This window comes from Thermobia domestica, chromosome 1 (assembly GCF_964235325.1).
Source record: "Thermobia domestica chromosome 1, izTheDome1.hap1.1, whole genome shotgun sequence".
Lineage (NCBI taxonomy): Eukaryota > Metazoa > Arthropoda > Insecta > Zygentoma > Lepismatidae > Thermobia > Thermobia domestica.
The window spans coordinates 188,509,637-188,793,112 of NC_137454.1; the positions used below are offsets into that span (position 1 = coordinate 188,509,637).

Consider the following 283,476-nt stretch of genomic DNA (forward strand, 5'->3'; position numbering starts at 1 on the left):
AACCATATATCCTGAAGAATAATAATAACGATAGATCCTGTTTTTCTTTATTTAAGTTTTCAGAATTGCACCTCCCTCTTAGATCAGTCTGCATCCAAAGGTCAAATTGAAACTATAGTTGCAAGCTCATGGTTATGCAGTTTCTTTGTTTTTAACTTATTGTCTTTGAAGTATTTTTATACAGTAATTAAAGCATGGACTAAGATCTACCAAACGTTCATTATGTGTAACTAGATAAAATATACATTGTTCAATATCGATAATTTGTTCGTATTACAGTCTAAATATCTAACACATCTCATTTTCTCAGACTTGTAGACTTCTCAGTTCTGCTGTATATAATTCTGGAACGTTTATTTGGTAAAATAAGGTATCTTTATTGATTAAACTAAGAGTATTTGTAAGTATTGATTGAAATATGAGTAGATCTTAGGTTAATCTGTGATGGTTGTACATTGTGAATATATACTGGTATAATGTCCTTCTCGAAAACTATAATAGTACTAAATCTTATTACTTCGAGACATATTTAACCATGTCTGGTAGATCGGGAAACTAAATTCGATTCAGAGAGAACCCCTGTCATTCTAAATCAGTTTACAAGCTACAGGAGATTTTTCCATGTACTCCAGCGGGAAAATGACGCTGAACTAATAATTCCAATCATTTCTGTTTTCGATATAGATGCAGGATATTTCGGAGGTGAAAAAGCCTACAGAAAATAAAGTTTTACCTTCATATGCAGCAACCACTGTTTTGTGGGGCATTTGAAGTTCATATTGTAAAAATGTATCTTATTGTGATATGAACTAATAGTTTTAAATAGGCATGTTGCCTGCTCAGTTTAACACCCGATAATGCAAGTAGCGATCTATTAGCGTGACTGTTTATTACTACGATTAGTGTGATGCAAAGAGAGATGTTTGTCACTTGTTATTGAGATTTCAAAGTTTTTTTTTTTTTTTTTTTTTTTTTTTTTTTTTTTTTTTTTTTTTACAGTACCGTATATATCGGCAGGGTTACTCTAAGTTTCCATCCTCATATGTCTCATCAATCGGAAGTTATTAAATACAGCTGTTGCAATTTTACCCAGAAAAAAAAGTTACATACACAAACTAATACAGTCAGTTAAAGAATTTTTTAAAAAAATTAAAAACTTTCCTTTAAATAAAATATGTCTTCCTTCTCTGACCATAATATGCGAAGGAAGTAGCGGTGAGTAATTTGATGACTAGAGATGATAGTATTTCCATGAAAAGGTCAGCCAAAATGGCATGGCAGTATATATATCAAAATCAATCAATTTTTACATTCCCCGGATCGGTTGTAGTCTACTGGAACGTAACGAAATAGGAATTGTGTGTGCTATATATGATTAATTATCTTGAATAGTCTATCAGGATAATTTTTGGTTTGATATGATATATTGATTAGAATTATTACTTTATTTTTAAAATATCAGCCATCAGTTTTAATAACAAACAAGATTTGCTATTTTCTTCATACCCTGTCAAGTTAATTTCAAAATCTGACAATTTGGAGATTTAGATTCTGTTCGGATTCTTCCTTCTGAAATTGAAATGTCTTTTTTTTTTTGTATCTTCAAATTGAAAAATTTAATTAAATTAAAATTCTGAGTTTACGTCCCAGCATTATGCCTTTTAGGCTAAAGAAGACGGTATCATCAAATTATTGTGTTCTAAGTATTGAGATATTATAACCCTGGTCAACACCTAAAATAGTTTTTTTTTTAATTATTTTTTAAATGAAGCATTATATACTGTATCCAAATTTTATTACACCCAGACATAATCTTACATATGCTCTCAAAACCTCCCTTATTTGGATTTCATGAACGCTACAATGTTATTCCTCTGTTTGTTAACACATACGTATGAAGAGACTCACACCTACACACATACGCATTATACCTATAATATATATATAGAGGATTGTTAAGCTGTTGCTATCCTGATGCGGTTCCGGAAATGTCTGGTGGTAACTTCCCAGTACCAACATCGCAACAATAGAACACACGCCCTAACATTCGTTGACACGAAATCATCCTGTAATGATCTTGCACCAGACGGCGTTAACTAAATATGGAAAGGTCAAGCCCTGACCACATGGGTAGTTAAATACTGTATGTCTGCTTTGGTTCTTCACACATAGAGAGAGAACACCTGAACTCAGACAGGTAGATTCCGGCATCCCTTTCCACTCACATGCATACAAAACCACCAAATGATGTAATTGGGCACAGAGGAATTACTGGCTGTTACATAATTTGTCCAAAATTCATTTGTTTCCTGTTTGAATACAGTGTTTCCAACTACCTCTGGTTTTCACTATTGTTGTCATAAAAATATTTTTCTTTCGTTTGCATATATTCTTGTTAACGATTGATTTATTTCTTTGTATAGCAATATAATTAAGCATAACGAACAGGAGAAAGCTATTTTTTCTATATTTTGCTTAAATAGCTTAACTAAGATTTACTTATGAACAAAATAGATTTTGGTAAACATATATTTTCGAAATGATTTAAAAATTCGAAGATTTAACAATAACAGTATGCAAATTTATATTTATTAAATAGCTGTACAAATGTTAGAATTAGTCACAAAATTCATACCGTGTTTCGTGCTCTGGAATTGGAATTCATTGAATGTTTTGTGGTCTACATATTGCTCATAACATGAATACATTGAACTCTTCAGTTTAGTGTGGTCATAGTACGCAATAATTACTCAAAAATATTATACAGCACTTCTCCACTTGTAGATATCTTCATTGTAATAAATTGTGATATAGGTCTACAGCTCTCTTTTGTTTGAAACAATTCAAATTCATCTAGATATATTATATTTACAACTGTATATTCAATATCATCATTTAGTTCTAAAATATTGAAATAACGTATAAATGTATTATAAAGTTATGGTAGTTCTATATTTCAAACAAATTGAATTAAAAAATGGTTAAAATTCGCATTATGGAAATGAACACTTGCTCTTAATCTATATCTTTGTTCGTTTTCTGAGTTGGTGGCACTGTTTTAATCTCAGTCCTTGGAGACCAAAATTTGTAGTGCTTGTCTGTGGCTTGGATTTTTCCAGACAGAGACACCCACTACTGGCAGCTTTGAGATAACTTATACGGCTGACAAAAGAACGAAAAGGATCCTATGCTTGGTTCTGTCAAATACATTATTACTGACTATCGTCTTGTAACCTTTTAAGCATGGGCGTGTACATATAAATTTATTTCACTATCGGCCTCATAAATCACAAAAGATTCATCTGATGTTCTTCAGAATTTGGAAGGATTCGAACTCTTAACCGATTAAGGCTGGACAATAATATCCCGGATATGTTCAAAGAATTCATTATACTTGCATTCCATTAACTTTAGGTGACATCACGCACACATACGCAGACAAAATAAGGGAAATGAAGTAAAAGCTCTTAACGTGTACAATGCCAAAAAAGGGCTGTGATTATAGTTAAACGGCAGAGCGCTCATCCTTGAAGTAGGGTAACAAAATGTAGTAAGGACACAACTCTTTAAACTAACGAACATATATTATCTTCAATTTACAAGTTTTGATTTGGTGTTGTTATCTATTCAGAAGGAAGTGTAAAGGATTGATAAAGTGTAATGTACGGCTATTCTGAACCTATACCACAGCGCATTACATATGTAGAAAAATGGTGATAAGCTTTCCCGTCCGCATCATATGATAAATTTAGAAAAGTATTGAAAGAGATTTTATTTTAAAACGTTACGAGATTTATAAAAGAAAGTCAAGTAATCCTCTGTGGATGGAATTTTAAAAAGTAATAAAAATACAAAGGTAAAATTAGGAAAATAATTGTATTAATTGATGAGAGACTACATAAAATAATTATGGATTGCTAAGTTAAAACATATTCGGGAGAAACTTTTCTCTCTCTCTTCCCACCATAAGTAAATGACTGAATAAATAGTATAAATTAAAATTACTTTCTTCAAAATTCCAAGCTTACGATGAAACATATTCTATATTTTCAAATCTTCAGTCTGATAGAAATATAGAAGTATGTTTAGTACAAGGGGTCCAGAAGCACGTAAAAACACAAAATTTATAGCAGAAATGAATGATGCAAGTACTTAGACGTAACGTAACGTAACGTAACCAAATCTAACCTAACCTAACATAAACTAACTTAAGCTAACCTGAACTAACCTAAACTAACCTAACCTACCCTAAACTAACCGAATGTGAACAGAAATTATCAAAATTGTAACATTTTTTTTAGAGAAAAGAGTTGGACCCCTTCTGCTAAACATAGGCCGAATATATATATATATATATATATATATATATATATATATATATATATATATATATATAGTATATACAGTATATACGTATCCAAATTATATAAACGAATGTATTATATGATAGAATACCTTACTGTCATAGTACCCGACAATCGTTCTTTCAGAAAAATGTTCCAGGGGGACACTCTTACTATTCTGGGGGGCACTGCTGGTACTATTCTATTTATTATTATATTATAGACGTATTATTTTGGTCTCCTCCGGGAGGGCACTCTCAGAGCTCCACTCCCGGTGACCACTAAAAACGTGTCTGAGAGAAACACTGCTACCCGAGTGGTTAAGGTTGTTTCAGTAATATTATCTAGGATATTAGTACACATGAATTATATAGATTTAACTATTTTATATGTTTTAACGTACAAAGGTGTTATCTGAAAACAATCCATTAACAGTGTTAAGTTCACACGTGTCCCTTAATCGGAATCTAGCAAGAATGATTGCAGTGGAAGCTGATGAACCTGAAAAATAAATATATAGATATTTGATTAGAGAGAGAGAGAGAAAGAGAAATTAGATATGAATAAAGATATATAATAGTATTAAGAAAATTGAATACTTACTATTTAGCACCATACCGAATCCGAAGAACGAGACGTGTAAATTTCCGATAGAGTTAAAAGAAAGAAGAAAAATATTAAAATATGCGGTAATAGTATACATGAGAACCCCCTGTCTTCCGTGCGCGAGGATACTTCATATTATATATTTATACGTTACCAAATTAAATCACTGCGTTGTCTTCATTATATGTGCTTAACATTCTATTTTTACTTTCTAGAATAAATTTTGTTGATTTCGATTCGAAAAAGGTTAAATATTTTTAAATTTATATCATGATGCAGACCATAATCCTTGTTGCATATAATGTAATGCGCTATAGCATATAAAGTACAAGGGCAAATAGGTACGTTCTTTTTTATTTTCGTATCAATGGATAAGTAAATGAAAGTGGGTTTGTTACCCCCTTTCTAAGTTCGTAGATACTCAATGAATAATCCCTAAAAGTATGAGCGTCCAGCTTCTTCTGGAACTCAGACGGTCTTACGTATACTATATCCAAATAGGTATGCATTATATTTGTAAAGAAAAGTAAATAAGAGAATAATATATTATTACTGAAACCAACTAAGTTACTAAGATATAACCTAACCTAACTAAAAGCTATTCGAAGAAGTTTACATTTACTGGGAATGTGAAAACTTTTACTATATTATTGAATGGAAACTGATATATCAATCTGCAAGACCAGAATTTGAACAAATTGAGGACAACCAAATGTAATACAAAATTTCTTACCTAATTGTTGTATAATATATATTGCATATAGTAAATATGTTTCAGTAAAATCTTAGATATCTTTCTATTTATTTTTACTATTCTATGGTAAATTGATATTTAGATACTCAAATAGAAATTACGTCGAAGTTTTATGTTCTCTTACTTTGCGTTGTGACTAAACACTATTCATAATGTTGGTCCTCATGCCCCTTGAACCTTTTCATTTTTTGAAGTTTTCCCGCGACACTAAAACAAGTGGGATGGCGACAGTTGCAATGATCCAACATTTGACTCAGTTGCAATGATCCAAGGAGCTGTATAACGAACCCTGTTGAAGAACGGAGTCCATAACGAAAGTGATTCTATAGTGAAACTGACGTTATTGTTGTTGTATGGCAAAGCAAAGGATTCCGAATAACATCTGTATACGTCGACGTTTAAAAAAAATGCATATAACAGCAATTAACTTTCCTGTAATTAACTATATTCTTTCTTTAGGTAAAAAGAATAGTGTGCAACTTTTACAATCTCAATAGTTGTACAGTTCAGCAGAAGACAGGATTGCGCATTATTCTTCCTGCATTATTCACTTGCATCTATTCACATTTGGAAAACTGAAAGTTGAATCCAATATGGCGGATCAAAATGGCAACCGGAGTGGGTAACATGTTTGAGAGAAGCAGTACTTAATTCAATTTGTTTTGTGAATGCCCACATTCATGTCCAGTTACATCAAAAGAAACTAAAAGCAATTTTGTGTCCAAGCGTTATAGTAGTGTATGATTGAATTCCGGATATATATGAAGGCCCATAAATAAGCAAATTGCCGGTATAGGCCGCTAAAATTATTACAATACACATTGGGCCGCGAAGAACTTTGCATTTGAATCAATTTTACACGAATCCCGAGAGGACACTTCGCGAATGTACCTTTTTAGATAAGAGATAACGTAGAACACTGTTTGTACGAACAGAGACCACCAAAAACTATTATAGACAGTACGCCTATTGAAAGAAATCACACCGTTAAAAGTTAGCAATTTTATTGCTAGAAGTTAAGAGAAGAAAACTTAATTTGTAGCGACAAAACTGTAATATTTGCATATTTGACTTTCCTCAAGAGCCGCCACTGAATAAAGAATACAGACTAGTAAGTTGTTATGAAATGTGATAAGAACTAACTATTCTCAGTCCTTAGTGGCAGACCTAGCCGGGAGCCGGGGGACCTAGTTCTCCCACTATTTTGGGTAACAAAAAAAATTAAGCTATTGCTTATATATATATATATATATATATATATATATATATATATATATATATATATATATATATATATATATTAAAGTTTATAGGAAACTGATGATATACCTATCATAGTCTAGGTTCTGGTTGGTCCCCCAATTTTTACCTTCTCGGTCCGCCACTTGATATCTCTCAGCCGGATTCTAAACCGATTTCTTTACTACAGCTCCCGAATGTTCAGAGCATTTTTTCGTATATGTTATACAACAACTGACAGTATCACATATACTGCATGTGAAGTAATTGGGTTTCTATGGCATGATATTTCTCAGATTAATATTAAAACTGTAACAGGTGGTAGATTCTTTTACCATTTCTAGTTCTAGTATGGCGCGGGAGACCCGGGTTCGATTCCCGGCGGGGGCTCATGTGGTTCGGATTCCACGTTAATCAGTAGGTCCACGTCTCACATAGCCTCGCTGCTGAAAGGGACGCTAAACTGAAATTCAACTCAACTCTAGTTCTAGTATAAAGATTAGAGCGGGGATGGAATATATTCTTGGAACGCTTGATTGATTGAAGAAAATCGCTTCTTTCTATCTATTACCGTTAGTTTTATAAAAGGCTGAGGGAGAAGAAGGTACTGTATCTATTCTTAGAAAAATAAATGTTTTTTTTTTTTTAATGCTTTTCCCTATGTCTTATCATTGTTGCTCTATAAATCAATATTTGCTAAAGAGATCAAACCGGAAGTTCTACTGGATTTCTATCAGTTCCAGATTTAATAGAGAGGAAAGGATGGATTCAGAATGTATTCAATCAATGTATTTAATGTATTTAATGTATTCAATCAGAATGTATTTAATCAATTGCAGGAAATCATTTTCCGTCATTTAGTAGCATTTGGAGTCTAAAAGCGGGAATGGTTGAATATCATCTTCATCAACGAAGTCGATTCGTAGTTTTCGTCTCGGTACATCCTGGCCAAAATTAATGGTCACCAATCAAGTAGTTCTTGAGATATTTCTCTCCCGGACAGACAAACACACGTGCACACAAAATGGTGTAAATATATAAAGCACTTTTGGTAAACTGAACTCTTCAAAAAAATCCATGAAGTATGTTTTTTTTACCATCAATATTTTTTTCCTTGAGGGAAAAGTAGTTCTGATTATACTGACAACAAATGTTTGTAAACAGTTCCGACTGGATTTGTATTTAGCACATACCCATTTGCAAGGTAAAAATAAATGTAGTGTTCAGTTTCTAGTTACAGTACAAGCGCACAGTTGTTCTTCCTAAAGAATGAGACATGCTGACTGCCAATATTCAGACACCTGCTTCAGGTAAAAATTTCTAGCAACAAAAACAATAGTTTGGAAAACGAAATGGGATTTACTCGAATATTGGTCAGTTGGTGGACAAGGTGTTGTTTTTCCAGATTTGAAGGTCGGCTTTACCCAAAGAGTGAAGGGAAAAAAGTTTTAAAAAAGGATACCCTTTTAAAGAATCTTCAGTATATTGTTTTGCACCTTCTAGTAGGTTTTATCTGTCCTTGGCCTACTAATGCCAATATTGATAACATTCACTTACCAGTCGAGACATTCAAACACGTGTTAACATAACCTTTAAAACAATCACTACCGTATCTGTCTGTGAAATCGAATTCCCGCTAGAAGTATACCTTGATTTCCGTCACGTAGTACATATACAACTATTATGGAAAATTTCCATTAGTTGGTTGAACAGATCAAAGTCTAAGATAGAAATCATACTTAGTCAATGAAACCTATCCTTTGAATTTCAGTAGCCAAACGATTCCATTTTACGTAGTAGCAATACGTATGTCATCTTCTACGTGATTTATTGGTTGTAATATGTAACTTCTACTAAGTAAGTCAGAAATTATAGAACAGACCACGATGTTCAAACCATAGTTCAGTTATTTTCTTATCAATGAGTGTTGTATTCTTCCCTTCCAGATTAGCACAATACATTAGATTTGTTTTCTTTATTTCTTGCATTAGCCAATCACAAATTAGCATTCAACGTTTTCTGATTCGATAAAATATGAAATGAATAAACCACTGTATAATCGAGTAACAAAATAGATAATTTTCTCTCTTAGATTGGAAGAGTAAATGCATACTTGGTGTTCCCAAAAACCACACGACACGATCTTATTTAAATTCTGTAGTTTTCCGACAACTCGAAAAGCAAACAAGATCTAAGAATATGAAGAATATGAAATATTTAATTCAACACCTAACGATTATGCCCTGTAGGCTAATTTGATTTGGTTTGATTTTTAGTTTAGCATCCTTTTCAGTATATGAGATGGACCTACAACTTAACTCGGAGTACAAGCTCCTTCCGGGAATCGAACCGGGTCTCCCACGCCACGGGCGCGTTCACTAACCGCTTAGCCACGGGGAGTCTCGCCCTGTAGGCTAAGAAAGATGATTATTGAAAGTGAATGATCATGAAAGAAGAAATGGAATGAGAATGTGAGGGGAAAGGCGCGGGGACACCGACAAAACCCACGGACATAATGTTATCGAACACAAACTAGCATGGTCTGGGATTAAACAGAGACTTATCGCACTAGAGGTGAACGCACTCAATAAGCTCAAGAGTACAGACTCTGGACCACAGACAAGAATGAACAGAGCAACTCCCTATTGAAACCAATTTGTATCGTTTGCACGGTGAAAGAGCCAATCAACGTTTGATGGAGAACGATGTTTCGTCGTGAGTGAGTTGGCGCTGCCATCGGTTTTCGAATGTGACGTCATGAGTTGTCCTTGTAATTGGCCCAATCTTTCAGTCAGCTTCGCATGTCAGAGTAAGGTGCAGTGCAAGATCACATTAGCAATTACCCGTACTAAATAACTATTATATATTTTTTTTTGGGGGGGGGGTCGGGGTGTTCCTTTTATAAAAACATCATCTTGTATTGTGTCTAGATTACTGTTAATAAATTGTTGACATTTTCGTTCATCCATGAGGCGGGTATTTGAATTACTTAGTTGCCGCAGGGTGTTACAGTGATTTGTGAGTGGTGTGCCGTTTTGCTGTATTCCCTAGCGCAGCGTTTCCCAACCGGTGTGCCGCGGCACACCAGTGTGCTGCGAATGGGCCGCTGGTGTGCCGCGAGGAAATCGAAACAAATTATTAATTCTATAGGAATCAAATTGCAAGACATAGGGGAAAATGTATATTTGTATTTCACATTACTATGAACCTCTACTATAAATCTACAATTTTAAGTTTCATACTGTGTTACTTTTCTGTACATTTTTAATGTTGGAAAACGAATTTATCATTGGCATGACCATTATTGCTTCTTTATTGTTGCAGACTATTTCGTAACTTGAAATTTTAACACATGATTCAATAAATTCAACAAAGCAAATATGCATACAAATTGCCTACATTTGTGTTTTAAAAGTATAGGAGATTTCTTTATTTATTCCTTATTTAGTGATCTTCCCTTTTAGTTAAAGGTTAGATACAGTTTTCGAAAGAGAAAGTGGATTTTTAAAAACCCGAGTCCTATATTTCATTACAATTGTTTTCTATTTTAAAATTAGAATGAAAAATAAGCATAATGATTTACTACGGGGGAAAATCAGTGATCGAGCTTTCTTCTCTGTAAGGAGATCACTAATCACATAAAAATACCACGGTCTTTTATATTTACAAATAATAAGAGTAATTATATATATATATATATATATATATATAATATGGGTGTGCCGCGAGAATTCAAGTTACACCTATAGTGTGCCGCAAGTTGAAAAAGGTTGGGAAACGCTGCCCTAGCGTATTGTAACTCGCAACGGCAACAACGCGTTGCAGACAGATTCATCCTTTAGGAGGGAATCGTGCCATGATAAAACAAAAGTACTGTAACTGGAATTCGTGCCGAGCTTCATCATCTAGAGCTAAGCATTCACTGAGCAGCATTTCTCGCTTCTCTTGTTTCTGAATTTATGTCGACACGATATTATATCTACAATGTATTTATCATTATCAGATTTCTCTTAACACCTTGGTAATTGTAAGTTTTTTGTTCTGCTGATCGGTGGCTAACATTACTGGTCCTCCATAAACTAAGCATTCTTCCATCCTTCAATGCAAAAAGCCATTCTGTTTCATAGACATGTAAATGCATTGAAAATATAAACTAAAACTGGATTTATTCCATGTTATAAGCATACATCTGAAATAAAAACATAGAATACGCTGTATATGCTTGTCAACATTAATATATGCTCTAACCTTTAAAATATGCGTTTATATGTGCTATAAAACTTCAAATTCGAGCTATATTATTGTGGTTAGAAACCCCTACTTAGCTTATGACAAATGCATATAGGCAAACAAAATATACATTTGCATAAAAATCCTATGTCTAGTCATAACATAGTCTATTTGATATTGAGGATTTCCATGTATATTTTCTTCTCTTGTGCTGATTGAACCAAGTGTCTCCATAGTGAATTCTGTTTACAGAAATTGATCAGTCCCTTTCAATATAATTTCTTTTGTCTGAACCATATTTACCTATACACTACCTTCCCTATTTTTCTTCCACAACTGCATTGAAATCTCCGTTATAATTACGCATGCACCGCTCTTCTCCATGTCTATAATTTCTTCTATTTTCTCATAATTTTCCTCTACTTCAGTTATATGCGAAGTGGTAAGTGCGTATGTCTGTGTCACCACTAAATCCTTCATTTCCCTTTTAAGTCTTAACATAATAACTCTTATTCTACTTTCATTCTCTTTTAAGCGCTTACCAAGAAATATTCCGATACTATTATGACCACTCTTTTCATTATCTGAGTAAAACATTCTATTCTATATCCTTCGCTGTTCCTATTACCTTCCCATCTGACTTCACAAACTCCTACTAAAGTCTAGTTCACCTCTGTGCATGGTGTCCCGGGTTCAAACCCTGCTCCCACCAAGTGAACTTTGTGGTGGACAAACACCGTGTGCGTGGGTTTCCTCGGAGTTCTCCCGTTTTCTCCCACTATTCATTCCACCATTTCATTAATTTCTCATAATCACCGTCTCCTTTAGCATAGCCGGCATTAGCGTGGGACGTTTGATTTCATTTCATTTTTTACCTACCAAAGTCTAGATTATTTTGTTTCGTTCCTTCTTTCAGATTTTATAACTTCCTTCACTGTAATATGTACGTACTCTATGTCCCATGTCCCTATCCTAAACTTTTGCTTTTGCTTGTCTTCCTTTCTTCATCTATCTTCCCCACATTGTTACTCTCTCATTCAATAGTCCTTCCTAAGACGTCCTGCTCCTGGAGATCCGAACAGGAGGATATTTTCACCTCCGAAACTATATGTTGACCTGTGAAAGATCAACAATACAAACATTCTCTTTCTGCTATCAGCAAACTAATGCAGTAACTAAAGTGGTTATTTCCCGTTGTTTTTCACCCCGCAGTATACCAGCTGTTATATTCACTTTGCCACGCCTGGGACTAATGTCCAGCTTGTCGTGTCAATCACTATGATTTCCGCCAACTTGGCCACTGGATGACTGCTACCTTCTCCCACAACACTTTGACTGGTTACTGCATTTAAACCGTTTCTGTAGGAGTGACTCTTCTGGTATTTAACTACCGCCGACATAACTCTAAGTTTCACTGTAGCACAATACTCCCCACCCGACACATAAGTGTTTTCGTAAAAGTGGTGCTTATTGGGGAGGTCGGCATATAAACTTGTCATTAAAAATAAGCGGACATGTGTCCCAGCAGGGTGAGAATTACCGCGGGAGGGATAAGGGGGATTTCCCCCTCAATCACATTTTGTCCCCCCAAAGAAGTCAGTTGAAGTACCCCACCGGAGATGCTCACTCCCCCCCTTCCTGAACTATGCTTAGTATGACGCCAAATTTCACTGATTTTTGTCATTTCTTGTTTAATCTTCTAGATGTATTTCGAAATGAGTCATGTGAAGTATACCACCTAATTACCCACTATTTTCACCGTTGTTTAGTTGAACTATGTTATTATGACTAAGGTTGTTACTTGCAACCGTACCTTTTTACCCTCCAGTTCGTCATCGTTCGTGAATTTGAATGTACTAATTGCGTAGTCACATATGGATTTGTAAATGTTCTTAGCAATTGGCCAAGAAGACGTAAACAAATAGCTTCTTCCACCATGCTTGGCGAAGTTCGGACATGTCATATTAACCCTCTACATTGTATCGAGTATAATCTTATTTTAATTTTTGTTATATTTCATTTTCCAGTGTATTCTTTGTAAGCACATGGTCCTCATTCCTTAGAAGTTTCTGGGTATGCAACTCAAAAGTTGCATTTAATTTGTGACAATTAGCATAGTAATCACTGCCTTTGACAGTTTACGGAAATGAACTTTTGAAACTGTACTCAAAATCTGAGATATAGGTATTCTTTCGTATGTTAACGTACACGCTGGGGATGCGCCCCTAGTGAGCAGACATGTTAATGAAGGTGAATAAGCGCATAATTGAATATTTGTTTCAGCATTTGCAGCATTTGTTAATACGATTGGTTCTCCTTGTCATTGTCCGTATCTGTATAAGCACTTCAACTGGAGCGGGCTTTTAAAAGTTAACCCTTCATTTTTCCATCTTTCCTTTCGCTATACAATTTGTTGTCCACGCCAACAATGTCTGAAAAACTTCAATGTAATGTTTTCCTTTATTTTAATAGCGTAGCACATAGTAAATCAATTCATCTCTAACCTAACAGTAAAGCAATTGTATGTGTTGACTTCCTGAGCTCCGTCACGAAATCGATATTTGGAGAAAAAAAAAGTATGAAGAGCGTAGCTTTAGTGGGGAGTAGAAGCTCAAGCTCGAAATTTGAATTGAGAGTTTTTAAATATTTGGCCTTCGATTTGACGTTGATGCCAGAAATCGAGACCAGCAACAATCCATTTCTCGTATGATAAACTAACATATATACTCGTATTATATATATATATATATATATATATATATATATATATATATATATATATATATATATATATATATATATATATATATATATTTAAAGTATGTCCGGTTTAACAGATAATTTTAGTGGTTTTCATAATACTGAAGTAGGTTTTCTTTTGCAAGCTGTGTGTAATACCGCAAAGTGGAAGATTTCAGTATGAGTGGAAAAGTTAACATATGCTAGTGATCATGGCTATCGCTCGGGCCGAATTATTAAGTAAATAAACCTTAGAGAGCTACAGGGACAAGAGTGAGTACAACATTTAAACACATTCAGACAGGTTAGATGGGGTGTGTATGTCAGACAATATATACGTACATAGTTATTGTCGGTAGATTTATTGAATTAATAAATCTCTTATTTATTACAGATGTCATATATATATATATATATATATATATATATATATATATATATATATAATATGCGGGGTAAGGCATTATTGTCTCATTTTGAATTATTACACCTTCAGACTTTACACATTGTTGGCCTAATGTTATTCCCCCCAATATAAATGATCTAATTCGCACACTTTGTACCAGCATTTATAAAAAATTTTCTCTCATAAAAATACAGGAATTTTCTATTATATTTTCCTCCCCATTGAAAGCGATGTTCTTTGTTGTTATACACGGAATAATGGCTGAAATCTTATTAATTTTTTTTTTTTTTTTTTTTTTTTTTTTTTTTTTTTTTTTTTTTAGAAAATTAGCATTTACCTCGTGCTAAGTTTCGATTGTCATTTTGATTAAAAGACGTATCCTAAAGGAGTATTGGGTTCAGTATTAATGCGGAAAATAGAGAATTTCATGAGCCCCACAAATTAGGATGATGAAACTCTGTATATAAAGGGTCATATAAAAAGTCTCCACGGTTTATTTACTCCAAGTTTAAAGTCTCCAAGTTTAATCAAGTACATGTTGACCATTATTATCTATGACCTTTTGCCATTTTTCGGGTAGTTCATAATTCCATTGCTGTAGAACTTCTGTGGTTTATCGTCGAAATACTTGACCAAGTGATTTTCAGAGGCGCTTCAGTCGGTCATTTTTTTAACCATCAAGAGAGTTTTGCAGAGACCGAAACAAATTGTAGTCAGACGGTGCAAGGTCCGGGCTATACGGTGGATGCATCAAACTTCCCAACCAAGTTCCGTCAATTTGTTCCGAGCCATCAAAGACGTGTGTGGCAGCACATTGTCATGATGAAACACAACTCAATGCTGGCAAATAAGGTTATGTTGAGTGTTTGGTGGGATTGGAAGGAAATTGTCCATTATTAGCTGCTACAGTCTGACGAAATCATCAACTCGGTCGTGTGCACAACTCGACCGTTTGAACGAAACAATCCAGAAAAAGCGACCTGAATTGTCTAACAGAAAGGAAGTTGTGTTCCATCATGACTATGCGTGGCCAAATTGGAACAAATTGACGGAAATTGGTTGGGAAGTTTTGATGCATTCACCGTATAGCCTGGACGTTGCACCGTCTACCATTTGTTTCGGTCTCTGCAAAACTCTCTTGATGGTAAAAAATTGGCCACCTGAAGCGCCGCGAAGCCGAAAATCACTGTGCCAAGTTTTTCGACGATAAACCACAGAAGTTTTACACCGATGGAATTATGAAGACACCCGAAAAATGGTAAAACGTCATAAATAATAATAGTCAATATGTAACTACTTGATTAAAATTGATTTTCAATAAAGATTTTTTTGTTCAAAAATGTACCAAAAACCGTGGAGACTTTTTATATAACCCTTTAAATTCCTCATTATAAACTAGGAATGCAATGGATGTACCCGATTGCAATGAAATGAGCTGAGCGAGCTTAAACTACGTAATCATTCCTGGCCATTATGCAATAATAAATGCCATTTTTAATTGTTGACAAAAAAATCGCGTGAAAACTTTTCCCCCATGTTAAGTCTATGGAAGCGTTTTTCGGTGATTATTCCTCGATGGTACATCGGATTTTTTATTTCGACCTATGTTCTCACTCAGCACGACATACTCTATCAGCGTGCTAAGTTTGGTTGAGATCGGCCAAACGGTCTAGGAGGAAGCGTTTTTCGGTGATTATTCCTCCATGGTACATCGGATTTTTGATTTCGACCTATGTTGTCACTCACCACGACATACTCTATCAGCGTGCTAAGTTTGGTTGAGATCGGCCAAACGGTCTAGGAGGAGTTCGCGGACAACCAAACGGCTAACCCGAGTATAAGAGCTTCGCTTCGCTCAGCTCAAATAACCAGACGTGTGGCCCATCATTTTTCAAAATTCCGGTTTTAATGGAGGCTTATATACGAGAACAAAAACGTATCAAAAAGTAAGATGAATTTTCGATTTACTTAAAAATGTGCAGAGACAAATATCAGAAACTGTGTCATGTTTGACACATGGTATCACACTAATATTCGACATAAGAACCACTGCGGTCCAAACATGTATCCCAACGTGACACCAAATTGTCCATGCTCTTTGCAAAGAAATATTGCTCCTGGTTCCCTAACCAGATAATTATAGCATGTTGTGCCTCTTGTAGTCATCGAAACGCCGTCCGCACTGGTATTTTTAGTGGTCCAAACAAATGATAGTTGAAAGGGGCAAGTATATATAGTCTTAAAGTAGGTTCAACAATCCACTTTTTGGTTTTACCAAATGAGAAAGGATGTTAAGAAAGTTTCTATGCTGGCTTCTAGATTCGATTTACTTTACTTTTTTTATCTTAAGCAGGAGAATACTTTTACACAACTCTACAGAAGTCGTGCGTAGCATCAAGCAATGGCTCGCATATCACCAGTAATACTCGTAACACAGGTTCAGAAACTATGGCTTAATACATTACTCTACTAGACAAAAGGCAACACCAAGGAAGATACATAGGATTGACTCTATATTTGCAGAATACATAGAGGACGAAAGTAGAGTTGAGTGATATTTTCACCCATGTGTACTTCAAGACCGGTGCCGTGTCTCTTTATATCCGCTCGTAGTTGCAGGTGGACAATGATATGCTTCGTTTAAGTCCCATTATTTCATACAAAATGTTCAAAAGAAGGATAATGGTATACGCCCATTATAGCGATGGATAGAACCCTATCTATTAGTGATATCTATTGTGGAAAGAATTGCCTTATGAGTAGAAATCTACCGATGTATTCAGCGTCAACACAGATGTATCCAGCGTCGACCAGCTCACCAGGTCCCCACTTCATAAGATACCGAATCCCACGGTTTGACTACAACCCAGCAGAATCCAGCCCAAATCCATGAAGTCACTGCAAACAGGAAGGGTCTCGAAAATTAAGGTGTTCAAATTTCTGTATATATTTATTTTTATAGTATGATCTTTCTGAATATGATTTATACTTGGATTTAAGAAACACTATATTTAATTATTGATAAAATACACATTCAGTATGAAGTTCGATTTTCTTCTTTTAAATGCACCTTTTGAAACACGACTTTAACATCGGCTCAAGGGATTGACGTCTGTCCTACCAGCAGACTAATAATTTAGGAACTTACTCACTATTGATGTTTGGAATATTGTGTACAGTAGGGTGGAGTGAAAAATTGATGTTTGCACATCGGTATTCTAATAGTGCGGGATTGTTGCCCCTTAGTAAGTATTTTAAAAATCAATATTTATTTTTGTTGAAATCTAATATCTTTGGGTGCCACCAGCATGGTTAACCCTTTCCTTTCGCAAAATTTTCCCAATTTTAGGTTGGCGAGCAAAGAGGAATGGTTGATATCCTGCCAAATAATTGTCTTATAAACTGAACTAAAAAGAATTGAAATGGAGAGTATGTGTTTTTATTCTGCCAAAGCATTTTACAATACGTAGACTGAAGATATTTCAAATATTCGTTGAAAGTGAAAAATTTCACTACATTTTCTAAACTGGAATTTCAACAAAGCCAAAAACTAGTTATAGTGCATATAATCTGTTTACTCTGACATAATGAAATGACTGAATATTGTAAGGTTCTGCATGTCTTGATATCATGCGATAACCATGTGTGTACTACACGTGTTGACAGTAAACAAATACAACGCAGACGACAGTACCGAAGAGGAGTCGCCCACAGTCTCCAGCAGTCGGCAGGACGGAGATCACCGAAGGTAGCCGACATTTTAGGATAAAAGACAGGAGCACGCCTCAACAAGCATCAATCTATCCAGGTTGATCAAACCACCTAAAGCCCTAAGGCGCCGGGCCATTGGGTTCCCTTTCTCTCTCACGACGCCTGGTCACCAAGAGAGACACCTAATCACATAAAACTTATCCCCTCTCACGACGCCCGGTCTAAAACTTATCCCTTCTCACCCACAAAAGCCCTACGACGCCTGGTCATTGGGTTCCTTCCACTTTCTTACCTAAAATCATTAGATGAACTACTTATTGTAATATATTTCTGTATTAAGAAGATCTTTCATAATAAAAGGTGATGGAAAAGTCCAAATTCCCGTGTACAATAATTGCTCCAGCTTACATAAACTGAGAGAATTTTACAATATTTTCAAAAGAAAGATGTTAAATCTGGAAAGGCTTCGAGCTGTAGGATGTGATGGGACTGCTACAAATACTGGCAGAAAGGGTGGAATAATACGACGTTTAGAAAAGTCTGTTCAGAGACCTTTGCAATGGTTGGTTTGTCTGCTGCACGTAAATGAGCTCCCTTTAAGAAATTTGCTAGAATGAATTGATGGAAAGACAACAGGTCCTCATGCATTTTCTGGGCAGATTGGAAGATCATTATCAAATTGTGAAAACCAACCAGTTGTGAAATATGATGTAATTGAGAGTCATCTTTCAGATTTCGAGAATTATAATGATCTCAGTGCGGATCAGAAGTATTTGTGAGATTTTGCAGGGCTGTTTCAAATGGACATTTTCCTGTTTTTTTGGCAAAACGCTATCTAGGAAACATTTCGCACGCCAGGTGGTTTACTACAGCAAACATAATTCTTCGATTGTATGTAGCTACACCAAACCCTTCAGAAGTATCAAAAGTGCTCTCTCAGTATGTTGTAAAAGTGTATGCGCCAGTCTGGTTCAGTATAAAACAGAAACCTTTTTGCACAGATGGATCAAGACATTTCTTCAAAATGATTCAGTAATCGCACTTCCTTCCTGAAAAGTACAAGGCTGTCATTGATTCTGTACTTCAAAGAAATGGATACTTTGCACATCCTGAAAACATTCTCCTCTCTATGATGACAGATCAGAAGAAACATATCAGAGAACTGGACTTACGTCGAGTCCTTCAGGCAAAAACCCCGCAAGTGCCTGGAATCAGAAATTAAAACATTCCATTACTCAATTTGGAAGCTGAAGACTACACAGAACTGATAAACTGGACAGATTTGGCTATAACTTTCATTCCACTTATTATGGATCTCACTGCTGCGGATATTCATAGAGTCATTCAAGGTGATACCACAAATATTGATATTTCGAATCTTCCATGCCATAGCCAAGGTGTAGAACGATGTGTAAAATTGGTGACAGAATTATCGTCTTCTGTTTGTGGTGTAATTGCACGAGATGGATACATAAGGGCAAGACTCGAGTCCAGAAGCCGTATGTATGCCTGTCTTCAATACAAAGTCAGAGTTTCCTACAGTGTAATGTATGTTGACATGTATCTCCACATATTATTTTGATATGAAGTTTTCCTAACTCATTTTCAAGAATAGAAAGTAATGTGTTTTGTCATGTTTTCACATATTATTTGTATATTAAGATTTCCTAGGTTATTTTCAAACTGAGATCAGAAATATTCATGTCATTACAGGACTTTTCTTATATTTGTAATTAATCTAGAAATTGTGTATAGATGTCTATTGTAACATACACTACACACAAACCTAAGTCATATGTTTGTACTGAGTGATGTATTTTTGTCATCTTTTTTTCACATATCATACTCGCATAAAGCCTTCTTAGCTTATATTCAAACATCAACTGATTTTCAAACTAAGATAAGAAACAAAAAAGTTGATATTATGAAACTTCTGTAATATTTGTAATAATTATAAATATGCTGTATTCGAATATAGCATATGTAAGATACTTTAATTTCATTTTTCCATTCAAGTATAATGTAAAAATGTAAGTACGTTACAACTAACTTTTCGAGCCCTCTATATCTAAAGCACTAAAAGGAACTGACTCAGCGGAGTGAGGTTCTGTGATACACTGTTGTATAACAATTTTTCCGTACAGAAAAAAATTGCCTCATTTCACAATACTGTTAAGAATACATATTTCAACCAAACTTCAAGTCCGTATAGCACCCAAAGGAAATGACTCCGGAGGCTAATATTTTTGTGACACAGTACTCTAATGGTAAGGCAACTTTTCCGCCCTATTAGAAAAATTAATACCCCCCCCCCCAAAAAAAAAATTTTTTTTTGACCACTATTTCACTCCACCCTAGTGTATACAGCCTATGTAGGTGTAACCTTTGGAGCTGTGTCACGCTAAATAGCCTGACTGTTACTAATAACTTTTTAAGTGGTTCCTTTAACGCTTTATCAACCTAGTCGTTTTTTTAAATGCTAATTTATTCATCCCGCAGAAAGCTGAGCACGTGTTAGCCAGATCTATGTTGATTATTCATAATAATTCTCTTGAACTGAACTAATAATTCCATAGGAGTTGTAAATTATGCAATTGCAATTCGATCTTAATTGTAATTATCGTTTACAATTCTTATGTGAAACGTACTGAAATAAACACAGAAAAAGTATTAGTGATTTCATTTTGCTGAAAGAATAATCATCAATTAACTCTATCATTTAAAAAGTATATATATATATATATATATATATATATATATATATATATATATATATATATATATATATATATATATATAGATAGATAGATAGATAGATAGATAGATAGATAGATATAGATATAGATATATATAGATATAGATATAGATATAGATATAGATATAGAGTAGTAGTGGCCCCCGTATATTGCGCCGAGTCAGCAAAAATTTTCGTGACGTCATAGGTCAAAGGTCAATGACCTTGGCCAGGGTCAATGACCTAGGGGTACCTAGGACCACCCCCTCTAAATTTTGGCAGGGGTACCATGCCCCACCCCCCTAAATTTTGGCAGGGGTACATAGGACCACCCCCCTTAAATTTTGGAAATTGCCAAATCTAAAAATTTGGTATGGTAGCCTAGGACCATAGTATGTACCTCTATCGGTATTGGGTGTCTATGTCGTTCCCTTTTATGGGTAAAAAATTGCCAAAAATTCAAATTTCGGGGGTTTTTGACCTAATTTATCCCCTTGGATGAGGTGTTATTACCTTATATAGTTATATGGGCGTATACAGGGGTTCATTACCTTTCATAAGACATGGGTATATTAATGCACCCCTTGAAAAATTTGGGAGGGGTACCATGGCCCACCCCTTAAATTTTGGAAATTGACCAATTTCAACATTGGGTATTATAGTACAGGACCCTAATATGTATCATGATAAATTTGGGTGGTCCACCTCATTCCCTTCTAGGGGTACAAAATTGCCAAAATATAAACGTAAGCAATACGTTGTACCACGTGTTTGGTTTTCGACCTAATTTATCTCCTTGGATGAGGTCCTATTACCTTATATGATTATATGGTCATGTATAGGGGTCCATTCCTTTCATAAGACATAGGTACATTTGTGCACCCCTTTAAATTTTTGGATGACCCACCCCTAAATTTTGCAGGGGTACATAGGACCACCCCCCCCTTAAATTTTGGAAATTGCCCAATTTAAAAATTTGGTATGGTAGCCTAGGACCATAGTATGTACCTCTATTAGTATTGGGTGTCTATGTCGTTCCCTTTTAGGGGTAAAAAATTGCCAAAAATTCAAATTTCGGGGTTTTTTGACCTAATTTATCCCCTTGGATGAGGTGTTATTATCCTATATAGTTATATGGGCGTATACAGGGGTTCATTACCTTTCATAAGATATGGGTATATTTGTGCACTCCTTTAAAAATTTGGGAGGGGTACCTTGGCCCACCCCTTAAATTTTGGAAATTGACCAATTTAAACATTGGGTGTTATAGCACAGGACCCTAATATGTATCTTGATAAATTTGGGCGGTCCACCTCATTCCCTTCTAGGGGTACAAAATTGCCAAAATATAAACGTAAGCAATACGTTATACCAAGTGTTTGGTTTTTGGTCGATTTTATTCCCTTTGATGATGTGTTATTATCCTATATAGTTATATGGTCATGTATAGGGGTCCATTACCTTTCATAAGATATGGGTATATTTGTGCACTCCTTTAAAAATTTGGGAGGGGTACTTTGGCCCACCCTTAAATTTTAGAAATTGCTCAATTTAAACATTTGGTATTATAGTACCGGATCCTAACATGTATTATGATAAATTTGGATGGTCCACCTCGTTTCCTTCTAGGGGTACAAATTGCCAAAATATAAACGTAAGCAATACGTTGTACCACGTGTTTGGTCTTTTGGCCCAATTTATTCTCTTGGATGAGGTTTTATTACCTTATATGGTTATATGGTTATGTATAGGGGTCTATTCCCTATCATAAGACATAGGTACATTTGTGCACTCCTTTAAAAATTTGGGAGGGGTACTTTGGCCCACCCCTTTAATTTTGGAAATTGCCCCTTTTTACATGTTTGGTATTATAGTATAGAACCGTAATATATATATATTACAATAAATTTGGGTGGTTCACCACGTTTCCTTTGATGGGTACGAAATTGCCAAATTTTAGTACAACCACGTGTTTGGTTTTGGCTCAATTTATCCCCTTGGATGAGGTCCTATTACCTTATATGGTTATATGATCATGTATAGGGGTCCATTCCATATCCCTTAAATTTTGGAAATTTTCCAATTTAAGCATTCGGTATCATAGTACATGACCTCAACATGTATCATGATAAATTTGGGTGGTCCATCTTGTTCTCTTTCATGGGTAAAAATTACTAAAATATAAACATAAGCAATATGTTGTACCATGCGTTTGGTTTTTGGCCCAATTTCTTCCCTTTGATGGGGTTCTATTACCTTATATGGTTATATGGTCATGTATATGGGTTCATTTCCTATCATAAGACATGGGTACATTGACGCACCACTTGAAAAATTTGGGAGGGGTATCTTGGCTCATCCACTCGGTTTTAGAAATTGTTTTAATATAAGCATTTGGTATCATAGTACAGGACTTCAATATGTACCACTATAAATTTGGATGGTCCACATCGTTCCCTTTCATGGGTAAAGAACTACCAAAAATCGATTTTCGGAGGTTATTGACACCTATTTAGCACGTTATATGGTTTATTACCTTTATATGTTTATGTTCCCTTTTAAATTGGGAATTATCAAATAACAAAATTCGGTAAACGTTTTCTAGGACCAATTGGTGTTCCTCTTATGGCCAAATATTCAAAATTTAAAGGTTATTGACCGGCTTTATTATTGAATAAGTACAGGATTTATTACTTTTTTCATAAGACACAGGTGTATTTGTGTACCAATCTTAAATTTTGGGAGGGGGTACATTTCTTATTGTCATATCAATAATTGGTAATTGTTCTTTGGGTAAATCATTGTGATCACGTGATCAGTTATTGACCTATGATGGGATTAGGAGTCCAGGACATTGGTACATTGAAACTTTGTAGGATAATTTGAGAATGCGTCATTGATATTGATTATTACAGCCAAATATAAACGTAAGCAAGACGTTGTACCACGTGATTGACCTTGATGAGGTAGTGTACAGGGATACATAGCTAACCTTATTGAAACTTATGACTCATAGTCTTAAGGGAATACATGCTACAACACTGGCAAAGTTATTGTTGATGCAATTTGATTGGCTGATCACTATCTTTCGTGCAATCTGATTGCCTGATTACTATCTTTCGTGCAATCTGATTGGTTGATGAGTGTTAAATCTTTGCTGTATTCAGTTTTTAAGTTTTGTTTTACATTTAAAAATCTTGTTTTCGTTCAACATTTTGCACTCAATGATAAATATGATCAAAACCGTTTATTTGTTAATCGAATAGTTAAAAACCGGATAAAGTTTGACGGTTAACCGTGAAACGTAAAATTTTTTAGTTTGAAATTTTTTTGCTTGCAACATTTTGTTTGAAAATTCTTGCTTTCAAATTTTTTGTTTGAATTTTTTGTTTCAGAATTTTGTTTGAATTTTTTTTGACAACTTTTGTTTCAAACTTTTTTGTTTAAAATTTTTTTGTTTGAAATTTTTTTTGCTTTGAAATTTTTCGTTTCCAAATTTTTTGTTTGAAATTTTTTGTTTCAAAATTTTGTTTGAAATTTTTTTTTGTTTCAAAGTTTTGTTTGAAATTTTTTTTCGTTTGAAAATTTTGTTTCCAAATTTTTTCGTTTCAAAAATTTTGTTTCAAAATTTTGGTTTGACATTTTTAAAAGTTTGTGCGCTTATTAGTAAAGAACCGGAACTGTTTAGAACAAAAACCTCTGGCAACATTATGATGAAATAGTACACGTCAGAATATGGGGTTGTACTTGAAATGAAAAAACACAATTCATTGAAATGGATCATTTTATTACACTCCACATACATCCATACCAGATAGTGGTTCTGGATATTGTCGATACAATGTATTTTGAACTTCTTGCACTAGTTTGTCTTTAGCATATAATTTTAATTCCAATTGAAGTCTTTTAAGGTCTATTGCGATATCAATTGTTGGAAACTCAATGTCCATTTGATCACAAATAAACTGTTTATCAATACATGTATGCACCCAAGAACGATGTTGACAACCATCACAATATCTAGATACATGTTGTACAATATGCATAACACATTTTTCAAAATAATACTTTTTCAGGAATATACTAGTTTTGTTGCACACTTCCACTGCATGTTTCACACACTGAAATACGCTGATAAATTTGTTCCATTCAGTTTGTGTTAGATACACCATGTTGCGAGGGACATGGAATGTACTCTTTTTACGTAACAGCACCATCTTCTCTTCGAGGACTGTACGCATCACCACTTCATGATTTGAGCCTAATGATTTGACTATGGTCACATTTAGCTCATCATGAAAATAATCGTTCATTTGGTCGATTCGTGAACATAATATTTGCCATTCTTCACAGGTCAGTTGTACACCAAATTGTTCTGCTTTGCCCAATCGAATCACTGGGTCAAATGTTCTAGCACTGATACCAATCATCACATGTTTTGTTTGAAATATATTTATTGGATAATAGCTTGCGAAGATGAACTCTTTATCGTTAGAAGTACACATCTTTCCTCCTGAAAAGCACTTGCTCAAATGATTTCGTGGGATGACACTGTATTTGCTGGTTTATAGTTATTGCTGACGTCATTGGTAAGGAATGTGCTGACGTTTGAATTCATGATTTCATCACAGTTGCTGACGTCATGCCGACCAACCAAATTCATACAACTACAGCTGACGTCATTGGAAAGGAATGTGCTGACGTTTGAATTCATGATTTCATCACAGTTGCTGACGTCATGCTCACCAACCAAATTCATACAACTATGTCTGATGTGCTAACGTTTGAATTCATGATTTCATCACAATTGCTGACGAATCTGGCTGTGTACTAAATTCAAATTGATGACTTCGACCCAAGAATCCTTTGTAACATAAAGATACAGATCCAGTATTTAAGAAACGTAACAGTTCTTCTTGTTTTGATGGTTCCATGGGTAAATATCTTGCTGGTAAAATTATATTCTTATCATTTTCAAGCTTCACTACGATTTTTAATCCAAACTTTGTAGGGCTAATAAGTGCACAAACTTTTAAAAATGTCAACTCAAACTTTGAAACAAAAATTTCAAACAAAAATCTTTGAAACAAAATTTTGAAACGAAAAAAAATTCAAACAAAAAATTTGGAAACGAAAAATTTTAAACAAAAAATTTTAAACAAAATTTTCGAACAAAAATTTGCAAACAAAAAATTTCAAACGAAAAAAAAAATTCAAACAAAATTTTGAAACAAAAAATTTCAAACAAAAAATTTGGAAACGAAAAATTTCAAAACAAAAAAAATTTCAAACAAAAAAATTTTAAACAAAAAAGTTTGAAACAAAAGTTGTCAAAAAAAATTTCAAACAAAATTCTGAAACAAAAAATTCAAACAAAAAATTTGAAAGCAAGAATTTTCAAACAAAATGTTGCAAGCAAAAAAAATTTCAAACTAAAAAATTTTTCGTTTCACGGTTAACCGTCAAACTTTATCCGGTTTTTAACTATTGATTAACAAATAAACGGTTTTGATCATATTTATCATTGAGTGCAAAATGTTGAACGAAAACAAGATTTTTAAATGTAAAACAAAACTTAAAAACTGAATACAGCAAAGATTTAACACTCATCAACCAATCAGATTGCACGAAAGATAGTGATCAGCCAATCAAATTGCATCAACAATAACTTTGCCAGTGTTGTAGCATGTATTCCCTTAAGACTATGAGTCATAAGTTTCAATAAGGTTAGCTATGTATCCCTGTACACTACCTCATCAAGGTCAATCACGTGGTACAACGTCTTGCTTACGTTTATATTTGGCTGTAATAATCAATATCAATGACGCATTCTCAAATTATCCTACAAAGTTTCAATGTACCAATGTCCTGGACTCCTAATCCCATCATAGGTCAATAACTGATCACGTGATCACAATGATTTACCCAAAGAACAATTACCAATTATTGATATGACAATAAGAAATGTACCCCCTCCCAAAATTTAAGATTGGTACACAAATACACCTGTGTCTTATGAAAAAAGTAATAAATCCTGTACTTATTCAATAATAAAGCCGGTCAATAACCTTTAAATTTTGAATATTTGGCCATAAGAGGAACACCAATTGGTCCTAGAAAACGTTTACCGAATTTTGTTATTTGATAATTCCCAATTTAAAAGGGAACATAAACATATAAAGGTAATAAACCATATAACGTGCTAAATAGGTGTCAATAACCTCCGAAAATCGATTTTTGGTAGTTCTTTACCCATGAAAGGGAACGATGTGGACCATCCAAATTTATAGTGGTACATATTGAAGTCCTGTACTATGATACCAAATGCTTATATTAAAACAATTTCTAAAACCGAGTGGATGAGCCAAGATACCCCTCCCAAATTTTTCAAGTGGTGCGTCAATGTACCCATGTCTTATGATAGGAAATGAACCCATATACATGACCATATAACCATATAAGGTAATAGAACCCCATCAAAGGGAAGAAATTGGGCCAAAAACCAAACGCATGGTACAACATATTGCTTATGTTTATATTTTAGTAATTTTTACCCATGAAAGGGAACAAGATGGACCACCCAAATTTATCATGATACATGTTGAGGTCATGTACTATGATACCGAATGCTTAAATTGGAAAATTTCCAAAATTTAAGGGATATGGAATGGACCCCTATACATGATCATATAACCATATAAGGTAATAGGACCTCATCCAAGGGGATAAATTGAGCCAAAACCAAACACGTGGTTGTACTAAAATTTGGCAATTTCGTACCCATCAAAGGAAACGTGGTGAACCACCCAAATTTATTGTAATATATATATATTACGGTTCTATACTATAATACCAAACATGTAAAAAGGGGCAATTTCCAAAATTAAAGGGGTGGGCCAAAGTACCCCTCCCAAATTTTTAAAGGAGTGCACAAATGTACCTATGTCTTATGATAGGGAATAGACCCCTATACATAACCATATAACCATATAAGGTAATAGAACCTCATCCAAGGGGATAACTTAGGTCAAACCAAACACGTGGTACAACGTATTGCTTACGTTTATATTTTGGCAATTTGTACCCCTAAAAGGGAACGAGGTGGACCACCCAAATTTATCATAATACATGTTAGGGTCCAGTACTATAATACCAAATATATAAAATGAGCAATTTCTAAAATTTAAGGGTGGGCCAAAGTACCCCTCCCAAATTTTTAAAGGAGTGCACAAATGTACCTATGTCTTATGATAGGGAATAGACCCCTATACATAACCATATAACCATATAAGGTAATAGAACCTCATCCAAGAGGATAAATTGGGCCAAAAGACCAAACACGTGGTACAACGTATTGCTTACGTTTATATTTTGACAATTTTGTACCCCTAGAAGGAAACGAGGTGGACCATCCAAATTTATCATAATACATGTTAGGATCCGGTACTATAATACCAAATGTTTAAATTGGTCAATTTCCAAAATTTAAGGGGGTGGGCCAAGGTACCCCTCCCAAATTTTTAAAGGAGTGCACAAATATACCCATATCTTATGAAAGGTAATGGACCCCTATACATGACCATATAACTATATAGGATAATAACACATCATCAAAGGGAATAAAATCGACCAAAAACCAAACACGTGGTATAACGTATTGCTTACGTTTATATTTTGGCAATTTTGTACCCCTAGAAGGGAATGAGGTGGACCGCCCAAATTTATCAAGATACATATTAGGGTCCTGTGCTATAATACCCAATGTTTAAATTGGTCAATTTCCAAAATTTAAGGGGTGGGCCAAGGTACCCCTCCCAAATTTTTAAAGGAGTGCACAAATATACCCATATCTTATGAAAGGTAATGGACCCCTATACATGACCATATAACTATATAGGATAATAACACCTCATCCAAGAGGATAAATTGGGCCAAAAACCAAACACGTGGTATAACGTATTGCTTACGTTTATAGTTTTGGCAATTTTGTACCCCTAGAAGGGAATGAGGTGGACCGCCCAAATTTATCACGATACATATTAGGATCCTGTGCTATAACACCCAATGTTTAAATTGGTCAATTTCCAAAATTTAAGGGGTGGGCCAAGGTACTCCTCCCAAATTTTTAAAGGAGTGCACAAATATACCCATATCTTATGAAAGGTAATGGACCCCTGTATACGCCCATATAACTATATAGGATAATAACACCTCATCCAAGGGGATAAATTAGGTCAAAAAACCCCGAAATTTGAATTTTTGGCAATTTTTTACCCCTAAAAGGGAACGACATAGACACCCAATACTAATAGAGGTACATACTATGGTCCTAGGCTACCATACCAAATTTTTAAATTGGGCAATTTCCAAAATTTAAGGGGGGGTGGTCCTATGTACCCCTGCAAAATTTAGGGGGTGGGTCATCCAAAAATTTAAAGGGGTGCACAAATGTACCTATGTCTTATGAAAGGAATGGACCCCTATACATGACCATATAATCATATAAGGTAATAGGACCTCATCCAAGGAGATAAATTAGGTCGAAAACCAAACACGTGGTACAACGTATTGCTTACGTTTATATTTTGGCAATTTTGTACCCCTAGAAGGGAATGAGGTGGACCACCCAAATTTATCATGATACATATTAGGGTCCTGTACTATAATACCCAATGTTGAAATTGGTCAATTTCCAAAATTTAAGGGGTGGGCCATGGTACCCCTCCCAAATTTTTCAAGGGGTGCATTAATATACCCATATGTTATGAAAGGTAATGAACCCCTGTATACGCCCATATAACTATATAGGGTAATAACACCTCATCCAAGGGGATAAATTAGGTCAAAAACCCCCGAAATTTGAATTTTTGGCAATTTTTTACCCATAAAAGGGAACGACATAGACACCCAATACCGATAGAGGTACATACTATGGTCCTAGGCTACCATACCAAATTTTTAGATTTGGCAATTTCCAAAATTTAAGGGGGGTGGTCCTATGTACCCCTGCCAAAATTTAGGGGGGTGGGGCATGGTACCCCTACCAAAATTTAGAGGGGGTGGTCCTAGGTACCCCTAGGTCATTGACCCTGGCCAAGGTCATTGACCTTTGACCTATGACGTCACGAAAATGTTTGCTGACTCGGCGCAATATACGGGGGCCACTACTACTTATAGATATAGATATAGATATATAGATTTTGTTACATCTCTATTGGTGAGCGAACGTCGAATGTCACTTTTGTCTTGTTGGGTTTGGTTGTTATGACAATTTGTACGGTGTTTTGACCCCAAACAGCTCACGAATACAGATTGGTTGGGTTTGATCTTTTCTTTTCAAAAGTTTATTGTTGTCGTAAAGACATTAAGGAAGTGAAATGTCATATTTTTAGCGTACAGCGGCTTTCTTTCTTGTTACTTAGCTACTTTGAAATTACTTTAAAAAAATAAATGTTGATGTACTCTATATGTCAGTTTGCTTCTAAATTATTTAACATTCAATTAAATAAATATTACGTTTTTTTTTTTTTCTCTCTTTCTTGTCACTCACTCGTTCCGCATTGTGACATCCTTATGTTATGTATAAGATTTGCGTCATGTGTTGTGTACGTAATGCTAATATTCTGGGCACATAATCACAGGTACTTTTCCCATCAATGGCATCCGCTTGCCTGGCTTCATTTTCAAGAACAGGTCAGCAGCTATTGTTTATTTGGTCTGAAGGTGAAAAAAGAGTAAAAAGGACACACACACACATGATGATAGGACCAAGACCGAATTCTCTTCACGTCTCCTTTGCATAGGTCACTGGTACCCGGTGGGTAGGTCTCCAGTTCACATATGCATACATACACACAGAACACAAACGTACGCTCAATGCATACATACGTAAATGCATGTCTGTTGTCAAGTTTTTCCATGGGCCGGGCGCGCCAATAGGCTTGTCAACTATCGAGTAGCAACCAAAGTGAAAACAAGCAGGGCAAGGAGGAGGAGTAACTAACACAGGAAACAAGGACGGCAAAATACAAACAACAATGTCGGCAATGATTCCTTTGCCAAAATAAAATTCCATTAACCACGTTCTTCGTCTCTGCTCCTCCTATACTTAACATGTGCTATTGTTCTACAAGTGCCTTGAACTTGGTGGTGTCAAAGCAGGAAATTGAGTTTGTAACCGGTCAAAGACATTTTCTGTTGGCATTCTTCCATCCATCTATGTTAACCCTGTTGATTTTCGTATATCGTAGGCTTTCAGTATATGCCATGAAGATTTCGTAACGTCACACCCAGAATAGATTATACAACTTTCTACACTAACATTACCAAGTGCCTCTTCTAGCAAGTTATTTTCCTCAAACATTTGTCATACTCTTTATGAAAGGTAGACGGCACTGCTCATCCTTCCCATTAGTTTAAAAATATTGAAGATTATTATTTTCGTTTTTCAATGAATGGAAAAACATAGGACAGGACACAAGAGCAAACTTCAGTTTTTCTAGCCATACTCCTTGAAATAAAGAGTTATATGTTTAGGTCAGTGGCGTAACTAAAGGTTTGGGGGCCTCCCCGCAGACAGCGTGGAGTGGGGCCCCAGGACAGGACACAAGAGCAAACTTCAATTTTTCTAGCCATACTCCTTGAAATAAAGAGTTATATGTTTAGGTCAGTGGCGTAACTAAAGGTTTGGGGGCCTCCCCGCAGACAGCGTGGAGTGGGGCCCCTTATCTACATTTAACCTCACGATTTGGGGGCCCCTGATGCCTTGAGGCCCCCCGCAATGCGAGGTCTGCGGGGCCCTTATTTACGCCCCTGGATTAGGTTTTATATATTCCAGCATAAATTGACCGACCGTCCGTGCTCTCACGTAAATACTTCGAATCATGCCGAAATAAACAATACCTCAGACAATTTTATTTCATTCTTTTAATTAACCACTGCCACGAAACCTAAAGTTTGATATTGAACTGGCGTAATGCTTCCAGTTGATCATTCATTTTGCATTCAAAGCTCGAGAATGTATACTCAAAAATCGAATGCATGGGGTGTTTCACAGAACCCTTTGGTTCAATTAAGCTTTTAAGTTTAATGCGTGAACTCTTCCCGATTAGTACTATCTGCAGCTAGAATATCACTTCACCATTTTTGCCAAATGTCAGGTTAATTAAACTGATCATGAATGTTCTGAAATGTATATACAATCACGAATAAATCGAGAATAATTATCATTTTAGTATTTGGTTGGTTGATTACAATTTAGTGTCCCTTTTCAGCATCGAGTCCATATGAGATGTGGATCTACACTTTATAGGGAATCCGAAGCATCCTATTGCCTTCAAATTTCAAGACTTTTTCATTGAGAATCGAACCCAGATCCCACGTATCAAAGGCGCGCACACTAACCACTAGACTAATGGAGAGGTTTTATTTTACTTTTGTTAGTAGTGATCTTGTGAATATCTTCTGTTGTAGTAACTCATTTCAAACACGAATTTCAAATCAACCTTACATGTAATTTTTTTTGCTTGTATCTCTTTCTGTTTATTAATTTTTGTTTGAATGTTGTTAAATACAGGTCTTCTAAATAACGGTACCATCCCAACATTTATCTAATAGGATAGAGGAAAACTTTGGGAAACCTTAATTAGAATAACTATTTGCAGGATTTCAGCTTGGGACATTTCGATTTCGAAAAGATAAATCGGTAAGCTTTCACATACACTTGCAGGAAACGTTTTTTTTTTTTTTTTTTTTTAAATTAGGGACTAAAGAGAGAATCTTGAACAGAATGATATGTGTCCAATTTCAGAACATTTATCATTGGATTTAATGCATTAGCAATGTGGCTATTCCAAGATAAAACACAATTTTATTGAATTACATTAAAGTTTATAGACGGTAATTTCATAAACAATGCACAAAAACGCAATAATGTAGAGTGGATGATTAAATTGATCTAAACGAAAGCCCAGTCACAATTGAAATCAGAAGCGAAGCGAAGTAGCTCAAGTGGTAGAGCGTTGGTTTCGCATTCGGGAGGTCGCGGGTTCGATTCCCGCTGCCGTCCATCCTGACTGAGGTTTTCTAGGGTTTTCCAGACTCAGTCCTACCAGGCAAATGCCGGGATGGTACCTACTAAAAAAACAGGCTCTGGCCGATACCTTTCCAAATACTTTCCATGATTGTTAAATGATGGAGGAAGTAATTGTGTTTTTGAGTTCCGAATGTACACCATTTGAAAATGACAAGTACCGGTATTTGGAATTACGTCTACAGGCGCCCAAATACTGTGACGGTTTGAAGATCAAAGAGCGTACATCAAGACTGGAAAGTTGCCACAGAACACACACGTGTTTCCTATGTGTTTCCTATGTAACAGTTTTTCACTGTCACCTGAACTTTCGTCTGAAAATGCAATTTTAGCAACACGACTCCATGTTATTGTTGTCGCGGCACTAATCACCATATCTTTTTGCTAGAACTATTGTTATCGATGTTTTAGAGAGGAGGGAGTGTAGAAAGAAAAGGTATACAGCCACTTAGTAGAGATGGAGTTACTTGTATCAGTCAGTAGCTAGGAGGATCACGCAGTGTCCGTTCTTGCAGCTACTTACGGGAAGAATATTGTTCTGCATCTTCGCGTATTTCTTGTTGTCAGTGATGTCTAGGAAGTGTGTTAATTCACCAAACATTTTCTGTTATGTATGTGGCGAGTTTACGACTAAGTCCCAAAGATTGCCCGCTTGTCAAAACGCATACGAATTGTATTTTAATCAAAGGTAGATGAAGTAAATATTTGGTATTTCAGAACAGTTGCTCACATTGTTTAGAAGGCTGGTTACATGAATCCATGCCATATGCCGAATCACAATTGTGGAGGGAACTTGAATATCACATGACAGACGGCATCTTTCGTTTAACGAAGATAAGAATAATCTCAAGTACTCAAAACACACAGTTTCATATCAAAAATTGGAATCTGCGATTCGCTCAGTTCCGCACTCTGATTCTCTTCCAGTTCCAAAATCACAGAGGGATTGAACACTGGAAGCAGAAAATGGCGGTGACAAAGTAACAGATCGCCAATCACAGCTACTGCCTCAGGCAAAATCGAACGATCTTCTAAATCTAAATCTAAATCTTTTTGAAAAGGCAAACAAAATTACTTGTGTCTCGTCTGAGCTTGATCTTTCTTTCTTTCTCCCAATGGCTTATAGTCTGGTATAGCGTAATGACATAAATGAACTTTTTACAGTATTTGAGATGATTCAATCCGGAAAAATAACACCTATTTATGAATTCCACGGAAACTAGACTCAAAAAGCTGTTCTCTTGCATAGCGGAAACCGAAACCTATACCAGTGGCTCATTTCGTTCACTTAAAAGAAACCTACGAGAGCATGAGTCTACTTCTGAAGTATATTATGTTGCTGGCTATTTGAACCACAAATGGAAAATTTGTAGTGATCTCAAAGTTCAGGAGCTTATGGTGGGAATACAGATTAGTTACACAAAATACTGGGTTACGGACAGCAAAACAAGAATATTATATAGTAAAACAATGGCGTTTGAGAGAAAGTTTCAAACCTGGCGAAAAAAAAGTGTCGCATAAACCCCCATGTTGACAAAGATAATGTGTTTTTACCACTGATCCATTTGAAATTGGGCTTCTTGAAAAGTTTTGTAAAGGCTATGGATAAATATGGCATGGCAAAATTTCTCGCGATTAATACTTCACACAATCGCAACACTACTTTTTGAAGAGTTGCTGACAGATACTGAGAAGTCAGCACAATTTGCCTTCAAAGATGTACTGTGTATGCAGCAATTTCTTGGGAAACATCATGAATGGTTTTTACATGGACATACCATACACTTACAAGGCTGTGGGATGCAACATGTCTCTAAAAATACATTTCCTGCATTCTTATTTGGATTCCGTCCCGTCTAATCTTAGAGATGAGAGTGGCGTCGCTGTCATTGAAAGTCGATAGATATAAGCGAAGATGTCCCAAACCCTTTTCTCAAATTATTGGTGGGCAGGGGACACAAGAAGTTTTACCATCCATCCAGAAAATGAAAGTTTCCTGGAAAAACTTCGGGTAACATTCATAAGTCCTAAACGGCGCAAGTCCTAAAAATATAGGTACTGGACCTAAATTTTAGATCTTGTGCCGTTTAGGAGTTGTGCCGTTTAGGACTAGTGCCGCGAAATGATTTTTAGGTCTTGTGCCGTTGGGTTTTGTGCCTTTTTCATTCAGCTGCTTTAGTTCTGAAATTCGCCACCACCACACGAAATTGCGACGATGCAGTAACTAGTTGGCAATAATATTACGAACGTATAATTCCAACGATAACAGCTATATTTGTACTACTAAAATTATTATCATTATCTGTTCTGCAGTTATACATGAATTACATTATATTACCTATTTCATTCTAAGAATTAATTATATAATTGATTAAGAAATTCGTTTCTTTCAGATGGAGATACGAACATCTCATGACAAATTCCTAAACAAGAATTAAATAAAAATGTTTAAAAAGCATATTTTACCAGACATTTCTGAAGCCAAGCAAGCATTCAAAATTGCAATATATGTACAGGGGGTGTGGAGTATATGTTATTAAGAGTAGGACAAGAGCCCACTCTAACTTCCCAAAGGTAGGACAAAAGAACACCAAAGTTTGCTTAATTAGGACCAAAGCCCACTAGATATTTCACAAGTGAACACTAAATACCGACTATATATATTAAGAACGCAGTTACTATTTCACAGTGTGTTTTGATAGAGTTGATGTATAAACTAAAAAAAAAGAAAGAAAGAAATCAACAAATAACGCTAAATTACTAATGTAATATGCAACACAATTAGTGTTGCCACGAGACGAGACGAGACGAGACTTCAGGCTGTCTCGTCTCGTCTCGTGCAAAGCATGTCCCGTCTCGTGTCTCGTCTCGAAAAAATGTGCTCGTCCCGTCTCGTGTCTCGTCTCGAGAGGTTCTGTCCCGTCTCGTCTCGTCTCGTCTCGTTTGTCTCGTTTTGTCTCGTCTTGTCTCGTAAAAAATATAGCAGCATACCATGGGAACGAAAGTTAAATGTAGAAGGCTGCACCATGCTAATCAAGATACAACTAAGTTACAAGTATTAACCAGAACACAAAAACAAGAAATGTCACGGTAACTACACCGTGAAGCCTTCACCTCTGGTGTATGTGGTAGTCGGTTCGATCTCGGTTAGTGCCATGTGAGCTTTGTGGTGGACAAACATCGAATGTGTGTGGGGGCCGCGGTAGCTCAGTGGTAGGGCGTTCATCTCTCGTGCTTAGGGTCTCGGGTTCGATCTCAGCCCCTGCCAAGTGAACTTTGTGGTGGACAAACACCGTGTCCGTGGGTTTTCTCGGGGTTCTCCCGTTTCCTCCCACTTTCTTCATTCCACCATTTCATTCATTACTCATCATCACCGTCTCCTTTAGCCTAACCGGCATAACCGTGGGACCTAAAACTCAAAGATTTAATTTAATTTCATTTCATTTTTCGAATGTGTGTGCTTTCTCGAAGTTGTCTAGTATCCTACCACTTTCTTCATTCCACTAATTTTCCCATCATCATCCATTCGGCCAAAGTTGCCTAAAAGTCTTAAAAATAAATTCAAATAAGCTCACAAGGCAAGGACAAATAGTTTACAAGATAATATATCTCTGCTGTTAGTTGTCCGAGGCTTCTCGACCCTGCCTTTTTTTTTTTTTTTTTACATTCTGAAACATTGAAATTTGTTTCACCAGTTTCAATACACGAATATACAGTAAATTGCTCATAGGTACGTCGAAGATGAAGACACTAATGTCAAATAATGTTTACACGACAAGCAAAGTTCGATGTAAAGGTGTCACCATCCACGACACTATCGTATACTATTAGCCCACTTGCTTTATAGTGTCTGTATATATATATATATATATATATATATATATATATATATATATATATATATAGAGAGAGAGAGAGAGAGAGAGAGAGAGAGAGAGAGAGAGAGAGGAAAGATATATAGATAAATAGAGAGATAGATATGTGTGTACACTTTGATTTCATATATTCCAGCCTTTAGGTTTCCATACCAATCCAAAAACTACACAGAGAAAAATCCGTTCTCCGGACAGCGGTATATTGTACAAATATACGATATCCTCTTGCTTACTATAGAAACCAGTACGGAGCATACGTTATCCGTATGCTACATAGGCACTGCCCTTAGATGTTACATCATGCCGTTGCAGGATGTCTGACATCTAACAGTTTTCCGTATATCACATGCATATACTTATGTTACCTTCGTCAGCTATATGTTATATGCGTCCATTTGTATGTGAGATCCTGACCATCTACATTGTTTCATACGGAAAGTACGTATAGATGGAACACTTATACAGAAAGTATTATAAAACATGCGTTTTCAGTTATACGTCTGCTGTACGTTAAGTCCAAAAACTACAGGAATTACGCATGTGAGCTATCTTTTTAAGTACGCTACCTACATTTTTTTTCTCAGTGTACTTTCCATTTTAGCATGTTTAGATTTGTTGCAATTATTATTATTTTTTTTTTTAAAAAAAAAGCTCGGAACCAAATAATTTTATTGAGTAATGGAAAGTATTTGATTGAAATTTTATATGTTACTGCACAGTAAGCTCTATTTAAAGTGCCATAGTAATGGGAGCTGAACGACACATCGGACCAAAGAATGCTTGGGGCCAGTCTTCACCTCCATGGTACAAATCTGTTCCCATAACCGCGGGGTGTGTGCCACTATATGGTGGTTGCCCCGTTTGTGTAACAGACTCATGACAGTACACCCAGATTAGCTAGTGGTCTAAAAAAAATTTATTTTTGGGTGGCCATTTTGGATTAAAGTTTCTTATATTGTCGTGATCTATTCGCAATCATACAACGTACATCTTCATACCAAGCTGAGCGGTCTGCGGCGATAGACCATCGGCTCCGGGTTCCGGGTTGAGTCCCGGAAGGGTCATGTGTATGGATTTTAACAGCATTTGTTTTTTCGTATTGTGTCAGGGGGCGAAATCGTACGGGATAAAAGGATTTCAGTCTGAAAAAATTGGAGAGAATATCCTCCCCAGGATACTTTCATGGGAGTAAGGAATTAGTAAAAATATAGGATATACATTTTATAGCAGATTTAAAATTATGGTTTGGGTATCCTATTTCTTTTCTGTTAATTATGTTCTTCAATGTTCGAATTTTGATCATTCTCATGATATTTTCTGCTTTCTATGGAGTTCCATGAATATTATACCAAATGTTCTTTACTCTGTAAGAAACCATTTCTGAAGATAATTTAGGTCCTAATGAATATTATTCACTAGGAAAGGGAAGTATTCCCCTCCTCTCAACATGAAAGCAGAGCAAGGTCCGTCGACCCTACTGTTCCGCGCTTTTACAGGTCCCTTCATAACTCGCTGTTTCTGCGTAGCCACTTTCTCCAGCTGTAGTGTAACGACACCGTGGTGAAGCAGGGACAAATATCGTGTGGTAAGCCTATGTTCCGCCTTAGCGATTTGCAAAGGAAAACAAATTTTTAAATGCAATAAAAGTAAAGATTACATACAGATACAATATGTACTCACTATAGCATTGAGTATCACTTGAAGAACAGCTTTGCATCCACTGTCTTAAAGAACATTCCTCCTGCGCAGTTCCTGTGTTTTTCTACTCAAAAACCGAATTCTGAAGTATGTCTTAGCCTTGACGAATAGTTTCAAGATCGAAGTGTCTTTCTTAGGACATAAAACGTTCAGCCAATCACATTCTTTTTCTTTTCTTCGGTTCACAGTTTTTTGTGAAATATTCGAAATATAACTTCATACTATTTTATTGCTTCCATCCACCTGGAAGAAGATGAAACGAGACCACCACATAGCCTCATATTGCCACCATTGAACTTCGAAAGAATCGCAACTATCTTGAATCCTGAGACTTCAACTTTCGATATGATTTCGAAGAGTAATTTTTACTTTTCATAGTCTTATCGAAATCATAATACACTGGCTATTTCCACACATCTATTAAGCCTCGAATCATTGGCACCTGTACATTTCTGTGTGGTCCTAAAAATAAATAAACGTTTTGGTCATAACATACACGCCTATTAACATTCAATTCATCAAATATAAGCACTGAAAATTTTTCCACACTCTTTAAGTAGCGTCCTTGCTAAGTCAAAATTTTCAAAACGGGTAGGAATACCGGGAAAAAACGGTAATTTTTGCATACAACGTCGAAATGTCGACACATTGGGTACGGGGATTCGAACTTGTAACCACAGATGATTGTATAATTTATCAATGAGGCGTGTTGTGTTAATGCACGAATGATATCTTAATCAATCCATCTTAGTTTTTTCTTGCCATTCATTAGCATATTTACTTGGTCCTGTATAAAACTTTTTCGTAATATATCCACCACCGGTTATTAACCACTTTATTGAAACGATCACAGTATTATATTTTAGAACTGGCCTTTGAAATTAATTCTTTATTATATTTGCTTTCCAATTCTTTTAATTTTGTTTGTAAACATATTATTTTGGCTTTGTACATACTGTTAGACTTCAGTTTTTCGTTCTCTTTACGCAAAAAGGAGAGCTCTTCCTTTGGTTTATGCCCCTCACTCTCCACAAAACAAACGAAAAATAACATAAACAAAGAGTTATTTTTTATTTCAGTTTCAATAGTTATTTCATCTGGCTGCACCCCAATGTCTGATTTGTTTTTTCTTTAAACACCTAACTTCCGTACATTTAATTCTTTCAGTATTTACATCAACACGGTTCCGTATAGTAAAGGTAAGTTTAGTGAAGGCACGTCTTGTTTAAACTTTTTCTTGGGTAGAATATTTAGAAGCTCACATTTTGAATTATGTCCATAAGCTTCGGGAATAAAATGATCGGAATAGACGCTGGCGTTTTCAACTTTAAAGATGTCTTTCCGACAGCATTTCTTTTGCCAAACTTTCCGCAAAGGAACCGAGGGAAATACATGATAAATAACTTTGGAACCCGTAGTATTTCTACTATAATTGCGACAATTACTTAGTGTAGAATTCGACATGCTTATAGGCTAACACGACCACCACAGTAATTAATGTTTTCTTAATACAGGAAAGCAAGAATCACTCACTTTCCTGCAAAAATCAAAGAAACAAACAAGGGTGAATGACAAGGACCTTGGGCGAAAGCTGTTTCTGCTCCCGCCGTGACGTCACAATTTTACTGCATCTTCGGTTTTCAAAGAAGGGTAGTTATGACGCGACCTTAAAAGAGGAAAGGAACAGTAGGATCGACGAACCTTGGAAGCAGAGGGCAATTTCGCACACTGGTCAGATCAAACATTTCCGCGTAACAAAACGAAGGTCCCCCTGTAAAACCTCTTCATTTAAAGTGTTATTGTTAGTATCATAAATTTGCTGGAAGCAAACAATTTGAAGGGTTCGTCGATAATATCTGCTTTTTTTGTCCTGCGCCCGCCTTCCAAACGAAGAGGTGAATTTTACAACATGACTGCTGTATAATAAGCGAGCGTTTGGTAAAATGGTAAAAGTGTATTTTATGTGTATGTGTGTGTGTGTGTGTGTGAGAGAGAGAGAGAGAGAGAGAGAGAGAGAGAACGAGAGAGAAGACAAAATTTTCGTTGCAAGATGACATACTTCAATTGCCGTTTTCGGTTAATTTCGGTTCATATAGCAAAAAGAATACCGCCACCAGAGAATCTGCCATCTCAACCAGAACTTTCAACTACAGCCTGTAATGAGTGTAGGCCTTATCCAGTTTTCAAATTGAATAGATGGGATGGTAGTTCGGTTTCTTGACCTTGTAAAAATCTTCCCTGTCTTTGATTTTGTTTGTCATCATTCCAGCCAGAAATGAAAAAAAAATGAGAATTCCTCAGTTTACAGCAAGGGGAATTGGGGACAAGACATTAAGGATGATATTCCTGGAAGCTCATGTACCACGATTGATTCATTCAATAGACAGAGGACACTTTTCTATGAAGGCTTTTCAACATGTTTTCTCACAAAGGGGATTTTCCTTTTGCAATCTATATGAGCACTGTCAATTTCAATCTTGGCCATTCCCGCCAGCGTTTTCATTTTCGAGACACGAGACGAGACGAGACATTTCACGAGACGTCCCGTCTCGTCTCGTGTCTCGTCTCGTTTTCAAGACGGGACAAGTAGTCTGTCTCGTCTCGTGTCTCGTCTAAAAGGGTTCCGTCTCGTGAGACGAGACGGGACACGAGAAATGTCTCGTCTCGTGGCAACACTAAACACAATACGTTTGAAGAAAGCAATACATAGTCATTTAGGAGTGTAGCCTGCAAACTTTTCTAGGGAAGTAGACTTTTTTTTAACATATTAAAAGTAAACCAAAGGTATATTTTCAAATTACGAAAACTTCAATAAGACAATAAATATATACATATTATACACGTACATAAATACATATATTCTTATTGTTATATTTTCAGTTTGTTACCTTTTTGAAACCTGGGTCTTGACAGTGCGAGAATTTAAAACTACAGCTTGTGAGAAATGTAGGAATAGATTAAGTCAAAAGAAATCTGAAACTGTTCATTAAAGTCAATGAGTTTGACTGCGTTTATCTTCTATACTCTTATATAAAAGAGTTAAGATAAGTGACTTTCCGGGCATACTACTACAAGTAGAGTCGTTAAATTTAAATGTTCAAAAATAATTTTCTTACGAAAGCAGGATATAAGAAAGAATTTTTGGAAATACGTATCGTAAAAAGGGTGGAGTAAGATTTTTTTAAAGAGTAGTTTATCTCGTATATCTCTGAAGCTAGCAAAATGAATCTTGGCATATAAACTTTCCACTGTAAAACAAGCAAGCAAACAAACAAACAAAACCTGAAAATTCAACACATAAAAGGGAAAGAACAAAGGGTGCACTTTCTTTAATGTTCGACTTCCCTATTACTTATTCAGAAAATATTTATAAAGTAAAGAAGGATTTGCTTTAACTGGATGCGTGAAACTCGGTATTTCAACTTTTAACTAAAAGTAATAAAATATATGTTTCAGTGTTTTGAAAATTACATTTCTAAGAGGGAAGGAGGGTCAATTTCTATAGTATTAAAATTTCCCACTGCTTATGAGATTTGGGCAGAAAAATCTTTTCCTTTAGATCTGGATTCGTCAAGTTAAGCAAATGAAAGTGCAAAGTAGATTAGTAATTAGGCTCTTTTAATTATTTTAACATGTTGACGTAGTTTATTTTTTTAAAAAGTGTTTCTTTCACATTCTATTATAAACATTATTAATTTGCTGTAATTATTAAACACAGACTAACCCCCACTTGGGGACCCAAGAGTTCGTTTTGGGTGTTAAGCCATCATTTGCCGTCCGTGACATAACCTTTGATTTTAACTTCATGTGTAATAAAGGCTCAGGTCTCAAAAACGTAGCATATCTGAAATATACTATTATTATTATTATTATTATTATTATTATTATTATTATTATTATTATTATTATTATTATTATTATTATAAGTAATACTACTACTACTACTACTACTACTACTACTACTACTACTAATAATAATAATAATAATAATAATAATAATAATAATAATAATAATAATAATAATAATAATAATAATAATAATAATCAACGGCATCTATGTTAGTAATAGGGGCCGCGGTGGCTCAGTGGTAGAGCGTTCACCTCAGTTGCTTGGGGTCCCGGGTTCGATCCCAGCCCCCGCCAAGTGAACTTTGTGGTGGAAAACACCGTGTGCGTGGGTATTCTCGGGCTTCTCCCGTTTCCTTCCACTTTCTTCATTCTACCATTTCATTCATTACTCATCATCACCGTCTCCTTTAGCCTAACCGGCATAACCGTAAAACTCAAAGGTTTCATTTCACTTCATTTCTATGTTAGTAATACTAAAACTATTGTTAATAATGGTAACGAGTAAAGACTAGTTAATTACGGGTATGACAACGAAATGCTACGGAAAGAGTTGAATATGATAAATATATATGCAAAAATAATTTAATTCAAATCATCACAAAGGAAGCAAAAGTTATGACGTATATAACTAATACACAACATTATGTTACTAATACGAGATCAATTGTATGGGAATAGAGAAAAACAGACATTATGAAAGATCTGTTAATCACATTTGATGGGTTGTTAATATTTTGTCACTACACAATTGCTATCATACAAACAGCAAGAAAGAACAATAGGCTTCATTTATTTATTTATTTATTTATTGTTTCAGATGGATAGAATATGTATTTATACAAATTACTTGTAAGAACTAAGCTAGAATCTGGTTCTGTAATATGAAACAGTATATCTAAAACTTTGACTAACAGATTGACAGTATTCTTGGCACGGACGCGGTGGTAGCGTAGCGCCACAGGGGATTTTTAGGTCCAGTGCCGTTTAGGACTTGTGCTGCGAAATGATTTTTAGGTCATGTGCCGTTTAGGCCTTATGCCGTTTAGGCCTTATGCCGTTTAGGACATGTGCCGCGAAATGATTTTTAGGTACTGTGACGTTTAGGACTAGTGCCGCGTCTCCAAAGCTTCACCTGAATTTTCAACTTCTTTCATCTTTTTTCATGAAGTTGTTGTCACTTGTGTAATGAAAAATATTAATTTGGCACATGATGAGCTACAGGTTCTTCCTGTACAATAGTGCGGTCGTTCGCAATGCTTCGTTCATTCATGAATTTGCTCACTATATGAAGCATTGGCTAAGTGGTATATCTTTTCCAGAAACATCAGTATGTGATGGATATTTTTGATTTAATTTTCATAATCAGCATATGTGATTTAGTAACCTTTCGTCTCGCGGCAAGACACTAAGTCCACTTTTGTTGCACTCTGTTATTAATGCGGGAAAAAAAGAAAAAAGAAAAGGAAAAAAGAGCAAAGAAAAACTCTGCAGAAAATCACAGTATTCTGCGTGAAGTTTCTGATAAGAAGACAGTCTACCGTAATACAGTTTAAACCGGAGATCAAATCACAGTCAAACTAGTGAAAAAGTTCGTTCTCCCTACGATTTTCTCTCCCCCGCTTCTGTAAAATTAACACGTTCAGCCCGACATGTGACGATAATGAAGAAGCTGTACTTTTCGAAAATCTCGACGTGAGCCACCGGTGTCGCATGCCATTCTTTCTTCGAAGTATTCAACATATCGTATTTAATATATACACTTAACACAGTGCAATAACATAGAAAGTCCTTAACATTGTTCTACTTTTCTAACTAAAAACCCAAAGGCAACTTATAGCCACGAAGAAAGATCGTGTACCACCGGTGGCGCACGTCGGGATGAACGTGTTAAGTCAACGAGCACAAAGGTGAAACTAAATGACAATCTTTACATATGGTCACCAAGTATCATCATGACAGATACAATTTCATGCAGAACAATTGTTACAGCAGAGTGTTGTTGCGACTGGATACAAAACATTTCACAGAAAAAAATGCAGAAATATAGACTGAACTTGATCATGGAGAAGCCACTCATTTCGCATAATACATACCTACACGTGGAAGAAGATTGTAACCGATTTGCAGAAGTTGTACAAGTGGAAAGTATTATCTCACTCGCTATACTGTCAAGATGTAAGTCCACCAGACAAGTTGAAAAAGTCTATGGGTGGACAATATATTTCTTTGTAAAAAGAATTCTACAGTGTTTAATCGAGTCATTTAAAAACTGAACAAAAGTGATATTGTAAATAGAATTTCGAGTCTTCCAAGACTTTACCACTGAGCTGTTGAGAAGCAGATGGACTGCATTGAAGAACTGCAAGGAGGCCTGCCTAAAATAAAATAAACGTATAAGAAGTAAACTAGTTTGCATTATTTGTAAAAAATCCTCGTTTTTTTGTAATTGTAAAAAGCTAAACATGTATAACTAGTTTGTTGGATGAAGTTTGATCCTAATACAAAAGACACCGAAAAATAATTTGACACAGATCATAACTTAGTTGTTGTAACGACTTAGGTTGGCGATGAAGGACAGATCTCGATGTGTTATTCAAGGATAACTCTAAAGTGCATCAAACTCTTTTCCAAGTAATCTACTTAGCATTCTGCAGACGATATCTTCATTTGAAATAAATATGGGCAAACCTTGCAAAATGGGATATATATATCTGAGCAAATATCGCCATGACTTTTGTAAGACAGCTCAGTCATTGCTGGAAAATATGTCGTGACAACTTTACTTTCTAAAATTTCATATACAGATTCGAACGTTTCTGAAACATAATATTTAGATCAAGCAAAAACTATCCTTTATAATTTTCAAACTGATTTAGCAAAGATTCTTTAAACACGAAATTTTCCACATTTTTTTTTATGTACGCACATTAGAAACCTTATTTATTGAGACATGTTTGCTTATTTTTAATAGAACTTTTGAAAATTGACACTTAGGTCAGAAGTCGTTTAGAGCAATGATTATAGCACACCGATAAGGCTTCATACCTATCTATATACCTTCATACCTTCGATTAAATTGTATAACAAACTATGTATTTCATGGATCGTTCTTATGGAATTCATATACAGCATGTGCATCAGCTTGTAAGGACAAACAAATTTCTCTTGTTACCCTGCCGCACCAACACCACCTTAAATCACATGGCTGGTCAACAAATTGAATCTGAGTGAGAGCAGCAGTAGTATTTTTATATTAAATTCAAGAGAGCAATTTTACTAATATTACATCAATAGTAGCATATTAAGATCGATAGAAACACATCGATTCCCATTGGTATACATCAAACACGCAAAATAATCCAAATTTGCAAGTTGGAAGTATTTATATCAATGCAATTGTACACACACCAAAATTACTTAATATGTAAATATAACTTAAGAATGTGTAACTGTATTTAGAATTAAACATGCTGGATTATAATGCAAAGGAGAAAAGAATTCTCAATATCCATAACATCTAGTAAAAAGTACTCAGTATACCATATTATTTGTTTGTTGCTACAGTACATTACATTACAGTACAGTACAGTACACGATAAATACGATTACCATATTGTGGACCTGTTGTTATAAAAAAGAAACTATCTTAGCAGATATTAAATCATACAAATTGGCGATGATATACCGGTAGTAGTTACATGAGTCCAAGAAACAGTCAATCAAATTGACCTTTTGTAGAATTACGTGAGTGGTTAGAAATCCCGGTCACCTTTACTTTGTTTGTAGAACGCTAAGGAATGGAGCAATTGGCATGACTCCCAGTTCCATGAAGCACTGACCTCCCGACCAAGTAGACTGGAGACTGTTCAAGTGCCAAGTCCCCCAGACCAAATGCCTCATGACCACAAGACATAAAAAGCTAGTTCATGACAACTGAAATGCAGCAATATTCTTCTTACTTTTTTTCCCTTTCACGCACTATTCGCTTTCACTTCTCGTTTTCTCCTTTTCATTACAATTCTCTGGCTAGTGATCAAATAAATTCGTTTCTTCTCTTCCTGGCTTCATATTTTAGTACTTATAAGCAATGTACTCCTATGTAGACCAATGTTCAACGCATATGGTTCCAGTTTCCTGTTGGAAGAAAAAGTTTTCAGTGTTGACCTGACAGGGATATGCACGAGACGGGACAAGTCTCGAATCTCGTCTCGAAACAGAAATGAAAGAAAACAATTGCCTGTATCGACTCTAATTTTCGATACGAGAGGAAACGACTCGTAAAAGTCGCGTACTCGAGACGAGACATCATTATCTCGAGGAAAGACGAGACAACCTTAAATCTCGTCCCGTTTCGTGCGCATACGTATGGCCCAGCATCTTAAGCGTTTGTTGAAGTTTTAGCGTCATTTTTCAGCACTGAGGCTACATGAGACACTGAGTTACAGTTTAAAGTGCAATTCGAAGCACGGTAATGCGCTCGTCGCAGTCGCTGCCTCGATGATGGCACAAACCCATGGATTCAAATGGCTAAGCGCGCTACATCGCAACCTAGAGGTCGCCGCCATGGTGAATTAGTGGTCGCGATTATAAATAGCCGAGTTTATTTTTACATCGATGTTCAACGGAAGCATCGCTGTGACTCGTGTTTCCATTGGATCTCCCTGAAGCGCTGAACGGAATAAAATCTGCATTCGTCTGCAAAAGATTGTGTGTGTCTATGCTCGAGAGGTTTTGCTGCACTGTTAAAGTTGATTATGAAATACATATTAATAGAAGTAGTTGGGAATGTTCCAGGAATAAGGGATAAGAGGCACAAAAAACATCATAATAGGCACGTTTTAAATAAAGATAGAAAAAATGGCAACTCAAATGGGAATGTCAGATAAGTTATTCATATGCATTTGCAAATTATACTGTAGCTTATTATTACATAAGCTAGTTATGGGAAGGGGGGCTTTTGGTCTGAAGCCCCCAAAATTCCGGAATTTCTAAAAAAAAGAAGAAGAAGAAGCTAGTGTTAATCATACCTATGCTTAAAATCTTCGTCTCCGTCCCCAATTCCGAGATTAATATTTTTTTTTCTAAATCCGTTACTGATATAAGGTAAATAAACAACTGTAAAGACGGCACGTATCCATAGGAAGGCAATGTTGAATTATGGAATTTCAGCGATGAAACTTCACTTGAAGTTAATAGCGTCTCCATTCCAAAATCTGAAAACATACCTGCTTTTGATTTTACTGGAAAATAATTTTCTCTTCCGGGTGCTGAAAGAGGGCACTTGAAATTGAAATTGCAATTAAAACAAGATAAAAAGTCTTTGATTTATTGATAGGGATGGACAAGAGATAAGACTCAAATATTTTTGCGAAACACGAGACGACACTGACATTTTTCATGTCTCGTCTCGTATTCATCCCTATTTATAAACTGTTTAGTCGTTTTAATTTCAAAATGTGGTTTGACAGTGACACTGACGGAATAATTTTACACACACATCACAGCAATGTTTCTCCTCAACGCGACCTCTTTGCTATGTGCACCCTTCATCCATCGCGACCTAAACATCGAGGTAACGACCGCAACTTAAACCTCGACCTCGACCGCGAGGTATCTTTGGCATGTCTTGGAAATTGAGTGCGGGACAAAGTGAAATAAAGGTTCATGTCCATGTTAGCCAATATACGAGCGGGAAGAGCATGAAAGTACAACAAAGAAAAAAAAACAAAGAAAGAAAAAATAATACAGTTTGGTCGTAACATTCAAACCCCCCCCCCCATTAAATTTTATTATCGATGTCGAAATTATACTATCCAAAAAAAAAAAAAAAACTTAAATCTCAGGTAGAACATTTATTTATAAACACAAACATGTATGTGCACAATATCGTTGGTTGATTGACTGGCTAACTGATATCGAGTAATATTAAATTTCGTGGGATTGTTAATTGAAAATCCTAGGTGATCGCTAAGATTTTTTAAAAGGGAAGAGCTGCTTCTGTTTCAGCTGCCTGACGTAAAGTGCGAAATTTGACAGTTAGAAGTTATGTGATTTATGAAATACTAGCAAAAGGTGCCCATTCTTCGCAAATGGAGAATAATGTTTACGCAATATCTTTGAAATTAAAGAAACGCGTGATATGCATAACGACAATGCAATCTACAATACAATGGAATTGGCTATCTCAGAGACACTATGGTACACTGTACATACATTATCCTATCAATTTTGACCTCCGAAATTTCCCCTCGTGTGGAAAGTCAAAAGAAAAACGGCTTTGTACGTGATTAGATCTGATAAAAATGTATTCATGTACAAAATTCGGTGGCTTTGGATGACTCCTTTCTATGCGAAAATCTGATGACAAACATGCATTATTTTATAACATTAGCATAGATAATCTATCATTAATTCAGACAAATTTGGATGCGAACAATGTGCAGAGGCAAAGGACGTCTCTTTCCATGCCAAATTGCCATATCTAACAAGTATATTGATTTATATTCCAAATATCTAAATTTTCATTAATAACTTATTAGATCAATTTATTTTTGTATTCAAATGTATGTATCATTCAGCTTTATTCTGGGAAATTGATTCTGGGAGAATTCTTTCTCGTATTGTCTCGATTCTTGAAAAGCTTTACTCGTTTCGACTGGAAAATTTCTCGTCTTTTTTTTCCAAATTTATGTTCAAAATTTAGTTCCTATTATATTTTTTCCTTTTTTTTTTTAAATTTCATCTAGAGGAGAATCCTTCCGAGTCACGAAAGAGTGCGATACAATTACCATTTAAACAATAAGCATTATTAAAATATATTGTGTATTTGCAAACGTTGATAAATGTTCTTCTTTGTGTTCGTACAATCAGTATATCGATTTATGATCCTTATACTGTAAATTATGCAACACGATAACTGTTTGAGATCGTAGATTTGAGTGAACTAGTGTTGCCCACAAGACTCGAGAAATTTCTCGTCTGGTGCCGAGAACAGACAGGAATTGTCATGTTTCCCGCCTCGGCTCAAAATGAAATCTGTAAGTTTTACGTCCTACGATTATGCAGGATGGACTAAAGGAGACGGTGATGATAAGAAATGAATTAAGTGGTAAGAACATGGGAGGAAACGGGAGATCCCCGAGAAAACCCATGCACAGGGTGTTTGTCTACCACAATATCCACTTGGCGCAAGCTGGGATCGAACCAGGGACCCAACGCAACAGAACTGAGCCACCGCGGGAACTGTCCCACCTCGAATTTAAAAATGTATTTCGCGTTTGCACTTTCATCTTGTTTCCAGACGAAAAAAAATGTATATTATCTCCTGAGCAGCACTATGAACGCACAAGGTTCTCAGATATGAAAGAACTGTAAAGCTGAATGATAAGCAGATTTGATTACAGAAACAACGTTCTAATTCACATAGTTTAAAAGAAGGTTGAACAAAAAAAAAAAAAAAAAAAGAAAGAAAGAAAAGAAAAGAAAAGAAAAGATAGTAAAATAGGTAAAAATGTTATAATGGATATGTGGAAAACCACAGATTAGTAAAACAGGTTAACTTTGGTGTGAGGAGAAATTGCAATTAATATTCATAATGATTTGTCGACAGAAGTGCGTAGTCTTTTCTTAGAAGTGGATGTCAAAGTTCTCCACATGAAAGAATGTCATATGCTACTTTGCAACATGTCAGGACTCATGTTGTCAACTCCCTACCGGATAACTCTTCGTAACTGCGTCGAACATAAAATAAACTAAATATTCTGAATATTAACAGAATTTAATATTCGATTTTCCTGGAAATGTCATTCACCTTCTAACGGTACTACGAAAGAAATGCGTAGTTAGTGCTGGTCACAAAACGATGTACGTATAGTGATGTCATACATATTTGTCAACATTTTCTGGAAGTGTATAAAGCCTTTACATTAAAAAACAGTGATTGGCTGGAACGATAATTTACAAAAGAATTCTTTAGATTTTCTGAGATAGCCATAGATAATGTTATTAGATACACCGCTTAGATATTCAGGTCACTTAAGCTACAAATATACACATACAGCAGGAGGCTACTATATTTGACGCTTTAATTTACAATTCTGTGATTCTCGTACGTACAAGTTTCTCTCCTTCTCCCGAGGGCTATTTTAATTTTCATTACTGTCAGGAAGAGAACAGCGACATGTAAGGTATGAACACATTTAAAATTTTTCAATTTTGTTTCTATATTGTTAGTTACAAGCTTTTTGTGACTATCTTTTTATTTCCGGTTCTTTTTTTTAAAAAATGTTTGATTCTTAATTGGCTTATGATTGAGTTCTTGATTAATAAATACTTCAAGCTTAACTTTTTAGTCAAAAAGAAAATCTACTTTATAAACACAGTTGAGATTTTTGTGTTTTTGTTATTCCTTTCTTTTCTTTTTTCTTAAAGGACCACGGTGGCTTCGTGGTAGAACACTCACCCCTAGCGCTAGGAGTCCCCGGTTCGATCCTAGACCGTGTGAGTTTGTGATTGACAACATCGTGGCTGTGGGTTTTCTCCGATTTCTCTCGTTTAATCTCACATTCACATTCCTCCTATTCGTTTTCATCAATCATCCGGCTTTTCCAGTCTACAGAACATAATCGTGGGAAGTAAAATTGATTTTTTTCTTTTTAGCTTTTGATCGACCATAAAAAAGTTAAACAAATTAACTTATTCATTTATTTGTATACTTCGTGATCTCAATAGCCAGAATGCTAGTTTTTAAATGTCAGTCAGTTCGTGTTTACATACAAAGTGAAAAATCAAGCGCATTTAGAAGGAAAATCCATCAATTCCGCCTAAAGTGGCTTTTCTGGTGTTACTCTTGCCACGGGAGAGGAGCATTGTGATGCAGTTTTTCTGTATTGCATTGGAGTCAGGTGACCCTAGGAAGCGCATACATTTTCCTTATCTTTGTACGTACGAGGAGATATCAAAAAGTTCGTGCGATCACCTAGAAGAAATTCACTCTGGATAACTTTGTCACTATGATGATATTAATCCTTCTGTACGTAGTCACCGTGCCTAGCGACACATTTTCGCCAGATTCTTCCCTTTCCATAAGCCAGTTTTGTGAAAGTATGCAGTTTGGCTTTGAAAATACAGTTCAACCTCAGAAAGCTGACGTCATCCCTACTGTCAAAACCAAGGATGTTATAAAATAAAGGATCTGCATACACAACAAAATCGTGAAGTCATACGTCGCAGTTCTGCCACTCCTAATCCTCTCGCTCCGCCAAATAAGATCGCAGTGTTTTCAGCCAACATTCATGACGGAAACGTGAGTAACCAATCAACGAGAGCAGTCGTGTCGATGATCGGATGTTTCTTGGCTTAATTGAGTTCGTTTTTTTTTCTTCTTTCTTCATATAACTCACACAATGGTTATTCTTCTGTCTTCCATTATAATTTCGACTTTCTCTGTCAAGGTGGTATCATCAGTGAAAGATGGTTTTTCAGATCCATAAGTATCCTCTGTTATCACATGTCCGTCTTGGATACCATCTCATAGGATGGGCTTTCATCCCCATAGACTTCTTTAATCTCTTCGTGGATCTGCTTTGCTGATTTCCGCTGATCATAGAGGAACTTAACGACACTCCGTGCCTCAAGTTTGTCATCATCGCACTTTCAGTGATTTATCTGGGGAAAAAAAGGAAAGGAAGAAATAGTTATTCTAACGAGTTCAGAATTTGCATAGTTAACATATAAGGACCAAACTATAAAATGCATGTCTGAGAGTCTCGTAGTTCCTCACCTTCTAAGTGATTGCACGAACTTTTTGATACCTCCTCGTATGTATCGTACAGATTTTCTAGGCACTTCTACTTACTCAATTTTTTACCCCGTATCTTTATTTCCGGCTAGAAGGAAAACCTAGATCATACAGAAGAATGGGATTGTGTAGGTTCGTACACAATCATATAATGTTTATCAAAGAACATAACCATGATTTCCTGTATCCTGCAAGCACCGATGGATTGGGTTAGATTTTTGAGTTTAGCGTCGCTTTTGGCATCGAAGCTATAGCGCACCAAGAGAGACAAATATGATTTCCGTATATTTGAATCTGTGGAAAGGTTATGTTTTCCTACTTTCTGAGATAGGAATAGTTAACTGATGAAGGTGAGATAGGAGTTAATAAACCGTATCCTTTATTTGGAGAGGGATACATTATATTCCCTGTCCATACAACATAAAAAAAGCAACTAATGATCGACCAGAAGGTGTGAACATTCAATTGGGTGTGAAACCCGCAGAACTCTGAGGAGTCTGAAAAAAAAAAAAAAAAAAAAACCAAACAATTTCATTAGGGGTCAAACAGCTTAACTCATACTGAATGGTGTCGATAACTTGATACGTTCCGTTGATCACAAGAATGTTTAAAATTTCCTCATTTGTTTAGAATTTTTTATATTGACTAACAAGTGTTAAAAATACCTCTTCGGCATACCTTTGGTTAGACTTAAAAAGAAAAAAAACTCTGTGAATTCTTAGTCAAAATGGCCTGCAGAGAGATACGAATCCAGAGCCTGCCGGTTGTGAAACAAGAGCTCTAACTTTATTTAAAATTCGCTCTAACAACATCATTTGTCTCCATCATCTTCTACGTAATCTTATTCAGTATTCTACTTAGCCTACTAGGACAGGGACATGAACACAAAACTTCGAGGACAGTGAAAAACGGTCACGACTTTCAGTGGAGTTCTAACACACAATAGATAGCACCTGGTGTTATGAAGCCAAACACCGAGACTATTGTGCGTTGTTGAAGGTACTGTCTGTGCTAGATTTTTTCTGGTCATTACTCTAAGCGATAAAAGAGAGAGGATGTGGTCAGGTGATCTAGGTGGCCATTCTACTGAACTCCGACCCCCAATCCAATGACCAGGGAAGTGGAAACTTAGTCAATACGACAGTCATACTTTAATCCTCTTTAAGATTGTGAAATGAATTCTTGCCACTAGGCCTACTCTGTGGCAATCAAATTGTATCGTGTTCGTAAGATCGTACATTGGCAACATTTGCTTAATAGGATCATACTAACTGGATCTAATAAGATTAAAATGTTAGTACTTCCATATGCATGTCTGTTACTGCGCACGATAACTCTTAAGTGAAAGCGAATTTTTGATTTTTTTAGACAGACAAGAGCGATTATCTCGGCCGTTAACGTAGCTATTAATGAAATCAATACGTTAAAATCTTCACTGGTAACGGAGAGTTTAACGGTGGCTGAACATATCCCATTTTATATTATAGAAACAATGGCGTATACAAGGTCTGTATGATAAGTAATGAGACTCGCCGCGCCGCGGCGCGCGTGTCGCTGGAGCGGGTTTGTCGGTGATGGAGGATGTAGGGGGGGGTCCGAGCAAAGCAACGCACCGCGCGTCAGTTGGCTCCGAGCCTTAGTGGAGCGCGGACAAGCCTTGGACAAAGCCCTTGTGAACATTCTTGTCACGGCGGAAAATCAACAAACATGGAGGGTTCCATCGAACAGCGTTATGCGATCAAATTTTGCGTTCGCCTGGGGAAAACGGCTACTCAGACGCTTTCTCTCATCACGGAGGCCTACAAAGAGGAAGCCCTATCCAAAGCCCAGGTGTTTCGTTGGCACAGTGCGTTCCGGAACGGCCGGGAAAGCGTTGAGGATCTGGAGAGGGCTGGACGCCCGACAACAGTGACTACGGACGAAACTGTGGCAAAAGTGAGGGATCTCCTGAACTCAGACCGTCGATTATCGTTGAGATTGATTGCTGATGAACTCGATATGAACCACACAACAGTGCACAAGATTGTGACGGAACAATTGGGAATGAGAAAAATCTGTGCGAAACTGGTGCCGCGAGTGTTGACTGACGAACAAAAGCAACGACGTGTTGATTGTTGTCAGGAACTGTTGAACCTCATGAACAGTGACCCTAACTTTGAAGATGACGTCATAACAGGTGACGAGTCGTGGGTGTTCCAGTACGACCCTGAAACGAAACGTCAAAGCGCGGAGTGGCACACTCCACGTTTGTCAAGTCAAAATCGCCACTTACTAATAATTAAATAAAAAATATACTAATCGTTAGTACTACGTTAGTACTGGTTAGTACTCCAAGCACAACGTTAGTACTCTTACCCCTGTAAAGTTATTAACGAATTAAAATGGCGATATTCACTTGACGTCAAGCCAGAATCGCCACTTTTGTAAATCTTCTCCAAAGTATACAAAAGTGGTGTCAATCGTTAGTACTACGTTAGTACTGGTTAGTACTCCAAGCACAACGTTAGTACTCTCACCCATGTAAAGTTATTAGCGAATTAAAATGGCGATATTCACTTGACGTCAAGCCAGAATCGCCACTTTTGTAAATCTTCTCCAAAGTATACAAAAGTGATGTCAATCGTTAGTACTACGTTAGTACTGGTTAGTACTCCAAGCACAACGTTAGTACTCTCACCCATGTAAAGTTATTAGCGAATTAAAGTGGCGATATTCACTTGACGTCAAGCCAAAATCGCCACTTTTCTAAATATTGTCCAAAGTATACAAAAGTGATGTCAATCATTAGTACTACGTTAGTACTGGTTAGTACTCCAAGCACAACGTTAGTACTCTTACCCCTGTAAAGTTATTAACGAATTAAAATGGCGATATTCACTTGACGTCAAGCCAGAATCGCCACTTTTGTAAATATTGTCCAAAGTATACAAAAGTGGTGTCAATCGTTAGTACTACGTTAGTACTGGTTAGTACTCCAAGCACAACGTTAGTACTCTCACCCATGTAAAGTTATTAGCGAATTAAAGTGGCGATATTCACTTGACGTCAAGCCAGAATCGCCACTTTTGTAAATCTTCTCCAAAGTATACAAAAGTGATGTCAATCGTTAGTACTACGTTAGTACTGGTTAGTACTCCAAGCACAACGTTAGTACTCTCACCCATGTAAAGTTATTAGCGAATTAAAGTGGCGATATTCACTTGACGTCAAGCCAGAATTGCCACTTCTGTAAATATTGTCCAAAGTATACAAAAGTGATGTCAATCATTAGTACTACGTTAGTACTGGTTAGTACTGCACGCACAACGTTAGCACTATCACCCATGTAAAGTTATTAGCGAATTAAAGTGGCGATATTCACTTGACGTCAAGCCAGAATCGCCACTTTTGTAAACATTGTCCAAAGTATACAAAAGTGATGTCAATCGTTAGTACTACGTTAGTACTGGTTAGTACTCCAAGCACAACGTTAGTACTCTCACCCACGTAAAGTTATTAACGAATTAAAGTGGCGATATTCACTTGACGTCAAGCCAGAATCGCCACTTTTGTAAATATTGTCCAAAGTATACAAAAGTGATGTCAATCGTTAGTACTACGTTAGTACTGGTTAGTACTCCAAGCACAACGTTAGTACTCTTACCCCTGTAAAGTTATTAACGAATTAAAATGGCGATATTCACTTGACGTCAAGCCAGAATCGCCACTTTCGTAAATATTGTCCAAAATATACAAAAGTGATGTCAATCGTTAGTTCTACGTTAGTACTGGTTAGTACTGCACGCACAACGTTAGTACTATCACCCATGTAAAGTTATTAGCGAATTAAAGTGGCGATATTCACTTGACGTCAAGCCAGAATCGCCAATTTTTTAAACATTGTCCAAAGTATACAAAAGTGATGTCAATCGTTAGTACTATGTTAGTACTGGTTAGTACTGCAAGCACAACGTTAGTACTGTAACCCATGTAAAGTTCTTAACGAATTAAAGTGGCGATATTCCTTTGACGTCAAGCCAGAATTGCCGCTTTCCTAAATATGTCTCGAAATGTTTCCTCCACCTTTCTTGATCTTCAGCTTCCTCTTTCAACTCCCAAAACGTTCTTCCGTTTCTTAAATCTTCGACCAGTTGCAATCTTCTTCTTCCTACTCCTCTCATTCCTTCCATGTTTCCCTCTATTGCGTTTCTTACATACAGTTTCTTCGCAAGGTGTGTCCAATGTAATTAGTCTTCCTACGATGAATGTAGATTAAAAGCGTTCTCTTTAACAATTTGTTTTATATCGAATTTTTATTTGTTTATCTGATACCCGCAGAAATAAAAGGCTTTTTAATACCTTTTAAAATATTAAAAATGTACAAAACGCTCGAATGAAACTAAAAATTAATGACAATCGAGATTGGTAAAGTAGGGGTATGGACACAGTTATAGTATGGAAAAATTGAGACATTAGATTTTAGCTATTTACTTAAACACGTCCAAGAATCAGATTCATCGCATATTAGGATTAACAATCACATATACAGGTAATATCATGGTCAGTACTTCTTTACTTTTTCTTAGTATTACAAATCCTAACGTTAGTGCTTCGTTTCTACACTTCAAATTGAGGGGCGTTGAAAGACAAAGTTAACCCACAATTTCAAATTTTTGAGAAAAAGGAAGAAAATGAGAATTAACCTATAAGAAAAGAAATCTATAGTGGAAACATTATTATTATTATTATTATTATTATTATTATTATTATTATTATTATTATTATTATTATTATTATTATTATTATTATTATTGCAGTGACGAATAATTCTGTTCTTCTGGAAAATGCTATTCCTATCAACAAAAAATATCCAAACTTATTATTAATGTACTATACACCCCACAGACACTGCAAAATGTACTACGAACCGCGTTAGTGCTATCCAAGGATCTTATAATATAGAGGATCTGAAGTTACCTATCTTCATCCCCCTAACTCGATATGGCCAAAAATCATCAGAGATTCGCTACTTGGGTCCTCTTACTTCTTCTTACTTCCTCTTGTTTCCTCAAACGTTGGTGGCCAGGACATTTGGAATGTTAATAACATCGTTATTTACATAGCAATAACGTTCACATTCCAGCAGTTATCTGCAGGAACGTAACTGCAAAGATTCGCTTAGTTAGATTGCCAAATTTAGTAATTTTGCCCCTATATCTCGGCTCACTTAACGTTTATACATGATAATAGAAATATGAATAATGGCGTTATTAACCTGGCAATAGAATTCAAATTTGAGTAGTTTTCAGCAGAACGGTAGGCAAACTTATATTATTCAATTTTGTGATTTTTAAGATTATGTTCCTGTTAACTTGACATCAAGTTGACAGGGTAATTTGAAACATGAATAACGGCGTTATTTATCTACAGTAACGTTCAAATTCGAGCACTTTTTAACAGGAACATAGAAGTAAATCTTCACGTAGTCAGATTATCAAATTTAGTAAATTTGCTCTTACATTTCGGCTCACTTAACACAAATACTGAAAATAAAAACTACAACAACAGCGTTGTTTATCTAGCACCAAGTCTAAATTCGGGCAGTTTCTGTGGAGAGCAAAACAAATACGATTTGCAAAGTCAGATTGACAATTTAGTAATTGTGCTTCTATGTCCCAGCTCACTTAAAGTTAATAGGTTATAATAGAAACTTTAATAACGGCGTTATTTATCTAACAGTAACAAATAAATACGAGTAGTGTCCATCAGCAACACACCAGAAACGATTTCCGTAGTCAGATTTTCAAATTTAGCAATTTTGTCCAATTTCCCGACTCCCCTAACATTAATACGTAATTATAGAAATAACAGCATTATTTACTTAGCAATAACGTTCAAATTCGAGCAGTTTACAGCAGAAATGAAGCAGGAACGATTGGCATATTCATATTATTCAAATTTACAATTTCAAGATTATGTCCCGGCCAACTTGACGTCAACCTAGCCGGAATACTTGAAACGTGCGTTTATTTTTTATTTATTATTTCTATTTTTAAATTATCGCAAAAGTAAATTTTTGTTTCATTTTTGTGTGCATAATACAAACTATTTGCGAGGTACTTTGTTTCATATTAATAATGAAAATGGAAGTATTTATTTTTTTAACATTAGAACAAAATTATATTAAATCAATTTTAGATTATAAAAATTCAAAATAGAAATATATGCTTTATTCAACGTTTGCACTCAATTTTCTACCTTCCAAAATAAGCGGGACACTGCTGTTTATTACTATTCACAACTAACATTATGGACTATGATATTGTTGATTGGAGGTGCACCTGGTATCCTTGGATGCTTGTCTTGGTTGCAATAATAGGGTACTGTTTGAAATTCTTGAAATTGGTAAAGGCAGTGAAAGATATTTGGTGCATCTAGCAAGAAACACTTGATTTTACACAGAAATGAGTAGAATTCGTAAAGTTGAATTTAATTTGGTAAATATAATCGGAAGAATTTCACTGGTTTTGAGTCACTTTCAAAATTCTCTTCAGCGTTATTTTTAGAGGAAAAAAACGTGATTTATGTGGGGCAGTGCCCCCTCTTGCACCTCCCTGGCTACGAGCCTGTTTCAAACAATCCGACACTCAAGAATATTTCGAGAGTATCGAACACTTAGAGTGTCTCAAACATTTATATAGTCTCGAACACTTCCAGTGCCTCGAACAGTTCGAGTCTCGAACACTTCAAGTGCATTGAAAATTTACAGAATCTCGAACACTTCGAGTGTCTTGAACACTTCGACAGTTTCGAACACTTAGAGTGTCTGAAACATTTACAGAGTCTCGAACACTTCAAGTGCCTCGAACACTTGAAGTGTATTGAAAATTTAGAGAATATCGAACACTTAGAATGTCTCGAACATTTCGAGAGTCTCGAGCCATTAAAGTGTTTAATACATTTCCATAGTCTCGAACACTTCAAGTGTCTCGAACATTTCGAGCCTCGAACACTTAGAGTGTATTGAAAATTTCGAGTCTCGAACACTTCGAGTGTCTCAAGCATTTCCAGAATATTCAACACTTCGAGTGTCTTGAAAATGTCTAGAATCTGGAACACTTCCAGTGTCTCGAACATTTAGAGAGTCTCGAACACTTCGAGTGTCTCAAACATTTCCAGAGTCTCGAGCCGAGTAACTTGAAAATTTCTAAAATCTCGAACACTTCAAATGTTTAACATTTCGAGAATTTCGAAAGTTCGATAATGAGATAAAATTATAATTTTTAACCACGAAACGGTTTAGAAATTTTTTGTTATCGATTACTCGATTATCGAAACAACCCTAAGAGGTAACTATAGAATCGTAAAATCATGCGTCCATGGTAGAATGAAATGCGTTCATGATAATTTCAATTTACGGTAGAGTTATCAGCAAGCCCGAAACCAGCCACAGAGCTTTGGGGTGGCCATGAGTATGTTAGGGGGTGCCAAGTCATTAAAAATTCTCTTACAAATATCTAAATTGGGTTTTTTGTATTGATGTCTGGAGGGGCCATGAAAAGTCTAGGGGACCAGGCCCCCTAGCACCCCTCTGGTTGCGGGCCTGGTTATCAGTCAATACAGTATAACGCACGAAGAATAATATTAAGTTTCATTCAAAACTATTATTTAATGTGCAGAAGTGCTTATACATCTTTTCTCTCATTCATGTAATAAAACTAGATATAAGTATGTGTTGAGAATTCACCAAACACTCATGTTGTTCCATCCTCAAGAAGCAAAATAAAAGAAGAAAAAAACAACTCTTTCCCACAGCTTGGTGATTTAAATATGGAAAAACTGACCGGCAAAGAAATTGAGTGTAGTGGGGTGTGGTCAAAAGTGATTAGCATCGAGCATTTTACTACTTGAATCACACGGTCAGGTGGCATAAATTTCCTTTAACTTCTCCGAAAGAGATATTTTATAAAGAAGGGGAAAAAGGAATGTATAGTTCCATAAATCTACCAACCAAATGTGCAAATGTAGAAAATGAATTTGAATAGACAGCATAGACATCAATGTATGCGGTTCACATAAAAAGGAATAAACATCTGTAATTTTCAAGAGATTACATTGAATGGATAGATCCTTATTCCACCCTTCTTTCGCCAACAACTTACATCTACTGGGTTTCCTGATTCAAGAGCAGTGATGACAGTTGGCGGGAATTGTTATTTCAAATCGGCTGTAAACAGGAAATTCTGACATTCTCATATATTGTATTATGCTTTGTAATTCATTCATTTTCCCTATTGATCAGGCTCCCTCACGCACAATTCTCTCACTGACTCATATCAAGATTGACGAACTTTGCATACATCTAAGCTGGAAAGGAAGAGATAAAAGTCGGCAAAAACACAATAAAACAAAGGGTCTAGTACCACGGATTCCTGCTGCGAACTGACCGTGAGAAGACAGCAGGTAATTTCGCTTTGCTACAATTTTACTCGCACCGTGACATGAATTTGATGTTCCTTAAACAAATCTTTTACTTTTGCGCTTTAGCACACCCACATTCACACACACGGGCGACTCTATTGTTTCAATGATCAGAAAAATAAATATCATACTGATCCTATACATATAATACAAAACAACGAACAAATTAGGAAAAAAATTGCAGTACACAAAGTTTACCCCTTCGTACCATTATGCAGAACGAATCTTTCGATAATGTCACGTAGATGTGATCAAGCCTGTACCATCTGGTCTTCAGTTTTCAGCAATTCTGGTTTCACGAAATTCTCATGAGAATACGTATGACATATTCCGGAGGTGTACTTTCTATCCAAAAATAAAATAGTAAACATATTAAGAGCACTAAACGATATACATAAAGAAGAGAGAGAAGAATACTATTTACTCCTATCACTTATCATAGTTCTATTTTTTTAATAGCTCATTCGTGTCACAAGAGTGTCTAATTTAGTCCTTTATCGTGCTAGGAAGAAAGATGGTGAACATAATAATAATAATAATAATAATAATAATAATAATAATAATTATTATTATTATTATTATTATTATTATTATTATTATTATTATTATTATTATTATTATTATTATTATTATTATTATTATTATATTAGTATTATTATCTTTGGGTGCTTGCAGTCAGTGTCCGTAATCGAAAACCGATACCGAAGCTAGGTATAAGACCTGCAACATCGGTCTGTTTTATGATAAAAGTGCACCTGAGAATCGCATAAAAGCATCAAATTTTGTGTTCATTATAAATATTATTACGGAGCTAAAAATTCAGGTAGTGTTCTCTCCTCAAATCAGGTATTTCAACATTCAAAACTATATTCTAAGACGTTCTGTGAAGGGGGCCGCGGTGGCTCAGTGGTAGAGCGTTCACCACTGGCACTTCAGCTCACTTGTTCGATCCCAGATCTAGTGAAGTAGATTTTGTGGTGGATAAACACCGTACGTGTGGGTTTTCTTGGTATTATTTCGTTCCCTCCTACGATACATTTCACCATTACCTTCATTTCTAATTATAACCGTCTCCTTTAGCCTTGCCGGTATACGAGTGCGACGTTAAATTAAAATATTTCATTTGATTATCATTTTCTTTATTACATAATTCTTTCAAGTAATTTTCTCGAAGGATGTTAATTAATTACGTAGTTTTCAAATACTGGGTTAACACACTCATAAATCAATTGTTGTTGAGGTTATTTACACGTCATTCTTAGAGTCAGTAAAACGCTGATGATTTTCGGAAAAATTAGTCTCCTTACTCTGTTGAAATGAATATCGAATGATAGGTTTGACTGTAGAGTGACTCCAAGGTCGGTTATATAATCTCAATTGGTGTTTGTTAATAGTGTACACATTGCGTACATAGTTCATTTTCCAGGTGTATGATACTACATTGCATTTTTGAATATTTAACAACTTGTTTGACTCACATCATTGGAAAATAGAATTTATGTCGCTTTGCAAAAAAAAAAAAAAAAAAAAGTGTCTAATTCCGTGGAGATATTGCGATAGATTTTTAGATTGTCAGCAAACAATAGTTTGTGGGAGGATGCTAACAGGTGGTAAATCATTATTAGGGTTTGGTACCGAGGCCGAGACGCACTTTTACATAACATACACCAGACCGAGACCGAAATAGACATCTATTAATCGAGACGAGACTTAGGTAAGTGTAGTCAACATTTGTTTCGTTGTTGTGTTAGATAATATGGAAACGATTGACTAATGTACAGTGGCGTATTTAGGTGGTGGCTATCGGGCTCATACCCCTTCCGAAATAAATTTATGATATTTTTTTTCGCATTGCACGTACAACACACATGTTTTTCTTACACGTTCCTCAAGCCTCCCCGTTCATGTATGTAGCCTTCTCTCCCCTCCTCTCTCTCTCTCTCTTTCTTTCTTTCTTTCTCTCGCATATATATATATACAGGCCCTCATCCATGATCTTCTGAAAGGGGGTGCACCAATAACTAGCAGTGCATTTGAATTAAATTTGAATTTTTAAAATGCCTTTAAGCATCTGTGATATGAGTGAGGAAATGCCCCGGAAATGCTGTCTGTTCTCGGCGAATCCTTTACCTTCCACCTTCAGCAAATTAACTTAAACTATTGCTTTTACAAAACTGCGCTTTCTTTTAAGGCCTCATCTACTGGGTTTCCTCTAAAAATAACGCTGAAGAAAATTTTGAAAGTGACTCAAAACCAGTGAAATTCTTCCGATTATATTTACCAAATTAAATTCAACTTTACGAATTCTACTCATTTCTGTGTAAAATCAAGTGTTTCTTGCTAGATGCACCAAATATCTTTCACTGCCTTTACCAATTTCAAGAATTTCAAACAGTACCCTATTATTGCAACCAAGACAAGCATCCAAGGATACCAGGTGCACCTCCAATCAACAATATCATAGTCCATAATGTTAGTTGTGAATAGTAATAAACAGCAGTGTCCCGCTTATTTTGGAAGGTAGAAAATTGAGTGCAAACGTTGAATAAAGCATATATTTCTATTTTGAATTTTTATAATCTAAAATTGATTTAATATAATTTTGTTCTAATGTTAAAAAAATAAATACTTCCATTTTCATTATTAATATGAAACAAAGTACCTCGCAAATAGTTTGTATTATGCACACAAAAATGAAACAAAAATTTACTTTTGCGATAATTTAAAAATAGAAATAATAAATAAAAAATAAACGCACGTTTCAAGTATTCCGGCTAGGTTGACGTCAAGTTGGCCGGGACATAATCTTGAAATTGTAAATTTGAATAATATGAATATGCCAATCGTTCCTGCTTCATTTCTGCTGTAAACTGCTCGAATTTGAACGTTATTGCTAAGTAAATAATGCTGTTATTTCTATAATTACGTATTAATGTTAGGGGAGTCGGAAATTGAACAAAATTTCTAAATTTGAAAATCTGACTACGGAAATCGTTTCTGGTGTGTTGCTGATGGACACTACTCGTATTTATTTGTTACTGTTAGATAAATAACGCCGTTATTAAAGTTTCTATTATAACCTATTAACTTTAAGTGAGCTGGGACATAGAAGCACAATTACTAAATTGTCAATCTGACTTTGCAAATCGTATTTGTTTTGCTCTCCACAGAAACTGCCCGAATTTAGACTTGGTGCTAGATAAACAACGCTGTTGTAGTTTTTATTTTCAGTATTTGTGTTAAGTGAGCCGAAATGTAAGAGCAAATTTACTAAATTTGATAATCTGACTACGTGAAGATTTACTTCTATGTTCCTGTTAAAAAGTGCTCGAATTTGAACGTTACTGTAGGTAAATAACGCCGTTATTCATGTTTCAAATTACCCTGTCAACTTGATGTCAAGTTAACAGGAACATAATCTTAAAAATCACAAAATTGAATAATATAAGTTTGCCTACCGTTCTGCTGAAAACTACTCAAATTTGAATTCTATTCCCAGGTTAATAACGCCATTATTCCTATTTCTATTATCATGTATAAACGTTAAGTGAGCCGAGATATAGGGGCAAAATTACTAAATTTGGCAATCTAACTAAGCGAATCTTTGCAGTTACGTTCCTGCAGATAACTGCTGGAATGTGAACGTTATTGCTATGTAAATAACGATGTTATTAACATTCCAAATGTCCTGGCCACCAACGTTTGAGGAAACAAGAGGAAGTAAGAAGAAGTAAGAGGACCCAAGTAGCGAATCTCTGATGATTTTTGGCCATATCGAGTTAGGGGGATGAAGATAGGTAACTTCAGATCCTCTATATTATAAGATCCTTGGATAGCACTAACGCTGGTTCGTAGTACATTTTGCAGTGTCCGTGGGGTGTATAGTACATTAATAATAAGTTTGGATATTTTGTGTTGATAGGAATAGCATTTTCCAGAAGAACAGAATTATTCGTCACTGCAATAATAATAATAATAATAATAATAATAATAATAATAATAATAATAATAATAATAATAATAATAATAATAATATAATAATAATAATAATAATAATAATAATAATAATAATAATAATAATAATAATAATAATAATAATAATAATAAATATAATAATAATAATAATAACAATAATATTTCTACTATGGATTTCTTTTCTTATAGGTTAATTCTCATTTTCTTCCTTTTTCTCAAAAATTTGAAATTGTGGGTTAACTTTGTCTTTCAACGCACCCTCAATTTCAAGTGTAGAAATGAAGTACTAACGTTAGGATTTGTAATACTAAGAAAAAGTAAAGAAGTACTGACCATGACATTACCTGTATATGTGATTGTTAATCCTAATATGCGATGAATCTGATTTTTGGACGTGTTTAAGTAAATAGCTAAAATCTAATGTCTCAATTTGTCCATATTATAACTGTGTCCATACAATATTTAATTCGTTAATAACTTTACATAGGTTACAATACTAATGTTGTGCTTGCAGTACTAACCAGTACTAACGAAGTAATAACGATTGACACCACTTTTGTATAATTTGGAGAATATTTAGAAAAGTGGCGATTCTGGCTTGACGTCAAGTGAATATCGCCACTTTAATTCGTTAATAACTTTACATAGGTTACAGTACTAATGTTGTGCTTGCAGTACTGAACACTACTAACGAAGCACTAACGATGGAAACCGCTTTTGTATAATTTGGAGAATATTTAGGAAAGTGGCGATTCTGGCTTGACGTCAAGTGAATATCACCACTTTAATTCACTAATAACTTTACATGGGTGAGAGTACTAACGTTGTGCTTGGAGTACTAACCAGTACTAACGTTGTACTAACGATTGACATCACTTTTGTATACTTTGGACAATATTTACAAAAGTGGCGATTCTTTCTTGACGTCAAGTGAATATCGCCATTTTAATTCGCTAATAACTTTACATGGGTGAGAGTACTAACGTTGTGCTTGGAGTACTAACCAGTACTAACGTTGTACTAACGATTGACATCACTTTTGTATACTTTCGACAATATTTACAATAGTGATAATTCTGGCTTGACGTCAAGTGAACATCGCCACTTTAATTCGCTAATAACTTTACACGGGTGTGAGTACTAACGTTGTGCGTGCAGTAGTAACCAGTACTAACGTATTACTAATGATTGACATCACTTTTGTATACTTTGGACAATATTTACAAAAGTGGCGATTCTGGCTTGACGTCAAGTGAATATCGCCACTTTAATTCGCTAATAACTTTATATATGGGTGATAGTACTAACGTAGTGCTTGCAGTACTAACCAGTACTAACGTAGTACTAACGATTGACATCACTTTTGTACACTTTTGACAATATTTACAAAAGTGGCGATTCTGGCTTAACGTCAAGTGAATATCGCCACTTTAATTCGTTAATAACTTTATATGGGTGATAGTACTATCGTTGTGCTTGGAGTACTAATCAGTACTAACGTAGTACTAACGATTGACATTACTTTTGTATAATTTGGAGAAGATTTACAAAAGTGGCGATTCTGGCTTGACGTCAAGTGAATATCGCTACTTTAATTTGTTAATAACTTTATATGGGTGTGAGTACTAACGTTGTGCTTGGAGTACTAGCCAGTACTAACGTAGTACTAACGATTGACATTACTTTTGTATAATTGGAGAAGATTTACAAAAGTGGCGATTCTGGCTTGACGTCAAGTGAATATCGCTACTTTAATTCGTTAATAACTTTATATGGGTGTGAGTACTAACGTTGTGCTTGCAGTACTCACCAGTACTAACGTAGTACTAACGATTGACATCACTTTTGTATAATTTGGAGAAGATTTACAAAAGTGGCGATTCTGGCTTGACGTCAAGTGAATATCGCCACTTTAATTCGTTAATAACTTTATATGGGTGTGAGTACTAACGTTGTGCTTGGAGTACTAACCAGTACTAACGTAGTACTAACGATTGACATCACTTTTGTATAATTTGGAGAAGATTTACAAAAGTGGCGATTCTGGCTTGACGTCAAGTGAATATCGCCACTTTAATTCGTTAATAACTTTATATGGGTGTGAGTACTAACGTTGTGCTTGGAGTACTGACCAGTACTAACGTTGTACTAACGATTGACACTACTTTTGTATAATTTGGAGAAGATTTACAAAAGTGGCGATTCTGACTTGACGTCAAGTGAATATCGCCACTTTAATTCTTTAATAACTTTATATGGGTGTGAGTACTAACGTTGTGCTTGGAGTACTAACCAGTACTAACGTAGTACTAACGATTGACATCACTTTTGTATAATTTGGAGAAGATTTACAAAAGTGGCGATTCTGGCTTGACGTCAAGTGAATATCGCCACTTTAATTCGTTAATAACTTTATATGGGTGTGAGTACTAACGTTGTGCTTGGAGTACTAACCAGTACTAACGTAGTACTAACGATTAGTATATTTTTCATTTAATTATTAGTAAGTGGCGATTTTGACTTGACAAACGTGCACACTCCTGCGTCCCCGCGCCCCAAGAAGGCCAGAATGTCGAAGTCAAAGGTGAAAACAATGTTGATTGTTTTTTTTGACAATGTGGGGGTGGTCCACAAGGAGTTTGTACCCCAAGGACAAGCCGTCAACGCCGCCTTCTACAAACAAGTCCTTGAGAGACTGCACAGGAGCGTCAAGCGGAAAAGACCGGCGATCGCTAGCCGGTGGAAGTTGCATCACGACAATGCCCCTGCCCACACCGCCTTCTTAGTGACCTCCTTTTTGACCCGGATTGGGGTGGAAGTCCTTCCACAACCACCCTACAGCCCAGATGTGAGCCCGGCCGACTTCTTCCTCTTCCCGAAGCTGAAGCCACGCTTGAAAGGAACCCGTTTTGCAGACGTCACAGCCATCCAAGCAGCCGTGACCACATTTCTAAAGGACATGCCGGCTGCTGACTTCCAGGGGGCGTTTGCAGCGTGGAAACATCGATTGCAGAAGTGCATCGACGCAAGAGGAGAGTACTTCGAAAGCTTTTAAGTCCCTGTACAGATCAGATCAATAAAACAATGTTTCCAGACCTGGTCTCATTACTTATCATACAAACCCTGTAATTACAGAATTCTAGAAGTTACATATCGCACCGTTAGATGGCAGCAAACATCCTAGAGCAGTTGACATCTACCGAATGAAATTGAAACTTGTAGAAATAAAAATAAATAGGTATACGTTTCGTGCCATCTTTTTTCCAATATTTAGCAAAATTTATTTGGTTTTAGTTGGTACCAAGTTTGATTAACCTTGTTTTAGCATAGAGAACAGAGCCTACCTCTGAACCAACTTATACTAGCTAATTCACCTAACTGAATTCAATATTATTGTACTGATTTAGCCCATATTTCGTCCCAACTCACTGTAAGCCCGAAGTCCATTGGTCACAGTGAAATTTTGAGACCATGCTCGAAATCGATCTTGTGGTCCCCCCAAGCCTTAAACTAATCTGGAAATTGTCCGCACGCTAGCGACTACTCTTAGCATGATTGTGAACTATTATGAACTAGTGTGACTGGCAGACTGAGGCGTCCTGCCTCGACAATTAATAAGAATATATAAATGTTTTCGCCTAGACTATTATGTAACCCATCACTTAATTTTTTGGAAGTTGAATATAAATGTTCTCACAGATTGATATGTCTTGCATTATTATTATTATTATTATTATTATTATTATTATTATTATTATTATTATTATTATTATTATTATTATTATTATTATTATTATTATTATTTTCTACATGAGGTGGCAACATTGAAGGAAAAAGCCTTTTTCCCTAACTTTTTTTTTTTTTTTGTATGCGGTTATTCTTATCAAGTGTTCTTGATTTATATTAAATGATTAAAGTGGGGAGGGGCCGTAGGCAGTCTCATGTATCCGGGTTTTTTGCTGTTATTGTTGAGTTGTATTGGTCGGTCGAAGGGGGAAAAGAAAAGACTGCCAGTGACCTCATAATAGATTCGGTCAGTGAACCACGGGAACATAGAGAAACACACACATACATACTCTCACTCTCACATCCACATCACACATATGGCAAGATTCCAGCCATTCGCTTCGAGGCATGCATGTCCCTGACCCTGAACTTGGAAAACAAAAGGTGTTGAATGTCCTCTCTCCTCTCTTCCTTGACTATCCTCCAAGCAATGATGTCAGATCAGACAGGAGAGAGAAGAGGGCTAATGCAATACGGAAGTAAGTGGAAGACCAAAAGCTCTTTATTTTTTTCAGATACGACGACAACCAATCAGTAATCAGAAAGAAAAAAAATTCCGACTGCTCCTCCTTCCTTTTATGAATTCTTTTACGGTATTGTGTTTGTGGTGGTACCACTCTTTTTCCTCTAGTTCATCCGCACCACCCTCCTGGCGGTTGTAACTCATTATACAGGAAAAAGTGAACTCTCACTGCTTTTGAGTTATTCTACACATTATCATCTTCCCTTTCTCTCTGATCTTGCTCTCCTTTTTTTCCTTTTTTTTCTTTCTTTCTTTTTAAAAGGATAATGTTTGTGAGGCGTCTTGTTTAACCATTGAGTCCATTGAAGGAAGATTTGTTGGTCGTGGCCATTCCTCTTACGACGAGCAGCTGTTCTTCCTGGCTTTTCTAAAGAAATTACATTATTTGCTTTTTTAGTGTCACGAAAATTATATTTGATGTTCTAGTAAATTCGGTTTTAAAACGTACTAGCTGAAATGTTCTCTCTTCGCATGGAGAAAATAGGTTCATATTTGAACCCTCTTCCTCTCTTCGGATGCGTATTTCAATGGAAATGTAATGACAGAAATCTTTCTAATCTCGCTTCTCACCGTCATGCTGATGGGGGATGCCGAGTTTTGGATTTAAACGGCATCGACAGTGTCATTGTCCATCTTAGTAACCGCGAAAACTATGGATTGGACACTAATAGGGTGAATGTGCCAGTCTTTGACCACCCCCTAGTTGCCGACCACTTTTGATTTTAAAACCGTACATTAGGCTTATTTTCAGATTAAAAAAAAAAAAAGCATGATTTTTCCGTTATAATTGAATTGCAGCTATTCTGAACCAATCCTAAAGATACTGTCAAAATATATTGCACGTACATTCGGTAATAGCCAATTAAATGTATGGTTTCGGAAGAAGCGCTGAGTTTTCGACAGCTTTAATCTGTTGCAAATGGGAATGACAACGCTCTATTTTTCGTGTTTTTCCGTAATTTTATCGCACCAGGTAAGAAATGCACATACTATTCTGTTGCATGGAACTGTAGAGCACATTTTAGTAATAACATTTCAGTGATAATTGTATGATTTCAAGAATAAATCGATAAAATGTAGTGGTCGGACAATGACTTATGAAATATTTTTTGTTAACTAGTGCTCGACCACAAGGTGGTCGAGAACTTAAAAATTGTAGAAACGTCAATAGCGACTAACTTTCGATTCATCTGCATGAAGTGAATTCCTAGTTACCAATTCTGAAGTTATAATGGTGTACAAAAACATTTACTAGTGTTCGACCACTACTTTTCATTATACATCTGTACTGGTTGAGGATTAACTTTTTTTTTTTTTCAGTGTCCGGTCATGCTTTGCGTTTGTATTTTCTCGCAGAATTCCTTGATTCAAGCATTAATTAAGTGATCAAATTTACATCTGTATAAGTATCTGCTGAATCTTATTGTTAGTAATGGAATATTCACCGAACGGCCGTGGTTCAATGGTAGTAGTCTCGGACTTCGGATCATGAGGCGGCAATCCACTGGGAGTTCGAATCCTTCTGAAGAGCAAGGACGTTTTTAACTGTCCTTGATATTTGTGTTCATGTCCTAGTCATAATTAGATTAAGCCAAATTGAAGAGGAGCCTTAAAGCTGAATGTCTCGGTTAAGACGACCTTTAAAAAATGGTAGAGCATTGGCTTAGCATTCAGGAGGCCCTAGGTTCTATCCCAGCGGCCGACCATCCTGACTGAGGCTCTACAAAGTTTTTCCTCAATCACACCAGGGAAACGCTGGGATGGTACCTACAAAATAAGCCCTGGCCGTCTACCTTCCATCATCCTCTCCTCACCCTATCCCGATCGAAACCTTAGATGCCTAAAGGCCATAAAATAAATTCAAGTTAACTGAATACAATTTCCCTAGATTTTCATGCAAAATTAACGGAACTGTTAGGGTATGACATTTCATTTGAGTAATAAATTTATATTTGGTCTAATTCGTTTAATACTGAACTGCACCATTCTTGCTTCGTCGTGGAACTGCATTCAAATATTATTAGCGGAATAGCTACTATCAACCTGGAATACGCCTGTTTTCCTTGCATGTTCTTAAGAATTTTCCTGTTTCTTTCAGAAACAATGAGTCTAAGTAGATCCTCTTTGTTCAAACGAAGATTTACAAAAAGCTCTGGAGGCTTGTCGCAAATAATAGCACTGCATACGAAAGGCATCAGCAATCTATGGAATCCCTCGGGTAAAGCTAATGAATAAACTTCATGATTGCAGTCCCGAAAAGCGGAGAATGAGTCCAGAACCACACCTAGCACAGAAAGAAGAGGGATTATCAAACTGGCTCATTAATATGAGCAAAATGGGCTTTCCACAGAAGAACACGAACTTCTGAAGTATTGTCGATGCAGATAAACTTAAAACGCAGTTCAAAGACAATCGATCTGGTGAAACCTGGTACCATGCTTACATGAGAAGACACCCGCAAATCGTGTCTCAAACTCTCGAAACTTTGAACAAGGTGCGATACGCTGTGTACGAAAAACAGTCGCTTGTGGACCTTGAGAAATACTTGGAAGAAACGGGGCAATCTGATATCCTGAATGATTCTGAGCGAATATTTAATGCTGACGAATTCAGTTTTTAACTGTGGATCTCTAAAGGTAAGGTAAAGGGTTTTCATTTATAGAATTGCTAGGTGAAGACCAGTCAGGTCCGTATTCACGGGGGGTCTAGGGGGGCTCAAGCCTCCCCTAAATTTTTGTTGACCCCCTAAAATGTTCCCGGTAGGCTTGCAAATGAACTTAATATAGTGATAAACTATAATATTGTTGGATCGCCCCCCCCCCCTACATTTTCGGGCTGGCTACTGACTTGGGGCCAGCCATCTACGTCACAACACCTACGATTTAACATTCTATCCGAAAAGACGAAGCCTGTTTAGTACTGCATTCCACTGAACTTTAAATGAATTTGGTGGTTCCTTTCTTGACAATCACAAAATTACTTATTCCCAGAGACTATTGTGCGAAACTGCGAAGTGCTACCTGAAAAACTAATGATGTAACATCTGCAGACGTTATTAGCTAGGTAAAGTTATGCTTTAGCCTTCATACTGTAATTAAAAACACATTAACCGAGTAGTGGTCGTGACTAAATGGTATGCGGTCGAACATTAACGAAAAGTGGTCGAACATTATAAAGAAACAGGCATTGGTGTTTCTCCGACTAATATTACGTAAATGGTATAAGTTATCTCAGTTTTGGATAAAAAATAGATAAAATATAGGTTTAGGAACACATGTGAGCGAGTTGCATCCTCCTAAGTTATTCCAGTTAGTGAACAGCGATTAGGGACCTTATGAAAATGAGTTAGGTGGTCGAGGACTGGCACATTTACCCTATGTGTCGTTTTCGATAATTTTTACATGTCATCACTTCCTCCCCTCTCACCACCTCCAATGCCAATGAAATACCATTTGATAATCATCAAAATATTTCAATTGGCTCAGTAGTTACTGCGTGATGAGGAAAAAGCAAATTCACACTCGTTTTTATATAATACTAGCAGAATGCCCTTCTTTGCACTCAGAGAATACGTTTCATTTTGGACATAAAGGTCACCAAAACTGTCGCCAAGGAACTTAGAGACCCCCAAAGCTATAAATTCGACCATAATATCGGTCATTACAATTATTTTTACATGTTACCATTCGCCTTAGGAGTACTAATAGGGGCCGAATTTGGATTTAAACGGAATCGGAAGTGACTGTTCGTCTTAGCGATCTCGAAAACTATGAATTCGACTCTAATATCGGTTATTTTCGATCATTTTTATACACTCTTCCTCCCCTCCCCAAGACAATAATAATAATAATAATAATAATAATAATAATAATAATAATAATAATAATAATAATAATAATAATTTATTATTATTATTATCATCATCATCATCTCCACATGTAGTAGAATTATATTATCGTTCCCATTAAACTGCAATGAATGATCAGGTTTCTTGATACTATAAGAAGCAAGCATTCTATTGGCGAAAGTGACATGTAGAAGCAAATATACATGTAATAAAGTAATTGTTATTCACTTCTTGTGTATTCGCAATTATCAGTATACCTTTTCAGTTCAGTCTGTTAATTTCCAGATTTCCATATACATATCTTTTACACAGCAAGGAACGAAAATTGGCCACGTTACTGTTCTATTTGCATCACGGTCCAATGCTTGGAATTTGTTGACCTTTGGATGAATGTTATTATAAAAGCAAATTGAACACTAAAGGAGCATGAACTAACAAAATGTTTTAGGAGTAGAGAAAAAATGTATGCATTTATAATTTAGAGAAAGCATCGTGGGATAAGTACGACAAAATTCGTCAAAATCAGGGCGATTCACAGTCAAGTTCAGATCCATAATTCTTTGGGGCACATAAAAAAATCGACTTTCTTACGTATCATATTTTTATTTACGGATGGGTTTATAATTAATTATTTTGTATCATGGACCAGAGATGGTTTCAGAAGATTTCACCGGGAGGTTTGCAATCCACAGAGACTGACGAGAATAGTAGTAACCCACGTTGAATAGTAACCCAGCGGCGCCAATTTCTGTATAACTTTAGGAGGAGTGCATTCAGATATGTGTGCCAGATATCTAAGCAAAGATCCAAGCATCCATATCTAAATTCTGGAAATTCACGCAAACTTTGGGGTAATTCAAGCAAACTTCGGAGTTTATGTGGTTCGGATCCTACATTAAGCTGTAGTTTCCCGTCTCATATGACCTCGCTGCTGAATGGGACGCTAAATTCTAGCACAACCAACCTTCCAGCATATTTGAAGAACTTGCACTGTTCCTGAAAAAAAAAAAAAGAAAGAAGAGAAAAGAAAAATAAGGAAAGGAAAGGAAATGAGAGTCTTTAAAATACTGTTCTCGCTAACATGAGAGGGAATTTACAAGTAAATATATATATATATATATATATACCTAGAAATGAAGGTTTTAATATTCCGATTTTCCGGTCTTAAGACTAAAATAGAAGGGCAAAACAGAAGAGAGTCTACATAATGAAGACGGTAGTTCGGTAGGAGGTAAAATCATTAGCTGTATACGGTTTGCAGATGATATGACGCCTATTGAGTAATCTAAAAAGAAAATCAATAAGATATTTTAAAAAATTTGAAGAAGGGCTGTAAAGAATATGAGATGAAAATAAATGGTAAAAAGTGAAAAGCTATGGTGGTTGGAGCTAAGCGGTTGATGTCAAGTAAAGAAGCAGGAGGGGGGAAAATGGAACAGGTGACTAGTTTTCGAATCGTATTTTTCAGTCTTGATATGAAATGGGAACGTGAAATAAAAGCAAGGATAGGAATGGCGAAAGAAACCTTAGGAGGAAGAAAAGTATATTTTGTGGTTCCTTGAATAAATAGCTGAGAAAAAAAACTCATAAAATGCTTCGTATGGAGTATTGTAATCCATGTGTAAGAAACATTACACAAAAATGATGAAAAAAAAAAGATTGGAAGCTTTCGAAATGTCGGTATGGAGAAGAATTAAGAGAATTAGCTGGGGCAAGAGGTAAACGCATAAGAAAAAGGAACGATTTTAGATGTAATTGAAAATAGAAAGAGAAACTGGTTGGAGCATTGTGAGAAGGAACTGTTAGGGTGGAGTGAAAAGAGGCCAAAAAAATTTTTTTTCGAAATTTGATTTTGGATAGGGGGCAAAAGTTGCATCATATCATAGTACTTTACCATGGAAAATTTCAATACTCTAAAACAATTTTTAGCCGGGGCGCAAAGGGCCTTAAGTTTGATAGATTTTGTAAATAAGTGAAAAGAGGTCAATTTAAAAAAAATCTAAATTCGAATTTGGATATGGGGCAAAAGTTGCATAGTATCGTAGTACTTTACCACGGGAAATTCTAATTCTCTAAAATATTATTTTAGCCGGGGCGCAACGGCTTAAGTTTCATAGATTCTGTAAACAAATACATGTGTATTGGGTATTTATGTAATTATTAGGCAGCTCTTCGCTTGAAGTAGACTGCAATTTGAGGGTGTTAAGATTCATCGTAGTGTCCAGGTGGATTTCCAAAGCTATCGAAGCTCATATGCAATGGTACAGGCTACATCAACCTAGAATTCACCACTAAGAGTTGGCTGCCGTCAAGTTCAATCCCACCCGCCCGCCAACATTAGATTGAATGTTTCATAAGTTTCATTCATGTCTTCGTACAAAATACTGCCACTTTGTCTCGAAAGTAACCATGTATTTTCTCGAGTTAGTTTTGGAACGAATAAGGAAATCTCTCTTTCGAGCCCCACATATTTAAAGAAGCTTCACTAATTATTTTCATTAATCTTACCACTGCTTGCGTATGACATGATAACTCTGGGATATCAACACATGTATTTTCTGAAGAGCAAATTTCTTGCAATTTGCCATCTGTCACATGAGTCAGTATTAGTGGTTCTCTTATGTTACACTGATTTCAGTTTGAAACTTCTGTGTAAATAATAGCCACGAAGTTTAATACTGGCACTTGGAAGAAACGAATTTCAAAAGGTTTACACTGTTTTCTGGATTGGAGGATTTTATTGACAGCAAGGATTCGTGTAGCTGATCTGTCGTCACCAATCATGGCAATGAGAATATTCTAAGGATTCGCATGGAATGCATTTCTGAAAATGACTTTATTGACAGAAGTCTTGTACGGTTCTTGCAAACATTCGTGAAAGTCTTGTGTTCAAGAACAAATGTTTAGCTCCGTATTTGACAAGAGGTTTCAGTTTGATGTTGAACCACACTGGTGCATATACTTTTACCACGAACTTTGCAAGAGTTTTCAGCTCCTCTGAAGGATTTGGCATTGATATATATACACACACAAAAGTTTGTAAGCCGTTGTTAACCAGCAGGCATGTGAGAGTTTCCCTGGTTTCTTATCTGCTAGGCTTTTATCATAGTTTCATCTTATGACAGATTGTCATATTTCATACAAGTACGAGTACCTTTGATCATAACTGAAATCACGCACATTTAGGAATGTAGGAAGTTCTGAAGAAATCTTTTCGAAGCCGCACACTGGATTTGTTTCACAATTCACAAGAGATTTATCAATAGGGCCAGAGAAAGTGTAAGAACCAGTAGTTGCATCATCGATTTCTTTTAGTAAATGACAAAGTGGTAGTTCAATGAAATGCAATAAGCATATCCCCAACTGCAAGAGCCTTCCTAAATGCTTTTTGAGCATTCTTAATCACTCCTCCTTTTGACTCAACATTAGTATTAGTGCCATCACAGACGATAGGTACCACATCTGATAGGTTCACATTATTTTCTTGTATTTCGCTGCATATGGAAAAGTAATATTCTTTGCTGATGCTGATCTGGTCAAAGAGGCTGGGAAAATTGTTAGGTGGTTCTTCAAGGATACAATAATGTTCTTCCATCTTCATATCTATGTGACTTTCGGACATCACGAATGTTTGATCTTTCTTCCCATCAAAATAGATAGCACGAGGTTTCACTTTATTAACAACCTGTTTAGTTTTTACACTTTTCGATTCTCTTTGTATTTTACTTCTGTCAATTATGTTTTGCGACTGCTCTGGACTCACAATATTAAACTCTCCCAAAACTGCAGTAGCAATTGCTGCAATTTTTCTTCTAGTCACGGCGGTTTTCTCCTTCAATTTTGCTAATTTTGGGATGAATTTGCTCATTTGCGTGCATCCAAACAGTGATTGCTTTCTTGTCTTCTTCAAAGAATACTTCCAACTAAAATCAGGATCTCCTCCCTCTTCAACGTGTTCTTTATCGCTTTCCTTTCTTGTTTCCGAAGATGAAGAGGAATCTGAAGATTGATAATGTAACTGGTAGAGTGTAATACTCTTTGGTTAAAAGCTTCACCGTAAGATCGCTTGTTGGCTTTCCTTTATTCTCTTTTCTTTAATTTCTTTGTCCAAGTAACTTCAATATAACCGAGTATAATTTTTTTACTCACCACCCAGCGACGCAACTAGCCTAGTTGTCGCCCAAGGCAAGCACTCGGTTAGCCCCCCTTCCTCCTGACCAACCAACCAAAACGCTCCCCAACTATAACTGATATCGGCATCATACAGTAGTTTTCCTATTCCATTTTTCCTTCAAGTGGTAAAGCTTGACTTCAAAATTGCAGTACATTTTTTTTTTTTTTTTAGTACAAGATAAACACCAAAACTAATTAGTATCTGATTGACAAATAATTTCAGAATAGCAGGTTTGACATATTCTATAGATTTATCATAATAACAGTAAATCAAAATGATTCTGAAATTATATCGGGACGTGTGTATGTGTAGAATGAATCAACAATATGTTGCTTTAGAATAAAATATTTAATTATGACAAACAGTCGAACTGTTGTCTCAAGTATTATACACGGACATGTTGCAAATCTCTTAAATCGAAAAGTTAAACGAAAACACAATAGCTGGAACTAAAATTTAACTTTTCAGGCTTTTTGGCTGCAAAAGTTTTTTACAATGTCCTCAAATGATTGCTTTGAAGCTCAAAAGGTAACTTATGCTCTATGGATATGATCCTAAGTTGTCTGTTAAGTTTCTAGGGTATTTTTTATGATTTTTAGTTGCTAAAACTTATGTCCTTGCTTTATAGTGAAAATAAATATTTCCCAAGTTTGTGTTCTCCATTTCGTCGCCTGGAGCAAAAGCCCCATTTGCCCCCCTTAGTTACATCACTGTCACCACCCACCAGACTATTATACTACTGACAACACTGCCAACCAGTTCATTATAGGATATCAGAAGAAAACTTATCAAATAACAAAAAAAGCTTCTTTATGACAAAGTCGCAAAATGCTTATAGTTTATAACCTTTTTTTTTTATTATTCCCAAATTTCAGGGCCGTTGCGCCTCAGCTAAAAATAATTTTAGAGAATTAAAAATTCTTGTTGTTATTTACTGATACAGGATGCTTCTTTTGCCCTGTATCAGCAATACAAATTACAGTGTACTTACAGCGAAGATTTGCTAAATATTTACATAGTAAACGGAAAATAATTTGCAAAATCTGAAATTTAAGGCCCCTTGCGCCCCGGCTAAGAATTATTTTAGGGAATTGAAATTTTCTATGGTAAAGTACTACGACATGATGCAACTTTTGCCCCCTATCCAAATTCGAATTTCGAAAAAAAAAAAAATTTCGCTCCACCTAGGAACTGTATCATGACTCGTAACGTGCTAGAGGATATTGTGACAGAAAATATAGGGAGGAGGCGAAGGAGGCTACAGTTGATGGACGGTATCAAACAGAAAAATCATACGTGAGAACGAAGAGGTTAGTTGAAGATCGTGGAGCATGAAAACTTCTCAACTGTGTAAAGTGATCTGCTAATAATAATAATGGCAGAATAGTTATGATGATCATGGCGATAAAAAGGACAATGAAGACATTTTTCATGGAGTGACTGAAAGGAAATGAATTTACTTCCAAGAAAATCTACGGGTGTCCTCCCACTAGCGACAGTCCTATTAGCGACAGAAACTGTTAACTGTCCTATGAGCGACCGATTCGATCTGTTAACTGCGCTATGAGTCACCGATTCAATCATACTAAGATAATGGAATAAGATAAGGTTCTCTCTTCTTTAACTTGTTTCATGCTAATGTGATTTAGAACCTAAGAAGATGTACTATGAAAAATTTCGCTCTACCTGAATCTAATACGTGAGACTGCTCTCATTACATTAACAATATTTTATACGTTTTTTCCTAATATTATATTTTTGAATTTCTATGAATACAATGACTATACTAAGGGGAAAACTAACTAAATATTTAGAGTAGCTCCGCCTTTGTCTATGATTCTAATATAATTAAAAATTTCATGTTAAAATGATGCGGAGCATAAGTTTAGATTGAAAAAAATGAAATGAAATCTTTAAGTTTTACGTCCCACGGGTATGCCAGTTAGGCTAAAGGAGACGGTGATGATGAATAATGAATGAAATGGTGGAATGAAGAAAGTGGGAGGAAACGGGAGAACTCCGAGAAAACCCACGCACACGGTGTTTGTCCACCACAAAGTTCACTTGGCGGGGCTGAGATCGAACCCGGGACCCCAAGTACCAGAGGTGAACGCTCTACCACTGAGCCACCGCGGCCCTTAAGTTTAGATTGAATATGTTTATGACATAAGAAAGAAATCAGAAAGAGGTAAGGGCGCCCGAAGAAAATTTTCTAGGAAGGGGCATCTTCATGGTTGCTTTATCACGTCTGGTATATCTGCTATTTAATATACGTGGTTTGCCATATTACGTATACATTTTCGTGAGCCAGGAGGGGCGATCCATGCCTTCCCATCGGGCGCCCATGGAAAGAGGGTGTTCACCACTTGAGGATATCAAAGAAATCTAAAATACGGTGTATTTGAAGAAATTATTACACAAGTTACAAATCTCTCGCAGGACTTAATAGTTCCTTTAGTTATAAGGGATTACTTCAGATTGCTATACGACAAGCTTTTATGTAGGAAACAAGGGAGGAAGACAAATTAAGCAATTAGTTTACGTTTTCGTAGTTTACAATAGGGGGAAGATAGTTTAAAGAGTTTGTTTACCTTTTGGATTGTTTAGAGCGAACTACATTGTATTTGGTGGGATTGGTTCAGACTAGTGCTGTTGAATTTTTGTGACATTTGCGGTTTTCGGTTTTTGAGAAAACCGGTTTTCTGAAAACCGAAAACCGCAAATGCGGTTTTCAAAACCGAAACCGCAAAAGCGGTTTTCAAAACCGAAACCGCAAAAGCGGTTTTCAAAACCGAAACCGCAAAAGCGGTTTTCAAAACCGAAACCGCAAAAGCGGTTTTCAAAACCGAAACCGCAAATGCGGTTTTCGAAACTGAAACCGCAAAACTCTTTTCGAAAGTGAAAACCGCCCTAAACCGTGTTTGCGGTTTTATAAGGGATTGTCCTTTTCAAAGCACAAACAATGTTTGTTGTTTTTAATTACACCTTTTAACAATTGTGAAAGCATCTATCGATCGAGACAAATGTATTGATTTATATGTGTGTGTTTTAACTTTTTTTTATTTGCTCTAAGGCTATTATGGTAATATGTGCAGCACAGTGCGAAAGGGATAGTTCGATGGTTGTACAAATCACAGCTAAATTAGTGTTACCATATTTTAAAATCAGAAAAGTGAGGGGTTCTAAACCGTAAGTATTGATGTTAACTTCTGTGTTACAAATACTGACCTGCGATCCTTAGTACTTTTTTTTTTAAGTTATTTCTTTGATGACACTTCCAATGTACTTTTTGGCTGCAGGGAAGCAAACTGGACCCCACCTGATTTTCATATATGCTGTAAATTAGATCACAAGGAACACGAATCTGAAGGAATTTTGACATTTCGAATGTCGGAACTCGAGATATTCGAACATAAATTGACCATGGAAGCAAACTGGACCCCACCTGATTTTTATATATTTTGTAAAGTAGACCACAAGGAACACGTATCTGAAGGAATTTTGACATTCCGAATTTCGGAACTCGAGATATTCGAACATAAAGTGAACACGGAAGCAAACTAGACCCCAACTGATTTTTATATATTTTGTAAACTAAACCACGAGGAACTCGAATCTGAACGAATTTTGACATTCCGACTTCCCGAACTCGAGATACTAGAACTTATACAGTAGTTTTATGAAATATGTATACAAGTAACGAAGAAAGTTCTGTCGCTTTTTGAACTAAAACTTAGAGCATCGATATGTCACCTAAGACGTATCTGGAAGATCAAAAATAGTACCCATCAGTATCAATGACCTTCTGCCAACGTTCGGGATGCGCATGGATTCCTTCGCGGTAGAACTTGGTTTGCCGTGAAGCGAAGAAGGTATCAAGTGCATTTAGCACCTCTACTACGGAGTTGAACTGGAGTCCTCTAAAGTACGTGTCCAAGGAAAGGAACAGGTGATAACAGGACGGTACAATGTCCGGACAGTCTGGCGGATGAAATAGTGTTTCCCATCCAAAGCGTAGGATGGTGTCCCGGTTCATTCTAGCTGGAGGGTCAATTGAACACAGAGCTTCACAAAAAGCAACAGAACTTTCTTGGTTACCTTTATATATCTCACAGGACATAATATGTTGCTTCAAACTGAGTTCTGCCCTGGCTAAGAAACGTAAATTCGCTTCTATAAGAGTCTTTAAAGTTACACTTGAAATTGTCGTTCGGCATTCTTTGTAGCTTGTGAAGGCATGGATAATTCAAGTATTTTGTTACATCTACAAACGAATATTCATTCGTATAGAACCTCCAATACATTACATTAAAAACACATGAACTACACAAAGAAAACCATTGTGCATTAGAGCAGATCTCTTATTAGCAAATGATTCTGCACACGCGCACTGCTCAGATAGCCCAGAGCCTGAGCCTGAGCGCGAGTCCAAATTTAACTCAATCGCGATTGAGATTGTCAGAGGTGTACCGGTTTACGTTGAATATACCATACAAACACTTTATTAACTAAGTCCTGTAGATTTTTCTCCAATCCCAAAAAGCAGGTGGTTTTTAGTGATTAAGATATGTTTAAGCGGGGGACGAATATAGAACCTGAAAATCGGGTGGTACCCGCTAAAATAGGGTAATAAGCCAACACTAAGCTCAATAAAAATAAGGTATATCCCTATTTAAGATCAGTACACATGCAACTCATGAAATTCAATTTGAAATATCATCCACTTAGACTTTCTATTATTATTATTATAATAATATCTTTATATCTTTTATATTATTATTATTACTCTTTCCCCTTGTTTTTAAAAATAGTACTGCCACTCTTTCTTTTGTTAACAAAAAAGCACCACCTCCCTTTCTTAATAAAAAAGAAAGAGAAAAGAAAGAAAGAAAATCTCTATCTCAATACACAATTTTATTGTTGATTTGTTGCCACTCCGATAAATGTGAATGTTGTGGTTTTGCATGTGTTGACTGGCTTCTTATCGCAAGTCCCAGACACCTGCAGTAGTTTATACGTGAAGGAAAAACCGATCATATTTTACTCTGTATCTTTTTACTTCCCAATAACGATAGCCGTGCCTCTGAGAAATTGCAACTTATTTTTTTTATTCTGCCAATTGTAAAAGTATATTCACCAAGAATTTTCCTACACTTTAAAACATTTTAAGAAAAAATACCTTCTTTTCCTTCTGCAAATTTTGATCATTTTTTCCCTACGCCGAGGGAAATTTCCCTCCATCTGGCAACTGTGACTGCCGGAGTGGGGAAAGATTCTTTGCTGTTTTCTCGTCGTTACTTGTTATTAGTGCTGTCGAATTTTTGTGACATTTGCGGTTTTGGAAACCGAAACCGCAAAAGCGGTTTTCGAAACCGAAACCGCAAAACCGATTTTCAAAACCGACATTTCGGTTTTATGAAATTTCACTTTTTTCAAAAACCGGTTTTCGGTTTTTTCAAAAACCGATTTCGACAGCACTAGTTCAGACTAGCCAATCAGTTGAGACTAGATCTCAAAAGCTGTCTTTCATCATTGACATTTTTTTTATATTTTATTCACCGTGTCTTCAAGTCTAAAAAGTAGATAGTTGGCGAAACTGTTACACGTTTAAATTTTTCAAAATAAAATATATTACTGTGCTCAGTGAGTAATTAGATTTGAATCAAATTAAGTGCAGAAAACAGAGCTTTTGAAGAAAGGGGATATTACAACTGGATTTTCAATAATTACATAGGAATACACTTTTCATGGAAATATCCCTGTTGTCTCGTTATTTGATATGTTTTATGTCAAATATAACTCAAAATAAGTTTTATTTGCACTCACAGTAGAGAAAAAATATATTTGAGGAACAGTATCATTGGCACGTACATATTTCATACCAAGGTTGTTCGGGCGCTAATAACGCCAGAGGCAAACATATCTTACGAGATGGAATCATATCATCTTCCATCATCTCAATGTAAATGAATCGGTTGCTCATAGGACAGATAACAGTTCCTGTCGCTAATAGGACTGTCGCTTCTGGGACTAATTCAAATCTACGTCCACAGTATTGGTGCACTACAAACTTCACAAGATGCGATTAGAGTTCAAAATCGCAAACTTATTCATTCAGAGGTATATACTTATTAACCTCAGCGTTTTCCCCTTTTTTCTTCAAGAACTACCTTATCTAAGTTAAGCTATTCATAAATGTATTCACTGTAAACTTTATTATAATACTTGGTATATACTGACAAGAAATATGTTTCTTGTGGTATTGTTCGAAATTGAACGACCTTGTCTGTCGCATACTTCAATACCTTCTCTTTAGAATATTCTAGACCTAGGTAGTGAATTAGTAGAAAACCCCTATTGATAGGGAAGTAAAAGCTAGTTGTTGTAACGGTACAAGATATTGACGTGAAGGACGAAAGTCCTTGCCAAAGATAAACAAGTAAACGTTTACGACCCTTCAATATGAGTCTGTGCCAATTCTGTCGATTCGAAGTTCTGACGTTTCGTATGCGACTAATCAAAAATATTTCTGTTCGAGAATATTAGAAAGATGTTTTGCAAGCAAGTTGCTTAAAAAAAAAAAAAAAAAAAAAGGCATACTATTGTTCACTTCATACAGTTGAAAATCTGTATAAATTCTTCTTACGGTAATCTGGAGACGTTTTTCGCACTCACTAAAACTATTATTCTCCCTGAAGAATACAGGGATGTTTCTTGAGAAATCAAGAGAGAGAATGTGGGGAGAGAATATATTTATTGTATCAGTTTTTCTTCCGTTCTTCACCCTAATAAATTAATGACAGAACACTTCTACGTATGAGTTCAATCGAACTCAGTGGCGTAGCACACTTTTGCGGGCTCCCCCCGCAAAGTATAGAGAAGGGGCCCTAGTTGTAAAGCCGACAAAAGTAAGGTTGAAGCTCTACTTCTTTAAATCTTTATTCATCGCAAGACTTCGGGGCCCCGTATACCTCGGGGCCCCCCCGCACTGCGGGGGTTGCGGGGGCAGCTGCTACGCCACTGATCGAACTTAATCGATCTGAATCAAACTTGGTGTGGTAGAAGCCCTTGACCTGCTACACTAGCTTGTGAAATTTTATGGAGTACAAACCTTGGGTTCCTTAATTATACATACAATAAAAATCAAATGAAGGGCGATTTTTTTTTACGAATATGCGTAAGTTACTAGTTAGCTTATTATAGTGAATCCTTCCATTAGGACAATAACGAGGTGCTTTTTCCTTTATCTCGGCTGATTCCAATTCCTTTATCTCGGCTCAAGATTCAAACTTTCAGTCTTCAGATCTTGAATCTTGAGCCTCGAAGCCTTGTATTGAAGTAGTCATACTAAAAAGAAAACATATATAAGTGACTAGAAAATATTACACCATCCAAATATGTAACACTAAATGTAGACTATATAATAAGAGAACTTCAGAGAATGTGGGAGAGACAGAAAAACATACTTACGAACTTCGTCACTTACTTAGATGATTAAAACAGGAAAAAAAACAACAACTAGTGATTTACCAAGACTAAAATTTTCAGAATATGAAGACTTTTGTATGAAAGTGGTCTACTTTTAACAAATCCCTACATACAAATGAAATAAATAATAAATTATTCATATACATAAACTACATTTGTGGTAAGACATTAACCACTTCGATTCTGAGCAGAAATTCAGTTTTCGATTTGTCTTTCCTCTTATGTTATTTCATTCTGTGAGTTTAAATGTAACTCTCAGACTTGAAGCATAATATGTGTGAACCAATAATTAAACTAGATTTGCTTTAACCTTGGGGTTTTCACGTCAAAAAGAAATTCAAGAACTCTATTTTATTTTTTGGGTCTAATCAGAGAGCTACTGATTAGTGGGCAAGTTTTACTTTTTTAGTAGGGGCCTACGCAGTATCAGATATATTTATGCATTCCGGCAACAGTGCATCTATGTCACACGTTTACTAATTTCAGGAAAAATGCATGAAAAAATAAATCTACACATGGGCCGTTCAAAGCATAAGGAAATCAAGTCCAGTTACTAAAGTTGCACAAAAAAAAAAAAAAAAAAAAAAAAAAATACGGTACGCTTAAGTACCTGCAAAAGTTAACATTGCTTTTTACGTTACAAGAGTTATTTAAGTCTGGGTGTGAATGTGTAAGTTCTGAAAATAGATTCAGATAGAATTTTAAAAGATGAAATATGTTCAAAACGACCAAAAGTAGATTTAATTCATCTTGTGCACTGAATACGCCTTATGTGGATCATAGAAATAAACAAAAGGGGAAGATATTTCCTTTAATTTTCGTTATCAAACAAAACTATATTGAATATACCCAGCTATATAACAGAATTCAACATTATGGAATAGCTTAGCTATAGTTGTTGTAGCCGCCCCTCTTTCAATCCTAAATGTTTATGATGTGGATCTTAAGAGTAGATAGATATTTTAGAAGAGTTCAGTGACAGGGACACTAACAATTTCAGGTAGCCGTTTGTGTTTAACATGATAAATAAATAATAAAACCTTGATGTTAAAAGTGTGCATATATATATATATATATATATATATATATATATATATATATATATATATATATATATATATATATGTGTGTGTGTGTGTGTGTGTGTGTGTGTGTGTTTGTGTGGTGTGTAGAAATCTTGATCACCAAAATCAATAAACTTTTCCACCCATTTAAAAAAAAAAATAGAATATTTGGTTTAATATTCAATCAAAGTATAGGGTCTAGAGCAGCGTTTCCCAACCGGTGTGCCGCGATGAAATCGAAACAAAATTATTAATTCTATAGCAACCAAATTGCAAGACATTACTATGAATTTTTACCATGGAAAAATTACTGTAATTGTAATATATTATTCTACATCTATTACTGTATAGCAGACAGTATTTCGGCTCGTATACATTTTCACAGTTAGCTGCTATGCTACGCTTCAATTGAGAGTCATACTAACACCGAGAAATGGAAGCATTTGTACGGTACGCGTCAAGTGAACGTTCGTAGAACACTCATTCGCACGTGAATGACAGAACAACACTTTGTTCAACAGGTGTGTTTTGACTTCGACGCATCTCAAGCTGTGTGATTGCAATAATATGCACCGGTTTTGGTTAAAAGAGCAAAGTTAAAACTACAAGACATTTGTTTGTTCGTTCGTTATTTAGTGATCTTCGTTCTTAGTGAAAGGTTGGATACAGTTTTCGAAAAAGAAAACGTATTTTTTTTTTTTTTTTTAATCTGAGTCCTATATTTCATTGCAATTGTTTTCTATTTTAAAATTAGAATAAAAAATAAGCACAATGAATTAGCATAGGGGAAAACCAGTGATCGAGCTTTCATCTCTGAGAATCACACACAGAGTAATCACAGAAAAAAAAAATACCATGGTATTTTATATTTGCAAATAATAATAATAATAATAATAATAATAATAATAATAATAATAATAATAATAATAATAATAATAATAATAATAATAATAATATCTATGAGTGTGCCGCGAGAATTCAAGTTACACCCGTAGTGTGCCGCAAGTTGAAAAAGGTTAGGAAACGCTGGTCTAGAGGAATTTGGAATAAACATTTTATGAACTCTAGTGCTAACAATCACTGGCGCAAATCACTGGGTGATGAGGGGGACACAATCTTGGAACTGATGGCGACTGTCCCCCCAAAAATCCGATTTGAAATGTTTTTTTCTCGGAAGAAATGTGGTGATTTGTGTCCGATTGCCACAAAGGAAAGTGAGATGAAATTGATGTCCCCCTGAATAAGCATCAAATCTGTCCGCGTCCCAATTTTAAGATAGCTCTGCTCTCCTGATCCTCAACAGCATTGCTTTTCAAGTTCATAAATATTTTGAACATTATATATATGGGAACGGTCTTACCCTCCCCACAATGCTGAAGACAGATTTACTCCGCTGCTAACAATTTTAAAATTAAATAATTCTCGAAGTGACCCGTAAAGACCACTTTGTCAAATCTTGACTGTCTGCATTATTTACTTTCGGCCACTTAAAATCTGAAAAATATTGTTTAAACTCTTATCTTATAAAGAAAGATCACAGGGTGTTAATGTCAGATTTTAATAACATTTGTAGAGTTTAAAAGGAGAAGATTGCTGCGTGGGTAGCTAGCAGGGGTATCAAAAGTCCAGAGCCACAGTTCCACTCCGTTATGAGTAAAGGTACCTAAAAATATAAAGTTGTTGGGACTTGGAAAGAAGTGGTTTTCAATATAAAATTGTGAACATTTTCCAGTTGCATCAGCCATTTGGGCTCCACACTGATGATGAGCCGCCTTATGTTAAATGAGAAAGCAACGTTTCCGGTTCAGCATACTGTTCGACGCAACGCAAGAGCACCCAAAAATGACACAGTGAACGTAAACGCATGTTATATGAGAGGACCTACAATACTTCTCAAGGACGTTGTATTGTTGGTATGGTGAGGACCCAAGCGAACAGCCTGCTGAACTGGCAACGTTCCTTTCTCATTTAATGTTGGTAATTTTACCATTGTGGAACCCAAATGGCTAGTGGATCGGAAACACTCCGCTTTAGATTGAAAACCACCTACTTCCAACAGTTTTCCTCTGTTTCAAGTTTTTCGCATCTTACTCATAACGGAATTGGCCTATGACCCCAGACTTTTGATACATCTTGTGTAATATTAGCTGTAAATTTTAGGCATTCAATAATAGTCTAATAAGTAAGAAGAAGTAGTATCTGCAATGAAGTAGAGCAAGAAAATCAAAACAGAAGCAACGAGTACAGGAAATATAAAATAAAGCTTCCTAAGATACAGGCTCATTTGAATCTTGGTGTTCTGTGTTTTACCTCCTTATGCAACATTATTTCGCGACGCGACCTATCATTAACGTCGACCTATCATTAACGTAGGCTCTGAACTAAGGCCGGGTATTGAATCTGGTGCAGTTAATGGGTGCACAGGCCATTATACATGGACAACTCTCAAAATATAAGTGATTTCCCACCACACTATCTCGTCTCCCAAAGAGCTGGATTACAAAACAATGCTACCAGCCCTGCAGATATAGATCGCATTCAAATTTGAACTTTTTTTTTTTTTTACTGGTTTAGCAAATTTCAACGTATTTCACTTTGTTTCGTAGCTACTATAAGATATTTTTGTTCAGGGACGATGTTTAGTGATAATAGTGCATTTTAAATCTGTGCACATTTGTATATAGTGTTATTTCAAACAAAATATTTTATGTTGGGTTAGCAACACAGCCTCATCTATGGCAACACTGTTTGTGGTTTTGTTCTCATTATATTGTGCGCCTTCTGTTTTGATTGCTTTAACGGTTTTCAAGATATTCACTTAAAACATATATGTTTCCACGATATATATATATATATATATTTTTTTTTTGGATATTCAAATGTCGAAGCCCGTACGTCAAATCCTTCTGGTCCATAGCACTTTAAATTTTGCTCATTTGCATTTCTCATGATGCTCTATCAGATGTGCTATGTGACAATCAGATTTCTCATGTCTCCCAGCGACAACTTGTGGGACCTTCCCTTGTTAGGAGTAATTCGTAATTTTGGGCTATATCTCATTAACTACACTATATAGTAGTGGTTCCCAACATTTCTTGACTGACGACACACTTTACTGAACGTCCAGGACATCTCAACACAGTTGTTTGATATTATTATTATTATTATTATTATTATTATTATTATTATTATTATTATTATTATTATTATTATTATTATTATTAATAATATCTATTATAATAGTGAAAGCAATTATTTTTTATGACTCTATTTAGCACTGAGCATTATTGCTACCGCTGGAGGTGTTGACTGGTACAGTCTGTCTCGATTTTAACTACATGTAATTATTATTAAATTCCTCATGAGTTTTAAATTCTAAAATTTCGCGACACACCTTAGGGGACTGCGTAACACATCAGTTGAGAACCACTGCTATATAGTGTCGTGTTGTTAGTGTCAGTGTGTCCGTATCAATTTCATCTTAACAGATGACTTAATAATCATCTTGCATCAATTTTGAGGTTTAAAAATGGTTTTCTAGATTTACTCAAAAACCATACATCAGTATTTACATTCGCCTATATTATTTTGTTCAGTACAGTGATATTTATAGAGCGGTATGTGTTTCATCTTTGCTCATATGAAAAAAAAAAAAAACAACAAAAAGATATTTTGGTGAATATAATATTTTTAGTTGGCAACCTTGTAGGTTTACTCGGTGTGTATAAATGCAGGGGAGTAGGTCAATAGAGGAGAAGAGAACCTGAACAAAAATCATCAGGTAAAAAGTTTTCGAAGAAAAACAAAATTCACCTGCATTTTTCCCAGTGAACTTCATTCTCTGTTCAACCGTAACGAATTTTTGTGTTTCCCTTTCAATGTGCCTCCACCATTGCTTCTGAAGGTCACAGTCACACACGGACACACAAACAAACAAAAAAAAACTTTTTTTTTTTTTTAGACGGATAGATATATTCCATATCCATCCATGAAAGAAGGAAAACATATTGCCAGGTGCACTTGAAATAAAAACCGTTTTGAAATTGAAAGTAAATAAAGAAACAAGACCAGGGGCTTCACATAAAATAGATTGACATTTTAAGAACACTATCATAATACCCAGTGATAAACAAGATTTAGAAAATAGACCTACACAGGATGTTATGAACAATAAAAGGAGCAGTTTCCTCTTCTTCTTTTATAGGAAAATGCTGGTAAGTACTAAAAAAAACTACGAAATAAAACCTTAGAACATTTACAATGGTTCAACTTCGTAGATTTATTTGGTTTTTGTTTACGTTACATTCCTTTTGTCTTTAAAATAATTTTCTCTCTTTCGATTGCCAGTAGCATCAGGGTGCAGGGAATGGTATACATTGTTTTTTCTACCTCTTGAATAAAGGGCCCTGTTAGCGTTGCTAACAAGACGAAAGGAGACATACCTTTCGAGACGAGATTCGAGCTCTTCCAAACAGACGAAAGGTAACTTTCACGTCTCTATTTGAGACAAGGCAGCCTCAATGATTTTGGTTTGGTTTGATTTGAGATTAGCTTTCGTCTAGCATCGAGACTGTATGAGACATAGACCTACAGCTTAACGTTGTATCCGAATTACATAACTCCCACCGGGAATCGGACCCGAATCTCCGGAAAGGCGTGTGCGCTAACTATATAACCACAAGGGAACTTTAGTCTCAATTTTTGCGCCGTAGGTAACTCTAGGCGCTTAACCGTTTTATTATTATATTAGCTAATTTATTAATGTAACCTATTATTTATTTTCAATTATTATATATAAGAACATCTGGGTCTTATTTGTAGACAAATGATCCTTAGCATAGTTTCAAAGACCGATATGAATAGGATAATATATATGGATTCCATCAAATAAACTTACTTTTACTATGAATCCGCTACACCAGTGCAGTGGTTTCTAAACACTTTTGATTGACAACTAGGAATGGGCAAAACCGGTTTTTATAAAAACCGAAAACCGGTTCCTATAAAAACCGAAACCTGAAAAACCGACATTTCGGTTTTCTCCCAAACCAGTTCGGTTTTTCACCGAAAACTGTTTCGGTTTTCTCCCAAACCGGTTCGGTTTTTCACAGAAAACGGTTTCGGTTTTCTCCAAAACTGGTTCGGTTTTCACCGAAACTGGTTTCGGTGAAAACTTTTCGAAAACACATAAAACTATTTCTGTGGAAATGGATTCGGTTTCCGGAGAACAACGAAACACCATTCTGGTCAGAAATAGAACAAATTTTGGAAAAAAACCGGAATCGGTTTTGAAGAAAACCGAAACCGGACCAGGTAAAAAACCGAACTTGTTTTGGAGAAAACCGATAACCGGTTTCGGCGAAAACCGAACCGGTTTTAAAGAAAACCGTCACCGAAACCGGTTTTCTGAAAATTTTCAAAAACCGGTTTCGGTTTTGCAAAAAACCGAAAAACCTGTTTTTGTGCCCACCACCATTGACAACACACTTTATTAAACGCCTACTTGATTTATCTTTATTAATCTTTTACATATTTAGAGATTGATCCAATTATATTGAGCAAAATTTGAATGTGTCTCTTACTAGTAAATGTCGTGTCACCATCATGGATTGTGTTCGATCTGCCGGTCGCCTCTACTGACTATTGCCCGGCATCCAAGTTTCCATCACATGAGATCATGTTGCAGCTAGACCATAGGTATTAGATCCCACTCTTCTTTACAAGTTTTCCATAGGCCGGAGACGCTGCGGAATTGACGATGGAACAGGAAGAATCCGAAAGCACATTCTAGTCCATTGTCCTGGCCTGGTATTGTACAATCATGAGTCAAGGGCAGTAAGTACAATTAGTCATTATTATTTTTTTATCTAATTTCGTCAAAGAAATAAGACTGGTTCTAAGAGGACTGTATGATATTTTCTGGTAATCTCAGATATTATGCCGTGTATACTAATTACGTGAGTAGTCCCAGAAGTGCCCGCGCTGACGTATGGCAGTTGTTGTTTAAAAAACATACCAACTTTATAAAACTTAAGTTTCAAAAGTGCCAACTTTATAAAGCTTAAATTTGAAGTTTGAAGACGGTACGTTGTTTAGTGTTTGTTTGACAGCCATCAATAGTGAAAGCTCTCGGTGAATTTGTTAACATGGAAAAATGGGTCATCGTTATGTGATAACAATACTTTTTAACTTGAAATATGATAAGTAATTTTAAAGTATCAGTCCAACCAGTATCAAAGCCGAGCTAGATTCTACTCTCGGGGAGTCTACTCCTTCGTTTACAACAGTAAAATAATGCGTGGTAGAGTTTAAACGGGGCCATACGAGCTGCAAAGACGAACATCGCAGTGGTCGACCAAATGAGATTACCACTCCAAATATGGTGAAGAAAATCCAGAATATGGTATTGGATCACCGTCAACTGAAAATGTGCAAGCTTACAGACATGGTTGGCATTTTAAAAAGTGCTGTACATCGCACACTGACTGAAAATTTGGACATGAGAAAGCTGTACACGAGATGCTTACAATGGAACAAAACCAGCATATTTGTGAGGATGCTTCAGTCGAGTGTTTGGCGATCTTTCACAGCAATAAAGTTGAATTTTTGTGTCTATTAATAAACATGGATGAAACATGGGTCACTTCACACATGGGTCGAAGGAACAGTCAAAACAATGGATTGAAAGAGGAGAATCGGATCCAAAGAAAGCAAAGATAGTAGTTCTATCTGCTGTCAAGGTCATGGCGTCAGTTTTTTGGGATGTACGTGGGATAATTTTCACTGATTACCTTCAAAAAGATTTAAAGAAAAAAGTATTATGCAAACTTATTGCAGCATTTGAGTGATGAAATCAAGAAAAGACGGCTACATTTGACAAAATGAAAACGTTGTTTCATGAACACAATGCACCCGTTCACAGATCCGTTATCGCGATGACCAAAATGAATGAGTTGAATTTCGAATTGCTTCCTTACGCACCCTATTAGCCAGATTTATCCTCCTCAAATTATTTTCTCTTTCCAACTTGAAACAATGGCTTGATGGTAAAAGATTTGCCACAAATGAAGAGGTGAAGTCTGCAGTTAATGCCAGTTTTGAGGAGTACAACAGTTCACATTATAAACAGGGTATCGAAGTTCTTAAACATCTCCGGGAAAAGTGTATCGAGCTGAAAGAAGAGTATGTTGAGAAATAAAGATAGCTTTTTCCCATTTTTTTCTTTGTTGGGTCGGGTACTTTTGGGACTACCTTTATATATGACAATAATAATAAAATATAGAGCTATTCTCTAAGGATGAAACTAAAAGAATTACATTAATAGTCCCCTAGTGCTAATATTTTCCATGATAATCGCTTTGATCTACGTTGTACGCAATTGCTCGATTGGCATACTTAGCTGTTTACGAGTAGCTATGTCTCCTTTATCTGAGGTACACAAAACTCGGTCAGAGTACGCGCCTTTGGCGTCGGAGACCTGGGTTCGCTTTCTGGTGAGTGCACATATGGTTCGGATCCCACGTTAACTGTAGGTCCATCTCATTAGCCTCGCCGCTGAAAGAGATGCTAAATTCAAAATTAATCAATCAATCGGGAAATGGTGTAACTGCACAAAATGAATACTAATATTTGATATAACAATTGCCTTGTTCAACATTGTACGTACTCGAGCTCTTCGAATACGCACTATTTCCAATTGCATATATATATATATCGGTTATATGAATGGCACGAAACTCGGGAGTTGCACAAAATTGTCTAAATTGAATGCTAACGATTTTTTTAACTATTGTTGTAAACTGTGTCATGTGCATTCCATGGGACTGGCAACAGATCACTTTACTGGTATGTCCTCGAAGGGAATAGCCTGGATGTCGGTTATGCCACCATCTGTTGTAGAATCTCTGTTTGGAACAGGTTGTATGTGATGAGGCCTTATCCATATATAAAAGGACGATTTATTGCATTTCCACACAAACGGGACAAATCTTCTGTATGAATTGGTGTGAGAATATTCTGGTAAAATGTGGTTGATTTTGCAGTGTTTAGGCACCTGCTGAATCATTAACTTACCTTTATAGCAGTATCCCACAACAACTAGATATCCCTTCGAAAAAATAAATAAATAAATAAACCTTGCTTTACACTGACGGATTAAGTCAGGACGAGTTTCTGCGTCTCGTGGGGTGTACGTTACGGCTTGAATTTTGTCATAATTTGATTATTAAATCCATGTTTCGTCGAGAGTATCAACAAATTTCCACGTTTACCTGGATAAATGGCGTTCGTACAAGAAACTGCAGCGTACAAGCATTCTCTCCCCTCCAATGAGCCACCGTAAGGACATGTCAACCACTTTTAAACACCATTCGGAACTTTTATTTGCCACGTAGGTGGCGGTACACAGTTGATATTGACATATGCAATCGTCTTGCTATCACACGTTGTGTAAGTGGGTTTTGCTACGGGGCGAAACTTCTGAGCAAAACGTGGAATCACCGCAGTACATGTTCGCTTTCTACTCCCCTTACTGGGTGAACGAAGAGCTGGAACGTTCTGATATTTATGTCGATTAATTATGTTCTTGGTAGTCGTTGACCCAAAGCGCGTCCATTTTCCCTGCACTGTTTTTGAATCTGTCACGAAAAACTTGAAGTGAAAAAGTGCTACGACGTACCCTTTTCAAAACTCTTTCACCCTGGGAGCCTGATGCACACATCATACACAGGCGATCTGGGTGCGGTACTAGAGGCTCTTGAATTTCTCCTGCTGTTTGAATCATTTGGATCGGTCGATTCTGTGACCAGGGGTGAAGGTTTAAAATCGGACACATATAGACGGATCAAGCTTCCGTACCGTGCATCATATAAATTGAGAGACTGGTTACCAAAAGCTCTATAAAATCATTTTCAGAAGAGAATGGAAAACTTTAGGCGTGTTTCTCATTTTTAAATTATTGTCGGTTGGACCACTTTTACACCCATGTTCACAATTCTTTGAAAATCTAAACGAGACGTGACTTATTTATTTCTCACGAGACAAACTTTATTTCTAGTCTCGTCTCGTCTCGTCTCATGGGCAGTTAGGATATAAGCTATTTGAATTTGTATAATACTTATCTTCATTTTATTAAACTGTATAATATATTATTTGTTTAATCTAACATATTTGAAATTCTGAACTATAGTATGTGATACAGAATTCGATTGAATTATATTATCCTTCCTTATTTGGTCTAATGTTCAATCTAAGAGGACTACAAGGGTAAACCTCGAGGACCAGTAGTGGTCTGCAGACCACCATTTGAGGACCATTGTCGTATACTATTAAACTCTTGGCTCAGACGAGAAAGAGTTGAATCACGGAAGGAAATGTACTGAGAAAAACAACTATATTTGTTAAAGAATGTTAATTGTGAGAAGCCTGTTGGGGTTATTGAGGTTCCATCTGTATATATTGGATAGTATGTAGAGCTTTTATTTTTACTGCTGCTGGTGTCTTCAAAAGAAATATTTTTATTTTTGAAAACAGCCTGCAGGACCTACACGTGTCATATAATTTGTCTTGGTAGCTGGGACAAAACGGACACAAGACACTCTTTCTGTTCCCACATAGCAGACTCAGCCATCATATTTGTCGTTTTGTCCAATAGTATACACTCTGGACCAAGATATAAAAGCGTTATACTACTTGGAGTACACCATGCCCCAAACATTGTCTTTTATACTCTAATCCTTAAGACGTGTTCATACATATGTAATATTTGGTACTATTGAAAGTCCTTTCAGTCGTAAGAAGACTAACCCAACACTACGAGTATTGAGTAGTTGTACAGAGGATCTTATAATGCGTGTAAATTTTAAAAAGAGAAAGCGAGTGAATACCACTGCTGAAGTAAACAATTGGAAAGAATACACTATGGTTTGATTTGCTTGCTTGCTGAAATTTTAGCGTCTCTTTTCAACACCAAGGGTACATGAGACTTGGACCTGCAGCTTCGTGTTAAATCCGAACTACTTTAGTGCATTTAGTGCCCTCTCACTGGGAATTTAGTCCGACGTCTTGTGCATTAAACGCACACGCACTAGCCACTAGACTAGCGGAAAGAGCACTATGCTGTTCTTGCCTCCTTTAAACTCAACTTGCTGTTTTTTGTGATTAAAAGAATCTCTGTCTGAAAAAAAAAAGTTTTGATTTTCACGTAGAGCAGAAAATGCTTATTGATTTCTTTAAAACATTGGTTCCTAAACTGGAGGAGCAAATGGGACGCAAACTATTGACAGAAATAAACTACGTTCGTAATCTCTGTATATAAGGAAAGAAGTCCTGAGTGACTGACTGATGCTCAGGCCAAACCGCTTAAATATTACTAATGTAATAAAGAGACGTTATATGAAATATCGTACAAAAACAAACTAGCTATTAAGTGAGAACTGGGGTTGCACTAAAAACAAAGCTTAATTTTTTTAAAAGGAAAAAAAAAATATTGCAGTACGTTGCGTTGGCTCAATGATAGAACACCAACCTGTGGTGCAAGGATCCTTGGTTTGATCCCAGCTCGTACCAAGCGGGTTAAGGTGAACAAACATTGTGTGCATGGGTTTCCTCGTAGTTCTCCCATTTTCTCCTACTTTCTTCACTTCACCATTGTATTTATTATCACTGTCTTCTTTATCCTCATTGCATGATCGTTGGATGTCAAAGTAGAAATTTCATTTTATTTTGGGCTATAATGGTATTCACAAGTTTTGTTGGAAATAAATATACATTTCCAACAAATTATTATTATTATTATTATTATTATTATTATTATTATTATTATTATTATTTTTATTATTATTATTATTATTATTATTATTATTATTATTATTATTATTATTATTATTATTATTATTATTATTATTATTATTATTGTAAAAGTTTTGAGAATTCAGTGTTACATCTGAAATTGCAGATGGGGACAGATCTGCGAGGGGCAAGAGGGAGGAGCACGAAGTATGAAGGGTTCAAGAAGGAGGCAACAGGTAAAAATGTTAGAAATCACTGCTTTAAAACTACCGGTTAGATCTGGGACACCATACATTTTTCCACCTGCCGAAAAAAAAACCGAAAAAAACTGTAAATAAATAAATAAAAAATATTTACAGCATTTCTCTCAATATATTATATTTAATGAAAACAAATCGGAATCCTTTGTGCTTGAAATATGAAATTATGTTGACGGTTTGTACAACATTTTTACTCAAGTAGAATGAGAGAAACGAAGGGAGAGAATTTCTGTTTTGCTTATCATTAATCATTTAATATAATATTAAAAATAAATTTGCACCTTTGAACTATAGGCTAACTAACTCTACGGCTTATGGAACCCGAAGATTAACCCTCGCAAATAAATAAATAAATAAATAAAATCTTTGGACACTACATTGTGCCAAACCATTTTCCTCTGGATCGACACACTCTACTTTCCCAAGATTCTACTTTACGAGATTATACCAAAGGTTTCCTATGCGAGGAGTCTCCTACTAGAACATTACACACTCCGCACTAATTTCCCGTCTCCTCATCTCAGGTGACTCGCATATAAAATATTTTGGAGTTCTGCGATATGTAATTTTCTCCTTCATCCGTTTGTTCATATTTCTTTAGATCAACATTTTGTCATCAGTGGAACGTTAAAAGTTAGAAGTGGATTTCATTTCATTTTACGTATTTTACATTTAGTACGATTTTTTTTCGCATTGATATTTATATAATATCTTATCTTGTTTATGCCGTCAGCTTACATGAGTGCATGATTAAGACTATTCAAGGTTTATTCCGTGTTACTCTATTTGCTTTGAAAGGTGCTCAGATAGAGATCTTAAAGATGAAACATGTCCAAAATAACCAAAAGTGGACTTGATTCCTTTATGCACTGAACTCGCCATATCATCTCCGATTATTCCATTAATATAAGAAGTTTACCCCGCTATAAGAATATTTGCTAAATCTCGTAACAAATTGAGAGTAGGTAAATTCCTCCGTAATTTCTGTCATCCTTTTTGCCTTATTTGTTAAATATAGGTACTAGGTTATGGTAGTGTGGTAAATGTATGTGCACTATTATTATAATTTAGTTTTAATTCGATATAGCCTATAATTTCCTGAAGTGTTTGACTATGAATGTCAAAATCACATTTCCAGAATGATCAACTATTTCCCTTCTGTATCCATGCTTTAGCCATAACGCTAGGCAAAATATGCATTAAGTAACTCTCTATTTTGGTACTATCGAATCTTCGGTTATTTTATAAATCATATCGCTTGCGCAATAAAAAATTCGGTCAGTTTAACTAGAAGGAAATATTAGTAGGTTATATACACACACAACTGTTTTATGTGCAATAGACTTCTCTTGTTTCCAACGCCATCCTGATGACAGATTTTAGATCTAACCAGCGTGATCACCATTACATTCTCTCCCTCTCAGATTTTAATTAGTAATACCAAAACCACCTAAAAAAAAAAAAAAAAAAAAAAAAACTAGCTGGATTTTCCGAAAACGCATTACTTCTATTTATATACATACAATGTCATCAATTTAGACGTAGTAGTTTCATCTTAAGTTTTTTTTAGAAGTTCCTTTTCTGAATCTCTTCTTTTTCTTGTCTTTTGCCTCATCTACAGGTACAACAGTAGGTATGTAATTTTCTTCTTTACTCAAAAGGTCACCTTTGCACAAAGTCAAAGAAGGTGAGGCCTATAAGCAATCTATAACTACGTATTTATATATCAGTTTGACTCATTTGACCAACACTGCATATTATTACTATTTCCCCCTTAACTTTTGTAACCTACCATTTCAGAAACTCACAAGATTCTGACACATTAATAAACGTTTCATACCATTTTTATTTCTTTTACAATGTTTATAAAATTCAAAGCAATTAGCCTATTCACAAGTAAGTGAAATTAACAGAAAGCTGAATTACTAAAAATATTTAGGTACTTATGACTTCAGAAGTACCAGAACTTGGGGAAAATATTGATGACATAGCTCAGTGGTCGCCAAACTTCATAAGCATGAAGCTTCTGAACTACATATTTACAGGCTATACAAAAACCTTGAAACGAAATGAACTTAGGAGCACTTACGAAATTTTGTATACACTGCTGCATACTACATCAATACTTTCATTACATAGTGTGTGCATAAAAACTGTGAAGAACAAAAAACATTCTGGTTCACAGTTTCTTTTTTAACATAAACTTACTAGGAGTTAATGAATTTCAGCCGGAAAATAGTTCCAATATCTTCTATTCTTCATGTGGAAAATTTTTCGCAAACATTATGAATCAAACTTCTGAGATAAACGTTACAGCATAATAGGAAAGAAAACCTGCTATTTTCGTACCGCGAAGCTCTGTTTACACGGATATTTCTCCTCGGCTATTACATCATAGCTAAGAACACAATAAGAGAAAGAAAAGAGTATTCTCTATATTTCTTAGAATTCATGTTAACAGTGTCAGAGCGATCACATTTTGAGTAGAAAAAAAATCTTGGGAATTCGTTTGGGGAAACTGGAAGTCACATTAAAAGCAGTTGTAAATATATATATATATATATATATATATATATATATATATATATATATATATATGCAATATTTAATTATAGGGAAAATCTACACTGTTTTAAAAAAATCATAACTATTTACAATATCTGGACATAAATCTTCTAAACTCTCGAAGGAGCTTCAGATAGAGTTCTTGACCAAAATAAAACCAAATGACCAAATATGACCAAAATAACAAAAAAAAAAAAAATTCCCTTATACACCAAACTTATGTGTTGTGAGTTGCAGGGTTTCAAACTCTCCACTATTATCTTATTTTTCTGAATTTGGATTTCCAATTTCCTTTGAGTATTTTCTCTCTCTTTTTGTTTCGTTTGTTATTTTTCGTAACTTGCATACTATATTGTTCAGAAGGTAAGGTATTGAGGAAATAACATCGTGAGGCAACTGAGGAGCTAGTCTGGAAAGCTGTAAATGAGAGCGAAGAGAATCGATGTGCTAACCACACAGCACATCATCTAACTAAAAACTAAAATCTTACAGGTTTTCGTATTGTAACGTCTCAAAATTCAGTTTTTAGCCGTAAAGAGCTACATACAAATTTAATCATCCAAACACAGAGAGTTCACTTATTTTAATATGACTTGTATTACATATTTACACAGTGATCATCTCCTTTTTAACTTTTGCCTACGCGATCCCTTATTTATTCAAGGTGGTGCTATTTGTCAAGGAAACGCTTTAAGGATGTTTCTATTTGTTAATTGAATGAAATACTTATTGTATATAGGGGAAAATAAGCTAAACTTCTCTTATTGACTAACTTTCGAGAAAAATGATTCATTCTTCTTTTTATTACAGTCAGAGGTTTAATACAGAAGTGATGACCAGCATATTTCTTTGAAAGATTTCTACATTGCCTAATGAATTAGCCCTAAATGTGGTAAACATGAAAATTGAAAAGATATTTCAGTTTCTTTTTCCTTCTCAAATATTAGCTACATTTCGAGACTATACAGCATGTGAATGACGTCATTTTCATATATTTACATACATATTTGTTTTGTTTGGCGTTTAACGTGGGGTCAGAAACCACATATGTTCCCATTGGGAATTAAATCCGAGACTACCTAGAAAAACACAAAAACCACATGAATTAATATCTGTCAAGGTTATTCTTCACCTTAGACCAGTAATTCCCTCTCTTTTTTGACCGATGACACATAGGGATGCGCACGAGACAAGATTTGATGCTGTCTCGTCTCAAAAATGTGCTGTAAAAGTGATGTCTCAACTTGAAAAATGTATATTTCTCTATTGGAAGAGCTGTGTCTCGACTCGAATTTTGTCAGAAAAATTCTGTCTCGTGTCGTTTCATGCGAATCCCTAATGACACACTTCACCGAACGACCCACAATATCGCGACACACTTATTTGTTTTTGATTAATAATAATAATAATACAGTGAAACCTGTCTTTAGCGGAATCGAGCGGGACTTGCAAAAATTTCCGTTAAAGTCAGGTTTCCGCTTAGTGGAGGTAGACCTTTCCTTTCTTTTTTTTTTTTTTTTAAATACATGCTTATAAAGGGGCATACTGAGGAAATATATTGCTGTACGTACATTGTTCGATTACAGTACTTCTTTATTCTACGAATAAATACACACACACACACAAAATTAATACAAAATATGCTATGCACACGTTTTCTTTATATTTCTAATAGCCAAGCAGGGTTTTCTGTGTACATGGCTGCTTGACTTTCCGCATACACTTTAGCCTGAGAAATTATACTAAATGAATCAGAATCATTTTTTCGTAAGGCAAATTTTTGCAGTTCCTTTAAACTTCTGAGAGAATCTTGATATGTATTTATTCTACACTCTTCTTGGAACTCGGTATCGTATTCCTCTTCTTCCTCTATCTCGTTTTCTTCTTTCCGACATTCCGTATGATTCTTGATTAAGTTGCGGGGATTAAGGACAATTTGTGGGGGTGAATATGAGTAGTGGTTGGGGAAGGTCAACACTGTCCAGAAATATTTAACAAAAGAACGAACATTTTATCGCAGACAGTGTAATGTATATGTCTCACAGAATGTCTAAACATCTTCTAAACGCTGTAGTCCGGAACTCATAATTTTCCGTTAAATTTTTATTTTTCTTTCCGTTGTCCGCGTAACACAGTTTCCGCTTAATGAAGGGAGTTTTACACGTTTTGTTCTCCAAAATTCATGGGACCGTGAAATATTTCCGTTTAAGACAGTTTTCCGTTTAATAAAGGTTCCGTTGAAGACAGGTTTTACTGTAATAATAATAATAATAATAATAATAATAATAATAATAATAATAATAATAATAATAATAATAATAATAATAATAAGTAATATCTAGTTCAAGTATTGAACATCCAGTGTACATAAGCCGATGTTAACACTCAAGAGGCCCATTCTTCTATAGACAAGTAACATATCAAGCAGAACCAGAGAAGTGTCTGGCGTACCGACCTATCGATACCGGAAGTCCATGCGACACACCTCATGAGAGTGATGAGTGACACACGAATTTGTCGAAACACAGGTCAGCTATGAATCCGTTGAATGTGTTTAACAGAGTAATTTATTTTTCTCCGTTGTACTACAGCGAAGCTAAGAATTTCATATCTTATACGACTATGTACGTAAGGTTTTATATATTAAACATCCAAACTATGGTATTCATAAGTATTGGAAGTCTTATAGAACAGTATCTCCGTCAGCCCGTCCGTCTGTTGACAGATACCAAAGCAAAAACGATAAGATATATAGATTCCATCTGCTCCGTTAACCATCTATTTAAAACCGGAAGTGGTTCAAATTAACCATTTCCGGTTTCAATGACTATCGCCATAAGATGAAAACGGTAATAGATGGCGAGAAATATATTTTTTGAAAACGATTCAACATCTCAAAACAGCATACCATGACTATCCACAACACTCTACCAACATTGGAAGTGGTTCCAATTTGCTATTACTTCCAGTTTCAGTAATTATTTCCATAAGACAAAAACCGTAAAAGCTATCAAGAATCCCCAATCGATTCAATGTCCCAAGAGTAGGATCAATCTCCTCCATTAACCTCTATTTAAACCGGAAGTGATTTAAATTAACCATTTCTGTTTACATGTTTATCGCCAGAGAACGAAAATGGTAACAGATTGCGAGCTTTTTTTTCAAACAATTAGTCGTCTCAAAACAACATACCATGATTATCCGCAACACTCTCCTGAAACCAGAAGTGGTTCGAATTTACTATTTCTTCCAGTTTCAATACTGATTTACATAGAGCAAAGACGATAAAAGTATCAAGAAACGTTTTTTTTTTTTTTAATTATTTCAGCGTTCCAAGAATAGGTTTTATCTCCTCCCTTAACCATCTATTCAAACCGGAAGTGGTGCGAATCAACTGTTTCAGGTTTCAACATTGGTTGTCACAGAAAAAGAAAAACAGTAATAGATAGTGAAATGCTATTTTTCAATACTAGTTTTTTCAGTGCTTCCGGTTTCAATAATAATTTCCATAGAGCCAAAATATTAAAAGATATCGTGAAGCGTTGCCTTTGCAATTAAGTCAAGTTCCGAAGAGTAGGCTACTCCTTCTCCATTAACCCTCTGTTCAAGCCGGACGTTTACTGATCAACTATCTCAGGCTTCAACGTTGGTCTTCATAGAACAAAAACGGTAATAAATAGCGAGAAGCGTTTTTTTTTTTTTTTGCAATGAATTCATGTTGAGTTGAGTTTTTTGGGTTTATCGTCCCGTTCAGCAGCAAGGCTATATGAGACGTGGACCTACTGATTAACGTGGAATCCGAACCACATGAGCTCCCGCCGGGAATCGAACCCGGGTCTCCCACGCCAAAGGCGCGTACGCTAACCGCTTAGCCACGGAGGAGCTCTGCAATGAATTCAGTATCTTAAGGGAATGTACCATATCTATCCGCAACACTACCAAAAGTGGAAGTTGTTGAAATTTACTAGTACTTCCACTTTCAATACCTAGTTTTATAGAATAAAATGGTAAGATATATCGAAAAACAAAAGCGTATTTTTGACACAGATTCAGCATTCCAATAACGAGTTTTGTCTCTATTGTTATATATCTATTCAAACCGGAAGTGGTAAAAATTTACGGTTTCCTGTTACAAAACTGATTGCGTAATGAATAAAACAGAAATAGATAGCAAAGATCATTTTTATATATATATGGATTCAGTACCATAAGAATATGTGTCACTTCTGATTTTATTCCTCTATTGCATATGAAAGAGATTGATATCAATTACCATTTCCCAGTTTCAATATGAACGTACATAGAGCAAAAGTAGTTAAGAGATAGCGAATAATGGCTTTTTGATATGGATTCAGCGTTCGAGGAACAAGTTCTGTCTTTGATCGTATTCCTCTATTCAAGTAATTGTAGATACACTACAGTACTTCAAGTTTGAGCATTGAATTAACGAAGCTCACTTATTATAATTATTATTATTATTATTATTATTATTATTATTATTATTATTATTATTATTATTATTATTATTATTATTATTATTATTATTATTATTACCATGTACAGTCTAATCAATTTGTTAGAATTTTATGAATGAGTTGTCAATAGCTTCAATATCTCAGAACTGATTCTGACGTCACGTAAAATTAAATACGGTGCACGCTAAACTCCATATTGTGAAGTGACATGCAAGGGGAAGGGGCTTCAAACTGTAGCAAAAGAGAAAGAACAGTTCCTACTGCATGACATGAAAACACATTTTTCTTGCCATTGATCAGGATGAAACGTGCCCCAGTAGATTGTCACAAACATACAAAAACACAATATTCACAACTAAATGAAAATACAAAGATGAATGAATAAATTAAGTATAGAACAAAAACTTTGGCTGAGAAAAGTGACTGTGCGGATGAAATAAGTGTTTTGTGTATAGTGGTCGTCAACATGGCACGATCCACCAACTCAATAAACATAACTTTCTGGCCCATTTATTACTGTCTGTTGATGTTTAACGTCCCTTTTCGGCGCTGAGGTTATGTGAGACATGGACCTATAGTTTAAGGTGAAATCCGAACAACTAAGTAGTTGGTCTCGACGTATATCTAATAGAGTCAACATTTTTTTTTGATGGTCCGGGGTCAATGACTTAGAGGTCCTCTAAATTTTGACAGGGTACCTTGGCCAATCCCCTAAATTTTGGGAAGATACCTAGGATCATCTCCATTAAATTTTGGAAATCGCCAAATTTAAAAATTTAGTATGGTAGATAGGGCCAGGGTATGTAATTCTGTAAATTTTGAGAGTCCATCTCGTTTCCTTTCATGAGTAAAAAATTGCTAAAAATGTAAATATCGGAGGTTTTCGGTCTATTGCATCCTCTTTGAAGAGGCCTCATTTCCTTATATGGTTATATGGATGTGAATAGGGGTCCATTTCCTTTAATAATACATTGATACACTGATGCACCAGTTTTAAATTTTGTGGAGGCATAGCACCACACGTTAAATTTGGGAATTATCAAAAAATAGTTGGTTAATATTGTCTAACAAGGTACATTCGCGAAGTGTCCCCTCGGAATTCGTGTAAAATTGATTCAAATCCAAAGTACTCCGAGGTCCAATGTGTATTATACTAATTTTAGCATCCCATACCGGTAATTTGCATATGCATATATCCGGAACTCAATCATACACTATTACAACGCTCGGACATAAAATTGTTTTTAGTTTCTTTAGATGTAACTGGACATGAATGTGGACATATTCAAAACAAATTGGATCAAGTACTGCTTCTCTGACACATGATACCCACCCCGGCTACCATCTTGGATCCACCATATTGGATTCAACTTTCGTTTTTTTAAATGGGAATAGCTGCAAGTGATACATCAAATCCATGCACAATTTTGTCGGAAATGTACTGCTGTGGTGAATTTTAACGTAGCTTCTACCGTTGGAAAGGTATTGCATGTTAAATCCCTCCAGGCACTTCGCGAATAGACACTGCAGAGTAATATCAGAGTTACGCTTACGTTTTTTTGTTGTCAAATCAAAACAATTTCTAACTGGAAAATAGGTATAAACAAACTCTTTACAACATTGGTATCATAATCTTATTACATTTCTGTGAGTAATTGTTATTACTTCCATTAGCATAAGTTTATAAGGGCCTTGCACAACTTTCTATTTGATTCAATATTCGTTAAGTGCCTGACATTTAACATGCAATATCTTGCAAACGGTACAAGTGACGGTAAAACTCATTACACCAATGAATTTCCGGGAAAACTGAACATGAATTTGATGTATCACACACCTATTCCCATTTGAAAAGACGAAAGTGGAATAAAATATGACGAATCCAATGGTGGCTGGGGTAGGTAACATATGTCAAAGAAGCAATACTTAACTCAATTTGTTTTGAATATGTCCACATTCATGTCCACTTACATCTAAAGAAACTAAAAGCAATATTGTGTCCAACCGTTATAGTAGTGTGACTGAATTCCGGATACATGAAGACCCATACATAGTGATATGAGGTGGAAAATTTTCCGCTATATTTTTCCGGAAAATTTTCCGTTCTAAAAAAATATCAGTAATCAAGTAACAATTCATCAGTAATCATAAAATTGGTTGAATTCATGTACAGAAATGTAAAAAAGGGAAAGATCGTTTAAAGAATCTGAAAATTTTCATGGCTCACACAATTTTCAGTACTATGTAAGAACAAGTTAAACAATTTTTAATGAATCGAAATATTTTCTGTCTTATATGGAAAAATTGTAGAACTTTTTATGAGTCGGAAAATTTTCATCATTTTGAAGCAAAGAGTAAAACAACTTTGAATCGGAAAGTTTTATTGCTCTGTGGAAACAAGTGAAAGGAATTTTCATAGATCGGAAAATTTTCATCACGATGGAGAAACAAGTGGAAAAAACTTTTCATAAGCTGGACAATTTTGGATATTATGTATAGTGATGTTAGGTGGAAAATTTTCCACTATACTTAACTGCACATTCAGCTACAAAATTGAATTCCAGTACAGGAGAGTTAGTCAGCAACAATTATAATTTTCCAATTAGCTTTCGGGAACCGGAAAATTTTCTAATATTTCAAGTTTGGAAGTAAAATTTTACACAGTGTTTCTCTCTCTCTCTTCATCTGCGAGCTCCTTCGTTGCTAAGCGGTTAGCATACGCGCCTTTGGCATGGAAGACCTGGCTTCGATTCCCAGCGGCAGCTCATGTAGTTCGGATTTCTCGTTAATCAGTTTGTCCCGTCTTATATAGTCTCGCTGCTGAAAGGGATGTTAAACTCAAAATCAACTCAATTCAACTTCTCTCTCTCTCTCTCTCTCTCTGTGTGTGTGTGTGTGTGTGTATGCCAAGTGCAGAGAACATGAGTTCGTAGAGTACAAATATCCCATTCTATTATTTAAAATTTCAATTTATTAAAAGTCATGAATGTTTTCCGATTCATAAAAACATACTCCACTTATTCCTATATCGTTGTTTAGCTCTAAAATTTATTGGTAATAAATATGTCTTAAAAAGTTTCATGAAGTGAAAATCTAACGATTCTTCATTTCAAGAATGTTTCAAAAACTTCAATGCGTTCTTCCCTCAGAATCCACCTTTCATCTTACAATATTAGATTTCGTCAGTTTAATACGCATAAGACGGTTTTCTCATGGCTTTACTACTTTTATAGATTTACATTCTGCAACATTTATAAATAAGTAGATATAATAGAGAGAGAAAGAGAGATAGAGAGAGAGAGAAATACTATGTAAATTTTTACTTCCTAAATTGAAATATTAGAAAGTTTTCTAGTTCCCGAAATCTAATTGGAAAATTATGATTTGTTGCTGTCTAATTTTCCTCTACAGGAATTGTATATCACAATGTGCAGTTAAATATAATGGAAAATTTTCCACCTAACATCACTATACATAATATCCAAAACTGTCCGGATTATGAAAAGTGTTTTCACTTGTTTCTACATCGTGATGAAAATTTTCCGATGCATGAAAATTCCTTACATTTGTTTCTACAGAGCAATAAAACTTTCCGATTCACAAAAAGTTGTTTTACTTTTTGCATCAAAATGATGAAAATTTTCCGACTCATAAAAAGTTCTTCAATTTTTCCATACAAGACACAAAATCTTTCGATTTATGAAACATTGTTTCACTTGTTCCTACATAGTACTAAAAATTGTGTGAGCCATGAAAATTTTCAGATTCTTTAAACGATCTTTTACTTTTTAACATTTTTATACATGATTTCAATCAATTTTATGAATACTGAGGAACTGTTACTTGATCACTGATATTTGTTAAGAACGGAAAATTTTCCGGAAAAATATAGGAGAAAATTTTCCACCCACATCACGGCTAAACAACGATATAGGAATAAATGGAGTATGTTTTTATGAATCGGAAAATTTTCCGTTTAAAAATTTTCCGGAAAATTTTCATCACTGTACAGGACAGACAATTCTTCGATTCATGAAAAAATGTTTCACTTGTTCCTACATAGTACTGAAAATTGTCTGAGCCATGAAAATTCAGATTCTTTAAACGATCTTTCACTTTTTAATATGATTTCAATCAATTTTATGAATACTGAGGAACTGTTACTTGATCATTGATATTTGTTAAGAACGGAAAATTTTCCGGAAAAATATAGAAGAAAAATTTTCACCTCACATCACGGCTACACAACGATATAGGAATACGTGGAGTATGTTTTTATGAATCGGAAAATTTTCCGTTTCAAAGTTTTTCGGAAAATTTTCATCACTGTACAAGACAGACATTCATGAAAAATTGTTCGATTGTTCGAATTCTTCGATTCATGAAAAATTGTTTCACTTGTTCCTACATAGTAGTGAAAATTGTGTGAGCCATGAAAATTTTCAGATTCTTTAAACGATTTTTCAATTTTTAACATTTCTATACATAAATTCAATCAATTTTATGAATACTGAGGAATTATTACTTGATCTGTGATATGTTAAGAACGGAAAATTTTCCGGAAAAATATAGAAGAAAATTTTCTACCTCACATCACGGCTAAACAACAATGTAGGAATAAGTGGAGTATGGTTTTATGAATCGGAAAATTTTCCGTTTCAAAGTTTTTCGGAAAATTTTCATCGCTGTACAAGACAGACAATTCTTCGATTCATGAAAAACTGTTTCACTTGTTCCTACATAGTACTAAAAATTGTCTGAGCCATGAAAATTTTCAGATTCTTTAAACAATCTTTCAATTTTTAACATTTTTATACATGAATTTAATTAATTTATGAATACTGAGGAATTGTTACTTGATCACTGATATTTGTTAAGAACGGAAAATTTTCTCCGGAAAAGTACAGAAGAAAATTTTCCACCTCACATCACGGCTATACAACGATGTAGGAATAAGTGGAGTATTTTTTTATGAATCGGAAAATTTTCCGGAAAATTTTCATCACTGCCCATACAAATGCAAATTACCGGTATTGGTCGCTAAAACTAGTACAATACACATTGGGGCGCGAAGAACTTTGCATTTGAATCAATTGATGTGCTTCTTTAATTTATTTTGAGAGATGTAGATAGGTCCACTCCTTAAATTTGGGAATTGTTAACAAATAAAATTTGTTAAATATTCTTTAGGAACCAAATACTGTATATACCACTGTAACCTAAGGTGATGTATCTCGTTCCCTTTAATAAGTATAAAATTGACAAAAGCTCAAAATTTGGTTGTTTTTGTTAAATATTCTCTAGGATTTCTTTAAATTTGGTTGTTCTGCATATACTCTAATTTATGGATACAAATTTGAAAAAACAAACACCGTTCTCGTGGGCTTTCTCGGGGTTCTCCCGTTTCCTCCCACTTTCTTCATTCCACCATTTCATTCATTTCTCATAATCACCATCTCCTTTAGCCTAACCGGCATAACCGTGGGACGTAAAACTTAAAGATTTCATTTCATTTTCTTTCTTTCTTTTCTTTTTTCTTTTTCTTTTTTTTCTTTTTTACAAATTTGCAAAAATATATCGGTAAAAGTAATATTTGATATTTGATGGAAATTTAAATTCTGGCGGGAAGAATTGAATTAGTACGAGGCACAAAATTTGAATGTTGTGCTTAACATTCACTAAGATAGATTGTAACATTACGAATACAAGATCACATTGTCTTTCATTGAACATGAGTATCTTGAGACTGAGAGAAGTACATTTGATTCGTCCTTAAAATTTGGAATTGTCAATAATTAAAAAAAAAAATTGTAACTGTTCTCTAGGACTTTAGTAAATTTGAATGATCGAACTTTGTCCTTTCAGGGATAGAAAAAATGCGGAAATTTAAATTTGAGGAGATACGGCTGTTTTGGTGTAGGATGTCTCGGTGTAGGACGTTTTGGTGCTGGGCGTTTCGGTGTACGGATTTTTCGGTGTAAGGACGTTTAGGTGTGAGGCTGGTTCGGTGTAAAATTCCAATGTTTACACCGAAACGTCCACTCTTCAAAATGCAAAGTATTCGTTAGAGAGAAATAAATTCATGAAGTAGAAAATATAAATTAATAAATAAAATAAAAATTAAATGCTGCTGTAATTGGCAGGGGTTACTTATTTATAGTGTCCCCTCGCTTCACTCTATGTCAGAACTTCTTATGTCCTCAAATGTTATAATTATGAATTGATTGGGAAAACGTTTTTACGGTAATGATACATAGTAAAAAAGTGTGTGATCATAAACATTATGTACACCACACACACCCTATTACTGCAATAACTGTGCACAAATCGCAAAATGCTGCACAACCTTTGAAATGAAATTTTCAAACAGAGGTGGTTTTTCTTCCAAATAACCGCTTTTATATCATGCATACCCAATAAGATTAGCAAATCTAGGAGAAGAAAACTGATTATGAATCAGTGATGGGATCTTAATTATATTATTACGGAGATGTAAATTCATGTTATAGTTGTAGAGAAGGACAGTGTCAGAAAAATGTCTCAAGAAAAATTTTTAACGGCCTAAAGAACACAAGAGGCTGAATCCTACCAGTTGTTCCTGCAGAAATGGTTTCTATTATGAGTTACTCTTTTGTTCTTAAAATATGCTCAAAGTTGATGAATTGTGACCACTCCACGAAGCTAATAACAAACTGGACTTTGCATTAGACGCTTGAAGAAAAATCTCTTGGAACCATGATCTCACAAGACTTGCTTTTAATTTTTCCGGATTTGATGCTTTCACAAGGATATTTTCGAATTTAAAGAGGTTGTGTTGGACTTTAAGACCAAATGTTCCATTGTTTTCCTACAAAACAATTAACAGAGGTGATAACAAAACACTATTTGCAGAAATTAAAAGCTGTACGATGTAGCTACGAGTCATAGAATTTACTGACTGTGCCACACTTTCTACTGTTTGTGTCCCTGTAAACACTAGAGTACGTCCCGCCTGCATTTCCAAATTAAACCGTATTGATCAGAATTATAAATATTTTCTTTTCCAATAACATGGGTTGCTTCATATTCGCGACAAATGCACTGGCACTGTCTTCTAACTTTTTTGGTTATAGATTTAATCAAACGTCCTGTTAAAATAAGTACAGAAAGGGGTTTCAAATCAGTCTGCACCTTCTCTCAATAGCCCCTGCCAATTATAATTATTCTTGGCTAACTGCAGAACATTTCAAGCCAAAAGACTATCTGTAATTGTAATCATCATATTGGATACGCCAATTTGAATTTTATAATTTTAACATCAGGTTCTGAATCACCTGTTCTAAAACCCACTTGGCAGTAAGCTGTTCGTATCATTTAATCTTCCGATTATTTTCTTAATGATTATTTTCTGTTTATGCTTGGAGGCACCTTTAAAGTTCAAAGGGTGGTTTTTACCCTTAAACCCGCACCATTGTCAAAATAAAAATAAAAAAAATACGTGACGATTATTTTTTGATATTCTACAAGTATGCAAAGTTTCAGTCAAATCAGTAAATTACACTTCCGTAAATCTCCTTGTTAGTGCTGTTCAAGTGGGACAAATAAGTTAATTGGCGAACATGAAGTCAGAACAAAGAAAAATACACCGATGTTACGAAGAGAATGAGCAACGTTTGTGAAAATTTGATGATGTAATTACAGTCTTAAAAGGAATTGAGTACAATTTTAGACTCTGAGTTGAGTGATTCTATGTAATTTTATTTTTTTTAACAAAATTCCTTTGAGGTATTATTCAGTTTATATATATTATTACTGTGTCTCAGGAACTTTGTTCAATATATTTATTTCTATTTAGAAGTGATGCTGAATACTTTGCAGTAAATTTGATTTTTGAATTAGATTTGATTATTATTCTATAAAACTCGCCTATTTACACCTCTGAATCGTAATTATTGTTACGAATGGACTAGTGTTGTATTATCATCCTGTCTCAATAACAATGTTAATCAGTTTACACTATTGCAGAGTGGCTACATTATGACACTTCATGACTGTTCATTACAAGCATATGATTAATGCAATCAAATATTAGGCTATACACCGAAACGTCCTTTACAGCCAAGCGTCCTTACACCGAAACGTCCTTACACCGTAACGTTCGTACACCGAAACATCTGTACACCGAAAGTCCTACACCGAAACATCCTACACCGAAACGTCCTACACCAAAACATCCTAGACCCAAATTTGAGAATGTTGAAACTTAGGGACAACTCATAGTTTGAGGTTATTGGTGTAAAATCGAAGGATTTGAAACCTGATAGGCAGTGATTAACATCGATTTATTTGAAACAATAACAATTTAATATTTTGAACTTTAGTCAAAACCCGTAGTCTAAGTTTATTGGTAGAAAATTAACTTCAGTGAAATGTGTTTGGTTAATCTCTACTTCTTATTTCTCTAATTGCTTCTTGTTCTCTAATTTTGCTGGCTTGTTAGCAGAAATACAGCACATGTGTGGTATCAGAGAACTAGATTACGGTACAATAATACGTACTAATGTTGATAAAATAATAATATTAATCAGTGGGTATTTACGGTTTTGTTTCGGGGGGGCTTTGCTAACTTCATTCCTGGAAATGTGAAAATTCTGCAAGACATTTCATGTACTTTAATATAGTAACTAAAATTTCTGGGGGCTTAAGCCCGGAAGCCCCCCTTAAATACGCCACTGACAATAATAACAAATAAGAAAACGATAAAAAGAGGAAAACTAATATAAAACATAATGCAGATAAAAGTTAATTAAGCAGAAATAATTCCTTGTCAACGTTGTAGAAATTAAGCTCTTTATTTATCTAAAACAACGAAAAGTTAAGAACAGCCGTCTTAAAATTAATTGTCAGTCAGTCAGATCTCATAAAATTTTCGTTTGCTTTAAGTTTAAACTTATATACTTAAAGAATCTGCCAATGTTTTTAAAATTTCACATTTCCAATATAGAGGAATTAAAATCGTGCTATTTTTTATGTTATGATTGGTACTTTAAAAAGCAACTTCGTAATAATAATAATAATAATAATAATAATAATAATAATAATAATAATAATAATAATAATAATAATAATAATAATAATAATAATAATAATAATAATAACGAATTACCAAGGTCAGTGGTAACCCAAGCCGTCAAACCAATATATGACATATACATAAAAATGTCACTTACATCTTTTTTCTTTTTCTCTAACATACTGTGTCCAGTATCCATGGCAAACCAATATCCAGTATCCATGACTGTGGTCATGAGTGCTGTAGGAGTCTTATGTAGTTGATGCAGTTTAAGAAACACTTGTATTAACGTATTCTGTCCTAAGTCATGGTAAAATGTTTCTTCCTTCTCTCAGACAAAACCCGACAAATCTGATGCTATGATAGAAGGTTACTGATTGATTTTCACCTTATGTTTATATAGGTGATTTCCAGGGATAATGAAGCGTCTCTTTGAGTTCTAATGAGATTGCTTTTTGGAAAGAATTGATCATGATGTGTGAGAGAGCTTTATGAACAGAGTTTCTGTGAGATCAAATGATTCGAATGTTCGAGCAGAACACGAAATGAGTTGAAAGTAAAAATCCTTGCAATGAGGAAATTGCTTTTATTCCCTGTATTGTATATGATTCAGGCTTTACTTTAAACTGTTAAGCCACGTGTCACATCCATACTTGGTGCTGAAAAGAGAATTATACTCCAAACAAACATCAAATAAACCGAAACAGTTCGACGATCTTTCCATGATTCAGATTATTATTATTATTATTATTATTATTATTATTATTATTATTATTATTATTATTATTATTATTATTATTATTATTATTATTATTATTATTATAGTCCACTGTTTGTAATACTAATAAACGTATTAAATACCTACACTTCCTAAGTTTTTCAGTCATTGTTTCATACTGGGGAAGATCCTCTTTCTCTTTTGAAATAAACGGCGATATTAATAGTTTGGTTGAACTGGTTTCTTCTTAAATCTTTTGTGACATTTATAATACGGCTATTTATATTTGTAAATCAAAAAAATTCAATTTATGTGCGTATGATATACGCAAGGACCATTTACATACACTTGAAGAAGAAATCTGTAATATAAGATCCTTTTAAAAAAAAGTAGTTCATTCCACAAAGAAGATGATGATACTCCCCGATATAAATCAATGAGCTTGAAAAGCCCAGATGGACAGAAGTAATTCAAATAATAGACATTCACGACAGTAATCGCAATTAGAGAGAACAGACGGGGCTTGAAACAAAGACGTTTAATGCGTTAACACATGAGACATTAAAAAGATGCAAATTCCAAATTATAACATTTTTTTTCATTGGAAATCTCAGAAACTTGTCGGAAATTAAAGCCTCTCCAGTCATTCGTAGCCTCTCCAGTCATTCGTACAACTCTTTGCTCGAAACTTCAGTTTTTATTTCGTTACTGTGTGTACATTATTGATACAGATATTACGCCACCTGTGCTGTAGATACTATTAATCACGAGACGAGAAATCAGGTTTGTCTCTGAATTAAAAAAAAAATGTCTCGTCTCGTTTTGTAAATTTATGTAGACTACAACATTTCTGCTCTGATATTTTAAAAATTTAATCCAGAAGTTATTAGAATCCTATCATGTCACGGAAAGTGTGATACACCATATTTATTATTGGAGTATACTGTGTAATGACTTGCGTATCTTTAAAATGTTGAAAAATCTTCTTCATTGTGTTCGTGCAATCATTTTATCAATTTATAATTCCCATACTATGAACCATGAGACATTAAAACAGTGTTTGGGATCTAAGACTCGGGTGAATTTGTGTTTCTCACGAGGCTCAAGAAATTTATTGTCTTGTCCCGACAACAAGACGAGAATTGTCATACTTCTCGACTTGTCACGAATTTAAAAATATACTGCTTATCTCAACTTTCAACTCGAATTAAAGGTCTGCACGGGCCGGAATTTTTAGCTCGGGCCAGGCCCGGCCCGTGAATTTATAATGTGAGTCCTGACCCGAGTGCGAAATATATTTCAGCATTTAGGCCTGAGCCCGGCCCGAGCTCGTATGATAATCAAATAAGCCCTAATTACAGAAACTTAATAATTAACACAAAATTGTATTTTTATTTACAGCAATTAGAGATTTAATTTGACAGTTGTGCTTTAAAAGTTCTCCAGAAAGAACGGTCCAATAAATATCGTTGTAAAATATATTCACAAAGTTAGGCCTGAGAAATATGGTCGTATATTTAAAAATTTACTGCCCAAGCCCGGCCGGGACCGAAGTAATATATGCTTTGTGAGCCCGAGCCCGGCCCGCGGGCCGGGTCGGGCTTGAGCCCATGCAGACCTCTAACTCGAATACGAGATGAAACAAGAAATTTCTCGTCTCGTGGGCTACGTTAGTTGTAGATACATTCTTCATTAACAAGGAATATGTATTCAAAGTAAATTATCATGTCATACGTTTAGGTAGTGAACTGTGCAAGAATGAAGGTTATCTCAAAAACATTTCCTCAAATTATAAAACTAGTTTATTCAGTAGTGTTTGTTACTTACTAACTACAAAATCACTCATTAAAAAATTACACTATTGTTTTCTTTTTGCAAATCTTGGAAATGGACCAGCACTGGTCAGAGCTTTGAAGGATTTGCATTTTTCCCCGTTTTTGTTTGTTTGGATCCGTCACTGGGATATAGCCCTGTATTATATTTTCTAGTTTTCCTCTTAGAGTTGGATTCTAGGAAAATGTGTTTCATTTCAGATATTTTCTTTACTTATAATATACACAACAGATCACATCATCTTCATTTTGCTTTTTCTCAAGACGGTGTAAAAATGGTGTGACCAAAGAATTTCTTGGGATTATGACTAGGTATAAAGATCTCTCTCTCTAACGAAATGATATGTCACGGAAAGTTGATTATGAACCATGAAATGATTTAGAGGAAGCCAAATTTGGGGGAAACCCCGGACCCTTTCCACTAGATATTGCCGTCACCTTCTTTGACTTTGTCTACAAAAGGTGACCTTACTTTTATAATGTGGCCAAAGCATCACACCAACGGAAATTAAAATATTTTTTTTTTCCTTTTTTTCTCCCTTACTTAATGTAAGAAAATATATCATTTTAAAAAATTAAGTACTGTTATTGTTAATTGCACCTCGTTATCTCCTCATTATTCCGCTCAATTACTCCAGGTATGTAAATATAGAATATAATATTGTCCCGTGTGAATTCCGGTAAGCATATTAGACACGGAAGAAGATATATGGGGGTGTATTTGGAAATTCCACCTTTTGTCTCTTGGTCGGCTTTTTTATTCTATTTGTTTGAATAATGTGTTATATAAACTAACATCAACGACAAAGTTCCAGGAATTAAGTCTGGAGGTCTCGGTTGGTAAAAACGCTTTGCGCATTACCTTTCTTCCATAGCACGGGGTAATAACCGAGGAGCGTGCAATAGTGTCAATTTGCACACCTTGCAATTGGGGGTTTCCAGATTAAATTCTCGGAGTTGACTAGCTTTTAATTTGAAGTTAGTGAAAGAGATGCTGCTACGTACAAAGAAGCAACTATGTGCTGTAAATTTTAAAAGATACACACTAATAGATTATATATATTTATACGGGATCACGGTGGGGCTTCTGGTTCGATCCCAGCTCCGCCAAGTGGGCTTTCTGGTGAACAAACACCGTGTACATGGGTTTCTCGGGGTTCTTTCTTTGCCTCTCCACTTTCGTTATTACACCATTATTATCTTTCTCATCACCACCGTGTCCCCTGGCCTTGATGCACTATCGTATGACGTTAAACTAAAAAAAAAAAAAAAAAAAAAAAAAGTATTCTCATATTTGTGCATTTTATTGTTGCATACTATTTTATGCAGTAAACTGCTTCGTTTGATTCACTAATGCAGGGCCGCCCACAGGGGGGATGTATGGCGCAAGCTGCGCCATTGAGAAAAATTTTGGGGGGGATTTTACTCTACTTTCGAACTAGCAATTTTACTGTCGGAATAGCATTAAAACACGATTTTGAGAAGCTAATTTTAAAAAATTTTCCGGGGTGAACCCCCGTACCCCCTGCTGTTTTTTGTTGGATATCACTTCTTTTTGTAGGCTAATTTCGAGGATAACATTTTCTTTTGGTATCAAACTCAATAACTTGTAACTTGGGTCTTACTTTTCATGTACAAGGGAATTATATCAATATTTTGTAAAGAAAAAAATAATGCTACTAATTGTAAAAAAAAGAATACCTGTGCCATACACAGTGTGCAGAAGTTTTTATACCCTTCAATATCCTTATAGAGCATATTTAGTACTGTACACTACCAAGACTACTAATAAAACTAATGCCATTTTTATAATTACTACTGCCCCTACTACTACTACAAGCATTCTATAATACTACTACAGGAAATAAAAACAAAAAAAATAACAATTACTAGTACTATAAAAACTACTGCTACACTGGGCAATTGTTTTTAGAGAACTTAAATTTTGAGGAGGGAAGAGATTATTAGTTTTGGGGGGGTGCGCCATCAGCTTTGGGGGGATGGGCACCCCTGCACTAATGTACTTACATACTCCACGTGATATATTTCAGTATGTTCTGATCTCTTTGCACTGCATAAATAAACAGTCGCTGGAATTAAAACAAGAAGGAATAGTCTTAATCTACTGAGCAATGCTTACTATTTACTGTATAACGCACTTCTGTTCATAAAAAAATCCTTTTTTAATTGACTGTAGTTCAGCTCAAAAAGGAACGGCAAAAAATTGGTAAAATAGTTTGTGAACTGAGTTCGAAATTGATTTTATCTACCTTCAGTTTTCCATCTTGACATGCTCCCAGAAAATTGTTTGATCGTGACGATCTTGATTTCACATTGCTTAAAAAGCTGCAACGGCAAAACGCACCCAAATACAGGTAGACTACCGGCATTTTTTATTCCTTATGAGTTAACTCAATTTATGTGGTTGGAAGTTTTCAACTAAACCAGAATATTATTTTCCTTTGACGTAAATTATCCTGCTCTTTTATTTTAATTCGTATATACTTTGCTATAAAATAGGAAAAACAAAATGTTTAAACTCAATGGAGTCTGTGTATAGGGACTTGTAATTATTTGTCTAAGATTAAAGATGTGATTATTTTTCAAAATACAGGTGGACGGAATGTCAAGCATTAGTTTAGAATCAAAACTAGAAAATTGAATGATATCCTGAGCTTAGGGCAGTGTATATCTCATAATACTGGTGGCAGAGTTAGAGGAGAAGGGGAGCGAAGGGAATTAAGGCACACTATGGCTACACAAATAAGTGCATCATCATTGTAAGCATTCTGCCTTCATTGGCAAGTCACTTAAGCACACATTTAGTAGTTTCTATTAGTGCTGTTGGAGTTATTCAAATAAGTACTCAAATTTTTCTCCTGATATTCGAACATTTTAATATTCCAAGTTCGAATTTATTTGAATAATCATTAGTTTTTCGAATAATTCTTCGAATACTTGAATTTTCGAATAATCCATTATTCGAATAATGAATTCTTTGCATTTTTACAGCGCTACTTTCCACCTTCCGTCAATGTTTTTGTTCTAACGTACGAGACATTATTCTCTTCACATCGTTCATTAACAACAATCTTTTTATTCATCTCCCCTTTTAACTTTTACCATACCTCTTCCACATTGCTAATAAAGCCTTTCTTTCTAATCATTTAATGGTAATTATTTTTCTCTTTAATATTGTTCTTCTCTCCAACTTTTGCTAACATTTCTTCTCCGGCTCTCCCTGCTGAGTTAGTGTTCACCTTCGCACCTTATGCTGAATGCATTACGTTGGTTTGAATTGCATCTTAAAACTGTAGGCTCATGTCTGATACAACCTCGATACTGGAAAGGCACGCTAAATTTCAAATAAATAATCCATTCTTCTAAATACACACTTTGAATTCTTAATACAAGCTTACCATAGCTCTTCCGTACTATTAGTAATACGGTTTTAGAAATAGATATTTAAAGAAAGAAAATAATATCAATTTGAGCTTTAATATAACTTATTTACATATTTAAAAGAAAGAGCGATGTTTGGAGGAAAGTTACGTAATTGTTAGGATAATTAAAGAGTTCGGTTTACCAAAATTCCTCTATACATTTACCCTGTGTTTGTCCGTCCGGGAGAAAAAAAAATCAACTACTTGACAAACCATCACCAAATTAGGTCAGAATGCAGAGTGCCAAAAGTTAGGAAAAAACTTGGTTTTTGGAGGCGATATTCAAATCGAAAGTGGTAGAAATTCGAGAATCATTTTCGGTTTATACGTTGCTTAGGCCTACTATAGAGCAAAATTGGTAACAGATAGTTACAGAGAAGCAGCTTTCTGCAATCGATTAAACGTCTCAAAAATAGAGTATAGTTCATCTGTACCGTTGATTCTCTACTAAAACCGAAAATGATAAAAAAAAAAAAAAAAAAATCCACTACAACTTTCACTTCCAATAAGGCTATAAATAGAGCAAAAATGTTAAAAGGTAGCGAGAAGGTTTGTTTTGAATCGACTTAGCGTCCTAAGAATAGCTCTACCATCTTCTCTCTTAATCCCTTATTCAAACCGGAAGAGGCAGAAATAATCCCCTTCCGGTTTCATGTTGATTGCTATAAAATGAAAACCGTAATAGTAGGGAGAAGCGGTCTTACGTAAATTAATTAAGCGTCCCAAGAATATATTCCATCTCCATTCTAATCTATGTATTAAAACTGGAAGTCATATACTACGACTTCCGGTTTGAATATTAATTGAAAAATAGTACGTTCATACAAACTGAACTTCTTCACGTTGTGTACGTGTCGCACTGCTACTTGATTCACAGATTAAGACTCGATTAAGAATAAATCCTCTTTTGGAGTTGGTCCTAATAAATTTTTTACGAATTTCAGACTCATATATATATATGAGACAAGAAGTTTCGAGAGAAGAGGTAAGAGATGTAAAAATAAGTCTATTACTAATTAGTATATACGGTATGATTTCGAGGTGGCTAATCCACTGTAAGATCTTCAACTGTTAATTTGAGAAGTGTCACGCAAGAGTGTCTGCTTAACTGAACTTACAAGAGGAGTTCGTGCAGAACTTGTTTTTGCTATAGCTTCCTTTCATCACCAGACAAATAAGCGTACTAACGCGTAAGCGTGTAGAAAATGAGAAGCATTTGGCTTATCTGCAAGAAATACCTTTCTTGTTTTTTTTACTGAACCAAAGAGAATATTCCCAGAAGATTTTGATTTCCTAGAATTCTATGTTAAAACGAGTAAAAATATATGTTTAAAAGTTTTAGGGAAGTCCTAGAAGACAGGAAAATCCCAAACTTAACTGACAAAAAAACTAATCCAGACAATTTTCTTGTTTTTCTCATAATTTGCGTAATAAATTACCGTAATCTTCAATGCAACATCATTAAATACACACCGTGCTCTCTCTCTCTCTCTCTCTGTGTCTTTATTTATTTATTTTATTTTATTTTTTGTAATAAACCATTACTGCAAAAATATTAACTAAAGCACATGCACGCTATTGAAGAAATGAATCAAAATTAGCAGGATTAAATATTATACATAAGCAGTTCTTAAAATTTTGATTTTGAGAACCCCTTTGATCTGATGTGGATTTTGTCGGACCCGTATAACAATTTCTTTAATAGAAGGTGAGAAAATATTTTCATGTGTCCATATTGCATGCGCACCACACTTAATACTTGCAACAAGAGCACTGATCGGGGAAGCAAACCTGAAGCAAACAATTCCCATCGGGAAGCTTATTATTTATAATTTACATTTTACATAATTTCAGTTTCTATACGGTCACACGAGACACATATGGTTGAACATTATCATTTACACCTTTTCTGTTTATCAAAGTTCACTCTGAGGCAACAACTTTTGAGGATTTTTGACACACAATATCAATCTATTGACAGTATATGTACTATGTATTAATGATTTCATCCACTGCAAGGAAACTGTAATGGATAATTCGCCTTTCATTGCACCAAACTGCCATCATTGTCCTCATTGAATGTATGCTTTGAATCTTGATCTGCATCCAGGCATTGTGTTAAACTTTTCAGCAGATGTGATTAGACGAGCCAGAAAGGGACAATTTCTTTTCTCTAATACTCGAAGATGTGCAGCTCTCTAAATGCTGAGTTTGTGCCGTTCTGGCAACTCATGAAGAACCTATTTGTCAAGCTTTTTCACCTTCACAAAGCAGCAAAGTAACTGGAAAATGTGACTATGCTTACTCCCAGTTCGGCAGCAAGTTCTCGAATAGCTATGAAAGGATTAGTTTCAAGTAGTGCCTTCAAGTTATCATCGCAGATCTCCCATGGGGTTCACTTTGTAAGGCCGTATCTCCTAAACAGAATTTCTTAAACCAGTATCTCACTGTGTGTTCATCAACAGCATCTTTCTCGAAAGAAGCATTGATGTTTCGAGTTGCTTCGGTTGCAGAATGCTCAAATATCAATTTATACAACATAAGAAGCCATGGGTTTTTAAATCTATACTTAATTTAGAATTTCTTCAACATTTCAGGTCTAATATGAAAAATAAATACATAGTTAGATAGAGCAAAAAATAAACAATAAAATGACATATAACAACTTATATTAAACTTTAACGATTACAAGAAAATTAGCCAATATAAAAATGATCATTTCATATGGAACACTTGAATAATTAGGGGAGCCACTTTTTATTTTTATTTATTTATTTATTTATTTTTTAAGGTTTGAGCTTGAAGATGTTTCTTCCAAGTTTCTCTATCTTCAGCTCTTCCTGTTTTAATTCACAATATTTTGTTTTGTTTTAGAAATCATTAATCAGTTGTGTTCTTCCTATCCCTCGCTTCCTATGTCTTCCATCTTTCCTTCTATGGCGGTATGAAGAAGACACTTTCTTCGAAAGATTTGTCCAATTCAATTGGTCACGCTACGAAGGATGTTGGCTAAAACGTCCTCTTCCATCTGTTTTAAAACATCTTCATTTGTTATTCTCTCTTTGAATTTTATGTTCTCCATCTTCCTTCAACACCACATTTCGAAGTTCTCTCAATATTTTTTTTTCGGATATGCTACTATTTGTTAATATATATATATATATATATATATATATATATATATATATATATATATATATATATATATATATATAGGAGCTTAGCTTTCCCCTCCCCCCGTTGACGCTCAGCTATACACTGGATAAAGTGGGCTTCAATCCTGCTTTACACTGAATAAAACGGCAAAATATGGTTTAGCCCCTCCCTTGAGCAAATGCCGGATCCGTCCCTGTATATATATATATATATTACTTAAAGTAATAAATAAATAATCTATTCAAGCGAATAGACTATAAACCGGAAACAAATGACGTACTTTTTAACGCCAAAAAAATTCGTTTTTTCAATTTTCTCGAAAACTACACATCAGAATTTTGTTTAGCTCCGTTGATCTATCGGTTGACATATATATTTTGTGTAGATAATGTTATAGTTAAACGCAGGGGTAAAAATAGATCTGAAAAGGTAGGGGGACGGTAGATAGCAGCATTATGTCCCACCGTCCCCCTGCCTATCTTTAACCATTGTAATTTTTTTTAGGGATGGGGGAGACACCATACATATTTTTTTGGAGGTAGGGTGCGGCGTTCCCCCACGTTCCCCCTCACTTTTACTCCTGGTTAAACGAGAATTAAAGCTGAAGAGTCGGGATATATATCTTATTAACCGTATTGCCTACTGCTATCATGTTAGTGACATAATAAAAAGCCTAATGAGGATATGCTTCAGGCAGTGGCGGCGATTGGACGTTGAAAGTGGGGGGGCAAGACATGATCTGGATATTTGTATATCAATCTTAGTTTCCCTGGTTGTTTCTAACACTTTGTTTGATGAAAGGTTGTATAACTAATAGGATACTATCTTTTTCGGTTAAAATACCGTATCGTACTTCATATTTTACTAAGTAAATTGACAAGAACAAAGGAAGTAAGCTCTAGCCCTTTGTATCAGATGTAGATACGATAGCCTTTTGTACTCTTAAACAACTAAGCTGTAAGAAGAGATTTGATTCATTGCACATGAACATCTTAAAAATCTGTCTCAGAAAACTGTGTAATCAGACAATTTAATAACAAATTTGAAAAACAAATAAATAGAAAGAGTAAGAATTATGACAATGAATAATGAGGTTTGTGTTATAGAAGTTACATTGAAACTGGGGATTGATGAAGAACTTAATTTTTAATCCTACACATCCTATTAAATATATATTATTTCTCTTAGAAAATAAAAGACAGTAAATACAAACATATGCTACGACATTTAAAGAAATACTTGCTTTTGCAGCTTTCTGCAACATGTTCGTTGCCATTAGGTCGTTTTCACTTTCTTGAAACACATCAAAACACAACGCTTACACTCACTAGACACTCCAGTAATACAAAATAATTCTAAAGCCTAGAATTATGATGAATTTTCTAAATTTAATCGTATATACACTCGTACACGATTAAACACACCATTTCACTCGTATATTACACAGCAAGAAAATGGAAAAGGAGAAGTTGTTCCTTATTACTCTCTTTTTATTGATATTCCTTAATGTTATAAAAGTAACAAAGAAAATTCTGTCACTTTTTCACCCCACACCTTCGAACATTGATATGTAACCTAAGACGTACCTGGAAAATAAAAAAATAGTCCCTATCAGCATCGACGACATTCTGCCAAAGTTCTGGAAGGCCATGGATTCCGTCGCGGTAGAATTTGGTGGGCCGTGAAGCGAAGAAGGTGCATTTTACACCTCTAATAGGGATTTGAACTGGCGTCCTCTAAGGTGATTGTCCAAGGAATGGAACAGCTGATAATCAGACGGTGCAATGTCCGGGGAGTATGGTGGAAGCAATAGTGATTCCCATCCAAGGTGTAGAATAATGTCCCGGCTCATCCGGGGCTTAGCGTTGTCCTGTAACAGGACAACTTTGCGATTCAGAAGTGCTGGCTTCAGAGTTTTGAGTTTTTCTTGAACACGGCTCAACTGTTGACAGTACACTGTTACATTGATGTTCTGACCAGGTGGTAGCAATTCCGGATGCACGATGCCGCGAGCAGTCCACCAAACATACAGGAGGACCTTCTTCAGGTACAATAATAATTTCGGCTGCTTTGGAACCGGCTCATTCGATGCTTACCAATGATGACGGCACCGCGGAGCTTCATTCAGGACCCTCTTCTCATCACATGTCAACACTGTCCAGAAATGGCTCCTTCCTCAGACGAGACAGCGAAAAAACACAAGTGTCTGCTCGCATTGCCTTCTGGCCCGGAATCATGTGGGACCCATCGACCCAACTTGTAGTGCTCCCCAAGTTCATGGAAGAGCTACCGAACGGTTTCTCTACTCTCACTGAATTGTAGTCCCAGTTCATCACATGTCTGGCCACTGTTCGTCTCAATTGCTGCCTGAAGATCTTCATTTTGTACATGTGTTGGTATTCTGGTACATGGTATATCTGCGAGTGTTTCGTATCTGTCATTAAACTTGTTAAATCACCGCTGCAGGTCCGCGTAGTCGCGACACCCTCACCAAAGGCCTGGTATACCTTCCGCCCGCTGTAGGGGCGTTTGATCAGTTTTGAACTGTCAATTTTTTTGCAATTAAAGAATTACTTGTGAAAGACTTTTTTTTTTTTTTTTTTTTTTTTTTTTTTTTTTTTTTTTTTTTTTTGCGAAATGTTCTCTGAGTTAGTTTCCTGTAGCAATTCTTGTAGCTTTCTTAACTCGATAGGAAGACAATCAATACATACTAACGCAACGACACACATTATATGACACCTTTTTTTTTTCTATGAACCAATAATACATACAAAAACTTTACATTTCTAAATGAAACTATATACACTAATTTGTTGCTTCAAAAAAGTGGGGGGCAACTGCCCCCCTTTGCCCCCCCCCCCCTAATCGCCGCCCATGGCTTCAGGAATAGTTAGTTTCATGTTTAAAAAAATGGCGTTACTGCATCAATTTTAAGGTTGATTTACTCGAAAACTATACATGAGGGTTCACATTTACCCATAGAATTTTGTTAAGCGTAGTGACATCTATCGATTGATATATGTACTATATTTGGACCTCTCTCATCCATTAAATACTAATAATATTTTAGTCCTTGAAACATACCAATATGAAGTCAGATGAGCTGTCAAAGGAAGGGGGGAAAGGTAAAGGTAATCTTTAATTTAATGTCCAACGGTACGCCCCTTAGGTTAAATGAGATGTATTATTAAAGAAAGTTAATGATTATAAACGGATTAGCAGAATGGGAACGGGCGAGCAAAACGGAAAACCCAGAGAAAAACACGGGAATGATGTACAAAACAATGTAATAATTCACTAAAATATGATGAAATTAATTCGGGAGCAAAAGAAGGTAAATTTAGGACCTGTCACCCAATGCCGTAACAATGGGCGGTACAACGCACTGAGGCCCCATTGTGCCCGTTAATTACTGAGTAGACTACTAAATACATATATTTTATTAATTTCTTATGTGCGAGAGAAAATCATTGTCAATTTTAAAATTTCCAGCAATTTTAGTCTTTTTTTTTTTTTGTTGTTGTTGTTGTTGTTGTTGTTTCGGGGCCCCCAAGCCTATAGGGCCATTTCTTATGTGTGAGAAATAATGATATGAAGTGTGTGGTAAAATTCTAGTTTACTAGTACCTTTCTTAACTTTTTTTTTTCGTTTTCCGGTCCCTAAGCCCAAGGATCCCCGCTTATTTATTTCTTATGTTGAAGAACTAATCATTGTGAAATTTTAGATTATGAGTAATTTAGATAACATTTTTTTTTTCTATTTTTTCCCCCCAAGCCTAGGGACACACTGAACACGTTTATTACTCAGTATTGAATAGGTAGTTAATATTCTGTTATTCATTTCTTGTTTGAGAAATAATCACTGTGAAATTCCAGATTACTAGCAGTTTTCTAACATTCTTTTCTATTTTGGCCCCTCAAACCCGTTTAATACTGAATACTTATATTCCGTTATTTTTTTCCTATGTGGGGGAAATAATCATTGTGAAATTTTGTATTACTATTGCAACTTAGTTGTTTCTTGTTCTGGGAGTACTTTTAAGATTACTTTGGAGGAAAGTATTTCTGCACTTTCGCTTGTGAGAGCCCCCAAATATCCTCTTGCACCGGGGCCCCGAAGCGTTTTGTTACGGCACTGCTGTCATGTCACCTAATAGACAAGACAGTAAATACCCAAGTGAAATGCTCAGATAACTTTCTTTCTCTCTCTCTCTCGTTTTAATTTTCATTGAATTGTTCGATTTCCCCCGCATCGCAGAGTCATCTAGTAGCGAAAGTCGTAACTTTTCCAACGTTTGCAGTACTAAATACAGATACCAGATGGCTGCACTATTCACAGAAAGATTGTTCTAAAAGAATGATTCGACTGCAACAGAAAGTGGTGGTTGCTGTTGTTTAGCTCACGTTACCTAATGGTGCAAGAGCTTCGTTCGTTTTTGGACTAAACTTAGATAAGATATTATAAAACAGAAGAGAAAATATACTCGGCAAAACAATTTCTTTAAAGCAATCCAATTTATTATTTTCTCAAAGCAGTTGCGTATCCGGATTTTTTGATTATTGATTAGATTAGAGTTTAACATCCCTTTAAGCACCATGGCTATAAATCATATTGGACTTACAGATTAATGTGGAATCTGAATCACAGGAGCCTGCGCCGAGAATCGAATCACGGTTTTCCGCAGCAAAGAAGCATATGTTAACTATGTAGCCCGTGGCGTAACAATAGGGTAGGCAGGGTAGGCATTGCTTACGGGCATAGATGTTCATTTTACTTCGACCTCACTCACCCTTGCCCTCGCAGTAGCAGTTGGCCCTCGCCCTCGTTCACCCTCGCCCTCGCGAATGGAATTGTCCATCGCCCTCGCGCGCCCTCACCCTCGCTGTCGAAACTTGTCCTCGCCCTCGCGCACCCTCGCCCTCGCCATCGAAGCTTGTCCTCGCCCTCGCGCACCCTCGCCCTCGAGGCCAAAACTTGTCCTCGCCCTCGCGTCCAAAACTTGTCCTCGCCCTCGCGCACCCTCACCCTCGCCATCGAAGCTTGTCCTCGCCCTCGCGCACCCTCGCCCTCGCGATAGGAGTTGTCCATTATCCTCGCTCGCCCTCGCCTTCGTGCTCAAAACTTTTCCTCGCCCTCGCGCACCCTCGCCCTCACATCATTGAGGGCGAGGGTAAGTGAGGGTGAGGAGGCCTCGAGAGGGCCTCCTTCGTGAAGATCAGAGCATCAATTATTCAACCTATTTGTTGAATTATTTCCTTATCATCAGTGGCGGATCCAGGGGGCGATCGGGCGATCGCTCCCCCCCAGGAGAGGAAACTTCTTTATTTTATATATACAAATAAAACGCATCCCAGAGTTTGGAGCTCTTAAAAGTAGCTCTAAGTAGCAGTATTACAACCCACCACCCCTACCAGAAGTCCGTCCTGGATCCGCCCTTGCTTAACATACGTCCTAAAGAAAGGAAATTAAACATATCATCGTATAACTTACTGTGGAACACCTAAAATGGAACAACTGTTACAATGGAGATCTCGGTCGATAGTGACGTTTACATCATTTATCAACAGTATCCAATGCCTTTACTTCAAAATGTTCCTTGAACTACGATGCAAGCATAAGTATTCAGCCACACAAGGGCGGCTCTCATGAGGGTGAGGGTGAAATCAAGGTTTGATGAGTGGCGGTAGAGTGACTGCCGCGGACTATCTGTCAGAATTTGACAGTCAACACGTTGGCCATCCCTGATGTATGTAGCGTAACTGAGGAATTTGAACAAATTCAAAGGGCTTAATTTTGAAACTCCGTCAGCAAACAAATAAAATACTTCAGAACACTATTGTTGAATTATCACTCGGAAATATATACCCACTCTAACCTATAACATGAATGACTTCATTGATTTGAATGTGAATCTAAGTTAACTGGTATTTTAAAATATAAACTGAAATGTGTCAATGTGCTTGTAGGGTTAATTTCGATGCTCAAATATAGTTAATATTCACCACTAATAGAGATACATTTCTCCTACCTTAACAATGTTAAAATTTTTAATTTTTTTCAATAATTGCCATAAATATGAAACTTTGTCTGAGAAACTACCCTAGGGGCCAATTTGTGCACTTTATCACTTTGGTCTTGGTTCATTTTTGGCAGCTATCATTGTTGGAAAGTTTATTTTCAGTAATTCCCACAATTATGAAATGATATCTTTCAAACGTTGTCTCAAGGATTCCTTACACTACAAATACGCAAAGGCAAATGAAAAATGAAATCTTTAGTTTAAGATCCCACGATTATGCAAGCTAAATGCTAAAGGAGACAGAAGTGAATGATGAAAGAAATAGTTGAATGAGAATGTGGTAGGAAACTGGAGAATCCCCAGAAAACCCACGAACACGATGTCCTCTACCACGAACTTACTTGGACGGGAATCGAACATGCGACCCTTCGAACAAAGGTAATTTCTCTATCGCTGAGCCACCGTTCCTCCCTAAATGGCACGCGCAGAGCTTAGCGCCTCCAGGGGCCTTGGAAAGATTATCGAGCCTAAAATGATTTAGCACTGACTTTTATAAATCCACCAATTCAACAATTAATAATGTCGTGCAAACTTTAAGATTGTAGTAATGAAAGAAAAGATGAAATCTTTAGTTTAGCGCCCCAGAGTTATGTAACTGCTAAAGGTGATGGATGAAATTGCAAGTGAATGATGATGAAAGAAATGGTGGAACGGGAAAGTAAGAGAACAAACCTTTATTTTCTTTAGCACAAATAATTAAATGTGTAGATTAATTGATTTCCAGAAATTTTATTATAATTAGCAATTAAAAACTGAAAGGGCGATCATAAACTTTTCTTGCCCAGGACCTCGTAACAATTTGTTACACGCTGCCATACATCATTAAAACGGGAGTAGAGTGACTGAATTATTTTGCTCTGTGGTTGAAAAGTAATAATGCAAAACAGACAATTATTGACTTGAAGAGATAGGATAGTTTAAAAATTCTGACTGGGGAATAAAATCTTCATTTTTACGTCCTACGATTATCGCAGTCTTGTAGCCAACCTGAAGATAGTAGCGCCTGAAGATAGCCAACCTGTAGCCCACTGAAGATTCTTTGCGAATATCATTTCAATGTGAATTTCGAACAAAGATCTAAGCTTACCTTCATGCTTACGTTACGTCAAACAACTAACATATAAGGTGGAAATTATTCAACTTTTTTCATAAGATGTAATCCAGCTGACTAATTAAAATTTTATAAGTTTTATATGTTATATGTTGATTGATTAAATGTTGCACCTGATAATATGTAGTCGTTACTGCTTGTTACATAGTATTAGCGTGTGTAATGGTTGTATGGGGGAGAGGAGTATTTAAACGCTAATATTCTAAAGTGAAATATTTACATAAAAATTAGGATAATTAAACATTTTCAATAACTCCCTCTTAGACTTCGACTCTGGTTATAGGTCGATTACCGGTGATTACTGAAAGTTAATGATATTGAAATATACAAAGGAAGTTAGTATAGTGTCTAGCAAGCATGTCTGCTTTGCAGCAAGTCTCAGGTTCGATTCCCTTGAGTGAAGTTTGAACGCATTATGGTGGTTCGGATCCTACCATAAACTATAGATTCACGTACCATTTAGCATCGGCATCGGTGATGAATTATAAAGGGACATTAACTCTAATATGTCAGAATACAGACAGATCGACTGATTCCCAGATATTCATAAGTAAAACTTTCCAACAACTGCTATTTTTTTCTAAATATAGATCATGAACGGTTTGAAATGTTTATTCTGTTGTGTGAGAACGTTTCTCTATAGTTAGAATTGAGGACATCTTCGAAAGTTCCCCTTCTGGAGGATGAACACTAAGAATCATGAAATTATAGGTGTAAACCTGAATGCAGTTTTACCCACTTATCTCAATAGTAATCTATGTAAATGTAAGGTCACTTGACAGGTCCAAATGTAAGGTCACTTGACCAAAGGCTTTGATAATGTCCCCACAACTTCCACGATGCGGGGCCACCAACTCCAGGGATGTAAAATATATAGAAAATGTTTAGAAAGTAGAGGCGAATAACTAGGGGCTGCAGCGGGCAGGGGCTGTGTTGCAATAATAGACTATCAAAAACTTCCTGCTCAAGTCCTAAAATTTCACACGGCGTACACCATAGTCTTAAAATTTTCACAGAGTATACGCTAGTCTTAAAAATTTCACAGGTTATATATGCTAGTTTTGAATATAGTACTACATGCCTTGAAGCAGAAAGTATGCGCAAATGACTAAGATTGAGCAATACACCTTCGTATACTCTCGACTACACCCCTGAATATATGCTTTTATTTTCTTAGTTTGCTTACATACGTGTGAACGCGACCACCCAAGCCCCTCGTTACGACGCCCATGATTAGATGAACCATAGCCGAATACTTCAGGTAGTTTTGCTTCTTTATTTCTAAGTTTTCCTATGCTTTGCTGACTAAATATCAGTTGTCAGGGAGCTTTAAAACTTGCGATATAGAACCAAATCATTCTATTTTAATATCCTATTTAGCGAAAAAAATAATAATAAAAACGTCGATAATGAAGGGTAACAGATCACAGAAAGAAGCCTACTGGACGCCCAAAATAGTCTCCCTTTTCAAGACTGTGCGCTGCATATTCTTACACTATATTAAAAACGTTTTCAAAGATACCAATCTTAAAAAAAATAAATAAAAAAAAAAATAAAAAAAAATAAATCTTTAGTTTAACATCCAACGGTTATGCCATCGATGGCTAAAGGAGAGTGATGGAATTGCAAGTGAATGATGATGAAAGAATAGGTGGAATGAGAAAACGGGAAAATCCCGAGTCCCTCGCTCCTGCAGTAACACTTGACCCTCACCCTCGTTCACCCTCGCCCTCTTCGTCAAAGCTTTTCCTCGCCCTCGCGCACCCTCACCCCCGCCATCGAAGCTTTTCCTCGCCCTCGCGCACCCTCCCCCTCGCTGCCGAAACTCGTCCTCGCCCTCGCGCACCCTCACCCTCTTCGTCGAAGCTTTTCCTCGCCCTCGCGCACCCTCACCCTCGCCATCGAAGCCTGTCCTCGCTCTCGCGCACCCTCGCCCTCGCGGCACTGTGGGCGAGGGAACTTGAGGGTGAGGATGCCCTCGAGAGGGCCACCCTCGCGAGGGTGAACATCTCTGCTTACGGGCTCAGGGTGTTTCGGTATATTAGGGGCTCCTCAGGGTTTTAATAAAAAATATGCAAATTATATAAATGGAGCCCCAAGTTTTCGCGGTCTTTATTTCCGAACACGGCAAGAATAAAAATTCCTGCTTACTTCCCTCGTAGTTTATTACATTTATGTATCAATTTATTGGTATTACTCTTATTTATTTACACTACCACTGCAAAAACGTCCGAATTTTACATGAGTATATTTTTAATGAACAGGACACTCTGTCCAGTTAACTTTTAAAAGACATACAACGATAGAAAAAGAAAAACGGCCAATACCCTCCCACAGATAATTTTCGGTTTATACCGTTTCTGCCATAACTTATAGATGGTCATTCATGGGGCCTATTCCATGGGTGGGTGGGGGGCGCCATTAGGGATTTTATCTAGGGATGCCAAAGTCCATTGTTACGCCACTGCATATAGCCACGAGGGGATTTTCTTTCTGTTGCAAGGGTGGGGGAAGGAGGAATCCAAAAGTTGATTGTATGGAAAAAGAGCTGTTTTGTTGGATATGTTTTTGCATGGTGATCTGTACACCTTCTAACTGTCAACTGCAATTGATTCAAGTTCTGGTAATGTATCAGTGGCGGATCCAGGCCGGGGCTGGGAAGCTCATACTCCCGCAGTTTTTTAAGTGACAAAAGTAATTGAAGCTATTATTTATATATTTTTTTGAAAGTTTATAGTAAACTCATGATATACCTATCATAGTCTGCGTTCTGGATGGCCCCCAAGTTTTATCTTCTAGATCCGTCACTGGTGTTATTCGGAGTTCTTTAAATCAATCAGTCAGTTTGTTGTCTCAACATAATAGATTTGAAAGAGATGGAGAAATATCCCACGTGAAGCAAAACTTAAAAATACGCATAATTTCAAGGGTCTACAGTTTTATATCGCTAGTTTTCGAAACTACATAAACAGAAAGATGCAGTGGTTATTTAGAATTTTCCCAGGGGTTTAATGTGAAAGTGATAATGCGAAAATACTGGTAACCCCTGTTGAGCATGATCAGAGATATCTGTCCGAAGGAGGGAGGGGAATCCGTAGTTCCGGAAAGAATTCCTGTCGGGCTTCCTCCTGAAATCATTACTGCTTAGAAAGAACATATTTTTGACTACAAAAGAAAAAAAAGAAAGAAAAAAGAAAAGAAAACTACATCAAGTAAAGTGCTAAGGTGTACAACTAGGGATGGTCAATTTCTTTATTATTATTATTTCGAAAATCCCTTGTCAAAAACTATTTTTTCGAAAACTCATTTTTTTCGAGAAACGAATAATTGTTCAAGAAAATGAAAAATCGAAAAATGAAATTTCCGAAAATCGAAAAACAGATTTTTCAAAATTGACCATTAGCAATAGAGACGACATTGTGATTAAAATTTCCTGTCCGAAATTATCAAGATTGCCATGGATAAAATTTCATTTCATTCAACTTGAAGCCTGCTTAATTAGAGTTTCCTGTTCTTATACAAATACGCTCTTCGATTTTTTTTCTGGGTACAAAAGCTTGTTTCATGAACGAGGACTGACCCGCAATCGAGTAGATGGGATTTCAAAGGCAGGCACGTAGCCAAGGGGGGTCAGGGGGGTCCGGACCCCTTCTTCGTGTCCAGAAATGAAAAAAATTAAGGAAGGATGAAACAAAATGAAACGAGAAAAAGAAGGATCAGCGTTAAAATTTTTTTTAAAAAGCTACAGGAAGCTTTTTTTTTTTTTTTTTAACTCTTTCTTATGAGGAGATTTGTATTACTTGCAATACATGGCGAGGTGAGCGAGATATCCTGGAAGAGTCAGGGAATTTGAAATTTGTAGAAAAGTTACAGAATTCTCAGAATTTCTGCTACTGGTCAGGGAGATTTCAAGCTTCCGGAAGCATAGTGCCGTTGAGTAACAGCGTGGAGATTTTTGATCATAATTTTTCGTTATCGCATCCTTGCAAAATCAAACATGTTATTTCAAAAACAATTTTCTACTGCTCCTTTAACCTGTCATTTGGAACCGACAGTAGTTGACGGAATAATAAAAACAAAAATATTGTGGAAAGAAAGTTCTGTTAACATTTGATCCAACAGAGAAAGGAACGCAGATATTGTAAAATATTTTCCAAGATATTATTGAATATGTACATTTTATAATAGTGAATATGTATTTGTCATAATAGTTGAGATCATAATGAAAGGAAAATTGTTATATTTGAATGAACAAAGAAAGGAACGTAAATATTGTAAAATCTTTTTCAATACTTTTTTTTTTATTTTTTTATTACTTGAGATTTCTTCATAGTTTGTTATTAAAATAATTACCAACATATCCTAATTTTATTGTCCTAACAAACCAATATATGTTCATAGTAACGTAGTTTACATTGATCAAGCTCCTGGGCCTTCAGAATTTCATATCACGCTGCCCCTTCCCCCCGTTACGAAATCCTGGCTAAACGAACCAGTATATGTTCCAGTAAAATAGTTTAGAATGATCGAGCCCCTGGTGTGATGATCACAGTATTTCATGTCACGGATCCCCCTTCACGAAATCCTGGCTACGTGTCTGTCAAAGGACAGCATTTCCTGTCTTATTTATTGTTTCTAACAAGTACAATTCAGTCCCTAACTCGTGCTACAATTGAGTATGAGTTTTTACCCAATATCCGAGTGATAACAAAATGCTAAATCGAAGCAGAGGTGATTTCAAAGGAGTCTGTGCAACATTGATCAGATAGTACTCTGCACTTTCGACTGAAACAAAATAGTTTCAAGAATCAAGAATCTTTAAGGAGTGCTGTATCTGTTTCGTAGAAAATAACATAATATTATAATTGAGTGTATGTACAGTTGTTGTATAAGAAAAACAAGTTGTAAAGTCAAATTATAGGTTCACAAAACAATCACCTATGCAAGTACACTCATGTCCAAAATAATTTCTATATCTATAACTGTCTATAACTAACATATCTATAACTGTCTTCTTGTAAGAATATAATTTGAGAATTATTTTGCAGGGTACTTTTAATACTGATACTATGTGTATAATTGGGAAATATATATTTGTGGTAAATTTCATAGGAAAATAATTATAAATAAGAAAATTAGAATGAGTAAAACAAAAATGTTGATAAATGGATAAAAAAAAGTTTATTTTTCGTTTTATTGTTCTTATTTACTGCTCTTTTGACATGAAATTTGCCACATACATGTCTTTGCCGATTATACACATACTAACAGTATAAGAAATACCGGGCGAATTCGTTATCAAATTATATTATTATCATATCATATTTATAGACATGCGACAATAATTTTGGACATGAGTGTACCTTGCTCGAAAACTAGTAAATATGTTTACATTCGTTGATTAATTTGTATGAATGTCCTTCGTCAGCAGCAAGAAAATCCTACAGTTAAGGTGGGGTCTGAATCACTGAGTTCGATGCTCTCCCACTGGGAATGGAATCCGGAACCTAATGCACCAAAGGCTCACACGCTAGCCATTAGACTAATGATGAGGGTGTGACTAGAATTCCGTAATTTGGAGTCAAGGGTCCTGATCCTCTTGAGTGTCTTAAAACTTCATGACATACAGTAATTATTGATTGAAATTCACGATTCTGACATATAACATAGTAAAAGCAATAAGCCTAAGCAATTGAAATTCTACATTTCCACAGTGCTATCAAAGATTAATTAACAAAATTAAAGATGAGACATACACCAATCGATAAATCTAGTCGAGCTGAACAAAATGATATAAGTAAGCAGTGTTACCAGACATCATGATTTAAAAGTAGCGAGGGTATGTTCCAAAAGTAGCGAACTTGAACTATTTGCAGCCCAAGATGCATCTTTGTTTAAGTCAGTATTGTGCTACTCTTGAGTTGTGTGCAATTTACTCTATGCTTTTCCACTATTATACCTCACTTCTATAATTCATTTGCTTTGGATAATATAGAACACAATTAAATTTGCAATACTCACGTTTAGACAACATCTTTGGCTAAACATTAGCTGAGACATCAACACAACAGTGACCTGCAACTCAACAAATATCTAATGTTGTCAAATCTGAAGGTTAAAAAAAAAAAAAAAGTACTAAGGCAAGAATTGCTTGTTAAACATTAACTAGTATCTAACATGTTAATTTTAGTAAAACTATTCTTCATTGCGAGTAGAATTATTCAACAAATAAAACTATTTTATTATACAAAAGTAATAATGTATTGTGAATTTATACAGGGTGTTTGAAAACAACACCGACAACGTTTGGAAGGTAATTCCTGACACCAAGATAAGACAAAAAGTATAGACCATCCTGGGTGCACAAATACTTCCTTTCGGAGTTATAGCCTGCCAGAAACATGAAAAAATGAACTTTAAAGGTCCATAGCTCCAATGCTATGGGACCTACCGTAGTCGGGTCAAGACTTCAATTAGAAACTAGTATGTGCCCTATCCTTGTTTCAGAATCCTGCGGTACTTCCGCAACAATTTTATAGAGGTAGTTGGTGAGTACTTCAAATTATATGCCCGTAGCAAAACTCCTTGTGTAAAAATTGTTGCGGAAGCACCACTGGACTCTGAAACATGTATTTTTGAATAGGAGACATACTAGTTCCTAAGTGAAGTCTTGACCCGACTACGGTAGGTCCCATAGTTTTGGAGCTACGAACCTTTAAAATTCATTTTTTCATGTTTTCGGCAGCCTATAACTACGAAAGGAAACACTTGTGCATCCAGGTTGGTCTATACTTTTTGTCTTATCTTGGTGTCAGGAATCACCTCCCAAACGTTGTCGGTGTTGTTTTGAAACACACTGTATATGAAAATGAAAAAGTGGCATATTCTTAAGAGTTATAGTCTGCAGAAAATTAAAAGTAGCCCAAAAAGTAGCGTGTCGTCCAATTTTAAATTTTTGTAGCGAGGGCACTTTAAAAATCGCCCAATCTGCAACACTGTAAGTGCGCAAGTCTTGAGAAAAGGGCAAAAATTAATCTTCTATTGGTGTTATATTGTACAATAACCAGGCCATCTATTAAGATAATATTAGCACTGAAGTATCTCGCATACTTTTATTATGACACTTCATTATGAACTAGCAGAAAACAGTGTACACTATGGTTAATGAAATATAACCAAACCGTATTGATAACTCTTAAACTTAATTTTTTTTGTAATATTATCAAAAGATGAGACATGTATCAATCGATAAATCGCATCAAGCTGAAGAAAATGATATGCTTGAAGTTGAATTTTGATGAGTAGATTTGCGGGAAATATAGAAAAACCTAATTTTTTGTGGCGCTAAAAATGTATGCAATTTGTTAACAGTCTGATGTTATTGATAGTTCCATTCTGTTGTAATGGTAATTTATTTATTTATTTATTTTTATATGAAAAGTATTTACCATTAGATAGTAGATTGTATGTGGTTGTTGGATTTCTTCCAACACTGAAACTTACTCCTAACAGTAACGCCCACAGTACTTGTAATATTAGGAATTAAGGATCACAAAAATGTCCAAATATGAGACATATGGCAATCGATGGATCATATGAGCTGAACAACGTGTCGGTAGACGTAAACCCTCATAAGCAGTTTCCGAGAAAATCGAAAAAAAAAAAAAAATCGTAAAGCGAAAAATTGATGCTCTGCTATAGTCACTTTTGAGATGAAACTGTTGATAAAAATATACACTAACTAAGCTTTTCATTTCGACACTAGTAAGAGCAGAATATACAGTATAGTTAATGAAATATCGCACATAAAGTTTTAATTTTTTGTTTATTATATTGTCCAAAGATAAGACTTGTATCAATTGATACGTCACATAAACCTGAATAAAGTAACATGCCTCAAGGTAATCACCAGGCACAGTTTTCGAGCAAAGGAGAAAAACTAACTTTGATAATTTTTATTCTCCTGAAATATATTTTTCTAAATTTCTGTACTGTATATGATATGATAAAGTATATGATACTATATATGTAGATAGGCCTACTGTATATACGAAATGAAATTTTTGAGTTTTATGTCCCACGGGTATGCCGGCTAGGCTAAAGGAGACGATGATGATGAGTAATGAATGAAATGGTGGAATGAAGAAAATGGGAGGAAACGAGAGAAACCCCCTGTATATACGAGTGTATGTATACTGTATATGATAAATGTAAGCACTGTTAAATAGCAGATTGTATGTATTATTCTTTGATGTTCCCAACATTGATACAGATAGTTCTAACAGTGGCATGCAGAGTCGCATATAGTGTTAACAATAACCCACTGTTAAAAACAGCGGAGATTGAGAATAAATAGGTTAGATCGTATGGAAAATTTAAGTAGCTCTTCATCCCACTTTTACATCTCAAAAAGTTTCTACTAAAGGATAAATACGTATGTCGGAATAGTTTGCACGATCGCTCTTAGAAAATAGCACAATAATAATCATATACACAAACACACACTCATAGAAAAGAGACGAGCAGTTACAGATTTATTAAAACTTTTAGACTCCTGGAAGATTCATATGTACCGCTACAACTACTAGTATTTTATTCAAAAACTTTGCAACACATATAGTTTCAGGGAGTTGCTCAGGCAACCCCAAAACTACAAAATTCCTCCGAACAACATCTCTGTTTATGCTCAATGTGAGCTATCAACATATTCACAGTACTATTTTATAGCGCTGTGTATCGAAAGCCCCCTCCCCCTTCCCATCTGGTGGAAATCTGAAATCTGTAAGTTTGAGAGAGCGAAGACCCACTTGCCTCTCGTGAGCGTGTCATTGGCCTTAAAGGCTACCCAAGGAAACAGAAGTCTCTAAGAAATGATCAACTTTATATTTTACCAAAATTCCTCCCTCTCATGATTTTGTGTTTTCTGGGTACGACCTTGGTTTCAATCGATTGACATATAACAAGAACAACGTAATACATAAGGAACAAATTTTAATATTCTTGAAACATTGGAGATGGTGACATTTGTGTGTGTGTGATTCGAAGCTACAGATACAAGGAAACTCATCAATCATGGTGTCCATATAGTAAGGAGGTAGAATAATATTTCAGCCCTGCAGAGTAAATATACACTACTACCCTATCGGTTTGAACTGAGAATATAACTCGATTTTTCTACCCACCATGTAAATCTTGCAAGATGCCGTCTTTAGTATCAATAGAAATCATTTGCGAAAGGATACATTATATATTAATAGATCTTGGTCAATGAAAGCTGAAAATAGCAGTAATTGGAAATACAATGGCATATCAATTGACTTTACTCTGACGTTGAAGCATTCTGTACCCTTAGCCCTACCTACTGTACTGTACAACTTTCATTCTTGATGACAAATACCAAGTCGATGAAGGTCTTTCAATAATTCTATTTGAACATGCATTTTATTAGGATCATGGAAGTGTGACTTAAAATATTGTAGTGTATTATTAGTACTCCGTTCATTACTCTAACTGGTGAATAACTGTTGAATGAAAGTGAATTTTTCAGGTTTTTTTCCAATAGATAGGCAGAGCAATTGTCTCGTTTGAGTTCCTTAATGAAGTCAATCCGTTAACATCTTAATTGATAACGGTAACTTTAACGGTAGCTATCCGTATCCCATTTCCACTATTGGTACGAAGGTAGTAGTTACACATAGGGTTGCCAGACGTCCCGATTTTCCGGGACAGTCCCAGCTTTCAATGAAAGAATTAACCGTCCCGAAAACGTTTTTCGGGACGCCTGTTAATCCCGATTTTCGTTTTTCAGATTAAAAAAAAATTCAACCCGCAAGAACTATATTATGTCTCACCTAAAAACGGAAGGTAGAATTTCTGACTCAAATGATGATGTAACAAAGGAGAAAGTATGTCTTTAATCATGAATAGGAGACTGTTTCGTAATTGGCGTAATATTTAGGGCCTCTTAAACAAAAAGTTGGAATTCGGTATAAGGGACACTAGGCAGCTCTTCTTACGTTATCTTTTCACATTCTTTATATATCCCTTGTGCGGCTTCATTTGTGTTACGTATTTATAGAATGAACTGGAAATTTTGAGTACTAATCTAGAAAAGACAGGTAATTAATTGATTCTGACCAAATGAGTAGGAACCGTGATCTTATATATAGACAGATTGGTGTCCCGGTATTTCGCTTACAAAACCTGGCCACCCTAGTTACACATATCGCCGTTAGATGGCAGTAAACAACCTAGAGCTGCTGCCATTTGCCGGACGAAAACTTCTAGTGCGTAGTTTATTTTACTGTCTACCTGAGTTTATTTTATTTATTTGATTATTAATCCGTTTACATGTAAATTTTGGGGTTTTTGAGGCATTTGTAGACTTTTACTCAATCAGCTATTGCGTCAAGACTATTTATCAGAGAATCATGGTTCATACCTCAATTTTTCCAGAATGAACCAAGGCTTTCAAATGTACCAGTCAAATTTCTCTATTATGTACCTAAGGCACTAAATTTCCGCCCAAAGTGGGAAAAAGGGATTTAAAAAAAAGAGTTCCCGTTTCCCGTGAATTCCTCCTCTCAGGTACACTACACGGACATACAAATGCAACCAAAAGAAAAACTTTGCTTCATTCCAAACAAACCGATGTATGAATCATGATCCTCGGGTAAATAATCTTGGTGCTAAAATTCATTTACTAATTTTTCAAGACCCATTTTTTCCTAATAACTACTAATCTATTGTTATTCAATAAGCTCTAGCGTCAAGACTCTTTACCATAGAATCATGGTTTGTACTGTTCTTAATGAAGCAATCTTTAGCTTGTACTGTACCACTCAAATTCCCCTATTATGTACCAGAAGTGGAAAAATCCCGCTCAAAGTGGGAAAAAGAATTTTCAGGAAAAATCCCTTTTTCGGGAATAATTTGTTCCGCCAGGAACATGCTAGCGAATATAAGTGATACAGTTTGAAACGTTGCTTCATTATGAACAAAATGACGTACGGACCATAATCCTACAGTGAATACTTTTAACGCTAGAGCTTTTTGAATAACAATACATTAGTAATTATTACCCAGAAATGAGGAGGGAAATTTAGTAAATCAGCTATAGTACCAAAACTATTTATTCTAGGACAATGATTTGTACCTAATTTTGTTCGTAATTAAGTGTTTCCAACAGTACCACTTGCATTTCCCTATCATGTACCTGAGGGGAGAAATTCCCGCCCAACATGTATAACGAAGTAGCGAGAAATTCAAATTTTCAAATATTATCTTTTTCGAGAATTTACCCCCTCAAGTACATGACAGCGCCACGGAATGATACCGTTGGAAACGTTGCTTCATTACAAACAAAATTGAGGTACGAGTCATGATCCTACGACAAATATGGATGACACTGTAGCTGCTTTCGTAAACACATTGAATAAAAATGTGTAATAGGGAAAAAAATAAGATTTTTTAAAATCCATATTTACCCTAGGACCATGGTTTGTATCTAGTTTTATTTGGAATGATGCTATGTTTTAATCGGTACCACTCACGTGTCCGTATCATGTAGCTGAGAGGAGAAATTCCCGAAAAAGGAAAAATTCTGAAAAACTCCTTTTCATTTTGGGTGGGATTTTCCCGCTTCTGGTACATAATAGGGAAATTTGAGTGATACAGTTGGAAACATTGCTTCTTTACGGTCACAACGGGTTACGGACCATGATCCTAGGATAAATAGGGATGTGTGGGATTTTTTTTTTTAAAAAAAAGCTCTAAAATCAACCCTTTTCTTTTATTTTTCTTCGTCCATGTTTGTGACTTCACTGCCCCACGCATCGCACGCATGACTGCAAAATGCCCATGAAACATGTTATTTGATCAGTGTTACCACAGTCCTAGCTCTGGAGTGGGCTGAAAAATAGTACCAAATTGAAACAAAAAGGGCTGAATTCATTATTTCATAAATAGGTAAAGTTCTAGAACACTCCCCCCCTCTTCCAAGGGTCCAATCAAGAAAGTGTTCTTAAAAAATACTTTTTTACAGGATCCAAATAGGAGGATCGCGAAGAACCGTGGAAGTAGATTAAACTTTTTCGCACGTAGGAAGTATAACAGAGGCTGCAAATTAAAAGGGGAAACAGTTTTATCATCTTCGATGTGTATTATAAGGAAACCAATCGCGCCTCTATTTCAAAGCGACCAATAAAACAAAACGGTATTATGGCCATATTAGAAAAAAATATATAAGAAGAAGAACAAATAAATCATCTCCGAATTCATGTGTAAACAGTACGTTATAATAAAATATTAAAATATAAATTATTACACCTTATTCTCGCTTTCCAAACACAGTTCGTAGCGTTATGCAGTGCAACGTCAGAGAATGAATGTTCAAGAGCATTTTTTAAGTTTACAGTATGAGTAACGTGAGATGTGGTAAAAGTTTTACTGACGTTTTTGAAAATGTGACAAATATTTGTTAAATGGTGCTGAATTGGGTTGAATTGTACCAACTATTTCACAAAAGGGGCTGAAAATGCCAGCGTGGTACCAACGGGCCGATGAATGACAAAAAGGGCTGAATTTGGTACAATTGTACCAAGTGTGGCAACACTGTATTTGATGCTTCCCCGCTTGAATGAATGAAAGCGCATTAGCACGGGGGTAGCACGAGAAAAAAAAATCCTCACCCCGGCTGATTGTCTGGTAGACAAAAGTTAACTAAAACGGGATGTAGCTTTAAAAAAAAGGATAAAAATTAAAAATTTGAGTTTCTACATTGCAAGGTGACTTCTTTCTTCTAAAAACAAAAGTTGGCTGATGTCGAAAGAAAGTTCAATCCAAAGTTTTATTCGAGCAATATATATTTACCATTTAGAAAAAAATTGAAGCTGTGACTTTGAAATATGTCTTATTTCCGCCGAAAGAGAAACAGCTCACACAAATCGATATTGTCCCGCCTAAAGCGGAAGATTTTCTTTTTCTCTACTTTTCTGTTCAAGGTGGATATTTTTCAAATGGTTCTCAATACTAGTTCTTCGCATGGGAAGAATACGTTTGTGAAAAATATTTGAGAACCTTTCCCTCCTTAAGAAAGTGTAGTGATAAAAATAAGCAATGCCATCCCTTCTCCACCCCTCAATTCCGTAACGATGGGGTTGAACTTAAACAGCATTGGGAGTGTCACTATTTATCTCAGCGTCCCCAAAAAAACTGTGGGTTGAACATTTAATATCTGTCGTTTTCGGTTATTTTTATACGTCACCTCTTCCCAAGTCTCAGCGCCGTGTAATTGGGGAATGAATTTAGGTATCGAGAATGTCAGTTTATCTTTCATTTTTGTAAAACGAGAAAAAGAAAAAAAAAACAACTAATTAGTAAGAGTTCAACAGCAGTTAATTATCTGTTATAATCAGTACATGCACCAGTCAACTGACTCAAAATTTTGTAGAATTTAGAATTGTAAAACTACTTCCAGGGGCGTCATTTAGGGGGGGATTTGAAAAAATGAAATTACATTTTTGAGCTTTACGTCCCACAGTTATGCCGGTTAGGCTAAAGGGGACGGTGATGATGAGTAATGAATGAAATGGTGGAGTAAAGAAATTGGGAGGAAACGGGAGAACCCCGAGAAAACCAACGCACTCGGTGTTTATCCCCCACAAGGTTCACTTGGCGGGAGGAGGGTTTGAACGCGGGACCGCAAACACCAGAGGTGAACGCTCTACCACTGAACCACCGCGGCCCCCTCCCTGAGTTTGAGATTTATATAGATTTTATTAATGGAATAGTAGTATGTCAGTGAAAAACGCGAAATTTTACTTATATCAAGAGGGGTCTTCCCCCCCCCCAAGCCAAATCTGAAATGGCGGTACTGATTACTTCTTACTTCAGATGTATGTTCCGTTAGTAAATTTTACGTATATTAGAGGGGAGCTCCCCCGTGGATAAGAGCGGTTAGCGTACGCGCCTTTGGCGTGGGGGACCTGGGTTTGATTTCCGGCACAAGCTCATGGTTCCCAAGTGAAATTGTACTCGGTCCATGTCTCATATAGTCTCGTTGCTGAACGGGACGCTTAACTCAAAAAAAATCAAAATTATGTCGGAGGGCCATGGTGGTTCAGCGGTAGAGCGCTCATCTCTGGTGCGTGGGATCCCTGGTTCGATCCCAACTCCCGCCATGTGAGCTTTGTAGTGAACAAACACCGTGTGCGTCGGTGTTCTCGGAGTTCTCTCGTTTCCTTCCGCTTTCATCATTACGCCATTATGATCCGTCTCATCATCACTGTCTCCTTTAGCCTTCGTGCATAATTGTGGATCATTAAACTAAAAAATAAACTTATATAAGAAATTTCTTACATAAGTATGAATTTACGTATTGTATATCGACTTTACGGAGCTCGGTGATTGCTTTTATATTTGCGAAACGGAGATAATCTTATTATTTTGTAAAATGTTTTATGCTTTTATTTTGTATTATTTAAAATAGCACAGGTATTTGAGTTGTTATTGTCATGCTCGTTATTCTTGATTTCAGTTTCATATAAACAATTCAGTATTGATCCTTATGAATCAGCTTTTTGCATTGCATTGCAAATTGCTGGAGTTAAATATAATACAATCATTACTAAACAGTGTACTGTACATTAGGAAGAACAAAGGAAAGACACTAGAAACTCGTCATTCGTTGCATATGACACTACCGTTTGTTAACATAGTTCAGATGTCTTTGCACAAATGGTTTTGTTGACATGATGAGTTTCTTTCTTTCGTTCTTTCTTTCTTAAATATTTGTTTAATTTATTGTATCCCTAGAATACAACGATAGAAGAAATAGTGCCAGAATTCTGAAACAACGTTATTTTTTAGGTTTTCACACTCCGTTTCGTTACTTCTGAAAAGCTATGAATATTGTTTTATCTTTGAATAAATAAAGGAGTTTTAATAGTCTTAATATAGATAGAAATCAATAAACAATGACAATCGCTTATGTGATAAATTTGTAGAAGTAAAAGGAATACATATGTATAGGTCTCATACTTCGAATTCGAACATGTGTAGGGGTTCAATAATAAAAGCAGCTAATTTTTACATATTTTTTCAAACTTAACAGAGACGGATCTAGCTTGGGACAGGGGAGCCTAGGTCCCCCAGTTTTTTGTGACAAAAATAATTTAAGCTATTATTTATATATTTTTGAAAGTTTATACTAAACTTATGATATACTTATCATAGACTGTGGTCTGGGTGCCCCCCAGTTTATACCTTATAGATCCGCCACTGAAACTTAATAACCTTCACCTAATAAGAGCAAAGGGAAAATGGTACACTGAAAATCGTATTGAATTAGAATTTTATGAAAATGGGCTATTTGAAAATAGGAATTTAGAAGTGATGAACAAACTCAAGAAATCCTATATTATAATAAGTTAAGCCATACCATACCTCGGTGTTATGTAAAGACGCAAATCAAACTTAAATCAATCCTTCAGTTTGGATTTCCACAGTTTTTCCTAATAGAGTAACTGGTTTTCTGCAGTTACAGTACTCATCAGTTCATTATTTCTGACACACGAAAATCATTAATCTGAGAAGCAGAAGGCACATTTTTAATGACGCCATTGCATAATACCGAAATGAGAAAAAAACAGTCATAATAAGAAAATGAACTATATTTTACGTGTATTTATCAGTAGTAAAAATCACTGATAATTTGACACTGATCTTATTTATCAATGGTGTATGTTCTACTATTTGGAATTTATCTATAAATGGTTAACTCTGTAAAAAGAACCATAAAATTATATGGGTCAACAATTATTTGGTTAAACAATTGTAAGCCTAAATAAATTTGTAAAGTTCAATGGCTAAAACACGAGCAGAAATTGTGGTATTTATTGCAGTTTAAAAATGAAATGAAATAAAATTTTCAGTTTTACGTCCCACGGTTATGCCGGCTAGGCTAAAGGAGGCAGTGATGATGAGAAATTAATAAAATGGTGGAATGAATAAAGTGGGAGGAAACGGGAGAACCCCGAGAAAAACCACGCACACGGTTATTGACGTTTAAATTTATGCATTGAATAGAGAACAAGGAAATATCCCGAGACCCGGGTTCGATTCCCGGCGGGAGCTCATGTGGTTCGGATTCCACGTTAATCAGTCCGTCTTATATAGCCTCGCTGCTGAAAGGGACGTTAAACTTCAAATCAAATCAAATAGGAAAAACTCAATAAGTTCGTTACGTCGAGTTGAATTGAACAAGCACAGTTTGAACTTGCTGAAAGAAGGTCCAGGCAATAGTATCTTAATATTTTGAGGAATATGTCTCACGCCTTAATTGGTTAGTGTTATCCCTTTTGTCTGGAAGACTCATCTTCAATTCCCGGTGTGAGTATATGTGGTTTAGTGTTAACGTTAAACTGAAAGTCCATGTGTCAAGTAGCATAGATGCTGAAAATGGACATTCCCACACAACAATGACTTAACAATTCTTGTAAATTGGCAAGAAAAGAAATTGTAGTTTGGCAACATTGTATCATGCATAAAAATCATGTTATTCGAAGGGCAACTCGTGTTTAGTCCCTTATCAATTATTCTCATCCATATGCTATTTCTTCAATACAGTGGCATTTGATTAGCTATACGAAACAGCTGGTCTAATAGTTAGATCTTTCCCTCTGATACAAGTATAATGTGAAAAGTTTATAGCAAGAGGAAACTTCCCAGCCAAATCTACTTGGTTTGGTTTACAATGGAAATGTAAGTTGCTTGGCATCTATGCTTGTTCATATATGTGTGTAGCAAGTAACTTATGTAAAATTTAGGCAAGTGGTGTCTCGAAACAAGGGAGAATGTGCTGTACAGTGAGACAGATGAAAAACCTTAGCCTGGCCTGGGCACTTTGTCAATTCAATAATAATGGTCAGCATACAGGCGTTTTCTAAAAAACGAAGTAGTTTCTGAAATTGACGGCAAATGAAAGTGATAACGTATGCTCTACTCAAACCACTAAAATTCACCGTGTATTTTTTTTTTAAACTTAAGTATTCGCATGCAACATTATTGCTATTAATTGAGGAGTTTAATGCAATAAGGGCGTAAGTCTGAAACATACAGTTGAAAAAAAAAAACGATGTTGAAAATTTTAATAGTATTTTTTTTTCTTACATAAAACAATGTAATATTTTATTCCGATATTGAATTGAAATGTTACCAGGAGGCTAAACAAGCATGGCGAAAGCCACAAATGCGTTTGATGCAAAAAGGGCGTAAACTCGCTTACGCCCTTATTATATCAAACTCCTAAATTGACCATTTAAATAAGTCCACCCATAGGCGCTGACTACATGGGTGCTTCGGAGCTCAAGCACCCATTGGAAATTTTTTATTGGGTGCTCAGCATCTCTTGGATTTTTGTGGTGAAATTAATTTCGAAATTACACTTTTATGTCGTGAAGGAAAATTAGGTCATATGATATAATGTGAGCTTTACTACTAAATATAATTTACAATTTAATTACATGATGTGGTTTTAAAACTGTGATAACAATCAATGGAGTAAAGTGCTTTTAGCTCTGTATAGTAGTAGGCTATCAATATTTTATTTTAATATTTTAGATTCTGATCATTAAATACTCATTATTTTTTAATAGGTCTACCTCCTCTTTCCTTTGGCGAATATTGCTAACACATACCAAATAGAGAAACAAAACTTCCCCAATGTTTACTTTTAGGTTTACTCAGTAAAAGATTTCGACAATGGTCGATGTGTATATATAATTCCTTTCAGGTTTAAAAATAACTTCACAATTCATTTTATTTAGTAGTTGTGCACCATGATGATCTTTCGCATTGCTTAGGAGAAGCCCCCAGTTTGAAAACCATGGTCTATTGAATCTTTTTATTTTTTTTATTTTTAAGGAATACAAGATTTTGTGAGTTACCGAAACGTGAGCGCCCATTGCAAAATAATAATAATAATAATAATAATAATAATAATAATAATAATAATAATAATAATAATAATAATAATAATAAAATAAAATAAAATAAAAGTCGCCTATGGACCCAGCGTTTTCCTGCCACTACTAGCTTTTATGTCAACTCCCAGACATAAAACTCAACTTTAGAACTTACGTGGTTAAGCAGATAGGAGTTTTTTTTTCTTTTTTGTTGGAGATCAACTTTCGATTGCTGATAACAGTACATAATATTCAGATCCAAAATTTAATTCTAGGTTCATGTCTCATGTACTCTCGATATTTAAAACACATATTAAACTCGAAATAGAATCTCAATAAAAAAGGCTTTAAATCCAAAAGTTTAACGCCGCAGAAACAAAAGCCGCTCCAGTGTATATTATCTCGTGACAACACAATTCAACCATGAATATATTGCATAGCTCTCTGAAATCCGACTTTATCTTGTTCTTCCATCTTCGAAACTTATCCAAAAGGCTTTTCTCGTAGTATTTCTTGGGCTCCCGCATAGTCTCCAGTTAGTGTGCTAATCTGTAGTTTCCTTGAAGGGGTGGGTGGGGTAGTAATGGGTCGGTTATCCTTTCAATAGTAGGCCGTAGACTTGAGTAGCCTCGCGGCATCCGGTAGTGGTCGAATTCGAAATAAATTACTACCGGTATGCTAAAACCGTTCGAAAAAATTAAATAAAAAAGGTAACATACACTTGATGTTCATGTAACATTTTTATTAACCAACTTTATACAGTTCACTTAGTACAATATTAACTATGAACGAGTATATACTTTGGGCATTATTTCAATTCAGTGGAAATGATTTCAATTTTTTACGGTTTGAATGATTTTTGTCATCATAATTTTATTGTACCACACTGGCTAATTCATCCACTGCTCCAAGGTTAGAGGTGTTTGTCAGTCTTCTCTCCCCCTTTCATTTCCTTAAATACGCTCATTCCTAATTTTAATAGATTAAAAGGGCGAATAGGGGTCGATATTGCTGATTGTACATAATTTTCGACACTAAATCTCCAATATCTAATACCTACAATTACATTAGGAAAGAAAGAGTAACAACACAGAGCTGTACTGTTAATCAAGCACACTATCCAATCTGACAGTATAAAATTCCTGATAGGCCTATGTTGTAGATATACATTAAAATACAGTGAACTCAACATATATAGTTTATTTAATATCAAGACTTTCAAACTGAATCCTGCTGCTGTAGGTTTTGTCGGCTACATCCGAAGATAGTTAATTCGATGACCGTAAAATCGCGGAATGAGTGTATTGAGAAATAAAATAATCATATTAAAATTTCTCTGCATAATTTCCTAGAAAGTACAAAATAGAGTTACTACTCAGGTCTCGAAGAAACGTTGTTCACATCTTTGCGTTCTGAACAAAGATGCTCGTGCCTTGTAAATAACGAAATATAGATTTATAACGAGAGAATTGGAAAATTTATAATATCATCAAATAATTTCAGACCACATTATTTTTTAATGTAATCTATATTTGAGATGACTTTAAGTAACTACGTATTTTTGCATTTATTTCGTAATTTATGTTTGCACGGTTTTATTGCATTTTAGCGTAGTTACTTAATAGATTTGACTTAAGAGTCTTCATCCCGGCGAAATTAAAATACAGCTAATTTTACAGTAATTACGTGATATCTTCAAATAGATAAAAGATAATCGAAATGTGGAACAAGAGCGCCCTAGACAATATTATTTTACATGAGAAACCGTTATTACGACTCACTTATCTGCTTTCGATTTCGAACCATTTTGAAAATCGGCATTTATTTTCGCGTTTCTAAACGGTTGAAAATGGAAAGCCACTAGGTGACTTGTGATAACGGTACCTCACGCAAAATAATATTGTCTAGGGAGCTATTGTTCCATATTTCAATTATCTTTTATCTATTTGAAGATATCACATAATTACTGTAAAATTAGCGGTATTTTAATTTCGCCGGGATGAAGGCTCTTAAGTTAAATTCAGTTTATAGCATATCATAGAATTTACAAAACTACGAAGTAGTTTGCAATTATTATGTTAGAAACTATTCTTGAAACCATAACTATTATTAACGAAACAAGCTGCATATTATATGCGAATGAAGATTTTACGGAAGAGGGTGCGGATAAGATGTTTTATATCCGCACAGATCTCTACGGATATATACAGTACCATAGGTTTGTTAATGACATATCGATTTATGTAATATAGTTTAAACAAACTCGTCAAAGCCACTTGAGGGAAATTAGCAATTTTTATTTTTATCCTCTAGTAAACTAGTTTTATTTTGGGGCCAAAAAGATTACAAAAATAACTGGAGAATCTTATAAAAAAAAAGTTTAAAATTTGATTCGGGTACGTTGAATGGTATGACCTCTAGGCGTTGTATGCACAGACAAACAAAATTCAAATATTTTTTTCAGTATGTAGGGAGTATGAAACGTATAAATCTGAATTTCTTTTTGTCCTTTTTTTTATTTTTTATTTTAGGATGACTGTATACTCAGTCTTCGTTTTAGCGGTCCGATTGTTTCTAGGTTTTCCGTAAGTTCTGAACTTCAAATCCACACTGGCTAATATGCACAATTATAATACTATGTATATAAATTTATGGTAGTAGTATTATAAATGTGATAAATCGTGGGAGAGCAAAGGGAGATACTAAGAAGAACCTTCAAAGGTGGTTATCCGCCCCTCTATCATTTTTTTACAGTTTTAGTTTCGAACAACAGTAGGAGAGAAGAATGTACACTCTTCGCTCGGTTTTATGGACTTCCAATTAAGATGAGTATATTGCGAACATTAAATAATGACAACAAAACTTTTCTGTGTAATTAACAGGTTACTTCTGTTACAGGTTTAACACAGAGCCGGTGTTAAATTAGACGTCATTGTAAATCCATTGCATGACGGCGGTGTTAACGAACTAAGTGGATTAACGAAGAAACGCGAAAATAGGAACAATGACTTATTAAATATATTACAAAAACCTTAAAATCACGTAATCACACAGATACTTCTGTACAGGGTGGTCCGGAAGTGGGAGTACCCCTAATTGAATAGGTTGTGCATCTTCACCTGCTACCTTTGCCTGGTCTCCAAGAAGTCCTGATCTGACGACACCAGACAATACTCTTTGGGGTTTCATAAAGCAACAAGAAACACTCGATATCACACAACCCAGGAATTACGAGCAGCTGTGGAACACCCCTTCACCCTTGTGACTCTTGAGTATCTCCGCAAAACATCTGCGAGAACTTGGCGCAGAATTCAGCTGTGCTACGATATGGATGGTGATCATACCTATGTTTATGACTCTTAAGACTCTTAAGACTTCAAGGTAAACTGTGTACAGACATTCTACCATAATTAACACTATACTGTTGAAACTAAAGGGGAATACGCCCACTTCCGGACCACCCTGTACTATAATTTTCAGCGTGTGTATTGCCTTGCAGAGATGTTATAAATATCTAAGTAACTAACAATAAAAATCTGTTTTACCTTTTATTTTTACTTATGGAGAAAGCTTTATAAGGTATATTTGACATTTATACCAAGTAAAGTATTATAGTCTACTAGTATTTTCTATAATCGTTCAGGAAAATAATTTTGTGAGCTAGCTGACAAAATTTACATGGGCAGAAATGCTGCCACCTGTTTTCGATGTTCCTGTACTTGTTCTCAGTGTATTTCGATATTTAAGGACTCTCCAAAATGGGGCTAAGCCAAGAACATTTAACAGGTTGTCACCTTGTTTCATAACTTTGCCGCTGATCTTACATTCAGGAAGTGTGGATAATAACTGTGAAGTGTTTCTCTTTCTCCTCTCAAATGTATTTTGTTCCTAGTAGCTACTTACAAATATTTATGCTACATACTATATCATCCTTCATAATAGTCATTTCCATTTAATTAGAAACACCATGCTTTTGTAAATATAGTTATTTTGCAACTATACACAAGACAACATCAATAGTGTATCACTAAAATCACTCCACTCTATGAGTCACCATGTCACCAGTAGTTGATCTAGACACTACCATTTTAACAATTTACTCTAAAATCTGATGGAGTTGAAGTAGCACACCAGGCATATATGAAAACTTAACAGCTATTTTGTTGAATGCTGTGTATATTGAAGCCTTGGTTAATTTACTTTATGGAGATTTAAGACAAACGGAAATTAAATTAAAAATTCATTGTATATGTTAATTTAGTAGTTTAATAATTAGCAGAGAATCTTAACGAGCTGTATAATGAAGAGAATGATTTGTTGTGGCAACAAAATTTTGTATACTAATCGGTAGCTTTATACTTCCTCGTCACTTCCCCCCCAAAAAAAATAAATAAATAAATAAATAAACAAAAAATTGAAGTTTTAATTTTTTATTTGATTAAAATGTAATGCTTCATTTAATCACAGAAGGACTATTTAATATTAATTTTCCAACTTAAAATTAATTAAAATCCTAGCATTCATATCATGGGCTCTTTTTAAATATTTATATCGAGCATGGCTCATAAAATATCAATACTTCAAATAGATCTAATTAAATTTTTCACACCACAGTCAAAGTTCTCCCTCGAAGTTTGATTGCAGATTTACAGATCTACAGTATTTTTGATGAAATATTGATTTTATAAACAAAAATTTTCCACCTTCATCATCACGACATAACTACAGACGTCACTAAATTGCTTCGAAAGACAAATTAAAGGAAGAGGGCAAAATAAGCAATTTCTTTACTTTAAAGCCATAATTCATTTCGTTTCTTGGCATTTGTCCATCCTTTTTTCTTTTTTTCTTTTTTATTTACTTACTTTCGTGACTTGGAAACATAACTGTGACCAAACCATAATTTTCTTATTCTTTATAAAGAACGGCCAATTTCCTGCATATTATGCGTACTAGTGGCAGTTGCAGAGAAATCAATCATTCCTGGTTTTCCTATATATTGATTATATTGTAGTAGTTTTGTGTATTAAAGCGAATCCGTAAAAAAAATTATCCTTTTCTCACCCTTCTCCTCACAAACCACCAACAGACAGAAGAGAAAAAGATGGAAGGAGAACATCGTACGTAGGTAGCGACATATAAATATCGAACTTCTGTTGCTTTCGAACTAAAACTGATATCTTTACTTTTATATGAAATGTTCTTTCTATTGGTTACGATTGCATTTACATACCCAATCAATCTTGTCCTATGTCAACTTTTCTTTAATTGTGGAATTTTTTTTCGTTTGTGTATTTTTTTATTACTTTTCTTGTCTTTCTTTGGAATAATCTAGTTAGTACCTCGTATAGTTAATAGTATAATCCAGCAGATCTTAGAGCTATATTCACTTTTGTCTATTTGATAGCTTAGTCTTGTAGTCTAGTAGTCTCTATGTCTTGTAGTTGTTTGTCACTTACACTAGAGAAGTTTTGGGTGATAAAATTAGAAGATGACCTTCACTTTATATTACTAACAGTAGATAGACAAGATAACAGAAGTTAGCATCCATTTTGTCCATCTAATGGTTCTAATTAATTTCCTAATTCCTACTTCACTGTCTGTAGAGAAAGTATAACTTTCTCTGTTCCAGCAATTCCTGATGGGAATGAGTCTTTTTTTAAAATAAGTGCACTGGTTACTTCCTTTTATTTATCTTAAGCTTAATTACTCGTAGTATATACTGTATAACTATCTTGTTCCTCGTACGGAAGATTAGGTTTATGAAAAATATGTGAATTTGAATCTCTTACCCCTTGTAAGTAAGATGCATATTTAAATCGAAATAAAATGGTAGAAACCCGCTCCACTCAACTGCTAAATATATTCAAAAATTTATTTCAAACGATGCAACCATGATTCTTTGTGAAATCTTTTTCCCTCCCTTAGAATACACATTTCACGTTTTGCCCCTTAAAATATGAATTTCAATCACTCTGTCGAATGATAAAAACTTAGGTCAAGTGCAAATTATTTTTAAAATAATGTTTTAAATGGTTCAACTGTTCTTCTTCTTCTTCTTCTTCTTCTTCTTATTATTATTATTATTATTATTATTATTATTATTATTATTATTATTATTATTATTATTATTATTATTATTATTATTATTATTAGTTATTTAATGAATGCAAAATGGGAGATAAAAGTATTGAATTATATGTCTCTCCTTTCTTCCTTAGAAGTGGAACTTTCGAAAACGTTGAGATATATGTCCAATTATTTTTGATGAGGAATTTCTGTACCTAGTTCCAACTCCGTAACTTGTGTGGCTCGGAGATATTCTATTTTTAACATAAATTTTTAAACCTCTTCTCCCCACTTAGAGGACGCATTTTAATCAAAATAACATGATAAAAACTCGAGTTTAAGATAGGTACTATGTGCCAAAATTCAAGTCAAACGGTTCAATATCAAACACGCATTCAGCTGTACACTATTCACAAGATGCATATGTGTTATTTATTTTTTACACCAAAATTTCATTTACCCTATCAAGAACTTAAATAACGACTAGAGACCTTGAAAATGTGGATATTGAGATAATTGTCTAGGTGAAACAGAAAGCCAAAACGGAAGAGTAAGGGATAGTGTGGGAAGAAAATAATTGTAAACAGTAAAAGAAAGTGCTAAATACAATGTCTAAGAGGAATGAGACGTTACAGAAAGTGTGGTAGATGGAAAATGGAGTAAAAGACTTCAATCGATGGGTGGTATTAAAGTGAATAACTGAATCCTCATCCTCCCTAATCTTATTTTGACTATCGGCTAATTTTTCCAAGATAATATTTTCTACTATTTTAGGAGAGATGTGAACTCTCAATTTGCCTAATCCCATCTAGCCTAAAATGGTGAGAAGTTAAAAGGAGGGAATTTCTGTACTCAGGAGCAAATTTCTGTACATTTCTTTTCATGACGGTTTTCTGGTAGCTGCATATTTTAACATTCTTAGTTGCGTTTATGTAAGTCAAGTAAAATCTCGTAATAAAGCAGACAGAGCTTCCAATAGTGTAATGCTAATTAACTAATTATATGGCCTATGGAACCCAGAGATTCAATATCGCATTCGCAAGAGCTCTCTATTGACTTCTGTCAGCCAAGTTGATGTTTCTACTTTGTGTTCATATTTCTGCAAGATCTATCTAATATTGTTCTCCCATGTGCGCCTAGGTCTTCCTAATGGTCGTTCTCCGATTGAATTTCTAGTTAAAATTTTAAAAGTGGGAATGAACTGAATGTAGGAATGCTATCTGTATCAATGATAATTGTTCGGTCGACTTTGTTTAATAGAATATACAAGCGCGAGGTTGATAGCCTTTCTTAAATTCATTGATTCCCTTATACATGTTCGAATGTTGTTTTTACAATTATCTTCATCTATTTTAGCTTCCAAAAAAATCGCGTTTCTTTGTTCTAAAAGTTTTGCAAGTTTCTCAACTGACGCCAACGAATTTTGTGTAGTTATTTTGTTTGTATTTTGTAGTCAACGCAATTTTGCTTGTTTTCTCTTACGAATGTTATTTTACTTATTTTTTTATACAGACTATATGTATAAGGTAATACAGATGCATTTAAAGTTTATTGTCACTCCACCTTTTAAATGTACGGGAGAGTTACAAGGAATTGCGAACCACTAGACAAGATAAAATTTCGGAGATGATATCTTAATTTTTACCCCAAATTTAGGATATTACTATTAGTAGTAATAATAGTATTCTAAACTACTTTTATTTTGCTTTAGGCTTTGGAGCATTTGAGTTCCTTTAACCCGCTGTATATATGCGCTAACGGTCTAAATATCTCACAAGAATAAATTAATTTAAAAATAAGCTTTCTTAAAGTATACAGTTCTTAGATATTACAGAAATCCTGATCCTCTTTTATTGTTACATCGCTGGGTATCGAAACTTACTCCTGTTCTTTTAATCGAGCTGCATGTACAGTGGCAGCAATATCTACTGAATTATTAATAAATGAATATATTGTCAGTACATCACCTATCATTCACAACATCTCTAAATGAAATGAGAAACAAGAGAGGATTTGACCTTAATGTCCTCTGAAAGGGATGTCTAAGCTGCCAGCGACCAGTGTTTCTAGCTTCATTTTCTTGTACTAAGAGAGTCCTTAAGTTTTTACTTTAATTCTCTCATTATATCCATGTTCCTAATACCATATTATTATTTTTGGATTGGGCAAGTAAGATTTCATTTGTCGTAAGATGCCTTTATTGTCTTGAAATTCATTCCAAGAAATTTTCTTAAGTTGTAATATATATGACAGGTTCCGTGAAGTGAGCTTTGTGGTAGACAAACATCATATACGTGGGTCTTCTCGGGATCTCCCGTTTCTTCCTACTTCGTCATTCCACCATTATCATTCATCTAATCATCACCGTCTTTCGTAGCCTCTGTACATAATCTTGGGACGTTAAACTCAGAAATAAATAAATAAATACAGCTGTTACACTGATGTGTTCATGAACAAAAATATATTCAATCTGTGTAGCAGTGTTGCATTAAAGAAGCACGAAAATAAGCAAGATTTCCGGTATACAAAACTTTATTGTTTCAAAACTAAATTAATAAAACGCAACTAAAACGGACAAAAATGTATGATATATAGAGAAAGTATTGTATATGACTGATCGAAATGCAAAATGCATCCATGTTTATATGGCGCAGAAGATAGTGGATAAATGTCAAAATTAAACTTTGAAAATTATTTGTACCATCTTGGTTATGGTAATTGATGAGAGTTTTGGGCTCAAGGTAAGTTATTTAAAAATAATCGACCGTATTTACACATACGATTCTCTATAAACACAATAAAAAAACACGATTCGTAAAATAATTTGTAAGTGGCAGTAGAAGGTGGATACTGTACAATAAAAAAGCTTTAAGTTTTTTTTATACGTTTGTAGGTTAGGCTAAAGGAGACGATAATAATGAGAGATGAGTGAAATGGTGGAATGAAGAAAGTGGGAGGGAACGGGAGAACCCCGAGTAAACCCACGAGCACGGTGTTTGTCCACCACAAATTCCACACGGCGCGAGCTGGGATCGAACCAGGGACCCCAACCACCGGAGGTGAACGCTCTAACACTGAGCCACCGCGCCCCCCACTGTACAATAAAGTGCAACGTAATAAATCGTGAGACAGGAAAATTAATCAACACCATCTACACAGAGGTCAAACTTCACCGAAAGAAGTGATGGATAATGTGCAGGTGGGGTTTATATGATGGAATTGAAAGAGTGTCTATATGTCGAGTTCCTTCAGGAAAATCAAAACGATTCATTCCAACAAACACTGCTCTCAATTAGACGAAATTAAAGTATCCGACGGAAGGTGCCCGAAATGAGTCAACAGAAACGCGTAATTATACATTGAGATACCCATGTTCCTTTTATGACCAAGCAAATGCACTTTTAACTTGGTTGAGGAAATTCTGATCCATCCGCCATATTCACCAGAGTTACACCATCTACTCTCCATTTATTTTTGTCTACTAAGTTATCTTAATGAAAATTAAAAAAAAATCCTTGAAAGACCGCCAACGGTATGTAAAACACGTTCTTTGCTAGAAAATTAATAATTTTTGGATGATGCATCGATAGTTATGAAGTAGCTTGACGGACGGTAGAATCTAGGGAATGCGTTTCCCGATCACGGAAAAATACAGTATCATTCTTCATTGATTTTAACGAATCTTTATTTTTAAGTACTTTTACTTAACGTTTAATAATTGGCTTCACGTTCATCCCCTAATTATTGTTCTAAATAGCAACTTCAATGGTCAATAACTGAAGAATCAAATGTTTGCTCACTAAAATGTAACATCTGTATACTAAGCAAGTCAATGTTTGCCTCTCTGCTAAGTTTGGTGAAGTACGCTTGTTTACGTCTCGTCTTGTAAACGTAGAAATTTCTCGTCTTGTAAACGAGGCAACAATAGAGACAAGACGAGATATTTCTCGAGTCTCGTGAACAAGACTAGTTCAACCAAGTCTCAGATCTCAAATACTGTTTTAGTGTTACATAATTTAAGGAATAAACACTAAAAATTGATGAAGTGATTGTACGAACACAATGAGTAGCATTTATCAACGTATTAAAGTTATGCAAGCCATTGAACAATATACATAAATAAGAACTATGGTTTAAAAGTTGTTATATTACACCCTTTGTGGATCTCACGCGACGCGGAAGAACGTCTAAATGAAATTAAAAACAAAAATCAGAGCATAAATTTTGTATGTAACTTTACAAAAGAAGACGAGAAAGCTTTTGGAGAATCAAGATGAGACGAAAGTTCTACAAAAATTTACGAGACGAGAGCTCTTGAAAATTTTATGAGACGAGACAGCATTATTTCTCGTCTCATCTCATCTTATGGACAACACTACAAATTGATAAAAATCAAATGAAGGACGAAAAATGAAAAGGAAAAAAAGAAAGAAAAATGAACACGCGATTGAATGGGGAAAGCTACAGAATGCGAAAGTTTGTAAAGGGTACACGATACCAAATGCTATAGAAATATTATAATTAGATCATAAGATGTATAACATAAACGGGACATGCCATTCTGATGAGAAATACGAATAAAATGAAAGGTCTCCAAGCGGCTCGTATCGAGCTTAGTCCAGCTCATTAGATTCGACTCACTTCCGACAGAACGATAACTCCATTTACCCGTTGATTCACCTCAGATGATTTCCCTTGCGAAGGGGATGGACAGAGGTGCCCACAGGCAGGTTTGGGGCGTAGGTGGTGTCCATGAGATTTTTTTTTTTTTTTTTTTTTTGGAAGGGGGGAATATTTTTCACTGAAAGTAGCACTATCAAACTTAAACCAATGATGCTTCTAAGAACGGCAAGACATTCTGAAGATGAATAAAATTTAATATGCAAAATGAGTTATGTTGGTTTTGTCACAACTCCGGACTCCTCTAATACTTTTTCATGGGGTGAAGGCAATTTGGGAGAATGGGGACAGCTGTGTATAGGTGTGCACGCTGTAAGACAACGTGTACGAAGGATTCGAACATTAGGAAAGTATTATCCCGTAGTTTGAAACCATAGGAATTAATTTTTTTGTTTCACCAATATGACTTCCCTCAAGAGTCGCCAGTTGTTCTAATCTTTGAAATTAATGATCAGTTAGTTGTAATCTTGTGTGTTTGCAACGCTGGTTTCGTTGGCAAATTGTCGTTTAATATCGTCTCAAAAGTATTAAAATATATTTAATGGGTAATAAGTTTACAAGTGTGACTCGTTTCGTCATATTCTCTACAAATCAACTTAAAGAAAAAAAGTTCAGTAACATAGTAATGTAATATGATAATGAAAAGTTGTGTGGAAACATTCTCATCACGTTAACTTAACCTTGAGGAAGATTTTGATATTTTATTCTCCAGTAAACAACATATGGTAATATAAAGCAGTGACCCCGCTGTACTCACCACCAAACAAGAAAAATCGATTGACACCTGATTTGCTACGGGAGTCTCTAGGCGGATGTAATGCTGAAGGAGCTGTTGTTTCCGTGCTAGCCGTTGAGTTAGTAAGTTGCCTATGGTACTAGCGCGTGCTCCTTCCATGCCGTGGGTCGAGTCTTAACTTTATGTGGCTATTCGTTTTCAGTTAACTGTGAAGTGCACAGCGCAAATTCTTATCATTAGTTTTCAAGTGGACGTATGAACTTAAAACAATGAACAAATGTGGACAGGTAAGACTCGTTATTTATAGAAAAATAGTTTCTTTTATGAATATAGTTACTGACTTAAATTTGAAATTTTATTCGTTTATTTAAATAGAAAAGATATTGTGCAATACACATTCCTCGTAATTACCAATTGCTTTGATTTATTATTATTATTGTTTTACAGTTTACAATTTATTATAAATCATTGTATTAAAAAAAACATTAAAATCTAATGCCTACGAAGATAACGCGAAAACTTGTACAGAGTTAACCCTTATTGAGGTTTACGTTTCTGTTACAATTGTTCCAAAGATAAGCTCGATTTTAGCCATAAACTCACTGTATAAAATATATCTAATTGAAGCTCTATCTTGGCTATATGGTTAGCGTACACAACTTTGGTGCGGGAAACCCGGATTCGGTTCCTGGTGGAAGCTCATGTGGTTCGTTAAGCTGTAGGTTCACGTCGCATATAGTCTTGCTACTGAAAAACGCGCTAAGCTCGAATCCAACCAACTGTTAAAAGTAAGGTAACAAGCTACGCATGATTTTACTACTATCCACAAATATTCTGCCAAACACATCCGATTCGGTTGAAAATATTGAATTTTCTTTGGGAAAATAACTCCTGTTAATTGACTGTTCCCCAACAAGTGTATAGAGTGGATAATTTATTTTGATAACTTCCCTGCAATTTTTAATCTAATGAACATAAATTTTGCATTTTTCACCATGCAAATATCGGCAGGAAGACATTGTTTGACATACTCAGTACTCACCAACAAGGTTAACAGCGTTGCTAACTCAACATAAAGTTGTATTCTTTTGAGTAACACATCAGATTATTACTCGTACATCCTTCGAATCCACATGTATAATTAAAACATACAATACCACACTTGTTATGCAGTATTACGAACTAAGTGAACTATAGTATAACAAATAATGAAAAATAATCAAATTTGAGAGAGATCTACAACAGTAATAACGCGACGGAAAACGGCTCCGTAGTAGAGCGCTTACTTCTGGTGTGCGGGATCCTTGGTTCGATCTCCGCCAAGTAACTTTAAAGTTAAGAGTGTCGTGCTTGTAGTTTTTCTCGGGCACTCCCGTTTCCTCCCACATTTTCATTCCACCAATTCTTGCATCATCCGTAATCATAGTTTCAATCTGCCTAAAGGCCATAAACATGGGACGTTATACTGGAAATGTTCATTTCACTTTCAACAGTAATAATGCAAGTGAGGCGGACGGGATAATGTAATCCACAACCAAAGTACTATAACAACGAATACTACGGTCATCATATAACGTATTTCGAACAAGTGAAAACAGTTACAAAAAACTGAAAATTTGACATTTTCAAAGGACACTATTTAGACAAAAGGTAATAGTATACATGAGAACCCCCTGATCTGCGTTTCTTCTGTGTTCTATTACTACTTCTACATGAAATACCATAAATTTTCTACGTAGTGCAATAGTAAGAGGTATTCATGCGCACAAGACATGCGATATGCGTTAAATCCCCCCCCCACACACACACATAGTCATAGATAAAGTACAAGGGCACTACACATGCAGATATAAAGTACAGGTACGTTCTTTTTTTTATTTTCGTATCAGTCGATAAGTAAATAAAAGTCGCTTTGTTACCCCCTTTGTAAGTTCGTACATACTCAATGAATAATCCCTAAAAGTATGAGCGTCCTGCTCCTTCGGCAACTGATGCAGCTTGATGTATACTATATCCCAAAAAAATATTATAGAACCAAATGAATGTTATAGAACCAAAGTAAATCAAACATTGTTTTAGAAAGTTCTCACAGATACGTCATTTTAAGTAATACTTCGAATTTTACATTTTTCTTTTATACCTATCTCTCGAATGGTTTGAGATATCAAATTACTGTAAACACCATTATAGGCTTTGTGTATAGTGTGAAAACTATTGAACGTAATTCTATGTGATACTTATCTAAACATTTTTCTTTTTTTGTAGGTGTAATTACTGTAAGTTCTCAGAATTACATAATTTTAAGCATTGTTGCCATTTTTTTAAAACCATGTCTCCAGAACGGTCTGAGATATCAAAATCCTGTAAATGGCGTTGCGATCTTTACAACTATTGAAAACTAACTATGTAATTGGAAGAGGTACTTATTTAAGCAGTTTTTCGAAATAAATACTCTTGAAAAAAGTCAAATTTTCAATAATATGTAACTTTGTTCGTATTCGTTAGAAATCAGTCATATCATCATCATTGTATTGGACACTAAAGTACTTTGAATATACATTGCCTTGTCCATCTTATTTGTGTCTTACTGCTGCAAAGACCATCAAAATTTGAATGTTTGTGATACTGTCGCGTCTTTAGTTTGTAACACTGCATGACAAATGTGGTACTGTGTATATTTTTATTTCACATATAGATTTCAAACATGTAATAACTAGCGTAGTGCTATGTGAGAAATAAAACTTTGTGTTGCTAACCTTGTGGTATCACAGAGTATGTCAAACAACGCCTCCTTGCCGATATCTGCATGGTGCAAAATCTCAGTTTTATTATTTTTCATTAGTTTAAGTGTTACAAGGGCGTATCAAGATAAATAGTCAACCCTGTATATTTAAACATTTGTCACCTCCTTGCTCTATGGGAATGAATATTGGAACTGAAAATGGTTCTGTATTTCTACCACTTCCAGATGCAAGTGAGGTATCAAGTAACTGATAGAATCTATTCTTACGGTGTTGAATCCATATAGAAAACTGCTTCTTTCTATGTATTACCGTTTTATTCACTATGGTGATCAGAGTTGAAATATTAAAAAGTCACAGATTTTCATAACTTCCGGGGGAATAGAGGGATAAAATGAAACTTATTCTTAAAATGCTGAAACGATTAAAAAAAAAACTCTTCCCGATATTTTATCGTTTTTGCTTTGATACCTGTTGAAGAGATGGAGATTGCCATAAATAGCAATCTATAAAACTTCCCGCATTTATGCAGGGCACAATATGGAAGTCTAAAATGCCATGAGGCTTAAGAATTACTCGTTTTGGTTTGATATTTTTCAGAGATATGTTGAAAACCTCTAACTTAAATAGTATTTGTCACTTTTACTACTGCGAATATAGGGGAAAACGGGGTAATGGCACGCTATGTATAATTCCATGCATCACTGTTTACAAAGAAACAGAAGGAGGCCTGAATGGTGTTCAGCCCTACCAACAACGTGCGCAACGAACCTTACTTGAGTGGGAGAGCGCTGCAGAGAACGTGCTGCGGAGTATGACCATATATTGAAAATCTTTTGTTTTTCTTCAAAAAAATTCACCAGTTTTCTTTAGTAGTTAAGTTCAAACTTACTTCTGGGGTACGGTATTTTTGTAGTCAATATGTATGAATAGTCAATTTCGAATAAATATAGGGTTAGTATTTTTTTTTTTTTTTTCAATATTTACGCATGCCAGTCAAGAACCAAAAAAAATAAATAAATAAAGTTGGCCTGATTTGGGGTAATAGCACAAATGAACACAAGAGTGCGTGTGATTAAAAATGTCTCATCAGGCTTTGAAAAGTGTGGTACGTTCCCCATGAATCCAGAAGTTTTTATAAATGCTGATTTTGCTGCAAGTGATCAGTGCTGTAGTCAGACTGAGGGGAATATGAACGCAGACCTTTCTCATGATGCAATGGACTCGAAGAAACAAAAAAAAATTTAGTGACCATTTCTGAAGTGTCAGTTGCTGGACCATCAAGGGGAGTCACCAATTCCGAAAAATTATCCGCAATAGTTCCGTTAACAGCAATTTCTCCAATTCCTAGGCAAAAACCATCGTCAGTGAAGCAGAAGAGAAAGCACCAAAGCTCAGAAATTCTAACAGCAGTGTGTCGTAAGGCTCTTTTGCAATAAAAAGAACGAAGAAAGCAAATACGTTTAGAGAATATCATCATATGGAAGTTTAAAAAATAATTTAACTAAGAACTCAACTGTTGCGTGCTATTACCCTCAACTGCAGGATAACTGCACGCACTGTAAGTAGGGGTGTTCGATAAGGCTGAGGACCTATCGAACTTCGGGAGTGAAAATTTATCGAGTTGTCATCGGTTACTCGAAACCGTTCGAGTATTTGAAATTATCGAAGTTTCGGGTATTATCGAAAGTTCGAGTATTATCGAAGTTTCGGGTATTATCAACATTTCAAGTATTATCGAAGTTTCGGGTATTATCGACATTTCGAGTATTATTGAAGTTTCGGGTATTATCAAAAGTAGTGATGGACAGTTCGGTTCCTTCACCTCTCCAATGATTCCTTCTTGCAGCCAAACTAGTCAAACAACTTTTTTCATCTGATAAGTTATTGCAAAGTTTTATTTGCCGAAATCATATATAAAATTATTTTTCTGCCTGCCCCTATTGGCGCAATCGGCAAAATGACTATTAGTAGCCTAATGGTGTCTTGGATTCCAATTCGATTCCGGTGGTGCATGTTTTCTCTTCCTCTTTCTCTCTTCTGACAGACTGCTTAAACCTTGTACAGATCTGTGGGGAAAAAACTTTTCCTTCACTTCATTGCTAAGGAGAGAAGTTTTAAAATGAACACCCTGCGTATGTGTAATACATATTATATACAACTATGATAACCTCGAATACCTTGTTTCTTCCGAACACTCCGATAATCCCGAACTTTTCAAAATATTGAAGCGACTCGACAAATGCGATCATATTGATATATTTCTGTATTTGCTGCTTTCAAACAATTCGAGACTCTCGAACAGTTCGAGTGTCTCGAAGTTGTCTAATGTTTCTTACATTTCGAGTGCCTCGAACACTTCGAGAATCTCGAACATTTCGAGAGTCTCGAACATTTCGGGAGTCTCGAAATTTCGATAATTCGATAAAATTAAAATTCTTTATCGATGAAGCGGTTTTGAAATTTTATCGAATTGTTATCGATTACTCATTATCGGAACAGCCCTAACTGTAAGGTTTCAAATTTCCGTCTGCTATCTTATAACGGAGAGTAATTATGCAATAGTTCAGAGTTATTTCATAGTAAACATACGTAGGTATGTACAGCACTATTCATTCGATTCCATGGTGCTCTCTCGTTACTGTTCTGAGCAATAAAAAAAAACCGCATGTCATTACTCCCTTTTTCCCTATAGCATTACTAGCAGTAGTAAAATAATAATACAATTGAAATGAGCTTGAAAAAGCTTCTGCCATTTGGCCCAACATGGTCTGTTTGACTCATACTCCTATATTCTACAGTGCTTTTCTTCTGGCAGTGATTTCTCTAGCAATTTCTTTATATTGAAATTTATATGAACTGTTCAATTTAAATCGATTTGAAGATTGGAACAACAGCATATTATATGCGTTTTCAAATCAAATACATATAGTCGTAAAAGGAAAGCGTCCTTCATTTGATTTTTACCATCTTTCTGTTTAAGACATCTTCTTTAATTGTTATGTAAGCAATATTAAATGTTTTTATTATGTCCGATGAGTTGATTCAGAACTTTCACCACCCATAACTTGCGAACCGAAAGCCTGCACAACACAATATTTCGCACAATAAATATACCAGGTTGATGTCTGATACCAAATTTGGTCCCGATCGGAACTCGTACGATATATATAACTTTTTTCAGATAGTCAAATTAAGAACGGAAAGATATGAGCAATAGATGACAGTACATGTTAATTTCTTTTACTTGTTTAAATTTTGACGCAGAAAACTACAATGCGTAGAGTAAGACCTGGATTATATGGGCGCTAAAAACGAACCATTAACAAACACAGCATTAACACCGGCCGATTAGGGCAATGATTGCACCGTTGGATATCATTGGATGAGAACTACTCGTACGTTTTCAACGCGCCTAGGCACGTTGAAACGCGGCGTTGATATTATGCGAAGAGGAAATTTACAAATATTCAAGGTATAGCATGAGTAGGGGGGTTATAGGTAACCCCACAATTTAGTAGAAGATTGAGGTAAATATATAATTATAGTGAAAAATTCAATTCACACTATTGGCATCTTAATTATTGAATACGGAAGTATTTTCCGAAACTCGAAAGCAATAAGTACAAAAGTGATTGTTATAAATGAGAAAATATAAAATTGAAAAGGGGCTTATTTTAAACTATTGAAAAGAGGCTTTGACATATCGTCCATACGCTGCGAAGCGTCCGTATAGCCTGAATAAAATAAAGCCGACTCTTCTCCGTTACTAACGTCTCGTTAACAACGTTGACATATTAATGCTGGCACTTTTTTTTTTCAGAAGGAAACCATTACATTTGTAAAATTTATCTGATTTTAATGAAATTTGTCTTCATTATTAAAACGTGAGCGTAGTTCCGTAACTGTGATTGAAATTCATTAAGAATTAAAAAAAAAAAAAGCTAAAAAAAGATGAAATCAATTCAAGCTTCAAGTGTGTCCATATTGTTAATGTGATACATTTTAACCCTTCAATGCACCGTGGAGCTGATTAGCTACACACCTAGCTCTTGCGTATAGATCTCACAATAGTTACTTCATTTCGTAAGTGCATTTTGTCGCAGCTTGTATACATTCCGTTGTTGCCAGTGCTACTACAAAACATCCCTAGAATGCAACATAATTCCGATGTGTTACATTTTAATGTGTTATGTCCACAAGTAATAAAACTTTACAGCCGATAGTAGAGATATAGATGTCTTATATCTGTGAATGTGTAAAAGAAGTTTTTAACATTTAATATTTCTAAAACTAGAAACAAACGCTAACCACAGAGTAGATTTGTGACACAGGTTCAAAGTGTAAATTGCATTATTAGCTATTATTAACCTAAATTTTGGTTCTAGAGTTTTAAATTTGAGGGTTAAGGATTAGCAAAAAAGGTTACAATAAAACTATTCGACTTCGATGCAATATGATGTGTATTTTGTTGAAGGCTTCACAATAATCTCTATAGTTTGAGCATGAAACTTGGAAGTTTCCGATATACATAATGTAATGATTAAAAAGAAGAAAAAGATGATAGCTATCGTGAAAATTATATCATTAAAAGAATATGTTCCACAATAAAATCGTAAAACATTCTCCGATTTTCATGAAACCTTGCTTATGTTTTTTAGAGGCTTGAGAAATTCTTCTGCTCCATAGGGTTGAAGTTACCCAGATGGTTGAAAATGGCATTCTCTAATATCCACATCTTTAAATTAAAACATGTTTAACGGTAACTGTCGTAAGATTTAATATAGTATGTGCTTCCTTTGAGGATTTTCAATGGGGTCCATTAATAAGAGGGATGGGGGAAATGAAATGAAATGAAATCTTTCAGTTTTACGTCCCACGTTTATACCGGTTAGGCTAAAGGAGACGGTGATGATGATTAATGAATGAAATGGTGGAATGAAGAAAGTGGGAGGAAACGGGAGAACCCCGAGAAAACGCACGCACACGGTGTTTGTCCACCACAAAGTTCACTTGGCGGGGGCTGGGATCGAACCCGGGACCCCGATCACCAGAGGTGAACGCTCTACCATTGAGCCACCGCGGCCCAAGAGGGGTGGGGGAGTTAAAATAGGTAGAGATATGGAAGTAAAACTCATTCAAAGGATATATATAATATGCCAGAATAAAATATTTCTGTAGTAAAATATGAAATGACATTTCTAATTTAACGTACCACGATTATGCCTTTTAGGTTAAAGAAGACAGATGGTTCATGAAAGTGACTGACTATGAAAGGTGGAGGACATGGTAGCTCAGTGTAGAGCGCTTATGTCTGGTGCATGGGGAACCTGGTTCAATCCCCGAACAAGTGAGTTTGTGGCGGACAACATTGTGTCTGTGGGTTTTGTCAGGGTACTCCAGTTTCCTCCCACATTCTCATTCCACTAATTCTTCCATTATCATTTACTTGCCTTAATCATTGTTTCCCTTAGCCTAAAGGGATAATCGTAACACATTAAACTGAAAGATATCATTTCATGAAATTGGTGGAATGAGAATGTGGAAGGACATTAAGAATCCCGTGAAAACCCGCATACACAGTATTATATAACAAGAATATATAGTAATTTGCAACAATATGTATCCGATCCGTTCACAACCATTATGGTGCTCGTAACTTGCATATGCATAAATATGCTTAATTGAACAACCAATCCCTACAAATATCCGTCTTTTTGGAAGATGAAAACTCAAATTTTACAATTAACGAAGCAACTTGACATCTTAGTTTTCACGGAGGCATTATCTTGTTAAGTTGTAGGATCAAATACTCAACCATTTTTTCTTCTTTGAAAGATTGCCTAACTGGAGCACCGATGTTCTCTGGGAGTTATACATGTTGTTGTTTTACGTGTTTGGTTGCTAACGTCAATTGGGGTGAAAATACTCCTTTAAAGAGAAAAATAGACAGAAATGGCACGAAACTTATTTTATAGTATTAAAACTGTTGTAATATCTTGTCCTAATTTCAAGCGCACTTTTCAATGAGTTTTCAAATATTCCGTTAAACAGCCTAATGCGGTCACCGTATTCAACATTGAAGAAATAAAATATAAGCTTTACATGGCAGTAGAACTTAACGATATTCATAGAGCTTCTAACTTGCGTTGTAAAATGGAAAATATCGTGTTCACACGTTTGAATAGCTTAAAAATAACATTATCGAGTTTTTAAAAAACCTCAATTGACGTGTTGGTATAAACTATAAATACTTGTTCGACCAATACTCCTGTTGTGACGTTAATCTTGACGCATGACTGACGATCATTTCACTTTATATTTACTTTATAAAACTCATATATAATTTCTAGGCGCTCAGTGAGCTCAGCGGAGAGCGCTCACTTTTGGTGCGAGGTTCGATCCCAGGTCATGTGAATTTGTTGCGGACAACATAGTGTCTATTGGTTTTCTCAGGGTTCTCCAGTTTCCTCTCGCATTATCATTCCACCAATTATTACTTCACAATCATTCATTAAACGTTTGTGAACTCTTAACCTGGAGGACATAGACGTGTGACGTAAAGCTAGAAGTTTCATCTCATTTCCAGTTATAATTCCATAAAGGTAGTACAATTGATAATGACACTTTATATTTATTTTTTTAAATAGCACTTCTAAGAATCACAAAACCACGAACTTCTTCTTGATAATCAGTACCCACAACGTCCATGATTGGACCTCCTTTTCAATGGAATAACACACACTGATTTCTTAATATCTCCCCCCCCCCTAAATATCCAGGATGGAGATTTTCGTGTTGTAGTGAGGAAATAGATGACAGAATAAAAATGTCCCACGATTATGCCCTTTAGGTTAAATAAGAATTGATTAATGAAGGTGAATGATCACGAAAGAATTTGTAGAATTAGAAAATGAGAAAAACACATGAATACGATGGTGTTCACAAACTGTGATCGGGATCGAACCAGGTGTCCCTAGTACCAAAGGTAACCGCTATACCATAGGGCCACCGTGCTCTTAGAATCTTGATGCAATATTGTATTAAACTATATGTTAAAGAATTCAACACGTCAGTAACAAACTTTCGATATGGATTCCGTAAAATGGCAACTCTCTCATTGGTACTACTACTGCTACTAATTTTACTTAGTTACTTCAAGCTTATCTTCTCATCCTCTTATAGGCCTACTCGAAGGTCTTGTTTTGAAACTTTCCAACTTAACACTTAACTTTTTCACACACACACACACACACACAAAAAAAAAAAAAACGAAAATTTTTGTTAAAGGGCTCTCAGTACTCATATACATAGAATAGAAAATGAGTAGTGGTTTAAGGAAAAATCTTCAGACAATTCTGAACAATTTACTATTTTCGGATCTGAAATATGTAGTCCGCAGCAAAATACCTGCTACATGAGCATATAAGTTTATTGTGAAACGACGAAGTCTTTTGCTACAAAAAATATGTGCAGGGGAGGATGCCGAGGTTTGTCCTCGCGTGATTTGTGCCACCTAGACGTTATGTTGTTTCCCTGTGCTGTTAGGCGTAGTTTCATTGTAAAGTTACATGCTAATGTTGCAGGTTTTTTGCTGCGGAATGTACATATGTTCCCGAAATATCAAGATTTAAAAAATGAAATTCAATAGTTCGTTCGGAAAATTTATTTGTCTGAATATTAAATATCAAAAACCATTGAAACAAAGTATAGTTGCGGTAGCCTATGTAAAATCCAAGTTAACATTTTAAAACCTCATAAATGTAATTTAAACTTTAGTGTTTCATAATTATAACAGGTAGGCCTTATTAATTATCTTAGGCTTGACCACTTAAACAAACATAGAAAAAATGTATAGGCTAAAAAGAACTGTTGGCATATAGGCATGAGCTTAACAAATATTAAGAATAGTCCTACAAACAGCTAGGCCTACCAAAAGAAGAGGAGTCATAATTAATCTTTTTGTTTTGGTTTCAATAGTCCTTTTTCACGTTGCTATAAACACAACGATTTTTTTGGAGCTATCCTCTGGAAAACTGGAATGGCCCATTTCCATTCAGTTTGATAGGTCCATAAAACACAAATTTGAATGTCACTGTTTGAATGTTATCATAGACAGGCCAATTGAAACCACTTAGTTCTTCTTTCAAAAATTTAACCTTGCACGGTCCTTCATCTGGGAAAGCAACAGCCCTCCCAATATACCAGTCAAGATCATAGTACACGGCGTAATACATTTCTATGCAAGATTCTGCTCTGGCTGGATCAATTTCTCCTGGCAAACTTTCACCAGTTGATGAAATTAGTTGATCCAAAGCATATTTTCCACTGTCACTATCAGTGGCGTATTTACGATTTTGTTTCGGGAGGGGCTTTGCTAACTTTCGGGGGGGGGGCTTTGCCTGAAAATGTGAAAATTCTGCAAGATATTTCATATATTTTACTATAGTAAGATTTCGGGGGTAGCTTAAGCCCGGAAGCCACCCCCCTAAATACGCCACTGGTCACTATCTATGCACAGACTCTGACTGGATTGCCAGAGTAGGAATTTTCCTATTTACTTTCTATATACAAAAAATGTCAGGTTATACTTGTCACATGCGCTAAATGAACATAAAGTTGAACTGGTGTAATAAGAGACAGTTGTCTCTTATTACCCCTTCAAAATTTCTAAAAGGAGTAATAAGAGACATGCCCTCAATTGACCTGAAATGCAATGTTTCAGCATTTGTCAAAATTTCACATCTACCTTCATAATCTTAGTCAGAAAGTTACATAACAGTCATTTCCACATTTGTAACTCACTTTTCACAAATTTTATTTTAAAACAGTCACGAACTTCTACGGTAAGTTCAAAGTGAAGGTACTTTTTCATAGTGTGACAACAATATAAAAACTCATATTAGTTCATAAGTGCAACTGGAGTAGGAAAGTAAAGGTATTGGCGTTGTCATTACTTATTTTTTTAAAAAATAATTTTGATTTGATATTTAGGGCATTTTTTGGCCATGTCTCTTATAACCCCTGTCTCTTATTACCCCGGCCTCCCCTAGTAATAAATTTCAACCACTCCTGATTTTGGTGTGTTGCGGGCTCTTCTTGACACCCTGAATCGATTGCAGGAAACAGCTAATTTTGTTCAGTTTTGCGATAAATGTTAAAGCAGGAAATAACTAATTTGAACCACTTCCGGTTTGAAAAGAGGATTAACAGAGGAGATGAAACGTATTATTCGAACGCTGAATCGATTGCAAAAAATCGATTTTCGATATCTCCCACCGCTTTTGCCTGAAATATGTCGACAGACGGACGGACAACGCCGTTCTGTAAATTTCCGACATTTATGCGTACCAAAGTATGGAAGTCTAAAATCACAGATAATTCTCGTTGTGTGAAACACAATTAAATAAAAGAGTAGGAGTAACTTATATGGAAAAAGTTACTCACGTACTTTGTTAATCATATTGGCAAGTTGCAAAACGATGGAATCCGTTGATGCCTCTTCAGGTCAGTGCAAACTTCGAAGTTTATCCACAGAGATCATAGGTTATCATAGTCTTCACTTTAATTTCAATGTTATCGTATACGTAAGTAAAATTATGTTATGCTTTAGAGATCAAGTTTGGAATAATTACATTTGGGTTTTTTGTTACTTTAACATTTATTTACCTTTGTTCTTACATTTGTAACAGTAGCTTTAAATTGTTTTCACGATCATTGTAAGCAAGATGGAAGAAAAATCTCTCAGGTGCGTAGTCTAGTAAGTCAATTAACTGTTAAGAAAACAATATCAATCAAGATAACACACACCAGCGTAACTCTCACGGATATTACTGTATATACCAAGCATTTTGTAATATATATATATATATATATATATATATATATATATATATATATATATATATATATATATATATATATATATATATATATATATATATATATATATAATTATTATTTTTCAACGTGAGTTCAATACTTATTTTTCTTTGGATTTAATTATAGAAAAATGTCGTAACATCGCAGATCACAAATGTAACCTACTGCGTGTAAGCAGAATCCATTTCCAATAACGTCGTACTATTGAGATGGGTCAGCCCCTTCCTGCTTACGCCACTGACATATTCAAAAAAATAAATATGAAAAGCATCCCTTTACAGCTGAGTGTGGCTAACGCGTGTGTTGTCTATGTGCATAATCCTATAGAAACATTCTACATTTTAAAAACATTTTATATTATGTAACAATAGTCTCCATATTGTAAGACGAAGAAATTGTATTCATGTTTTCAAAATAAAATTTGAGTATTTTTAGAATAACAAACAAATAAAATTTACAGGGAATATCTTACTAATTTTGGTAGATTTAATTCTCAGTCAGGATATTTACCTCGGATAAGAACTAGAGAGGAAACAGTACTGTCATAATAGTCGCTGTGTTAAAAGGGACTATAAGTTCTAATATAGTATATGATTTATTTATTTATTATATTTATTTATTTATTTTGGATTTGTATAGTTTTCGATTTCAGACAGACACCGAATGTCTTTTCTCATATATTCTGCTTTAAATCTACGATCTTTCAATGCCTGATAAACCCCCTTGTTGACATGGAACCACTGCAACATCCTGCAGCAGCAGATCTAGACGTTAAAATAGAAGGGTAGGGGGAGCAGCCAGAATCCAAACTATAACAGATATATTATGAGTTCACTATAAACTATCAAAAATATGTAAATAGTAGCTTAAATTATTTTTGTCAGTTAAAAATTGGGGGACCTAGCTCCTACCCCCCGACGACCCTGGGCTAGAACCACCACTGGTATCCTGTAGGATAAAATTTCTACGATATTATTAGCGTTCAAGAGGGGAAAAAATGTCCACAGATGAGATATAGACTATATAAATCGATCAATTCCGTTGATTTGAGCAAAATTATATGGATAAATGTAAATTCTCATGACGGCGTTAAAACGTATTTCGTTCATTGACAATGTGATGCAGTTAATAGTTTTTATCCTGCTGGAACAGATTATTTATATAGACCTATAAACTGTATATGCAAAAATATATAGTATTAAGTAGCAGATTGTTTTTCTCCTAACGATGACACACACACAGTCTTAACAATAACGAACATAATCCAGTAGAAACTTAATTTACAGAGAATATGACTAATTTTGGTAGACACTTAATAAAGTGTTATTTCGAGCTATTATTATAGATGAACACTTCTTCCACGATATGGTGTTCCAACCACAAATGCCCAACAACAGGTATTTCTCAAATAACAACCAAACATACGTATCTATTATAGATCTATTTCTTACTTTTAACATTTATCATCAAAACAGAACTAATTGGTTACAATCAAAGTTCGCTGACTAATCCCATAAACCATTCTCCAAACTCCGTGCTTACAATTCATAAAGCAGGACATAATCGTATATATTAAATGGTCCAGGGCACTTGCCTATTACAAAAAAAAAAAAAAAAAAAAAAAAAAAAAAAAAAAAAAAAAAATCTTTGCCATTAATATTTTCTTTCACCTACTTAGGTACAACAAGGGTGGTCAAAACGTCTACTAGTCGATCGGCAAGTTTTCAGAGGTAGGCGGTGGTGCTATTCAGTCGGTTCCCACCAGTTCGCTCCGGCTGCTCCCCCTACCGTTCTATTTTAACGTCTAGATCTGCTGCTGCAGGATGTTGCAGTGGTTCCATGTCAACAAGGGGGTTTATCAGGGCATTGAAAGATCGTAGATTTAAAGCAGAATATATGAGAAAAGACATTCGGTGTCTGTCTGAAATCGAAAACTATACAAATCCAAAATAAATAAATAAATATAATAAATAAATAAATCATATATTAGAACTTAAAGTCCTTTTTAACACAGCGACTATTATGACAGTACTGTTTCCTCTCTAGTTCTTATCCGAGGTAAATATCCTGACTGATTAAAATATTTTGAGTTCGCAGAAACGTTTGTTATGCCCAAACAAAACAGTAAATTTTACCCAGTTATACCCAGGAACAGTCAAGTCTCCCTTAACTATCTTTCTTTCTAGGAATTATTACAGCTACAGTATTAAACATATGATCTCTCAGAACAAGGTATAAGCGTTTATTTCTTAAACTTAAATGCTCAGATATCAAGAATGAGAACTGGGATCACATGAGTGTAGTGGTGAGGGTTATTTATATTTGAAAGGCATGCATACTATTATCAGCAATTGTCGATTCATTGATGGATTAAGGCCTTTCCAATACTTTTTGACAACCATCTATCTTGGATAATTCGTTTCTAGGATTTTTGCAGTGCTACCTAATTTCGTCACAGAATCTTGTATTACGATGCTGAGTGGATGCCTCAACTTGTTACTTGTTGTACGAAAAAAAAAAAAAAACTTTGTCTGCCTTATATGGTTCGTTTCTTTGTTTCCTAAGACAGTTTGAACAAATACGCAGATTGTCAGAGACATCCGAAACAAAAAGTATTTCTCAATACTTAAAAGGTTGACCACCTCAGCCAAATCCTAAAACACACACACTACTTCAGAAGGAATCATAAATGCGATTGTATGATCATGAAAGAGTGAAAAGAAAATGAAGACCCCCCCCCTCCAAAAACAAATGTTACGAACACTTTTATCCTGTAACAAACTCTCATAGGTTGGGATTGAACCGAACGACTGTTAGAAGTGTGGGTTCTACTATTGAGTCTGAATGAAACACAGACGTTGATCTTATAGTCCTTAAGTTAATGGTAAGAATCATTTTGATAGACATCTGTATACATCACTGGTTAGTATCTACATTGCCAATTGAAGCTTACACATTTCTTCTTAATATTTATAGATTACACAATCTACAGCGTTTGTCAACACACTTTCAACAATCTTGCACGAAAGATCAGTCATAGCACATGTGCCTTCGTTCACTATGCAAAAGATCGTTACGTGATATTCCCCCCCCCTCTAAGATTTCGTGCATAAATTTTAATTCTGAAGACAAGCGAAAACATTTTATAGCTGAGTTCGCTGGGACACGATGTAGCAATAATATTGCATAGTCTTTCAAACTACCTAGGTAGTAATCTTTGTTCTGAGGATTGGTTCTGACAATACTCTATTCTACATCAATAAAGGAAATCCAAAGAGAGAACAAATTTAAATACTTTTTAATCTTACGCAATAATTGCTAGATATTTAATCATTTAAATTGCTTCAACATCATAGTGTGAGATGATGTAATTTTTGTGCAATGGGTAGGTTATAGATATGTCAGTTTCCATTCAGGACGCCTTGGCTTGATTTAACTTTCAGAGTTTCTTTCATATTCTATGCAAATGCGGGGAAGGCCACGGTGATTCAGTGGTAAAGCACTCACGTCTGGTATAAAGGGTTCCTAGTTTGATCTATGCCATGAGAGTTTGTGGTGGACAACAACGCGTCCTTCGTTTTTCTCCGAGTCTCTGGTTCCTCCCACATTCTCATTCCATCGATTATTTCGTAATTATTAACTTTCATTATTATCGGTCTTATTTGGTCTAATAGGCATAACCATGCAACGTTAAATTAGATTTGATCTAATTTTCTATGCAAATGCAAGGACATACTTATGCTCTGAAACAATAGCCGATCTCTATCTCAGGAGCAACCAAACCCCAATGACCAAATCTGCTTTCTATTCATGTGGTTCCGTATTCCATTCACACAGCTACGGTATACGTGTTTTCAATTCAGAGACGATGTTAAAATGTAATTTCAAAAAAATAGAAAAACGTTAAACTATTTCAACAGGATAAGAGATCGCTTTCAATGAATAACATGTCAGATTCATTTTAGTCTTTTAATATAAAATATCACGAAATAATCAATATAATTTATGCATATGCGACTCGCCTTGGTTGTGGACCCATTGGAATACATGTACTGTCTTTTTATGCTTATGTCTCATGTAGCTCCAAAATTGAAAAGTAATATTAACCTATATATATACACTCCGACTATTCAATGCATCACAATATTGCTTTCATAGATTTTTTTTTTTTAAAAGAGAGAATTGAATACAAGCAATTATATTTTCCAGATTGTACGCTGACCTCAGCAAGTTTTCCTTTTAATCTCGTGGAATAATGTCCCTTAGGGTGACCAGACATTTAAAGAAAAATCGAGCTAAGTTATTTACGTAAATAGCAGGTACTACACTAATATTCTCCTGCTGAAGTTGAGCAAAATTGGAATTATGATACAGGTAAATTATTAGTTTATATTATAATCGACTAGAATTTTTACCATTCAACTACATAATGACCTCATCATGTGCAAAACACTACCTCTCAGTATATTTTCCTATGTGCGAAAATGAAGTAATTGAACGGAGCCAAATCGGATGAATATGGTAACTAAGGCAAAGCTTCGTAGTCTCATTAGGTCACTAAAGTGACTGTTTACACTGCACGATGTACTGATGCATTGTCCGCTAGCAGATCGTAACCTGTCTCTTTGCTTTTATAGGATCCAGTAACTTTGGTAGCAGGTTCCTATATGTTCTTGTGATTGTAGTCCCTTTTTGTAGGGCCGCGGTGGCTCAGTGGTAGAGCGTTTACCTCTGGTGCTTGGGGTCCCAGGTTCAAACCCTGCTCCCGCCAAGTGAACTTTGTGGTGGACAAGCACCGTGTGCGTGAATTTCTCGGGGTTCTCCCGTTTCCTCCCACTTTCTTCATTCCACCATTTCATTCATCTCATCATCACCGTCTCCTTTAGCCTAACCGGCATAACCGTGGGACGTAAAACTCAAAAATTTCATTTCATGTTTTCCCTTTTTGTAAATAATGGGTCCAAAATACGAACATGATCTTACTGGACACTTTAGCCTTTTTTGAAGGTGGGTACGAGGTATTTTATGTTTTAATAATCTCTTTGGTTTCAGAATCAAAAAGATGCACCCAGCATTCCTCCATAGTCACCAATCTGCTTACAAAAACATCCTTGTTCTTGTAGCACTGGCGTCTCTGACATGTAAATTTTTTTTTGGGGGGGGGGGACATCAAAGAAGGAGTTTTAAATGGTAGTACCTAGCTCAACCTGCTTATCATCTTCGATTCCGTTGGTTACCTTTCTGCTTACCTTCAGGAACCACCTTGAGATATATCAAGAACTCTATTATTTCACAGCCTGAATATTATATTCCAAATAAATATAATTATTATTATTTATATGTTGTTCTGTCGTAGTAAATAAATTAAGTTTGAATAGAATATTGAATATTTTGTACTTCAAAATATTGGGGGGCGCGTCCCCCTCGTCCCCCCCCCCCCGCCAGAGACGCCCGTGTCTTGTAGTAGGTCGAAATTGCTTTGTGTATAATGTTACCTACGAGACAAGATGAAAAACACGTCTTCCGACAAGAAAAGTACAAGTTTCGAGACGAGAAAGCACTTTGACGACACCTTTTCGAGACAAAATTGCCCCAAAGGGTTTTAAAAAGGTGTTAATAAATCTGAGAACCCAGCTTTCTATTACTTTGTTCATGTGCAAAATGTCATGTTAAATGGCGTGAATGGATTCCCCTAATAATGTTTACCTCCCTAGCTAAACAATTAATAGTCCAACTTCTATCTTCAAACACTAGCTGCTTAACTTTTGCCACAACGCTTGGGTCTGTAACCTTTGAGGGACAAGGGACAATCTCCTCTTGGATCATCCTGTAGATTCATGCGGCCACATTTTAATTCTCTTTTCCAACGTTTCACTGTGCCATAAGATGGACATTCTCCACTATATACAGGTCCCATTTCTTCGTGCATAGTTTGTGCCGATTTTTCTTGACGATGAAATCTAATCATAGCTGGGTAGTTAATTTTGTCCAATATGTTACTGCAAGACCTACTTTTCTGGTTGTAAGATCAATTGAACAAGACCTGTAAAGATATAAATTATAGCACATGTTAGTCAGATGCCAACTTGAACACAAATTAGAGTACATATCATTTGTGTGAATTGTTACATTACTAGCATATCTCTATCACGGTGAGGGTAAGAATTTCTGACCTGTTCTCGTATTTACCTGTCCTGCCCTCGTAACGTACAGATATATCTAAATGTTAAAGGTTGTCTGAAAAAACGCTTATAATATATTTATCATTTTAAATAAATATAATAAATAATTCAGACAATTCAATACTTCTTTCAGCTCTTTCTAAAAGTCATTTTCAAACATTACGCGTATAAGTCTACCAAATTTGCGAACTTCAATGTTATTATTACGCAATGCAAAAGTTTCAAAGAAATTATATATGCTGTGTTTTCCTGTAAAATACTCCACAGACCTGGAAGTGGATGTCGATATTGGATTAGACTAGCAGGAAATTATTTAACGTCAAATGACACGTCGGTTTCTGGTAGCAACTTCGACGCATATTTGTAATGACGTAGGTATGTTACTGTCGTTGCAGTTTTTTTGTTTTCCTATTATCGTATAACAATTCTAACCTGCGTGACTAAGCTCACAAGTAGTTCTTTTTGAATTAATAATAAATTTTGATTTACGAATTGAATTATTGGGTGTGTATTTGATTGATATATGAAATTACTATTTAAAGCACTTGTCAGTTGTTTTTGTTTATGCATTGCTGTACCTGTACATGCCAGAGCAGCGTCTGTCATATGAAGCAAACAAAAATGTAACTGTAGTAGACGTGGAATAGTGAGTCATATTTGGTTTCGTATAACTAAGGTTGAAGTAAAACAATTATCTTGTCGCTTTAATAAGTAATGTAACAAGCTGTGAACCAACGGAAAGAGTCTGTGTTCTGAAATGTTAATTTGGGTGAGTGAAAGAGTTGTTCAATTTTGAAACTATTTTACATGAAACAACATATTTTCAAATTTCCACGTTTAATTGGTTTGTATTAGTCACAACAAAAAAGCCTTTTCACATGAATGTGTTGTGTGGAAAACTGAATCAAAACTAGTTCTTTTACTTAGATAAGGAAAATCTTGAACAGAAATCCAGAAGTTGAATAGAAATATGATTTTTGGTTGTTTTCCAGTGCAGTTGTTCATTAGGGCTGCTAGCTTTTCCTCTTAAATAACTTGATGGAAGTGCTCGGGAGTGCAGAAAAATTCTTTATCCAGCACTGTTTTTTTCTTTGTTTAAAATAAATATTTTATTCTAGAGTTCCTTTTAAATAATCAATACTACTTCCTGGTAAACATTTGTGTGTTGTTGAAATATGGCGCAGGAACTTATTCGACGTGATACTCATTAGAAAGTTTTTCTTGACATATCCAACACCGGTAGCACAGGACTTCTATATAGACATATCATATAGAGCTTAAAAATACCATGTTTGAGAGTACATTCTCGTGCGCAGTTTTCGAGGAAAACTAATTTTTATGGCACGTTAAAAGATATGTCAATCGTTTACAATCTGATGCAGTTGATAGTTTTTATTCTGCTGGAATATTTATTTATTTATGTACTGTATATAAAAATATTCAGTAGCAGTGTGTATCTCCTCCTCTTCTTAGTCCTAACGGTGATGCACATACTTGTTGTATGGGTAAAGGCGGCGGAAATTCTTAGTGAGAGAGTAATGTATAAACAAACATTAATCGACCTTTTTTTTTTTTATCTAAGTCATCTGAAATAGTAAGACGCCTGAACTCCTTTACTTTCATAAATCTCATAGAATATGTGATTTAGAAAATTAAAGGAAGCGTTTAGTCCAACACTGAAGCTGTTAACAACCTTGTTATTACTGTTGCCTATGAAACGAGAAGTGAATTTTCAAATTTGTAACTAGAAATGTGACAGTTCTCGCCTCGTTCTTGAGACGAGACGAGAAGTATCATAAAATGTTATCGTCTCGTTTCGATTCTCGAAAAAAAAATGTTAATCAAAAATTGCGCTGAAGACTAGATATAACATGAAAATGATACTTCGTATTTCGAAGCTCATTGAATGTCCAAAGAACAGAAAACAAAAATAAGCAATTTTTTACTACTTGTGTACATATACTGAGCTGCTTCTTCCTAGTATGATTGAATATAGGCTACTACCCAATCTGCAATTTACTGCCTTGATATAAATATTTGCTTCTTTAGTTTTACAATAAGACTGTAGTCGTTACGTGTGCTACATTACATTTGTACCACGAGTATATATGACTTTTTAATAGGAGGAGAATGATTTTTAATCGCTTGCGTATTAACAAAATGTTCTTCCTGTCTGTCTTGGAATATTAAGGTTATAGCCAGGACTAGAAAACTCCCAGCTGCCAGGCACCATGACGACCGGAAATGAATCAAGAACTATGCTAATTTACGGTCCAAACATGTAGGCCAATATATCAAATTAGACTTGAATTAATATGACACTTGGTTTTCAGAACTGGTGCCTATGGGGAAAAAAAAAAAAAATCACGGGTTATACTTATACCTGAATTGTGAATACAGGTTCAAAAATACTTAAAAAATTGGGTTAAATGTTCAGTCGATGAACGGAAGAAGTAACTTAAATAATAACATTGTAAAATTGATATAAATATGATTGTGTAACTTGAAACGCACAGTATACAGATTATTATGGTAGTATCGTAAGATGTCACAAAAATCGTTCGTTAAAAAGTCGCCTGTATTTCATACTTGAAAATATAGTAACCCTACATGAAGGTCGACTAGTCATGTAAGACTTCATCCGAAGGTTAATAGAATAAGTCGGATAGTATAAGATTTAGTTTTTCTTGCCTGTGCAAAATATTCGTATATTCGAAAAAACGAATTGCTTTCGTAGCACAGAAGTAGCAGCAGTGTAGAGCAGATTCAAAGCGTCGATTTCTTTGGTTCTTGATCAATTTGCCCGTCTTTCCACTTTTTCTAGTCTCTTCAAATGCCATGCTACAGCCGAATGATCAACCCGCTTAGGTTTTTTTTGCATCTTGTAGTTATCTTTCAGTGCAATATTTGACACAGACGCAAACAGGCGAGAAAGATGATTAGTGAAAAAAGCAATGAGAGAGAATAGAATTGTGTTTGTTACAATTGCATCAGTACCCTCACACATACTCAGGTGTATGGCATAGTTTCATCACCGGGTCACTTCAGCCCATAGGTGTCTGATTCTTCCGGGTCGCAGATCACTAAGTTCGTTACCCATTTCATCACTGTAGGTTAAGAAATGAGTAATTATAAGACTCCAGTCTGTTTTTTAATCTAGCCTACCCTTCTGCCACATTAAGCCAGATAGCCGGAGTTTACTGTATATTCATTTACAGGACGAGACGACAAGACGAGAAATTTTCGAAACTAGACAAGAAGCTTGCCCAGAAACGTGACAAAGAATCCTTTGAGAATCGAAACGAGACGAGGCTTCTAGAAAAAATTACGAGACGAGAAAAACTTTATTTCTCATTTCGTGGGTAAGACTACTTGCTGTGAATGGGAATGATGTAAACTAAATAGATTATGTAAGGTCACAGCGAGATAAATGTGAATGTCTTCCTGACGTCACGTAAACAAATCAATCATTAGATAGAATAACTACATAATGACAATTCCAATCCGTTCTTGTTAATTAATGAAAATATTCGATATTGTTAGTGTAAAGGAGATAGATAAATGCATATATTTAGCTACCGGTGCATTGTAAGAAATAAGAATTCAGAGAGAAAATAACCACAAAATATTAAACAAATAAATAAATAAATAAATAAAAATCAATTTTTCCATATAATGCACTGGGGATTACGGAAAAGTCAGATAAATTGTACATTACTCGTATATTGTATGGAAACAGAATTAATTTTAAATTTTTTGTTGAACTGGAAAGAGAAATTCAGGGGGAAATGCCAAGAGGATAAAACTATATACTACAATATACTTTATTGATTTCAACTCTTAGTCCTTGAGCCAGACCCCGAAAAATGGGGTGTCTGGTTTCATTTAGAGGGAGTAAATGCCACCCGCATTTCTGAGTAGCTAATATTCTGAATTTTAAGATTTGGCATGATACTTCTCTTAAAGCGGTAGCTTTCAGGGGGTAAAGCCCCCCAATTTAGAATCTTACAGACATTTTTTACTTAGGTCAGTGGTCTTTTGAAATACCTATATATCTGTCCACTTTAGTCATAGAACAATGAGTTATACCTCTTTTGATTCGGAATTAAATAGGCTTTAAAGTGATGTAACACACTTACCTATAGTACTGACGAAAGGGAAGTAATAAGGGAAAAATTAAGAAAAAATCCCTAAAAATTCCCTTTTTACCATTTTCTTCTCTTATTACGTGGCAACACTGCATGAAGAGTAAATGACACCTATATTTCAGAGTAGTGAATACTATAAGCTTTTAAATACGTTATGATACTTCACTGTGGGTGGTAGCTTTCAGTTGCTAAAACCCCCTTTTTAGATTTCTAATGAATATGGTAACGAAAACCCGTGGTCTTTCGAAATTCCTCTAACTATGTTCGTTATGATCACAGAAGTAAAAATTACGTCTCTTTAGTTTTATAATTATATAGGCTTTTAGATGATTAATACAGTTTTCAATAGTACTGACGAAAGGGAAGTAATAAGGGAAAATGTAAGAAAAATTCCCTAAAAATACCCTTTTTACAATTTTCTTCTCTTATTACGTGGCAACACTGCATAAGGAGTGAAAAACTCCTATATTTCGGAGTAGCGAATAGTATAAGCTTTCAGATATGGTATGATACTTCACTCTGGGTGGTAGCTTTCAGTTGCTAAAACTCCCTTTTTAGATTCTTAAAGAAAATGGTAACGAAGTTCCGTGGGCTTTCGAAAGAGAAAGATGATCGTGTAGCCCTACCTGGAAATATTGTGCCTGGTAAATTTACTCAACATGCTTGGGATAACATTGATAGGTTGGAGGAGACCCTGTCTGGAGCGGGAACCACTCATCGTGTGAATGGAATAGCAATACAGTTAGAATCAAAGTCACAAATTAGTAGTGTGGTTGCAACAAAAATAGCAGTAAAGACAAGACAACGAACTTTTGTTGGTGCCATGAAAGAGCTAACGCCTTATATTCCTGGGAAAAGAGTTGGTCCAGTTGTAATTGGGTATGATGATCCTATTTGTGAAGAGTTCGTTGCATCGTCAAGGTCTAAGAATTTATTTTAGATTATGTTGCGGTGTATAGATCCCCAGAATCAGCTAATTCCAAGTTGGATTGGATTCAACATCAATCTACTGAGGGATCGTGAAATTGAACCAACAAGCATTAGCTACCTACCAACAATAAATTCGCCAGCAACCAGTATGACTACAATACATGAGATACTAAATCGTTCACCCATCATAAAGGAGCAACTACAACTTCAGTCTTTAGTTCTAACTGCAGATCAAGCTATTTACTCAAAAGCAAATGAAATTGTATGCAAGAAAACTGAAAAGTACCGGACAATAGTTTTAAATCTTGGAGGATTCCATACTATTTGTAACTTCATGGGCATCATCGGCAGACCATTTCAAGATTCTGGCTTGCTGGAGCTCTTATCCGAATCAGGAACTGTTGCTGAGGGATCCATAATTCGAAGTTTACAAGGGAAGCACTATAACCGTGCTATTCGTATGCACAAGCTAGCATTTGAGTCACTGATGAGAATAATCCTCAATGAATTCCGGTTATGGTTACAGTCCGAGTACATAGATATCTTTCCTGTGCTGAGTCTAACATATCTCAATTGTTCGAGGAAATAGGAGACGCCACTACTGAGCAGTTATCTCGAATTTTGTCAGAACAGTCTTTTGTAACAATTTGGAAAATGTTTGAAGCATATCTGGACCATCTAAGGCACGAAAATGGTGACCTATCTTTCTTTTGGATATCCTACGTCGATATGGTAGATGTTCTTTTAATGACAGTTCGCGCAACAAGAGAAGGTAACTGGCCGCTTTATCTGGTAAGTATTCGAAAGATGATCCCGTGGTGTTTTGCATATGACCATCTAAATTATGCACGCTATCTTTCGGTATATTACAATGAAATGTTAGGTCTTGAGAAAAATCATCCAACTGTGTATGAAGCATTTCAGAGAGGCGAGTTCTCCGTCCAAATGGGGACAGTCAATCCATTTGGGAAAATTTCTGCAGACCAAGTAATTGAAGAGACTGTTAACAAAGATACCCAAGGGCCTGCTGGAATAATCAAATTTAGCACCAGGCAGGCTGCTGTTGAAAGGTACTATATTTAGTTTCAGATGTAAGGGCAGAATTTCTACTTATCCTTAGAGAAGCCATAAATTCTTCGCTAAAAAGTAAAATCACTCATCATGACCTTTCATCATCGAGAATCAAGAAGGATGAAAAAAATGTTTCGTCGATGGTTGAGATATTGACGAAGGAATGGACAAATCCTTTCAAGGAATCTAATCTGCTAAATATATCTTCTGGTATGGTGGCTTCTGTAGACATCACAAACGACTTACTTAATGCTTATGAGAAAAGTGAGAAAGCATATAAGAACTTTAAAGAGCAACGCCTACAGAAAGGTGTGCAGCCAGGGGCATTCCACGCTCCAATGCGTAAGCAAGGATTAAAGGCGTTTGCCCATTCAAAGAAAAGTAAAACTATTAAAGTTAAAGGGAGAGACGTTATTCTGAAAGCAGGCAGGGGTATTTTTGCCCAGATGGCTATAATAGCTCAAAAAAGGAATCTGAACGTGAGGGAAGTGCTTGTTTATCCTCTTGGACCATTACCTTGGTCTCTGGCAACGCCACAGGGAACCATTAGGAAAACCGTCAAGTCAAAGCTGATACATATGTTAAGTAGAAACTGCGAGTCAGAAACAATACCGGAAGAGACTTCAGCATACATTGTTGACGCAATGAGCCAGGTGCACAAATTAATGGAAGTACCTAAAACATTTGGCCTCCTAGCAGAAAAGTTACTTTCAAAAATATTACTTGATTCTGGTCGTTGTCCTCGTGTTGATATCATATTTGATACCTATGAAAGTAGGTCTATAAAAATGCAGAAAGAATGCGGAGGGTCTCTGAGGACAGTATGTATATTCAAATCATCATGGCTGGACATCCAGTCAGAAACTGGAGAAAGTTCTTGAGCAACACTAATAACAGATGTGAGCTCATTCACTTTCTGTGGAAAGAATGGCAGCTTTCAAAGTATACTCAAAAACTGGGTAACAAAATTGTGTTTTTAACATGCGAGAAGGAGTGCTGTCAACTGTCTTCAACATTACCAGTGACAAACATTCCAGAATTATGGTCTTCACAGGAAGAAGCAGACACAAGACTTTTGCTTCATGCGTTTCATGCTCTTAGATCAGGCTGCTCTACCATTATAATCAACAGTGAAGATGCAGATGTTGCAGTCAAAGTACTGAGCACCTTTGACGAACTAACAAAGCATGGAGGACATATTTTCCTGAAGAGTGGAACATCTAACCGTCTTTGTTACCGCGATATGAACAAGATATATCACGCAAATGGGGAAAACATTTGTGCAGCCTTAGCAGAATTTCATACTATCATAGGCTGTGATACAGTGAGTGCTTTTGCTGGTAAGGGAAAGTGTAAAGCTTTTACACTTTTTAAAAACGGAGAGTTTGTACAGGCACTGAAGGAACTGTCAGAAAGTTTTGAACCCAAGAAAGAGACGATGGATATAGTAGAAAAGTTCGTTTGTAGGTTGTATGGTCAAAATGTGAACTCTGTAAATGAATTAAGGTACTCGCTGTTCTGTGCAAAGAAAGGTTTAGTTGAATTCCATCTGCTACCACCATGCAAGAAGGCTCTTGAGAAACATATCCAGAGAGCTAACTACCAAGCAACCATTTGGAAGAAAGCACTGGAAGCGAATCCTGACATACCAAGTCCCAATCTTCATGGCTGGAGGACAAACGCATCGGGTGAGCTTGACATCGATTGGATGGATTGTCGGCCTGCACCAGAAGAAGTGATGGAGCTGTTGTCGTGTACGTGTGCTAAGAACTGTGTGCCATCCGATTGTGAGTGCATGAAACATGAATTAAAATGTACTGACATGTGAAAAATCCAAACATGTGCCAATTATCAAGATGAAGAAATATCTGAATTGTTAGACGAAGTTGTAGACTCAGATGAAGATGAATGAATCAAAATAAAGGATATAAATATTCAACAAATACTGTGAATATGCAATTGGCTACAAACTATATCATAAGACACGCCTATTTTTCCATGTGATTATTCTTTTCATGGCATATTTGAATGATGATCAACATAACTAATGTAATGTAAATAGAATGTTATTTAGATCTTGATATGTGAAGAATATTTCTAATGATGCTGTAAACATTACCATACTGAGTTACGAACTTCTCTTTAACTTAGATACCGCCATGATATTTTACAATCAAAATATTTTCAAAGTTAAAATATTATGTTTTCAAAATGTTTATAAAGCATATAGATCTATTCTCTTGCACCATTCAGTTCACTTCAAACATCAAGCAATTTACGAACGGTCTGTGAAAAAAAAAACTGAAACTGAAAGACATACCCCCCTTCCTGCCTCCGCTTCTCTTTCCCTACAGAAACTTTAGAATTTTCTGATCTTTCATGGTCAGTTATTCAATTATATAAAACAAGGATCAGAAAACTTATAACAGTTTTTTTTTTTTTTTTTTACATCAACTTTTCTCGAAATGATTACTAAATTTTCTGCCTCTCAAGGACTAAAGAATCTGAAAAGGGGGTTTTATTCCTTGAAAGCTACCGCCCACAGGCAAGTATCATACCATATCTGAAAGCTTATAGTATTGGCTACTCTGAAATATAGGAGTTTTTCACTCCTCATGCAGTGTTGCCACGTAATAAGAGAAGAAAATGGTAAAAAGGGAATTTTTAGGGAATTTTTCTTAATTTTCCCCTCATTACTTCCCTTTCGTCAGTACTATTGAAAACTGTATTAATCATCTAAAAGCCTATATAATTATAAAACTAAAGACACGTAATTTTTACTTCTGTGATCATAACGAACATAGTTAGAGGAATTTTGAAAGACCACGGGATTTCGTTACCATATTCATTAGAAATCTAAAAAGGGGGTTTTAGCAACTGAAAGCTACCACCCACAGTGAAGTATCATACCATATTTAAAAGCTTATAGTATTCGCTACTCTGAAATATAGGTGTCCTTTACTCCTCATGCAGTGTTGCCACGTAATAAGAGAAGAAAATGGTAAACAGGGATTTTTTAGGGAATTTTTATTTTTTCCCTTATTACTTCTCTTTCGTCAGTACTATAGGTAAGTGTGTTACATCACTTTAAAGCCTATTTAATTTCAAATCAAACGAGGTATAACTCATTGTTCTATGACTAAAGTGGACAGATATATATGTATTTCAAAAGACCACTGAGCTAAGTAAAAAATGACTGTAAGATTCTAAATTGGGGGGCTTTACCCCCTGAAAGCTACCGCTTTCAGAAAAGTATCATGCCAAATCTGAAAGTTCAGAATATTAGCTACTCAGAAATGCGGGTGGCATTTACTCCCTCGAGATGAAACCAGACACCCCCTCTGGCTCAAGGACTGAAGTGGTGCTGCTGAGAAGCGCTAAAGAAAATGTATGACATATTATGTCAAAACCGAACACTTTTTAACGAAAATTATCGTGGAACATATTTTTGAAATTCAGAAGGGGTCTACTGTAAGTAGAGATGCAAAAAAGCCGGCTTTTTTGAATCGATGTTTTTTTTTGCACATAAAAAGCCTGCTTTTCGGAAAAAAAAACGAGAATTTTGGAAATTTTGGCTTTTTTCATTTTTATGATTTTTCTATTTAAATAGCTTTCTTATAGTATACTCTAAAGTTACATAAGATTTCATGACCTAAATGCTATATTTCGCTCTGGAATTCACCATCATGATGGATGGAACATGTTTTATGAATTAAAGTAAACATAAAGTACGTAGTATTTGAGGGCAACTATAGAAGATATTTAACTTTATTTTGACTTCTGACAAGTAAACCTTACGTTTGGGTGAATCGAGTTGCTGACTGAGACACATATGAGAAAGTAGTACTAAATGTGGTCAGTATTTCAGTGAAGTTATAGGTGCGAAGCTCCAGGGGTTTAGGAGATACAGCTACCAGAACATCACATGGAAGTACAGAATAGTCTTCATACAGTTGGAGGTAAAAGCTCTGTAAGACATCTTGTAAAGACAAAAGGTGAATAACATATATATGGGTACATATTAGGACTAGGGGGAAGTCATATAGTAAGGGTATACCTGATGGCGGCCATCTTGAAATCCGCCATTTTGAATTAAGGTTAAGTTTTTAAAATAGGAATAGGGTCATGTGATACATGATTTAAGGCGCAAATTTAATCAGAAGAACAATGGTGACGTTAATTTTGATTTACGCGCAATTGGTAAAAAGTTACAGGGAAATTAAATATTGTTGCAGCATATGTATTAGTCCTTTACCCCACCTTGTAAATTTTGTGTTAATGATAATAATTAAATAAAAAGCAGGTGGATAAATATTAGATCTATGGTAAGAGTTGCCTTGATGGCGGCCATGTTCAAATCCGCCATTTTGAATCAGACAAAAGTTTTAAACAAAACGCATAGCATTGACACCTTATTAATAACAAATTTTACCATAAATCCAACGGTATAACCATTTTTGCTTTATCATTAACCAGCACAAAATTAAATGGGAATAGAGTAATGCAATAGATGACTTCGGGCAGAGCATTTGTGCAAGTCATGCACTCTTTTCTGAACTACATATTGAGTGTACTAATTGAGGACTTTTCTGGAAAAAAGACCCAAGTTCAATTATGACTCAATTCCACTTTGGTCATTTTTCCTTAAATTAGCAACTTGTTTATGCGATAACAAATGCTGGTTAATGATAAAGCAAAAATGGTTATACCGTTGGATTTATGGTAAAATTTGCTATTAATAAGGTGTCACTGTTATGCGTTTTGTTTAAAACTTTTGTCTGATTCAAAATGGCGGATTTGAACATGGCCGCCATCAAGACAACTCTTACCATAGACCTAATATTTATCCACCTGTTTTTTATTTAATTATTATCATTAACACAAAATTCACCATTGTTCTTCTGATTAAATTTGCGCCTTAAATCATGTATCACATGATCCTATTCCTGGCGGATTTCAAGATGGCCGCCGTCAGGTATACCCTTACTATATGACTTCCCCCTAGTCCTAATATGTACCCATATATTTGTTATTCACCTTTTGTCGTTACAAGATGTCTTACAGAGCTTTTACCTCCAACTGTATGAAGACTATTCTGTACTTCCATGTGATGTTCTGGTAGCTGTATCTCCTAAACCCCTGGAGCTTCGCACCTACAACTTCACTGAAATACTGACCACATTTAGTACTACTTTCTCATATGTGTCTCAGTCAGCAACTCGATTCACCCAAACGTAAGGTTTACTTGTGAGTTATCGACATTTTTTTTTTTCTTTTCTACATCATTTCTTTTTAGTCATCCGTGTTTCATTTCCTAGAGATTAGTAGGTCTACTCTAGCTTCTAGCACATAAGTTAAACTTTTGTTTTTCAATATATCCGTCAGAGCGTACGTTTGTCAGTATATCTATCAAAGCATACTTTCACATTCTTGTTATACTGTAGCTGTGCAATGATTTAGCAATAATCTTCCAGATACAAATTTGAATACCATTTTATACAAATAATCAGTAGCGGATTCAGAAAAATATTTTGGGAGTGTTTCTCTGTTTAGTGTTTGGTTTTTCTAAAATTTCCTAATTTTTATTTGAGAGTTTGAGTACAAGCATATAACTAATATATCGTTTTGTTTGTATATTCAGCAATAACCTTCCGGATACAACCTTGAAGACCATTTTATACTGATAATCAGTGGCGGATTTAGAAAAGTATTTTAGGAGGGGTTTTTCTTATTAATGTTTAGTTTTTCTAAAACTACCTAATTTTTATTTGAGAAGTGCTTGAAGTTTATGAGTAAAGGCATAACAAATATTTCGTTTGTTTTAGAAATTCTGTAATTTCGGGGTACAAGCTTCACCCGTAAAACATCCCCACCCTAACTTCCTTCGCAAATCCGTCACTGCTCGTCATTAGTAATAACAACGATTTAAAAACGATAAGAAAGGAAGTGGGTCAGAACTCTCAGTGCATTGTCTCTACATTCACAGATACAATTAAGAAAAACTTTTGTCAAAATGGTCGAATGCGGGGTTGAATCCCAGACTTCCCGATAGAAATGCAAAAGCTAACCACTCACTCATGGTTGTTGTGCAGTTGTGCCTAATTTAAATACAGTAAACCCACGTTAACACGAATTCCAAGGGACTGAAAAATCAGGAGTTCGTGTTAAAAAAAAATTCGTGTTTACCGGGGACCCAAATTTTATTATTCGAATACATTTTCTCCATACATACGCACTACAGTATACTGACTATACATACCACTACAGTATATTATGTATGTCAGAAAACACTAAAGATGGTATCGAGACGAGACTGAGTAGTCTCGGTCTCGTCTCGATTTCAAAAAGCACGTCTCGGTTCCAAATTCGAGACGAGACCAAGACTATTCCCCGTCTTGATACCATCCGCAGAATGGTATCGAGACGAGAGTGAGACATTTTCGGTCTCGTCTCGATTTCGAAAAGCACGGATCGGTCTCAAATTCGAGACGAGATCGAGACCGAGACTAGTTTCGGTCTCGGTACCGTCATCTGAAAAGTGAAAACACTACAGTAAGTTTATTATCCTATCTTCGAAGGTTAAAAACAAAGTTTACATTGCTACTACGTCCATGAATCCTCTTTATAACATCAGTTTGCAACAACACAGAAAAATTCACTTGAGGATAAAAGGTTGTACATTTCAATAATACTGTAATACTGACTATAACTGTATTGCAGCTTGAAAAAAATGTACTCACTGATCATTTTCTAGTGAAAAATTCCAATTGCACTTTTCTACAACACATCACGGTCTACTTCCTCTAGGATTTTTAGTTTTGTTTGCAGATCTATACTTGTCTGCTTCCTCTTGGCCATAACTTCTCTCACACTTTTAAAGAATAGAAAAACACATCTAAACACAGAACTGCATTTGTTACCGTATTCGCTCGAAAAATGTCCGCACCCTAACTTCAGAGGTGAAATTTACGGGAAAAAATAGCGCCAATACTGCCCACTCTCGAAAGGTCAAGTGGTGGAAACAGCGACCATTAAGCGCCCTCCGCAAATGGGATTTTCCACGCAGAAAATCACGGTCAAGTTATAAAATTGACAACTCCACTAGCAGGGAGCGTACCGATAGTAACGGAAATGTATTAATGACTGCTGTCACCAGTTTGGAGTTACAGGGGAGATAAGATGTTTTGTCTCGAGCTGTCGCCAGCAGCTCGTCTGCCAAGCACCTGTATGTTCAGCGCTTGACGGAGGACAGAATCAACACCTCATAAGAGAGGAAAGATAACCGTTTCTGGTTTTTCTCATCTTTACAAGGCAATTTTCGTCTGTATAAATACTGTATGAAAAAAAAACTGATCTGGAGTGAAATCTAAAATAAGAAAACTGATCAGAAAAAAAAACAAACAAAGGATTGAAAGTTCGTGTTAAATGAAAACATTTACTGATTCAAGTTCTAAAAATTAGTTCGTAATTCGTGCTAACCGAAATTTGTGTTAACTGATAAAACTTCCTATAAGATAATGTACAGCGATGCCGGGACCGAAATTTCATTCGTCCTAACCGAGTGTTCGGCTTAAGCGAGTTCGTGTTAACCAGGTTGTACTGTATATTCTTTCTCTCTATTGCCTATGGAATCCGAAGGTTCAATGCCGCGTTCACAAAAGCTCTCCACTGACTTCAATCCTTAGCCAACTGGATCCAGTTTTTACTTTGTATTTCTATTTCTGCGAGATCCACTTTAATATTGTCCTCCCATCTGCGCCTAAGTCTTCCTAATGGACGTTTTCCGATTGGATTTCCAGTTAAAACTTTGAAAGCGTTCCTACCTTCTTCCATTCTGGCTGCATAACCTACCTACCTGAGCCTCGCAGACTTGATGACCGTAACGATGTTTGGTAAACCGTATAAATTATGCAGTTCTTCGTTAAGAAGTTTCCCTCATTCCCGTTCTGCCGTGTTGTGACAAAACGCTGTAACTTTGGCGAAGAAGTTTTGCGAAAATGAGCCTTAAAGTTTTCATCCGAAAATGTGATTTGTATCGTATAGAACCAGTGTATTTTGACTTTGGAAACACGTGGTCACATGTAATGTTACGTAAATGCATGTTGTGTGATTAAATTTGGTGAAAATTGATTGGTTGACCATTATTGCCTAGTTACACTGGTTCTACACGATACAGATCACATTTTCGGATGAAAACTTTAAGGCTCATTTTCGCAAAACTTTTTCGCCAAAGTTACATCGTTTTGTCATGACACGGCAGCGTTCCTCTTGGGTCCGAATATTCGTCCCAGGATTTTATTTTCAAATACTTTTAGTATGCGTTCTTCCCTCAAGCGACCATGTTTTACAACCATAAAACACAACAGGCATGATTATCGTTTTATATATTTTAAGCTTTAAATTCCTCGACAGAATTCGCGACGACAAAATATCTTGAACTGAATAACAACACGAATTTCCTGATTTCAGTCGATATTTAATTTCTTTGTGGATATGATTTTGGTCTGGTGATATTGATCCCAGATATTTGAAAGTATCCACTTTGTCGAAAGTATTATTTGATATTTTAACGCATCCATAATTTGCCATATTACGATCCCGGTGAACTTCCATGTATTTAGTTTCCTTTGCATTTACTTCTAAACCAATGTCGCTGCAAGCGTTTAATAAGGACTCTGCATTTCTTTCTATTGTTCTATCATCCCCTATTAAATTTACATCATCAGCATACGCCGTAACCTGGTGCATACAATTCAGCTCTAGGGCCTGGTTGCTATCTTTAATTTTCCTTATAGCGTACGCCGGAACAAAGCTGAACAATAATGGCGATAACGCATCTCCTTGTTTCAAGCCATTCTCGACGTGGAAGCTCATGAACAAGAATTTTTCTGCTCGGACTTTACTTTGGGATTCATTTAAACACATTTTAATTAATCTAACTAGCTTTTTCGGTATTCTGAATTCTGTAAGAATTTCTTTTCGAGTATTTATCGAATAGTAAATATCTGGTCGATAGTTGATCGATTTCCCTAAATCCACACTGATAATCTCCAATAATTTCATCTGCGTATGGAATCAATCTTGTTAATAAAGTGTTAAGAGAATTGGAACAGTGATTGATTCTTTGCACTCTTCTTTAATGTATTCCATAGTTTTTTTTTTTTTTTTTTTTTTTTTTTTTTTTTTTTAAGTTTCGTAATGATATGTTGAATTCCTGTCGTTAAAAATTCAGAAACCTTCAGGACTGGGTAAACCGTGATGGTGGTTATAAGTCTAGGAAATCGCACGATCAGATGAACAGTCTATTACGCATATGATCCATGAACAGAAAATTTAGTACTTTCCCGATTCTGAATAAGCTTAAGAAACAGTCAGTGCGTTATAGAATTCGGAATTTTACCGATTTTGCAGATTCCAAGCACCGGACACAAACATTATTACGGTGGTAACATTATTACGTATGTGACCAATGAATGAAAAATTTGTTCGAAATATTCATATAATGTATATGGAAGTTAAAACTTTAAAAATTCAAGAATGTACAGAACCACCCGAAACCAAGCTCTTGATGTGCAGCTTTTAAGATTATCATATACATGTATTTCTCTCAAATTTTATTTTTTGTCAAAAAAAAGAGGGTGTGTGATGTTTTGAAGTAAAAATACTACATACAATTTTGCTAGTTATTTGTGTATCTTTTTTTTTAAAAAAGTACTTATTTTTGTGTATGAGAAGTTAAAAAATTATTATATATATATTGGTTAATCCTTTGGAATTCATAATGTAAATATGTTAAGAATTCTAAAAAAATCTTTTTGAAATTCATGGTTTATTTTAGAGGCTCTATATTATCTACATCAACCACTAATCAAATGAGTTCTTGTGCTGTAGAGAAGCGAAACAAAGTATACTTTATCAATTTAAAGTAAAATTTTGAAAAAAGCCCAAAATTTCCCAAGCAAAAAAGCGAAGCAGAAAAAAGTTTTTTTCCAAAAAAAAAGCAGTTCTTTTTTTTCGAGCCCTTGCATCTCTAACTGTAAGTGAATGAAGTGAAATTCACATTTTCATTCTTTACGGATTTTAACCTCAATTTGGGGGAATATTCACAATGTCCTAAAGAAAATATACACTAAGTTTTGTCATAATTGAAAAAATTTTACATGGTCTAAAATCTGAAATTATCTTTCATGCACATGCATGAACATGGGATTGATTTTAGCCCCTTTTACCGTCCTATATTTAGGGATGTGAAGTTTTAGTTTTATTTTATTCCTGGAATCTGTGTTGTTTTTTGCCCAAAATCGGTGTTATTTTTCGCGATTTAATATAAGCAAATGAGGGTTATTTACTTCATTCTGTGATGTTTTTTTTTTTTTTAAGCAAGTGTATTGTAAACATAGAGAAAGTGGTCTGTGAAAGCTAATTAAAATAAAATGTAACTTTAAAATTACACGAATAGATTTAATTTTTGATATCTTAAGGTTAAAAAAATAAATTATATTTTTGGACTTACTATCTGAGAAAAAAATGGCCCGATATCCTTCCTAAACTTGGATTTATTTAATGTATGATTTGAATACATATATCGACTAAAAACAACACTCCAGTGTTTCTTAACAGTTTCTTCACTTCAAAAAACGATCAATTCACATTATATTTATCTAAAACACAATTCAAGCATAGTGTTTAACATTTTCTTCCTTCAAACAATCAATTCACAATATACTTACTTAAAACGCATAGTGATGAGCGCAAGAGTCTTGGTCTTGCAGTTTTTGCAAGAGTCTTGCATGCAAGACCAAGACCAAGACCAAGACCAAGAATCCCGATGCAAGACCAAGACCAAGACCAAGGGGTGCAAGACCAAGACCAAGACCATACCTGCAAGACCAAGACCAAGACCAAGACTCTTGCGCAAGAGTCTTGCACAAGTATGGTACTACTTGATTTTTTATAGAATGTAAAAAGGAAGGGAAAAAATCATTACATCTTTCACGTGAACTTCTTGGCTCCAGTAAAAATACCGCCGGAGTGAATGTATTCCCAGTAGTTTATGCAATCCATGTGAGTCGATCTGCTCCTGTAACATATAGCTACAGTATATCGTTTTTTGAATCGGTTGTTCACTAGACGACCGACAGTATAATTCTATGAATTGTTACAAGCTATAATAACTTCAGTGTCTGATTTACTTTGGTCATCATTTGATCATTCACGACGGCCCATGATTGGATTTTGAGAAATCATGCGAAGAATAGTTGTGTCCATAAGAAGTGGATAAGCAAAAATAAACTAGAGCATGTTATGGACACGGTAGCTCAGTGACAGAGCATTCACCTCTAGTACATGGGGCCCTGGTTCGACCGTAGCTTGCGCTATGTGAGCTTCTTTGGTGAACAAACACCCTGTGCGTGGGTTTTTCCTTTTCCTCGTACTTTCTTCATTCCACCATTTCTCATCATTACTGTTTCCCTTAGCCTCAGTGTAAAAAACGTGGGACGTTAAAGTAGATATTTCATTTCATTTCAAAACATATTAGTAGTGTTCTTCTTCCAAAACTAAAGAAATGTAGTATTGAACATAGGCAATTCCGTACACCATAGGTGCCGCCTACATGGGTATGGCCTTGGCTCTGAGGTTCAAGCATCCGTTGGAAATTTTTAATGTGTACTTATAATTTAACTTATAGCCCCCTTAGGTATACGGCATATCTAGGATTCACCGATATAACAGTATACAATAATAAATAATCTATATTCACAACTGAGAGTGATTTCGTACTTATTTCAAATAACTTGAAATTTGATGCCGTTATTATGTATTTCTAATGTAGGTCTAAAGTATTTATATAAATTGAATTTACACAAAAGACATAGACAGTTCAGTCGTTTTCAGTTTTCACTCAAATTATTCTAAAATATTGTGGCCGCGGTGGCTCAGTGGTAGAGCGTTCACCTCTGGTGTTTGGGGTCCCTCGTTCGATCCCAGCCCCCGCCAAGTGAACTTTGTGGTGGACAAACACCGTGTGCGTGGGTTTCCTCGGGGTTCTCCCGTTTCCTTCCACTTTCTTCTTTCCACCATTTTCATTCATTTTTCATCATCACCGTCTCCTTTAGCCTAGCCGGCATAATCGTGGGACTAAAACTCACAAATTCATTTCATATTCTAAAATATTAAGAGGTTTAATTATTATTATTTTAATTTTTTTCTCTTTTTGGTCAATATTGCAAAACATCATCATCGTCATAATAATAGCTATTCTGTCATTATTGGCAGATCACTTGCTGCAGCTGAGAAGCTTCGAGGACTGGTCCTCAGCTAGTGTCTTCGTCTTAACGTAGCAATTTTCTGTCTTAATGTCTTTCTTCAACTAAATCTCCTTCCTCCCCTCCCTCTAGCACGTCCCTCATAATACAGTTCCTCCTCAGCCAATGTCCTCATCTTAATTACATCTAAAATTCTTCTTTTATCCCCTACTGCTACTATTTCTAAAACCTTCGCATTCGTTTTCCGTTCAACCCAGCTGATTCTCCCCTTTTTTCTCCATGCCCACATTTCGAAAGTCTGATTGTTTAATCGTTTTTGCATAATGTCCTTGTTTCTGCCCCATACAGTACATATTAGAATCTGTGAAAACGAAATTTCAATATTTAATTGGGAGTTTGTTCAATACAAAGATGAGCTAATTGTGGTTGGAAAGGAAAAAATCTGACGCCTTTAGAGTGTAAAAATAATTTTGCAATTTATGGTATTTCAGTAATCTGTGCTGTCTTGGTTTTCTTTCATGCGTCTCACTGTCAGGGGTAGCCTCCCCAGTTTGGGAACCAGTGGAGTATTGGATCTGTTAAAACATATAAAAATATTACGAAATGTTGTGATTTATCTTATAAATAGTGAAGCGTAATCACCCATTGAAAAAAAAAGTAAAGGTCATCGCCTATGTTGTACAGTATCATCACACTTACACGAAGGTAAAATATATTAAATTTAGAAACATACATTGTATTTCCCTCACTATTGACGCAATGTAGGATTTATTATCCCTTATATCCAAATTAAAATTTACTTATGAAAATCATAGATTTCTTAAACGCAAAACTTGCAAGACTCTTGCAAGCAAGACCAAGACTGGGTGTGCAAGACCAAGACCAAGACCAAGACTAGGTGTGCAAGACCAAGACCAAGACCAAGACCGAGGGTTCCAGTGCAAGACCAAGACCAAGACCGCATGTGCAAGACCAAGACCAAGACCAAGACCACCCGGGTCTTGGTCTTGGTCTTGCATTTGCTCATCACTAAAAACGCAATTCATATCAACGCACATTTTCACTTAATGGCGAATTTATATTTCCTTCAATGTTTCTTATTTTTGAAAGGACAAAATTGTCAATATTTCCACATTTTCTTCTGTAAGGTTTTGTCTCTTTTCCGTAACTACGGAGTTGTATTTTGAAAACTATCTTCCAGAATCAACGTTGGAAGCTGGCAATGGTGCTGCTTCAAGAGCACAGGCAGCAAAATCTGAGGGGGAAAACTTTCACTAACCAATCGGCCTAAAAATAACAGGACTGATTGTCTTCTGTGAATCACATTTTGTTGCAAAGGAAACTTGTGTTATTTTATTAGTATTATCGGCCAACATGGCGATTTCGCGAATTTATCGCTTTATGCAGTTCATTTCGGTGTTTTTTTTTTTAAAAAGCACCAAATTTGCGTTATTTCGCGATTTAAAAACACCAGAAACTGTTTTCTATCATATATTTAGGTATATCTATATTCTTTACTTTGCCTTTGTTTTCGATGTTATCGTTAAAAAGAAAACTTCACGTCCCTACCTATACTTGATGGATTGCAACTCCAAACGATAGGGTTAATTCTGCAACTGGAAGAAAGGCACATACCAAATTTAATCAAAATCGGATATATTTTACGAGAGTTATCGTGGAACAGACGTACAAACACACAAATGCCAATCGGGTCAAATAGTACAAGCTTTGCAAATGCTTGCTTCAGTTATGAAATACGATTTTCCTTGATGAGCTACGTAAGAGGGGGAAAATAATTGAAATGCCTTGAACAATTAACACAATTCATGATTTTTAATACAATTCATGTCCGAAAATTGATTACAACATGAATACATAAATTGATTGGGGGGCACGATGCCTCAGTGGTAGTTTGCTTACTTCTTGTGCGTGGGGTCCCTGGTCCGATCCCCGTACAAATAAGTTTGAGGTGGACAACATTGTATCCGTGGGTTTTCTAGGGGTACTCCCATTTCCTCCCACTTTCTCAATGCACCAATTTTTCCATCATTCATCTCCCTTAACCTAAATGGCATAAATGTGGGACGTTAAGCTAAAAGATTTTCGACTAATTGAATATAAAATATGACAGTCCAGGAGACAAAACCACCTGAATTTTTAGGAATAGTTTAGAGAAAATGCCGGAGGAGCGAAATGACCACAACAAATTAAATTCTGTTTCCGACAAAACATTTGTGTACATACACACACACACATATATATATATATATATATACCACTGACAGCTCTTGAAGTCACATCGGTAAAAATTAAATTTTGTCGGTACAAACTATGGGAGAAAATCATACCTACTGTTCTATTTATTGTATTCAAGAATTTGAATACGTAAATCAATCTATTCATCAGCTATGTAAGTTGTCAAGGCAATAAGAACAGAAAACTCCACGATAACAGCAGTCTAGTTTATTTTATTTAAAAAAAAAATACTTCGAAATAACCCACTAAGAATATCTTGATTGTTTATTTTTAACATAATTTATCTAGTTTATTTGTATATAATTTATATAATTTAATTAAACTACTGAAAACTTCAGATGAGACTGAAAGCAGACACAGGGCCACACCGTAGCTGCGGTGTCGCCATTATGAAACAGCCTTTAGCTAGACATAAAATAAGTGAGGAGGATCTAACATAAAATTTAACTTTGAACTGAGTAATTACAACTACAACTTTAGTTGAATTGGTTTTGGTTTGGCGCAAAGTAGATCTATTACTATACGTGCTTTTGTTTCTGTGGCAATTAACCTTGTTCCTTAACACATTTATTTCTGTGCTAATATATACCGATGATGAATTCTGAATCCAGATTCATTGGATTGTTTGGGTTGACTCTAGTTTCGCGTTTCTTTTCAGCACCGTTCCTATATGAGACATAGACCTACAATTTAAACTGGAATCCGGACCACAGTAGGCCTAATGGGTTCAACTTCCAGGGATTTCATACGGAAAATCGAACCGGAGACACTGTACATGAAATCACGCGCACAAGGCACTAGCGGTAAGCCAGACTTTATACAATATACCTACTTGTAAAAATATCCGAATGAGAGAATTCCAGAAGAATTGCCATACTGCAGTTGTGGATTTCCACGTGTTCTCAGTGTTTTGTCGCATTGAATCCTTTTCATAAACAGATTTAAAAAAAAAAAAAATCCTTTTTAACTCAATAATTATGCATTTCGTTTTCTTTTTTTTTTTCCAGCCTACACAGTACAATGATGAGAATGAAAATAAATGCATGCATGCATTACCATCGTCTTCCCTGTTCTTTCAGTATTTTACATGGAAAGCGCCATTGCGGATTTAAATTCCATGTTGTATTTATTTCATATTCATAAAAATTCCTTCGGACGTATTCTTGTTCTTTTCTTTGGCTGAAGACTTTATTGATCGTCCGTCGACCGTTTTGAGACGAACACCAAACCAAACATCATGCAAGTATACAGTATATCGCGTGAGATTTTTTAACAAATATTTTCAGCATGAAATTAGGTCAAGACAGTCCCCAACCCCCCAACATTTATTGACTACGAAATGTTAAAATTCTCTACCCATTCTTCTCCCATCCCCCACCCTCCTCCACCTATAAAATATATATCTGTATTATTCTGCTCATTTCCGCCAGTTCAACAACTCCCCCCCCCCACTTCCTTCCACAATAAATAATTTTGTAAAATATTTGTGCATGTGTTCACAGAGAGGTGGAGTTACCAGCATTAAATACAAATAAGTTAGTCTTGCTTATAAACTTTTGGGTATGTGTGGAGGGGAGGGGGAGCTACTCTCAAGTGACATATTACATTTTAATGAGAAAAGTTCAAGATAAAAGCAATTGTAATGAAACATTGTTAGGAAATAGGATTAAATGAATGTACTTAGTTTTTTTTAGCCTATAATATATATACCAATGATACCCTATGTCAACATTAGCATCACTAAAATCCATAATAACGGATGACAATATCGAAGTAAGTTACTCATTGGTATAGAAACTGCCCTGTAAGTTTCTAGTTACGAGAATACCATACGTATTTATGTGCTTTAGTTTGCAGTACACCTTATTATCTATCCTCCTTTATCATAATTTGAAATTTGCACTTTGTGCAAAAAATACATTCTTGAAATTTACATTAAATAGTTATATTATTAAACGATAATATTAAAGAATTATGTTTATTCCTAGGTATAACAAAAAAAGTTTGAAATTCTTGAACTACCAATATTGAATCTTAAAAAAGTAGCGAAAGCAATATATAGTACAAAAGCAATTATGTAATTATCGTTATAATTTCAGGGCATTGATGTAATGAACGTATCACGGGAGGAGATGTGGGGCCTACTTCAAAACTCAACGAAACAAGCCACCATGCACGACGATGGAGCATTGCTACCAGTATGTGTACAGGAGATGGTCATGGCACTTCTCACCCAGGTGCCTGCTCTCGAGCATCTTCTTGACTTCTCTGTCGTTTTCGGAACATTGTGGCAATGGATTTGGTATATCGTGGGAATGGTCCTCTTTGGAATAACCTATTATTACACTTGGCTTCCTGTGAACTGGCATAGGGTAAGTTTTAGCAATTATTTTTAAAGTACTATGTACACTGAAAGAAAATCAAGTAAAAAAGTTTGGGTTAAAAGGCTCTCCGTTAAGTTATCCAGCCTATAATCCCTGCAAGCCTATTCAAATTACAAGAATGGCACTGTTAATACGAAACCCTCAGGAAGCGGGGACACGTTCAATGTTCTAATACAATGTAAGTAAAACGATAGTAAGTAAGATAAAATATTGTATAGGCTATTAAAAATTTTGTCAAAGAAAATTCCAGTTGTAATTGAAAGCAAGTAAATATGATAACTTTAGGTAGATCTATAGATAAGATATTCCAGTGATGGCATTCTTTTTTTTTTTTTCGGTAGTGGTTGTAGCAAATGCAAGTTTATATAAGTTTAAAAGTATAAGTTTGAGAATATTGAATTGTAGTACTCGGAACCGATAAACATTACTTACACTAAATTCGAAATGTGAGATACTAAGATCACTTACAAATTATCATTTAATGCAGTGCTTCTCAAACTCTTTTCAAATGGAAACTATATTTTTGTCAATGCTCTACAAACGAAGACCCTGCTCTTTTCCCTTCGAGAACAAATATACATAAAAGCATATGCTAATACCAGTATAAGCCTACTTATATTTTTAAAGTAGTAGTAATTAAAATTCCCTTTATTTAAGTTGGTATTAACAGAAGAAAATACATATTACTTTTTAATGATTAAAGGTTTAATGGTTAATGATTTAAGAATGTTCTATAACACGTCTACATAAGGTATTAGAATTTGTATAACTTTGGCGTTATTAAAATTTATACTTGTTTGAGATCCTCAACTATAGTGTATAATATGGAAATCACTCGAATTTTTTTTGGGGAAGACTAATGTTCAATCTAAGGCGATCACAAATTTAGACCTCGAGGGCCACTTGTGGTCTACAAAGTACAGTTTGAGAAAATATAATCTAAACAGTAAATGTATAAACAAAATAAAATGATAAACCCAGCAAAGCGTTCATCACATAGATTGAATGATTTATACTAAATTCTGAACTGGAAATTAGTCAGTCAACCTTTAACACTTTGTGTCATCTCATGTGCATATATTTTATGCGTAATTGGTCTACTAACCGGGGTCCATTTGCATATGTTGTGCACATTTCACGTGTTATTCTATAGGTGAGTGAACGCTGCTGGATCCGGAGTAAAATATGTGGTTTATGGGCTTGGAGATTTTTAAAGTGTTAAACTAGTGTTAACATTCATCTTGAATACCTTTTATGCAAATACATACATACCTACAGAAGAACACTTACGCGGGGGATCCACCGGAACCGGACCCCTTCAAAAAGTTTATAAGTTTATATACATTTATACACTATCTTAATAAAAACCATCTTTATTTAGCAATTAAATTAATGTGTAGCATAAAGATTTGATCTTTCACTTGATCTATACTACTTCTTTCCTTATAAAAAAATCTACTTCTATATTTTCTTCTGAAAATGTAAGTTGCTATACTTAATTACTTATCGTGTTTTTCGCGTGTAGAACAGCACCAATTCAATATATTTTGCCTGGTACGGTAGCTGCAAGAAAATTGTATAATTATTTTAAACGAAGATTTAGTTTCATTGTACTGAAAATGATACTTTAAGAGATTGTTTCTTTTATGTTTAAAAATCAATTTGAATCTAAGAAAAAAATGTCAATATTTGACGCTGACAAAAAAACTCTAATCTGGCTATTTGATATTTATTTTGTATTTCAGGTATGATACATTAGCTTAATGATTTATATAGCTATCCTATAAAGTGCCTACAAGCTGATAGTAAAATAATAATAATAATAATAATAATAATAATAATAATAATAATAATAATAATAATAATAATAATAATAACTTTAAGTGCTGCGAACAGCTCATAATCAAAAATACAGCACTTGTGAAATATCAATATATAACCTGATACAATAGGTTACAAACTAAACAACAATTAAATAGATGAATTATGAGACTATTGTCAACTTAGCAGATTAGGGCATTTGTCAGAATGTTAAAATGTAGAAGATGGGGCATAATGAAACAACAAAGAAAAGTTATGTTTTACAATGGCTGCGTTATTTATTACAATAGGTTCATTCGTAAAGCATGGATTGAAAGAACAATCTTTTCTCTAATGCCATGGATATCTGTTAATAACTCCAAATACAAGATAGGATAAACTATTATTAAAAAAAGGTCTAATTGTTTCATAATACCCCAATAAATCATCATCATCATAAGTATTCTGCCATTATTTGTAGGTCCTTGCCGCAGCTGAGAAGCTTCCATGCACCACAGTCTTCAGCTAACTTCTTCGTCTTTGAGGTGCAATTTTTCTATTTTGATATCGTCCATCAATTGCAGCCTCCTTTGCCCTTTCCCTCTTTCCTGCCATCATACATCTAGTACGTCCCTCATGATACAGTTACTTCTTACATGTTATCCAATGTCCCAGAAAGTGTATTTTCCTTTTCTCAATAATATCTAAAATTGTTTTTATCTCCTTCCATCATTTCTAACACCCTCTCATTCATTTCCCGCTCGACCTAGGCAATTTTCTCCATTCTTCTCCACATCCACATTTCGAAAGCTTCCAGTCTGTTAGTTAAAGGCGTATTTCAGCGCTTTTTTTATCTTTCCCTTCAAAAGAAAGGAAAAAGACGAGAAGAAAAAGGGCGAGGTTTGCAATTATTATAATAAAATGGACATATCTTGAAATCCATTAAGATTAAAAATACTTTAAGGATATAAGAAGTGCGAGGCCGTTTGTCGAGCAAATAGAGGGGTCAGAGGAGCGACGTCACCAGCTACCCAAAGCTAGTATAAAATACATTACTTTTTTGTCATTGAAGATTGGCCGATAGTTTCTTGTCATAAATTGAATACATTTATTAATCTATGTGACTAATAGTTTTTCTCTTCATATGCTCAGTATAAATTAAAAATTTTCAAACTCTTCTTGTTATTTCAAGTTTCAGTAATGGGATCAATGCCTTTTGATTCCTTCCATACTAATGTATAAAAGAATGTGTATGCATGTGTGTCTGCAATAAGATTTTCGTATAGAAAATAGTACCTAGAGCTACAAAATTTTGAATATAGATCTTCATAGTCTAAATATATGGGAGTTAAAATAATTCTCACCTCATATGTTTTATATATATATATATATATATATATATATATATATATATATATATATATATATATATATATATATATATATGGAATAATGAGATTGTTTTCAGTATGATGCAATTCTGAAGGGAAACTCCAAGCACAGTCCTTCAGCGAGTTCATGCTTGATGTTTATTCTTCGTGGTTTAACTAATTGTTCTGAAATAGGGTTAGCTTGCTTTCCATTAATGTTGCACACCTGATTTGAGTAATCGCAAGAAAGAAGAAAAATGTTAGCGAAGTTAGAAAGTGGGGTTAATTTTTGCCAAATTTAAAACCACAATGGACATACGGATGATGATTGGTGTTTTGTTTAGAATAAGTAGTAGATTGTTAACCAAACATACACATTTGATTGGAAGTTATTATATCACTTCTACTTAAAAAAAAAGTAAGAATTTGCACATACTATGTATTCTCATATCGTGTCATTACAGTACTATTGTTTAAACTTACAGAGCTCTTCTTGAACTTACGTGTAGGCTTGTATTATTTTAGGATTTGAGTGAAGTTGGGTATGGTAATTTGACAGACTGTCGCGCTGCGCGTGGTAAATCCAAGAAGGAGCTTGTACAAGAAGCAATGCGGAGAAGGAAGATAGGGAAAATGCCACCTGTTTATCCTAATGGATGGTTTGCACTCTTAGAAGCTGATGAATTAAAACCTGAACAAGTGAAACATGTCTCTGCGCTTGGTAAGTTAATCAGAAGTCTAAGTTCATACTTGTGAACTATGTTCTCTCGATATATACTTATCAGTGTTAAATTGAATTTCTACAAATAATTCATGATTTATCATGGCGTAATTACAAATTCACACAAATAGATACTATTACTTTTCATGGGCGTACATTTGATGAATTAAACTCTTTCCGTGTCAATATTTCTGGAATATTAATATCACTATTTTGACATGGAAAGAGTTTAATCCAATCTTATTTATATTTCCTATAGTCTAAATTTAAGCACTCGTGTAACTATTTCCTTTGCCTGTATCAAATAGATATTTTGTAAGGGTTGTTTTGGCGGTCTAGCATGTGATTATAGCATATGATCATAGCATATGCTATAGCATCATAGCATATGATTATGTTGCTATGATAACATAATCTAAATATCTTTAAATTATATAAAAGAGTAGGGTAGAAAATTAAGAATTTTTAGAATTCAAAAATTAAGTAAACTGAAAGTACGCATGGTTCAAAAATATTTTAGAATATTCTTAAATAAATTCCAACCATTCTAAGCTATACAATCTGTATTCAAGATTAACTTTCAAACATTGTTTTTTCTTCTACGATAATAATACGGCATTCGGAAAGCATATAACTTCTTCAATACAGAAAAATAAATAAATAAAATAAGAAGATAATAAAATGAGGCAAACAAATAACAGTGACCAACTTAACGGAGATTTAAGAAAGTGATCGAATTACGAGAGAATTGTCGTGTATTAACATAACCTGCACCCCTCTGCAATAAATAAAATTGAGAGATCATCGCTATATTGTACCCTATATTGTATATTATATTCTATATTGTCACCAAAGTTTCATTTTATATATTTTTCTTTATATTTTCTTTCTCTAGTAGCCATATTTGCTAATAGTAGTTATAATAATAAATAGTTAGTAGTAGTATTGTCTTCAGTTATAGGAATAATAACTATTGTCTCAACTCTTTCTCCACAAGAGTAGCGTGTATACATTTGGTGTCCTTGGTCCCAGGTTGGATTCTCGGTTGGGGAAGGAGTACGATTTTCAATTAGACAATTGAAGATTTATTTGACACTGATATCGAATTCGGTTTAGAAAGCCAAAAATAATAGTGATTAGAGTGGTTTACTGACTGCACATCATACAATTGAAAGTGTTTGACTTGCTATGCCCCTTTCTTTCATAGATTATAACGCCAGAAGTTTGAGTTGCAGTATATTGTTTGCTTTTTGTTCGTTTTATTAGTAAAATATACCATGTAATATGTACAAGATAGAAACGAAATGTAAAAATGTTTTACGGTTAACTTTTCCTGTATCGCTAGACTGATATTGATTATATTTGGTACATAAGCTGACCCTGTACTAACCTAAATTTTTATTATATTAATTTGCCGGAAGGGTAGAGAGGTTCAAATATTTATGCCAAAAGTACAATATCTCATGAGTCCGTCAGGTTAGAGAGATGAAACTCTGTATAAAAATGTTTCATTTAAAAAAAAATAATAAAAAAGAAAAGAGAACACGTGTCCCAACGTTTTTGAAAGTTTTCGTTTCAAAAGGGGGAGAGCAAAGGGCATTTTTTGTATAAATAAAATGAATGTAACAATGCTTGGCGGCCAACTCCTCCTAAGCGCTGCACCAATTTGATTTGTGACACATGAGTGGATCATGGCTTAACTTTTATTTTTATCATATTATTGGTATGGGGAGTGAGATGGGGTGATGCGTAGGGGGTGAAAAGCAGGCGATATGTAAAAATAAAATCAAAAACTACCGACATTAGTGTCTGTTCCATAGTTTTCGGACTTGATGAGAGGAATAATGGTGCTTCCGATGCAGTTTAAGTCCAAATTATTCTCTTATCGGCTTGGAAGGCGCGGCTGGATGTGGAAGGGGGATGACATGTAAAAATAATCGAAAACTACCGATATTACTGTCTAATCCATAAATTTCGAGATGACTGAAATGAATAATGACATTTCTTGATGCCGTTTAAGTCCAAGTGCAGCCTCATCGACATGAGAATGATGGGTGAGAAGGGATGACATTACGGATTTTTATTATTACACTTTCATTGAATTGTGTACCCCAAGGAGGAATAGAGTTCAAATACACTCATTAAATATAATTTCCCCCTTGCAAAGAAGAGCATTTCAGCAAATATATATAATGCAAATAATACTTTTTAGGAGAGAATTTCGCAGTCTTCCGTACGAAAAGTGGAGAGGTGTTCGTTTTGGATGCGTATTGTCCTCATCTGGGAGCAAATCTCGCTGTTGGAGGCACGGTTCATGGAAATTGCCTAGAGTGTCCCTTCCACGGCTGGCGTTTCAGAGGAGAAGATGGAAAATGTACATCTATTCCCTATGCAGAGAAAGGTAAATAGTAATCTGTATTTATAAAATTAAATATGTTAAGTATGATTTGTAACAAACTGGGAAAAATTATTGTATTTTTTTTTTCTACGATAAACACTAAAACAGTTATTGCTAAGACATTGTTAATTTCTTGCTCCACGATTTTGAAATTTAGATGATGTACTTTGAGTGTTACATAAAGCCTGGAAAATATATTATCTTAAAAAAGAAATACTTACCTTATGGCAACAGTCTACCCCTGTTTGCCTTTGCAAGATTACGAAAAGTTGTGAATTGCCATTTGCGAACACACTACACGAAAAGTGTTTCACAACTGTGAGCTTTTCTTCCGAAATTCGCATTTCAATTTTAAATACACACAGTGTGTAGTATCACGTGAACATCCATCAGAGACATTCGTTTTGCCTAGAGAAGCACCAGTTACACAGTGTGGATAATTTTATAGTTCTTTCCTCTTATGTTATCTTTTCTGAGTATTTTACCCTAAGAGACGTTTAACCCACGTATCGTAATGTAGTTACTTGGACTATTAAGCTAGCAGGTCATGGATAAGAAGACCAGTTGCTTCTCTCTGTGGCTGTAAGGAATGTACGAAAAACTGCAACTTTAGTAGCTGGCGTGAGGGAATAGATTGAAAATTAGAATTAGGGACACCATATATGGAAATTGGAATTATGGATATCATACATACAAGAACAGAATAACCACATGAGTTTTCACAGGAGAGTATACATTTCTAATAAAATAAGAATTTAACACTTTTCAGTGGAAATTAATGTGATTGATTCTATATTGGTTGTAAATAAATTTTTAGCTGTCTACCTTGCGAATGTAAGCTAGTGGTTAACTTTCTTGTTTCGTACTTGGGAGGTCTGAGTTTCAAATTCGGCGATTGGTCATCCTGATGGGTTTTTCATCACTTTTACCAGGTGAATGCTGGGATGGTACCTTGAAAGTCCTGTAACTTTTTGTACTGTTGCTGTTGGTTATTCCAGCATAAATTACCTTCACGAATTATATCTGGAAGTTATTTAAATAAATAAAGCTACAGTTTCTTTTTTAAAATCACCAATTAAGGTAAAATCAGGTAAAAAGTTTCTACAATTTCCGAAATATCTTAAGGAAATTTAATTTCATCTAGCCGCCTCCTCCTCCTCCTCCTTGTTGTTGTTGTTGTTATTATTTCTAATGATACTACCTATTTAGTAATAGTGACTAGGATTTATTTTGATATTCTGAATGTTGACTTTTTTTAAAAAAAAAAGTACTAGAAAAATCCTTTTCTTTCGTAAATACTGTATCTAGAGATGAAGGGCCAATTTTAACTACCGATTCCGGCAATCTGAGAAATTTTAACAACCGATTCGGATAAACTGGTGTGAATTGCTTGAATGACACAATTGCACTTATTTGTTAAATCATAATTATTATTGATTAGGATTGTCATTTTTCACACCGCATATTGTTTCTGCAGAGAATTTTTCACAAATTCAAATCAATTTCAATAATAGATTTACTATACCTAATATTCTATTCCTTCCTCCTAGTTTTTGTTTTTTACTAATTGCAATGACGCTTTGAAATTGACCTATTTTTGAAAAAAATATATATATATATATATAAAATACAAAAGAAAAAACTAAAAGCTCTTTAAAATGAATCTTAACTTTTATAACTTAACGTATTTAATTTTTTTTTTTTTTTAAAAAAAAAGAAAATGCTAATTCTGGTATTGGTTGTAAAAGTTCCAGATTTTGCAAAAGTGAAACGTTGGACTTGCTTGGAAAGAAACAGCTTCATTTTTGTATGGTATCACGCAGAAGGAACAGAACCTTATTGGTGGCCAACTGCAGTAAAGGAAATCGAGAATAAAAAATGGGTTTACAGAGGACGCTCTGAGTTTACAATTAGTGCACACATCGAGGTAAGTACATATGATTATTTTGTTATATGTAGTGTGTGAATTAAGACAATTTTATAGTAAAATTAGAGGGTTTAAAATTATAATACAAAATCTATATAAATAAGATAGATCTTGTTTTCTTGCTTTTACACAGCTATGCACAATATCAGTTCTTCACATTTTACATTCACTTGCATGATTTTTATCTTAGTAGAGTAGAAGTTTATCAAAGACGTTAAAGATGCAGAAATAGAAATAGCATCATAAATTATTCTCATACATTTATTTAGTTATATTCTGTAGCCAAAAGTATCTTGTAGATATTACAGAAAGGAATTAATTATAAGAATAAAAGCAATCTTAAAGAATACTAAAAGGAAAGAACATATTTTTCCGAGAGCATTTACTATTCATTGTAGAGGGGAACTTCCTTTAGTAATTCGTATGCTTACTTAAGCCGTCCTCTTCTGCCTTCCGGTGTAGAGGGGTTTCCAGGGAGCTTTCCAATCATCTCTGTTTCATGCTGTTTTCTGCACTGTCTTCCATGGAATCTTCCTGTTCTTTGCGATTTCTTGAATGCCTTGCAGCCATGTTTTCCTCGGCCTTCCTTTTGATTTCTTTCCTATAACTCTCACCTCATAGACTTGTTTTACTATTCTCTTTTCACCCATCCTTGTTAAATGACCAAACAATCTCAACTTCTGGATTTCATCTTCTAATGGAACTACTTTTATCATTTCTCTTATTTTGGCATTCCTTATCTTATCTCTTCTTGTTTTACCTTCTATTTTTCGCAGAAACGTCATTTCCGTTGCTTGTAATTTCTTTTGTTGGTTTGTATTAAAGGTCCAAGACTCACAAGAATATGTTAGTATTGGCTTATATATCGTTTTGAATACAGTTGTTTTTGTTCCTTTTGTTACTTCCTTTCGGTTCGGGAACTGTCCCTTTAACCCATTAAAACACTTTCTTGCAGCTTCTGCTCTGTTAGAAATTTCTGTGTATAGTTTTACTTTGTTTATTCAGGTTCCTAGGTATTTGAAGTTATTCACTTTTCTACTGTTTCATTTCTTATTTTGATGTGGTGCTTTTTGTCTTCTCTAGAAATTACCATCGGTTTTGTTTTGCTTATATTTATTTTTTTAGATTTCTCTTTTCCAACTGTTCTCTCCACAGATTTAAGTTGTAGTTCAAATTTTCTTCTGATTTGGCTATTACAAACTACATCGTCTGCAAATGCTAATTCAGCGATTTTTATTGGTTTCATTTTCCAAATACCCACTTCGTACCATTTGTTCTTCTTGCGGCATTATATATAAGAATTATAATGGGCTACTAGGGCAATATGGTGAAACAATACAAAACGACAACGGAACAGGAATCCTAGAGTTTTGCGTCGAACTTAGTAATAACAAATACAAAATTTAAAAATAAAAATATCCACCTGTATACAAGAGAAGAACCATCAAGGAAGGAGAAGTCTATAATAGATTGCATATTAGTACCTAGATAAAACTGGAAAGAAAACAAGGATGTAAGAGTTATGAGAGGACCAGAAATAGGGAACGATCATTATTTTTTAGCCATGGAATTAATAGTTACTAGAGAAAATACAAGAAAACCAGCCATTAGAAAAAGGAAAGCTACAGAGAAAATAAAAATTAAGAAATTGAGAGAAGGCCCTAGAAGAGCATACACACAAGAAGTGTTCGAAAGGTAACTGCAAGAAGAAGAAATATAGGACGTAGAAGAACTTTGGAAGCAGTTTAAAACAACAATCGTAAAGAAGGCAGAGCAGGTATGCGGGAAATTCAAAATTGGGGGGATCGCAAATTAAAACAACAGCATGGTAGAATGATGAAATTAGAGGAAGTCAAAGAGAAGAATAAGAGATGGAAAAACTATCAACGAAAACGGATATCGACTATGAAAGATACAAAGAACAGAGAAAAGACAAAGGATCTAGTAATAAAAAGTAAAAAGGAAGCTTGGGAAGACTTCGGGGAAAGGTTACAGGCGAATTATCAAGGAAACGTAAAGTTATTCTATGATGCACTAAAATCTATGAGAAAAGAACAGAAAAAGAGCCAAAAATTAAAAGAATATATGATAAAGAGGGGAAAGTATTGGTTAAGGAAGAGGAGATAATAAAGAATGGGGAGAATACTTCGAAAAAACAGACAGAGGAGGAGGATCCAATACAAGGGAGAAATAGGAGAGTCGAAATTATAAGGCAAAGGTTAAGGAAATATGCGTATAGAGGAAACGAAAAACAGACACAAGAAGACAGCAGACACAAAACGGAAGAAATGGAAAATAACATCCAAGAAGAAGAATTGGAGAGGACAATAAAGAAAATGAAAGCCGGAAGAGCATCAAGACATGGTGAAATTGCTCCAGAAATGATAAAGCATTTAGGTACGTTTGGAAGAAAGATGCTGCTAAATTTATTTAACTTGATTTGGAAGAAGGAACAAGTGCCCAGTGATTGGGAAAGTACTCACTTATAAGAAAGGAGATAAGAAAAACTGCAATAACTATAGAGGGATTTCACTCCTGAGTACAGCAGCTAAAATCTTTGCAAAGATTCTCAATGAAAAACTAAGGAAGGAAATCGAGCCGCAATTGGAAGATTCTCAAAGTGGATTTAGAGCAAACAGAAGCACACAAGATCAAATATTTACGCTAAGACAAATCAGAAAAAGGAATGAATCAAAATAAAGAAATCCATCTTTGTTTCATAGATCTAACGAAAGCATTTGATACTGTCAGAAGAGAAGAAATATGGAAAAGCCTCAAAAACAGGAAATTCGTATACTTATTATTTGTCAATGATTGGAGTTTAACATCCTTTTCCACCATCGAAACTGTATGAAACAAAATCTAGTGTATAAAGTGGGATCCGAATCATTCCTCGGTGTTGAGAAGAAATGGCTAACTAAGAATACACGAATTTAGTAGTATCTATTTTCTGCCTTTCTATCTTAGTTGTTTCAAGCTCTGGTAAGGAATTCACAAATAAGTCTAGTGGTTTCACAACATGGGTGGTCTTTTTGCTATGCCCATGATCCATCAGTTATTATTACTCGTTTCCAGAAGTCGACATAACAAGATAATAGTTTATGAAGTTGATAGCAAGTGTAGAATTTGCGCAGTCACTGTTTCTATCTCAATAGACGAGGTACCCAGCAAACGGAAATTTTCCACTCCGACATACTTCTTATATAGCTGTTTCGGCGTCCACTATGATAATTTTCTTGCGATGTTCTCCTAGTTTCAAATCGATCCAAAGATAAGCGGTTGGTTTGGATTTAGCAAATTTGTCGAATACTCTTTGTAATAGCGTAATAGCTCCGTGATTTATTAGGATACATATTCAATATTTATTTAAAAGGTACTTACTCCAAAAGCACCATAAATTATCTAATTGTGAACGTTTCAGCAAAGTTGTTGCCTACATAACGCATATCTTTCCAGAAAACTAGCGTTTATCTGTAATCAACAGGATGTAGTTCCACAGATGACATTAGTTTTCTAAATAGATATGTGCTGAAAGTGGCAACAATTTTTTGCTGAAACGTACAGAATTAGATAATTTTTGGTGCTTTTGAGATAAGTACCTTTAATGTATACTCTTTGTATTTGTTGAGCAATTTCACACGTTTTAATATTCTCTCACCACCACCGAAGACAGTCGAACGGATTATATCTGATCTTTCACATTTGCAATATTAACATTTTAAAACCAATTATATGCTCACAGAGACTAAATCATATTAGCCAGAGGTAACTAATACCATTGAACAAACATGTTACATATATACTGCACAAATAAATATTAGTTACCAGTCCTATATTGTTCAATGACACAGCAATTCTCAGGATTTTGAGAACATCCCTCGTATATACACTATGCTTGATTCTTAGTTTCCTTTTATTTTCTTGATCCTTTGTCTCTTGTTTTAGTTTTGAAATGAAACTTCTAGCTTAATGCCTCGGCAGTTATGCCCTTTGGCTTAAAAGAAACCATGATAAATTCGTATAATTTATAATAAAGTTGATGAAGTAAGAGGAAATGTAAATGTCCTATGAAGACTTAACGCACGCACTGTTTGCTCACCAAGAATCGAAAAAGGTATGACGTTAGCTCTACAAAGGGAGCTCATTCTTCAAATACAGTATATATACGATGCCAATTTAGCCGTCGTGGTTGCATATTTTTAGATACTGTTTTAGGAAATTTCACGAGAATTTCCCACCAACTGAAAACTTCTTGATTGTTCCTCTCAGTGTTGAGAATAAACTTACTGAAAAGTAAATATTAAATCAGTAATACATCATTCAAAGGAGTTTACTAGGAACAATTTTAATATGAAACTCATTATAGTCATCAGATCTTAATTTTGTGATAAATACTTAATTTTAATATATATATTCGAGAATACATATATAATACGTGGAGGCCCGCGCGAACATAAAATATCGCATCCGCAGCATCTCTATCCACATCCGCACTTGCATTCGAAGATATAACAAATATAGGAACTTTATGTATAACAGTTATGATTTTGACAATAGTTTCTAACATAATAATTGTAATAATTTCCTTTATAGTTTTGTGAATCCTATAATATAATAATAATAGCATTCAAACTAAACATTAATATTTTTTTCCTGTTACAAGCCAATTAGGTTAAATAAAATGAAATAAAATTCATGCAAACACAAATTACTAAATTAATGGAAAACATACGTAATTAGTTAAGATCCCCTAAAAAGCAGATTTCTGATTAAATAAAAAAGTCAGATTGGTAATACCATATCTGTTAATTAATTCTAGAAGCAATCGCTGTTTTTCTCTCCCCAATCCTTTTAATGCATAACTGTTTTCGTTCAGAACACAAAGGTGAAATGTCGATAAAAGGTTCTTGAGAAAGCAGAATAAACTACCTGAAATAAACTCGCATAAAATCAGATTAACATTTCATGTTATTGTAAGGTTTTGAAATCAAAAAAACAATAAAACACAAAGAACAGTTATGATGTTAGGCTTTCGTTGGTGCATCATCAAACAGAATAGGGGAAGAAGCAGAAAAAAGAAATATTAAAGAAACGAACAACAAATAAGAAACTTAGGTTCGACGCCATATTAGCATGGTGATAATGTTAGCAGCTTGAATATAATGTGTTTACTTGAGGAAAATATGGCACAAGGGATAACTTGCTTAGTGAAAGAGAATACGTGGGTATTAGGGATAATTAATAGCGGTAGAAAATATATAGCGGAATTAATAATAGAAACTAATAAAAAATTAGAAAGTTAGAATAATAATAGATAAGAATAGTGTATATAAAGTAATTCAAAGTAAGAGATGTGGAAATCGGAGATAAATTTATATTATAAAATTGAACGTAACTATGTTTGTGACTCTTAATCTCTTGAACCGCCCGACCGATCTCGATCAAACTTTCAACATAGATAAGGTTCGGTCCTGAGATATCTTCTTCACTTCACTTTTACAATGCAACGAAGGGGAGGGGGAGGGAGAAGATATATGTCAAAAAAGTAAATATAAAAGTGACTGTCTTTGTGACTTCATCACGTTTAAACCACCCGACCGATCTTAACCAAATTTTCAACATAGATGAGGTTCGAACTTGAGGTGGTTTTTATCATATCACTTTAACTGTAGAATTTAGGAGAGGGGGAGGAGAGGGGATAAATCTATAAAAATATATAAAACTTAATAACTCTTGAACCACCAGACCGATCTTGATCAAACTTTCAACATAGATAAGGTTCGGGCCTGGGATGTTTACGTCATTTCATTTTTACGGTGCAACCTAGGGGAGGGAGAAGGGGAGGCGGAGATATATATGTAAAAAAAAATTTGAGAGAAGAATTTTGAAAACATGTATGCGAAAGGTGTAGTCGAATATACTGTTGTGACCGTCTGTGTCTTTTGGAACAGGTACAGATGGAATATAAATGATGCAAGAGTATACGAGATTGTTGATGTGGATTGAAAAAGGAATTAGAATTTTGGTAACATAAACGGGTGAACATCAAAGCATGTTAATTGTTAAGTTGGAAGAATCGTAATCGCTACAATAGTGGAATGTTAGTGTTATCTTTGTGGTAGGAAGTTGAAAAGTCTGATTATGGCAAGTTTAGTATGTGTTCTTTTGGCATGTCTTCGATGAAAATGCTGAGTATTTCAAAAGGGTTAGTTGGTAATGAGAATGTGAAGGGAAGGATGGAGAAATTTAGATATAATTTCTGAATAACATAAACACTTTCTTTATGACACACTTAAGCGCTCAAATTTCAAACGTGATACCAAGAGTTCTTGAACTAGCTTTCATTAAAAATGTTTATTTTTCTTGTCTTCGAAATTTTATAGAAATAAAGCTGCAAGAGTAAAAAAAAAAAAAAAAAAAAAAAATACCTGAGCATAATTTTGTCCATAGCATTGTGAAGCAATTGATAGAAGAAACAAACTCCTTGTTCTTTCTTTCAAACATCAATTTGAAGATTAGTATTTGTTAACGCTTATGATCAACATAATCAGTAGAAGTGACAAAATTTGCTTCCAAAATACTTATATTTATAAAATGGACTTACGATCTCCTTCTCAACTTAATATCCTTCCTTGTAGAGTCGAATAATTATAGCATAATGAAAGATATATATTAACTATTATCCTCATTGTTCTTACGTATTCCAGGAGATTCCAGAGAACGGCGGTGATTTGAGTCACTTGAATGTAATTCATTCTCCTTCAATACTGAGCGGAAGCGACCTACGTTTTATTCAGCGATTGATATGGAAGTTTGCACAACATGTATGGACAGGTGACTGGAAGCAAGACCCTGAACCTGACCAACATTGCGCCACACTTACCCTTCAACATGAAATGAGACTTTTTAATAAATTTCCAATTATGAATGTAAACGTCAAGGCTAAACAAGTAAGTTTTGTTATTTATTTATATACTGTCATGTTTTATTCTAGTCTTAACTAACTTGTTTAAGGGAAGAGGAATTATTAAGAAGCTAACATAATTTCTAAGAATGTAATGTCTGTAATATAGGTTTATTTTATTTACGGTACATGTAAAAATAAAACATGGAGAAATGTCGGGAGTCGTAGAAGACTTCTTAAACAAGGTTCTTAAGTAGGAAGAAAAGAGAAGGGATTATATTAAAGATATGATTGAAAAAAACACACAAAATCATTATTGAAAACTAATTCTAATAATTCATAATAAAAAAGAAAAACAAATCTTATGAGCTGATAGGAATTTTAAAAATTTTGTATTGTCTCGCAGAAAGATATCGAAAGGTACAAACCATCTCCAATTAACAGAGAAAAATATCTTGCTAGCTTAGTAAAACAGTTTTTAAGAAAGACAAAAAAAGAAACAATGTCAACAAGTATAGGTGAAGATACGCCTAAATGCCTAGATAAATATATTGATTTAACAAATTGTAATATAAAATTAACGATCAAAAATTACATTCAGGTTGCAAAAAGAAATGACTTAACATCATCAGTTTTATTAAAACATTTATTCGAACAGTTTTAAAATTTAAAAAGTTAAATTTCTACATAAATCAAAGTAATAGATTAAAAAGAATGAACCCGACTGAAGCGTTCCAAGTTTTCGGGCAAATGAAATTAGCAAAGAGAGAGAAACAAAAACATTTAAGAAATTTTTAAAATGTTCAATGGTTTTATATCAATACTAGAACTCCATCGCTTAATATAATCAAAGCAACTTCATAATTCATGGTAAATCATCTTTGATATCTTAGGAAAAAGTTCTGTCTGCAGTAACTAACGTATTAAATACTAATTCAAAATAGGTTTACGATTTGACAACTCAGATTGGACATATCACCAGATTGTTCAAAATTTTCATTTCAATTTTCGAATTAGTTTCTTCATGGTAAGTTTTCATTATTTACTTAATTTTAATCTTATAGACTCAACATATCCTATCCTCAGAATACTCAACTTATGAACTTAAACTTCAAAAAAATTATATGAAGTTTAAGAAACAAAGAGTTTGCAAAGTAAAATTACGTAGCATGGTATATAATTAGGAACTCTTGAAAAGGTCTTTCAAATAGAAACTTCTTAATGTCTCGTCTGATATGATATATGATATAAAGTCTGAGACGATATAATCAGTGATAATTTTATGGAAAAATATGTATCAATTGTTACTGTTTCCATTTATCGTAGGATATTTGCCTGTGTGTATTATGATGTAAAATGACTCGAGTAATAGGTGTAAGATCTGTGCAATACACCATTCCATTTTCAACGGATTAATAGCTATCAGTGATATACGATAAATTTTCTTTTGCTCATCATTTTCCTTTCAACTTTTATTCTACACATAAGAATTTTCAAAGGTGCCGAAGTTGTCGTCTCCTTCCCCTATTTTTGTGTAAAAAAATATTACTCCTTACTTTCTCAATACTTCTTACTCTACGTTCTCTGTTTTCAAATTGTCACAATCCAATACCTTTAATTTTAAAGGGCAACTTTAGCTGTAACAAATAACATAAATCACAATATTAGATCTGAATTAATGTGATTAAACACCTTATCTTTGTGAAAAGTTTACTGAAGCATATACTTGCACCTGTGATAGCGGTCTTAAATTTAATGATTTAGCAAACCAAGTATTTACTTCTCATTTACTGTATACGATATAAACATTTCTAATTTTAGAATTTCTGTGTTGCATTTTAGGTTGGCCCTGGTTACGTTCAGATGTTCTTAGATACTCCAATAGGTACTGCGTTACTTATGCAGACAGTGACTCCAGTTGAGCCGATGTTACAGCGAGTTATACACAGACTGTATGCAGCACGAACTGTCATCGCGCCGTATTGCAATCTCTTCCTACTTGGAGAAGCAATCATGGTAAGCATTTATACTGGATTCTTTTCACATGGGACGTTTGCTCCAGAAAGAAATGTCACTTACGTTCATGTTGACTGATTGTAGCTCACTTAAACATAGAATTTATAACTTAAAACTCTCACACTAATAGATCTAAGGGCAATTTCTTCGCTGTTCTTGAATTACAGTATTTCGAGGAAATTGCACCTACTGCGTAAATCGGATTAAACAATGCAACTCAAGAAGAACAAGTATTGGATTCACTTCAGCTGGGAGTAATCTAATTATAGTCATTATATATATATATAAGTAAATACCGAATAGTGATATAAAGCGACTTTTAAATATATATAAATGTAATGTTAATGTCACCACATTACAATATTGTGGTCCAATAATACGAAGTTCAATACACTAACATTATCATCGAAAGAATTCGAAGGCGAAAGATGAGTTAGGTTTAATATTGAACATATATGATATGAAAACTTTTATAAACTTTCTCATCAGAACATTAGTTAAATCGGAGTTGGTTATTCATCAAGAAATGACAAATCTTAAGAATAGAAACACAAATTTAAACTGTAAAAGGATCACTATGCTGCATTTTCTTATATGTTGCATACCAAGGTGTAACTTGCACATGTGTTTGATACGCTGAACGCTATAAATACATTACAATACACTATCAAGTGTCTAAATACTCAAATTAAATGGTGTCGCCATATAAGTTATTATTCTTTCCTTATTCAAATTTAAATGATGATTTACACTTAAGATATTTTCTTGTTGTTAAGCGTGAGAATGGCTAGTACACGCTACGAAAAGCTTGTGAAGTTGAGCTGTCTGCTTGTATGTTTTGTTGTGGAGAACCTGTCTTTTAATTTAAGTACTCCGTAAGGGTCGGACCTACTACAGACACTGCGAAACCTACAGAATAGAAGTAAGCAAACATAACGTACACAAAATTAATATGAAACGCATCTAGCAAGATATACATTGAAAAGCAACATCATTGTTTCAGAAATATGGATCGATTGAAACGGTCTTTTCAAAGTATTTCTGGTACTGAAATGAATACTGTACACCACCAAATATTTTAAAAAATAGGTTATCCATTAGCACAGATTAGACATATAATATGGATTTTAAATTCTCTTAATATAATCAAGCCTCTTAACTACTCTGTATTTTTTTTTTTAAATTTAATTTCAAGATGAGCACGAAAAACTGTAATGTTCAGCACCAGTCTAATTGAATTTGGTTCATTTCACAGTCACCCAGTGTACCAATTACCTGTATTTCTTAGGATAGGCGCTAGGATTGTTAGAAATCCTGTCTCTGGCTTCTCCACATAGTCATATCGAGTAGCAGCAATTCAAGATTTAAAGAAGAGGCATAGAGAATCATGCGATATTACAGTAGAAATGGGGTTGTAGATGTACCAGTATGTCATAGCACTAGATCTTTGCACACACAAAATCTACATTTGCTGGACCAATAAATCATTATCTCAAAATCGGCATTTGGTGGGCGGTTATGAGTAGTGGTTGTATCTCTAATATTCTTTAAAGACTCTGGGAATACTGTTGTGTGTAGGAATATTTTGGAACAGTTAATTGACCCAAGAGCAAATATTGTTTGTCAGCAGAATTGGGCAACGTACCATACACCATGAGTACTCCTGGGCTACTAAGTATATTCCTACACACTATTATCAGTGGTAGAGCGTTCACCTCCGGTGCTTGGAGTCCCTGGTTCGATCCCAACTCGCGCTGTGTGGACTTTGTGATGGACAAACACCGTGCTCGTGGGTTTTCTCGGGGTTCTCCCGTTTCCTCCCACTTTCTTCATTCCACCATTTCTCTCATTTCTCATAATCACCGTCTCCTTTAGCCTAACCGGCATAACTGTGGGACGTAAAACTTAAAGATTTCATTTCATTTTTCCTGGGCCACTGTCATGAGTTATTCAGGGAACTTGCAATGAACAGGAAGTTACAGAAGAAGCTTCAGAATATTTCTATAAACTGAACGTTGCATAGCGCTGTTCGAAATAATTTTTATCATCTTGACATAACAGATAAATAGGAACGTTTTCCATTCTTACATATAGAACACGTAAAAAGGGACAACGAGAGTTGGTTTCATTTCTCGTAACCTTTTGTGTGTTTTCCTTTTAGTTAGTCATTTTTCATTAAGTTCATTTTTATATAAATTATTTACAGAGCCATAATAGTTTTATAATAGATAGCTAATCAATATCCATGAGACTATATTTTCAACTCCCAATCCACTCTCTATATAGAGTGGGTTGGGAGTTGAAAATGTAGTCTCATAGCACGCCAGCATTAATGTACAAGCTTTTAACGATACTTCCATTACATTCCACTGTCATTGCATTAGGTACATTATCACTATATTATTTGCACTTATCATTAGTCTAGTCTAGTTCAGAATCAAACTTAAATTTAGTTCTATTTTGTAGGACTATTTTACGTAAGATTAATCTATCATTTATCTAACCCAAGCGTGTCCAACTGAATTTATTCTGTCTTATAATAATGCTAGAACAGGTAATTGACGTCACGGTCATAAATGTGTGTTTCCATTCGCGAGAATTTGTTTCTCAATACAAAGGTGTAGCGGAAAAGGGATATGATATAACAGAAAGATAGTAGTTTTTGTAATTTAAGAATGAAAAAATACAGTAAATTCTCAGAATACACGCAATTCTGTGTGGCATATTCAGTAATTCCCAAAATGGTTCATGACATAAAAACATTTGATAATAGTCGATCCAGTTTCATCGTTGTCTTGTTCTTTTCATAAAATCAATTATCATCGTCTAACATTTTATTAAATCTAATAACATTTTATCCTATTTCTCTATAAATGCATTTCTTATTCTCCAATATCCTATAAGCAATAATAATCTCTAGTGGAAGATCATTCAGATAGTCTATATATCTATACCTGTATTTGTAAATATTAAACATAATATCAATTCAAGTTTGATAATCACTATTTCCAACGATATACCTTCACTTGAATTTCCTTAATAAAATTATACAGGCATAAATACAAATTTTATAAGTATTGAATCTATTTCATTTCCAAATATAATTTTACTTTTTGGCTTGTGGTACACAGTGCGAAGTATTGCAGTTTATCCAGTAATTTGCAGTTTTTTTCGAATATTTTTTAGTAAATTCGAAATCCAAATTTCATCCTTTTCCTTTTTTTCTTTTTTTCTTTCCTCAGGTGTCATTCAGAGTAATTGATGATTGAATTGACGGTGTGTTTGTTTAAAGTAGTTGTGCTTATACATTTATTTTGTTTTGTGATGTATAGAAAAATTTGCTACTAATGTTCAAGGTACTTTATTATTATTGTTAGTAGTAGTAGTACCACAACCTCTTCTCAGAGAAAGCCTTTTTTGGTGGTTTAGTGGCTGCGCGTGTGTTTTTGGTACACGTGATCCCGGGTTCGATTACCAGTGGGAGAGCACAAAAAAATTAATTGCACAATCATTCACTTTCAATAATCATCTGTCTCCTTTAGTAAAGGGCATAAGCATGGGAGTTGAACTAAAAAAAATGTAAATTTTCTCCCGAGAGAACATTCAATATTCCTAATTTGTAAAATCATGCAGGAAAATCTAGGAAAAATTAAGATCTTGTTTATTTTTATTTGTACTCCATACTTCGCTAACTAGACTCAATGAAACTATTTTTTTGAATTTTTCAGATTGAGCGAGACATAATGGTATGGAACCACAAGACATACGAAGACAAACCTTTGCTGGTTCGTGAAGATAAAACAATCATGAAGCATCGACGCTGGTATAGTCAGTTTTATTCTGAGAACAGTCCTCGCTTTACGTTCCGAAAAGAAACATTGGACTGGTGAATCTCTCTTTCTTTACCTGCAAATAGGTTATCCCTTCGAACAAGATTGTTTTACATTTGATTTTAAAGATAGTAAATAGCGAAATTTATGATTTTTTAAAAAAAGAAAATATTATACGGGTAAGCAAGCAAGAAGCACATTCCATAGCTACAGAGACATCATAAATGACACATTTATGTAAGAGGAAAAAAGAGTACATATTTAAGTTACTTACAGAAAAGTTTAGACGCAATGGAGCTTAAAATATTGTAGCCACTGAGCTAATTTTAACATATGCTTCATCAATATTAAACTAATTGTGGCCGAGAAGCTGAATGGTGCGTAGTAGTGTATTTCAAAGGAGTACACTGTAGATATATAGATTTCTAAGAAATAGCAGATACCCGATGTGCTGTAAGAGCGAATACTCAAATTTCTTTCCAAAGTTTCGAAACAACACATTTAAGTATGACACTTTTATGTGTAAAAAGTACATATCATACAATTATATTTACACAGAAGGGAAGAGGAGAGAAAGAGCTTTAAGAAAAGGTAAACATTATACGTTAAAAGAAATTATTGTATACTGAAATGTTAAAGATTGTATTTATGTGATACACCACAATTTCTGTGAAGATATTCTAACATCTTTCTGCTACGTAAGACAATATGTGTTGGAAGATTAAGAATAGGGTTATTTCTTCAAAAAAAATAAGTAAATTAAAATAACTATCTGAACTTTGCGACAATTATGGTGACTTTGCTTTAACTTGAAATACTTTCTTTTCGAAGTAAGCATTGTTTGATATAAAATGACCATTACTTTTTTATATTCATGAATGAGAACCCAAGGCATGCCATTTCAAAGATTTTAACAGATATAGTCTATGGTGTACACGGTTCAATGTTGCGATTCGCTTCCCCGATTGCAAATTATTTAAATTCGTAAATTATTAGGTAAATATGTCGCAGCAACCAACATAATGAATCAGGGAAGCATAAACTAGCGAGTGATATTCATATGTAAAAGTCAACTTAACACGTATTAATACTCTATTTTACTATAAGAATAAGTATGGGAAAAACATGGAAACAAACTAAATAACATTACATGAGAAATATCGCTTCATTTATTATATAGATAAAAACTGAAATTGTTACTGAAATCAGTAGTGTATATATATATATATATAATCAATCTGTTCAGAACCCTGGCTATCTGCACCTTTAAAAGCTATATTTTTGCAACGGTGTGCAGGAAAATTTAACATTTTAGAAGTATAGTTTAATTGGCCACAGAAGATTGATAATTGTTTAATTTAACTTATGATTGTTTAATATGTGGATACAAATTACAAAGCTTTTCATGGACAAATGGGTATCGAGTGTCTTTTCTAAACATGACTATACATAATTCATCATTCAATAATTTTCATTTTTGTCATATAGCCTCGCTACTGAAATGGACGCTAAACTAAATCAACTAATTTTCATTTTATCAAGATCAATTAAAACTCTTTAATACAGTTACTTTTGCATTCACTATTGTCTTTAGTATAATAAATATTTCCTTTAAGATTTGATTGCTACCAATAACTATTAAGAGGTGACTGGAGATATTCTTCAATAAAGCAGTGACGTAATGTTCCTTTTTAAAATCTTGTTTATCAACAGGAAATTCTCTTTATTATGCAAATGACTTTCCAATAACCAAAGGTGAAAACATAGTGACTTGTCATATCTACAAATTTTCTTCTTGCAAATTTACCTTAGTATTTTCTACATTCTCATTTATTTCCACGTAATCTTAAATAATACTCAAGTGCATTACATTATATTACTTGATCACACGGTGATCTATTTAACAGAAAAATCAAAATAGAAATATTAAATTCTGCCTAAATCCATAGCAGGAACCAATTTTCTTGGAAACTTATTGTTACGTATGATAGTTTCAAATATTAGTATTCTGTTATTTTTGATTATGTACCGGTATACTTACAGACGATTTAAGGTAAGTTTACCATTATAAATATACTATTTATTTTTCTCATACTAAATCGAAATTAAAACTTAAATAAGTAACAAATAAATTTAACAATTAATAATTTATTTCACAAAATAACAAAAGGCACCAATGAAAAATAATTTGTTAAATATTCCTGTGTCATCTAAACCTTTTATTCTACAGTATTATTTATATGGACTAAGAACAGAAACATACTAAGCAATCAATAGCTCAATAACAAAAGTGACTTAATTATAAAGGACTATGCGTGGTAACTATAACATCAATTGTTTGAGTCCAAAAATCACTGTCAAATGAACTAATGAATTCGTGTTTGCTATACATTAATAGAGACAAAAATGCAGTCCTAACACTTCGTATTAATACTAAGCATTACTTTCAAATGAATTGCCTTCAATACTGTTACTGCATTTAGTATAATCTAAATTCAAAAATGCAATTTGATATTTATAAGTGGCCAAATAATGTTCACATTCCCGTAAAAGTGTCAGTAATGAAAAGGTAAACTCAACACTAGGTAACTTGTTACCTTTTAACACAACTTACTTCGAGAAGTAACTTAACTAGTACCTTGATTTAAACGAATTGTAGAGGTATGAGAGAGAAATAGCTTAATAAGAAAGTAAAATTAGAAGATATTGAAGTTTAGAATTTGCTACCCGTCAAATATTTCAATGAATGTAGTGGCATGTTGGACAAGTGTAGTGTCAAATTGTTTTATCTGATACAGTAACACCATTTATTATTACATTCATTGTAATACTTGAAGGGTAACATTTACTACTTCACTTCTTCTGAAAGCTCTCTACATGTTCCCATACGTGTCTTTGTTTTGATGCGTGATATGGTAGAAACGTTGCGAGGGAACGAAAAATATACGTGTCTATTTCTTATACTACATACTTAAACCAGAGAGAAGTAAACAGGCAATGCGGAAAATCTTCCAAGTGAGGACAAACCTAAAATGTTTTACTGTTGCGCAACTTTATTATTTTGACTTGTCGGTATTTAAAGTTTGAATTACCCTATAATTGTTGACCAGAAAAATGAAACAATGAATTAGCGATTAATTCTTACCTTATAATTGTTACATTATAAATATGAGTTTTGCAACTGCAAATTATCCAATTAGACCAACAGTTATTGGAACTGTACAGCGTCCTTGAGATATCCATTTAACTATGTACTTAAATAAGAAAAACTGAGATGGTTACAGTGAAGTGTCTACCACTGGGAAAGACTGTCAAAAACTCGGTAGCTGCAATGTGTAACTACTGTTTCTCAATCAGTTAATGTAACGGTGTACTGATTTTGAAGCAGAAATGAATGCTCAATTTGCCTTAAATATTATATGTAATATATGGTTACGTATTTAGAAACAGAGAAAACGCACACATACTAATTTATTAGTTGAATTATCATTATTATATCATTCAATTCATCGACAATATAATTAATACTAACAACACATTTCATAATTATGATTTACATAAATTAAATCGGCAACAATATAGTAATGTTTCAAATAAAGCTACAAAACCATAGTTCAAATCTTTGGCGTACAGAACAAGGTCGCCATTTAAAAAGAAATGTTATACTTGCAGTTCAGGAATGTAGGAATGTTTTCGTTAGGGAGAGAGACTATTTAAGCAGAAGGCTTAACTTAAGGTTCCGAAATATTTTTCTGTGATTCCAACATTAACATACATTAGGGCTTTAAATTCGTTCTCAATTAAAATTTATTCTCAAATATCACTAGATGAAGTTGATCAGCGAAAGATAATGATTATTTGTAAACATGGTTTGGGACGGGACTCCAAATTTTTCTTCTCCCGTGCCTACATTTCTAGCAGTGGTATACAAATTCAAATGTAAATACAGTTGAAGCTCATGTTGCAACTTTAAAATCATAAATATTTTTTTGAATTTCAAAAATCTGCAAATTCTGACCACGAAAAGCATGCTACAGCAGTGGCAAATTAATCTATAATTCTTACCTTTAGTTTTCGAGTTAATAGTTAATCAAACTGTGAGCTTTATTCAGTAAACCACTAGATCTGCTTTGGTCCTCAACGGCATCTGTCTTCCGGAATTTCTGGATTAATTTGGACACAGTCATGGGTTACCTGCATGTGTACGTAGCATTGAACTTCTACGCTACACTGTATATACTTATTATTGTTAAAATTATGAGAAGTGATTTGGACCTGATGAATAAAAGTGTTATTTATATAAAGTGTTGTTGGAACGATGTATTTTTAAGAGTTCTGTTTCAAGAATAAGACCAAACGTTGGCGTTTAAAGATATTGTACTCTTAGCGGCAAGCAGCAAAGCACATAACCAAAGTATTTTAGCAACAAAAGAAGTGTTTGTATTAGCCAGCCTTATCAATGGCCCCGAGCTTATGGATTTCAAAGAAAGATTAGTGCTTACTATTGTTATATTGAAAAATGTATAGTACGAAGGAATGAATGTAAATATATGTATGAAGCACGAAAGCAGGGAAAAGGTGTAAATAAGATCTATTTTCAGGGAGAGAAATGTATATTTAGTATTTTAATATCAGTTGCAGTGGTTTAAATATAGTCTTACAGGAATATTAGTGTTCCATGATTTTCCATATAACAATACACACAGGGGCATGTAAGACTGTAATATAACAGTTTCGGTTAATTTAGAAATTCAAGATAACATAATTCTTCTGATTCTTCTTTATTTAAAAAATTGAAAGCAGTGAGTCTTTAATTTGAGTCACTTAGCCACAATACTTTCACTCAATCAACTATAAATGTAAAATTAAGTTTCTATTAATTTGTCTGACAATAGAACTATATACTAGATTTAGTAATTGTACTTCAGCGTTAAGTACCAATTTTGTCTTGTTATATGTGATGAACTTTTTGAAGTTAATTTTCTTTCCTTGATACAAAATATTGATGCGTTGTATTATCACATAGCAAAATGTATTGCAGTAGCATCAAGAATGTTCAAAATATTTTTATGACGACAGCAAAGGTGGTTTATTTTCCCCTAATCTTTGTAATAGTCTGAATTTTATGATACGGTTTGTGCTGAATCCTTAAAATTATATTGTAGGTATCAACAAGTTCCTTTTAACAGCAATGTAAAAATGTTAGATTATCTTTGTCCTATTGTAAAATTCTACTCAAAATGGGTGTTTCAGTATACTATTAGCAATGGGAAACAGTTAAATGACTGCTAATAGTATTTGTAGCTATTCTGCTGCAACTCTCGAATTAACCATTTCAGTTGCAATAGTTATCCGTCTTAGAAAGCATTAGAGTAGAGTGAATGATTGGATATAGATATATATACATACGTACAATTACGAACAATTATCCTATAAAGCTTTCGTTTTGCTTAAACAAGCCAAAATCAATCACCAGAGCAGTCTCTCTTCTTCCATCCTTTATCATACAAATTTATATAATTAAGAATATAGAACTATAAGAAATTGTTCCAAGGAAGTGAGGTAATGGACAAAATAGCCTAATTATTAAAATAAGATATTTTTTTTTTAAATTTTACAATAAGTGTAACGTACCTGCTATGTAAAAAGTAGACTGAAAACATGTATGCAAAGTGGACAAAAAGGGGTGATGATAATCTACCTGAGACTAAGATGATGATTATAAATGCATGTCCAAAAATACTAAATTTCAATGTTCGAGACACTATAAGACTTGCAATATATGTGATCTGCAGATTCTTATGTTGAAAGTTGTTGAAACAAATAAATAAATAAGTAAATAAATCTAAATTGAATTGCATAGAAAAATGTACTTTCATCCATGTGAGATTTTATATTTTATAACAAAATAAAGCATTTTTGTAATGTAAATTATGTATTTATCTTGTAAATACCACATATCACAATCATCAACATGTGAAAATTTTCCAATTTCTTACCTGAATACAATGTTTTGTTCAGCATTATTGGGATTCATCAGGTAAGTGAAACAAATTATATATATAAAAAAGTCATCCTCAGTGAGTGATTGACTGATCAACATCCAGGTCAACTGCTTAAACTAGGAACTTAAAAATTTGTAAGATTACTAAAGATTTGTGACAGGCAAGTCCAAAATTATTATCGCATGTCTTTAGAAATTATGTAAATAAAAATAACTCTCTTTCTTACAAAAGAAAACTTCATATATGATCTTGAAAATGTACAGAAGAAGAAAACACACATCTCAAACAATAGTGTTTCAAAAAATAATAAATAAATAAATAAATAAACAAATAAACAAGTTGTAATTGAAAAAGATATCTCCGAAACTTTTATCGCCAAATTTTAAGTTCCGTTTTTTCGTAAAAGTAGCAAACACGCAGCAAAATTTACAAAGAGAGAGAGACTTTTATATTTGATTAGAAATACAACATAAATTTCTCATAATGTTAGTTATTATACATATGACACGGTCTTAATTATTTTAGAAGTAAACTAAGGACTAAATAGAAACAAGTCACAAAATATGCGAAGCAATCAGGCATTTTGTGTTAGTGATTTTACCATATACGTTTACAATGTAGCAGAACTCCCTCACTTTCTTAGAGTAGTTGATTAACGTGTAACCTTCAGTAGTTTCACTTTTACGATCATCAGTTCAAGTTTCATAGCCTATAGTAAAGTTAAAAAAAAATCTCAATTCGATAAACAGTCCTTTGTTGAGAATTTTTTTTTTTTTTAAATATTAGTTTCATTCTAGTTTATTTGAATATTTGCAAGTAACTCAGAATTATGTCTTTAAATATATTAAAATTATCAAGAATTTTATATAAAGAGAAAACTTCATTTCTAGTTGTCATAACTGGAAACTTTTAAATATTTGAAACTTCAATTAACATATAACACAACATTACTAAAATTAAAACTTAATAAAACATTCACTCCAAATAATCTTTACCAGTAATATGTAGGGAATGGACAGGAGTAATAAACGTAAATCTTAATTGTCGACTAAAAGTGTAGTAGGGATACGGTACTTTTCAACCTAAGTAGAAAATGCACCCTTACAAAAATAATGGCAGAAAAATAATTAGGATTAGCGAATGAGGGTTAGCGATATTTTTTCTTAATCTGGAGTCTCCAGGTTTGAATTTCGCTACCAAGGTTCCTGTCCTGACGGATGGTTTTTCAGTTCCTTCAGGTGAATGCCGAGACACCTTTAATACATAAGCCTTTGCAATTTTTTTTTCAAGTTTGTCCCTTTGTTGTTAATGTTTCAGTTGTAAAGTCGCCTAATAAATAAATAAATAAATAAAATACACATTATGTATAATACAACCACTGTGGGTTGATAGCTGATTGAGTACTAAACTGAAATTAAATAAAGGGATAGTGAGAAATTATTTATTCTAAATAAACTGTTGCAAATAAATAGGAATACGATATTGAATCTTCAGATGAACGAATACTTTCCAATGATTTCATCGTGTCAATCCTCAACTTCTTATGGTCTGACTGTATATCTACGATCATGTGCCATCACCTTAGTTGGTGCCGTTTTCATTATTTCGATTCGAGAAAGAAGCATGGAAAACGTTTAATCATAATTCGATAATTTTTTACACATTTGCTTGAAGATTGACACAAACAAAACAAATCAAGTCACATCGAATAGTATAAGTTCTCTTTTGTGTTCTTTTTAATAATAATAATAATAATAATAATAATAATAATAATAATAATAATAATAATAATAATAATAATAATAATAATAATACAATGTCTTTCATAGAAGCAAAGAAAACGCGTAGAAACAAAAGTAGATGGAGACTCTCAGCAACGTCATTTCAGTTTTTTTTTTCTGGCGGGGGAACCCTAGATGACAGTAGATTTTCAGGTTTTTCGTTGGCATATTATTACAGTATATTTAGGGATTAAAACTTATACAAATGTTAAACTCGGATGGGATGAGCAATACTTTCTCCTGAAGCCTCAAGTGACGCCCCCTGCAGAGAAATAGGGCGAATGAATTCAGTGGCGTCTCGTGACACAATTTTTTAAGTAATTCACAGTCATTAGAAAATTCTAGAATTCTCTGTGCTCTAAATAAGCAAAACTATAAAATGAATGAAGGTAATATATATAATAATGATAATGATTCTCACAAGTTGTTCTTTTTTTCTGAAAGATTCTATGTCTTTTTACTGATTCATCATCAATTTCACGATGATACACTAATGGCATTTGCGTTAGACTTGAGTAAGCGTTCTTTCAGAAAAAAATGTTCCAGGGGGAGGCACTTCTGGTACTATTTTATTCTTTTTTATTATATTATAGACGTATTATTTTGGTCTCCTCCGGGGGGCACTCTCAGAGCTCCAGAGGAGCAGTGCCAATCCAAAAACAGGTCTGGCTGGAAGAAACTCTGGACTCGAGACATCTGCTGTCTCATATACTTAAATTGCTAGGAATACTGTTTATATATATTAACTGTTAACAGTATATAGAGGACGAGTTTTACAGTTTAAAAATGAGATTAGTGTAATGTGTTTGGTACTCTCACATGGACGGTGATTAGGGGGGTACAGGGGCAGTTGCCCCCCACTTTTTTAAATGACCCATTAATGTATATAGTTTCATTTGGAAATAGTGTTTGTATGTATTAATGGTTCATAGAATAAAAATGGTGCCATAAAATATTTGCAGTTCCGTGAATGCGTATTGGTTACCTTCCCGTACAGTTAAGAAAGCTACAGGAATTGCGTTTTAATTGCCACGAAAAATGGCTCAAAAATTAACCTATTGGAGCGCCACAATTAGAGTGTACTTTCATTTCTTCTTACGAGGGCTCGATATGTTAGTTAGCCACTTTATAACTAATTGAGATAACATTTCGCAAAGAAAGAAGTCCTTCACAAGCAGTGTTTCTTTCAGAAACAATGTTCCGGGGGTCACACTTAGTATTCCGAAGGGCAACTGCAGGTATTATTCTATTTATTATTTTATTATAGACTTATTATTTTGGTCCCCTTCGGGGGAAGGGCACTTTCAGAGCTTCGCGGGGCAGTGCCCCCCAATATATGTCTGGATGAAACACTGTTTACAAGTTATTCTTTAACTGCCCAAAAATCGACAGTTTCTAAAATGTATTTTCTTCTTTCTATTTTGATATAAGTATTTGAATTAGTAAGGAATATTTTGATTTGATTTTTTTTAGTTTAACATCCTGTTCAGCAGTGAGGCTATATGAGAAGTGGACCTACTGATTAACATGGAATACAAAGCACATGAGCTCCCGCCAGGAATCGATCTCGGGTCTCCCACGTCAAAGGCGTGCCATTGTTCTGCAGTGTAATATATGAGTTTAGGGGTATACACTGTATATAATTTTGTATATACAATTAAATTTAGTGAATTCAACATAATTCTAGATTTAGGATTATTTTGTATAACTGGAGTGTGGAGAGATTCTAAGTATTGTTGAGTTTTGATATATTCCAAGAAAGTGAAAACTGCACCTAATGGCAACGAACATTTTTCGGGAAGCTGCAAAAGTATTTCTTTAAATGTCGCAGCATATGCTTGTAGTATTTACTGTCTTTCTAAGAGTAATAACATGTAATAACATGCGTGGAATTAAAAATAAGTTGTTCATTAATTCCCAGTCTCAATATAACTTTTGCAAAACAAGCCTCATTTTTCATTACTATTCGATTAATATTATCCTTCCTATTTATTTGTTTTGCAAATTTTTTATTAAATAATCTGATATCACAATTTTCCAGACAGAATTTTAAGATGTTCATGAGCAAGGAATCAAATCTCTTCTTACACCTTCGTTGTTTAAGAGTACAAAGGGCTAGTATCTACTTGCGTTGCTCTTGTCAATTTACTTAGTGAAATATGAAACATGATATACGGTATTTTAACTGGAAAAGACAGTATCCTAATAGTTATACAATCTTTCGTCAAACAAAATGTTAGAAGCAACCAGAAAAACTAACATTGATATACAAATATTGAGATCATGTCTTTCCCCCCACTTTTAACGTCCAACCGCCGCCACTGCTCTCACATCAGAAATTGAACCTGGACTTGTACACCGAATGCATACACTAGTCATTATACAAACAAGTACAAGACATTTCATGAAATCTACCAAACCATGGAAAATGCGAATTATCTGAATCTTCAGACTCGTAATGAAGACATGCAGCACGTTAAAACACCCAAAATTTGATGCAATCAATCAAAACTGATCGAATGTGACTTTTTCTACAAGATTATTATGAGTCTTACTCGTAAAATGATCATGCGAACGAGTTCTGATAGAATATTTGGCGTGCTTAGCAGGCGCATACGCAGAAAGTTTTGTTGGGATGGGTTTACAATTTGGAAGGTAGGGTTCAATATTAGAGGCACTACGTCTAATTACTATTAAGCCGATGTAATTCTACACTCGAAAAATGATAAATAGTTCACACGTTATGCTACCCATATTCTCAGAAAAAAAAATGGTAGATTGTTTTTATAAGAAAACAAAGTGTATAGATGAAGTGTAAGATCAAATCTTTAGGATACATCAATCATGTTACTAATAAACAATTATAGTTTTATTGTTAAAGTGTACAAATGTATGTTAAGTTCCGAGAAGTTTTGTTTAAGAGCGGGGATCCGGACCTGGTGGACCTCCCGCGTGGGTGTGCCTCTGGTAATTATGCTGAATTTAAAAGTAGTTAAATTCAGCATAGCGTTAATGTGCTTCTTACAGCTCTCATGCTTCTTTACTTTTCAATCAAATGTCCTAAGTATTTTACACCTTTCAGGTTCATTGCTAATTCCCTTCAAACAACAGGTAAGGAAGGCAAAACAACGGTATAATTTCATTTCATAATCTGTCAGCCATTTATTGCTTTAAATCAACTTTGAAATTTCGAAACAGTACAGTTTTCACCTTCTGTCGACAGTCAACTTTGATCGAACATGTCAATGCTAATTTCGTTCTAAACTTTCACAATCCGAAGGCACTCAATGATTTAAAGTGGTTTGCAATTGTTCAACATAATTCTCTACATGATAGGGTAATGATAAGATGTTTGCTTAAAAAAAAAAAAAAAAAAAAATCTTCTGAAAAATGCTTTCGTATCAAACAGGCCTGAAATTTACTAGTACTGACAAGGGACATGTTTCGGTTCGAACGCGAGAATCAACATAAAACTTGGTAGATATATACAGGACTAAGTACTGACCACTGTATGGTATGTCATTACTAGAGTCCGGATTCTTAGGTTCGAACCTATTTTATTCCTGTACAGTGAATGCAAAAAATTCGTGTTTTCTTTACATTTCAAGTTGCTATAAGTAGAACTATATTAGTTTTATAGGACCTAAAATGTCCTAATTGGGGGGTTAGGACCTAAAAAATCCTAAATTAGCTTTTAGAACCTATAACGTCCTAAATGATTCTTTATAGTTATTTTTAACTTGAAAAATACTTTCAAACACGTAGTCAACCAGTTTTCAACAATGCAATAACAAGATTTCCTTCACGCAGCATGTTTCTTTGTAATTTGCGGCTGCGATTGTGAATAAGCGGGGCGCAAGTTTATTTTTAGCACTACTACTACTACTACTATAGTACGACAGGCCATACATATGTTAAACTATATTTCAGCTATCAAAAAAGTCCAAGGTAAGAAGAGTTTTATTATTTTTATTACGCAGAAGACTGGTTAGCATAAAGCTTACTAAATTAAAGTTACCATTTAAGTATGAAATAGCTAACAAAGTGTTTAGAGTGTAGTAATATTCCGTTTTCAGTAATATAACGCTAAAAATCCTAAACGGTGTTTTTAAAAACCTATAAAATCCTAAAATGCACTTTTTAAAATCCTAATTTGAATTTTTTGGGACCTAAAAATCCGAAGCCTAGTCATTACCGTGTAAAATTCGTTTCTCGCCGATAGCGCCACCTATCCTTCGAAACACTAGCAGTCAGATTCCACCTTATAGGTGGTGAGTGAAGATCAGTCAGGTGCGTCAGTGTGTGGTAGTAAGCTCGAATTAATGTTAGGTGTGATAGTTAGTGTGGAAAAAATGGGGCGGGCTGCTAGCATTAACCCCCTTCATGTAGTTGAACTGTTAAAAGACGAGCTAAAGTGCAGATTTAAGGATCAAACATTAGTTGGAGCGGACGATGAGTCATTTGCGACATTTTGGTGTAATTTAATTATCAATGATACACACATCGACACTCGACAGAGATGATAAAGAAAATGTCACGGCACAGAAAGATATCTATGATAGCAGTTCAGAGCGAAATGAAGACAGCAGTCCAGAGCGGGAACCGAGAATCGGGAAATGAAACTCCAAACAGTGAAATGTGAAATAATCAGATTATTTGATAAAGGTCGTAATCGTTCGTGAAATAATGCCTGCTTGTTTCTAAAGATTTTCAATGAAAGTCGGCTCCGTTTTGAAATGCGATAAGCCAACTTCTTTTATCGCTTGGAGAGCCCAGCACTGTAAATACCAGTAATGCACTAATGTTCCATGCTCTCGCGCCTCGTCAAATAATCTAATGATTTCGCACTTCATTGTTTGGAATTTCATTTCCCCATTTTCTTTAAATGAAGCGGAGTTCGTAGACAGCGCATGTTCATAATCCAAAATAGGTTTGCAGTTACTCAAAGAAATAATTTTCTTGTGTCGTGTCAGAAAGTTCCTGTACGAGTTGTATTCTCCTTCATGATAATATTTGTATATACTCCGGACTTCCTCGCCCGTAAACCGCGATAAAATATCTGTTCTTTGCAGTTTTCATGCTGAAGATACGTCGTATTCGCTTTGACTAATGCCTTGTTCCCACTCCGGACTGCTGTCTTGTTCCCACTCTGGACTGCTTTCTTCTTCCCGCTCTGAACTGCTATCATAGATATCTTTCTGCGCCGTGACATTTTCTTTCTCTTCTCTATCGAGTGTCGATGTGTGTATCATTTCTAATTCATTTTCGTACTCATTGATAATTAAATTGCACCAAAATATCGCAAATGACTCATCTTCTGCTCCAACTGATGTTTGATTCTTAAATCTGCGCCTTAGTGTGTCTTAACAGTTCAACTACATGAAGGAGGTTAATGCCAGCAGCCCGCCCCATTTTTTCCACACTAACTATCACACCTAACACTAATTCGAGCTTACTACCACACACTGACGCACCTGACTAATCTTCACTCAGCACCTATAACGTGGAATCTAACTGCTAGTGTTTTGAAGGATAGGTGGCGCTGTCGGCGGAAAACGAATTTTACACGGGTATGACACATCATACAGTGGTATGTTGATCCTCGCGTTCGAACCGAAACATGTCCCTTGTGAGAGAGTATTTGAGGAAAACCTAACACTATAAATCTATCAAGAATGTAATGAAGGGTATACAGAAGTAGCTATATGTCATACTCACCAAATATTTTTACACAGCAACTGAGCATATATTAACCTTCGGATATCCAAGAGGGTACAAATGTACTCCATGCATATATTTTACTCTATATTTTATATCACAGACACCCGAGGTTGATAGCTTTCTTTACATTGTGGACCGGAGTCCAAGGAAACTTATTTCCTCAATATGTTGTAAGGCGATCTACTTACGTATGTGGCTAAAACTACACTAGGGTACATTTGTATCAACCTTGGGTATCTATGTTACAATATTTGTCTCAAGTATTTTATTGTTGTATTTTATTATTGTAAAGAGCAAAATAAAGAACAGATAATATTAGTCTATTGCAATATATCATGGGGGCACAGTGGTAGAACGTTCACCTCCGGTGCTTGGGGTCCCTGGTTCGATCCCAGCTCGCGCCATGTGGACTTTGTGGTGGACAAACACCGTGTTCGTGGGTTTTCTTGGGGTTCTCCTGTTTCCTCCTAATTTCTTCATTCCACCATTTCACTCATCTCTCATCATCACCGTCTCCTTTAGCCTAAGCGTCATAATCGTGGGACGTAAAACTTAAAGATTTCATTTCATTTTGCAATATATCGTTGCCTGCCAATAAAGCATTACATAATTAATACAGTTCTATAGCTTATAAATAAATTTCCGTTTCGCTAACCTAACTTACCTAAACTTACCATAAACTAACCTACCCTAACGAAACCAACATGACCTAACAAAGCACTACCCAACACAAACTAACATACCAATATTATCGATGTCACAAATAAGGATGTATTGGGATACACCTGAACCCTTGTTGGGAATCCGGAGTTAAAAAATGTAATGGGTATCCGAGTGTTAACTTTTAATTCAGGGATGTAATATGGGTGAGTATAAGCTATATTTTTGATAACGGTCGTGTAATATCCACCTAAAATTCTAGCAATACATAACTGTAACCTATGGGAAAAAAATAATAAATACTAGCAAACACACAAGTCAATCAGTATACCACCACACAACTTTTTTTTTTTATTTTTGTCATTTTGAAATACATTGAGATAATCAATTCTCAGCAGATTAAGTACAATCTCCGAATTGAATTACAGTGTAAGTTACCAAAAAAAAAAAAAAAAAATGTGTGTTCAGAAGTGTTGTAGTTAAATGTACTACGTTACTGCAAATAACAATACTCGCCTATTTCTATTTCGCATATGTTGAAGAAGAATGTTGAAATAGAAAAATCAGTTCTGGAATTTCCTTCAAGTTCTCAGAATACAGCAGGTAAGATTTTACCAATGTAGCAATGTTACAAAGTACAATGTGATTTCATAGGCTATTCGGTTTTCTTAGAAATATTCCGCCTTATGCAGAGTCGTTTTGACGTATGATTAGCGTCATACTAAAGGCCTGACTACTGTAGGAAACATATGTTAGTCGAACTCTTTTGTATGGCCCTAATCACTCGTCACAACGACTCTGCATGAGGCCCATTCTGTTTATTTAGGCAGCGAAAGCGTCCCCGAAAGAAAAATCGGAGATTATACGTATTAAATAATAAGATTTCAAAATAAGCTGACATGCAATTTTGTTCTGCGTTAAATTAAAAGCCTCTGGGGAAGAGTTGAGTTGATTTCGAGTTTAGCGTCCCTTTCAGTATCGAGACTATATGAGATGTGGACCTACTGGTCAACGTGGAATCCGAACCACATTACTCCCGCCGCGAATCGAACCTGGCTCTGTCTCTGGGGAAAAAATTCTAAACCTCTCATCCCCTTCGGTACGAGCTCGGAAAGCCGTAATTTTGTTTGTTCCATTAGTTTATTTTTATTATAAGAAATTGAGACAAAAAGAAATGCAGATAACTTATTGAGAGAGTGTTATGTACGATTATATTCTTCTATTTTGAATTGCAAAACTTAATTCTTTGATTCTGTTTAAAGCGTCAGATTTCACGGAAAGTAGTCAATAACACTAGGTCTACACGTTCAAATCTTGTTTTGAACGTCAGGAGACCGAATTCTGCTCCGTTGCCCCCGCTTACCCTTCTTTACTATACACAGAGAAGCCTGTCACGCTAGCAGCGCTGTTGTGAACGTGGTATGATAATGGATACGAAAAAGGGAAAGCAAGCGGAGAGTCTATTTAAATTTGAACGAAAAATTTTGGTGACTGCAAGGTTACAGGAAAGAAAATATAATATTCACACGTTAATATAATATTCTGAATATTATTAACTATATTAAGGAGCAATGACCAACGTACAATATTAGGTGCATAGATTTGGATTTTCAAAATAGTCCGAAAAGACTAAAAAGCAGGTCGTTTCGCTTGCGCAACAATAGCAAATCTTATTTAGGCAAACGACAAGCTTAAAAATTTTACACATTTCATTATGCTAGCTAAGATTGAAGTGAAATGTTTGCAAATAAGATTCATTTCACCCAGAATTTTAATGATGATTCATTGGGTCTAAGAGAGATCTACAGCAAGTCTCACTAACCGAAATGGCGTAGTACTTACTTATTTTTATCGTCGTTCTGATGCTAGTTGAGAGGTCCTTATCTAGCTCTTCTAAACAATCCGGATGAAACTAGGGGGCTGCTCAACCAAAAATACTGGAAGTTCTGGAATCGAAATAATTTTCGCCCTGACGAGGTATTATGGAATCATATTGATGTTTATTCCATCTTAAACTGTCCTTAGTACAGATTCATTCGTGGTTAAGCGGTTAGCGTACGCGTCTTTGACATGGGAGACCCAGGTTCGATTCCCGATGGAAGCTCTTGTTGTTTGGATTCCATATTAATCAATAGGTCCACGCCTAATATAGCCTCGCTGCTGAAAGGGACGCTAAACTCAAAATCAACTCAACTCAACTGTCTTTAGTTCAATTTTGAAAACGAAAAGTAGCAAATAAGGTGAGTGCGGTAAAAGCACCTAAAGTGTTCCATATATATATATATATATATATATATATATATATATATATATATATATATATATATATATATATATATATATATATATATATATATATAAGCTCCGACGTGTAGTCTGTATGCAGTCGATCAGCACAACGTTCCTGGGGCAGATTGATACGAGTAAAGTGAAATATCTCACAGAGTTTTTGATAATAGAGATAACGTAATTTTTTGTTTTATTTTTCCATGAAATATTTTGATATAATATTCTATTCCACTTCCACAAACTCAAGTATTTTAACAATAGATTTAAGGACCTACGGCAGCAAAAATGCAAACAAAACATGTCTTATAAAAAGAATGTTAAGATTTGTAGAAACTTTAGTAATTCAAAAGATCTAGTTCAACTTGTTACAAAAAATTAAAAAAAGATAAAAAGTCCAATGCTTGCTTGTGTTCTTATCAAAATTTAAAAGTTCCGCAAGCTATTTACAAAGATAAAAACGTACTATAAATGAGGTTCTGTCTCTATAAGGAAAAATAGAAGTAAATAATCCAAGGTCTATCTACAGTTTTACAAAATTTTGAAATATTTCATACCTCAACTACTAACTGGGAAAGATATTATACTTTTGGTTCGAGCGTACCCCTTGTCTCCAAAGGAGGCGGAGCTTTGTTATTACAAAGGTAACCAAGAAAGTTCTGTCGCTTTTCCCTCACAACCTTCGAACACCGCTATGTCACCTAAGAAATCCTTGGAAGATCAAAAATTGTCCCATCAGCATCGACGAACTTCTGCCAACGTTCTGGAAAGACATGGATTCCATTGCTGTAGAATAGGTGATAATCGAACAGTGCACGGGGAGTATGACGGATGTAGTAGTGTTTCCCATCTAAGGCATAGAATGGTGCCTGGGTCATCCTAGCCACGTGAGGCTTAGCGTTGTCCTGTAACAGGAGGGCGATTTAGATGTGCTGGCTCCACGGTTTTGAGTTGTTCTTGAATACAAACCAACTGCTGACAGTCCACAGTTGCATTGATGCTCTGACAAGTTGGTAGCAGTTTCCGATGCACGATGCCACGAGCATTCCACCAAACACATACGAGGACCTTCTTCTGGTGCAGTGCTGGTTTCGGTTGTTTTTGAACCGGTTCATGGGATGCTAACTTGTGATGACGGCGCCGTGAAGCTTCGTACAGGACCCACTTCTCATCATATGTCAACACCCTGTCCAGAAATGATTCCTTCCTCAGACAAGATAGCAAAGAAACACAGGTGTCTGCTCGCGTTGCCTTCTGGCCCGGATCCAATCATGTGGTACACATCGACCCAACTTGTAGTGCTTTCCAAGTTGATAAAGGTGCTGCCGAACGGTTTCTTCACTCACACTGAATTGTAGTCTCTGTTTCTCACATGTCTGGCCACTGTTCGCCTTAATTGCTGCCTGAAGATCTTTGTTTTGTACATGTGTTTGTCTTCCGGCACGTGGTGCTTCTTCCAGTGTTTAGTCACCGTCTTTAAACTTGTTAAACCGCCGTTGCACTGTCCGCGTACTCACGATACCCTCACCAAAGGCCTGGCAAAGTGACAGAATTTTCTTGGTTGTCTTTATAATATTAAAATTTCAAGAACTCCGCCGAATAACTTTCAAATAGATTGCTGAAACTCGAGTGAATATGACGCTTACTATATGCTGGCTTTTAGCGTCCATGTACAAATATATATTTGAGGTTTATTTTGTTAGACATGTGCCTATTAAGATCACTCACATGTTACGACCTGGCGGACGAATCTTCTCATTTTTGCTATCATGGCTTCTAAATGGTTAAACAATTTTCCATTCGAAAGTTTGTGTACCTATCGGCTATACCTATAGTTCTGGAAAGTCCGAAATATAATAAAAAGGAAAGTTTTCCATATTATTTTGGTTTATTTATTTTTATGCTTTGATTACGGAAATCAAGCGATCACACAAAAGATAGTCTATATTATTAGTAACTTTTCTACTTGATGTTAATCACTAATGTTCGGATTTGTATGTAGTTACATATTTTTTCCTTCATATATAGGTTCGTCAAATCCTTAAATGTTTGTGATTTACATCTGTAGGTTGCTTCAAATCAAGTTTCATATTACATATTTTTTTATATTTTGACCAATATTACATATTTCTATGGTTTCTACATATTTTTTTTTTTTTACATAAAATGTCTTAAAATTTTGCGTTTACTGAAATTTTAATTTAAAATAAAAAAAATGAACTCTCCAACTGTGCAAGGCTTGCATCTAGATTCAATTTTGTCATGTCTATCTTTTCGTTTATTTACCGGAAGAGAAATCTCTCTCTCTTTTTTTTTTTTTTTTAATTTGTCAAACCATGTTTCGCAGAATTTTTGCCGTTAACAAAAGAAATATAAGAGGAAACGAGTAAAAATCCTCCCTCCGGGGTACATTAGCAGCGTCCTTTATTCTCAGTTCTGGAGGAAGATAGATCACATGCCTGATAGGCGACTGGCCAGGAAATTCCTAAAATTCAGTGTATTTGATTGTTATCGGAGGTCGGACGGAAAAAAATGAAAGCAAATCCTGCACTTCAAGTTAAAACTGCATGCTAGTGTGCTTCAGGAATTTACTACAAGAGTTCGTTCCAAAAAGCTGGTGACAATGACAATATCATAGCAGGTAACCTAAGCTTTCAAAGAACTTTGCTTGTTCAACTGAATGACAGGAGGACAGTACTCTAGTATTGCAGTTGCAAAACGCACGTGTTCTGTATTGACTATCGAAGTTAGAAATGGCGCCGGTTGCCTGAATTTTATCTGCGAAATTGCGGTCGTGGGTAACTATCGATGATGCGTTTACTACGGACGGTAAAGTGGTGTTGTGCCAAGTGTGTGATAAAAAAGAAATGGATATTCAATCAAATCTCAGTTAGAACAACATATACGAAGTGCAATCTATGCAAGAAATAAAAATTTGCGAACTGCAAAAAAAAAAAAAAAAAAAGTACTCTTGAGACAAATGCATCAAGATACTTCTGTGAGGGAGTTTTTAAAAGACTTGTGCCAAGCAATGATAGGAGCAAACATTCCTTGGAACAAAGTTCAAGTGCCAAAATACCATGCTTTTCTGGAGAAGTACTGCGGCGTCGTATTCCTGACGAATACACTCTTCGAAAGCGTTATTTTGAAGTTTGTTATAGGGTAGCTATAGATTCATTAGGGTAGAAATAGGTAGTTCATATATTTGGATTTCTGTGGACGAAACAACAGACGTTTTGGGACGTTATGTAGCAAATTTAGTGATTGGAAAGTTAAGTGAAGAAAATTTAGTGATTGGATGTAAATCTTATTGCGAGTAAATTGCTGGAACGCACGAATCATTCCACGATTTCTTACTTTGTAAACGTTGGTCTTAAAGTGTTGTGACCGGGAGGAGTTCAGGAAGAAAAAGTGCTTGTTCTCTATACAGACAGTGCAGCGTACATGCTAAAAAGCGGCTAGAGCACTTACAGTTTTTTTTACCCTCATTTAATTCATTTCACCTGAATGGCCCATGCTCTTCAGCGTGTTGCTGAAGAGGTGAGAGACAACTTTTGTGAACTAGTTTCTTCCACGAAAAAAAAATGTTTGTTAAGGCGCCACAACGTGTTCAAGTTTACAGAGATCAATTGCCAGACGTGCTACTTCCTCCGGAGCCTGTGGTAACGCGATGGGGCACTTGGATACAGGCAGTACATTTCTACAATGAACATTTTCAAAAAATTAAGCCTATTGTTCATTCATTTCCATCGGAGTCTGCTGTGTCAGTTGGCATTGGTCAGAAACTGTTTAATGACTCAAAAGTAGCGTGTGATATCTCATACGTAGACAGAAATTTTGGTTAGCTACCTACAAACATTAAAAAGCTAGAGACTGTTGGGCGGCCTCTTCCGTAATCCATGGAAATCATAGAGCATGCAAAGAGACTGCTGCAAGGTGTATGTGGAGATGTAGGAGAAAAGGTTCGAAAGAAACTAAATGCAGTGCTGGAAAGAAACCAGGGTTACGACAGCCTATTGGCAGTGTGTGAGATTATCAGTGGTGAAACAAGAACCCCTCTGAAGATATTTCCCCCAACTACATCCCCCTGTTGAAATATGCTCCTGTTACCTCATGTGATGTGGAGAGATCATTCTGTGTATACAAGAATATTTTATCCGATCGCAGACAAAATTTTATTTCTAATCATTTGGAAATGTACCTTGTAACCCATTGTGCAACAACACACAGTTGAACTGCAGGCACATCTTTTGTAAGTACTTTATTTCAAATTAAAAATGTTCATTAGTGGAAATATTCTTCAATCTTAGTTCAGCTGGTATTGTTTAAAAGATATAGGACTGCTTTTCCCTGCATGAAATAAATATATATAAAACAATACATTTCGTCTTAAGTTGCTTTTAGTATTTAAATTTGTATATTGCGTATAATTCATTTCAAGATTGGGCCGTGATGAGGGATGCGTATTTAGTGTAAAAGGTTCTAGATTTGAAACGGGACCACACCACACCACATGAGATTTCTGACGTACAAATGCCGTATGCATTCCTTTTCTCGGGGCTTTCCTGTTTCTCTCTAGCCGATCCACATCTTCCTTCATTCGCGTCTGATTTCTATTATCCTGCAATCAGTCACGTCAGTGACGTATGGCTGTCTCAGCTGTTCAAGCATTTCACTTCATTGGGGGACTTGCACTAAGCAGGATAAAGTGTAGTAGATTTTCCTTTTTATTTTTATAATTCGTTTAAATATTGCATACTCATACGCGTGTTAATATTACAATGTCTTAAATATGTAACATATGTAATATTACATTTTCTTATATAATATTACATATTTCTTACATTTTTAAGCAATTTTTGTTAGTACATATTTAGGGGGATTGATATTACATAAAAATCCGGACTCTATTAAAAACAATGAAAACTATGATACATGGGAAATGCACCAAGAGTAGTCTACCCTTATACAAATGCAAGGTCGATTAGTACAGAGTAGTGGGGGCACATTGGTCCGAACCAATCTACCGCACATGCATGTGCACTAATGTGCCCCAACCGAACTTCAGGATCATTAATTCCTATAACTGAAAAATTACTCCGCGCAGGGCAATTGAATATAAATGAAATTATTTGTAAAGAATTACACTTTCATGCAACATACATAAGTTTTCAAAAATCCAGTGCTTATTACAAATATAAGCTTACAAAGACATAAGTGAAAACTTACTTTTGCTTTAAGAAATCAAGTTTTTTCTGCACAGAGAAAAGAACGCTGAGTCCATCCTTCAATTGTGCCTCACGATGTTCGTTTGTCATCAATGTTTGCCAACACCAAACTGCTATCCATTTACCTCATCACAGTGGAAAAATATCTACCTCGTACATATGTGCCCTATGTACCAATGTCCCCCCTCTCCCCTATAATGGTTCTGGTCATTTCTGTAACTTCAGTCGCATGTATTGCTTATGGATTACTACGTGATAAAGAACACAGACCTACTTTGCATTTCGTATTTGTACTTTATTATACAGGTGAGTTAAATTCCGATATATTTGGATTATTTATACAATCTTATCAATAGTGTAAGTAAGGATGCACCCACCCCCACGAAAATGACAAAAAAGTTTTTTCTTCTCGTTCATGAACGTATTTAAACTTTATACAAGGATGGATTTATATATATATATTTTTAAATTTCATTCAATCAACCACTACTTCTTCATATTATACAAAAATTCACATTATTATTATTATTATGATTATTATTGCACTCAGCTGAAAATTATTGAATATTGTTAAATCATTTCTGTTTATAAGTAGTATAGGCGTCCTTGTTAAGAGTATGTTTGTTAGCCAACATAAATAAATACAATCGACTATTTAACGTTTGACTTTTTCACATACAGAACAATTTACATATAGAACCAATCTCTTGCAGTATAAGAAAAACTATTAATTCATTATTAGCAAAGAACATCATACCTTTAAAAGGCATAAAAACTCGTTTATTTCAAACTATGCATACTCACTTATCCTCACGCACCTTACTTTCATCAGTTAAAGGTGATGTTTCTCATCTCTACAAAATTTTATAATTAAATGAAATTTAAGTTGTTAACGCTTAAAGCAATTTTGGGCTAAATTTCGTTAAATATTGACTATTATAATTTTACTAGTGTTATAAGGGGTCGTCCACATATTACGTAACATGGAAAGGGGGAAGGGCATTAGACATTGCATGACGAAGTGTGACCAGGGAGAGGAGGGGTTTACGTCTTCGTTACGTAACGCATGTTTTTTTGCTGTGATTTTTATTTTTATTCTCAGGTTTATATGGAATCTTTTAAACAAATAATTTTATTCAGATCTTTTCTTTTTTTAATAAATAAGTAAATACATACATTTTTACTGTTTTTGGTAAATTGCAAACATATAACCTATATAAATTGAATCATGGAGAAGAGATTCGAAGACGCTACTTCAGTATGACTGATGACGAATCCTGCATGCATTACAATACAATAAAACACCCTTTTTTTTAGCTACCGTAGCAATGCATTTACCGCACATGCTTTTCTGGAGTTAGTTGTTAGTGACCGTAACCATCACTTAAAATGACCTCGCATTCCCACTTGCATATCTGCTTCTAAGAATATTGTTCAAACTTTTGATTTTATCCACTCTTTTCTTCTAAAAGGTTTCGCATGTGAAATAGAAGAAACTCTTTTTCGTAAAATAACATTTTCCGCGACGGAACAATCTACAATTTTCAGAGCAAAATAAGATATATAAAACCTAATTCGTCGGATATTCATCTCGTGCTGAACAAGAATAATTTGAAAAGGGGTAAACTGAAATCCAAAGAAGATTCTCGAAAGCTTTTCACAAACGAGATGTCACTGCTCCTTCACGTGTACAGCCACTTCGTCGTGTGCTGTCGACGAGGAAGAGGACTTTGAATCATAGACACTGGCGAACTTCAAATACACGAAGCATCCTGGATCTCGGAAAAAGAGGTCGATGTCAGTTTTTAGATGCTGTTTTTTCTACATCTTCCGGCAATATTTCCTGCTTGTAAACTATCGGTGACATAAAAGGATGGTATCCAATAATAACTAGCTTTGCTATCTAAGTTCAATAACTTAAACTAGAAATATAAATCACTGAACAAAGCAACGTTTGTTTTTAGTTTAAAATAATAACTGTGTGACAGCTTCGTCAACTAACTGAACATATTGGCTTAATCAGACACTACAGGGCTTATGCAGAGTCGTTCTGACGTGTGATTAGTGCCATACTAAAGGGGTCTACTAACATATGTTTCCTGCAGTAGTCAAACCTTTAGTATGACGCTAATCATACGTCAAAACGTCTCTGCATAGGCCCATATGAAGTCAATATGTTCAGTTGGTTGGCAAAGTTGTCACACAGTTATTATTTTAAACTAAAAACAAACGTTTCTTTGTTCAGTGATTTATATTTCTAGTTTAAGTTTAAAGATGGGTCGATCTCCTTACGAAAATGACAATATGCAATTTCGAAGAATTAAGACTAGTTAATTAAACAATCTTATGGGTTTAAAAATATTACTACGATACTACCACTTTTTAATACTTTGATTTATTGGCGAAAAAGCACTAGAAATATATTCAGAATACATGCATTTTTAAAAATAAAAATATTCTACCATAAAAAATAGTTTTTTTTAAAAAAAAAAGTGTAATAACTCCTAAAATAAGCAAAATTGGTGAAAACCAAAAACCAAAAAGTGTTATGTAATAAAGGGAAGAGGGGTTCGGCCTTGTGTTACGAAGTGTGACAAGGAGGAGACAGGGGGTAAAAATTGGTAAAAAAAAAAAAAAAAAAAAAAAAAAAAAAAATGCGTAGGCGTGCTTAACGCATGATATCAATTTTACAAAGACATTTCTCTTCCTCGATTTTCTCCAAAGTTATGAATGAGCTTTTGCGCTCTTCCATATCATTTTGTCCAGCTTGATTAGATGTATTAATTGATCTCATCTTTGGACTTGCTATTCATTAAACACTAATAATATTGTAGATTTATTCGTGTTTCTATATAGTGTTCATGGTAAATTAAATGTGTTTTTAAGCATTAATCTGAAAATAATAGAAAATTGCAGAACAATTTTATACCAAAAGTGTAAAATAATATGACACCTAAAAAGTGGATTTAACATTTGTCCATTAGATACGTCACTGATTCCTATTATGAAATCAAGTAACATATTATTTATTCCATAGATTTTAGAAATTTATGCCCAAAGGGAAGCTCATTCCGTACTAGACCTCCCAAAATTTTGCAAATCGCAACGCAATGTAGAAATTAGAACAAATGTTATACAAATTATCGCAAATTAAAAACCCATAAAAATATATTTCGTTACGCTGACAAACTCGTAAGGAATGAGATCCATGATATTGGCAACACTACTACAGTTGGCAACAGTGTAACGCCCTCTTGGATAGTGCATGCGGTGGGGTGGAGGATTAAAAAAATAGGTAAGATAATGTTAGAGTAAGATAAAGTATTTAGTGATTTAAGTAAAGATTTTTTGGTATATATCTTACAAAATTGATGGTGAAAGATATTTGCAGAAATATCTTTTTGTTGGTAAGAGTTTCAATGTTCAACTCTTGCTCATTGCAAATTTCGGAAGAAGCCACATGGTGCCACGTTGACCCTGATGGTTTATATACTGCAAATGTAAGTTTTCTTCATTAGTATAATTATAGAATAGTAATTTTGCTTTAATTTCTATATTTCAGTATGTTTATAAATTATTTGGAGTGTTGTGTATTTGGGATACGTAATACAAAATTAAAAATTTAGTTTAGGAAATTTTCAGATTTCACTATGCGTATGTAATGACGGCAAATTTTTGCTTCAGTCATTTCATTCCTTGAATCAATGGGGGCCCCGAAATATAAAATTTTTATAGAAATGAAAAAATTGAAGCGTCAGTATGAGAGCAATAAAATTCATCAGTATGGAGTGATTAATTAGGGTAAAGCAAAGTTAAATTCGTATTGAGATATTAGGCAAACATGCAATACAACATATGGTAGTCTTTCAAACTCGCAGTTTTATTAATTTAGGATGTGAATGCTCCAGTAATAGACGGTAGCTTAACGGCATAACCGTGAAACGTAAAACTTAAATTATATATATAAAAGGAACTGAGCAGTCATACTCTTAAGACTGGAATTATATTTGAACCAAATGTGAAATTGAAATAAGAAATTTAGGTAGTATCCAACTTTATGAGGGCATACATTTGTAACATCCACAGAATAATATGTTCCTTGATTTCTCAGCAGCATTGTCCAAGTGGATCAAATATTGCGTTCGTATCTCTTAGATGTATAATGCAGAAATACCATACTGGTTTACTTTTGGCGCACCACTAGAAAGAATTGTTGAAAAATTTTAATCCTTTCACTAATTTCCTTCCATTGTCACCGAAAATAATTCCGTTAGTCTACCTTAAAATATCTCACGTGGTATGGATAAAATTAAAGTTGTCCACCAGAAGTAATGACGGAAGGTTTTAGAATTATTTTACGATTTGCGTATAAATACGGCTTCTAGATGCATGATACACACACACACACACACAAAAAAAAAAAAAACTACAGTGAAAAAAAAACGCAGTGGCTATAAGAGTCAGGGCCGGATAAAACTGATGAGTCCGAGGCGTATCTGAAGGGCGCGGGCGCGTCATTGATCGGGGGCATGTAATGAAGAGTGGGTTTTGCCAAAGATACAAATTTCAGTAGCACTTGTAGTTTCATACTAGGGCATTTGTGCCGTATCGCCCGCCGCTTTGAAAACTGAAAAAAAAGAAAAGCACCAGAGTGTATTGCATTCGGTTATATTGTGTTGGATTACATTAAGATACGATAGATTACGTTACATTAGGTATTGCAGTAGTATTTAATACGGATCTATAGTATAAGTATTAGTATAAGCAAGAGTAAGAGTAGTAGTAGGAACGGGTTAGAATCCCGGCAGGAGTTGGTTGGGTTCTGTTCTCAACATGAAATGGGCAAATTAAAGTTTTGCCAGTTTTTCCTTTACATTTTACAGTTTCTGGCTCCGTATAGTAAAACGAGTGTACCTCCGCGAAATAGTCAATCCGACTCCTCATACAGTGCCGCTAAGAACATGAAAAACAATCAACAAATACAACCGCTTTCTTAACTTTTACTTTTTCCCCTTACCTCCTTTGTACTCATTCTTTCTCATAAACTTAAATAAATTTTTCCAATTGACCCGATAAATTTCCTAAAATTGGTTCGGTATTACGGCACTTAACCCCCATACTAGTTACACTTCACTTGATAACATGCAGGTTCTGTACATTGCAGAGATATACCGCCAGTGGAAGACAGCAACTGATAGTCATCTTTCATATGCACTCACGTATTTTGTCTATCGTAGTGCATTTGTAATGATTTTACACTTGTAAACCTAAAACACGGGTGTATTATTTTGTATTTAATTCTGTCGTCCGCAGAAATTTGTTCCTTATAAGCATGTCTTTTTTTTTTGCAAAGTACTGACTTTTATCTGTAAAAATTCCAATATTTGGTGTGCCTAAATTACCCCATAAGAAATGCATGGTTTGCAGTGTTGTGTGAAGGTAGTGTATAAAGTGATAATTTAAGTGTCGCATGGCTGTGCCACACTCATGGTATAAATTTTAGCTGCTGGTGAATTTTTGTTATATTTTATATTTTGTTATATTTTGGAAGATTTACAATCATATTAAGATAATTAGATGCTGTATTCAACAGAGTACAGAACCTGTATTTTATGTTTACACGTTGAGCGTTAGTAGTATGATACCATGACAGGTGACTTATTTTCACTACCCTCGCTTACGCACATATTCACCATGGAGTATGTTTAGTACAAGGGGTTCAGAAGCACGTAAAAAACACAAAATTTACAGGAGAAATGTATGATGCAAGTACTTGGACGTAACATAACGTAACCAAATCTAACAAACTAACCTAAGCTAGTCTGAACTAACCTAAATAACCTAATATTAGTAGAAATAAGCGAAATTCTATCATTTTTTGGAAAATCATACTGGACCCTTACACTAATATAACAAACTAAACAGAGCTGGACCCCATATGCTAAACATAGGCCTCCACCATCGCAGGTGCGCCTCCTCGCGCAGCGGTGCGGGCCCAGCAGTTTTACCCGACTCTGACTCAAATAGGTTGTATTCGTCCTTTTTACTGCCCACCTAGCACAGGTAGGTTTGTGGTTTTTGCACTGTAGTTTTTATGGCACATATCGCAAGACCGTATTTATTTGCAAATCATAAATTTTCAACAATTACTTTTGGTGAGCCCCTTGAATTAGCCTATATCGATGATAGTGTGATATTTTATGTCGCCCAACGGAAACCTTTTAGGAGACAATATGATAAGTAAAAAATTTATAATTTTTCAACTATTCTTTCTAGTGGTGCGCCGAAAGTAAACCAGTACGAAATTAGGCAAATTTTGCTTTTAGGCAATTCATTCCTTTTCTATTCGTTCAATGATTCCAATTCCGATACCAAAAGAACAGATTACTCGGAGCAGTTTCTTTAATGTTCCAAGGGACTAGTTCCTCCGAAACGAAATTGGGTTAGGAATCACGGTCGTTCGTGCTATACGTCCTTCACTAATTATTTTAACATAGTCTTTTGAAGTAACAAGAATTTATTCTAATTTCCTTTCTTAAAATAGCTCCAAATTAATCATTATTTGAGTAACAAGAATTTATTCTAATTTCCTTTCTTAAAATAGCCCCAAATTAATCATTATTTCAAGTATTCAGTGTTTAAAGTAAATGGAAATATTACACCAGGAAGAACCATACTCTCTGATTCCGGTAAGTTATAAAAAAAATTCATAAGATCCTAAGACTGACCATTACGTCGGAATTCCTGTAGCAAAAGCGAGTGACATACATGAATTTTTATTCCCGAAGATATATGCAGTATAAAGTTCTGGACTCACCACCGACGCGAGCAGCTAGAAATTGGTCTCCCGTGAAGAGGACCCCGTCACTGTTGCATGTTTCGACATATGTTCATCTCCGAACCCTATCGGACATGACTAGCAAATGGCCCACATCGCATGCGACAAGCAGCCGCGCCTTTAAGCTGTGTGCACGCCCTGAAACTGTCATGTGGCTAAGCGGAAAAGAAACTGGAGGTGGCTGTGTGAACGTCGGAAGTTTGTTGTTAACTATGTTGAGCCGTGAATTTACCAACAGACTGTTTCAAGTTCATTCCGTTACTACAGACCTATTGACGCAGAGTCAAAACATGTTCTTCCGCTAGTGCACAGTTTCCCAAAAAGGTTCATTGTGGTCGGTTTCTTGTACAGAGGCAAACTGCATCTCCGAAAGGTTGAACACAACGTCAAGATTATTGCTGTGTACTATCAGATCCATGTCTTGACTGAAATGCCAGCGTTGTATGGGCAAGACTTGGACCAGGTTGAACTGCACGAAGACAAAGCATCCAGCAACACAGCGAAACCATCGCTGGGAGAAACTTAAATTCTGGCAATTCCTTTCTCTGACATCCATGTCAGGAGACCGATGACAGCCCAATGGACTCTTGAAGTGACGCCTTTCCCATCATCGTGTCTGCACAATCTCCGGCCAGTGGAAAGCTTGTAAGGAGTGGAATGCAGTACCCATGGGCCGGCTGTAAAGTAGTGTTCTGAAGTGGGCAATAGTCAGTAGAGATGGTAAGCAGGTCGAACGCAACCGGGAGTGGAAATACGGTATTAACTAGGTATGTAGGACATTCGAATTTGGCTCAATATAAGTGAATCAGCCGCTAAGCCAGTAACAAGTCGCTTATGCAAGTTACTGGAGAAAAAGATCGATGCACGGCAGGGTTGGCTGGTTTAAACCTTGTTTTGAACCAGCTGGTTTTTCAAAAAAAAAAAAAAAAAAGGTTTAAACCAAAAAACAAAAAAATGTTCGTAAAAGTGTAAGTGTTTGTAAAATCTTAATGAACACACATTTGTGGGTTATCACGTTTCACTCCCATATATTATTCGTATTATATTCAGACCTAAATTCCCCATTCATTGCTCAAAGAGATTGTTACAAAAACAACCTTTTTTATGTAACTTTATGGATGTTTCTCTTGTCATTTTTTTTATAGTTTATTATTGTTAATGCAACCAAAAGAAAATTCTAAACATTGTTTCGTTTTAATAATGTTTACTATTGATAAAATACATCGAAATGCCTCCCTTTTTTGAGAGGGGGGTCATACAAACCTCAAGAGGGGCAATTATTGAAATCACAAGAATCTTTGGTAACTATTTATGTATAAATGGGTTAGAGCCAAATACTAAAATAATTCGTATCTTCATTCATTTTTCTTACTGATATGCAAAGTAAGTCGTTATATTTCTTTAACTTGGACTAATAAAAGTCGTAGTGAACTGACTTGGACTAAATTAGTTCTTCTGTACTCTGTAGTACTTTGAAATTGTCCATATGTAATTCTGTATAATGGTTCCACTTGTGCAGTTGTTTATCTTGTTGTCCTTCTAAATGACTGTTGACGATTATATTAACAAATATGTAAAGATCGGTTCAACATATTTTTTATCAGGAATCCTTCGTGAGTGAGTCGGCAGACGTATCGCATTTGTGGTCAATTAGTTCCGGTTTCGAGTTCAAATGGAATACGATTTCTCTTGGATATAAGCCGAGATGCGATTTGGATTCCGCTTTGAGCTTGTGACCCCTTCCAGCATAACCCGGTTGTTGCATACTAACACCAAGGCGAAACAAGCTTATTTCTGTTCATATGTGATATAAATACATTGAGCAAATTATTTAAACCAATAAAACCTGGTTTAAACAAAAACAAAAACAAAAACAAAAAAAAAAAAAAAAAAAACATGGTTTCTGCCAACCCTGATGCACGGTTAGTATGATATTTGGAAACACACCGTGTTTGCCAATCTCCGGTGTGGTTTCCGGATCTTCTGTTCCACTGTTGTTCATATTGAGAAAATAATCCAGGGTGCTTTTGGCGAACGTCACCATTTGATCGCAATCTTTGGGGAGTACAAGGCCGTATGGTCCTCTTTCTACCGAGTCCACTTAGGATCCACACTGACCGCTTCTTTTAAGAAATGCCGTTCCATAATGGGGCGTCTTAAGTATGACTCTTTGATATGGTAATACTAGCTCTTGTTTCTGTAATGTATGTACTTGGATGACTTGCAATTTATTGCAACTCACCCTGAACAGGCTTTCCCATTGCTCAGCGACCACTAGATTTACTTTTGTTGATCGACAAGATTGTGTCCACTTTCGTTGCTTACGCAACTGTGCACATCATCCAGATCGTTATCTCGGGCCGCGGTAGCTCAGTGGTAAAGCGTTCACCTCTGGTGCTAGGGGTCCCAGGTTCGGTCCCAGCCCCCGCCAAGTGAACTTTGTGGTGGACAAACACCGTGTGCGTGGGTTTTCTCGGGGTTCTTCCGTTTCCTCCCACTTTCTTCATTCCACCATTTCATTAATTACTCATCATCACCGTCTCCTTTAACCTAACCGGTATAACCGTGGGACGTAAAACTCAGATTTCATTTCATTTTCCAGATCGTTAGCTGGAACGTATACGCTTGTCTTGTTGACAGCATCCGATATCTGGGTTTTGAACTTGCTCACTGGCTGTCTTGGGATAACGGGAGCTAAAATACCGATCACTGTCTGAGAGCACTGAATCTTCTGAAAGTGTTATTCCATATTTCTTGGAGTGCTGATTGCCCTTCTACGGCTATATCTTACTCTAATCTGCTCAAAGTTGGACTATGGATCAGCCCGACTTACCATGTAACGCCAACTGAACCTGTCCATCATCTTGGCATACGTTTGGCGGCTGACGCATTTCGTACCAGTCATATTTCCAGCTTGTATGCTGAGCGCATGAGCCATCTTTAACTCAGCACCATCATCGACTGATACTCTATTTTACTCATCTAAAATCAGCATTCATTTTTTGTACTGGAGATCGCTGCCAGCGCTATCAAGCCCGACCCAATGCTGCTAGACTTTTTGAAATTCATGCTTTGGAACTTTTAAATGACCTTGCTGTCGAAGCTACTCCCTTTGTCAATTGGGTGTTCTACCTTGCATCTCCATGGAAGATACTTCATCTATATATTTTTTCCAGTTTGGTTCATTACTAGAAGCAAACACCAGCTTGACAAATTCCAGCAAGCGTTTCGCTCGTTGTTAGAGCAGTTAAATTTATTTTATTTATTTTATTTTATTTTATTTATTTATTTTTTTTAGCAAGTTTGGAAACGATGGCTCCAAAGAGGTTGATTCTGTTGGATGTGCTTTATATATAGAACACCCGTGCCTACGGTTTTAAATTACAATTGTTTTCTCCAGTATTCACTGCAGAACAACGAACTTTTTCTCTGAATGTCATATACATAGGGTCTTAATCAGGGTGGATTGATTTAAATCAGTCTGATTTAAATCACGATTTAAATCAAGATCTAAATCACTTGATTTTTTTAATAAAAATCGTTGATTTAAATCGAATTCCGAAATAAATTAATTTAAAGTGAAAATAAATAAAATCCCGTTTCTGTTTTGTTATTTCGATTATGGAAATTAATAATCATAATACAATGAGACTCAAATGTACAGTATAGTATGAAAACAAGTGTCATGCAGAGGATGATTAGGGAAAATCCCGTTTTGAACAGGTAACGGAGCAATCCTGTTTTCTTCTTTTCGTAACATTGGGTTTGGGTTTTAAGATCGTTAACTATTCCAACGGGGAAATTACTATCGATATTTAAGACGAAAATTCTTTTTTGTGCGTGTCTGTTTGTTTGTTCCTAGATAATAGGGTGTATTTAGAGGGGTCCTATCCTCTCTCCATTTTTGTTTTTTGTTTTATAACTTTAGGCGAAATTTATGTATTTCATGCTGCAAGCTAGTTCTGAGTTTTTAAAAATAGGCCCCTGGCAAATATAAGTAACTTTTGTGAAAAAAAGTGTCATTTTGATAAACGTTGCTGTACTTTTTCCTTAATGCTTAACCTTTTAAATTATATAATTAAATTATTCTATTTAAATTATATTATATTTTTAGGTGATAGGGTAGAATCTTCATTATTCGATTAAAAAAGTACCAATAAGGTTTTTTACTTCGTTTTCTTCAAGACTGGAGGCATTCTAGAACATGTTGCATATGCTTTCACGCCTTTCTGCGCTGAGGCGTATTGTGTGATGACGTCAAATTTAAAAAAATGATTTTTTTGTTATGCGTATTATTATTATTATTTGGCATTTTGCGGGTTATATTTTGCATTCAGAAGACTGAAATTTTGCACACTCGTTCAGTGCACCCCTTAATAATTTTCAGATGTTTTCAGATCTCTGTGGAAACAGCGGAGTCCAGAGAGGCAAAAATGTTAAAAAAAATAAATAAATAAAAATAAAAAAACAATATTTTTTAACAAAAACAGCTTTTTTCGTGATTTTCCCGTCTCAGGTGGAGACATATGAATGGTACCGTTTCAAAGGCTGTTCTATTCTGAAGAAAATGATGTACGTAGTATGCTCCTAGGATAAATAGGGATGTCGCAGGAAACTGTTATCTGAGATCCTGTTTTATACGGGAATCTGGGTATTTGAGGAATATTATTTTTCGCGGGCTTACTTTTGCACCTACAAGATTGAAATTTTGCACATGAACTTAGTGCACCACTCAGTAGTTTTCAGATTTGTTTCAGATCTCTGCCTTAAAACAGGGGCAGGGGTCCACAGAGGTATTAGTTTTTTTAAAAAAAATATTTTTAACAGAAAATTCATTTTTTCGTGATTTACCCGCCCCAGATACATGATGGAGACATTTGAAGGGACACGTTTGAAAATTTGTTTTATTCTGAAGAGAATAATGTACAAATCATGATCCTAGGATAAATAGGGATGTCTGAGGAAATTTTTATATTACATCCGGGTCATCGTGGGAATGTTCTTAGCTCATTGTTAAATAATTTCCTCACCCTTACTACTCAAGGTAGAAGCTTGAAATTTTGTACATACATTCAGTACACCCTTAGTATTTCCCAGTTGATTTTGAGATCTGTGCGTTAACACAGGGGAATAAGGAGGGGATTAAAATTTTTTTAAAAAAAGTAAAAAAAGTGCTGATTATTCTCAAAATTTCCCGCTTCAGGGACATGATAGGGAAATGTGAATATTACCGTTTCAAAAACTGTTCTATTCTAAAAAGAGTGATGTGTGTACCATGATCCTAGGATAAATAGGGATGATGCTGTAGCTGCTTGACTGAAAGTCTATAATTTACGTTTAAAAAGAGCCATTATTTAAAAGGGTTAAGAAACATTGTTTGGGATTGATATAGGTTAACGATTGGGGATAATTCTAAATTCAACCCCAATACTTTCACTTAAATGGCATAATTAGCATTTAATACTAATTCCTAATGCTTTTTCTTCAGTTCGCGACTTGCATTATACGAGGAGAAAGATTTGATTTAAATCAAAAAAATCGATTTAAATCAAAAAAATCAACAAAAATGATTTTTTTGAAAAAAATCATGATTTTTTTCCACCCTGGTCTTAATCTGATACGACTGTGAAAGTGCTCTGAGTAACTTCCTGGTTGTGCAAAGTAAACATCCTTCTTTCCAACAAATCGTCTTATTGTGTCATAGATTATTAGCATAGAGATGTGATGTACAACTCTACTGGGTTCCGAGCCGTATTAAGATAGCTGATAATGAAGAGGCAGAACATTCCGTGAAAGTTGGTGCCAATGAAGGAAGAACAACTCCATCTTCCCCTACCCAGCCTATTCACTGCTCAGTTGCATCAGCGCTGGCAGCTCGTATCAGACCAGGCTGTCAGCAATAAATTAAATCTGCTCAAACCTGCGCTTGGTATCTGGACTATCAGCTCAGGATCTTGACCAGGGGAACAAATTTTAACTCGACTTGGCATTGGACATTCACCCTTAATGCATAGATTGCTACTTCGTGGCGAAGATCCAACATTATGTACGGTCTATGGAGCTAGGCAAAGTATTCAACATCTGCTTGTAGATTGTCCTAATCGTGTTCAACTTCGAGACTTAACCAGCACTCCTCAAAGATGACCCACCGAACGAAGTTTTTGTTTCTTCGTGACCTCTATATCCTATTCGTATTGTGATGGTTCTAGTGTTTATAGTTAAGTAATTTTTCTTCCTACTGTTTGTCCCCTGTCTATTGTAACTAATCGCGTTTTACGTTCCCAGTTGTCTTTCATACATACTTGGCTCTTTCTGTACCTTTGCCGGCAAAAGATAAATATTACACTGTTGCTAATTTTACCTCGGTGTTTTTGCCTGTGTTGGTATGTTTACTTTATATTTTCTTTCATGGCAGACTTGTTACCGAATTTTAGATATTAAAGGGTTCAAAATGATTTTTACAGTATAACACCCATTCCAATCTCTTACTCATGTGCAACATATATTTTATTATACTGTTGCAGCGAAACAGCGCAATATATAAATCAAATATTTATGTTGTGTCTACAGTGAGTAAGCAAATAGTTCACCAAATTTGAAAATATCTGAGATGGCGGATGTCATTTAAAAAAATGTCACGGGATGACGCGAAAGAATATAATCACATGCTAGATGGCAGCCATTCAGGAAGGAAGTGTGGTAATTAACTGCATTGCGAGCAAGGGAATTTGTGGACAGAAAGTTTTACTACAAGATTATTATTTTTTATTTTATTATTATTATTATTATTATTTACCTCTTCCAGGAAAAAGCTGTCTCCCCATCTATACAACCATACCATTTTTCTGATAGGATTGGGTATAAACCCCAACATAGTTGAATACGGGGATTGTGCATCATATACTACGATGTGATACTGATTAAAATATTGGTGCTGGATGTGAATAAACTGTTGTGGAATGATTGAATAGATGTGATCAAATTCTTGGACAAACTCAAATAAAAATTTTTTTTGTTTCAGAAAATTAAAAAATGGGGGCGTATAAATATATGCAGGAATTGTACCGTAAGAAACAGTCCGACGTTCTTCGGTTTCTGCTTCGTATAAGATGTTGGCAATACCGTCAGCTAACTAAGATGCATCGGGCACCAAGACCCTCTCGTCCAGATAAGGCACGTCGTCTTGGATATCGAGCCAAGCAAGGTAAGATTAATACGTACATAAATTTAAACTGCATAATGCTCCTTTTCATGTTTTTAAGCTTATATTTCAAGTACTTCATTCGACTACTCTTTGTCGAGACTGTCTTAAAATATTTTCTATGCAGGTCTTCATATTTTTTTTTTTCTTTCTTTTAGTAACAACAATGATGTATATACGAGGAGTTATCAAATTCGTAGTCACCTAGTAGAAATCCCCTCTGAAGAACTCTTAACACCATGGTGGTATTAGTCCTTTTCTACGTAGTTACCGCGCCTATTCAATATTTTTGCGTGATTCTTCAGTTCTCGTAAGCCCGTGTTGTAAGTCTGCAGTTTGGGTTTGGAACCACACTTCAACCTCAGAAATGACGTCATCCCTATTGTCAAAATGGTGTCCTCGGAGTGCACGCTTCATTTCTGGGAAGAGAAAAAAGTAACTTGGTACCTGGTCCTTTGGATGGGGCAATATTTCATGTCCTAATTCCACTGCCTTCATCATAGACTCATGGGCTAAATGAGCTGGTGCATTGTCTTCAACAGCAGCACCTCTTTTGTGACAATTGTAATGTTTCGTAACGTAGTCAAGAAATGGGAATAAAAGTTACTAGCAGTAGTTTGCCCCTGTCGTAGGTAATCTGTCATGAAGGCCATGGAAAGCGTCACCTTCGCGGCAGACTTCTACACTCGTGCCATTTTAGGGTTGGGGAGGAAGGGTAGTTCCATTGTTTGCTCGTTTCCTTTGTTTCTGGGCCCAACTTACATCCATTGTCATTAGTCTGCCGAAAGAGTCCTCTTCATCCACCTCACAGCGATATAACTTTTTTTTTACAGCGTTCTCGCGATTTCTCTTGTGCAAAGGTGTAAGCAGTCGTGGCACTCACCGTGCCAACACTTTCTTAAGATGCGGCTGATTATGAATAATATTTCAAGGAGACTCATAGCTCATACCTATATTGCACACAACACTTTGAGTGGTTATTATGCTGTTTTCCGTTATGATCTCAACTTTCTCCGTCAAGGCAGCATCATCAGTGGAAGATTGTCTTCCAGATCTAGAGGCATCCGCGGTGGTCATGTGTCCAGTTTGGAATTGCAGTTTCCATTTATATGCCATTTTATAGGGTGGGCTTCCATCCTCATAGATCTCTTCGTGGATCTGCTTTGCTGATTTCCCCTGAATATGGAGGAACTTAATAACGCTCCATGCCTCAAGCTCGTCAGTCATCACACCTTCAGTGATTTACCTTGAGAAAAAAATAAATAAATAAAAAGACGCGTCTAGAATGTGCGTGGTTAATATATACAAAGACCTAACCATAAAATGCATGTCCAAAAGATCCGTAGTTCGCTACCGTCTAGGTGATTGCACTAACTTTTTGATATACCTATTCCAATATGGTATAATATTCTTAGCGCACTAGCACCTAAATAAAACCTAATTCTGTACTTTTTGAAATGTAGTCGTCTAATCTTCTATATTGCATAATAATTCCAACACTATTTAAGTTTAAACTAGATTGGATTATATATACACATCCGTTATTAGAAAAAACTACAGTCCGTTTGATATAACTTATCCTTTCTGCACGTGGTTATAACAATCAGGCAGGAACTGTTTCTATTTCAACAGCACGTTCAGCCAATTATAGTGACTTGCTTCTCTCGTTCTGCAATGGTAAACATTCCATCCTTTCCGCACGTTGCAAATTTGAATATACACAAATACTCATTGTTTTAGACGAATGTCAACTTGAGTAGTGGACCTACTGGCATTTAAGAGAATTCTTTTTGTTCTCTTTTGTGTCATGTAATTTTATATAACTGAGATTTAGTTGCAGTGAATAATTTCGTGTTTCAGTACCCGACGCAAAAGCTGGCAACACAACATTAAGCACCATGTGCGCGCAGCGAGCTGTCAGAAAGGACAAGTAGTATCAATTGCAGTATATGTGAAGACCCGCATAAAAGAAAATTTTAAAACTAAATCCCGACGAGAAATACCCACGGGAAGTATTTGAAACATGAGATTAAAAAGAAAGAAAAATGAAAGAAATAGTGAAGTTTGTCTTATTGTGTGTTGTGATATGTTCAATAAACCAATTATTAAGTTAACATTATTTGTTCTGTAGTTCCTCTTTGTGTTGTTGATAGATTGATTTCACCTGTGTTCAGTTACAAGTTCGTTTTGTTCGCCTAAATTCTTTTATTATGGGGGACCTGGGGCGACCATCCAACTTCTGGATACACAGTATATGCGGTTTATATATGTAATAGTATACTATCACTTTAAGAGCGCCGATAAAGTAAAAGTTTCCGTGATGATTGGGCATGCACCACTCTGATTATATATAATGGTGAAAATTTACCCGTATATCTGAGATTCTGATATGGTTATTTGATAAATGATACTGTTCCACTTAGAATAATGCTATATTAAGTTTTAATGTTTACTTATTTTTCAGGTTACCTTATCTACAGGATTCGTGTTCGCCGTGGTGGTCGTAAGCGCCCAGTGCCCAAGGGCTGTACATATGGTAAGCCTAAGAGCCAAGGCGTGAACCAGTTGAAACCAGTAAGAAATCTACAATCTATTGCAGAAGTAAGTACTCTTGGTATTATAATGAAAAATAATTTGAGTATTCTCTATACAATTGATAGTATTTTGCAAAGTTAACGAACTCAATGTCTTAATGACATTAACACGAAGTGGGCGGAATAGGTTCTGCAGTACACGCATTCAAACAGTTTTAGTTTACCCAAGACAGGGTTTCACTTCGTATATATTGTGGATGGATCCGATAATTAATCATTTTCAGTATCATTTTATTGTTCATTGTTTTAAAGTTAATCTGATTCGAAATCTTAATATAATAGTCATGTTGTGTTTAATCAAGAATCAGAGAAAAAGTAAACATTATCATGCAGTAAGAAATTACGCATGATGTTATTGTTTATATGTCGTCTAGACATAATGTGTACATTATGATGAAAAGACAGAAATTAAGAAAAGAGCTTGTAAGCTCTATGATGATGTAAAATATTTGTGTATTCAGCTTTGTTCACAGAATACATAATTTCGGATATGACATAATATGCAGACTGGCAGAAATAAGCTGTCTGAGAATTTTGGACATGGCACAACCATGGAGAAACGAAAGTTTCTAACAGCTATGACATTTTGACGTCATTCCAAAGTTGAGGGGACACATTCCATCGTCTGGAAGATGGAATAAAATGCTTTTCTTTGTTGCATTGAGAAGGAAGTTTGGATAGAGCGATTCAAGCGTGAACATCCTAAGAAGAAGCTGAACGAGGTGCGTGAAACCTCGGTCTCAGGTTCGAGACCAGGCGACCTCCAGTTGTCGGTTGACAGCTGGACACCAGACAACGAGTATCCAGTTCCAATTCATCACCCATGGTTCAGACAACAGGCGTATCCAGGTATGTCATCGGCTGTGTTGTGGCCTATGTTTAAATTCTCAGAAGTTTGTAGGTTTTGAGTCTGAGAGTGTCATGTCATATCCAAACGCTTAACATCACACTTAACTTATTAAATCAGAATATAGTTGTTATTTAAAGTTATTTGATGTCATTTATTATTAACCTCTCGCTAAATTATGGTTTATTCCTGTCCATTCCGGATAGTGGACAGAAGCGACCTAACTGCATCTCATTAAGCATTTTTCATCCACAAATCTTAGGCACCGATGCAGTGAGGTTGAAATGGTGGAGGTCGCCTGGTCTCGAACCTGAGACCGAGGTTTCACGCACCTCGTTCAGCTTCTTCTTAGGATGTTCACGCTTGAATCGCTCTATCCAAACTTCCTTCTCAATGCAACAAAGAATAGCTTTTTATTCCATCTTCCAGACGATGGAATGTGTCCCCTCAACTTTGGAATGACGTCAAAATGTCATAGCTGTTAGAAACTTTCGTTTCTCCATGGTTGTGCCATGTCCAAAATTCTCAGACAGCTTATTTCTGCCAGTCTGCATATTATGTCATATCCGAAATTATGTATTCTGTGAACAAAGCTGAATACACAAATATTTTACATCATCATAGAGCTTACAAGCTTTTTTCTTAATTTCTGTCTTTTCATCATAATGTACACATTATGTCTAGACGACATATAAACAATAACATCATCATGCGTAATTTCTTACTGCATGATAATGTTTACTTTTTCTCTGATTCTTGATTAAACACAACAAGACTTTATTATATTAAGATTTCGAATCAGATTAACTTTAAAACAATGAACAATAAAATAATACTGAAAATGATTAATTATCGGATCCATCCACAATATGAAACAAAATGAAACTTGAATCTTTATCTAAAAATGAGGGTGTGTGTGTGTGAAACCTTATGTTGCAAATTGGGAAAAGCCAAACATATGCTCCAGGATCTATATGTATCTTAATTGTCACAGAATTTTAATTGGTAAGTAATATCTGCGTAGCCTCAGTGACGTGGAGGTTGATGCAGGGATCTGTGAGGATCTGCCTCCACATCAGCAAGGTACACTGCCATAATGATCTCTACTAGAGATGGCTAAATCCGGATTTCGGAAAAAATTCTATTTAAAAAAAAAATCGCATATAAAATCATTAGGCGAAAGATAATGGAGAACAGTACTTGTATGAACAGAGATCAACGAGGAGATTTCAGAACCGTACATGTAGCCAATACATTGCCACGTCTCTCCAGTACAAGTTTGCTTTATAATGTTATTTTGGAAATTTTAAATAATTACTTATCATATCAATGATTCTTGTGTGTCTGATTCTATATGAATCATTCAACTTACAATCTAATTTCAGGGCGTGAGAGATGTTACAATTTATGGCTCACCATTTCAGAGAATTTTCTGAAGTTCTTATTGAAAGTTCAGCCAAATACATGTCAATTGATTTTTTCCTCCTCATATTCACACTAATAGAAAATGCACACGGATTTTCTCCATCATATCCCCTTCTGTATTTTCTGTCTGTTGCAATAATTTCTTTACCATACCGTGTTTGTCTTCATGACTTTTCCTTTGTGTTATAGTGTCACCAACCGTACTCTGTTATCCGGTGCCCGGTTCATTAGTCAGGCCGGACACCTTTCGTGGTGTGGATACCCTTTAATTTACAAGAATTACATGCATATTTATAGCAAAAAATGTGTTTATTAGGTAATTTTGTAATTAAGTTGGTACTTTAGAGACATGTAATAGTGAACAACTTACAAAGAGTGAAAAAGTGGCTTGACTGGACCGGGACTCGAACCCGGGATCTCCGGCATACCGTGCCGACCGATTGCAGGAGTGGGAGAGTGTTTCGCTGTTCTGGGAAGCGGACTGGGTGGCGTAATGGTTAACGCATCGGCACGGTATGCCGGAGATTCCGGGTTCGATTCCCGGTCCAGTCAAGCTACTTTTCCCTCTTTGTAAGTTGTTTAATTCGCACCTGCAGAGAATTGTGGTTTGTAAAATAAATCGGTTGTTTCCTCCTCTCATTAATACATGTATTAGTGGCTGGAATCAAATGTAATAAACATCGTGAATGGTCATATTTACTAGTCCCCCAAGCAGTGCTTACGAGAAAGAAAGAAATCAGAATCGTAATTTTTATGGTCGTTACACGGATATTTTAAGATTTTGACCCCTTTCTAAAAGATTAACTGGATTGTGGAAGTTAGTTACACAGTGAGATCGATGCAACACTTCTTTCTGTTAATGATGATAATTATTGAACTTTGAGTATTCAGTGATGCCTTTTCTTCCTTGGATGTCTGAAACAGAAAGATGTGTATATATTCCACTGTGAAATTTCCATTTCAATATGCGTTAATACTGTATTTAGAAAATAAGTAACTTTAATAATAGTAGTAATAATTTGTAAACCTACTTTTATTTACTGCGTGTAATATTTAATATACTATTAATTGTATTGTTTCTTTGTTCCCTGAAACCTTCCTTAGCAGATCGGAGTACTTAATTGGCCATTCATCACATTTAGAATTTCCTCGTGCAGTATTTTAATATAATATAAAATTCTTCTACTGAAATTCTCTTCTTTTAAAATTATATATTGGTTTGAAAAACTTAATACAGAGTTTTACGAAGACTGTAATTTTGAGCTAGTTTTTGGAAACTTTGCTTACTTCTTACTGGTACTTTGAGAAGATATTTATAATTTTAAATTTACTGTAAACGTTAAGGAACAGGTTAAGCATTGACTATTTCCGCCAGTATTTGTTGTTCGTTTATGCTGAGATTTACAAGGCGTGGGCTGTATATGGAAATCAATGGATTTGTTTTGCATTGACTTATAAATATTATAATGGAAGTGAGAATTGGCATACATGAAAAAGTTCGTAAATCATTTTATGGTTGCCCTATATTGTCAATCTATACGATATATTTATCTTTAATATGACTGGGAAGTCTTCATAAAAAATAAAAATAAAAAAGGATCAGGTTAGTATTTTTTTTTTTTTTTTCTAGCACACGAAATTCTCCATCTTTTTTTGTTATCATTGTTTCATGTTCCACCACGATGAAGCGCTGGATCGAAGTGCGGATCAAAAGTTAATTTGACTAAGTATACACTGTTTAGTGTGCACTCCATATGTAATCTTCGAACGTGCATACTCGAAATGTGCACTTCGCTCTTTTGGACACGGCCTTTGTTTTAAGTTTCTGAAAAGAGGTATAAAAGTCAAAGAGCGGAAACTTACCTACATGAAAATAGTGAAAATTCTGGCCTGTATTTCTTTATCTGGTAGACTTATTTGGAACAGAAAATGTGTTTACATTTTTGCCCTGGAATTGAAAGCGAAAGTGACAAAATCACTTATCTCTTATACATTAAATATTCTGTTCGAATTGACGAGTCCGTTGTATATCATTGCTTCTTTATATTACTACCCTCCGTAACATGTCTATTGGATCGTATAACGTAGTTCTTCCTGAGAACGTTTAAGTTCATAATAGAAATCAATAAATACATAAATAAGTAAACTAGAAACTGCTTGGAAAAATGGTCCGGAGAATGTTGTGATGGCAGTTACAGAACAAACTTGATTATAAGTTTTTCAATTCAGTAAGTAGTAGATTTCATCAACAGTTTACTTATCCAAAGTATGAACAATTAAAACATTATTTTTTCCCCATTAATGAATATACAATAATAAAAACACGCTTACATGAAGATGGTTTATAAATGAAAACATTCCATAAGTAAAACCTGACTTGATAATTCAAGGACGTTCGAAGTTTGCAATTTTTAGACTTTCTAAACTATACTGTGCATAAGTGTTGACTTATAGAACGGCTATGTCCGTCCGTTCGTCTGTCGACAGTTATCCGAGTACATACAGTAAGAGATATCAAGAAGTAGTTTTTGCAATTAATTCAGTGTCCTAACAATAGGTTCCATCTTCGATATATCGCTCTATTCAAACAGGAAGTTGTTCAGATTAACCATTTCCGGTTTCAACGTTTACCGCCATAGCACATAAACGTTAATAGATTGCAACAAGTTGTTTTCTACAGTAGATTCAGCGTCTCAAGAGAAAATATCGTCAGAACTCATAACACTAACGAAACTGAAAGTGGATGAAATATACTAGTAGAAGTTTCAAAACTGATTTCCGAACAACGAAAACCATTTCATCTCGATTGACCTTCTATTCAAACCGAATTTATGATAACTATTTCCGGTTTCAACGTTTATCGCCATAGCACAAAAACGGTAATATATAGCGACAGGCAGTTGTTTTTTTGCAATCTGTTCAGCGTCTCAAGAGAATAAAAGAGAGGTGGTTAAAATTAACTAGTACAATATACAATGCAACCCGGAGTTTGGGATAGTAGAACTTTTGAACCTGAAGTTATACACAAATAATGGTTATACCAAAATGAAGCGTTATTCATGCATATATTTTTAAACTAAGAAGCAACGATTGAAGTACACTAGGAACAACACAATGTTGCCAGATGTAACTTTTTTTTTTTTTTTTTTTTTGCAAAACATGTAAATTGATTCATAACTTATACGTATGGATGTTCCTGTCGTTAATTTTTAGTTTGTTTAGTTGGAGTAGCTTGGAAACTATGGAGCAGAAAAAAGAATTTTTCATTTCCACCGGTAACTAATCGGATGAGGCCTCTGTAAGGGGGAACTAGGGAAATGGCAGTTTTCATAAGTTAACACTCTGAATTGGCAACTTTGCTGATGTTTCAGTGCATCAAAAGGTGTGTTAACGATCTGTCTACATTATGCAATTCCTGAAAACAATGAAAAACAATCTTTGGGATTATCGTGATAAAATGTTTACTTACATGTACCCGGCAGCACTGTTATTTATTTCTATGGGGCTATTTAAAGCAAGAGGTATACAAGAACAATTTTCGAACTGTTCAAGACCTGGAAACGAACATTCGTAGTGCCATTGAGAACATTAACACTTCTAATCTTCGTACAGTTGCTGCAACTTGGTGAAACGTGTGAACCAGTGTTTGAATCAAAACAGGGGACACTCCCAGCATCCGCTGTAGAGCTGGTAACTCATTTATGATAGTAGCAGTGTTGTCGGGTGCATGTAAGTAAACGTTTTATCATGATAATTTCATAGTTTTTCATTCTTTTCAGGAACTGAATAATGTAGACAAATCCTTAACACACCTTCTGATGTACTGAAACATCAGCAGGGTTGCCAATTCAGTGTTAATTTATGAAAACTACCATTTCCCTAGTTCCCCCTTACAGAGTACCCTGTACTTTCGGTTTCAATACTGATATTCATAGATCAAAAGCTAAGGAATATCGAGAAGCTGTTTCTCCAATCGATTCAAGTCAGAAGAGTAGTTTTCATCTCCGTTAAGTCTTTTCAAACTGGAAATTGATATCAAAGGTAATTCTTTTGTAGTCGATTTAACTTCTAAATAGGACACTACCCAACACCCTTTCGAAACGGTTAGTGATTTAAATTTACTAATACTTCCGATTTCAAGACTTATTTCATTGAGGGAAAACGATAAGAGATACCGTAAAGCAGTTTAACAGATTCTTCATCTTAGGAATGAATTGTATCTGTTCAAATCGGAAATGGTGAAAGTTGATTCAGTTATAACATTGATCACATAATTGATAAAATGGAAATAGGTAACATTAAGCAGTTATATATATATAGATTCAGTCCGTAAGTGTTTCACCAGATTTTATTCCACTATTTCAAGCGGAAGTGATACTTAGATCAATTAGTACTTGCGGTTTTAATATTAATCACCATAAAAAAAAGCGAGTAATGGCTTCTTGATTTGAATTCAGTGTCCAAGGAACAAGTCGTATATTTGATGTTTTTTTTTTCTCTATTGCATTCAGTAGCTATAGGGTGCGATTTCAAGTTTGAGTTTTTAATTTGCATAGTTTCACACTGTAAAACAAAACTCCCTTGTTCATTTAACAGTAATAATGATAGTAAAGAAAACCTGTCGCAGTTGGAAGTTCAACTCTAGTTGGTTGTTTCTAAATTAGTGTTCGGTTGAATAGCTACGGAACAGCCAAATGTACCTATCTTTTGTAAGCACCGCAGCAAGTCTCCCTGACTACAATCTGTGTGCCGAAAGATTATATCGTTTATCCATATTCTTTAACTAGTAGTTTGTATTAGTTGGATGAGTTAGAGATGACTTACCTGAACTACTTGTTAATGATGATAATAATTCAAGCTGAATATTCAGTGATGTCTATTCTTCCTTGGATGTCTGAAACAGTAGTTCTAAATGAGCTTCGTATATGACGAGACTAGTTAAAAGCAGTTGTGGTCCAAAGCAGATAATCTAATATACTTGTATTGAAGTTCTAGTTGTACGCATAGTAGGTGTTCCGAAGTGATGATCCTGATTTTAGTTGCTTGCAATGTTTATTGAATGTACATAGGTACTTGATTTTGAACAATGAGTTCGCTGTCTTTAAGGGTAATATGAGTTTGCTGTTTTAAAGGAATATTTTTATATCCCGGCACACTGTATCCAGCATAAGGCACTTGCATCTTAGTACTGCCAAAAAAAAAAAAAAATATTACGTATGATATATTCTATTAACTTTTGATTACTTGTACCAGATAGAAGGGAAGTAGATGGATTTCTATCCCTAAGGCTGCGCGTCCAGTGAACTGATTGCGAATGCAAATTACATCAATGTCTCTCTCGGTAAAATATGCTTGAAAATTCTTAGTTTTGATAGTGATAACTACATAATAACACTTCACTTAACTAGAAAGAAATAAGCTTAAAATTTCGTGTCATGCAGCTATTCTGTGCGAATACATATAATTTTGCTGTCAGTTAAGGAACTTACATTCAGTTTGCTAAGTATCAAGTTTACGTAACTTCCGATTCAAATTCCTGCATAACTTGTATATAGAAGCAATTTAATAAGCTATGAACTGTAGTTTTTAGCACCTGGACCATGAACTCGGCACACCAGCGTACCGAATCTTGTCACCGATTTCTTGGATGATTGGGGAAATAATGTGCGAATGTTTTCTTCGGTCTGCTCAGATGTTAAAGGTTATATACATAATATAACCCATTATATATATTATCCCATTTTTGTCTCAAGTAAATGTGGTTATATCCTTATACTGTTCCTTAGTTTTAATTTCGATGTGTCCCATATTTTGTTTTTCTTATTCTCGTGGAACTTAGAATTCCGATTTATTAATGCGAGGGTAAATCAATAAGTTTGTACCCTTACTATGGTGTTAAAGATAAAAGGGATGTAATTCAGTCCTTTTCTACATAGACATAATACAAAGTATCACACTTCTGCTGCCGGTCTTTCAGTTTCCATAGCTCTGTTTTTGTAGAACGTGTCAGAGAGCTATAAAATCAGTGCCCTGCATGAGGGAAAACTCACTCTTTTGAGTGATTCATTCATTTTGAGAAACAAGAAATCTGACGGCGCGAGGTCAAGATAGTATGGCAGATGGTATCCATAAGCTTTGCATAAAATTTATGGTTTCCTAGGTTTGTGGCCGGGAGCATTGTCACCTTTGATGAACATGCCAGGCGCTTTACCTTCGGGACGGCACGATTTTTTCCCTAACACTCTTGCAATGTGTGTCCCAGTCACACTATGCCCATAGGTTAAACAGATCTGCCATCTCACGGTTCGTCCTTCAAACTCAAGCGTCGACATTTCAGCTTTCTTCTATGTTTTAATAATGCTTAAATATGGGGACATGACAATATAAACTGTTTTCATTTCTTCCTAGATTATCTTGGTATTCATCCTCTTCAGATGTAAGACTACTTGATATTCCACTTTCGACAGTACCACACTTTCACTATTTCCAGATGTCACATTTGAGGAGTTTTGAGCCTAGAATAATAAAAGTTAACGATTAGTCTCATGAATAATTTCATGGTCTCAGTCTCATGGTCGTTTCGTATATAACTTCTACATCGCATCTTACTAGCTACAGTATCTCTATACGAATGCAAAAACATTGACCGACTCTCGTATCTTCCTGTTCTCCCGGCAATATCAGTAAACAAACATGTGCGAACGTTTTGCTTCTGATTTAGATGATTTGAATTTATGGAATCCCGTACCCCAAATCCGTCCCACATTCCACCAGCTTATAAGAATTCTTTTTCGTTCAGTATATGGAATTTGTTTTTCCCACTTCGGGGTGGAATTTTCCAAGTTGATCAAGTAAATTAGGTATTAAATGAAGAAAAAAATTGTTGAAAGAGGTGTTTTTTTTTTTTTTTTTTTTTTTTTTTTTTTTTTTTTTTTTTTTTTACGGTGAGGCTATACGGGGTTCAGCAGCTTAACGTGGGATCTGAACCACATGAGCTTCCATCGGGAATCGAACCCGATTGTCCTGAACCCAAAAATCTGTAGAAGTAAATGAGATAATGTGTGTGTTTGTAAGTTCTAATGCACAACTTTGTGAATTACACCCATGCTCATTCTTATCCAGCATAAGATGGCATAAGGATAATTCAGAAAAATGGCACACAGAAACGTATGGTATACTGGATGGGGCGTGATGTCACTTCGTGGTATTCTATCAAACCACTTGTGATAAAAGTGACCAAGATCCGATGAGTGGTGACCAGAGTTGATTTATATCGGATGATTTTTTTTTCATTTTTAAAACAAATATATTTTGCTTAAAATCGAAATAAAATGCAGTATTTCTGATCATCCGTACTATGTGATGGTAGAATCCAAGTAATGCAAGTTTGAACAAAATATCTATTTAAAAAAATGACAGTGTACTTAATTTTTCATCATTTCATTTACAAGAGACTTGAGAAAAAAGCTTTAGTCCATTTAACATTCAAAATTCACAATTTTTAGTACAGAATTTTACACAACGTGGTAATACAGGTTGTAGTCTTTTTACCATAATAATTAAAATGATATATTGAGCCTGGGTTTTTAGTCAAATCACTTTGATTAAACTGCATATTGTAAGGAGGAAGAATTTAAAATTTATGCCCAAAATAGAGTATCTCACGAGCCTTGCAAATTACGCAGATGAAGCTCGGTGTACAAGCTCATTCAAGTAATTTGACAGGTGTCCCAACGCTTTACGCTTGTAAGGAGAGAAATGGGAAATTTCTGGCTTGTTCCTTCCGCATTCAAGTCGATGTTGTCCGTCTCGTCATTACGAGAAAACACTAGAATCGTCTGAAATGAAATATCACGTTCATAAATCCGTTTCCTAAGGGGGGAGGGGTGTTTAGAATATATGGCAAAAATAAAATATATCATGAGTCCCTGACGTTTGGAAAATGAAACTTTGTATATAAACTCTTCATGAGAAATAAATGGCATGCGACTTAGCATTTTAGAAAATTCCGCTTTTGTTAAGTGACGGAGGTGGCATTTTCCCTAATATTTTTTCTTAATACCTTTATAAACCGGGTATTTTAAATGAAGGAATCTCTTTCAGCGTGGAATGATATACACTTGTTTTGAAAGGTTTGTATAATTTGAAACTTGCTTTGTTGCAATCTAGTATATCTCCGAGTGAACTGAAAAACACAAAACAGAAACCGTTGCGCTCTGGTTGGTTAATATTTTTAGAAAAAAAAAAAAAAAAAATGTATTATGCATTCTCGCTCAATAACATCGCCGTTCTCTATCATCACGGGAAAACAACTGAACTGTTGAGATGAATATTTGAACGTAACACCTGACTCAACCCGGATTTTTATTATGTAATTTTCATTAAAATGTGTATTCTGAGGGAGGAGAAGAATTAAACATGTACGCCGATGTATATACATGTATCGATATATACATATCGATGTATATACATTGAAAATAATAAGTTGTCACATGCACCAAAAAACAGTTGAACCGTTTAAAATGATTTTCGAACATAGCACTTGAATTGAGCTGGGTGTTTATCATTAGTTCTATACTTTGATTGAAATGCGTTTCCTAAGAATAGCAGAGGTGCGGTAAATTTTTCACAAATTTTGGTCGAGCTGGGTTTTTACTTCGGTAATCCCAAGGGAGTGGAAAGAGGTGTTTCAAACGTACTAAACGTACTATGTGCTATAACCTTGATTCTGCCTGTGCTAAGAACGGACAGGTATTTAATAAATAGACAGACAGACAGAAAAGGTATTTAATAAATAGAAAGAAAAATGAAAAAAATAAAATAAAGCAATTCTTCATTAGAAATATTTACTACTAAAGTATCTTACATATTGCTTTGCTACCTTTGTCATACTGAGTGCAGATAACTTGAATTAAAATAGTGATATGCGAGTTTATCTTGAGTAATTTTAAATTTTAAAGCAAAAGATAAGGATTTTCATGAATAGAAAATTATGATAGGAGTATTAAAAATTATATTCAATTTATAAACAGAACTCTTTGAAAAGGTCGATGTGTAGCGCAATGTAAATATTTTGGTTTGCAAAATGGTAACATTCTACACTGCATATTTTACTTTAGTTGTTTACTGGTTAACATTCTTTAAAATAAAATTGTCTGTTTGCCGGTGTGTTTATGGTGATTATGTGAAGGCTGTGACGCATTGAACACACACAGATGACATAACGAGAGGCATGATAATAGGACGACTGGGGACACGCGGAACACAGCAAGTCGTATTGCGGGGACGTATGCCCCACAAAATGTCATCTCACGAATATGATACTAATAGATGGGAAACGTGACCCAGTGCTACAGCAGACGACGTCCATGGTGTACAACTCCAAACGAAGACCGGTATCTTAATCATCAGTGCCTGTAGACGTAGACTTGAGTACTGTAGGGGACCTGGCACAAGATCTTGCTGCTGCTAATGGAACCTTTGTTTCCAGACACCCGTTGTATAGGCGACTCAACAAGAATAGTTTATTGGCCCGAAGAACTGCAATTTGCATTCCATTGACCAATATCTACAGGGAATCCTGTAATTTCTGGTGTCGAGATTACAGTACATGGACAGTGGAACAGTGCGCCCAAGTGCTCTTTACACGAGTTCCGGTTTAATCTTCAGTAGTTCGCTTCAATCGTCTGGAGGGAACCAGAATCCATTCAGCTAACATTCTCGAAAGAGATTGGTATGGAAGTGGTGGTTGTTTAGTTTGGGACGGGATTTGCATGGGACATGGGATTTTCATGTCTTCGACAGGGAACTGTAACAGGCGAGGTGTACCGAGATGTCATTCAGCAAGAGTATGTCCGCTTTTGAGGTGCAGTGAGTCCCGCTTTCATACCGATGGAGGACAGTGCAGACCATATCGAGCTACCATCGTGGAGTATGTGCAGACAGAAGATATTCGGCGAATCCCATGACCTGCGAGATCGTCCGAACTCCGTTTGAGCATGTGTGGAATGCTCTGTCGTATTGCTGTTCGTCTTCCATGGATGCTTCCAGAGTTCCGACCTGCATTAGTGCAAGAATGGGATGCAATACCACAACAGATATTGGTAACTGCTCGATAACTTAATCCGGAGTATACCAGCACGATGTTATGCTTAACTCGATCATATTCCATACTGAAACCATTTTTGACATTCATATATTTTGGATTATTATTTTGTCCACACACTGTAGATGTTATTTTGTTTCATTTTTACAATACAGTGTGCATTTGGAGATGATAATTTTCTGAGCAAAATATTTTATTCGTCCTTCTCCATTTTTTGGAATTATCCTTTAGAGCATGAATGTATGGTAAACAGTTCAAAAGAAACATTAGAGAATGATTTTAAATCACTTCCCCTTCGAATGGGATGTCTGATTTGTATAAGTGAATGAGATATTCGTGCCTGGTGAAAAAAAAAAAAATAAATAAATAAATAAAAAATCTTTAGTCCGCGATGTTGAACTGTCCAAGTGGGTGAGAGATTCGTGTTAGACATTGCTGCATATTTACTCTGTTGGCCAAAGATAAGTTGTAATCACTATTAGATCTGAATGGATAATTTAAAGGTTTCATTGAAGGCCTAGCAATTTTTGAGACATTAACGGCTGAGCATACCTCAAAGTTTGGATTTTTATTATAGTAGCGTAGATCATTACCGATCGTAGGTGAAATACACTGGTGTATTTTTTAAATTTATGCCACTTAGAAAATAAGTCGCATATGTTGTTTTGTACATTGGTATATTTAAAAGTATGTTTTCATATTTTCAGGAACGTGTTGGTAGAAGATGTGGTGGTCTTCGCGTAATTAATTCTTATTGGGTGGCTCAGGATTCAACATATAAATATTATGAAGTAATTCTTGTAGATCCATTCCATAAGGTAAGTGGAAATGTTTACATTGTATAATTGTGATTGATGTGTTTAGTACGTTTAGCGCCGTGGTGAATTTTATTGTTTTCCCATGGTGGCACTATAATAATTTTCCAAATAAAAATAAATAAAAGCGTAATATTACTGGACCGTCTGTACAAAACCCTTCAAAGGGGCTATGTCGATCCCTTCTAATGGGGAAAGTCTAGCCAAAATCAAACCAATGCCCTGTTAAGTAATGAAACAAAATAGACATATAAATCCCATGGGGTCTACGCGGCGCTAAACATGTTAAATAGCAAGTTTTTAAATTATGTGAGTTAGATGCTGGAAAGAGACTCAATGATGAGAATGGGCATGCACCACTCTGATTATTCGAGTGAAGAGATTTGACCCACTTACACCCAATATCTGAGGCGCCTCTTTCGCATCAGTTTGATATGTATTGTCTTTTATAATAGCGAATAGTGTCATTATTTTCAATATCAAGATCTTACTTTGCTTCTTCCTTCAGTTAATGGACGAATACGATACACTCATGTCCAAAATTATTGTCGCATGTCTATAAATATGTTGTTGTAGGAATATAATTTGATAACGAATTCGCCCGGTATTTCTTATAATGTTAGTATGTGTATAATCAGCAAAGACATGTATGTGGAAAATTTCATTAGTCCGTAATTTCAAAAAGGCAGTAAATAAGAATAATAAAACGAAAATAAAACTTTCTTGTCCATTTAGCAACATTTTGTTCAACTCATTCTAATTTCCGTATTTATAATTCTTTTCCAATGAAATTTACCGCAAATATACATTTCCCGATTATACACACAGTATCAGTATTAAAAGTACCCTGGAAAATCATTAACAAATTATATTCTTACAAGAAGACAATTATAGATATGCGACAATCATTTTGGACATGAGTATACCTATCCGTTGCTAATATGAAAGTTTCGTTCCGTGTATGTGCTGTCATATCATAATGTGAGGCAGGAATCTAGATATTGTAAGATACTTTTAGTTCGTTTTACCTGAATGTTACACGAACACGTAGCACCAATCGCCACAGGCCTTCATACAAGGCCGGCCATCAATGACTGCATACAGATACACTCCTGTTGTAATCAATGAGTGCTTCAAGCTGGCGATACTGGGACGTAGTTCCTTCTAAACAATGTTCTGATGTATTGACTAATATGTAGTCCAGTGAATTGAGGTCTGGATTTACAGGAAGTATATCTTCAGGTGCGATGAAATATGGTATATTCGTTTAGAAACACTTCTGAATATCCTTTATCTTGTAAGTCAGCACATGCTTTTGCATGGAACATCGTTTTGAATTATTGAACGGTTCGATGAGGTCTTCTTGCAGTATCCCGATAAATTTGTGCAGTAGAATTTAACTCACTGTTCACCAAGCAGCTGAGTAACACCGTCATATTGTCATAACAGGCCTTTACTGAGAATATTGAAATCGCTGTATCTGAGATTTCTCGTAAACAGTGAGAGCTTGATGCATGCATCCTATTTTGGAGTTGGGAAGTTGACTTTGTTGAGCAAGTTTTCTCTTCGATGAACGTAATGATGCGTGCTGAAATCGAAAACAACAATGTAGGAGGCATTTTTATTGTATGGTCCTGTTCCGTTTTAATTAAATTGAGAGAATTACTTATACTCCTCCAATAACCTGACAGTTCAAAATCGCTATGGAACTAACGGGATGTTTTTGATATTGATGTTTTCGAAACCTTAAATCTACTGTGCTGTTCTGATTGACTTGACTTGATTTTGAGTTTACCATCTGTTCAGCAGCGAGGCTATGAGACGTGGATCTATTGATTAACGGGAAATCCGAACCACATGAGCTCCCACCAGAAATCGAAGCCGGGTCCTTCACGTTAAAGATACGTACGCTGACCGCTTAGCCACGAAGGAGCTTACAATTCTGATTGTTGTCTGACGGAATTTGACGAATTCTCACCGCCATTGCTTTACTTCTTAAATGAACTACTCTAGGATGGTCATCAGCCACTGACTATTAATCTTTGAATTGTTCGGTTCACAAACACCCCGTTAATTTATGTCTTCCTGAAAGCTAGAAAAATTTCGGCGGTAATTTGATAACTTCGTGAAGCTCTTACGTCAGTGGTTTTGTAATTGCTCCATTTGATTTTTGCCATGTCACAGAGCGTATCCATTACTATTTATCAACCTGACTTTGTCCGCTACTACTTGAACTTAACTGAGACTCGTGGCGACAACTGACCAGTTCATCTATTATATCTTCGTTTCAGAATTTCTGATATGACAAAAGTTTCTTCAGTTCGTTTTTACCATTTTCAAAAATACTGTGTATGGAGAGAACTACTTGTAAGTTTTACAATAAATTTCAGCCAGATTTAGAATCGTTGACCTACAACTTTTCAACAGGATTGAGTTTTCTCGGTGTATGTTAATTGTATTACATTTTTTTCTTTCTTTCTTTCAATTATTTATTTATGTATTTATTTATTTCAGGCAATTCGTCGTGATCCAAAAGCTAATTGGATATGCAAGCCAGTTCATAAGCATCGTGAGTTGCGTGGTAAAACATCTGCCGGTCGTAAATCTCGAGGTTTGGGTAAAGGACATCGCTACACGCAAACTATTGGAGGGTCACGTCGCGCTGCCTGGCTGAGGAGAAACTCATTGAAGCTGCGAAGAAAGCGATAAAATATATTATTTTCTTTTAAATAATAATAATGGAAACCCATATTGAATAAAGCATATACAGAACCACAAGTGGTGTTTTATTTAAAAAAGATTGTGTAATTACAGTTTGAACATTTATATGTCCTGAGGAGTCATATTGACTTTTTTTATGGGTAAAACTAAGTTCTTGTAGTCTTTTGTAGCACATCACTTTGGTCAAAATTGAAGTCCTTAAAGTTTTTTTTATCTTTTATGGAAGTTGGCAAGAAAATCACTCCCACAATTATTCAAATATATATTCTTTTAATGGATAGTATTTCAGTTAAAGTTGAAAACTTGTCTATGTAATTTCGCACAAAAGAACACAGTCCTAAAAAACACTTAAGTTGTTTTTCAGTTTTCGGGCGCTTGTAATTTCGAATGGAATCCGTAATGCGATCAGAGATCGACACTCCATGACGAGAAATATTATACCCAAGAAGTTCTAAAGAAAAGTGTCGTAACTTTGTTTGTTCGCCCGTGGTTTCAATAAGTTCATCAATCACTTATTTCACATCTCAAAACTTTCGAAGTGACCCTCGTACATACAGTACATGTTGATTCTCAGTCTTCGTACAACTTGGAATCGTTTAACATAAGTTTTACGGGAAGAAAAAAGGACACCATTTTGAGTAAACCGAAGAAACTAATTTTGTACGTTTCGAATTTTTTAAAATTTTTTTATATTTGGGTCGTTCAGAGCAAAAGGATCCATTTTCAAAAAGGTTCATTTTTGTTCAGCAAACGTCGTATCTTCATAGCGAAGAGTCCGAAATAAATGAACCAAAAACCAGGTGAAAAGGTGTAGTGTAGGCTAGTTTCATAGGACAACCGCTAGACAAGGGCGTTTCTAGAACGGGAGAACAGGAGGGCTAATTTCCTCCTCCCTGCTCATAAATTTAAGATATTGTGTGCGTCGCAGCGTGAGAAAGATTAATAAGTTCCAAATGTCATTGTCAATGATGCATAATTACATTAAATAAATGCAGGATGTGTCATGTATTCGCAACCACGAATCCGAAAAGAAAGAAAACTACGTGACAAGGTGCAATCTACAGTTTTATATGATTAGCGCTAGAGAGGGGCGTCCGTTTAGTCATCCGCCTTCCTACCGCCTACCCTGAATTTCAAATTTTGGGACAGTAATGCAGATTTAGAAACCTTTTGCTGAGCAAAGTCCAACAGAAAAAAATGAAGTCCCTACACCGAATAAATACGGAGTTTGATCAGTTAAATTCCATTTCCATTGGCCGCAAGGAGCTATAGGATTATATTGCTCTTTTGTAGCTTTTTTTTTTCTTTTTGACCCAAGGATTCCAAAGGTGGCTCTACTTTCGAGTTTCGGGCCTACTTAAAATTCTAGAAATTATGCCTAAGCAACTTTCCAGTTTTGATCATCTACATTTCCTCCGTATTTATTCAGTGTAAGAACTTCAAACTTGTTCTGTTAAACTTTGCTTACCAAAAAGCTTCTAAATCTGCCTTACTGCCCCCAAAATCTGAAATTCAGAGTGGGAGTGGGCGCGGTTGTTCTCCTGCCCGAAACTAGCCCACGCCCTTTCACGTGGTTTCATTTTAATTTATTTCGTATTCTTGACTGCGAAGATATTACGTTTTGAAATAGCATTCATTTGCTGAGCAAAATTGAACATAATTGAAAATGTACTTGGATCCATTGTGCTCTGAATGTCCCAAATATTATTTTTCTTCAATACAATTATTGAGTTAAACAACAACCAACACACAGGCTTCCAGAAAATATTCTAAAATTAGCAAAACATAAAATGTGCTTGAAACATTACGTTTGAAAAATTTATTCTTTTAAAATAATTTTATTAGCATCAGTATTCCGAAATAGCAATCAAATTTTTGCAACTAAAATTTCACCCACCTCCAGGTGATCAATTGAGTAAAAATTATGTACATGTGTATACAATTCCAATAACAATACAATTATTTGAGCCAAATACTGTAAAAAATGTCATATTAAATCCAATGGTCATTCGAAGTCATTTTGCAAACCACTGGTGGAAAAAAAATAAAGAAAAAAGTGCGTTATCGGTGACACTCAAAAGTTATTTTCAAAACCGCTGGTGCTACAAAAACGAAAGTTGATATATTAAGGTGCATTATCACCAGTGTACTACGAAAATATTTAACCTTTTTTCGAAAATCATCTTGAACGACAAGTGGTCAATAAAAATTCACTAAAATATATAAAAGCCATTTTTAGTGAAACGATTTTATTTCTGTTATCAACGTTGCACTAATCTTATATATAAAAGAGAACGCACAAATCCTTTGTTACCTCATCACGCTAATACGGCTGAACCAATTTCTTTTATTTTTGGGGGGTTATTAGGATTTGGACCCTAGATGGTTTTTATCATATCACTTTAATTTTTAATTACCAGTGTCTTGAGATAATTGACCATTCAAGTGTCCATAACGTACAAATCCTTTGTTAGTTCATCATAGGTAAAAATAAACGTATTTATATGCAACCCGCATGACCGTGTCACTCGGCGGGTTAACATAAATGACAGGCGATATAATGTTAACATTTACTGCAATCTACTATGGTTTTTATCATATCACTTGAAAGCGAAAAAGTAAAAATTATCTAAGTAACAAAGTTTATTGCGTTCCGGGGTGACCGCAGCGAAGCGGGGCGGGTTAACATAAATGACAGGCGATATAATGTTAACATTTACTGCAATCTTCTATGGTTTTTATCATATCACTTGAAAGCGAAAAAGTAAAAATTATCTAAGTAACAAAGTTTATTGCGTTCCGGGGTGACCGCAGCGAAGCGGGGTGAACGCTGCTGGTCAGTATATACAGGATGAATCTGTAATACTGGTTGCAAGTAAAGAGTAAAAAGTCTTAACAAATAAGTTATTACACGATTTTGAAATATCTTTTAAACTGTACAAAATGTTTAAAACATGTTTCTTTTTCGTTCGTGTTTTAACACATGTTTAAAACATTTTGAACATCTTTTTCGTGTTTTAAATACATGCTTTGTTGTTGTTGGTTTTTTTTTTTTTTTTTTCCAACCCTAGAAAGTAAGCAAGAAAAACTCATAATGCTGCCCCCAAGGTCTAATCTTGACACTTACCTTATTCAGAAGATCTCGTCCCTAGTGACTTTCATGTGTTTGGATACCCAAAGAAGCGTTGGGAGACAAGCATTTCAGAAGTGATGAAGAAGTGAAAAACGCGATGCACGAGTGGCTAGTCACGACCAAAAGACTTCTTTAAACGTGGTGTATGTATACACACCTCCGAAGCGTTGGAATACTTGCATTGAACGTCAAGACGACTACGTTGAAAAATGATAGATATGCTTTTCTTAACTGTTATAATATATTTACAGCACTTAAGGTTTTCATTTGAATCACACTTGTAAATGCAACCACGGAAGAAAATGATGACAAATTCTTAGGAGAAAGAAATGATCTTACGTTTTGGACCCTTTCAAAATCTTTACTTTGACTAACATCCCGTCCACAAATCACGTCTTCAGGAATTAGCCTATATATAATTTCACATATTCAGCATCCTTCAACCTCGCTATCGGCCTCATAGAAGCAACCAAACCATTCAAAATTCTTCGTTCAAGAGAATCAAACAGAATGGCAACGATAGGTACCATATAACAATCGTAATAAATACGCATGTGCAAACGGGAACTAAGCAGTTTTTTTTTTTTTTTTTAAATCGTTGTACGAAACTAGAACGTACGCAGACTGCCAATTCGGATCATCACGTCAAGTATAAATAGAGAATTTCTCGTAAAAATTAGGGACATTGTAAAGGCATTTTCTCCAGGTCAAGAAGTCCTTATTTACATCTCGTTTAGAAAATAAAAAGAGCCAAGCAGAAGTGTTTTGTAAGTCTTTCCATGGACCAAAGAATATTATTTGTAAACTGAGTTCTAACTTATTAAGTTATAAACTTTGATCAAACAACTTTTGACTTTTTGCTTAGGTTGGGTTATATTGAGTTCATTGATTATATATTCATAATTTTAAGTCTTTATTTTAGAGGCCTGTTGAGACTAGGTTTCAGCTATTCTTGAGCTACACTCGTGCATTCGTAATTGGGTTCGGTTTCCAGATTCCCAATTCTCATTATCGTCCATTTCCAGTCTTCTCAAAAATTATTCTCTTTTCAACCTAACCTGTTTTATCCTGGCTTAACATTTCCTGCCAACCACACATTTCGTGTCTGTTATGAGTAATATTGGTAATTGAGATATTTTCAGGCAAATCTTCTGACATAATTAATAGGTGGCACAAACTTGTAAGAAAGTAAGGGATTATCCATTAAGCGTAAAGAAGTATTTTAACAACTACACAGTTACCTTCAGTGGAGGATTTATGCCGGCGGGCAAAGGGGCTGAGCTTCTCTAAAGTTTTGGGATTTCTATAGAAAACGAATCAAATGTTACTCATAAACCTTCAAGCCCTCCTCCTAAAATTTTGGGATTTCTAAACACGAAGTATTCCTAAGAGAGTTTCCCTACCAAAATATTTTTCTAAATCTGTCGCTAGTTACTTTTGTGCCCATCCCTTTTTTTTTCCCCTTATACTCAGATATTAGAAGCTCTAATACTCAGATTATAGTCACTGTGTATTTTTCCGTTTTTACTTCAGCTTCTTAAATATTGCCAGAAGCTTTTCCTTTTCTTTAGTAATTTTACGATCAGTCAGATGCTACAAAATTATCGAAAGTTTGCGACGGTTAAATTGTTAAAAAAGAATCCCTTATGTCACAAAGCGTAACAAATTGTAAACCTTTCTCATGCTCTGTAGCGTTTGAATTTTGCTGTGTGTGTCAAGGACCCTTTTGTCCCTGGATACCCAGTAGCGATTTCTTAAAAAATGCACTGAGGTTGAGGATACCTCTTGCCCGCTGCAGCACAGAGATAGAGTTAGAGAAGTCTCTGGCCCGTTGCAGCTAGAGATACAGAAGGTTGTTCGCTTTATATTCGACCATTTTTTGAAGGGTACTCACCTTAAGATATACCGCATCGCCACCACCGATCATGTTCTATTGAACCCCCAGCATTCTGGACTATCACACGGCATCGTAGTTTCCATTGCAGCAAGTTCCGGCGCAGGATAGACATGGGAATTCTGTCCAACCCTTTTTTTTTTTTTTTTTTTTTTTTTTTTTGCACGTAGTAAACAGTAAAGAAATTGTTACAAAGATTTGCATGGAGTCAGGCCCATAATGAAGGATTGGACCTACGGACTAATAATTTTACTACAAGCCTTCAATTAAGTTATCCAATCCCCCGTCCTTTTTTCTACACGTGAAAATTTGCAGCAGCGCTTTCACAACACTTCGTTCTCTCTCTCACTCTCGTAGCAAATTGCGATGAGCAACTTGGGCGAGTACTGGACGTTGTTTACGGCTGAGGGACGGTCGTTTTCAACAATGACATATTTGTGAGACGGCTTTAGAGGGTTTGGACCCTCGTTTTCTTTACTGAAAGTAGAAAAAAGCAAGAACGACATAGTTTTTCTTTCATATAACCCCCCCCCCTCACACACACACACGTATATTCATTTATATTAGAAATAGAAAAAAATGTCTTTATTTAAATAAAGATATTTCTAGTATAGATGAGATTATAACTTTTTTTTTTTTTTTTCAAACACGTACAGATAAATCTCTTGATCCCAAGTTATAGCTCCCTCTCTCCTGACTGTAATATATAGTTAGCTTACGCGCCACCGCAGAAGACTGAGGTTCGAATTCCTGTGGGAACTCACGTGACTCGGATCTCAGGTTGAACTATAGGCCAATGTTTCGTATAGCTTTTTTGTTGAAAGGGACACTAAATACTAATTTAACAATAATAATAATAATCCATTAAATTGTCTGCTACTAACCTTGAAACTAGCCATTCTATGAAGGTAACTAATAAAGTTCTGTCGCATTTTGTGAAGGTCTGTGTTCTATTGGCCCTCACACCGTGAGTTGAATGCGAATGGACATAAGGCGAAGGTCAGTTGTTGGTGGGGGTATATCCAACATACTACCTGGTTGTGGCAGTTCAGTTACACCGTAAACTTGCGTAAGAACAGGGTGAACATAGGACCTCCACAGAGCGTCATAAGGGCGTGTATGCTGTAAGAGTTCAAACTGGAGTCAAACGCCGCTGCAGCGGGGCGGAAGATATGCAAGGCCTTTGGTGAGGGTGTCGTGACTACGCAAACAGTGCAACGGCGGTTTAACAAGTTTAAAAACGGTGACGAAATACTGGAAGACCAACATGTACAAAATGAAGATCTTCAGGTAGCAATTGAGGCGAACAGTTGCCAGACACATAAGGAACTGGGACTACGATTCAATGTGAGTGGAGTAACCATTCGGCAGCACCTCCATCAACTTGGGAAGCATTACAAGTTGGATCGATGGGTCCCACATGATTTGACGCCGGGCCAAAAGACAACGTGACCAGATACCTGTGTTTCTTTGTTGTCTCATCTGAGGAAGGAGCCATTTCTGGACAGGGTGTTGACATGTGTTGAGAGGTGGGTCTTGTACAAAGCTCCACGGTGCCGTCATAATTGGTTAGCATCACATGAATCGGTTCTAAAACAGCCGAAACCAGACTGCACCAGAGGGTCCTCCTCTGTGTTTGGTGGACTGCTCGCGTCATCGTGCTACCGGCTGGTCAGAGCATCGATGCAGCTCTGTACCGTCAGCAGGTGAGTCGTGTTCAAGAAAAGCTCAAAATTCTGGAGCCAGCATTTCTGAATCGCAAAGGGGTCCTCCTGTTACAGGACAACGTTAAGCTGCACGTGGCTAGGATGACTCGGGACACCACTCTACGCCTTGGAGGGGAAACACTAATTTCATCCGTCGTACTTCCCGTACATTGCACCGTCCGATTAACACCTGTTTCATTCCTTGGACAATCATCTTAGAGGACGCCAGTTCAAATCCCTAGTATATCTGCACCTGATACCTTCTTCGCTTCACGGCCTACCAAGTTCTGCCGCGATAGAATCCATGGCCTTCCAGAACGTTGTCGTCGATGCTGATGGGGACTATTTTTGATCTTCCAGGTAGTCTTAAGTGACATACCGATGTTCGAAGGTGGTGAGTAAAAAAGTGACAGAACTTTCTTAGTTACCTTTATATATACTATGAAGTATTTATTAGTAAACTTCTAATTTTATTTAATGTCTCAATTTAAAATAAATTATGTATTTTAAACGGAATGCTGTGTGCAGTCTAAATACTATAACGTAGGGGTGGGCAACCCACAGTATTACAGATGCGCACGACACGGGACAAGTTCGAGAAAATGTATCGTCTCGACATGATAAATAATACTAGGTAAATATAATATTTTGTGGAAAATCTGCCAATATTCTGATCAACATGCAGTAAGTCTTACAACTAATTACGAAAGAACTGACAATCGGGCATGACAAGTATAAGAACGGAGAGTTGGCAAGAGAATACTACTACTACTATTATTATTTAGTTCGGCTTTGAGTTCACTTGTTTTCCTTTGAAATTTTGCTTCTTAATCACTTATCATTTTAGTCTATATTTGTGTTAAACTGAAAGTCCTCTTGAATTTTTCTTTACTCATTTTTTTAGTTGACTTTCATATATTATTCATAAGTTGTGAGCAGAGTTTGGTTAATTTTTAGCATTTTTTGAATTATTTTTGCTTTTCTTATAAAATATGTATTTTACAGACTTTCGTGATTTGATTTCACAGTGTATAGCATAACGTAACAGAATTAATTTTTATAAGTATACTATACATACTATAATCTCCGTGGAGTTTGTCAAAATCTACTCTTTCTTTTCTTTTCTTCCTTAAAAGTTACATTACAAATCAAACAAATTCTTTACAAATTATGTCTGAGATGAAAATAGTATAGAAATAAATTTCGTTCTGGCATACTCATTATGCGTGAAGTGTTAGTGATAGTTAATCTTTTAAGTGAAGTCAATGCAATACTCAGGGACATCATTTGGGAAGGACAGAGGGCATGCCCCCTGGAGTTTGACTAATATGTATATTTTAATCAATTTTAAACTAATATACTAATAATAATA

The 283,476-nt window shown here is 35.2% G+C and overlaps 2 protein-coding genes, 1 long non-coding RNA gene and 1 other non-coding gene across 7 annotated transcripts; 3 read left to right on the forward strand and 1 right to left on the reverse strand.

Moving 5' to 3' along the window:
* Positions 1 to 44,859: 44,859 nt before the first annotated feature.
* On the reverse strand, positions 44,860 to 158,477 carry LOC145675928 (uncharacterized). The gene is made up of 3 exons (XR_014129249.1): positions 158,340 to 158,477; positions 117,110 to 117,171; positions 44,860 to 46,409 (listed from the first exon to the last, which is right to left on the reverse strand). It is a non-coding gene; the product is annotated as an uncharacterized LOC145675928 (long non-coding RNA).
* Positions 145,477 to 227,075, forward strand: LOC145692089 (cholesterol 7-desaturase nvd-like). 3 transcript variants are annotated; one of them, XM_081767390.1, is made up of 9 exons: positions 158,325 to 158,605; positions 198,453 to 198,597; positions 199,894 to 200,166; positions 203,874 to 204,069; positions 206,282 to 206,470; positions 208,216 to 208,394; positions 215,102 to 215,344; positions 217,141 to 217,314; positions 221,043 to 227,075. In XM_081767390.1, the coding sequence occupies exons 3-9, from the start codon at positions 199,906 to 199,908 to the stop codon at positions 221,202 to 221,204; spliced, it is 1,404 nt and encodes a 467-aa protein (XP_081623516.1). In that variant the 5' UTR covers positions 158,325 to 158,605; positions 198,453 to 198,597; positions 199,894 to 199,905; the 3' UTR covers positions 221,205 to 227,075. The 3 variants fall into 3 exon arrangements, with proteins under 3 accessions (XP_081623512.1, XP_081623508.1, XP_081623516.1); XM_081767386.1 differs by lacking the exons at positions 158,325 to 158,605; positions 198,453 to 198,597 and adding an exon at positions 145,477 to 145,631; XM_081767382.1 differs by lacking the exon at positions 198,453 to 198,597 and having other exon boundaries at positions 158,324 to 158,605.
* Positions 227,076 to 245,966: 18,891 nt separating this feature from the next.
* On the forward strand, positions 245,967 to 275,428 carry RpL15 (ribosomal protein L15). 2 transcript variants are annotated; one of them, XM_081767395.1, is made up of 5 exons: positions 245,967 to 246,120; positions 256,685 to 256,867; positions 259,329 to 259,465; positions 272,543 to 272,653; positions 275,165 to 275,428. In XM_081767395.1, the coding sequence occupies exons 2-5, from the start codon at positions 256,696 to 256,698 to the stop codon at positions 275,357 to 275,359; spliced, it is 615 nt and encodes a 204-aa protein (XP_081623521.1). In that variant the 5' UTR covers positions 245,967 to 246,120; positions 256,685 to 256,695; the 3' UTR covers positions 275,360 to 275,428. The 2 variants fall into 2 exon arrangements, with proteins under 2 accessions (XP_081623521.1, XP_081623525.1); XM_081767399.1 differs by lacking the exon at positions 245,967 to 246,120 and adding an exon at positions 246,187 to 246,325.
* On the forward strand, positions 262,210 to 262,282 carry TRNAT-GGU (transfer RNA threonine (anticodon GGU)). Its single transcript has one exon. It is a non-coding gene; the product is annotated as a tRNA-Thr (tRNA).
* Positions 275,429 to 283,476: the final 8,048 nt, after the last annotated feature.

What these genes read in the sequence shown, in the direction of transcription:
- LOC145692089 (XM_081767382.1), top strand. An exon ending in GAAACATGTCTCTGCGCTTG is followed by an intron (nt 204,070 to 206,281) that starts GTAAGTTAATCA and finishes AATACTTTTTAG; the next exon opens with GAGAGAATTTCGCAGTCTTC. An exon ending in CAATTAGTGCACACATCGAG is followed by an intron (nt 208,395 to 215,101) that starts GTAAGTACATAT and finishes TACGTATTCCAG; the next exon opens with GAGATTCCAGAGAACGGCGG.
- RpL15 (XM_081767395.1), top strand. Translation starts at nt 256,696, where the DNA reads ATGGGGGCGTATAAATATATGCAGGAATTGTACCGTAAGAAACAGTCC. An exon ending in TGGATATCGAGCCAAGCAAG is followed by an intron (nt 256,868 to 259,328) that starts GTAAGATTAATA and finishes CTTATTTTTCAG; the next exon opens with GTTACCTTATCTACAGGATT. An exon ending in TTGTAGATCCATTCCATAAG is followed by an intron (nt 272,654 to 275,164) that starts GTAAGTGGAAAT and finishes TATTTATTTCAG; the next exon opens with GCAATTCGTCGTGATCCAAA.